We start from the raw sequence: 263602 nt of genomic DNA, 5'->3' as shown, positions 1-263602 counted from the left end.
GTTACACAAATCTATATATGTGCTAAAATTCATAGAACTGTACACCAAGAAAAGTCTTTTAGTGTACGGCCATTTATCAAAAAATCTTTTTAAAAAATGAGACAAGTCAGTCATTCCTCGTGTGTGGGAAACTGATAGCTCCACAAATTGTCTCTGGGTTGAAAATTCCTTGTAGCTTTAACTGTCCCTCATCAGCTCTGGCTCCACGCTCCTCTGCACTATCAGCTCATCCTCCAGATGCACCACAGGAGATGCAGGATAAAACCCAGAACCCCAGGAGTAGCCCGGCTCTGCACCGATCTCCCTGGCTCAGCCCCATCCTTCTAGTGCACGTGAAATGGTTTCCTTCTTGACTTCTCAGTTCTTAAAGCTTGTAGCCAATTAAAATCCTTACGTTTCATTTTTTTTTGTCACAATGATTAATTATAATAAAGACATGCAATGGAATATTATGCAGCCATTTTTAAATGAAGACATTTTCACGGCATGAAAAATACTCAGGATAGAAGGTGAACAGGAACTCTTAGGCACACAACTGTAGCTACAGAGTGCTCCTAATGATGAAGCAGTACTTGAGTATAAAAGGGGAGGAGAAGGTACTTCAAAATGCTTAGCTGTGGGTGAAAGGAGTTTGGAAAGTTTGTATTTTCTCATTTATACTTTTCCAAATTTTTCTAGTTGTCTACAATGAAAATATTTTATAAACAAGAAAAAAACGTAAAGAATGTTGTCAGATCATCGTGAAATTATGCAAGTTGCTATGTTCATTATATTCCAATTGAGCACACTTGATTAATTTTTTACATTTAAAAGATACTGCACCAGAAGTACTTACATCAGAAGACAGAAAGACAACACGATATGGTCCTTTTTGCTCCCTCCTCTCTGGAGACAGCCCACACTCTGTCTATGGAGTGTGTACCTACTTTTACTCTAATCTGAGCACCCAACCCCAACACCTCACGGCCTTTCTCTTGCCTTTTGAAACAGCCTTCACTGTATGTAGTATGTATCCCTAAATAAATCTACCTTTCCTCAACTGTGGCTCGCTCTTGAATTCTTTCCTGCTTGAAGCCAAGTACCCACACTTGGCGGGGCACGTCCCAGGAGCTCAGCCGAGGCCTGGGACACGGCCCTTCTCACACCCCACATCCGCTTTTCCTGCATCATCTTCTTGGGACATTCTTGCAAGGAGACAGCATATAAATGACAATATTTGGAGAAGTAACAAAAGTGTGATCTAAATAAAAAGCTTTGGGAGTTCTGTGATGGGCACCAAGATGACAAACACTCTCTCCTGAGATTCTTACCACTTTCATAAGTGAGGAATAGTTAAAGCTACAAGTGTCACCACCAGTGAGTTTACTGATCAGAATTCACTCCAAAGCAGCTGTTTTCCTCACTAGTTCCTCTGCCTTCTGACAAATGAAATTGTCAGGCAGACAAAGGAAGCCTTTGGTAGCTCTGCCTTTACCAGAGTGAGACCTGGAGTAGATGTCCAAAGACTTGACTTCTTTTGTCACTCCTGCTCTGAAAATATTGGAATGTGTAACAAAAGTGTCATCCTGTTTTGTTCTGTTGTAACCAACCAGGGTGTAGGATACATTCCTAATAAAGTCATTTTGACATTTTTTTTTAACCTATCCTTGGTCAGATGTTCTGCATGCCTGAGATTATGGTTTGCAAACACCTGTGCAGTGTTCTGACCCCCGCCACTGTATCTTGAGAGCTCTTGCTACTTTATTCACAGAAGTCTAGTCCAGAATCCCATCATATCCGCTTTGTTACACATTGCTTTGACATATGCAGGAAAAATACGAATGCTATTCCTGGCTTCTTTGCCCCTTATTTTCTCTTAAGAAATACTGAAGGAACTACTTCTGTTCTTGTTGCATGCATGGTTTTCTTCCTAATGTTTAGCTCTGTTTTAGAGATTTTTCTGATTCCCTTAATTTCACTCTTCCAATGATTCTTCTGTTTTATAAATCTTTATTTTACAAAAGTTTGAAGCAACTTCAGGAAACACAATAAAACAAATTTTAAAAATCAAAGCTGGAGAGGTTAACAATGAAGAGAGATAAGGAGAGCACAGACATAGTTCTGCAAGCCAGAAAACCTCCTCCATCCCTATAGTTGAACTTCAATGATTTTGAGTTTTCTGGCAGCCAAGGTGAAAAGGGAGAAAGGTACACACATCTATAGCTCTTACTGTCAAAGCAAGCAAAGACTACCAGATCCTCTGGAAAAAGATAGCATTTGCTAATTTAAATAGGGACCCCTGCAGGAATCACTGGGCAGTGTCTTCCACATTTCTTTGCCGATACAATCACACCTTCCCAAGGGGATTTCAGGTAGGGCCCCTCAGGGAAAGCCAAGGACAGCACGCCAAAGCACTACTCCATAAAAGTGATTCTGGGAGGCTAGAGACTCATAATGGACATTCTCAGTTAAGTCTCTTCTCAGATGTCCTTCATCCCTCTCACGAAGCCCACGGTTCCAATTCTGAAACACAAATCTGTGTCACAACAGCACAGACATTCTAGGTTTCCTTTCACTTCCACATTCAGCCCCTCAAAGGGAAGAGAGTAGGAAGCCCCAAGTCGTCCTGCCACTCGCTGAGCACTTCAAGTGATGCCTAAGGCCCTTGTCCTGGGTCTTCGGACTCTCGAGAAGCAGCCGGGGGCACGGCCGGGCTGGCGGGCTGGGCAGGCGCTCGCTCCCCTGCGGCAAGGCCTGGGAGCTGGGATATAGGATCACAGGACTTTCCATTACCTGATGCTGTGGCTTTCCAGAGACTCTCACAATTAATCATGCTTCTCTGTTTTTTTCAATCAAATGACCCTTGGGAGCTGAGGAGAACGCATAGGGAACCCCAGGGGTGTCGAGGCACAGCCCTGTATGGTCCACCAGACACAAAGAATTTTTCATGTTTTCTCAATGGGAGTCTTGTGTTTATAAGATCTTTCTCTTTTCCCCCCAAAGTGGTTGTGCTATTAAATGTATTTCTTAAATTAAAAAAAAAAATTGAAACAAAAGTTGCAATACAAAAACATTTTATCCTGATTTATTTGAGAGCAAATTGTCAATCCAATGTTCCATGACCTCTACAAACAAGGAAATTCTCCTACAGGACTACAATGTAACTATCAAAATCGGGAAAGGAATGCTGATACATCACTAATTACTCCAGCAATGCCTTTGTAGTAAAAAGATCCAGTTCAAAATCATGCACTGCATTTTTTCATCATGTTCCTTTGGTTTCCTACAGTCTGAAATATCACCTCAGTCTTTAACTTTTGTGACTGGGACACAGTGGAAGATTCCAGGCTAGTTATTTTGCAGAGGGTCCTCAGATTGGTTTGTTTGACTTTTCCACATGGTTCTACACCTTTGGCAGGAGTATCACCGAAGTGGAGCTGTGTTCTCACTGCATCCCGTTGGGAGGTGTGTGATTTCGTCTCATCATCAGTGATGTTCCTTTTGATCACTTAATTAAGCTGGTGTCTGCCTGGCATCTCCTAAAATTACTCTTTCCCACTTTGCAGTTAGTAAGTATTTTGTGGGGAGATAAGTTTTGGAACCATGTAAATATGCTCAACTTCCTCAAACCTGAATTTATTCATTTACTTGTTTATATGAGTATGGGCTCAGGGTTTCCTATTTTGTTCAATGGGTTCTAAACAATTACAATCCTTATTTTGATTCTCAAACTGTCCCTACCTTGGCCGCTGGGAGCCTCTGCAAGCCAGCTTCTGTGTTTTCAGACATGATCCTGTTACTCCTCAAGCACTTCCTCGCTTGCAGGCATCACCAGATGTCCCAAGCTCACCTTATGCTTCCCTGTTCCAGCCCTGGATTCAGCTATTTCTCCAAAGAGTCCTGGTTCCTTTTAGTGGAGAATGGTCTTCAGGAGGTAAGACTTGGGCACTAGATGTGTTACCGAAAGCAAGTTTGTTTGCCCGAAGCCCAGTGAGGCCAAACAATACCAAAACGTCTAAGTCTGGAGCAGAGAAAGTGTTATTGCTTGGCTGAGCAAGGAGAGAGGATGGTTCATGCCCCCAAAACCCTAAATTCCCTGAAGGATTTTATCTGCGCACTTTTAAAAACTAGTCGAAGGCGGGGCATCTCAGGGTATGTGATCAGCTGTGCACAATTCTCTAATTGGTTGGTGGTGATCAGTCATTAATTGTTTTCAATCCTTAATATCAGAATGGGGGCTACATGCTCATGATCATCAAGTAGTTAATTTCTTCCTTTTGGTGGTGGTATTTCGCGTTTGAAAAACTCAGGAAATATGCATGAGATACTTGTATCTGGGTACTTCAGAGAGGAGCCACAGCAGAGGATATGGGGGAGGGGTCTGTCCCGGGAAGGCCCCACTGGGTCCTGCTGGGTTACAGTTCCCCCTTTTCTCAAATACTCCTCAATCTTGAGGAGAACAGGTGCTGGACAGGAAGAGGTTAATCATAAACTCGGCAGAGGAACTGGGTTTCAATCTCCAACTCTGTTTCATCCTTCCCCAAATCCTTTAGGGAATGGGGCAATGACCACACTGACCAATTCCTGCTGAAATGGGGCATGGTCCTACCTCGATTTGGGAGATGGACACTGAGTTGGAAATATTCCTGAGTTCCAAGTCCTGGATCTGAGTCTTGTATGATTAAGATCTCCTTCCCTGAGGAATTCAGGAGAACAAGCCTGAAAACCAGTCTAGACCTGGCACTTTGTGGGAGACCTGTAGCCAGATGGCCAATTGTCTACTTTTTGGGCTTTTAACTTTTGATGTGATATTAACATATATACAACAAGAGCTATTGGTCACTATACATCTCCTTTTTTCTGCTAACATCTGATCTAAAGCAACTTTATTGTCTAAAAATTAAATAGTTACAAGAGAACTTGAGGTCATAAGGTTGCAGCTGCCATCTGCCAGCAGACGCGGCTTTGAGAATGGCTGGCAGCATCCCGAGTATGACGCAGCCCAGAAAGTCAGCGTTCTCAACAACGCGGGAACGTGTCTGGAATCACCGCCACAAGGGCCACCTAGCTTTACCTTGGATGTCTGAACCACAGCTGCTCCATTTTGACTTTCAAATGCATTCCCCTCCTCAAGGCCAAGGCAGATGTATAATGCATGTCCAAAATGCCCTAAAACAGGCATCACTGGTCAGTAAAGTTTAAGTCAAACCATGCATAAGCCAGAATGACTTCCCCATACCTCAGTAGGTGCACATTTCCCCTTTTGATTACAAGTCTTTTAATAGAAAGCATTGATGATCAAAATCTCTGTCATTCTGTGCTGGGGTGGTGGCTCCTGCCCCAGGTTTAGATCATGTCCCTGGTGCTAGGCCTCCTTTATATTTGCCCGGTTATCCACGTTGGGGGGAAAACGAAGCAGACATTGTGAACAGGCTCAGAGGTATGTTAATGGGGAAGCACCTTACAGGCCATACATTTTATCACTTACACCCAGGTGTTACACAAGCACCGTACATGTGCTTTTAGCAACAGGCTTACAGCAGGCATTGTTACACATCATGAGTAGTTGTACTCTGTGACAATTCCATTAGAGAATTCTCTTTCCTAAACATTGGGGGCAATACTGATAGAGAGACAAACACGTGGTAAACAGTTCATTTAGAAAACATAGATTAAAAGCCAGTAATACTTCAGACAACCAAAAAATTTCAACCATATTCACCAGTTCACTCAATCCTGTGCAATCAACCCCTTTTTACTAATAGTTTTATGAAATTAGAGTTTTCATTTGACTTCTTAAATATCCCACCCAGCTCAGCAGTATGAGTTTTTTTTTTCCTTTTTCAGTTTTATTATGTAGAATTATTAGTTCAACTGCACAAATACATTATATTGCATGTAAATACATACATACAGTATATTCAGCAGTATGATTTAAAAGGAACCCGTACTTGTCAAAGAGTCCCCTTTACAAGCCGTCTGGAAGATGAAGCAGCTATGCAAAGCATCAGTTTGACTGTCTATGGATAACAAAAGACCGAAAAAGGCAAGGTTAAGACCCAGTTACAATGCTTCTGACAAGAGGCTTAATCAAGTTGCTGCAACATAAAGTTTCTCAAGATAACACCAGAATCATGACGGATAGCATCACACCAGGGCATATCTAAATTTCAAAAACTCCATGTAATTTCTAGAATGTCCGTACCAACATTTATCCATACTGTACAAGCTGAGGAGGCTTATCACTCATTTGACAATGTTTCCCATGCAATTCAACATACCAACCAATCCTAGTTAGCTTAATATTTTTCTCTGAGATGTCTCAGGGACCCTCTGAAGCATCCCAAAGTTAGCTGAAGTCAAAAGAACTTCAATTAGAATTCAACAGGAAGTCTGTCAAAAATACCACGTTTCACACAATCCGTTATCAGAGCATTCTAAGTAAACTTGTTCCCTTAACAGAGGAACCAGATTTAGTCCTGCACAGCCTACTTTCAATAACAAAATCCATTTACCCTATCAAGTCCAATCTAATCTCAGCCCGACTAGAAACAACCAGCTCCAGGACCAAATCACTCTTTTCCCTTAAGAAAATGCAATTCCATTCCTCATCTCTTTTTTTCTTTTACTCAAAACATACATCCTACTTTCCTACTCTACGCTGAAATGCCTCCCCCATTATTTTTAGTAACTTCAATTACATATTTTAAATTAGAATCCTCAATTCTCAAGTCTTAATTTCTACAAGACTTGATAACCAATTGACAAAAAGGGAATAAAAAGAGGAAAAGATAAAAAAAAACTTACTTTCTAGTGAATGTCTCAGTGTCTTGTTTGAGAATGACCTAGCTATCCAACTATTTAGTAAACTCCCATTATTTAACTTAATTTAGCAAACTCTCAAATGTTAAGCCACCGAATATCTGGGGAGACCACTCTTAAGTAGTCATTCCTAAAACATATTTCTAAAGCGTTCACCCAAAAACTCCTAACTCATTTGCATTTAATTCACTTATAAGAATTTCATCATACCAAATTATTTTTTAATTCCTGCTGACAAACTCTGCGACAGAAACAACATGAACTTATTGGCTTTCAGTTAATCAAGGTACAATAAAAGACATGTCTGTATTGATTATACTAACAAACTTAGGCTAGCTTTAACATCAGGTATCAATTCAATATTGAGTATTTCCCAGATCACATGAACCCTAAATTTGTTCTGCCTAGCATCTTTTATCCTTAGAAGTATTTACTTTGTAAACACTTAAGTCAATTAAGTAGAGCTCATTTACAATTATATACACGATTATACATATATATTATTTGCTCACATTCACATATATTCACATATTCACATATATTATTTGCTCACATTCACATTTCAGCAAAACCAGGGAGAGAGAACAGGATTTGTACTCATGTACCCAGACACAAACACATACCCAAGATAAAAGCCGAAGTAATTGCCGAAGGCCCACTTTGATACAATAGTGGAGCCATTAGGGGCCACTGTTCCCCAGATCTCAGGAATTACTGAGCCCAGTGTTACAATAAAATATATCATCTTCTTTCATTTATGGAAGCACAGCTGAAGGTCTCTCAGTTTTACAAAATACACCCTAGCGGAACTATAAAATGGAACAGAGCTTTGATCATCCATACTTAATTATTCATAGCTGATTTTATCAAATAGCAAGCAAACAACAATTCAAAACGGACTCTCAGAGTCACAGTTCCCTAGTCCCAAAACAGGGGATTCCCAACCAATGCCCCGTCAAACCAAAAGGGGAGAGCCCCACCAACGGCCCACTACAGGCGAAGCTGAGTGGAGGCCAGAAGCCGCAGGCGAAGGCAACGCAACAGGGAAGAATGCGCCGCTGTCGACACACGTGAGCCTCATTATCCAAAGACGTCACAACCAGCCAGTGCAAGTACGGATGCGCACACACATACAAACCACAAACATGGTCCCACAAACAAAAAAATCAGATGAAGTGTAGCCCCAAAATTCCACTCCCACTCCCACATGGAGGCTTCCAGAGTAGCCTGGCTCCCGAAACAGAATGGACCCAGAGCGGCTCCCAGTGCACCCAGAATGGCTCACTTCCTGGAAGGGAACCAGCCCAGGTGAAGCTGGTAGAATTTTCCCACCTTGCACAAGCCAGAGTGGCTCACCGTAAAATGATACACATAAAAACACAAACAATAAACTACAGTTGCACAATCAGCGGAGGTGTAATCTAAGAATTCCACTTCCATTCCCAGACGGAGGCCTCCAAACAGATGCACCCAGCTCGAGAGAGAAAACGGACCCAGAGTGGCTCACAGTCAGCCCGCAGTGGCTCAGTTCCCACAAGGGACGAGTCAGACGAGAATTCCCAGCCAGTGCAAGCTGGAGCGACTTACCTCGCAGTGACTCGGAACGTGGTCCCTCAGCAGCGCTGGAAGTTTCTTGGTTCCAAACAGCCTCATACGTGGGGCGGCCGGCTCCTGCCCGGGCGAGTCTTTCCCAGTTCCCTGGAGTGAACTGAGCTCTTGCGGTTGCTGGGACCCAGGGAAGGGGCTGCTGCCTCTGGCCAGGGTTGAACTGCCGCAGGCTCAGACCCCTAGGCTGCCTTCAGCAAAATTGTTACTGAATGCAAGTTTGTGTGCCTAACACACAGTGAGGCCAAAAAATACCAAAACGCTTGCGTTTGGAGCAAAGAAATATTTACTGCTGGGCCAAGCAAGGAGAGAGGATGGCGCATGCCCCGGAAACCCTGAACTCCTTGAAAGGGTTCAGCTGAGCCTTTTTAAAGGCTCGGTGAGGGAGGGGCAGCCCAGGATTGGGATCAGCTGCGCACAATTCTCTGATTGGTTGATAGTGATCAATCTTTAAGTACCAGAGGTCCGGGGGCTGTTCTTAAGATCATCAAATAGTTAATTTCTTCCATTTGGTGGTGGCTTTAGCCTCTGAAAAATGAGAGAAATATGCATGAGATACTATTATCTGAGTACTTCAGAAAGGAGCTACAACAGAGGATATGGGGAAGGGGTCTGTCCTGGGAAGGCCCCCATAGGGTCCTGCTTGGTTACAGATGTACTCTTTGCTACTGACATGTCACTGTTTCCAAGCCTTGTCACTGAATAGGGTTAAGGAATGTGTATGGATAGGGGTGTGGGTGTGCGACACACACACACATCTGCATTTTTGACATGATCTATAAACACTGAAAAACATGTTTGCACACCATACTCCAAGTCCAATCCAACAGGACAGGGTTCTTTTCCCTTATCTGTCATTCTCTTTTCTTGCAGCAAGGAACCTGGTTCCTTCCCAATAGCCTTGGTACGTGTACTCACTCAGTCCCCTGTATGTGACCAACCTCCCACCTCTGACATCACCCTCTTGGCTGGTGGAACACCTCAGCTTTGCTCTCCTGCTCAGGCCCTCACATCTTGCTCCGTGTGGGAGTCTGGGGTGATGCGGAAGTTGGTTCTCCTGCTCTGCCCAGAGGGAGATAGAACCGTAAGTCACCATAAGTCATGAGACAGGCGTAATTCTGCCATTACAGGGTAAGTGCTCTCCCAAGGAAGGGAGCCTTCTGTGTTGTGCCATTAATCTGCCCCATGAAGTCCGCTTTCCTCCCACCGTCAGATGGTACAGGATAGAGGTTTGAAAAAAACAACTGAAGAACAAGAGTGGTGTGGAAGTGGAAAATCCAAAAGCGAGATATAAAAAGAGACATGGGATGAGGACAGAAAGAAGAGAAAAGTAAAACAAAGAGAAAGGGACATAGGTAGGAAAAGGAATAGGAGGAAGTTTGAGTAGCAGAGAAAAAGAAGATTTTTAAACTGTTCCTACAAAGCCGAGCCTTGGAACAGCAGTCTCTGAAACTAGCATCTCTTTGGGCATCCACAAAGCCAAACAGCCAGGCTTATCTGGCTGCTTCTCCTCTTTCTTAGTTACTTATAACCGTAGAGGGTGATGAAAACCCTGTTTTCCAGTTCAGCACTGGGAGCTGGGTATTGGCTCTTTGCTCCTCCAGATGGCTCTTTTTAATTGTCTGCCTCCCGAGACTGACCTCAGGGCAGCGTCAAGCAGGCTCCCTTGCCTCAGGCTTCCGTCTGGGTCAGGCCACTGTGAGGTACCTGCAGCCAGTGGGCTGGAGGGAAGACTGGGCAAGGCTCATTGCCCAGGCCTCTCCCTGTGGGCCCCGGGCTGGCAGTGTCCCTGTCATGGGTTGAACTGTGCCCCCCACCAAATTTATATGTGAGGGCCTGATCCCCAGTACCTCAGCATGTAACGGAATTTAGAAATAGGGCCTTTAAAGAAGTAATTAAGTTAAAATGAGGTCAACAGGGAGGCCCTAATCAAATACAACTGGTGTCCCTGTACTAAGACGATATCTAAACACAGATACAGGCACAAAGGGAAGACAGTGTGAAGACACGGGGAGAAGACAGCCACTCATGAACCGAGGAGAGAGGCCTCAGAAGAAGCCAGCACTGCCAGGACCTCGATCTTGGACTTCTAGCCTCCAGAATTGTGAGAAAATGGATTTCCGTTGTGTAAGGCACCCAACCATGTACTTTGCTAGGCATTCTGGGCGAACTAAGGAAGTTCCTCTACCCAAATCCCAGGTGCTGACAGTGCTCCCTGGCCTGGAGCCAGAGCTCTCCTGGGCTTGTATCGCTGCTCCCTGCCCGGCCTCTGGGCTTAGGGGAAGGAAGAAAGGGCTCCCTGCTATTGCTGCTCTACCAAGGCTGGTTTCCCTTTGCTCTTATCTTATCTTACCTTATCTTAATTTAACTCTCTTCAATGACCCCATTCGAGTGTACCAGTATTACTGGCAGGAGCTTAGGCCAATCCACTTGTTTCCCTCACAGTTTGCCTGAGTTGTTCCTAAAATATAATCCTACCCAGCAGAGACAGACCAGGACAGTTCATCAGGTGCGATGAACCCTTCTGCTGTCTTACTGTGTGAAAAACATTTTCTGAAATTTTGTATGATGACAAGAAGCTGTCGGAATATGCAACCTAGCAGTGAGCTCTGCGTAAGTCAAGACACCACGTCCGGTTAGCCCAGGAAACGCTGACATCATACTAGATGGAAATTTATTAATAAACTTTCAGCAGAGTCCTTGCCTTGCTGGTGGATGTGGCCAAAAACATGTCATAATGAAGTCATTACAGACAACAATGCACTTCTTGCCATTATCTTTGCAGCATTGTTTTTAGACACGATAATCACTAAAGCCAGGTATCAAAATAAACTGCAATTAGAATCAGACTTTCGAATCATATTACAAAGTGGTAATTATAGCAAGCTTTTCAAGTGGAAGATATACATATAAAATAAGCATATAACGTTATAGCCTAGTAAAAGCAAAAAGGGGTTTTGTGCCATTGAGAAAACAAAGAACTCAATATTGTCTCCTCTTAAAATGTATTCTCTGTGTGTTTTTAACTAATAATATATTAGTTCAATAGTATGTGTGTCTCTATAAATAAATAACAGTATTGGGAGTATCTGCTTAACATCTTTTACTGATTCTGATGAGCCATCCAAAAAGTTGGAGACCACTCAGCACAAGAGGCTGCAAAAGAAAAATCCACTGGGGCAGAGGTGGTGGTGGTGTGTGGCGGGGCAGGTATAGCTCAGTGGGAGAGCGCATGCTCCCAAGGTCCTGGGTTCCGTCCCCAGTACGGAGGAAGGAAGGGAGGAACGGAGATCCACTGTGCCCAGAATCTTAGAACTGACTCAGTTCTATCTCGCAGCCTCCCGCCTGAGCCAAGGGAGTCCACTCCTGTTGTAGAACCGCCACCTCTCCAAAAGTTTTGGAAATATTTGGAATGTAGTGGCAGATCCGAGGGACCACCCAGCAGTAAAAACCCACAGGAAAGCCTTCCAAAAGCAACAGGGGGCAGGATGAGGGTGGGCTCCTCCCCAGCTCCGCCTCCTGACCGGGCCTGGGCGGGAGGCTCAGCCCTCTCCTCCAACCCCACCCTCATCTCCAAGCATTCCCAAGCCTTGCAGGGTAGGAGCCTTGGACATCGGTGCTCTCAAAGTGTGTAATGTTCGGAAGAAGCAGAAAACACCCTGGTCATGTCAGAGAAAAGAGCCATTTGGGCTAAACTAGACAGGAAAACGCCCCTGGCCCTCAGCTCAGCAGGCTTTCCCTCTCATGCCACCTGCAAAACAGGAACCCAGCTCCAGGCAGAGCCTGGAATGGTATTTATTGCCTGGCCTTTCAGGCAAAAGGCTATGAAAATACAGTGGTGGAATGGAGATTTCACTATGGGATTTTGAAATCAACACCGCTTCCCAGCTGTTTTCTGTCACTGTTTTTTCAGGATTCCTCACTGATTAAAATTTAAATCTGCAGTGGAGTTTTCTGTGATACGGTATCACTTATATGTGGAATCTTAAAAAAAAAATGACACAAGTGAACTTATTTACAAGTCAGAAACAGACTCACAGACATAGAAAACAAACTTATGGTTACCAAAGGGGAAAGGTTGTGGAGGAGGGATAAATTAGGAGTTAGGGATTTGCAGATACAAACTATTATATACAAAATAGCTAAACAACACGGTCCTACTGTCTAGCACAGGGAACTATATTCACTAGCTTGTAATAACCTATAATGACAAAGAATAAGAAAAAAAATATATATATGTATAACAATCACTATGCTGTACACCAGAAATTAACACAACATTGTAAACCAACTATGCTTCAGTTTTTAAAAGTGAATAGAATAAAGGGCTTCTAATGTAACAAAATTTTTTTTTTAATCTGGATACAGAACTAGGGGCCCAGAGAGCTGTTCATTTCTCTGCAGGCCTACAAAAGCATCCTGCTGTGTCCAGCTTTTTCTTCTCAAAGGCCGGATGAATCCAAATCGCCTTCTCGGCACTGAAGGATGCACCGCAGCAGTTTCGTTCCCCTAGAGAAGCCTCTAGAAGAGACTATCTGAATGCTCAAAGCAGCCATCCTTCATCTGCAATTAACGGAAAGGAGTTGGGTGATGTCAACATGACATTCTTTCTGCCACCCACGTGCAGGGCCGTGGCTGTGTGACACCGATGCTGGTGCTGCACTGTGGTTTTGTTTTTAAAGTCTGTTCAGTGGAGGTCTAAGTAGAGATTAATGGGATTTTGGAGTCCAGGTGAGGTGAGCTTATTCCTGAGTTTCGCTAAACCCCATTATTCAGCCTCCTGCTCAGCTCGCAGGGGCCTTCTAGACCGCAAAAGCCTCCAGCTGAAGAGATGCACGAAGCGCTCTGCCCCCAGCCACACTCGGTGGAGCCGAAGCGGGCAGACGCGCCCATTTTACACGACTCCAACTGGAATTCCCTTCTTGTCACTCCTGCGAAGAATAAGAAGGCCACATGGTTCCAAATATTTTTTCCAAGATGACCTTCCAAATGGAGACCCGGGGCCTCCAAATTCCCTCCTACCTGGAGGCGTTTGTCGTCTTCTCCACACACCACACTCAGGCAAAACCAGACTTCTCACCTTGCAGAGTGAGGCACACACTTTAACCCAGTCGGGTTTTTGAAGAATGAAGGTGAGATCTGACCTTGGTTTCCTGTGGTTTGCCTGCCCTGCTCTCTGATGCCAGGAGATTACTGGGTCTCGTGGAAGCCTTGTCGTTCATGTTTTGTGGCCAGGGCCATTCCCATCTTGGCTGGAGAGCTGCGAGTGGAATTTTAATGATGCCTTTCCCTGTGTTTAATAGGCTAAAGTCGAAAGGCCACATTCTGCCTTAGATGTGCATGAATAACTTCCTCTGGGGTTACTCATGTATGTCTGAGTTTAGTTAAAATACTCCAACGCTTGGATGCCATTAAGAAAACTTCTTCTTGTTGCTTAATCTCTTTAATGTGCACGTGGGAGGGTGAACCAGCACGTGTAAATTAATAAAAAATTCAGTCTGTTTGAGGAAATGTTTGGTTTTTAAGGGAACAAAGCCATTTGGACAGTCCTGCTAATCAGTTCTGTCATTATACACACCCATCACCAAGCCTCTTCAAGCTTCACTTGGGGGCTCATTAGCCTAGACCCATCTGGCTATCTAAGGGGCAGAATGGAGCACACAACAGGCCTGGCCTCAAAAGAAACAAATTCCAACTCTGATAATAGTTGTACTGACTTGGGCAAGTCCCTTAATCTTTCCCAGTATCTATTCATCTGTAGACTGTTGACTCTGCAAGGTTATTGTAAGAATTCAATAGATAATTCAATAATAACTCAATAGATAAATTTGTTTTTTTCATTCAAAAGTATTTTGCCTGCTACAAAGGCAAAAAATGTAAATAAACAAACAAAAGGCCAATAATTATGGAGACAGTAAGGAGAGACATAATCAAACAATAGTACTGCTGGTATAAATCGGCAGAGCTCCTTTGGAAAGAACTGCAATGCTTATTGATAACACTGAATATGTAAAATTGTCTTCGTGGATCCAATAACTCCATATGTGAGAATTTGTCATTGGCAATATGAAAAAAATTATAAAGGGAAACTTCTATGTTGTAAAGTTTTTCTTCATAGCATTTTTTGTCATGGGAAACAACCTAAATTTTAAGTAAATAAGGAAATGCTTAAGAACATCATTACATGCTTAGATGATGATTAAAATCTTATAGTGTCAAATGAATAAAAATGGATTCAAAATTTATATTCTGTATGATCACATCTTTGTACGAAGAAAACATAAGCATGAAAAAGGACTGGAAGGAAATAGAACAAAATTTCCAACAATAATGGGTAGAAAAACTCCAGAAAGTGCTTTAGATAAAAGCACTAGATGAATGTTTGCCTCTCTTTGCCTTCCTAATACCTTATATATAGATGACACGCTGTGTATATTCATTGAATTTTCTTAAGTATTATACATTAGCTCCTAATTAACTCGAACATTCTGTTCAACTAACTCTCCAAATTAATCAAGGCTTTACCTTAGTTCACCCTGCAAAATAGTTTTGAAATATTTTTTTCTGGTGGTTTATTCTTATTTTTTCATCCAGCTACAGATCATAAATACTCAGGAACTAGCACATTTGGCATTTGGTCAAATAGCAAAAGCTTGGATTTAGTCATTGAGTGTCACAAGGCGCGACATCAAAGGAATTTTCCACCATTGCTCCCCACATATAGCCTGGCCCATGTCACTTGATCCTGAAGAATGCTGAGCATTGAGCAGCAGGCGGTGACTGCCCATGGCAGGGGAGCCAGTGTGTACATTTCCATCAACAGGAAAATGGGTGCAAGCCTGACAAGTGGTCGGCGGGACAGGCAGGCTTTAAGTGTAGACAGCCGTTTGCGGAGAAGGCGCATCAGCATATTGTAGTGAGTAATGCACAAGGAGGGGATACCATAAATAAAACCTCGCTAATTTACAGAAATAGAACCAACTAACCAAAATAGGCAACTGCATGAATATTTGGTTCTCTAACTCACCGGAAGTACCATTCATTGCCTTCAGCTGAAAGCCACCTTTAGTGGTTTTCTTTTGTAATAACATTATAAAGTGCCATTTTGTGTTTCTAGCACGTCCTACAGGCCTCTCTCTGGCTCACTTGGGAACCACGCTCAGCACACAATGGAGTGGTCCACCCGGGAAATGGGAGACAGCCTGTATTGGGCAACCCACAGAGGAAATGAATTTTGCTGAGAAGGAATCATACCTCTAGAGCAGAAATGAACTCAATCCTTGAATTTCAAACAGAAGTGTTACCTCACATCTAGGTTCACCTAAATAGCAAAAGGACAAACATGCTCCTCAGTTCCAGAAGGCTCATGGAATCACAGAAAGTTAGCAATGAGCGGTATTAATACTCCACTGCACACAAGACACACATTTTTTATAGATGAGGAGACAGTTCAGAGAACTTAGGGATTTTTCTGAGATCACACAGCCAGTTAGGAAATGGTAGAATCAGGATTCACACCCCAGACCCCTGGCCCTCTGCTGTTCTAGCTTCTGTACTTCTCAAATTCCGCAGGGCTGGCAGTCTGACAAACCACCACCAGAACTATTCATCAGACTTTCAAGAAGCAGTGTAGCACAGTGGAAAGTGCTTTGGAGCAGACTAGAGTTCAAATCTTAACTCTGTCACTTACTAGGGTGTGACTTTGAACAAGTCATCTCTCTAAATGTCAGGCTCATCTCTCAAGCAAAATCATAAATCCAACCCCACAGTGTGGTGGTCAGAATTAAATGAGACAACGCACCTCCAGCACCGAGCAGGGACCTGACACACCACGGGAACTCCGTGAACAGTATCTGTTGCTACAGTACTACAATTGTCCTTGAAGGCAGACCCAAAGCCCTGAACATTCAGCTCAGCCGCGAGGGAAGAATGTGGTCCAAACACTTCATCCTTCCTCACAAAAGCTGTATGGTTGTCTCTGTCCTCCTCTGTGCCCAATTGGAATAAATCAAACACAATCTAGACCATTTGGTGCTTGGTACCATGTTTGATACTCATCTCATCAGTTTTTATTTTCATTTTCTAGTTTACCCAAACAAGCCATTTTTCTATTGACTTTACACCAAGGCTGCCAATAAAATAGATGTATCTTAAAAACACTTACCAGGATTCTTCTGAAGGAAAGTCAACTTAAACACATAATACAGGAAAATTTGATAGGAGTTTGGGTATCAGTTCAACTCTAAATTTGCCCAGTACTATTTTGAGGTATTAAAATCTATTGTGCTTAATATCCCAGCCACCCTGCCATCCATCAGATTTGAATGTCTTCTATGGAATGAACTTGATCCTCCCGCCTCATTGTTGGTCTCTCTCCAGAGGAGTGATCGCGCTGGCATAGTTCCGCCATTTGTCAGCCAGAAGTCTGGTTACACATTTGCTCGTCAATCTAAACCTGACCTATTCTCATACGAGCACTTGGGGTTTCATGTAAATCAACCAGACGTTCTGTCATTCACCAGCAATATCTTTCCATAGTGTTCTACACCCATGTGGCTTCCTTCATGAACTATTTCACTATGTTTGTGGAAGAAATATTCAAATGAATGTGCTTTTTCAGGAATGGTGACACCAGAATGTTATAAATCTGTTCATTACCACAACAAGGATAAATGGTATTTCTGCCAAAGACTTTTGATAACGGGTGCAGTAATGCATCTCAGCACTTTCTGAAATTAAAGTTCTGCCCTGAGAGGTAAGTAGTTTAATGCATGACTAACAAAAGCAAACCCAAATTTCAGAGCTACGTTTTCGTTGTCGGTGTAATTGATCATTTCCAGCAGATACTGCCTTAGAAAGTTCATAATGTTATTTCTATTCTCTTGATATTAACTTCCAGGTGAGGCTGACCCCAGGGTTTGTAAAAGGGTGGACCCTCATTGACTTAATTAGCATGTTTTATTGTGGTGTTTCTGATACTGGAATTCATATATGCTTTTAACAGCTGGTCTTCAAAAATCTGCTATGGTTTAAGGACAATATTTCATAGAATTATTAGTTCATCATCCATTAAAATATTTTAGCATTCAATTGATTAGTTTCTTAAGAAGCTTTTTAAGATAACTGTTTTTGACGAGAGTGATGAATTCTTAACATTTTTTTAAAAAATAGGTTATTTGACTCTAGCCCTCGCTAGCTCTTTTGGCATCCACAAGAGGCACAAGGAACTAAGGAGCTGGGAATTTAAACAAGAAAAATAAATGTCAATTCTCACTGACATGTGCATTATATGGGGCCAGTTAAATTCAGTGTTTTGGGATTGTAAAATGGTATTTTACTGTAGATCTTAGAGCTAATTCAGGAGAACCATGGAGAAAATTAAAGGGGGAAACCTTCCAATCTAGGATAACTACAAAGAGCACATTTTATTCCTAAAGGTGTCGGCAAATGCCTGTGTCTTTACTATTCACTGCTGTGTCATTACTATTCACACTGAGCACTGGAAGCATGAGTATCAGTGCTGTAAAAAAAATCCAATGTCTGTGAAAGGTCATCCATCCAAATAATATACCCTCTAAAATTAAAGATAGAGCTATATCATAGTGGCTTTCAAAATGCATAAAATGGACAAAATACAGATTCTAGTCAGAGAGTAACGGTTGTTCCTTACTGTTTTGGATTCTGAACAGACTCAGGAGACAGGAGATCATAGTTAAAAGTTTTTTGGACTGGGTTTCAAACATAAAGTCACTTGGTGATAGTATAAAGATCAGCGTCTACCTGAATTAATTCTGTGCTTGGAGAAATGTTGAAATGCCTCCCTCTTCAGCCTCCTGCTCTCTATTCCTGTTCATTCTCACTTTTTCCTCTCTCTGACTTACTCCCTCTAGTGTTTCCTGGATGAAATACAGAAACTAAAGTTCAATTTACAAACAGAAAACATTATTGCAGCCTTGCAGTACTTTCCCCAGTTACCACACACTGACATAAATTTACCACCAGATGTTTTGACAGGAACTTTAAGTGATTTCAAGAATGTTTTAATCTGAGAGTCTCAAAGTTAAAGTCTTGTATTCCAACTTCGGATCCCAAAAGGGAACATTGTCTTCTTCTCTTAGGGTTGGATTCCTTCCCTGCCTTTGCCTCCTTATATTCTAATTTACCTTTATTGCGATATGCGGGGGGACGGGGAGGCAAAAATCCAGTGAATGAACTGAAGCGTGCAAGCAGGCATTACTTCAACCTATTTTCCAGGAGTAGAACTTACACTTTCAATTCTCCTAAGTTACCCAAGAGGTTCAAGGTATTTTGACTCAAGAGAAAAATGACTGATTTTTTAAAAATGGCTTTATGGAAACCATGGGCATGTTTTCCACCACAGAAGCCGTAGTCAAACCAGGAGGAGTAGCTCCTGGGGAAATGGATTGCTTAGGAGCACTTTTTCTTTACAGAGAAGAAAGTGTACTTCCAAAGCTGTCAGCTGCTCTTGCTGCTACTTGAGAAGTCAGCCGCAGCGGACTGTGAGAGCTAACTATAGGCCAGGGTCATCTGGGGACCCACCCTGCTCACAGGGATGGCACCCATGCCTTGCCCGAGCACGGGGCCTGCCAGTTCGGCTGGTCCAGCCCCGAGAGCTATTTCCAGTTGGCCTTTCCACAAGGAGGCCCTTGACTGTCCTTCATGCCGCCGGCGCCCGGTCTTAGACTTCACCATTCTGAACCACAGTCTGATCTCGCCTCTCCATCACAAGATTCCTGCCGCTTCTGAGACCCCCCCACAGCAGGTAGATAGAGATGTCAAATTTTAATATTAACACTGATCTTTTGCTTAGCAGCCCAAAGCTTACCCACACATATAGCTCTACTAGATACTAAATTACTTCAGCCAAGTGCCTGAGCAGGAAACCTCAGGCTTATTAGCCTCCTGACTCCCTGCAGTCATCCACCAGTCCTCCAGTCACTGCCATCCAGATTCCTAAGGCTCTGTGACCGGGCCTCTCCTCTTCTGTATTTCCTGTCATTACATTTCACCCCCGTTTGCCTGAACTTCTGTAATAACCTCCCAGCCAATCTCCTCGCCTCCAATTCACCAACGTTCTACCATTGGTTAGCTTTCAAAATTACAAATCAGAATGCATCACTCTTCTGTTTAAAACTCTTCCACACTTCCTCATCACCCGCAAGATGAATTTCAAACTCCTTAGACCAGTATTCAAGATTATTCAAGATCCAGAGACACCTGCCTACTTTTCCAGCTCATCTCTTATCATTTCCCTCCTGCCATCTTCTCAGCTTTCTTTACATCACGTAAATATACCCTATGCTTTGACCAAGCTGAGTACTTACTGTTCCCTAACCCCACCCCCTACCCCATGCTCTTCCGTGTCTCCAGGTCTCCCTAGTGATCTTATCTGCCTGGTGATTTTCTATTTTTCTTCCATCAAGATTCAGTTTGAGTACCACTTTTTTGATGGAGCTTCCCCTAACACTTACCCAAAGCTCCTCGCACAGCTTATACACACACACACACACACACACACACACACACACACATTTTGGACTCTAATTAAACTATGAGGCTTTTAATGTTGGAAACTTTTATTATTGATTTTTGTGTTCCCAACATTTAGAGCCATACCTCATTTGAAGAAGTAAATATATTTTGTGGTATTAATTAATAAAAATATAAATCTCATAAACAAATCAGCTATTTGCCATCAAGAAAGTATATCTGAATCCAAGTCCTGTCTTAACCTATGCCCTTCACTAAACAGAACTCTTGACTTACCAGGTTTGAGGTTGGGTTGTAGTCTGAGGGCCCATACCTGCACTATAGGAAAATGGATGCTTCTGCCAAAAGATGACTTAAAAAGTCTTGGGGGCCAGAGAACTAGGTCAGAGAAAAAGAGGCAGGAGCAAGGATGTGTGCGGCTGGGGTTTGTTAACTGAGGAGGACAGACCAGTCCTGGAAGTCTTAGGAACCTAAGTTAGGCTGTTAGAATTGAGACAGGTGTGGTGTGCCCCTAGGCTGTCTCTTCCTCACTTCCAGCTCCACACTCTCTGCTCATCTATGCAACTCCCAGCTTGGATCTTAGGTTTAACCTGGTAACCTTGGCTTCAAGATCAATCACCAGCTAGTTTCTACCTTGCCTTTCTAGTTTAGCCCCCCCCCCCCCCCCGGTTTTTCCCAAGACATACTTCTTGGAGAGGCTGCCAGGGTTTAATTAATCATGCCTGTCGTGGTGACATTTGGGAGCCACAGTTCATGACTCTCAGTCTTTCCTGCATTTCCTTATTACGCCCAGTATCAACCCTACTTACATTTTGCTCAAAGCTCAGGCAGAGCTGATCCCTCATCAGTTGTGAAAGACTGACTCCCAGAAAAATAATCCAACCATAAAGTTCTTCTCCAATCTGGCTGGCCTCCATATCCAAACTCTTCTGACTCTTCATCTATACAAACTCTCTATTTTTTCATTATCTCACTAAAAAACCTCACTGAGCATTTATTTGCCAGATCTGGGATGGAGGCTGTGAACAACACAAATATGGTCCTTCCCCCCAAAAGCTTGCCATCCTGCCATCTCTCCATTGTCCCTTGAATCAGACCTTTATATAGGACTCTGCCTATTTGCATCAAATATGCTCCCCTGCCATCCCTCTGGGCTTGTCTGAATCCTTATAATCCATCAAGGCTCCATTCAAGTCTTCCTACCAATGTCTGGTGGTGTCTCTCTCTTACAGCAAAGTGGATTATGATCAGGTTAAAGGACCATACCTAAGGATACTGTGTAGAGAAACAATGCTGATCTTAAGGAGGCTTCTAGAAGTACCTCTGAGGGCTCTGTCATACTTATAATTTGTACTAGTTGGAGGTTCTGAGATATGTAGAAAGCACATGCTTCCTCCTTGTGTGGACTACATGAAGCTGGCTGGGTAAGAATGCTATTCAACCACAGAATCAAGATGTGTTAGTTACCTCTTCTCCAAGCAAATCATTCCCAAACTGAGGGGCTTAAAACAACAAACATTTATTATCTCACAGTTTCTTTAGTGCAAAGAGCTCAGATTATTCCTGTGAGCAAAGAGGGAAACCCCTCCGCCTTCACTGAGGAGACTCCCATCCACTTGGGAGGAATGGAAGGACATGATCAGCCTAAAGAAATCCAAGGGAGAGAAATGGCAGCAGACTCCATGTTGTGTATGGGGAAGAGGAGTGTTTTAGAAGAAACTGAAGATCTATTCTGGGCTCCCATTTTCACTCAGCAGTGAGGCAACAGGGCACTGAGAAAGCAGCTGGTCCCTGGTGATAACCCACAAACTCTAACCAGACGCAGCCCTCACACAACCTCTAAGTTGTCTCAACCCTGAACCTGCTGTCGGCTGCCATTTGATTGGCATCTATTCCATTGCAGACTTAGAGGGGTTGAGGAAGATACCCTGGTCACTATCAAAAATGTGAAAACTGAAGATAGCCCAACAGGGGGTCTTATAGGGGAAAATATTCTTGTGTATTAAATATACAAGGAAAATATACGTGTGTGAAAAAAAAAAGGTATCTTAAGATGCTATTATGAAACAGCTTCATTCATTCACTCGTTTATTCCTGTTGCCCCTGGCCCTTTTCTCATTTGAGTTTTCCACTCTTCCCAGCTAAGTCTTTAATAACTTGTAAGGTTTTACCTCTTGCTGTACCTCACCCTTTGTACCAAATGGAGGGAAGGATGGGTGGTGAGTGCTGCCAATAAATATTTGATAGACTACTTGACAGGTTGAGTCAAGTTTCTGGGAAAGAATTAATATGGGGGCCAGATACCCACTTCCTCATTTAGATCATGTTCAGTCAAACCCAAATGGCCAATTCCTATCTCATCATTGGATTTTAAATGAGGACAACTGGAGCTTACTGCTTGCATCCTACCCAGTCTTCACTCCTTCAGTAAAGGCAGGAAACAGAAGGGCTCTGCACACAGTAGTCACAGACATGCATCAAAAGCCAACCACTGACAAGGGAGCTTAAGAAGAACAGGGTCACTGGCCCAGCGTTGGCTTTCAGGAGCCACATGCAGGCACATACCCCATAGCACTATAAGCAGCCTTGTCCCTTCATCCTTCGCGGGCTGAGGGCTGAGGAACAAGGCTCCCTCAGTTTTGTAACAAATGACCTATTTCAGTGAAATAAGAAAGGGAAGGCGGCCATGCAGTTGGCCAGTCAGTTATATGCCACGTTGTAGCGATGTTAGTATTTCATGCCAGTAATTCTGTCTAACAGAAACTCATCTTGGCTTTTCCCCATTCCTTTTAGCAAGATTGCGGTCGTAAATCAGCAAGAGTGTCCTGGAGGCTGCTTCAGGTTGGTTGTCAAGAGCAGTCTAGGAGAAGGAATCTTCAGAATAATTTAGAATATGCGTCTAAAAGGGAAGGTCAATTTTGCTATTTAGAAACAGAGCGCTCTGCCAAACTTGGCTTTGAAGGGATGCTCTAAATGTCAGCCTTGGAATTTGAATTTAGAATATCTAAAAACCACAACAATTCATACTTTTACCCCCATGTGACTTAGTTCAGATTCTCAGATCTGACCTCTGAGCATCCTCTAAATTTGAGAGGCCACTTCGATAATAATTTACTTTAGATTGGTAAATCCCTTTATATTCGTAAGAACAGTTTTATTTGTAGCTCCAAGAGGAAAAAAGGTTGGGGGTGTTTTTCTGACCTGAAAGGCATTAAGAATAGAAGCTCGATTTGCAGAGAGTGTTCAGGGCATGACCCTTCTTTTTTTTTAAACTAGTCTCTCCCTGCTTCCCTCCTCCCCAACACTCCCCACTGCCCCCTAAGCCCTTGGCAGCCACATTTCTACTCTCTGTTTCTATGAGTTTGACTTTTTTTTTTTTTTTAAGATTCCATATATAAGAGATACCTTGCAGTATTTATTTGTCTTTCTCTGTCTGGCTTTTTTCACTTAGCATAATATCCTCAAGATCCATTCACGGTGTGGCCAATGGCAAGATTTCTTTCTTCCCGGTGGCTGAATGATACTCCATTGTTTACAGCATATCTTCTTTGTCCATTTATCCATCGATAGACACTTTGGTTGTTTCCACATCTTGGCTGTTGTGAATAATGCTGCCAGTGAACACGGGGGTGTAGATATCTTTTCAATGTCCTGTTTTCACTTTCTTTGGATAAATACGCAGAAGTGGGATTGCTGGATCATATGGTAGTTCTGTTTTTAATTTTTTTGGTTCTACCTCTTAGTAACAGTGAGATCTTACTGTGACTTCTCTGGGCCTTTCCTTTTTTGTCTTTAAAATTAAGAGACAGAGTTATTCAAAGGAATAAGTGAGAAAAATATTTTTTTAACTATTAGGAAAGTAGAGTTAGAAACTGTGGTGCAGGGAGATGGATGGCTAAAGTCACTCAACTAGCAGCTGCAGAATCAAGCCTAGAACCTGTGTTTCATGACCCAGCACTCAGCCTAGCACCAGCTGATTTGTTAACTGAATGCAGACATGTTTCCCTCTGAGGTCAGCCCCTCGGAGCTAAGGACTGAACTGAGAAGAGGCACAAATTCAGTAGGTCATAGAAGGTGGGTCCACCCACTTCCGAGGGCCCTCATCTGTCTAGACGGCAACCCCTGCTGGATTCACCTAACCCCTGGCAAGTTACAGACACAAGCAGGACTCAGTAGGCATTTCTGATGTAAAGAATCTAACTTAGGAAACTATTATGGCCCTATCATTGGGAAAACATGAATGAGGAGGGGACCAGGGGACTTGGAAACAATCCATAGAGATGGCTACAATCCAAAGACGTGGACTCCATTGCAACTCCCTGCCTAAGGCTCCTGTTTTGGCCCCAGTCCTGTGTCCCCAGCAGATTTGCCTCTTCCTCGGGCGCCTATTACACAAAGGGTACCTCTCCCCCTGCATAATTTCTGCTGCATAATAACTCTAAAGACCTCCCACTCTCATGGAAAAGCTGTGATCCCTGGAGGCTCAAACCAATCCCTCTCCCATGAAAGAAACATCATTCTTGGCCAGTCCCACCCTAGCTGCTTCTTTCAGAAACCTTTGGGAAAGAAAGAAACACCTGAAGTAATATTTAACTCTGATCATACAGTTTGTTTTAATTATTAACGTTTGGCAGCCAAAGGAAACAACAGCACTTCATCTAGACTCTTGAGAAAGAAAAAGGAACAGCTCATACCCTGGTCTTTATAAGATGTTTGAGCAATCACTTTGAATGGGCACATGCAGTCTTCAGACAAGCCTACACATACCAGCAACCACTCCAAAGTGATGACTGATTCATTCACTCTGCAAATATTTATTAAATTGGCCCAGTTCTAGGTGCTGGGAATACATCAGAGAACAAAAGAGACAGGAGCCCTTGTTCCTGTGGAGCTTGTATTCTAGTGAGAGGTGGAGGAGGCAAATATTTAACAACATAATAAATAAGGAAATTATATAGTATGTTACAAGGTGAGAGAAAAGGGAAAAGCAATGGGGAATGTTGGGGTGGGGGTGTCCCATTTTACATAGGGTGGTTAATGTCAGCCTTATTAAGAAAGTGATGTTTTGGCAAGTCCTAAAGGAAAAGAAGAAGGTAGTCAAGTGGATATCTGGAAATTAGTACTGTAGATGGCCAGAAGAGTCAGTGCAAAGGTCCTGAGGTAGGAGAGTACTAGAGTATTAGTGAGGCATCAAAAATCTGGTATGCCTGGGATGAAACAGGTGAGGAGAAAAAAGGGGGGAAATGAGGTCATATAGGAAGCAGTGGCCAGATAATTAGGATCCTACAGGCTAGTGTATAAATTTTTCTTTCTAGAGTGATGGAGCCATTACAGTCTTTGGAGCAGAGGTGTAACACTGTCTGACTTGGGCTTAATAGAATCCCATTCTGGCTTCTGGGTGGTGCTTTCATTAAATGCTCAGTTAAGGCCACAAGGATAGGGCTTTTGCCCACTTTTACTTATTTTCCTCAAAGATGTTCCAGGTTGGTGAACCCTCATGCTAACGCATCAGCATCCCCCACTGAATTGGACTTTGCTGTGGCTTCCCCTGTGACTCCCTGCCTCCTTGGAAGCACAGTCCCAGCATCTTCCATCCCAGTCTCACAAGGAGATGGACGATGAAGGGGAAGAATCTTCTCTTTCTGTGCTTGCAGACTTCTCAGTAATTCCAACTCCACCTAGCAGGATCCATTAGAGCTAATTAACGACCCTCCTTTCAGTAGGTGTCTCTTCGCTATGATTAATTCTGGGTCAGAGACAGAAAGCTTGTTCCATTATAGTTCTTTTAAAAAAAATTATTATTATTCAGGCTTCTAATACTGGCATGAACTGCGGGTGAATTTCTGAAGTCATGTTACTTAGCTGTCACAACTAGTAATAGAAAAATTCAATTTATAAGAATTAGGAGAGGCAGGAGAGGCATGCTCTTCGGTTTAGAACAAAGGAGATCAATCCTGACACAATGGCAGCATGACATTCGTGGACTTTGAAGATTCCAGGCTTCCTCTTCATTAATTAGAAAGAATCAAGAGTTCGGATGGTTAATTATTTGCAGAAATTGTGCTCTGCAAAAGCAGATGCCAACTCACTCCAGCCGCCTCCAGCTGCAGCTCTGCATGATAATTAAACTGTGTGTCAGTCCTAAACTGGATCTGGGTTGGCAAACAAAACCTCGGATGGTCACCACCATCCCCTGCCGCTCGGGTTTAGGTGGGGTTTAGGCGGGGTCATGGGACTTCCTGGCACAGGGACCCCAGGCGGCCCACACTGTTCTGGATAGATTACCCTGGATAGGTAGCACCTTTAAATCCACATCAAGAAACACGAGATCAAGGTTACCTACATCTACGCTTACAAAGCACACATTTGGTGGGGTCTAGGGCAGTTCAGCTGGTGCTGTTACGGGGTTGAGTGATCAATTCTCTCAACAACTTGAATTATTTTTAATTTTTTAATCATGAAAGTAATAGACATCCTCCATATCAAAGTCAAGCAGTGTAGAAGTGTCCACATTAAAAACGGAGGGCTCCTCTGTGGCCCCTACCCAGCCCACCCTCCTAAGAGAACCAGGATGCGGTTTGAGGCCTTTCCTTCCAGACTCTTCCTGGGCTTCAGGGCGCAATCTTTGGCCCCTCTTCTGATCAGCCAGACCCTGACAACTTGATAGGGCATCTTAGCATCCCTGCTGCGTTTCCTGTACCCACGAGACCCGTTATTGTCTTCTGTTTCTCTGCTGCCACAAGACTCAGTGGCAGATTTGACATTAAAAAAACCCCACTTTGGGAGTCTTGCCATTGGATTTGACCGCATGCACTGTCCTAAGAACGCAGGGACATTGGCTCTTATTTGTATGATCTTAGTGTTTCCATGCAGGATTGTTTTAAATTAACAAACGGCAAATTTGACAACTCCGTTGTGGTGTCAGCAAGGCATCTGCAACTCAGCCGGTTGAGCCTAGTCTTTAATTTGACAGTGGATATTGTTGGAAAGGAAGGAGAAGAGCATGCGCATTACAAACCCCACCAGCACTGCTGACTGGGACAGATGACTGCGGGGGAGGGGACATGGGACACAGTGCTGCTCTTCCAGAAATAGAAATGTTGCTGAAGTTAGCCCAGAGCCTCCTGTACCGTTGGTAAGGCAGTGGGCAGAGCCTCGTCTCTAACCTGCCCTCTCAGACATCGATTTCTTGGGGGATTTATCCAGAGGACTTTAGATCTCAAGCTGCATGGTGCCTTGGGTATCTGACTGGCATTCAGGAAGAGTCATGTGCAGTGGGATGAGAGTGGCTGCCTGGCAAGGCTTTCCCTGAATACCCAGTTCGCCTTGGGAGGTTTGACATTTGCTGGCATTAAGACCCTTTGGCCATTTCACAGTCCATTTATTTAAGGTATTTGAAACTCTCTCTGCAGAGCAGCTAAGGTTATAATATTAGCTTGGCTGACATCAGATCCTCTCTCGGGTTACCAAGGTTATTCTGACCACTTAGAGGTTACCCAACTTTAAATAGCAGTAGCAAGTTTGGTCCACATCTTGATTACAGCATTTATTACACTCCTTTGTAATTATCTGTCTACTGGACTGTCTCCCCCACGAGAGAGTTACCTCCTTGAGGGCAGTGAGTGTGTTTTAAGCATCTTGGTGTTGCCAGCACCTAGCTGGAAGTGGGGTACAGGTTTCAGGCTAACTATTTTATTGGGCTTTTATTATGCAGTATTTGTTTGTTTGATGGCAGATTTTTTGGTAGTGGTGGTGGTTTGTTTCAATGAACATAATTTGATAGACATGATAGTTTTGTGTGTCCACTTGGCTAGGCTCTAGTATACAGTTATTTAATCAGATACTAACCTAGGTGTTTCTGGGAAGATATTTTGGAGGTGGGGTTATCATTTATAGCCAGCTGACTTTAAATAAAGATCATTCTCGGTAATGTGGGTAGGCCTCATCCAGTCAGCCTTAGGAGTAAAAACAGGTTTCCTGGAGAAGAAGAAATTCTGACTTAAGAGCGGCAAAACTCCTGCCTGAGTCTCCAGGCCACTAGCCTACTGTATGGATTTTGGATCTGCCAGGCCCTACAACTGTGTGAGCCAATTCCTTAAAATAAATGTCTTTATATAGATAAATACGATCTCCTATTGGTTCTGTTCCTCTGGAGAACCCTGGCTGAGCCACATAGTAACATAAATTCATGTAATACCCACCATTTATCTGTCTACCTATTTATTTATCTATTTGGGACACTTGACAAATATTTTTTGAGTGCCTGCCATGCACCAGGTATTGTGCTAAGTACTAGGAATACTGGTAGGAGGAGGCAGTCCCTGATTTCAAAGAATGGTTTGATTTAAGGCAAGTCCAGGGCAGTGCTGGAGGTTTCCTAAAGAAGCAAACCCAGTCTGGAATCTGCAGGAACTAGACGCAGACAATGAGTCACCTGCAGCTGCTTTGGCCTGGGGCAGGGACAGCCTGGACAGGCACAGAGCCAAGAGGGAACAGGACACATTAACCCAGGCATCCAGGGTACTCAGGCTTCGTGGTGCCAAAAAGAAAAAAAGACACAAAGCTTGGGGAAGGGAGAGACATTCAGAGAAATTTTTCTTGCTACAGGCAATCTTGAGGGTGAAAAAATGTTTTCGTACGGGCACTGATTCCCAAGTATCTCCCTTCCTGGTGCAATGGGATGACCTCACTTCCTTTCCCGGAGCCCTGGGGATTTCTCATCAGCCTAGAGGCTTCTGGGAAAGGCTGGCTTTGGGCCCTGTCCTTACACCTTTGGCCCAGAGGAGTAGCTGGTGGGAGGAGCAAGAAGGGCCTTGCCTCTTTGCAGCTTCTCCAAAAGTGGCACCTGTCAAATGAACTTTTAAAAGAATACTTGATACTGATGTTTGTAAGTCTCAGCTGGAAGATAAAGGAGAATGCAGTGTGAACACAAGACCAGCCAGAAGGTTCAAAGAGAAGGTAGTCACAGGTGTGTTAGCCTTTCTCTAAGCCAAGTCCTGCCCTTACCAGGTTTATGCCCTGCCAGCCCCGGGGCTCTCTCCAGAGGGAGACAATGGCATACCTTTCCTCCTCACCCTAGAAGCGAAGGCAAGGCTCAGATTAGGCATCTCAGCCCCTGTGAGCAGTTCAGGGTTCAGGCAGTACTGAGTGAGCCTGGATAGTCTTGTTTATGAATGAGAAAAAATGTCACCTTTCTCAAGACACTTGACCGCTATCTGCCATAAAATGGTTTTCACATCCAGATGGGCAATAAGCACATGAAAAGCGGTTCAATATCGCTAATTATCAGAGAATGCAAGTCAAAACTACAATGAGGTATCACCTCACACCAGTCCAAATGGCCATCATTAAAAAGTCCACAGATGACTAATTTCCAAAATATATAAACAGCTCATACAGCTTAATATAAAAAAAAAAAACTAGCAACCCAATCAAAAAATGGGCAGAAGACCTAAACAGACAGTTCTCCAAAGAAGACATCCAGATAACCAACAAGCACATGAAAGGATGCTCAACATCACTAAAGGTAAGAGAAATGCAAATCAAATCTACAATGAGATATCACCTCACATCAATCAGAATGGCCATCATTAAAAAATCCACAAATGATAAATGCAGGAGAGGGTGTGGAGAAAAAGGAAACTTCCTACACTGTTGGTGGGAATATAAATTGGTTCAGCCACTATGGAGGACAGTATGGAGATTCCTCAAAAAACTAAAAATAGACTTACCATATGATCCAGCAATCCCACTCCTGGGCATATATCTGGAGGAAAATATAATTCAAAAAGACACATGCTCCCCAATGTTCACAGCAGCACTATTTACAATAGCCAAGACATGGAAACAAGACAAATGACCATGGACAGATGACTGGATAAAGAAGATATGGTGTATATATACAATAGACTACTACTCAGCCATAAAAAAGAATAAAATAATGCCATTTGCAACAACATGGATGGATCTGGAGATTGTCATTCTAAGTGAAGTAAGTCAGAAAGAGAAAGACAAATACCATATGATATTGCTTATATGTGGAATCCTTTAAAAAGGACACAAAAGAACTTATCTACAAAACAGAAACAGACTCACAGACATAGAGAACAAACTTATGGCTACCACAGGGTAAAGGGGATGGGAAGGGATAAACTGGGAATTCGAGATTTGCCCCTCTTCGTGAGTGATGGAAATGTTAGCTATCTTCATTGTGGTGGTGGTTTCATTGATGTATACACATATCAGGATTCATCAAATTATACACCTGAAATATGTATAGTTTATTGTATAGGAATCATACCATAATAAAGGTGTTAAAAAAATTCACAAATGATAAATGTTGGAGAGGGTGTGGAGAAAAGAGAACCCTCCTACACTGTTGGTGGGAATGTAAATTGGTGAAGCCATTATGGAAAACAGTATGGAGATTCCTCAAAAAGCTAAAAATAGACTTACCATATGATCCAGCAATCCCACTCCTGGGCATATATCTGGAGGAAATTCTAATTCAATAGGATACATGCACCTCAATGCTCATAGCAGCACTATTTATGTAGCCAAGACATGGAAACAACCTAAATGTCCATTGACAAATGACTGTATAAAGAAGATGTTATGTATGTGTACACACACACACACACACACACACACACACATATACATACAATGGAATACTACTCAGCTATAAAAAATAAAATAATGCCATTTGCAGGAACATGGATGGACCTGTTATCATACTAAGTGAAGTAAGTCAGAGAGACACAAATACCATATGGTATCACTCATATGTGGAATCTAAAAACTGACACAAATGAACTTATTTACAAAACAGAAACAGACTCAGACATAGTAAACAAACTTACGATTACCGGCAGGGAAAGAGGGGAGATAAATAAGGATTTTGGGATTAGCAGCAGATACAAACTATTATATACAAAATAGATAAACAACAAGGTCCTGCTGTATAACACAGGCAACTATATTCAATATCTTATAGTAACCTATAATGAAAAAATGTGTCTATCTATCTCTATATATGTGTGTGTGTGCGTGTTTGTGTGTAACTGAATATAAGCTCTATGAGAACAGGGACTTCTGCCTATTTCATGCTCCCAAGGCCAGCAATAGTGCTGGCATAATGGGAGTCTCATACAGACTTACGGAATGAATGAAGGATTTTTCCTTTCAAGAACTATCACAGGGTCTAGGACCAGTTAAATAATTGAGTACAACGGATTTGTTTTATATATATATATACTTAAAGCAGCAAAACACATTTACCGTGGGCCATGTGGTGACCTAAAAATAATGTTTTTCTCTGATTTGGTAAAAATACAAAAATATTTGCTAAACGAGGGGTATGTTAGTCCATGTGAGAATGTGAGACTCCCCTTGATAAATATTTCCCCCAGCAACTCCCAGTGGCCAGTATTGTGCTAGGCACTGGGTGCTGAGATGAGTGAATCTGGTAAAACATTGAATTCTGGTGGTCTTCTGCAATTTCTTAAAGCAATTCTGAGACACATAACCTACATCTGCAACTCACTCCCGCAGCGACATGGTACTTACAGCCAGCCTCCAAGTGACAATCAGGTTGTGTTCTTAAGACTCATTTTTAATTCAACTGATGGAACTTGGAACACATTGTCTGATAGAATCTGCATGATAAATGGGGGAGAGTTGCTCAGGCTGGGCTACAAATGAGCATTTAAGAATAATGCCACTGACATACCATAAATTCAAGATGAAAACAGTTGAAAAGAACATTGTTGGGTTACTAAACAAAATATAAATTGAGTTGGAAAGTGTATTGTTACGCACCTTGGGTGGCCACACTTGAGAAAAGCATTTGAAGATGTTAGAAGAAATCTTTGGATTCCTCAAGGGAAGTGGAATTCTGGATTTTAATTTGGTGACCTCACATCTGATGTCTCATCCTGAGCCAGTGCCCTTGTCCCCCATCCTCCCCTCTCTTGACTATTCCTTGGTCTTTTCTTTCCCTTCCCTTTTGCTGGCTGTGTACATCTTCATCTGCCCCGTCTTCTCTGTCTGACAGTTGAGGCCTCTCCCACCTCTTTCTTGAGCATATGGCCTTGACAAAATCTCCTCCCATCCTTACCTTTTCTTCCCCTTACAATAGAAGAGGGGTCACAGGAAGAAAGTCTATCAAGACCAACTGTTTGGAAGGCTGGGGTCTCTAATCTGATTCCTAGAGAGAGAGAGAACATTCCCTCGTCATTCAAGGATAATAGGAACTGTGGCAGATTCAGTACTTGTGGTGGGTTTTTGTTGTTTGTGCTTGTTTGATTTTTTTTTTTTAATTCACCTTATAAATAATCTTCATGACTTAGGTCGGAAGTTAGGATCAATACACATCTGAAGGTTTTTATTTACTTTTCACTTGCAGAATGTCCAAGGCAAAGTAATAATATACCGTGTTGTAATGGGGTTCAGCTCCTCTCAGGAAGGAAAGCTGAAGATGTCTTAGGTCCTCATCGCTTCTGTTCTGATAGACCCTTGTGTGGGGACCAGGAGACACCTGGTCTTGTCATTGTCTAGGTGAGTCATAGAGTCAGTCTCCTAGGACTCCATTCCCTCATCTTTAAAATGTGGACAGTAAATCTGTGTTCATGAGACTGTTGACAGGAACAAAAAGCACAGTAGAAATGAAATTGCTCTTAAGACTTAAAAACCCCAGAAGCCACGGTATTATAAATTATCAAAAAGTTAACTCTAGCCTTCTTTGCAATGTTACGATAACTTGGATAATTTAGAAAGGCTTGGTCTTCTTACGTCACCCAGGAAAGTCCCAGGTTTTAAGCAAGAAGGGTTAAAATGACTCAGAATCTGATATTTCTTTTGGAACCATTATCAATAACACCAGCAGGGAGTTTAAGTCTTAAGTGCTGTAAAATGTATTTGCAAAAGGAGAGGCCAGAGGGACCAAACGCTGTGCTAAGTGAATGCTAAATTTCATACCTATATTTTTTACTACTGACTAGGTTGGGCCATTCCCACTTCAAAACTGGGAAGAGGGCACAAGCATGTAGGATATGCCCTAGGTGCAAAAATGTCAACTGCAGAATAAGGAGACTTGCTCCCTCTGGGCCCTGACTCAGGTGTCTAGAATGCATACTTGCTCATAAATAACATGAGTACTCAGCATTGTGATTATTTTGCTCCACTGGGTTGTTTGGGGATTTCAGTTCACTCTGGGTAAATGATTGCCGTGTGTCCTTGTAGGATAAATGCTATGATGTATGAGGAGTGTCACTAGGACATTAGCCATTTGTAACTTTCCCTAGCCAGCCCAAGGCTGGTACGGGCACAGCATCTCTTGCTCTAAGACTCACACACCTGGCAGAGTGTTTCAGCTCATCAAGATCTTTTCTCAGAGGCAAACCTTGAGGCAGACAGAAGATGCTTTCTGATGTTTTAAAGGATCAGTGGGCAGAGAATCAGCAGTCTGATATCCTTGTCCTGAGCGTGTGACATTGCAGCCCCTTGTCCTCTCTGTGCCTCAATATCTCATCTATAAAGGGAGAGGACTCTTCTAGCTCTACAAATGTCAAGAGACGAAGTCAATGTTACAGCACCACCTGGCCAGTTTACCACACATCTCAACAGGTGGGCCTTATGTACAGGTAAATAGAGAGGTAGAAAACTGAAGCCCAATAGAGCTCAAAGGCAGATCTGATAGGCCCTTTATAATGCCTATTCAATGTTTTTATTCTGTTGTAAGTCTTTGAAAATCACGAGACCTCACATGAGAATCTACATTTCTGGTTGCTCTTGAAAAATCAAAAGATCTGGCCATATGGGGCCCAAATTCCAATATAGCAACCATTAGCTGGAGCTGAGTGGTGGCTGTCCCCTTTGGATCAGATGTGTGCCCTTCACTTTGTCATAGTCCGTACCACGCCCTATTGCTACCTACACCTGGTCTACCTTAGGGTCTCTTACTGACCCCTGTAGATATTTGACATTGTAATCCTTGCCCTAATATCTCTCCCATCCCAGATGGGTTAACTTCCACTTTCAGTATCTTTTCTAAAAGACGGTTTTCTGTGGATTGAAAGAGGGAGGGAGGGAGGGAGAGAGAGAGAGGGATCATTAACACCCCGGCACAAAGTAGATGAGTAGATCACTGTTTTCCAGACAGAAGGAAGTTAGAGACCTGGTGAGGCAGGAGAACCAAGACACCGGGGCATACCTGTGGAAGGGCAAAGGGTCAGACACAGCAGCTCCATACAAGAAATACCATGCAAGCCACAAATGCAAGCCAGATCTGCAACTGAAAGTTTTCTAGTAGCCACATTAGAAAGAAGTAAAAAGAAGGAAGTGAAACATTTAATTGAACACACCCTAAGTATTTTCATCCCATCATGTAATCAATTTTAAAATCATTAATGAGATATTTTATATATGTTTCACACTAAGTCTCTGAAATCCCGTGTGCATTTTATACTTGTGGTACTTCTCAGTTCAGCCAAGCCACATTTCACATGCCCCACAGCCACATGTGCCGGTAGCCACCATGAGGGCCAGCACTGAGGTAAGATACCCCTTTTCCACTATGGCCCAAGAGCTCTTACTAGCTGCCTAATGGGATTTAAAAGGGAATTTCATTTTCTGAGAGCTCACTATGCACTATACAAAATCCAAATGCAATTTGTGTTCTTTTAGTTTGTGTATCTCACTGAAAAAGATAGAGCCCAGGGTAAACACCACTGAAATGGTGTTGCAACTGGTACCCAGCTGTGTCTCCCATCATGGCATGTGCCTGGACTTCGGATTTTCCAGCTTCAGTGTTCTCATCTCTGAAGTTGGTAATAATTGATTTCACCTTAAAAGACTATCAAAAAATTATGAAAGTGCTTTACAAACAGTAAACAACTAGATAGGTTTAACAAGAAGAAAAATAGCTGTATTTTATTGAATGCTATCCTCTGGGTTAACACTTAGCACATATCATCTTAATCTTTATTATGCCTCTATCAAATGATATTATTATGCAGATTTTAAAAGGAAGAAATGGAAGTTTGCAGAAATTAAGTGCCTGTGTGAAGTCACACAGGTGGTGAGAGGCAGAACCAACCACGGCTTTGAAAATAGGCTGGACTAGACTCCTGGCATCACGGCAGTTAGAGAGCGAGCGGTGAGAGAGAGAGGGGATGAATCTGACCTTCCACTTTCTGAGACACTTTGGTGAAGAAACTGAGGCTTTATAATTATATTCAGATCACACACACAGCAAATAAATGACCCTGGTAATTTCGAGTTGGATCATCTCTAGAGTTGTCATTCTGGCTTTGAATCCATTGAACCCTCTGAGCCAAATGAATCTCCTGATTACTGAGATTATTTTTAATTCCAAAAATGAAGAGCTAATCCCTTGGACTTCGAATCTCTTCAGTGGAGGAAATGAATGCATAGGCCTAACAGGTAAATTCATTACCATCTGGTGTTTCTGCCTCTTCTTTGCTCAACTAACTCTGATAATATCAGTCCATCCCAATTCTTCCTACTACTTCCTGGGAGATGAGTTACCGCTTCTATAATGAGATGACTTACCGTGAACCTCTCTAGCTCCAGCCTGACTCATGCAAACATAGGTAAGAAAGATTACTTGTGACCAAGTTCCTCTGGAATTGCACATAGACTCAGGCTGAGCTGAGTCATTATTGTCTCCAAAGGGTGTTGCTTCTGTCACAGCATCTGACACAGTTGGTCCTGAGTCTACATTTTTTTCAACGTGTCCCCACCAAACCTTGTCACCAGGTGGGCCCCGGCTCCTGCACGCACCCCCTAATTCTTCCCAGTGTGCTAACCTTGTACATGCTGCTCCCACTACCTGGAGCGCCCGGTCCTTTAGTCTCTCCCACCCACGTTGTGTTTGTCCTTCAGGGAGCACTTAGCTGAGGTCAGGAATCTGATGCTTTCTGGCTGCATCGTTTCTGTCTTTCACTTCCATGCACATGTCTGCACCTCTCATTTTAGTCCATCTCACTCTCCACCATGTTTTGACATTGAGCTAGTTCATGTGTGTGTTTTTACCGAATTTTACCCTCGAAGACAAGATCCTTGTCTCTGTACTGTTTTATACTTTAGCAGCAACTGAAATATTTTATTTACTGACTTCCTGAATATACCTATTCTGTATAATGGGGCTGGTTTTATAAGAGATGCATAAGAGCTGTTGAATTAAATAAATCTGAGATTTGAAAAACACGTAGTTAGTCCTTACAGCGGTTACAAGGCTCTGCTATGATTTCAGGGTTCTTAATTGTCTTATTCGCCTTCCCTCTCTGCCCATCTCCAGAGACCTTGAATGTGAGTTACTAAATCTTGCTGTATTTCCATTTTTTATATCCGTTTAAGAGTGCTTTAGTAACTCTACTCCTCACTTACAATATGTGTTATTAATACATATTAATACATGTTAGTAAGCTCTAGTAAGGAAAAGTTGCTGTCTCTAATTTAAAAATAAAGACAGGGATAAAATCAAGGATCTGTAAATTCCTTGAGGTCCCAGGGGGTCCTGATTTCATTTACCCTTTTGTGGGGCTTTTCATATTTTCACTGAGTTGTGTTTGTGAAGTAAGCAAACTCCAGGACTCAGTGCAGAGCAGAATGTTACTTTGGGGTCTGGGTTTTCAGGTCCTTGGAGGGTAGACGGGGCTGGCAGCCTTCATGAGAACAGGCACTCAGGTTTACCTTGAAGTAACACAAATTACATTCCAAAGCGCAGGCTGTTATCAGAAATCCCTCAGCCCAGCCCACCTCCTGAACTCTCCCTCCCAATGCCGTGGCTACTTCCACAGGTAAACAGAACTGTTGGCTCCTTTAATGCACTCTACCTGCCTTGGGCTATGTTAAAATTATTTGACTTTCTAGCCTGTGGAATTGGCTTTGGTTTACTTTTAAAGGCTGCTTAAAAAAAAATCTGGAACCAAATGATTTCTTCTAGTAGGTTTTCTGCATGTTTCCTCAGAACCCATACATGTCAGAGAAAGAGAGAGAGAGAGAGGTTGGTGCCCCTTTCCTCTCTTATGGACTCATCCAACTCCCAGACACTTTGCCAACCACCATAGTCCAGTCCACCCACATCCTACGCTGGTGGCGGGGGGGCCTTTGCTTGCCAGTCTAGGAATCTTTCTGGTATCTCTCATTTCCTCACTCTCCAAGTCCAATCAATCAGCAAGTCCGATCAGCTCCATCTCCAAAGACCCCAGCTCTGCTCTCCAGGTTCGACACATCCACCCCATCACACCCGATTCCGGCATTCCTCCTGCATCAGGCCCTGCCCCTCGTCTCCTGCTGCCTTTTGCCCCACTAAAATCCTTTATTCCCACAGCAGCCTTTTAGAACATAATCAGATTATGTGGCTCTACTGTTTCAAACTCTAATTGTTCCTATTATGCTTAAAGCAAAAAACCAAATGTCTCTCCTGCCTTGTAGAACTTCTCATCTGGGCCCTCTCATGCCCATAGGACTGACCTCTTCTGGGCCCACCATCCCCTCTGTAGACATCCCATATCCTTTCCATCATCAGAGCTAACAGAGCTCGCCTCTGCCCTCTAGCCTTTGCTGTTGCTCTGCCTGGAATCCTTTTTCCTCTAATCTTTGCACTGACACGTCATACTTCATTCCAATCTCCATCCTTGGTCACCTCCTCACGGAGGCCTTCCCTGGTGTCCCACTGTCACCCTCTACCTCGTCACCCTAAAGCAGTTCTCTATATAGCACTTGTCACAATCTGATATTTTCTTGTTATCTTAAATTTATTTAGCATTCATCTTTCTCCATTAGGATATTTTCTCTCACCCCTATATCTCCAGTCTCTAGAACAGAGCCTGTCACGTAGTAGGTACTTAATAAAATTTCTTTTGAACAAATGACTAGGTAAATACTAAGTATCACGGCCAATAGCCATTCCATAAGGGGATCTTTTGAGCATCTCCAGTAGGCAATGCTGTAACCTTTGATTACATTGACATGGCCAGTTGCAATTTAGGTATAACTTTTACCACTTTATCTCATTTGATCCTCGTGGGAAACTGTGGGGAAATTAAGGAAAAGGAATCCAAGGATCTTGCTGCCAAGAAGCTATAAGCTGCTTTCCGTCTGATGCCGGAAAAAGGAACATGCATGTTAGAGGCCTAGTGCTTCCTTACAGCAGGCAGGGCTGGCTGAGCCTCGGCAGAGATCGGGACCAAGACCAGGACTCACCCACAGCTTCCAAGGATTTATTTGCACGGTTGAGCTGCACCATCTTGTTTTTTAGCTGAAGGAACAGGGAGGAATTTAATGAACGAGAGATGGACTTTAGGGGAGAAATGGAGAAAGGGGAACCGGGTGCAAGACGATGGAGGGAAGCCTAGCAGGGCTGGAGCCCCGGGAAGTGGGGAGGAGCGGGTAGCGAGGCCAGAGCCGGAAGCTGAGGAGCCGTTTGCACCAGAGAGTTTTGGACGCTCAGGCACAAGCAGAGCAGCTTTGGGACTCAAACTATTAAAAACAACAACAACAACAAAAACGACACAGGGCATGGCGGGGGTGTTTTCCTGCCCTCTGCGAGGAATGTGGCATGGCCGCAGCAGGAGAAGGGATGACCGGAGACAGCTCCGCGGTGCTTTGCACGTGGGGCAGGGGCCCAGACACAGCTTTGTAGCGTCGCTGGAAGACCCGACCCCCGCGAGGGCGGCGCCACAAGGAAGGCTTCCATGAAGAACATCACGGTGCTGGCCTCTGAGCAGCGCCAGAGTCCCCGTCCGCTGAACGCATCCCCAAGCCACCGGTGAGGTCTGCACAGCCGAAAACTCATGGAGGCCCCAGCCAGTAGCTCGGCCCCCCGGACAGGTGGGGCCCAAGCCGAGACTTGGACCCCTGGGCAGAAGAGTTTGCACACAAGACACCAGCAGAGGGGCAGTTTCCAATGACCAAAGAGCCATGAACATTGACGAGCTGTAAACCATGTTTGAGCATACTCCATACATCCTGTGGGCTCTCCCCAAATAAGCAGAGAGATCTTGCGAAAGGGGAGGTGTGGAGGCCTGGGGTCATGGAGGTGGGGCATTCAGCTAGCAAAATTTGAGTGAAAATGTGATTTAATTGGCCCCCACAGGCTGGTGAGGCCTGGGGACATTTGGTTACATCCACTGCCAAGGAGGCTCAGTAAACAGGTTCAGACCTCCTCAGTCGGGAGGCAATTAGGTATCAATGCCAAGGGGGAGCCAGAGGCAGCCATGGGCAGAACAATGGCCCTGTTGTGGCACCCCGCCCTCTGTCGGCTGCTGGGATGGTGCTCCAAGCCACCCGCTGCTCCGCCTCTGCACTTAAACAGGCAGAATCAATCAACAGAAGTTAATTGTAATCACTTCTGCCCGAGGATCCCATTCTGCCTACATTTACAAAATATGGAAGAGCTTCCTGCTCCACAATGGCCCTGTAACTCCCACAGAAAGTGCCCCAGATTGTCCCAAAGGGTTCCATTCCAATTGGGTCTGTGAAGTTATCTATTAAGGAGTTAACTCTAAATGTATGTAATTATCTTCCATTGTTACTGACAAAGAAATTCAGCTTTCTTCATTGGGGGGCAGACTGTCATTAGGCATCCGGACATCCTCCAAAGCCTTGTGGGGATCTTGCACACAGTGGGTACTGAGCATCTGGTGCCTGAAGGAAGTGAATGTCAACAAGAGTTGAGTTCTTTCTGACTTGGAGGCTCACCTCCAGAGGGGACCCTCTGGAATATGGTATCCTAATGGTACTGAGAGAATCAGGTCCTTTCCCATGAACACCCCCAGGAAAAATAAACCAATTCTACTTAAACAGAGCTGAATTCTAGGTATAAGAAGTTCATGAGATAACTCTACCTTTTGCGGTAGTCTAGCCACCCCGACTCTAGAAAAGATTCACACATTTGGTTCTGTCCTATAGATGGGGAACCTCTGAGTGTATGTGGTCTGTGGGTGTGTGCCCACACATGTTTGTGTGCTATGTTAGCAGAGGACAGAAATCAACCATCTGCGGCTGTTATGGTGAACCCTGCAGATGCCAGCGCTAACTTCATCTGTGCACAGGATGGAGACTTAAAAGCTGGCCTAAAAGCGATGAGCTGTTGCCATCGATGAGTAGCCCAGGGACCTCTGAATGGTCAGAAAAAAGCCCAGTGTCAGTGTAGGGGAGGGAGGAAGGCTGGTCATTGTGACTGAAAAGGACGGTAATGGTCCTAGGGTCGGCAGATTCCTGCTGCGGCAGAGTAAGGAGCTCACAGCTATAGCTCATTTATGCCTCCTGGCGTCCCTGGGGCCGCTCAGTAGACTGGCTGGTCACATTGGTCCTACGTGGAATCCAGGCAGCATTGCCACCTGCTCTGGGAAGTTTGACTATCTTAGAGTTGACTTCACAAATGGATCTCCCAGGGATTGTCAGGCAAGCTCAGAAGGCCTTGGGACAGCAGCATCTCAGGGCTGTTTGGTGCACAGTAATCATTCCTGTTGCATCATTACAGCTGCTGTTACCAGGAAGGCCATGCACGCTCTAGGAAATGTATCAGTCCTTACAGGGTAAGACCCCTTTTAGAGAATTCAGGCTGCCCCAAAAGCCTGACTTCAAATTCATACAACATATGACAGCCATACATCCAGGTTTCCTAGACTACCCGCAACCTGACATCCTGTTCCCTTGTAGGACAGGTAGTCCTTGTGAATGCTTGGTGCTTGCTGTGGGTTGGGAATGTAGAACTGCCCTCATTGGATAGAAAAACCAAGGTTCTTTCCATCAGCTCTTCCTTCTGAAATTATAGTAACTGACTCATCTGTCCCCACCACCTTCAGAGCTGGAGGTGAATCATCACAGAGGCAGGAGATGGCTGTCCAGACCCTGAGGGCCTGGGTTTAGGAAGGAAGGGAGGAACTCAGACATGACAGGAACAAGCCAGCAGTCCTTAGCCATCCTCCCTGAGCTGAGTCAGGTTAAGCTTTAAATAAATGTAATCCAGTTTTTCTCCCACCACTTTTCATTTTTATTTATTACTACCCATTGAGCCAGAAGCAGAATGGTCAAAACATTTCCAATGAAGCTGAATTTTCAGGGTATTTACAGTCAGCCTGGAAGCAGCAGGAAGTGGGATTTATAGATTTGTATTAGCAGGCAGGCAGTCTCCCAAGCCTCAGTATTTGGACTTGTTTTTAATTAAATAAATGTTCAGGCTTTAATGGGACTAGATCTCTGGAAACCTGGAGGGTCTCCCAGTAAATTGAGATAAGATCCTTAACCCAAAGGCATTTGCATCCCCTAAAAAACACAGGCAGGTGGGCGTTCCAGCAAGTAGAAAGGATGATTGCAGTGAGATAAATCCCTGGGAGGTCAGAAAGGACTTGGCAGGCATGGAAGATGCTGTCACATCTACTGCTAGGCTAGAAGGAAAAGGTTCTTGCAGCATAATGAGCTTTTTCAGCAGTGGAGAGGCAGTAGCCATCAGTGATAAAAAGCATGGCTCATTCTGCTTGGGTTTAAATCCCAGCTCCTGTTCCACCCCAGCTAATGTAGGTAGGTCACTTAAATTTTCTAAGCAAAGCTTCCCTGCTTTTACTATGGGGATAACAATACCTCCATCAAGGGTTGCTATAAGCAAACCTCAAATGGCTGCTGATTTCAGACCCTTATCTGCATACATCAAACTACCTTACTCCTTTGCTCAAAACCCTCTAATGCTTCCCGTCTCATCAGGAGGAAAACCCAAGTGCTCTCCAGGACCTTCATGGTCTGTTTCCCTGCTAGCTCTCCATCCTCACCTCCACAGCTCTCCCCACACCCAGATGGGCCTGGCACCCAGAGCAGCCTACATGCTCCCTCCTCCAGGCCTTCTAACTTGTTCCCTCCTCCTAAAATGCCCCTTTACCCAGGTCAGCTCCTCCTCTACAGTCTTTAAGATAAAATGTCCCCTCCTTAGACAGGACCACCCTGAACACACTGGATAAAACCGCCAACTCCATTTCCCAAACACTCGCTGAGTATTTGCTGAATGAAAACAGCAGGATCTCAGCGTGGACCAAAGGTCTCCCAGCTCTTGCCAGGTGGTTGACTCCTAGGTCTGGGAGGTTGGCAGCTGTGCCCACAAAGACAGTTAGCATCTCCAGTCCCAGGTGCCCCCTGGTCCCTATTCCTCAGTCACAAAGCTGCAGGAAATCTCTGCCACCATCCAGGCTAGGGTGGGCAGGGTCCCTGCCAAAGGTGCAGCCGCTTTCCCATCCCAAGGCCTGCAGTCCTCGGAGGCCAGAAGAGCCCTGGGCACCGTGCAGAGAGGAGAAAGTCTCCTTTCCCAGGAGGCAGTTTGCTGACCACACACCACCTTCCCGAGGCTTACAGAGCAGTCTTTATCTGCTTTGGCCATCCGCCCCATGGCCAGAGTTCAGAGTCCTCCAAGCAGGACGAAGGTGAGGAACACCAGTTCCCTCCTCCAGCAGCTGCTTCCCCAATTTTCCTTTCAAAGAGGAAAGAAAAGAGCTCTGTGCATCTACTGTATCTAGATGCCAATAGGTGCAAACAGAAATCAATAGTGGGGCATATGTGTGAGGAAGGGAGTAGACTAAGAGCACCCAGGCGGCGCCTTCGTGCACATTGAAAAAGAAGTTGCCCCTTCCTCAAGACACTTCACCTCTGTCTCCAGGGAAATCATCATAACAAACAGACAAATCAACAACTGAATGGTGTCTGCCCAAAAGCTCCACTATGCAAATTATCTGAATTAAGTAAGCATCTTTATCTAGTGCCTGAAACACTGTAGGCAACCATTGGCTTCTTCAGTTAATCCCATCCATCAACATCTGGGGCACGATCAACAAGCTGGACCTTCCACGATTCTCAGTCATGTGCCAATGACTGATCCTCCCAGCCTCAACCTTTGAACACTGTGATGGCATGAGGGCCCTGCCTGCCTCCCAGGCCACCCCTCACCCCCCTCCCAGGTATTAAGCTGATCATCCCACCTAGAGCCAGGTGGAGCAGGTGGCAGGGGCACGAGGCAGAGGGCAGGCTGGGTTAGGCCTGGTCTGACTGAGACTGGTGTCTTCCCTCTCCTCCAGGCTCTGCTGAGGAGTCAGCAAGGAGGGTTCTGGGAGGAGCAGTGGGGCTGAGGCTCACCTCCTCCCCCATTCCACAGGCCTCCGCTTCAGACCTGCGGGAGACCCCAGGGCTGGAAACCACTTGCTGAGAGGATGGACTATTTGCATTGTTCTATTTGTTTGGCTTGAAGAAGGATATTCCAGCTGTGGGGCTAAGCAAAACCACATCACCTTGGGCTGGCTTCATTCACGGGGGACCAAGGTTTAAAACCTCTGTCTCCTTCTCAAACAAACAGGCCAAACACTGGGGAGCCCCCAGCAGATCCCACTGCCTGCTCACTCCAGCCAGGCGTGTTCCCTCCCCGGGCCTCCCGGCTGTCCCAGCTGCACACCCGGTGATCCATCTTGCACCCTCTGAAGCAGAGAGAATGCACAGCCAGAGCTGCAAAGTGCTTCCAGGGATGCCAAGTCCTGAAGCCTCAACGTGGCAGGTGTGGGCACAGCAGCAGCTGGAGGGACCATCTCTCTGGGCCCAAGCTGGCTGCACTGCTGCCGTCCACGCTGCCCACTCCCCGGAGGGCATGGGAAAGGAGCAGCCTGCCAAGTGATGGTACACAGAGACCAAAGGAGAGAAGGCTGTGAAAATGAGCCAGATAATGAAACCTAACATGAAGCAGAGACAGGAGCAGTTATGAGCAGGGCTCTGGAGTTAAAAGGGGGCCTGAATCCTGACTTAAATTCAATTATTGTCAGCATGACATTGGATAAGTCACTTAATGTCTCTTAGTGCCAAGCATCAGTTACCTTATTTATGAAAAGGAAAGACAAATAATAAGATTTACCTCACTGTACCAATGAGGGTCCCAGCAGGAGACAAACCACACCAGTTATTCCAGCAGACAGAAAATACAAGAAATTGTTGGCCAGGTACAAAGTTACTACCTAGACACCTGAAAGAGTAGAAAGATACTCCGCTAATATTGAGGTAGCAACTGCCACCACCCTTAGGACTAGGAGAAAAAAGGGAAGGATCTAGAATTGTTAACTTAGAAACTTAAGGAGGTTCTCACAAGGCATGAGAGCTCTGAGGAGGGGCTCTGCTGGGCTGGCACTGGGGTCTTCGAGCAAGTGGGACAAGGCTGGTTCTGGAGTGTTGGAAAAACAGCAAACTGGATTCGACCATCGTTATGCAGTGAACTCCCCTGCTGGGCAGGAGGCGTCGCTGGGGAGGCTCTGGAACAGGAAGCAGACAAGAAGCGGCAGGTCCCTTCCCCCTCCCCCAGCCCGCAGCCTCCCTCCACGGCCCCTGTCGGCAGAGCCCAACGTGACGCAGCTGGCAAAGCAGAAATGTCGTTTGCCGAGTCCGGGTTTCAGCACCGCAAAGCAGGCAGGGCCTAGGGGGCTGGGTCCGGAGCTCAGAGACATTAGTTTAACAAATGGCTCATTCACAGTTAGGATTAAATGAGAAAACTGTGCAGTCATCCCCCCTTATTTTCTGTTTTGCTCTCTGCAGTTTGAGTTACCTGTGGTCAATCCCAGTCTGAAAATGTTAAATGGAAAATTTCAGAAATAAGCAATTTCTAAGTTTTAGATTGTGCGCTGTTCTGAGTATTGTGATGAAATCCAGCTCTGTCTGCTCTGTCCCACCTGGGCTGCCAATTATCCCTTCATCCCATGCAGCCCACTGTTAGTCATTTAGTAGCTGTCTTGGTTATCAGGTCAGATCACCTGTTGAAATATCACAGTGTTTGTGTTCAAGTCACCCTTATTTTACTTATTAATGGCCCCAAAGCTTAAGAGTAGTGATGCTGCACTTTGGATCTGCCAGAGAAGCCGTAAAGTACTTTCTTTAAGTGAAGAGGTGAACATTCTTAGCTTAATAAGGAAAGAAAAAAAATTGTATGCTAAGGTAGCTAAGAACTATGGTAAGAATAGGTCTTTTATTCATTGAATTATGAAGAAGGAAGCAGAAATTTGTGCTGGTTTTACTGTTACACCTTAAATTGCAAAAGTTACAGCTACAGTGTGTAACAAGTGCTTAGATAAATCAGAAACGGCATTACGTTTGTACAAGGTATTTTGAAAGAGAGAGAGAGACCACATTCGCATAACTCTTAATACAACAGCTTGTTATAACTGGCCTATTTCATTATTAGTTATTGTTGTTAATCTCTTACTGTGCCTAATTTATAAATTAAACTTTATCATAGGTGTGTGCATACGAAAAACTTAGTGTATAGAAGGTTCATTACTATCCGTGGTTTCAGGTACTCACTGGGGGTCTTGAAATGTATGCCCCTTGGATAAGGGGGTCTACTGTATACCAGATGCTTAGCACAGTGCCAGGCATAGTTGATATTAAATAGCTATTATTATCATTTTTATGATAGATAAGTGGGCTTGGCAATTAGATGGAGGATAAGGCTGACTCTGATAGGTTGATCATGAGAGTTGAGAACCTTTTTGGAAGGTTCACTGATTTCAGGTGTAATATAAAGGACAAAAGTGACATCAAATAGTAGGAAGTCTGTAAATTAGCCATGTGAATTTGATCTCTAAAATGTCCATCCCTCTTCACTTGGATGGCCCGGCACTAAATCAGATCCCCTCACCTCTTGCCTAGGTTTATGAATACCCTTCTCCCATCTCCAGTCCATCGAAATCATTGCTTTGGGTCCAACAGTCATTCCCACCGCACTGCTGTCATCTCATGAGACTCCCCATTGCCGACAGATGAAAAGCCAAATTCCTGTGACTGGCGTTTACCACACTCAGTGATCTGCTTTGGGAGCCCAGAAATGCCACTTTCTATTGGATCTAGGGCTGCCCTCCCTGTATCAGGGTCAATTTAGAAAAGTGAGGAGTGGGAAGGAAGCCAGGTTAGGACTGGCACCTGAAGAATCTGCCTTTGGATGCCCTAATGTCAGCCCTTTGTCTCCCACCTACCTCCAAATCTTAATAGGGTTCTTATTATGGCTGAGGTGACCTCCTAGTGCCCGGAGCTTGTGAGGTGCTGCTCTCCTCTTCCTCGTTAAATTAGCAGCTCCTTCTCCCTTCTGTTACCATAATCTGCATCCTCAGCTACGGCTAAAACAGGCTGCAGGGACAACTCCAAATCCCATGGGTTACAATGGCAATGTTTACTTCTTCACACGTGAGTGTTGGCTCTGGGTCAATGGCAGCTCTATCCACACCCTTTCCACTCAATGCCTAGGCTAATGGAGCAGCTGCTATGAGGAATATTACTAGTTTCATGGCAGAGGGGAAAGAGAAGATAGCGGGACCTCACATTGGGCCCTTAAAGAGTCTGCTTGGAAGTAGCATGTAACACTTCCACTCATATTTCACTAGCCAAAGAAAGCCACATGGCTTCTGCCAAGTTCAGTAGGAAGGGACGCATGGTATTCATTCAGTTAGGAGCACTGCAAGTCAAGCTTGACATCAGTGGTCATAAATGGAGAAAATGAATATTTTGATCGATAAAACAATCTATCACCCTATCCTAGTCAAAGATCCTATCAGCTCACACCTGGATTATTAAGTCCCAGGGGATAATGGATTCTAATCGAATCTGGCCTCGATCAAAGTATTCCCACAGATCTTTCTGGGTCTCCCTGCCCCCTAGTGTCTTCATAATATATCAGCAAAAGTGGAGTGGTTGCCAAGATGGTATTTCCTAAATGCTATTATCATCTTGTTGTTCTCTTGCTCAGAACCTTCAGCAGGTCCCTATTACCAAACAATTCAAACTTAAATTCTGCAGCCCAGTGTCTAAGGCCTTCAGCAACTGGTCCTCCCTTTTATGTCCAACTGCATCTTAGTCCCAGCTTCCTCAGATCCAGCTGGGGATCTGATGCTTTTCTTCACAGATACTTTTAAGACTTTGCTTTTGATGTTAACCTCTGCTTGTGCTTCTTCTTGGCCCCTTCCTCACTGTCTTTTCCAACCAGTTTGTGCCCTTCATTTCTTTGAGTTGTCTCAAATCTTATCTTAGGAAAAATGTCCCTGAATAAACACCATCCACCCTTTACACTCCTCAAAAGTCAGAATTACAGGTCATGCTCTTCTTAAATTTTCTAGAATTGTTGTGCATTACCGTGGGAAAAGACCTTGGGGATTTTTCCATCCCATACACACCACCTCTTCTGAATTTAGATATGAGGAAATTGAGAACTTGGAAAGGAATGAGCATAAAATTTATCACTAATTTATTAAGAGGCCAAGTCTGGAGGAGAATTAAGTCTTCTAGCTCCTTGTTACTATTCTTCTCTGTATGAATTTGCTTTTTAAAATTTATATCTATTTCTCCAACTAGATGATAATCTACTAATTATCAGTTAGTAATCCATTAATTACCTGTTATACAAGACCCTTGATAAATATTGTCTCTAATTCTAACAACAACATTGCAAGGTAGCAATTTTTCTTATTTTACCAGGTGAAAAGACTAAGGGTTAGATAAGTCAAGTTATGGACCCAAGATCAAATAATCAGTAAATAACAAGCCAGAGTTTACTGAACACCTAGTGTGTGCTTGAAATTATGCTAATTCTTCCAACAAAATGAAATGCAATTTACTTAAAAAATAAATGGCACAACTTCAGTATAGTTTATAACAAATCCCAAATGAGTAATATATTTAGGACCATGGAAATTCATGTAGGGTAGACATTGTGGCCAAGGTACTGCTAAAGCAATTGGACTTGAGCTTGGCTATTAAGGATGCACAGAATATGTAAAATCTAAGCCAATGTGGTGATGAGTGCAGGCATGTCCAACAAGGAAGTGAGTGACTGAGCAGAAGTTGGTAAAAGTTGGGCTGCTGGGTATTAGGGAAAAACCCTGTTTAGCAGAAGCCATAGTTTGCACAGGAGCGTCATACACAGAAAGTTATAACAATAGATCAGGGCAGAGTTATGGAAGGCTTTGAATGACAGGTTAAGGTATTTGGGATTTATTTTACAGGTTATGGAGAATCACCAAAGACGGTTGACTTAACAAAAGCAGTGTTTAGCTGATTGTGTCATGTGTGAGTGGAGGAAAAAGGACTGGGAAATGAGAGATCACTTAAAGACCATGTAAAGTGTATTAAAGACTATTTAATCACCTTCTCTTTAACTGAGAGGCCCGACAGAGAGGTGGGCAGCTTTGGAGGGTGATGGAAATCATATTATTGGTATAGGAATTATTACTGTTGTTTGTGGAGATGGGAGTTAAGAATAGTGAAATGTAAATTGTTTAAGTTATTTGTCCCAAAGCCAGACAGTCTTGTTTTCCTGGAAATGTGTATAAGAAGTAATGGTATAAAAGCTAATCAGGGACATTTTGCTGTACACCAGAAATTGACACACTGAAACTGACTATATTTCAATTAAAAAAAAAAAAAAGCTAATCAAAATACTTCCTTGAAATGGGGGAGGGAGATTCTGCTCTCAGAGAGCTAAAAAGCTTTGTCCCTCAATCCCATCCAACCCACGCTTTGCGTGGTCTTCAGTGGTGTGCTTCTGATACGTGCTTTTTAATTTTGCTCTTTTCTTTCATAAGTAAGCCCACAGTTCAGCAAGCATCCACATGAGGCTAAAATATGTACTGTTTTCTACCTAATGGCTTCTAAGCTCATGAGATCTCTTTTTTTTTTTTTGAATAAATATCATTAGCACCTTTATTTTTTTTTATCCAATTCTTTGAAAAATAAAAGAGCCAAATTTACTTAATTTAACAAAACATTCAATGTGTTGCCCAAATGACAATCACCACAGGTAGTTTAGTGACATGATACCTACAAGGAAGGTTAAAAAAAAGTATAGGTTGACTAAAAGTTGGATTTATGACAGATGTCTAAGTCAACACATTTATTATATGCATAAAGTTCTTTAAAACTTTAAGAACCCCTGTTTTCAATTCTGGATCTCTCAAAACTCAGGGTGTCTCTTAACTTCAGGGTTCAGAAAGATCTGGAAGTATGAGCTTAACCAACATCAAAAGTAGTCGAAAGTTGACCACATAACTCCCACATACATCCCTCACTCTGGAAACCCCAGGTCATGCTTGTTTTACGTTCTACAGGGCCAACTGGTACATTCAATTAGGTGACCCAGGAACAATTGTGTGGCCTGCCACTGTATGTCTAATGTCTCAATCTCACTTCAGGGACAAAAGGAATGAAGGAAATTTCAGTAGATTTTGGAAGGTCTAGAAAAAGGGTCTTCAGCTGGCACGACCCATTTCCTTTCCATACTTAGGTGTTCCAAACTTTTTTTTGGTGTGACCCCTTTGACAGTCTAATGAAACCAGTGGACCCCTTTCAGAAACAAATGTTTTAAAATTTCTCAAGAAAAATTCATACAATTAGAAAGAAAACCAATTCGATTGAAAAATAGTTATTGAAATACTGAAAAACAATTTTTTGTTATAGTAACACATGCACGTCTTTATTAACACTTTAACAAGGCCCAGTGGTCAGTCTAATGACTAGTGTGATTTTTTTTTAAATAAGAGAGCCCCAAGCATGTTTTTCTTAAGTTTTTTTAAAAGTTTATTTATTTATTTTAATGGAGGTACTGGGGATTGAACCCAGGACCTTGTGCAAGCTAAGCAAGCACTCTACTACTGAGCTATACCATCCCCTCTGACTACTGTGATTTTGACACAATGATAAGTGTTGACAACATTTTGAGATAAATATGACAGCTGAAGTGATATGGAAAATATGTGCGATTTCTCTTGGTAAGAGTTACAGGTACTGCTATTATGACAGTGGTTTGTTGTCTACATTTATAACGGAAGGAAATGTTTAATTTCAGTCTGGGATAGAGCAAATGAAGAAACAATTTATTTCCCCTTCCAACGTCATGGACCACCCCCCTTGCCAGGTGCTGTTAACAGATAGACCCCAGGTTAAGAACATGCATATTCAAGGACTGTTTCCAAGTAAAACATAAGCTATTAGTGCACACGGGAGATAGTGTGGATACCTACTCAGGAATGTAAAGGCGAAGCTGCCCATTGAGTTACCACTGTATCTAGCACTTAGCATCTTGCCTTACCCAGGGTAGATTCTCAGTGCAAATCTATTGATTGGCTGTATGAAGAAAAGATGGGAGAGACAATGGAGTCGGGTAGGACTTGGCTCTCTAAAGGCCCTTCCTGCTGCTCTAACATTCTGAGACTCTATGGCTCTCTGACAAAGGCAGAAGGAATTCAGTGAAGCCAGCTGGAAGTCCTGTGTCTGCCAGGAAGTGACCGCAGGAGACAGCGCAGGCAGAGGGTGGAGCAGCAATGCAAATGGGGTAGGGGTGTGGTAGGGTGGGGATGGAAAGCTCAGCGCTGACTTGTAACTCTGTCCTTGAGATAAAGATCCAGATCAGAAATTGGGGCTGCTGTTTCCAGGGACCACAGAGGGTAACCAAAGGGCAGAGAAACAGCTGAGGCTGCCCAGCTGTTCTTCCTGCTGCATGTCTATCAGCCCGGGCAACGGACAGGAAATTCACTTCTCAGGACCCCAGCTCATAATTCTCAAGAAGAAGAGGTGGTTCATAAAGCTTAAAGTCCTTTTGTGTTTCTGACAAGTGTCACTGGCTGAAAGTGTTGACTGAGGATGCCCTTCATGGCTTGCACCTCGAAAAGGAAAAAGAGAGGCTGAATTCACACAGCTTTGTGAAGCTCCTGGCAGGATTAAGTTCCGAAACTCTTCTTAGTAATATGAAGCAATTGTTGAGGATAGTAGTAGTGCTATAAACTAGACATAGATGAATGCATTTCTTTCAGTTGAGACATTTGCCCAAGTTAACATTTTTGTATGGGAGGGGCTCAAGTTGCACAGCATAGTAATAATAAAAATGGTGGCCATTGTTTAAACATATCTAAGCAGGTATTGGGTACCTCATGTGATTTTATCTCATTTAATCCACACAACAATCCTGTGTGCATTACCAGCTCCTGTAGTGGGTTGAATGGTGGTCCATTAGAAGATACATCTACCCAGAATCTGTGAATGTGATCTTATTTGGAAAAGGGTCTTTGCAGCTGTAATTAAGTTAAGGACCTTGAGATTATCTTGGATGATTTGGGTGGGCTCTAAGTTCAATGACAAGTGTCTTCGTAAGAAGAAAAGACAGAAACAGAGAACACAGAGAGAAGGCCATGTGAAGACAAGACATTGGAGTGATGAGTCTACAGGTCAAGGACACCAAGGATTGCTGGCAGCAAGGAGATAGGCATGGGATGGTTTCTCCCTCAGAGCCTCCAGAAAGAACCTGCCCTGCCAACACCTGGACTTCAGACTTTGGGCCTTTTGACCTGTGTGAGAATAAATTTCTGTTGTTTTAAGCCACCTGACTTCCTCCAGGATCTACTCAAGGCTCTGAGAGTCAGAGAGCCAATGTCCTATTATTGAAAACTGCCCGTGTGACTATGCCCAGTTCCTGACTGGGGGCACTGGGGACAGCTATGCTCACCTCTCTGCTGCCTGAACTGACAAATAACTTAAGAAATGCACGTTGAAATAATACGATTAGGGTAACAATAGACAAAGGTTAACCACATGCCTAGAATCAGACTGCCTGGATTTAAGGCCAACTTTTCCACTTAGTAACTATGAGACCTTGGGCAAGTTATTCAGCCTCTCTCTGTGCCACACTTTTTCTTTTTGTATAATGGAGAGAATTCCAGAGGAGCCTGAGGAGACATGACAACAGATGTTATGTGGTTTTCTGGATGGGATTCCTTTTTTTAACCCCAGAGTCTTTTCCATTATAGATTATTACAAGATACTGAATATAGTTCCCTGTGCTATACAGTAGATCCTTATTGTTTACTCTTGTGTGGGATTCTTGAATCAAAAAAAGGACATTAAGTAAAAACTAAGGAAATTTGAATGAAGTATGGACTTTAGATAACAATAATGTATCAATATTGGTTTATTAACAAATATAGCATACTAATGTAAGATGTTACCAATAGACTGGAGGTGAGGAATATGGAAACTCTCTGAATTAATCTAAAACTGTTCTAAAATAAATAAAATTAAATATTATTTTTTAAAGGGGGAAAATATCAGTACCTCACCTCACAGTGTGATAAAGATTTAAAGTGTCTGGCACACTGTAAGAGCCGTTGTTAACAGTTATTGTTAGCTGTTGTTTTATAGCTAGCATCAAGTCCAAGGAATTAGTACTTGTAGTGTTCTGTGAAACAGGCTAAATAGTTTGGGTTTTTTTCTAAGTAAAATGATGCTGTATTTTGATTCTACATTTTAAGAGTAAGGTTGTCTGAAATCTGCTACTTGGTTCAATTTTTAAAAGAAACCTACATCGTATTTTCCCTACTTTTTTGGGAAAACAAGCAGAATGGGTTACAGTGACTGCTGTTTTGACATCCGACAAGGCAGACAAATTACATGTTTCTTCCTTATTTGCCTAGATTTCCATCTCGTTGAAGGAATAACACTTTTATTGTTAAAGAAGGACATAAAACTGACCATTGTAAGAAGTGAGGTTTCCCAGGAGAATGAGGGCGTAGGAGTGGAGGGCCAGACTCAGGCGGATTGTTCTCACCTCGCCTGAAGCCGTGCCTCCTAAGGGCCTGAGAAAGAAGGAAGGGAGACAAGTGTGGACAAACTGTTGCACACTTTCTCACCTGAGGAGATGCTTCCTACCCAAAAAGGAGAATGCTGTTGTCTTAAGGGAACTACTCTTCTAGACCTTCCGCAAGCAAGATGGGTTGACTGATAGAGAGTTGAAAGCTTGAAGATGGGCTGTTTCACCAAAAAAGGAACATCCGAAGGGCAGACTCAAGCGGCAGTGGGAGCCTCTGCCCAGGGGAGGGTGTGTCACAGGCGGGCACCATACAGCGGCGCTGGCAATCCATTCACAAGGGACCTGGCCTAGCTAAGACTGTGCTGTTTGGGCCTTTTAAGTAACCAAAGTCAAGGCCTGGGACTGAGTCTGGAGGTGAGTCATCATTGCTCTAAGTGCTTGATCTGAACTATCATTGAAATGGACCTGCCCTCTGGACTTCCCTCAGAAAAGAGAGGTTTTTTGTTTTTTTTTCCCAAGAAAAGCCATCTTGAAAGCTCTTAGAATCATATAATACATTTGAAATGCAGCAGGAAATGGATTCATATCTGGATTTTCTTCAGAAATTTGGCTATAATTTAAAAATTGATTCTGGGTCTCTTTGACAGCAGGAAAGGTAAAATGTCATAAAATTTTCAGTACATCTCTACTCTCTTCAAGCACCTCTGAAACGATATTAGGTGGAAATGGATTCAGAGATGCTAATAAGTACCTAGAGAAAAAAAGGCTTTCCTTAAGCAAATACTTTTCTGTTTAATTATTAAACAAAGGTAGGCAATTTTCTTCACTGTGGGGCTTCTTGTGGTGCTTAATAGGTTAGTGTGCATCATGACTTTCTAATAGGGGAGATTTAATCGTCTGTATTAACTAAACTATAGGAACATTTCATTATCAGGGCAAGGATTAACACATCTCTTCAGAGTACAGGTTGGGAAATAATATTGATACATTATTATTATCTAAAGTCCGTACTTTATTCAGTGCTCTTCCTTCAGCAACATACATAAAAATAAATTGCTCTGTTGGTTGAGTTAATATTTAAATCCTGTCTTCCTAGTCCCTGATTGCCTTAAGTCTAGACGCTAAACCATTTCAAGACTAATTTACACCATGCAACAAATGTCCAACAATCCACCAATGTCTGGAACGAGACCAGGGCTGACAACAGTTGGACACTACTCTATTGATGTCCAAAATAATCATAATTTCATTAATATGTAAGGAATCTTTGCCCCTCAAAACCTCCCAAAATATTTGCAACCAACAGCAATTTTCTTCTATCAAAAAACTTTCATTTTATGTGTTTGGGCTGGAACGTTAAAACTTTGATCTCCTTGATATGCAGAAAATTATTCATAAATGTCGAAACTGCAGTTGAGCTGTTAGCTGCACGGGGCATGGGTTGAAACCCTGTCATTCCCTCCCCCGGCTCCCCAGTGTTGGCTTCGGGAATGGGCGTCAAGCACAGCTTCACCCAGGGTGGTGTGGAAACAACAGGCTGCAGGACAGGCAGGCAGTTTTCCCTCAAATGAGCTCTCACATCTGACACCCCATTGGAGCCACTGTTGGTCTGAAAGTAATTATGCCCTAACAGTGTATAGATCCACCGCTTCTGTTGTATAAAAATTCAATGTACCTTCTTTAATTAGATGCCAGAGAAGTCTGCTTTTAAAGGCTTTTCTTCTTTCTCCTCTTCTAATTCTTGAGACATCTCCAGGTTAATGACATTTTGAATAGCTTTTTAGAATAATCTGTTGTTTAGACATTTTTAATGATTGGAGTGTTGGCATCACACTCAATCCTTTACCCTATTTGAATTTGCAGAAACTTACTGAGAGGATTCAGTAAGTGGGCATCACCGACAATCAGAGAAGTCCCTCAGATGTAATAAATCCTCCACAGACCTCCTCGAGGATATTCCTCAAACATAATCATTGGCCACCATTTCTCCCAGCTTGTTAAAGAATGACAACCTTCCTTCATGCTGTAGCTGCAGAAATTGCATCTTTAAGGTCAAAAGAAATCAGACAGCCTTCTACTTTACAAGATTTTGTCTTTAAGTAAAATATGCCCATCTCATCTGCCTCCTTACAGTGAGAGGCCTACTGAGGAATGTGTTTTTTTAAAATCTGCTAGGGCAGACTCTTTTGCTGCTGATACTGACCTCGGTGGTCTCCAAGCGCAGCTAGAGAGGATGGCAGGACCCTGGGGTATTACAGGTTTTCTTTTGCTCCCCAAATGCCAAGTTGTGGAGAATTCCAGAACAGAAGATGCCTCCTAATCGGACTTTCACTGGACTGAAGGAATGCTAACAACAGAAGCATGTAGACAGTCCCACCAAAGGGCACTTCTGCATCGTTCTGCCCTTCTGCGCTGCGACAGACACCTTTTGCACACTCACAACTCCACCTGGCTCCACGGGTTAAGAGAGTCCAATAGAACTCACAATGGCTCTTACGATGGGCACATACTGTACAAAGTCTCTGTGACGTGTCTGGAGAGACCTGTTGGCGATGCCGGGGTTACTGCACAGGTGTCTGCATTACTCTTGGAGTCATTGTTGGGCCCTTGGTTTCTCTCCTTCTCCACAAGCAGTCCATTTGTAAATCCTGTCTATCCCAGAAGTATATTCAGAATCCAACCAGTTCTCACAACCTTCCTCATCCTAGCCTTCATCATCTTTGGCCTCAAATGCTGAAATAGCCTCTGATAAGTCTCCCTGCTTCATCCTTGAAGCTTCTACAGTCTGCTCAGAGTGATCCTTTCAAAACACAAGCGACATCATGACCCACCAAAACCCCATCAACACTTCCCTTTGCACTCAAAATACAAATCCAGAGCCCTGACCGCGGCCCACGGGGCTCTCCTGATGCACTCCCCAGTGCCCCCTTGCCGTTCTGTTCTGTTCACTATTACCTCCTTGTGCTCACCCCTTGCTCCCCTCCAGTCTCACCAGCCACCTCCGTTGCCCCCAAACACTCCTGCCTAGAACCTGGTACTTGCTCTTCCTCCAGTTACCTGTGTGACTCCCTCCCTTGCTTCCCCATGGCACCGCCAAATGCCACCTTATCAGAGGCTTCCTTGAGCACCCCACCTTGGTTACTCTCTGACCTCTTACCATTCTTTATTTTTTTCAGCATTTATCACCACCTAATATCTTTATTTGTCTGAGTATTTACTGTCTGTCTCTTCTACAGGGACATAAGCTCCACGAGGCAGAGACTTTGTCGGTTTTAGTCAACACTATGCCCCCAGAACAGTGCCTGGCACCTAGTAGGATCTCAATAGATACTTCCTGAATGAGTGAGTGAGTAAATTAATGAATGAATGAGAATTCCTCATTCAATCAGGGCATGACTAGACAATTTTTACTAGTCATGCCCTGCCCATTGCAGCCCCAGAAGTAAGAGATGGTGCTCATCAGAAAAAAACATATTGCTTAAAACCAAGAATCCTAACTTCTGGTTAGACTGCTTATCTCTTAGAAAAGAGAAAAGAATGCTCAGCAGTTCTGCAAGCTGTGAATGAGTGAGTCACTCTGCAATCAGTGTCTCCGTCTGTTCACAGGGACTTCTTGCCGTGACAGACCATTTGCTTCATAGATGGGAAGACAGGAACGTGAAAAGAGAGTCTAGTTCTGAGTCAGATCAGATTAAACTCACATTCGCAGATATTTTACGGAAAATCTTGTCTTTGGATTTATTCCACAAACTAAAAGACAGAAGGAGCTCAGTTCTTTTAGGACTTCAAAATAATTTCTAAAACCAGAGGTGAATGGTTTTCTCAAGCAGGTCTAACATACAAGATCGGGGTCAGACTTGCAAAGTGAGAACCATCTTCCTTTCCCTCATAGTTGACTGACTCCTGAGCTCCAAGGTGGGGTGGAGGGTGGCTGTGGCCAGAGAACCAGGAGTTAATCCTGAGTCACTTGAAGGCTACAGGAAGTGCAGGCAATTGCCCTCTCCTGGACTCGGTGCCAGGCCCAGCTTCCGACAGCCCTGTCACCTTTCCTTCCTGTTTTGTTTGTTTTTAAGTGATCTTTACAGGACTTAAGTCAGAGGAGGAATAAGAAAAGGATTGTACAACCCAGGACCACAGTTTCGTCTCATTTTTGGTGGTGAATGATCCACAGGATGGACAACAAACAAACCAAGAGGGACACAGCTGGACACAGAGCCAGGGCTCGAACAAGGGGTCTAGAGATGGAGACACAACCACATCTAAAGTTCCTTGGGGAACTTCCTTTCTCACTGACAGCTGCTTTATGATTCCCTGGACATCTCTTATCTACCAGGAGGCAGTTGGTATGGTGATGTGGAGCTTGGATAGGGGTAGAAATCTGTCTCCAGGGCTCTGCTGCCTGAGCAGCAGTGCAGCCAGGGGCAGGTTATGTAGCTCCTCCTGCCTCAGTTTCCTCATCTGGTAAATGGAGGTAAAACAGTCCTCACTTCATAGGGGTATTGTGAGAATGAAATCAGACAATACTAATAAAATATTTAACAGTGCTTGACACACGGGAAGGGCTCAATAAAGCTCTCTACAGTAAACACGAATCATGAGTGAAATCAGATGGGGATTTACCATAAACAGATGAAGCCTCAGTCCCAGCCCCTGGCTTGCACAGCTACCTGGGAGTGACCGGGACTTTCAGGTGACTCCAGGTGGGATGGGAAGCCAGATTACCATCAGGAAGCATTTCTAGCTAAGCATTTCCAGTTAACTGCTTGATGTGTTATCAAGAGGAAAGAGCCTTGAATCTCTAAGGCTTCAGTAATTTGTTGTCACTTTTTTTCCCCTCTCGCTCTCATTTTAAATAAATATACAGTTTCATATCCAATTTATTTCCCATTTGCATTCTTTTTCTTAAAGAAGTGCCTCCCCTCAATTATATAATCTTCAGGCCCTATAAAATCTGGATTCATCCCAGAATGGTAAATCTTCACCATAATCCTGAAAAGTGGATATTATCATTACTTCATTGTCTGGAAACTAAAGTCCTGAGAGATAAATGCTATCTCCAAGGATATACAGTAGGACCAGACTCAAATAGACACTTGTACACCAAAAGTGATAGCAGCATTGTTCACAATAGCTAAAAGGTGGAAATAACCTAAATGTCCTGTGGCAGGGGAATGCATAAATAAAATGTAGTGTGTCTACACAATGGAATATTATTCACCCTTGAAAAGAATGGAATTCTGATACATACTACAATGTAAGTGAACCTTGAAAACATTATGCTAAGTGAAATAAGCCAGGCACAAAAGACTTTATAGTATGTTTCCCACTTACATGAGGTACCTAGAACACTCAAATTCATACAGACAGAAAGCAGAATGAATGGTAGTTTCCAGAGGCTGTGGGGAGGGGAAAATGTGAAGTTATTGTTTAATGGGTACAGAGTTTGGGTTTAGAATGAGGAAACATTTCTGGAGACGGATCGTGGTGAATGTTGTGTGATAATGTGTATGTTCTTAATGCCAATTAACTTCTATACTTAAAAATGGGTATAATGATAAATTTTATGCTATGTATATCTTACCACAATAATAATAAAAAAAAAATAAACTCCAGACCAGAATATAAGGCCTAGGCCAGAAAAAATTTCTCTAGCACTTAGCACATTGTGGGCATACAAACTGAGATGCCAGGAAACTGGTACACATCCTTCTTTAAAAGGATTTTTCTGAAGGTCTTGAAATATGAAAAAAGGTGTCCGCTTCCAGATTCTGTGCTTCCTGAGTGGCACACCTGCAGGTCAGCCCCAGCATTCCGTCCGCAAGCAGCCCACCATGCAGCACGTCACACACACACACAATTCGACCAGCTCCAGATCCAAAGGCAAAGCGTTCGTTTCCACTGTCTTCTTTTAGCTACTCACTAGAAGATGTTTCCATAGAAAAACAACTTGAGGAAGACTTGTCACCAGTCCTTGAGATAAAGCAGATAACATAGCAAGGTCATCCTGAGAGCTGGCAGTCATTACTAAGGTCCCCAGGGTTCACATTGGCTCCTGCCAGGTTTATGCAGCGTTTCCTCTCCTAGGAGTGTTTGGAGGTGCCCTGGGGCTGCCCAGATGGTCCTAGATTGTTACTCTGATGTGAATGAGGGGGAGGGGCTGGGGCTGGGAGTGACCCAAGCCAAATTCAGTGAGTCAGATGGGTTCACATGGCTTCCTGAGGTCAGGGCTCCACTGCAGACAGCCCATTTCTACATCTCAGAAGCAAAGGCCAGATGAAGAGTGGAGTGCAGGAGGTGCTGCCTCCCTGGGCTGCTGTGGTGCTCTGCTCTGCCCTTGAAGTGGGTCAGACCTCCAGATGGAGTCAGAGTCCCCAGCTGAGCAATTGGGATGGTAGGAGTCTGTCCTGGCGCCCACAGGATGGTGTGACTTAGGATCTCTTGATTTTAGAGAAAACCGAAACTCAACCTCCTGCAAGCAATGGTAATTTGTTGTAAGAATACACACTCACGTGGCTCGGGGGCCCTTCTCGGCTGCCTTTACTAGTGATACTCTCAACCCACCCGCGTCTATTCATTACAGCTTTTTTTCTTCTGCCTGCAGCTTCTGTCTCCTCATAGCTGCCGAATCCTCCTAAAACAGCTCACTCCCGAATCATCACATTTCCTTCAATGTGATGTCCTCTCCACCAGCTTCAGCTCCCATTACTGAATCCCTGATTTTTAATCTGTATTTCCCACTTCAAAGTCCATATACACAGAGAAACGGAGGTAATTAACCTGTCTGGCTTGGCTAAGGGGACCGAGTTTTCATCCGAGACAATTTGTGCTGTACTGGCCAGTTCAGGGAACCACTAGGGCTGCCTCCAACCACACGGGTGTGTCTGGGTACTTTCCAGGAGGGGGCACCAGGCACCACATCTTCAAGAAGCAAGACTGTTCCCCTTCCATCGCACAGCCTGGTATGGCTTATCCATATTGGTGCCAAGTTAAAAAACAGAGTGGAAGGATGTTTTCTTGAAACCTTGTTCTGCTTTGTATCTTCTCTTAAATTCTGCCCCTTTTCTCCACCCTGCATTTTAAGCCTTTCCTCCACTTACTTCACAACCCAAGCAGGGAATACAGCTTCCCTGTCCTAACTGCATTATGTGCCTTCTAAAACTTGAAAGAAACTAAGAGAATCATCTTCCAACAAAGGTAGGTTCCTTTTGAGCAAGAAGGCTTGTTCTTTAGAACGCAGCTTCTTTTACTGGATCCTTCTCCTCCTGATATCCAGATGTTGTCAGACCCCAGGGCTCAGTCCTCAGAGCTCTTCCTTTCCTTGGGGATCGCATTCAGCCTCATGTCTTTAAGTCTATGGTGGTGATCCCAAATTTACAGTTGACACTTTGCCATCATCCCATTTGCAAACTCAAATATCAAACTGCCTGTGTGGCATCTTCACTTGGTTGTCATCTAGACGTCTCCAAATTAACATGTTCCTGAGTCCCGTTCTCCACACAAAACCTGATCCTTCCCCAGGGTTACCCTCTCAGGAAAGAATATCATACAGTCAGTTGCTCAGGCTAAAAGTCTCTCTTTCTTCCATACCCACATTCAGTCTATAAGCACATTCTATTTTCAAATTCTATCCCCTGTCTGACCACCTCTGTCCTCCTACATCACCAACATTCTGGTCCCCATCACCTTGTCTCTGTCCCAGACAGGAGCCATAAATTCTTAATTGGTCTCCCACCTTACACTCTTACCCCATGCATTCTAACCTCCCCGGCAGCTAGAGTGATTCTTCTAAAATTAAAAACTATTAAAAATTAAATAATAGTTTTCCCCTGCTTTCAATCTTCCAATGGCATTCCAACACACCTAGAATAAAACTCAAGGTCAAGACTGCATACAATCTGACCTCGTCCTCTAAAGTTGACCTCACTTGATACCACCCTCCCTCTCCTTTCTTGTACTCCGCTGACCTTGAAAACACCTTTGCACTTTATTGCCCAAGTCATTTAGGGCTCTGTCAGACATCAAGTAATCACAGAAATCTTCCCTGTCCATCCTAAATAAAATAACACACCCTTCCTACCCCTCTTTCCTCTTACATGGCTTTATCATTTACATAGCCCCATGACAGCCTGATTTTAAGAATCTGTGTCTCCTCACTAGAATATATGCTTCATGTGCCAAGAGCTTGGCTTTGTTCACTGGCATATCCTCTGCTTCTAGAACAATGCTTGGGACAAAGTAGATGCTGAATAAATATTTACTGAATGAATGAATGGATGGATGGATGAATGAATAAATGAATGAATGACAGCTAATACAGGATGCAAGTATTATCTAGAAGTAATATGAGGGACACAGGTAATCTGTGCCTCAATCTTTCTTTTTCAAGCTAAATCAACTGATTTTATATAACTTTATTTTTCTCCCAAAAGGCATACTTCCAATTCTTTAATAATTCTGGTTTCTCTCTGTAGGATTCTTGCCATGTTCTTCCAGATTCCGTGTGTATGATGGAGTTCAAAATTGAACACAACCTTCTGAGAAGAACCTGAGTAGTCTATAATTAGTTTTCCTCTCTTCACAGGTTTCACATGCTTGCCTATAAATATACTTTTAAAAGATAATCTCCCAGGACATAAGCCCAGACACAAAGCAGCCTGTCTAAGGTCAGGCAGTTTGGAGAGTATTGAAGTGAACATTCGTTTGCAGCATCTACAAATCCCAAACACTGTTTGAATATATTAGTAAAAATTCATAATCGAATTCATGAATTTAGCCATAGATTGTAGATATTTTTAATTTGTCACTTTTTTGTTCAACAAATAAATATCCTCTATGTGCCAAGTGGTGTGCTGGAAGCAGAGACAGTCCCTGAGAAAGAGAACTTGGTCACTATCCGGAGGGATTCAGAGTCTTGGGCACCGCTGTTTCTGTTTCCATTGTTGCTGTTGCTTGAGACTAATTTTGGTCTAATTTGATTTTAATATATTATATATTTTTTTCTAATAATGCTTTTAAATAAGAATTCTATACTTATGGGAAAATATCTTTCATCCAACTTGAAAAACAAGGGGACACAGTATTTTTTCCCTAGCATGCCTTCTAAATTGTAAAATCATAATTTTTTTACTTTTCAGAGTTCATTTCAATTCTCTGCAAAGGATTTAACAATGGAACACAAAAATCTCAGGTATTTTTTCCTTTGGCTCCTTTTTAAAACCCTCCTTAGATGTAACCTCTATATTTGTGTTTTACTTCTCATCTTTACTGTTTACATTACAATTATTTTAGAAACAACTTTGGATCGTTTTTCAGTTTCTCTTTTGACATTTCATTGATCGGTATTTTACTAAAGGTATCAACTTTCTCTAGGATGCAGAGAGACTAATAGAAGTTACACAAAAATTTCTACTGAATGAATTTCCCCACCTTCTTGGTGACTGTACACCTGCATTCCTTATAAGGAGAACAAGGAAGTAAACCATGTTGAAGTTGCTCTTAAACACAGCTTTTCTTCTTTACCTGCCCAGGTAGCTTCTATTTTCATTTCAGTCTTAATGAAAACTTTTTAATTTACATCTCAAGTTTCTTTTCGAAGCAGTGTAAGTAGTATTTAAAATTTTACACTTCAAGAAGGAAAGATTTTTAACGGTGTTCAGCTTTGGTCTTGTGATGTTGAAGGTAATTCATGTTTAATCTGTCTGCACAGCGAGAACTGAAACGGATGGGGATTGAACTGCTCTGCCTGCTCTTTCTATTTCTAGGAAGGAATGATCACGTACAAGGTAAGACCCAAGTCCTCCGAGATACTGCTTTTGTGGTATGCCTGACAAACCTGTCATTTGGTTGAGAAACTGGATCTGAAAGTCATTTTTTATTTGATCTGTTCAATTGCTCTTTTGCTATTGAGCGAACACTTTAAGAGATTACAGGCAGACGCAGGGTTGCTCCCGCAGTGAATGCTCTGGGCTTAAGGTAAATAAATACAAAGGTTGCATGGGCACTTTAATGAGGAGAATTAAACAGCATTACTGCACACTAGGACTTCTTAATAACTTCATGACAACCATTTTGGTAACTTTTCTAACTATTTTATTGTACAATGAGGGCTTCCGCTTGAGAGTAACAACCTTGAGAGAGAAAAGGGATTTACTTTTAAAGTAAAAATATTGTGCATTTAAAACAGAAGCATTCTTTAATGGATTCAAATAATTTTTGAGCAATTAAAGGGGATGATGTTGAATGAGGATGGTAAGTCTGTTTGTGAACATTGAGGCATTTTCATATTTTAAGGAAAAAGAGAATGATTATTTTGGACTAATAAGACATATATATTTCCAGTGTGATAGATGTAAAATATGAACTTCACTATGGATTGCTAGCTAACAGCTTAAGGACTTCTCTTTGAAGACTGAAACATAAACTCTGATATAGTTTTGTTCAAGCACTTTAACAGCCGTAGGGCGCATAAACCGAGTGGCTGAGAGTGTGCTGAATCCCTGTGTCTTGCTGGGCTTAAACAGGTGGCTGTGCCGTGGGAGGGGCAGAAACCTGCGAAGACTGCTTGCTCGCCGGACCTCAGTGTGCCTGGTGTTCTCAGGAGGTAAAACAAATGCCCTCGACGTGTTTGTAAAAAGTGCAGTTACATTTACGATGATTCCTTCAGTGATTGTTCCGATAGCGTCCGGCTTTCTGTGGGGTTACTGGAGTAAAACAAGTCAGGAAAGGAAACTGTAAGCATTAGAGATTCACAGTGCCACTTGTGTGATTACGTTCAAAAGCAGTCTGAGGAGGCAGAGAATGTCAAATTATTCTGAAATATGCTTAACTCAAGGTTCTTTATTGAACCTGATTCCCCCTCTTATTTTTAAAGCCGATTTTGAACTGCTTACATGTAAAATGCTGAGGCTCTGGGTAATCAGAGATCACAGAGATGATATTTTCTAAAGTTCAACATATGTTGGATTTCAGTATCACAGTTGTGTTCCATCTGGGAACCAGCATCCTGTCTGAATCACTGACTGGGATCTAAAAGAAGCATTCTAGGTTTGGGGTAAGGTTTGACTGTTCAGACATTCTCCAGTTCTGTTAAAAATTACATGAGCTTGCTGACTCTGTACCACACCAATGACAAAGCGCGAAACAGACATTCCTCATCTGATCAAACCAAAAACTATGTGACAGCAGCAGAAGAGGGACTGGGGAATGTATGAAAAACTCTCCTGAGTCACTGCCTCCTGTGACACTACAGAGCCACCTGTGAATGTTTCCTGGTAAGAAAGGGCTGCTCTTTCTCTTTCTTTTCTTTCTTTCTTTTTCTTTTTTTAAATATTGAGCACAGCTTTGTCTTAATCAGTAAATATTTATTGGAGTGCCTAGTAAGTGCCAAGTGCACCACACGACATGCAAGGGATTCTAACATTAAATAAGGTATGGTCTCTGCCTTCAAGGAGCTTACGTTCCCACAATTTAAAGTGTATCTCGGGTATTCTAAGACAATCCCGCCAACTCTCAATTTCTCATTTTTTTTCATGTGATCACATGACCCTGCACAACTGCCAGCCAGAGTTATAAAATAGAACGTTAGTGGTAAAAGAAACTTTGATATTATTTGTCAAAGAAACCAACCAACCAAACAAACAAACAAAAACTGATGGAGTGGCCCTTTGTGCCTTGAACTCACATGTTCTGATTTCAAGTTTGGTGCTTTTCGCATTTGCAGGCTTCTCCCAAAACAATATCCAATAGATATGAACATTCAAACTCCTGTAACACACCTATGCAGTGTTTCCTGCTAGACAAGGACCTTGTAATTCATACACATTAAAATAAGTGTGTGAAGAGCTGCTTCCTTGATTTAAAATAGTTCTCTACTGAGTGTCATAAAAAAAAATCTAAACACAAATCAAACCACACAAATGCCAAGTTCAGCAAGAACTGAGGAGCATGTTCAAGGAGAATGAACCTGGTCACCCAACTTAGGACTGGCCTGTCACTATTAAAACCCACATTCCAAGTTCCATGTGTCCATGGAAGGAGGCCTTGCAGACCACGAAGCGCAAACCCAGCTCACTCCTGGCTGCTGCCTCCACCAATGGGCTCAAGCAGAAAGGCCTGGAATTACTCTGTTTTGAGCACAAGTATCAAAAGCAGGTTTGGAAACATACAAAGAGGGAAAAACCCGTGTATTTTTTTTTTTATATTGACTCCTTGCAGTAGTCAATGTTAGTTTCATGCCAGAGACATAAAACAACAAATCAGTCTAACAAAATGCCCACCTCTAAAATTTTCACTGTAGTGCTTTTTTAGCATTCATTTTAAGAGAGCATCTTAAGTTACCACTGATAGCTTTATTTGTGGGTAATACTCCATAGTCAAATTGTTATCAAATTTTAAGGCCAGATTATTATGAGAGGTTGCTCTAATAGTAGAAATAATTATATCAGTAGAGACAGTTGGAACAAAAAGTAAATTAGGCTTCTGCTTAGAGCAGATAGAAAATAGATTCCAGGGTTAATATCATCTCTGAGATTTTGGCAAACACAGTGATTATAGGTGTAGCAGTGACACAGTGTTAAGAAGGATTCTGAGGTCTTGTTAAGCCACTGTCTTCTTTGGATACATCATGGGAAACTACAGAATTTGCTATACATCTCTAGGGTCTCCAATATGCACAGGCCCGGCTGATAGATAACAAATTATATAAATCAATTTCAGAAGAAATGCTGGTAAAACAGCAAAAATAGCTTAGAATTCTAACAAATGAGGAGAAACAATATGAGCTTGGTTCACTTCTCTCCAGGCGTGAGAGTCAGTGGGCCTCAAGTTCAACTTTGCCTGTAGCCTCACCAGCTCTAGAGCAGCCCTGGCTATCAGGTTAGGACAGGAGTTAATCTCTTGACCCCATCTCTCTGTTCTGGGTATTCCGGGGTTTGACAGCTATGCCTATGCCTAGAACTACTTCATCTCACTGCCTCCAGCTACCCAGGTGAATCAGAAGGGAACTGAGAAACTCCTGAATCCTACACAGAAAAGCAGTCTTTCACACCATACACCCTTTTACTTCCCTTCCTCACCTCCAAATGTTGGAGAAATTTTTAAAAGACCTTAAACAGGAACACATTAAGACCCTGAGTTTAAAATCCCCAAGAGGTCAACATTATTGAAGTAATACTGTAATATAAGGGAATTGCATCCATGAATTAAATGGACAGAGAGGTAGCGTGGGAGATGTCACAATCTTTGCCCTTTAGGAACCCACAGAAAAGGCTCTTTGTCACCGGGTTTGGTAATAGACACACTGAGAGTTTGGACAGTCCTAGGATTCCACAAACCTATAGGTCACCCTGAACAGGTCATGCATGGGATGATGTCTGCTCTATGACCCAACTGTTTCAAGGATCTGGTCATGGCACAGGAGAAGTTTTAAAGAAATGAGTATTAAATAAACAAATAAACAAACAACTGTTAAGTGAATTCACTTGAATACAATGAAAAGAAAACTCCAATTTTACTCAGAATTTTACTGGCAGATTTCTCTGGTTATTCCGCTAAACTTTAGACCTATAATCAGTGTCAGGCATGTGGGGATATACTATGGCAACATGCCTAACTAGCAAAGCAAGCAAAAAATAATCTTATAAAAAACTAATCTTCTTTTTCTTCTTTATGGTCTTCATTTCTCTCTCTCTCTCTCTCTCTTTTTTTTTTTTTTTTTTAGAATTTTACCCATCTGTCTGGAGTTGGAGAAAGGTGTGATACCCCAGCAAATCTTTTGGCTAAAGGATGTCAAATAACCTTCATCGAAAACCCTGTCTCCCAAGTGGAAATACTTATGAATAAGCCTCTCAGCATAGGCAGACAGAAAAATAGTTCCAACATCGTTCAGATCACACCTCAAAGCTTGGCTCTTAAGTTGAGACCTGGTATGTTATGATTTTTACAATCACTGGCTCATGTAAATAAATCTCATGCCACATACAGACCTCTATTCCGTTATACACCTTGTACCGTATTACGTATCATTGACTGCTGTGACTCAGATTTCCCATTCTGCGGGAAATAAATTGCTAGGCTAACACTTTTTACATTCACATTAGTCATTTTGTACTCCAAATGTGTTACAAAAAATAAAAAATCCTTATCTAATTGTAACAATTTGAATTACTCAAATGTTCAGGCTTACCTCACATTTCTTCAAGGGTTCTAATGTAGCTTTAAACTCCTCTTTATTTCCTTCTCCTTTTCTAAAACCACATACAAAAAAATTCAGCTTATCTTCCATCTAAATGGATGCTTGTTCTCCCAAGGAGATATAAAGTATCCTCGCTTTCACCTCCTTCAGTCGCTCTAAACTCACTTTTGAAAGATTTCCATGGGCTTGTTCATTTATAAACGTTACCACATAGTTTATGAAATTGTAAGTATCTTCAGTAAGTTCTTATTGGAATAAAATAGCCAGTGATTGGCAAGTCACAACTAAGTTCCACGCGTTTTTATGGATTTGCTTTTCTTGTGGGCGCTTTGCAGGCAGTGAACAGACTCTGCAAGTTCAAGTCCGCCAGACGGAGGACTACCCGGTGGACCTGTATTACCTCATGGACCTCTCGGCCTCCATGGACGACGACCTCAACACGATCAAGGAGCTGGGCTCCCTGCTTTCCAAGGAGATGTCTAAATTAACCAGCAACTTTAGACTGGGCTTCGGCTCTTTTGTGGAAAAACCCATCTCCCCTTTCATGAAAACAACACCAGAAGAAATCGCCAACCCTTGCAGGTAAGCCAATGATTTTCTGGCATCTTTGAACACTAACTTTCTGTTGCGACAGCCCCATTCTGAGCCGCAGTTGGCAGGAGCTGACTAACTAGCTCCTGGACATTTCCCTCCCGTTGGATTGGATCTCAGTGGCTCTCTCAGTTGCCCGCGGTTGTTCGGAGCCAAGCGGAAGTCATCTTAATACATGGTTCTAGCTTGGGTTCTCCCAGCATCCACCTCCCTGTGTAGGTCAGGATGTGGCAGATTTGGGTTTGTGCTCTGCAGACAAGGGGACCGAGTCTTTCCCTGTAGGTTCCACCGGCCTGAGCCCATTCCCAGACCTCAGAGACCTTCTGTCCTCGATGACCACCACTCTCTGAGGCTATCTGACGGGAAACCACACTTTCTCAGAGAATCCTTCTCCTCTACAATGGCTACTGCCAACAGTTTTTGTAGTTACCTCAGATGTCCTTTGGGAAATGCGAATTTCTCGTATTCCTTCGGGAAAGACTTGGTAGCCTTCACTGCTGTCAAATTCATAGGAAATTAGGCAATGATTCCATTATAATATGCTCTAGTCAGCTATTAACACCCTATATTATCTGGGTGATAGCTTACCTGTACATGACAATGACATGTTCAAAATAAAATTATTTGCTATTCTATTGAAAAAAAGGTATCACTTGCTTTGTGCCAGACCCTGTGCTGAAGGTTTTACACACGTGACCTCATTCAGCCTCCATAATAACAGCAGTACAAAGCAGGTTTCATTATCTCTACACTCAGAGGAAGTAACAGAGGTTTTGAGAGGCTAGTAATTTGCCCAAGGCCACATGACTAATCAGTGATCTACACCAAGATCTGGGTTGGTCCAAAACCAAGCCCTTTACAACTATGAATCTTATATAGGTGAAATGGCTTTCCAAACATATGTGGACTTTTAGTACCAGTATACTCCCAAGGAATCAATCTCTACCAAAGACTGTTTTTACAGTATCATTTTAAGACATTTCAACGTGGTCACAACCAGAATCTGACAGCCAACAATATTTTGACCTTGGAAAGAATTCATCACTGATTGTGACTCTTAGGAATTACATTTGGTTGCAAGTATCAGAGATAGTGTCTGTCCCCCACCCCTTTCTTGAGGTATAATTGACATGTACTAAAATACACACAGCAGAAATGTTCAGTTTAAAGAGTTCTGGCAGTTCAATATACTAGTGTAATCACCACTTAAAGCATGATGTAGAAGGCTTCCATCACCTCAGAAAGTTTCCTTATGCCCCTTTATAGTCAGTTCTGCCTCCCAGAGGCAAACACTTTCTGATTTCTATAATTAGATTGGTTTTGCCTATCCTTGGATTTCATATCAATGGAAAAGATGGCATATTATCTTTTGTGCCTGGCTTCTTTTGCTCAACATAATGTTTTTGAGATTTATCCATGATTTTGTATTCAGCAGCAGTTTGTTCTTTTTTGTTTTAAGTAATGGTCCCTTGTATGAATCTACTACACTTTATTTATTCTTCCATAGATGGACATTTGGGTTCTTTCCCAATTTTTGGCAATGATGAAAAAAATACTGCTATGATCATTTGCATATGTGTCTTTGCGTGGATGTATGTTTTTATTTCCCTTGGCTAGATACCTAGAAATAGAATTGCTGAATGTATGATAAATACAGTTTTAATTTTTTAAGTAACTATAACTGTTACTTATATATATAGCTATATATAACTATATAACTGTTATATAACTAGAACTAAAACTATAAATTGTTTTCCAAAGTGAATGTACCATTCTGCACTTCTGTCAGCAATATATGAGGGTTCCAGTTATTCCAAATCCTTGCTAATACTTGGTAATTTCAGTCTTTTTAATTTTAGCCATTCTAATATGGCTAAATGTGTGTATCTCATTGTAGCTTTACTTTGCATTTCTCTGATGACAAGTGATGTTGAGTGTCTTTTCATATATGGTTTTTTTTTTTACCATTCTCATATCTTATTTTGTGAAATATCTTTTCAAATATTTTTCCTATTTTTAAAAATTAGATTTTCTTCTTACTTTTGCATTGTATGAGTTCTTTGCATATTTGGATAAAAGTTCTTTGTCAAATATATTTTGCAAACATCTACTCCTAGTCAGTGTATTGTATTTTCATTTTTCTATCAATGTCTTTGGTCAAGCAAACATTTTTAATTTTTATGAAGTCCAATTTATCAGTTGTTGATTTTATGATTAGTGTATATTTTGTCCTAAGAAATCTTTGCCTATCCTAATGTTGCAAAGATTCCTCCTATGTTCCACTCTGGAAGCTTCATGGTTGAAGCTCATGCATTTAGGTCTCTGATCTCAAATTAGTTTGTATTTGAAATGAGGAAAAAAGTCTAGATTTATCTTTTGTTTACATGTAACTATCTAATTGCTTTGGCACTATTTATTAAGCAAGATTTTCCTTTCCCATTGAATTATCTTGATGTCTTTGTTAAAAAGCAATTGAGTATCTAATTTTGGACATTCTGTTCTGTTGCATTGATCCATTGAATATACCTTTGTAATCGTGTACCCGTTCATCTACTTACTCATAATGTCACCTTAGGGGAACCAATTCACTTCTCAAAGCTTTACTTTGGAATAACAATACCAGTCACACAGAGTGATTGTAAGGATTGAGTGAGTTAGTGAAGAGAAGCATTTGATACTGGGCTTGACCATGAAGCTCTCAACGAAGTGGTAGCTACTGTCAGCCCCAGCAGAGTGTGGTAAGGGGTGGACCAGAGCACTGCACAAGGTGCAGGGGATGAGAATCCGAAGGAGGATCACGCACTGTGAGCTCTCGAAAGGTCAATATTTTCTTATTTTCCAGAAGTGCTTCTTTTTTTCCTTTTCGGCAAAATTTACCATTAGATAAAATCATAAATAATGAGTTTTTGTTGTTGTTGCAAGATTATATTTTTTTCCTTTCTAATTATATACTTAATTCTCTTAGTGACTCTGTCCAGATTCCATCCCCCACACATTTACACACCAAGATCTCAAACACCAAGAACAAAAGTCAATCCTTTGATCAATCCAAACCCTATAATTATGGAATAAAATGTTCTTTAGTGGGAAGGCAATGAGAATAAGAGGAAAGAGCATGGAGTTTTGCAGACCTGGGCTTAAATCATAACCTTGGACAAGAAACTTTTGCTCTTGGAGTCCCCGTCTCTTCATCTACAAATGAAAACTAATAATATTCACTCCCTGGGTTAATCATAAGAACTGAATGAGCTCAGAACATCACAGACATTCAAAACCAGTTTTACTGGTGATAAAGATTTAAGAGTAGCCCGGAAAAAAGTCAGAGGACAAAGATCAGGATGACAACAGAACTGTCAGAAGCTGAAAGCCAGAAGACAATGAAGCAACTGCAGGTATTGGGAGGAAAGGTGAAGGCTGTCAACCTAGAATTCCATATGCAATGAAAATATCTTTCAAAAATGGAAGTGAAATACTGTTTCAAACCAAAAAAAAAAAAAAAAAAAAAAAAAAAGCCATAGGGATTAATCACCAACAGATGTGTATGAAAAGAAATATTAAAGGAAGTTCTCTGAGAACTCTCTGAGGAATATTACACCAGACAAATGCTCATTTAGCTCCATATAAGGCAATGAAGAACACAAGTGGCAAATATGTAGATAAATATAAAAATTAAAATAAGAACAAACCGAAAAAAAAAAAACCCAAATCAGTTTTAATTTCCTTCCTCTCATCAAAACTTATTTTCTCCAGTTATTTTGATCTAATGGTCCTCAAACTTTTAGATCTCAGGACTCTCTTACAATTAAAAGTTAAGACCCCCAAAGATAGATAGAAAGCTATCAATATTCAGCATATTAGAGTGAAAAATCAAGAAACTCTAAAAATAATTATTTATCAATTCATTTAATAATTACAATAAGAAACACACTGTGTATTTCTGTAATAACACATCTGTAGGAGAAATAACTACATTTTCCAAAACAAAAATTTGCAAGAGGAGTGGCACTGCCTGGCATTTTTACAAATCTCTTGAAGTATCTGATTTAATAGAAGACAACTAGGTTGTCAGATCTGCTTCTTTATTTAATTTGTTGTAATACTTTGTTTTGGTTGAATTCCATGAAGAAAGTCAAGCCTCATGTGGATGTATAGTTGGAAAAGGAAGAAACAGTTAATAGTTTTTTCCAGTGACTGTGACATTTTTCTTCGATAATACATTCAAATAGGACAAGAGGCAAATTTAGTTTCAATGTGGAATCTAAAACAATATCAATGAACTTTTCATATTTTCTTACATTAAAAGCCATTGGTCTGTTTTGCACTTTGAATGGCTCTTTTACTGGAGCGTGTGTGTGTGTGTGTGTGTGTGTGTGTGTGATGTTGTAATATAATGCTTCGGCCATTTGGAAAATGTCATTTCAGTGAGTTACATAGATCTTCCAAATTTCATGATGTAATATAAAAAAATCATATTTGGTAACATCATCCATCAGATAAGTCTTGAAATATTGGGAAACTGTTAATCTCATGGGTGGCAGATGAAAGTTTTCTGAAATTCTAATTGTCTGGTTACCTCAGATTTCATCATTGGCAATAAATACTGATAGCTGTTTTCCTGAAAGTAACAGGCTTAACTTTCTTCATTTTTAAGAACATGTCTGCCAAAAACTTAAGTTGGAATAGTAGTTTGGTTGTCAAGCATTCTTTCAGGTAAAATGGTTATTTCATTTAAAAGGCCAGTTCAGTTCAAACAATTGCAGAAGTGCTTTTCCACTGTAAACATGTACTTTAATGTGCAGAAGTAATGCTCCATGCAGAGTTCCCATGTGGTCACACAGAAATAGTTTTTAACAGGCATGTATCCAAGGGTGTAGACCTAATAAAATTAAGAACCTTCACTGCCTTATCAAGGACAATTAAGTGAAACTAGAATTTAAAAAAATTATGGTGAATGCTTGCTGGTAAGAAAGAATATAAGGAATATGAGGCAGTTGGCTGCCACTGCCTTGATCTGTGCTAAGGCACCAGCAGCTTTCCTCACCATTGCTCTGCATCATCTGTGGAAATGGCAACAGTGAAAAAGACAAATAACATCTCTTATTATTATGAAAAACGTTTGACCTTAAGGACGCTCTGGAAGGGTCTCAGGGACCTCTGTGTGCCTGCCACACCACACTTTCAAAACCTCTGTTTTAATGTAATCTCTAGTGTTTTTCAGAGTAGCTTTCCTTTTTTATCATCATTAGATGGACGGTCACTAAAAATTCATTTCACCAAGTAAGAAGCCTTAATGGGTTACATTTTTGAAAGATGTTTCCCTTATTCTGTTGTCTAAGATGCAGCAAAGAAACCCATATCGTCTCCATTTTCATATTTGTATATGAGTTGTAATATGTATTTTAAAATATTTAATAGCACAAAGGTTAAGTTTTCTCCATCACTTTGAGGGATTTTTAGAAATATCATTTTATGGATGCTATGATGTTTTGTTTTGTTTTTGAATCTGACATGAACAATGAGAAATTCATTGTAGATTTGCAGAAGAGAAAACTGAACCATGAAATGCTTAGATTTCCTATGTGTACACACATAAAAACACATATGAGTGTAGAGAATAATTTCTTATTACAAAGGTAATAAGCCCATGTGAGACTACAAACGAAAAGAAGAAAATGGAAATCGTTTCTCATCCCACTCAAAAAAGATGGTGTGACACTTTCAATATATATTGTTGTAGTCTTATTTTATGAATATTTATTTAAAGTCTTAATGAAAAATATAAGTAGTACTTTTTATATTGCGTTTTATAATTTTAAATTTGAATGCATTTTAAATGCAAATCTATTGCTGTCTAGGGACTCAAAATCAAGTTATTTGGAAATGAGAGATTCCTTCAATTGCTGTGCTAAGAAACTAACAAACAAATATAAGCATTTGTTAGAGGATTAATTCTCACCAAAGTGGACAGTCTCCACTCAAAATTTCCTGGCATGACCAGGTCTGCCATTCTGCTTTGCTTTAACTACATTCATCCCTCAGCACATGAGTCTGTCTAGTGAATTAAATGAAATTTTATTCCCCTTTCCAAAAGATTAGAGTTCCAGTAAGAACTACATAGCAAATAATTCTAACCAACAAAGATGCAAATTTCTTACCAAAAGATAGGAATGCTAGTTCTTTGGCTCCAGCAGATGCTCAGATACCATCTGGTATAGTGTGAACCACCAGCCCCAAATGAAACATTAAACAAACAATTTCCAAGAATAGCTGGGCTCCAGAGACAGTGGTCCACCTCACACAGTTACATACTTTTCATAAAATACTTTTTATGTAATTTTCACAACAACCTTGTGAAGTAGGTACTATTATCACCCTCATTTTACAGATGAGGACACTAAGGTCCAGTGGTAAGTAAGTTGCCCAAGAATAAATGACTATTCAGTCTTTTTATTTTAAATCTAATGCATTTTCTTCTACCATACAGCTACTTTAAATACTACAGGAGCAACTAGGACAAATGCTAAATCACTGTGATTTAATAGATGAACTTTTTTTTTTTTAATTTCTCATTTCACACTTTAAAATACATCTCATATTTGAAGGTGGGAAAACATTCGACTACATAAAAAGTTTTAAGGTATATATCCAGAACCATTGTAAACAAAATTAAACTAACAAGGACAAGAGTTTAATATTCTTGAGACAGAATTCTTAAAATCATTCAAAAATTAAAAATACCCCTTTAAGAAAATGGAACTTCTCAGACTGTACCATTCAGTGCTGGGGACCTCTGACTCCCCTTGTCCTGAAGTCTAAGGACACATCAGATTATGACCTGCTTTCTATGAAAGTCTACTGACAGGAAGTAAACAATAATCCTTGCAGACACCAGCATTCTGGTTCCAGGAAAGCTCCATTTCTAAGTGTAAACAAATCCATAGTCATCCTGACTTGTATATATTTAGTTGATTCTCATCATTTATGGGAGTCTTGTTCTATAACGTCTCCTCAGACACTGCCTTAGAGAATGCCAAGCCATTGCTCCTGGGGACACACGGGGTTAGGTTCCTGAGAGTTTCTGGTCACTTTTTCACCAACTGAGCAATATATAACTTTGTTTCCCATGTGTTTCTGTTTAAAGGCACCTTGTTAAATATACAGTGTTAACATATTAACATTGAAATCACAGCCAACAGCACTATAACTCAGGGTTTATCTAAAACACATATTTACTCCATAAGGCACATCACAGTCCTCTTGCACTTGGGATCCCTAGATAGCAGATCAGCCCTAACTACACTTAGGGGCCATCCTCAACAGCAAAATCACCAAAAAAAAAAAAAAAAAAGCACAGAAATGCAAAAAGCATAGCACCAAATAGATTACAAAAAGGACACTTGTCAACAGCGCTTGTTTCAGCTTCAGGGCACTGAAGCAAGAAGGCAGAGCTTTATTTGACCTCAGCTGGGAACATAGGTATCAGGTGACCCAAATTTTTTTACCACTCTGTGCATGTATATGAATGATGGCATACTGAAAGTGTTAATTTAGGGTTACAAATAAATTTTAGCAATATGGATTTTCGCTGACATGGAATCTGTGAAGAATGAGGATTGACTGTCTACCGCAGGTAGATGGATTTGGTGAACAGGAGCCTAATCCTGAAGGATGCACTGGCTCTTTGTGCTGACAAGACAGGATGCTGAACTTGCAAAGCTGCTCATATAAGCCAATCAGCTCTCCCAGGCAGCACCCTGCAGGTTCACTGGGGGCTACCCCATTTTGTCTCTGTATTACTACACCACTGTTTCTCAAACTTTGGAATGCATCAGGAAGACTTGGTAACACAGATCTCTGAGCCCAACCCTAACACTTCTGACTCAGCAGGTCTGGAGTTGTACCCCAGGTTTCGCATTTGTAACAAGTTCCCATATGATGATTAATGCTGCTGGTCCAGGGACCAGACTTTGAGAACCTCTGCTCTATATCAATATCTCCATTTTACAAAAAGAACCCAAAGCTCAGAAATGATGAATAACTTGCCTAAAGTCTCATGCACAGCTACTGACTGGCTTTCGGAATAAGATGTGGCTGAATTTGGGATCAGCAATTTCTGTTCTACTGCAATCTCATCCTAACATGGCATTTCCCCCACGTATATAAACTGTTTTAAGTGGTGGTTTTAATCCCAGGCTGGCCCACACTAGTCTGTTCTATCATAGTACAGTTGGGCTCTAGAATCAAGAGCTTTGCTCTCATTTTTAGGGCCTTGACAGGCAGGACTGAGCCGAGGAGGAAGAAGTTCCTCTCTCAGTCTTGCTCAAGGGTGACTCATACTTGATAACAGTTTAAGCTATCAAAATACAAAGGAATTGTTGTCACCATGTAAACTAAATGGTGGATTTTGATTGAGGCAGTGAAAGGTAGTGATTACTTACACACACACGTACACAAGTAGGGAGTCTGACCAGCTGATTATCTGTTTTCTGTGTCTGAGCGAGTGCAAGGCCCCTTGGGAAGAGGAGGTGGTCGGAGACAATGAAGCAACCTAAACAGTGAGACTCACGGCCAAGTTACAGAATCAGGCACTTTAGAAATACTCATTTTCATTTAAGGAAATGTTGCTAGGTTATTCAACCCATTAATTGTGTGTTGTATCATATTTCATCAAGAATGCTTTGCATCTTGCTTTTGCAGTAGTATCCCGTACTTTTGCTTGCCTACATTTGGATTCAAACACATTTTGCCACTGACAAATGATGCCGAAAGATTCAATGAAATTGTGAAGAATCAGAAAATTTCTGCTAATATTGACACCCCGGAAGGTGGATTTGATGCAATTATGCAAGCTGCTGTGTGTAAGGTATGCCAAGCGGAGCCATGTCTCATTCTGTTAACACAGATTTCATCTCTTGTTAACAAATCTGCTTTGAAAAGATTAGCTAATTTTATCTTTCCTTTAATCACTATACTTCCACATCTGATACTTAAAACAGAAAAGTTATATACATTTAAAATTCAGTCATGTTGAAATGGGGACTATTTTTTATGCCTAACATTCAAATAGTCTAATAAAATTGTGGTACTGTTGGGGAAAATTGCTTAAACAAAGTCATGTATGTAGTTTAAAGATCGAGATCATATTAGTTTTTGGATTAACCATGGTGAAAGAAAAAAATCAAAGACAGCAATTAATGAAAAAGGTTAAAATGCTCTGGTTCATAATAAACTTCTACATATGTTCAGATATCTCTTGTTTTGAACCAACAAAATTAGCATCAGAACCCACAGTGTCTCTACAACAATGCAGGAACACCTCTTCTCCTTGACAGTCAGACACACACCCAAGAGAATGATGCCCATCTTCAGATGACAGCTCTTCATGGAAAATATCAGGGGACAGAGAGGGCTAAGGGTTCCAGTAGGTGGGAGGGCCAAGGAATTAGGGAAGGAAGGAAAACGATAAGGCAGAATGGAGCTGCTACAATAAGCTTTTGTCCAGCTAGTTCCTGGACTAATCTTAATTAGAGGGGAGAGCTCTGCTAAGAAATAGACAACAGACCATCTTAATTAGCAGTACTTTGGGGTCATGCTTTGATAAGCAATTTTTATCCTTATATTACATTTATAATTTTTGGATGATATCAGTAGAAAGAGAAATATGTGCCTAAATGTTGGGTGAAATTTTGATAAAACAGGCTGACTTCGAGTCCATTTTGTACTGCATTCTTACTAGTTTTGCTTGAGCTTGGATTGGAGGTAATCTATGACCTCCCTCACTCTCTTCTCTCATTTTTCTGGTAAATTGAAAACAGGACAGTAAAAATAATTAACTATGTAAAAGTCCAGATCAACTGGATACTGATTGTAGTGGGACTATTTTTTTTTTGAAGCATAAATCATCTGAACATATAATCCAGGGTAAAGCAAATGTCACAGACTTTCATGTTTTTAATACATTAATATTCTCCACTCACAATAGATGAAAAAGGTAAAAACAGACAGACCAGCAATATTTTTTTTATAATATGAATGTGTCCAAGCATAATTGATCTGCTTTCCATAAATGCCTGCCTCTATCCTATACAAGTTTCTTTCTCGCTGTAGGAAAAAATTGGCTGGCGGAACGACTCCCTCCATCTTCTGGTCTTTGTGAGTGACGCCGATTCTCATTTTGGAATGGACAGCAAACTGGCTGGCATCGTCATTCCTAATGATGGGCTCTGTCACTTGGACAGCAAGAATGAATATTCCATGTCAACTGTCTTGGTGTGTAACCTGCCCTCTACACTGTTTTCAGGGCTACAAGGAGGCGAATGAAGCAACAACTGCTGTAATGTACAGCAGAGGCCTCACACTCGGTGAAAGCCGTGCACATGTTCTGATTCGCGATGAACACATTGGCCTCTCTCAATCCTCCTCACCCCTAAGGTTCCCAAGGGAGTACAGGCGGGTGGTGGGGGTATGTGATAAGTTCAGATTTGCTCTAGCACGAATGATCCCAGAGCCTCCCCAATTTTTCAGAGTCCAAGGCCAGCAAAATACCATACAGTCTCATCCCGCCCCATCCAATTCTAGTCAGTTTCAGAGCCACATGAGTCACCCCAGTCACATTCGTCATAGTCTAACAGCTCCTCCCTCAACTCAAACATTCCCTTCAATATAAGCCTGCTGGCAAGTGGCACTTAGAAGAAGAAATGTATCTCTACCCTTGAAAATATGACACATTATAAGTCTTTAAATAAATTGAGTCATCTCCTTGAAAGCGACAGAGCATAATACACCACATGGATAGGCACTGACTCAAAAATTAAATGGACTTACAAGATCTAGGAAACAAGTATTAAACCAATGAAGTAAATAATGCTAATTGTATAGTGTGACAGACATAATAATGCCTGTGAGTACTGAGACGCCAAACTCAGTAAGATATCTTGGAAAGAAATATTCCCTTCTTTATTTTGCATACTTTTGTTAAGAAGATACTTAAAATCTATGTGTTAATTTTAGGAATATCCAACAATTGGACAACTCATTGATAAGCTGGTGCAAAATAACGTCTTATTGATCTTTGCTGTAACTCAAGAACAAGTTCACTTGTACGAGGTAAGCAAATTCGGGAAATTCCTTCAGGGAGATAATCTGACGTGAAACTTTAACTCTGTGAGTTTAATAGAGGGGATGCCATTAGATAATCATTAACACATACCAAATCTACTGGCCACTTGGTGAAGTGGATTCAGTTACTGTTTGCAATTTAAATTATAAACATGGAGGTGCAGCGGAGTGTAGGGGACAGACACGGTGGGATGAGGAAGAGTCACGGAAATGAAAAGGTAAGTTGGAAGAAAGTACCAATAAACATAGGACCATCTACCTAATGGAAAATCAGTCTATCTTCCCTTGAGCTCTTTCATCTGATGAGGAGAGAGTTAACAGAGGGCAGAGAAAATTACAAGAATGGGAGGAGAATCAACTTTCAATTCGCTGACATTTGCAAATTCGATACATAGAAAATAACACCAGTAGAGACAAAACTCAAACTACTGAGAAGTGAAAAGTTGAAAGCAAAACCTTGTTAAATTGGGCCCAGAATAATTTCTCCCTTAAAGTAGCTAGCTGGATTTGCAGTTCAAGTTTTTGAATGGAAGCACCACAACTGCAGAAAGGGAATTGTTTCAATAGATGAAAAAGTGTTTGTAAACCACCACAGACACTGTAAAATGCATAGTGCTAATGCAAAAAGATTTCTGTGGTTTCTTTCTAGCCTAAGAAAAACAATATGTCAAAATGCCATGAATTGGGGTACTAGCAAATGATCTATTCCCAATGGGCAATTTCACAAGGAAGTAAGGAGTCTCTATCCTGAGCCCTAGAAAATGTAGAGAAAATAGGTGTCTGTTAAGTTGTCCACACCTTTTATGCAGCAGCTTCAAATACTCCTAAATTCAAAGTCTGATCTCCCATTCCTTTTGAAAGGGCCTCTTAACTCACATGGTGACTTTACAGGGCTCAGGGAACGCTGAGATTATTTCACAGAAGTCTTTGATTAAATGCCACTCACAGCTAAGGACGGTGCGGCCCATGAACTTGCATCAATTTCTGTAGAAAGGATCTAAGAGGAGATCCTATCTTGCATTTTTAATGAGAGGAGGGTATTGTACTCGAGGTGAGATTGCCTTCTGCTGAAAACCAAGGAAGTCCCTTGCAATCAAGCTACATACTCGAGGCCTTTGTTCTACTCAGAGACCTGTGGGTTCACCTGATCTGGGCATTTTCTTAAGGCTTTTTAGTATGTGATACTTGTTTCCCGTGGTTTTAAGTAGTAGAGTTGCAGTAAGGATTTTTTTTTTTTAAATACCCTAAATACAATAGTGAGTCTATTCTGCCTTTGATCCTTATGTTGTGAGGGGACCCTGGGGGTCACAACACCTCCTCCACAGCAGGGCTCCTGCTTAGAAAGGGGAGGGGGAGTTGCACAGAAGTTTTCTTAAAAGGGGAGTCTGGGAAACACGATTGATGATGGTGAACAGAGACACCCATAATTCACTTTGGTAGTAGTCTTTAAGACTCACAACTCATTTATACGTCTCCTCAAAATTGCTATGAAAAAGACAGAGCAAGATGAAAAATGACTATGTGGCAAAACAGAAATCTGTCCGATGGAAACAGGTTGCATCCACAGTTCCCCTGTTGCAAAGGAATGATCGTATCCAAGGAAAAACACCAGATTAGAGCCTGCCTCTAATGTAACAGCAGAACATTTATTTTGCCTGCCTACTAATCTCATTACGAGGCGAATTTATGTTCTGTCGTGATCCGTGGTTTTTACCATCGAGGCTCCACTAAATTCAAAGGGACATTTTCAGGGAGCCAGGCAGTGGACCAGGTCAGCAGCCCACTCTGTGACTCTGATCCTTTCATTATTTTATTTTTATTCTGATGGACTCATCATTTCATCTGCATTAGTGGGGGCAGGCGGCAGCCTGGTGCAAAGATAATGACAGCAACATTGCACTTCCCTGAAGGCTTTGCACAGCATGAAAATGCCGAGCTCTTGTTTTATTGATAATGAAAACAGAAAATAGACCAATAATGGCTTGTGTTGCCTTTCCATTTAAATCTCTTAGAAGGAGCCCTATGTGTGCAGGAGCCCTGTGGGACCTGATGTTTGGAGAGCTGTGATAGAAGCAACATAACTACCAAAAAAATCACTGAAAAATAAAATCAGTCATAGGATAAATAAAGCAACTAAGTGGCTGGATCTAATGGAAATTCCAGGAGGCAAACCATTTGCCCCAGGTCTGTGTCAAGCATAGTTACATGCACACATTCCAGGCAAGGGGAAGGGTCGGGTTCATTGGCACCTAACTTGCAGCCAGTAAAGATTCCATGGTCCATTCATGGAATGCAAGACAAAATGACAGTTTTTTGGGATAGTTTTGGGAAGATGCTTTGGACTGCCCAGGTGTGTAGAGTTGCTGTACTTTATGGAAACAATAGAAAGGGCAAATAGTCAGCACTTCTGCCTTCAGTTCAACATGACTGCAGCGTGCACCCCAGACTCCAGCAAACAGATGATTTTGAACAAACTTATTATTATGAATAGTTTCCTGTTTGTCCAATTATAGGGTTCAAAAGATAATGATAGACAATAGCCTGGCAGTAGGTAGCATATTACATTCTACTGCTAAATACCATTTTGAATCAGGATTCAATCACCCAAGCTTTAAAACATTTTTGTATCTCTTCTGTTGTTTTCAAATGTTTACTGATAATTTACATCAATTTAGTGTCAGGCCACTAAACCCCAACTGTCTAATTTGACTAGTCTCTTCTTCCTAGTGAGATATTGCAAGAAAGGCAATTAAATTGGCTTTTTTTTTTTATTAAATTGTCAAATCCTATTAGTAATCACTTGGGATTATTTGCAAGATTTTTAAATATCCCATATCTTTCAAAATATCTTCCTCTGGCTGGAAAAGATGAGTTTTATGATGTCAATAACAGTAATTACGATATGACCTGGTATTTATGATGTAATGTTGAAACACAGCACTTAGAAAGTAAACAAGATGTATTGGTAAAAAGACACTTCTGGTTTACTCACTAACATCTGTGGCCACTAACAGATGTCCCTGTAGTTATTAGGACCAAGGGATGTGTCTACAGCATGGCGATGGGGCCCAAGCAGGTTGTTATACCACCAAAGAGCCCTGCCCTTTTGGAGGCAAAAAGCCTTCCATTATCAACTCTGTAAGGAGCATGGTGGGTCTTGCTTATCTTTCTGTTTAGGCCAAGTCTCAATACAAAGTAGATTCTCAGTAAATATTTGCTGAATGAATTCTTTTTTTTAAAAAACTGCAATGCAAGCACTTCATTTTTTTCTCAAATGGGGTCAAAGTTTCTAAATAGGGACTTGGAGTCTTATGTGACAAATACCTGTCAAGGTTGAAGGAACCTATGTACAAGAGCAGGTGGGGGTGCCTGACCCATCACTGTGGTCACAGGCAGCCTAGGCTGTTCCTTCTCCACCCCTCCCACTTTGGATCCAGATGGCAGCAGAGAGGAAAGGAACGCTCTGCCGTCAGTCTTGGGACCAACCTGTTGGATAAGCTCCAGAGCCTTAGTGATTACTCGCTTGCCAGTCGTTACATCTAAAACCAAGAATCAAGGATGCCACAATATGCTATGAGCCTGATGGCCTCCGGTGCCTTCTGAAAATTATTTACCATATACAAGTTTCAATTTTTCAGGAATCAAAACCTCAATTTTTATGTTGCCTTTTTCCCTGTTTTTGTGTAACTTTTGAAATTTTTCACTGCAACAAGACAGCTGAAAGGAGGTAGAGAAATGAGGGAGGGAGATAAAACAAAGATTGGACCCTTTCACTATTTGTTAGCCTGTTCTACCATTGTTTTGTTTGTAATGTTCACTGTTGGAAAAGATCAAAACAATTCAACTCTGATGAAAATCCCTTTATCTCTGGCCTCAGTTTTTAAACGGACTGGAGTGAATGACCTCCAGCTCTAGTAGTCAGTGACGCTGGACCTGGAGGGGGAATCACCACAACGTCCAGTGATTTACACACAGATAAAGTATAGGTAGCTGTAGTAAGGCTAATTTTAGGACACAGTCTAAAAAAATCGTTCTTTATCCTATCCTATCCTATCCCATTCTGCAATAGGGTATTCCAAACTTATGCTTTTAGAGAAGATAAAATCATCTAGGAATTAAAAAAGAGAACTTCTGCATTATGAGAGATGTCCATGGAGTTAATAAATAGCTCATAATTCAAGTGTAATAGAAAAGGATTTTGATTTCTCTCTATTCGACGTTATCTGGGAACAAAGACCAAAGATAGCCAGCTGCCTACACTTTCCTCATTAATGAAGACACCTCTCAGAGAGGGAGGAGTTGGAAATAAAACTCATGTCCTCAGATTATCAGGGCAAAGGTGTTGGATGTATTTTCCAGACTAATTGATAAACCGCAACCATGAAAAATCATCAGTAGTTACCCTCTAGATTACACACAGTACTTTTCTTCTAAAGAACTCAAAGACTCATAATCCAAAAAATAAACACACAGAAAAAAAAGATACAGATTTAAAGTCAGGATCTTAATGAGATGCCCTATTAGGCCAATGCATGTAGAAATATAAAATGGGATCTCATCTCTACAAGGCCAAAATAGTTCAAGATTTACACAATACACAGCGTGTCTAACATCATTAGAACCAACCTGCTATTGATCACAGTCATCGCTCATTCCTTACCTTACGGAACCAAACTTGGGCTTGCTCGGTGGGCGCAGTAAAGCCAGTCTCATGACAGCAGGTTGTGGTGAAGAAAAGTGCAGCATTTGTTGCAGGGCACTAAGCAAAGAGGCTCAAAAGGCCCAAACGCCTTGACGGCTTTCAGGGAAAGGTTTTTAAAGACAGGGTGAGGGAGGGGGTTGTGGAGTGTGTGATCAGCTCGTGGACATCCTACTGATTGGCTGGTGATGAGGTAATCGGGAGTCAACATCATCAACCTCCTGGGTCCAACCTGTAGCGGCCCATGTGCCTGTGGGCAGCATGCAGCTAACTTCTTCCACCTGGTGGAAATTTCAGTCTCTGTAACAGCTCCAAGGATAAGGTTCAGAATATTATCGATAGCCCTTGAGAAAGAGCTAAAGGTCCCTGACTTTGCTTAATGACTAAAGTATTATTATTTTGTCCTGCTGGACTGTCTTCCTTTGTTTCTTCATTTTCTCACTTCTCTGACTAAATTAAATTTACTCTTTGGAACTCGGAGAAAGACCTAGGAGGCTAGAGTTTTTCTACAGACAAGCGGCAGGTGGAGGACTTGGGGGGTGGGGCAGGGGTCCTGTTTCAGGAAGACCCATAGGATCCTGCTCAGTTACACATTTATTCTTTCATTCATTTATTTATCAAACATTTACACATGAGCCTTTCCCATGTGCCAGGCCAGGACTGGTGACCAGAAAGAAGGATAAGTCATAGTACCTGCCTCAAGAAGGTCCAAAGAGCATGAACACACTTGCAGGCCAATGGTTTGCCTAAAGAACAGAGTGAGGGCATTTTAGACATTGTGTTCTGGAAAGAGACTCCAAGCCAGAGTTTTGCCGAGGGACCAGAGTTTTTGCATTTGTCAATGTCTGTACTCTTTTCTATTTGCCATCTTTGTTAGAAGGGACAGCAAATTAGTTGGCAATCATAAAACTACCTTCAGTGCTAGCGGTCTCATGGTGCCAGTCCTTCACTTTATAGTGGTGGAAACCGAGGGCCAGAGAGGCTGTGACCGGGAGACTAATCAGCAAGGTTTGCTGAGGGCTTATTAGGTGGCAGCCTCATTTAATCTCCCTTTTACGGCTATAGAACCCAAAATAACCCCAAAGCAAGTTGCATGTGAGAGCCAGAATTTGAACCCAGGCAGTCTGAGTCAACCGCCTCAACCACTGAGGTAAGTTGCAGTTGAACCACACAGGGAGGCTGCAGTGATGGAGTGGGCCAATGCCCAACCACTGGACCACCAGAGGAGCAGCCTTTAAACCAAGTAACTGACTTTGAAAGTCATTGAACAGTAAGGGCACAGAGCCTGACGGTGAAGCAGAACGTTCCCTACAAATAGCAGAGCCCTTCAAGGCCAGCAGACAGTGAATTTTACTTACACGGCTGTTAACGTAGACAAATAGAGCAATTTAAAAATGCGTGGACTGGAAAAGAGACACATTTGGCTTCTGCCTTGTGTGTTATTTAAGCTCTGAATGGTAAGAAGAGGTCACACAGTTAGGGAACCTTATGCCACTTGTGAAGCCACCTAAAACAGCTCCTCTCTATGGTAACCACCATCCAGGTTCCCAAAGAGTGAAAAGGGGACACATGGCCTGACACAGGTCCCTTATGATGACGTAGTTCAAGCATATGAAAAATAGAGTAATACAATGAACACCCACACACCTACTGCCTAGCTTTCTCAAATTTTAACAGTTTGCTACTGCATTTGCTTCTGATATTTTAAAGGAATAAAACATTCCTGGTACAGTTGCCTGCTGTGTAAATGCCCAACTCTGACCCCACCTCCCTCCTTCCTTCCAGAGAAGTAACCAGTATCCTGAACTTAGTGTTTATCATTCCCAGGTTTATTTCTTGTGCTATCAAAAATATATGTCCACCTCTAATTAATGACATAGTTTGGGCTCACAAGTTTAATTTCATGCTGTCCCTATTATTTCTACAATTTGCTTTTTGACTCAATGTTATGTTTTAGGTCCTTTTTTTAATGATGGCAAAATACACATAACATAAAATTCATCATTTTCTGGGTTAAGTATACAGTTCTGTGGCATTAAGTGCATTCACATTGTTGTGCTCAGTGTTGGGTTTTTGAGGCTTATCCATGGAGACACTCATAGCTCTAGTTTACTCTGTTCTGCTGCTGTGCATATTGCATTAAGTGTATTTGCTGCAACGTGTTCACCTGCAACTGCAGGCTTCAGGTCATTTCCAGCCCTGAAGCCTTACCAATGTTGCAGCCATGCACATCCTTGCATGCATGTTCTCTATTGAGGATCCATGTGTAAAAGTGAAGCCCCTGGTAACAGAGGACTGGCATCCTCAACTCTCCTGAGTGTGTCCAAGTTGCTTTCCTACCAACAGTGTGGGAGTGTGGCACACGCAAACAAAAAAGACAGAAAACAACGCACACACCTTAAATTACTCTTCTGCTCATAAAATTAATACATTATTTGCAAAAGGAAAAGAGGGGATACAGAAAAGCACAATGAAGAAAATAAAGATCACTCATAAACTCACCACTCAGACACAGCTAACGATTCTTGACATTTTGGAAGTCTTCTCTTTTGTCTTTGCCTGCATTTACATATTTTAACATAAGTGGCATCAGATTGTACATACTAAGTGGGTTCAAATTTTTGAATGATTTACTTATGTACAGTCTCATGAAAGCATAAAAATTAAACTGCACTTAGTTATATGTTGAACAAAGGCTTTTGTTGATAAGAATAACATGAAATCAAGGTCATTCTACAAAATTCTGAATCTGTGCTTGCCATACTTAGAGGGTATTAGAGGGTAAAATTAAAGCAAACTTGCTCCCCACTCCCAGCTGCCCCAGAATATCCACAATTACTACATTTTTACCTACTAGGTTACTTTTCTCCCCACTATGAGAATGGAACTTGGTTCCATTTTTACACATTCATGCCATATCTTTAACAGGGCCAACAAATGATTTCTAGTATCTGTTTTCTTATCCCTGGAAGTGCTCTGTTGGTGAGGACTCTAACATCTGTGAACAAACTCGGTTTATTCAAATACTGTTCTCCATACTGTAGTGCTCAAAGCTGTGTAATTACCTTTCCCTTCCTAGGAAGGCCCATGGTGTGTGAGGACTCCTGTTTAACTTAGTGACCCATCTACCTGTGGAAGCCTCTTCTACGGCTGCGGGTGGACAGTCTGTTTGTGTCTGTGAGGTTGGCCCAAATTACAGCTATGCTTAAAGGAAGCTCCCCTGGCTTGGATCGCCGCACAGAGTTTAACTAAACCCAGGCATTTTCCACACAGCACAGGCTTTTACATAATTACACAGGGCATCAAAGCACAAGCTCCTGGACCTAAGAAAATCTGGTAGTGTTATATATTTTAACTTTATGCCTAATTGTCTGAAAGAGCCTAAAATATGCTACAAAGGGGCTGCTATTAATTATAGCATAGTTCAGTGTTTTGTTGCCCTTACGGTCTTGAATCTTCAAAAAGTAAACAGAAAAATTTTGAAACAGAAGATTCTGTGGCTCTTGAACAGTTTGGAGACATTTTATTCCTTCATTCAGGGGTTGGCATACTTCTTCTATAGCATTGCCAGATTTAGCAGAAATAAGGACATCCAATTAAATTTGAATTTCAAATAAACAACAAATACTTTTTTATGTTTTATATGTTCCATGCAATATTTGGGACACATACTAAAAGCTTTGGAAGAATTACTAAAAAATGGAAAAGAGTAGTGTAGAGCAATGGGAATAATGGAAGAGGAAAGTGTGAGACCTTACTTCTATAGGATCTTCAGGGAAGACCCTTTTCAAGCAGTGAGTAAGAATGAAGTAGCAGCCTGAAGGTTGAAAGTTTTCAAGAGGAGTGTGCAAAGGCCCTGAGGCAACATAGTATTCCATGCTCAGTGTGTTTGAGAAACTGACAAAAGGCCAGTTGGCCTGATGTGAGCTGTGGTAGAAAGGGATGGAGTGGGAAAGGTGAGCTAAAACCAGACCCCTCAGTCTTGAAGGCCAAGGGAAGTAAGCACGGTGCTGTTCACGGGCAGCAGGCATTTGCAAACACCACTTTTGTTGCTGAGTAGAGAATAGATGTCACAGGTGTATGACAGGTTGAGGACACCATATGAATTATGGATGTACAGATTTAAAAACATAACACCTTTATTTACCAAATTGCCAGAGCCCTTCCAGGAAGCATCCTCCTGACAACAAGAACAATATAGACCAACGATTCTATACCAGGCATCCTTCAACCTTGGCACTCATTAGACTCCCCTAGGGAGCTTTCTTAAAAACCCAAGGTCCAGGCCAGAGTCTGATCCAATTAAATCAGTATTTCTGGGGCTGAGACTCAGGCACCAGTGTTTTGGTTTTTTTTTTAAATGAAGCGTAGCTGATTTACAATGTTAGTTTTAGGTATACAGCAAAGTGATTCAGTTATACGTATACATACATGTATATTTTTCTTTTCAGATTCTTTTCCATTATATGTTATTACAAGAAATTGAATATAGTTCCCTGTGCTATACAGTAGGTCCTTGTTATTTATCTATTTTATTTACAATAATCTGTGTCTGTTAGAGACACCAGGCATAAGTGTTTTTTAAAGTCTCCTCTGGTGTCTCCAATTACCCAGGGAGTCTGTAAAAACACAGACTCTGATTTAGGTCTGGGCTGGGCCCTGAGATTTGCATTTTTTTCTTAATTGAGGTATAATTGAGATATAATGTCATATTAGTTTCAGGTGTACAACATCATGATTCAACATTTGTATACACTGTGCAAAATTATCACCAGGAAAAGTCTAGTTATCTGTCACCACACATAGTTACAATTTTTTTCTTGTGATAAGAACTTTTAAGATTCACTTTCTTAGCAACTTTCAAATATGCAGTACAGTATTATTAACTATAATCACCATGCTGTACATTGCATCCCATGACTTACTTATTTTATAACAAGAAGTTTGTACTTTTTGATTCCTTCACCCATTTTGCCCACCCCTCATCTCCCCTCTCCTCTGGTAACCACCAATCTGTTCTCTGAATCTATGAACTTGGATTTCTTGCTTGTTTGTTTGTTTATTTTGTTTTGATTTGATTTGTTTATTTTTAGATTCCATGTATAAGTGAAATCATATGGTATTTGTCTTTCTCTGTCTGATTTATTTGACTTAGTATAATGCCTTCAAGATCCATCTGTGTTCTTACAAATGGCAAGACTCCGTTCTTTTTTACCCCTGAATACTATTCCATTGTGTGTGTGTGTGTGTGTGTGTGTGTGTGTGTGTGTGTGTGTGTGTATAAATATAAAATATCTTCTTTATCCATCCATTCATTGATGGGCACTTAGGTTGCGTCCAAATCTTTGCTATTGTAAATAACGCTCCAGTGAACATGGAGGTGCATGTATCGTTTTGAATTAGTGTTTTCATTTTCTTCGGATAAATACCCAGAAGTCGAATTGCTGGATCATATAATAGAAATAAAACCATGCATATTTGGTCAATCAATCTGTGATAAAGGAGGCAAGACTATACAATGGGAAAAGGACAGTCTCTTCAATAAATGGTGTTGGGAAAACTGGACAGCCGCATGTGAGAGAATGAAACTAGACTACTATCTCCCACCATACACAAAAACTAACTCAAAACGGATTAAAGACTTGAATGTAAGACCTGAAACCATAAAACTCCTGGAAGAAAACACAGGTAGTAAGCTCCCCTTGACATCAGTCTTGGCAGTGATATTTTTGGATCTGACTCCAAAAGCAAAAGTAGCAAAGGGGAAAATACACAAGTGGGACTACACCAAACTAAAAAGCTTCTGCACAGCAAGGGAAACCATTAACAAAATGAAAAAGCAACCAAAGAATAGGAGAAAATATTTGCAAGTCATATACCTGATAAACTTAATATACAAAATATATAAAGAATTCATACAACTCAACAGCAAAAAAAAACCCTCAAACAATCTGATTTTAAAATGGACAGAGGACCTGAATAAACATTCTTCCAAATAAGACACACAGATGGCCAACAGACACATGAAAAGATGTCGACATCACTAATTATCACGGAAATGCAAATCTAAACAACAACGAGCTATTATCTCATACCTGTTAGAAACAGCTATCATCAAAAAGACAAGAAATAACAAGTGTTGGCAAGAATGTGGAGAAAAGGGAATCCTCTGTACTGTTGGTGAGAATGTAAACTGGTACAGCCACTATGGAAAAGGGTATGGAGTCTTCTCAAGAAATCAAAAATAAAATTTTACATTTCTCACAAGCTTCCAGATGACGCTGATGCTACTGGTCCACCCACCACACTTCAAGTAACGAGAGCCATTACCTCTTTAGTAGTCCTCAGCCATACACCTGCTTTCTATTTTCTGGTTCCCTTCCTTGTGTTCCTACTAGTCATCCTTCAAAGTTTCATTACCTGCCATTTGGCCTGCAGAGCACAAAGGCTAGTAGCTACTGAGCCCAACAACTCTTCTCATTTAAAAAGAAGCTTTCCAAAGCTTTGGGACTTGCATTCGCCAGCACAGGTCTGCAATTCCTCTAAAAAGGCAGGATAATTTTATTAAGAGAAGATCTGAAGTATCGTTGGGAACAAATTCTCAGGGTAGCCCCTTTATTCCCTCAGTCTCCATTCTCCAGTGCCTCTCAGTGCACATGTTTGTCTCAGAACAGCCACGCACGGTGGGCCCATTCGTCTCCCCTTATCACTCCATGACTGCCGAGCACTGTGTGCTACAGCTTCTAGGCTGACAAGATAATTACATTCCAGGGTAGACAGGAGAGAGCCAGGGAGTGCTCAAAAGTTCCGAAGCCGACTACCTAGTCATTGCTGGTGCAGACTTCAAGATCAAGCACCTGATCTAATTAGCATACTCCCATCGCTGCCTGCCTGCCTGTGGAATGCTGACAATGAAAAGCCTGAAGGCAAAGCAGATATCCTGCAACCCAGAGACAGACATTCATGCTACTTTGTGCCAGAAACAATTACATATTCTTTTTGGAATCTTGGGTGTCCTAGTAACACAGCCAAGCCCAGGGGTAAACTTTTGCATAATACTGGGAGCCCTGCATTCACCAATAATGAACTTCAGAAGCATCGGAATAAAACCTCACAAGAATGAAAGACCTCACGGGAAGAAAGCCTTCTGATTGCCTTCAGAAGGACGTAAGTCAGCCAATGCAGCCAGCCCCTAACTCTGGAAGAAGCACACGGCCTGACAAAAGAGAGCCTTCACCAGCAAAGAGCTGTTTTCCTTTGACCAGATAAATAGTGCAATACATTCCCTCAGGAAAAAAACAAAAACAAAAAAACTGGTTTTTGCCTCTATGGTTTCTCTACTTCCTACGTTTGTTTCAAGATGTAGCTTTTCAATTTGAAAGTGATTACAGCCACTATGCTTTCTCTTCCTTTCTTTTTCCTTTGCTTTGGGTGGGAAAGCGTTCTTTAATCTCTAAGCCCCTGTATATAAGTACAAGGCATTACTATCTTAACTTTCTAATGAGATTCCCCTTTGATGGCTGGTGGCACTTCCACAGCGAGCAGATGGAGCAGACTGAGCACTAGCTTTAAAGTCAAGACCTGTTTCTACCACTTATTAGCTCTGTGACTGGGCAAGGTACTCAGTTCTCCAGCAAAAACCACAGCTTAAAATATTTAGAGGTTAAAGAAATCAAAAGAACCCAAGCAGAATCTAATGGGTTGAATTGCGTCTCTCCCCACAAAAGATATGTTAAAATCCTAACACCTAGTACCTCACAACATGACCTTTGGAAATAGGGCCTTGCAGATGTAATTAGTGAGGTCATACTTGAGCAGGGCAGACCCTTAATCCAATAGGACCAGTGTTCTAAGAAGAGACGCAGAAACAGACACAGTAGGGAGAACACCACAGGACCATGGAGGCAGAGATGAGAGCAATGTGTCTGTAAGCCAAGGAAAGCTAAGGGTTGCTGGCTGTCACCAGAAGCTAGAAAGAGGCAAAGACAGATTCTCCCCTACAGGTTTCAGAGGGAGCAGGAGACACCTTGCTCTCAGACTTCTGGCCTCCAGAACTGTGAGACAATAAATTTCTATTGTTTGAAGCCGCCCAGGGGGTGGTACTCAGTTACAGCAGCCCTAGGAACGAATACATCCAGGTACCTTAGGCTGACTCCTTAACCTCTCTTGGGCTCACCAGCGATGTCACCAGACCAGGATAGCCATTACCAGGCACCCACTGTCAGTGGCCTGGCTAAGATTCTAACCCCAGGGCAGAGCATGGCAGGTGGGTCCAGCTCTACCACTTCCTGGCTGGATGACCTCGGACAAGTTAGCTCAACAATCTGGGCCTTAGTATCTTGGCATAATAATGGATATTACTGTGGATAATAATAGTACGTTAAATAATAGAGTGTCTGTGGAGAATGAAAGCAATGGCGCCACTGGGCAGGAATGCCAGCTCCTTGTCTACAGTACGGGCTCCTCACAGCATAACAAGTGAGCCATGAGGAACGGAGGAGACAAAGAGCAATGTGATCCCCTCCCCAGCATGCCTGCCACTTCCCTGAGGCTGCCCCGGAGTTCCCACCACAATAGATGCTCCAGGAGCCTGGGGTTTCTGAGAAAGCAAGGGTCAAAAAGAAGGAGGTACTTAGGATGTCAGGGGGCTTGTGAGAGCCTCCCCATCTTGTTGTGGGGGCCTCTGAATTGCTCACTGCCACTCAGGAGGACTTGGTCCTGGGACCAGCTCCTGAGGAAAGGGAGAGACTAAGAAGGAGGCAGGTTGCACTGTGAGCACCAGGGAGTTTGCCCAGCGTACACCTCTCTTGGATCCCCCCAAACCCCATAGAAGGAATCCAGGTAGGAACTGAGTACACCTTGTGGCCAAACACCAGAGAGATCCTAGACCATTTCAGAATTACCTGCACTTCGATGTAGGTAACATCTTGATTACCAAGGAGCATCCCTTGAGGACAGCGAGAATGAATGCCTCCCTGTGCATTCGCTCGTCTCAGAACAGCCACACGCTGTGCATTCGTTCTGTTGTTTTGAGATATACCTAAGCATGAAATTGCTAGGTCGGGGCGTGCACACAGGGCACTGCCAGTTTTCCCAAGTAGTTGTACTAATTCAGACTCCCGCTGGAAGTGTGTGAGGGGGTTGTCGGTTTTTTCAATTCTAGCCATTGTAGTGGGTGCACACTGGCATCTCACTGTGGTTTTAATTTCTATTTCTCTAATGATTAATGATGTTGTATACTTTTCACATACTCTTTTGCCACTTCCATATCCATTTTTGTCAAGATGTCTTTTCCTTGTTGATATGTAGGAGTTGTTTGGACAATCAGGTGCCAAATCAGATGTATGTGTTACAGATATTTTCTCCCACTCATTCGGCTCTTCTCACTCTCTTAAAGGCATCTTTTCAGAACAGAAATTCTTAATTTTATCTATCAGTCTTTTCCTTTGTAGGTAGTGCTTTGGTGTCCTACCTAAGTCACTTTTGTTACCCCTAAGGCAACGAAGATATCTCCCCTGACTTCTATAGTGATAAAAGTCAAAGTAGTGGGTAGGCTGTTAGAGGAGGAGCAATGACTGGGAGGCAGTAGAAGGGAGGATTCTAGGAGGCTGATTATGTTCTATTTCTTCATCTTGGTTACACTTGCTTGTTTACTATTTAAATATTTAATGAACTGTATACTTAATCCTCGTGCATTGTGCATATGTGTTATACTGTCCTTAAAGCTGAGAGAGAGAATGAGAGAAAAAGAGAGAGAGAATGCACAAACAGGAGCCACTAAGAAATACAAGATAATGATCAAAAAATACTGTGAAAGATTAGAGAAAATATTTAGGAACAGATTGTATAAGATCATAGGTTCTCAATCTATACAAGCCAAGATTTTAATAAATGCATTTTAGCAAAGAGACATTTAGTAAGTATACTATTTTTTTTTGGTACAATATTTATTTATTTATTTTTAACATTTTTTTTTAAGAGTTATAGTCATTTTACAATGTTGTGTCAAATTCCAGAGTAGAGCACAATTTTTCAGTTATACATGAACATACATATATTCATTGTCACATTTTTTTTCGCTGTGAGCTACCACAAAATCTTGTATATATTTCCCTGTGCTATACAGTATAATCTTGTTTATCTATTCTACATTTTGAAATCCCAGTCTGTCCCTTCTCACCCCCTGCCCCCTTGGCAACAACAGGCTAGTATTCTATGTCTATGAGTCTGTTTCTGTTTTGTATTTATGTTTTGTTTTTTTTTTAGATTTCACATATGAGTGATCTCATATGGTATTTTTTTTTTCTGTTTCTGGCTTACTTCACTTAGAATGACATTCTCCAGGAACATCCATGTTGCTGCAAATGGTGTTATGTTGTCGGTTTTTATGGCTGAATAGTATTTCATTGTATAAATATACCACATCTTCTTTATCCGCTCATCTGTTGGTGGACATTTAGGCTGTTTCCATGTCTTGGCTGTTGTAAATAGTGCTGCTATGAACTCTGGGGTGCAGGTGTATTTTTGAAGTAGGGTTCCTTCTGGATATATGCCTAGGAGCAGGATTACTGGGTCATATGGTAAATCTATTCGTAGTCTTTTGAGGAATCTCCATACTGTTTTCCACAATGGCTGCACCAAACTGCATTCCCACCAGTGTAGGAGGGTTCCCTTTTCTCCACAGCCTCTCCAGCATTTGTCATTTGTGGACTTTTGAATGATGGCCATTCTGACTGGTGTGAGGTGATACCTCATTGTAGTTTTGATTTGCATTTCTCTGATAATTAGTGATACTGAGCATTTTTTCATGTGCTTATTGATCACTTGTATTTCTTCCTTGAAGAATTGCTTGTTTAGGTCTTTAGTACATATAGTTGAAGAACAAGAGCAGTGATGTTGGCTAATAGCATCAGACTGAAAATAGAAGTGCTGAGCATTAAACCCCTCTGTATTCATGAGGCTCCACAGAAAGAGTTAAGCAAACACAGAGCCTAAAGAGAAGCAGTAGGTTACTCTAAATATTTGGTTTTATCTATTCTTAATTAAAATGCTACTAGCAGACATACGGCAAGTCAATTTCTGATTTCCCACCCTCTGATGAGGACAATGGGTGGTGTGGTCTGTGAGGAGTCCATGAGAATACAGCAGAAATGTCACAAGAGTAGGACATAAGGGTCCAGGAGAGTCACCATCCAAGGCAAAAACCCAATCATGATGCCCAGCCAGGAGTCAGCTAATAACACACCGTATCACAGGACATAGCCAGGCTCTGAATCTGAAGGTGACCCAAGTGCAGTCACAGCAGGAATGAAGGTCACATCAGTAGCCACCTCTTCTGTGTGTGAGAATAGCAAGATAGCACCAAAGGCAGCCGAGGGTCTGCCAAGGTCCTTAGCCTGAGTCTCTCTGAAGAGAAAACCAACCAACAGCCTAGCTGGGGTGGCAGGTGTGTGTCTGTGGTTCCTCTGCCCACAGCCAAGCAGGACTGCACATCTGATGGCTGGTTCTGGCAGCCAGAAACCCCGAGGCCCCGAATTTAGAGATACACTTGGAGACGAGCCCAGAGTGTGCAGGTGTGAATTCAGGCACTTTCCTCTAAAGCCGTTGATGCCTGCCCACTAAATGACCCCCCTCCCCATTTCTTATTCTCTACCCTGGACAAACAAGAGACTTCCAGGGAGCAAATGCAGACTGCTGGACAAATAAGAAATCTTTTTTTGAGATTGGGGCAGAGTGAACAAAAAAATAGGGCTTGATGGCTATTTACAATAGTCAAGACATGGAAGCAACCCTAAATGTCCATTGACAGATGATTGGATAAAGAAAAAGTGATATACATATACAATGGAATATTACTAGACCATAAAAAGGAATGAAATAAAGCCATGTGCAGCAACGTGGATGGACCTAGAGATTATCATATTAAGTGAAGTCCAACAGAGAAACATAAATATCCTATAATTTCACTATATGTGGAATCTAAAAAAATGACGCAAATGAACTTATTTACAAACCAGAAACCGACTCACAGACATAGAAAACAAACTTATGGCTACCAAAGGGAGGGGGTTGGGAAGGGATAAATTAGGAGTTTGGGATTTGCAGATACTAACTACTATATACAAAATAAATAAACAAAAAGGTCCTACTGTATAGCACCAGGAACTATATTCAACAGCTTATAATAACCAATAATAACTAAGAAAAAAATACATATATAACTGAATCACTGTACTGCACACCAGAAACTAACACAACAGTGTAAATCAACTATTCTTCAATTAAAAAAAAAATAGGGCTTGATGAAAGAAGTTTAAAAAAAAAACCAAGGCAAGCAGAAAAAGCCAACCTTGCAAACATGAGTGAGAAAAGCAACCTCAGGAACTCCTGGGTGGCATGGTGGGGAGGAAGGGAGAAAATCCATAATTAGGATAATCCATGGACAGATAACAGGGAATCAAGCGCAAGAAATTCAAGCCCGAGCACAGGAGTTTACATTTCTAAGCAGCTCATGCAACATCGCGTTTTCAGAGTTCACCATTGCTAATAGCCAAGATTTCTCTTTTACAGTCACACTGCTATAATTTATCACATCCAGGCATGCAAAATCATACTTTTTCTAACATTAAACATGTTTAACCAGGACAATTTATAATAGCACTTTAGGGCTTTAATGAAAGAAAGGCATTTGACATATGATATTTACAGTAATCATAATACTGCAAGATTTAAAGTATAATTTTTTACAGTGTTAGATCAGGACGCCAAATTGTCCATGTTTTCAGTCAGTTATTTGCAATGCTTTGGGGGCGAATCAGCATCCAGAAATTAATTAATAGTCTTCGTCTCCACAATGATCAGTGCTATCCCTGGGTACTGCTGCTGGCTGCCAGCTCCTTTATACCCTCGCTCTAGTGGCAATCAGCAAATGTGATTAATGTTAAACCACTTGTCCTAATAGCCAAATGCCAAATGTCATACCACATTCAGGATCGTAATTATGCTTTAGGAAGTAGATGGATTTGGCTTTGTTAACCAAGAATTAACCCAAAATCTGGAGGCCACTTGAACTACTGCTTCTGGCAAATGCCCGTTATATCTCGGCCTTGAGGGTACCAGGACATTTTTCAAGGATAGCAGTTTCATGCAAAGCTAAGGGCCATGAAATTCTTTCTCAAAAGCATCTAAACCTTTCTTTGTCAAGCACTAAACGTTCCCTCCGCCTTCTCTTCTGGGACCAGTTGAATTTACACACATTCCAGCTCCACTGAGTGAAATTCAAGTTCCCATTTAGGTATTTGCTGTTAACCACAGGTCTCATGCTTCATGGCCCTTTTGACATGTGTTTATTTGAAAAAGTAAGTCAATGAACCGGTGCCTTCCTTGTGTTTGACAAGTTCTACCTGACTCAGGGAAACAGAGGGGGACCCACCTTCAACAGTGATGGGGGACAAGGCACACAGTAATGGGAGGAATGCTACCCAAATTACTACCCACAGCCCCTTCGATAATAAAAGACAGTGTCAAGGCAAACAGACAAGTGACCCTTTTTTAAGAGCTCAGATGTGCGTCAACTTCAAAATTACACACAATCATGACAGTGAAACATTACAAGTAGAACTTCACAAAGCCCACAAATTAAAACCAAAGTCCATTTTTCCATATAAGAGGTGTAGAAGGTTTGGAGTTAGCCCAGGTGCCCACTTCTAACAAGTGCCCAGGACCACCCAGAGCATGTTGGTGTTCCAACATCACCCTGGCTTCATTTGTTCCTCTCTTTGGTTCCCCTTGTCCTGACTGACTGGCTTAGTGTCATGATTATAATTAATTCTAATTTAGTTTTGTGCATTTCTAAACTACTTCCATCTTCTTTGGAATAAGATGGGATATCATTATGTTTGAACTATAGGAGATACCCTAAATTCTTCACTCAAGGCTTACTTCTCTTTCTTTTATCTACAATTGTAATAAATTCAGTCATCTGATTTCACAACACACAGCAACTTAGACGAGCAAAACAAGTGATTGTCTCCTCCTGATGTAGCACAGCACATGAAGCCTGCTTAATAGATGTTGCTGAATGCAAAAAGAAATGAATACATGAGTGAACTGATAGGCAAATGACACCTTACAGCTTAACAAGGAAGATAGAAACTATTTTAAAAACAAATAAAACAAAAGCATAGCAGTTGGGGTTCATTTGGTATGGGTGTGATCTATCTGTAGATTTTAGAAGATTTGATGAGTATAGAGTTATAGTTAATATTGGTAAGTGTGACTACTTCAAAAAATAAGTCGTTATGCTTGAATGTCTTTATTTAAGAAGACAAGAATGTGTGTGTACTATACACTTTAGAAGAGTTCTTGTTTGCAAATAAAGTTTTAAAACATAAAACTTAAGGAAGGGCTAATTTTCAGCTGTCTAGAAAATTGCCTTCTTTGCAATGCTTCACTCCTTGGCCATGTTTGATACCTGAAGGGATGGACTAATACTGTGAGTTCTTCTCTGATGGGAACAACATCTCAGGGGAAGGAGTGCAGGGGGAGAATGCAGATGGTTCAGAACTAGGCTCTGATTCAGTCAATTGTAATGAGTGGGGAGTGATTCCAATCAACGCCAGTACCATGCTGACATTCCTAAAAGAGTAGTCATTACCACTAGGAAAAGGGGAGTTAACAGCAAGCATCCAAACAATTCACTCCTTTGCTTCACCAAGCAAGTGACTGACAATTAAGATCTCTGGACTGAATGACTTGTAGGGTGACCTGATGACAGTTAGGGACTCTCATGCACCAAACCTTGGTTTCTGCAATGCCACAAAAGATAAAAGACCGTTCCTAGTGGTATGCTCAGAACTTTTGGACAAAGGATGTTCCATGACTGGAAGATATTATCTAAGTGTTATTTCTATTTGAGACTTGACTCCAGTCGTGATATAAATGACAGCCCTAGACTAAGGCAACCACAGACACTAGATTTCTCCAGCGGTGACTCTGACCATTTCATTTCCCACTTGAGTGCAGGAAGCAGCACAAGGCCGAGCTACAATTTCAGGAGAAACACCCATTTATTATGAGGAGCCTGTTTCTCCTGGCCAGTTAAACAGAGGCCATCTCATCCAGCAGGTTGAACCCCACATTTAATGCTTCTCAATTACAAGTGAGCAAAGATTGACTTACTCTCATTTGTTTACAGAATTATGCAAAACTCATTCCTGGAGCTACAGTAGGAGTACTTCAGAAGGACTCAGGAAACATTCTCCAGCTGATCATCTCGGCTTATGAAGTATGGTATTTTACAGTTGACTTTTTTTTTTTTTTTTTGTATTTTTTGGTATTTAAAAACTAAGATATGTTTTAGGCAATTAAATGTGCTCCTCTTTTTTTTTTTTTTTTTTTTTTGGTAGAGGCAGTGCTTATCCAAAGAAAATCTCTCTGCATTAATGTAGCCAAAACATAAATTTCGTTCACTTTATTTGCAGATATTCTTCCTGGAAGGTGGGGCAGAAGGTAGAAAAATCATAAACCTGATCATAAAGTTGAGGTTGTTTTGAACAGCAATAACTAACAGCAGTGCTGTCACCTGCAAAATTTTAATTCTACTGAAAAGGCTTCATGAGTCATACAATTAAGCTCCACACCTCTCTGCCTGAAAAAAAGTGGTTTAAATTGCCAATGAGTAACAGAGCTGTGAGAACTAACTCCACAGGCTTAATGAGACTACATCATACCTCAAGGGAAAAACACCAAAGCACACCAGGAACACTTTGTAGAGTCTCTGCTTTGGGAACCAGGGAAATTTTCCATTAGTTTTATGTTTTTTGTTTTTTTTTTTTTGGCCTGACTTTGTAAATTAGTGCCTGAGGAGAGAATTTTTCTTTAAGATACATACCTACTGGGTTGCTACGTTTTCTTTATTTTCATTTCATAACTCAATCAACGGTTGATAGTTGCCAACTTTAAAAAAACATTTGGTTCCTAAATATCATTATCACCCCCCCCCACTTTGCTTTTACTTAAAAAGAAAAGAGTACCCACACACCTACACACACATACACACAAAGATGAAGATGAAGCTCTAATTAGGACAGGAATGAACAAATAAATTTTTAAAAAGCAATAAAGCTCTAATAGTTGCTCTAAACAGCAGTTACATAATAAGTGAATGAAATTCTAATTTTTGATGTTTTAAAATTACAAATAAATGACCATATGCACTATATGCCGGTACTTAGTATAAACTGAAGCAGTGTTCCTTGACATTTCAGAATCTTCTGGGAGGCTTTTTAAAAATATGTGTGTCCAGATTCCTCTTACAGATGTCTTAGGAGAACTTTAAGGCAAGGAAGAGCTACATATTTTGCAAAAACCTCCCCAGTGATTTTGACATCACCCCACCAATTCTGAAACTCACCTTAACAGCCAAAAGCAAGTTATTTTTGCTCAAATACATTTCCTCAAATAATAAAATACAGGTGATCCATTAAAATTATAGGATGAGGGTTTCTTTCACTCACATCTTCAGAAACTTCAGTTTTCTTAGCTTACATCAAAAATTAATCACCACACTATTTCATGCTTGAAATTTGTCCAGACAGGAAAGCTTGTCAACAAAATACTATAAAAACCTTCCTCCCTCTTATGCAGTAAAATTTTAGTGTGTAGAATCAAGTAAAATCACATGGCAAATCTTCACTGAATTAGAACACACTCAATTTTCTTTAACTCCGTACTGTCAAAAGTGCTGGCCACTAACATCTTCAAAGGAATTAAGCAAATTACAAAACAGTGAATTGTCAAAAATAATGCCGCTTCCTGTCTGACCAGCCCTGTTTGTGCCCCCACTTGTTCTTTCAGAGTTTACCTCTCACTTTATGGCCCCAAATCACTCATATAATTTACAGAGTAGTTGAAATCAAGGCATCAAACATTTGAAGTGAATCTTGTGTCTTTATTTTACTGTCTCAAAAATATGAAATGTTTATTCTCCTTTTATCAAAGGAGTTATTGAAACTCTGTGATTCACTGGGTGAGATATGCAACAGATCTTGGAACTAGTTCAAATTAGTTTTCTATTCTGTTATTTTTAAATGTATCCTCAAAGGACTTTGAAATATCCATAGACTGGATATTTTTATATAAATATAAAAATAAATATATATATATATACATATATATATATAAGTATATATAAATAAAAAGAGAGAAGGAAAGAGACTATATTGAGAGAAAATATAAAATGCTTCTGACTTACAGTGGGGCAGAGGCAAAGAATTTGTGTTTATAATTAGTGACTACAAACTTCAGCTCAGTATTTTACAGTGCCATATTGACATTTAAAAAAAAGTTAAATACTGGAAGTGTGTTTATCTGGACATCAGTCACTAATTTCCTTCCTTCCTTAACCATATAATAAAAGTTGCTGAAATATCAGTGCTCCCAAGGGTAAGCTCTTCTACTAACATTTACGCTCCAGAAGGGAAGTGACTTATTTTGTTTTGTTTTGCCTGGTTCATTGTAGATGCTCAATAAATGAATGAATGATATGATGAAATATACAAACAAACAGTGATGTCCTTTTCATTCACATTAAAATATTTCTGGTGAAATTTGCAATATGATATTCTAATTATATCGATGCTGAGATTTCCTTCATTCGGGTTAGATTATGTCATGCACTACTCCTAATTGCTGTCATCTATAGCCTTTCAGGTCATATCCCTCTTTTCTCATTTAGTTCACTGTGACACTGACTCCAATACCGCTCCTGTCTTAATTCTGGATGATTTCAGCCTAAGTGTGTGTGTGTGTGTGTGTGTGTGTGTGTGTGTGTGTGTGTGTGTATCCTTCCCATATCCTAGCCTCTCTCAGTTTCTTGAACTCTGCTTCTAAAATGATCTTGTTCCCTTCCCATTTAATTACCTTCTCATACCTTCACTCTCTTGTCATACCTTAAACCTTATCATTGCCAATAAACTCCTTCATAATCTCAATTGTGTGCAATCCATTCTCTGATCACCACTTCCAATTTTTTCAGCTCACTCCTACTAGTTCCTCTAATATTTCTTCCAACTCATTAAGATCTCCAATTAATTGACCCTACCCCCTCTTTACAGCTCCTCATCCCCTTGATGACCTCTCTCACCTGGACCCCCCAGCTTACATTCAATCATTGTGATCACTCCTTAGACACACTCTCAACTCCCCTTCACCTTATCAGTCCTTTGAGGTTGTTGGCCAACTGTGGTTCTGTTAAAATTCAACTGTCCACTCACTCTGCAAAGCTGAATGGGAATGGGAAAAACATACAATTATGCTACCTGCTCTCACTTTAAATTCATGATCATGGACCTCAAGCAGACCCTTGGTGCTGCCCAGCAACCATATTATATTTCTCTAGCAGACATTCAAGTGGAGCTATCTAGGAGTTGGTTGATATGTTAGGTGGCAATTCAGGAGAATAACCTGGATTCTCCCAAACATACTTTGCCAATAGTTTTTTGCTTCTCGACTGATGGTAATTCCATCCTTCATTTGCTTGGCCAAAAAGCTTGGAATGATCCTTGACTCTCCTTTTTCTCTTACACTGTACATTTAGTCCATCAGAAAATTTTATTGGCTGTGTTCTCAAATTTATTTAGAATTTGATCTAGTCACTGCCTCCAGTGTCCTCATCTTAGTTGGAGCCACCATCTTCATTCACTGAATTATTGAAAAAGCCTCCTAAGTGCTGTTTTTCCTATGTTCTGTATTCAACAAAACAGCTAGAATTTTCTTTTAAAATATTGTCAACTCCTATCACTCTTGTATTCAACAAAACAGCTAGAATTTTCTTTTAAAATATTGTCAACTCCTATCACTCTTTTGTAAATAGTCCTAGTTTTTTTCTCAATTTATGTAGAGTAAAAACCGAATTCTTTTTTTTAATTGAAGTATAGTTGATTTACAATATTGTGCTAGTTTCAGGTGTAAGCAAAGTGATTGAGATATACGTATATATACATTTTCAGATTCTTTTCCATCATAGGATAGTACGTGATATTGAATATAGTTCCCTGTGTTATACAATAAATCCTTGTTGCTTATCTATTTAATACATATTAGTGTGTATCTGTTAATCCCATGCTTGTAATTTATCCCTCCCCCCCTTCCCCTTTGGTAACCAAGTGTTTTATATGTCTGAGTCTATTCCTGTTTTTGTAAATAAGTTCCTTTGCATTATTTTTTTAGATTCCACATATAAGCGATTTCACGTATTTGTCTTTCTCTGTCTGACTTCAGTCAGTATGATCATTTCTAGATTCATCCATGTTGACACAAGTGGCATTATTTTAGGCTTTTTTAGGCTGAGTAGTATATATATACACACACACACCCCACGTCTTCTTTATCCAATCATCTGTCGATGGACATTTAGGTTGCTCCCATGTCTTGGCTGTTGTAAATAGTGTTTCTATGTACATTGGGGTGCATATATATTTTCAAATTAGTTTTCATCTTTTCTGGATATGTGCCCAAGAGTAGGATTGTTGGATTATATGGTAAGTCTATTTTTAGTTTTTTAAGGAACCTCCGTACTGTCCTCCATAGTGGCTGCAGCACTTTACATTCTCACCAACAGTGTAGGAGGGTTCCCTTTTCTCCACACTCTCTCCAGCACTTGTTATTTGTAAGCTTTTTGATGATAAAAGCCAAATTCTTTACAATGGCCTACTGGGACCCTACCAGATCTGTTCCCCTCCAGCCTGTTACCTCTGACTTCACCCCTGTTACTCTCCTCTAACACTCTCTGCTTCAGTACAGCAACCCTGCCCTCCTCACTGTTCTGTTCCCAGAAAATGCCAGCCAGACATGGTCCTGCCCTAGGGCTACACTCTTTTCACACAAACCAGCATGGCTAATTTCCCCTCACTTTCTTGAAATGTCACCTTCTTAATGAATCCCACTCTACTTTTTAAGAATTGCAGCCTGTACCCCCTGCCCACAATCTCTTAATCTTCATTATTTCACCTTAACTTTTTTCCATAGCATTCATCACCTTCTGGGTGCTATGTAATTTTCATATTTATTATGTGGTTTCCTCTCTGTGTTCCCACACTGGATTGTAAACTCAGTCAAGGGCTCAGCCATTTTAGTGGTTTTTGCTTCCCAAGCACCAAGAACAGTGTCTGGTACAAAATGGACACCCAGGAAGTATTTTCTGAATGAATAAACTGATAATGTAACTACTTGCAATAAAACAGTTTTAAAGAGTAAATTCTAATGCTAAATTGGCAGAATTTGAAATCATAAGACATGTTGGGCATCATCTTCAGGACTGAGAAATGACACTTCCATCTCTGATGAAGACCACATTCTGAAAAGTGGATCTGTGTCCATCTACGGAAGAAGGGCAAATTAAAAGGCAGGGAAGAGAAGTGACTTAGAGTTTACAGTCAGCAACTTAGAAGTAGGAGGAAGGCAGGGTCATCTTACCATGCAGTTGACAAAATCATACTTCAGGAAAATGAGAAGCTGAATATGCCTTTAAAATTCTATTAAGGAAATGGGTATAGGGACTTAAATCCTTTTAGATGAAGTGTAACTTAATTCTTAATATTTTACAGTTTGTTTTTATTCTGTTTTTTAAAAAGTAATTTGGTTTTGTCCCCCAAATACAGACTTTTCTTTGCTAAAAGAAAGAGGAGTAAAGAAAGTCTGAAGAATAACATTAGCTTTCGCCCAGACAGACAGCTCTTCCTCTTTCCTTAACATTCTTCCTCCTGGAAAACATTGCCTTCACCTCCCCCTCTGCCACACCCCACGTGCCCCCAGACCAAGTCTTCCTCTCTTCCACCTTCATTGTGTACACCAGCCCCACCCCCTAGTCCCTGATCCTCACGCCTCGGGCCAGGGAGAATGCAGCAACACACCTGTTCCTTGATTCATCTTCCTACCCCCACTTCTAGCCTATCCTGCACAAGCCTTCCAGACCACCTTCCCGCAGCTGTGTTTTCTAGTCAATTGGGCACCTGCTTAAAAGCTTCAGGAAATGTTTCCCACAGGTCTGAACTCATCTCTGCCAGCCTCAGGGCTCTTTGTTGCCTTGTGTCTCTCAGGACAGTAGGGCTGCAGGCTTGGTCTGAGCCCCTCTTATCTCCACTCTATACCACTCCTGGCACTGGGCTTTCTCTCTGCTAGTCCCCTCTCCGAAAATACCACTGCCATTCACTCCACACATCTCAATCCAAACCAGCCCCTAAGGACTGTCTTCTAATACTTCTACCTTCACTGACCGCCCTCTTTTCTGAACTCTCTCAAACCCTTATGTATTACACTTTTTTTTTCTAATTTAATGGTATATTAACTGACATTGTATGTTAAATGCTTTACTTGGTTCCATCTTGGCTTTTTCCAGGAAGGTGATCAACTTGAGGGCAGAAATCCAGTCTTGTACTCATTCCCCCAGATCTAGCTCTATACTGAATGTATGATAGGGACTCTATAAATTCCAGCATTGATTTCAAGGCACAGTTTCTCCCACATTTTAACATCTCTAAAATTGGGATACATTTTATAATTAATCATGTCTTACTGATGCTTTCAGTAGAGTGAAGTCATAATGTAGATTTCACTGCCTGAACATGTATAAACTTGGCAGTAACTGTGTATGTTATTGGCACTTCAGTTCACTAAGTGCACAGTTGGTATTGTAAGTGTTGAGTATAACTGCCATTTTTAAATATCTTCCAAGTTTGTACTAGGATTCGGTATTGAAATGGAAAGTTATTGTATATGCAGAAATATACCCAAATAGAACAACAGGGAAGCAAATACTGACATCAGTGAAACAGACATTCATTGTTGGAGGAATGACTCAATTCTGAATTCCTTACAAAGCAACAACCAGCTGCTTTATGGGACCCAAAAATGATGGTACTTAAGATACAAATAAAGGAAACTATTATATATTTATTTACTGAGATGCCAGCAAAAGAATTGTCTTTAATGTGCCAAGCAATACAATTCAGGAATGGAGAAGTTTGCCAAACCCTCAGAATGGATAAAATAGTTTTTAAAGCAATGATAGACTGATGGGATTGATTCATATGTTGTGCAAAACAAACCTGAGGTATTCTGTCATAGCTTAATTGTCATAAGATAATGGTGTCTCTTATCATTGATGGCGTCTTAGATTCGATAAAATACGGTGAAGTGTGTGTGTGTATTGCTTGCTTTCCTGCTTGATTGGTGACATGGTGAATTTCTTTTAGACCCAATTTAATTTTATTCATTTGTTGTTTAATGAACATGAATCACAGATTCTTCTTTTCTGGTTCTATTTTTTGGTTGTGACTTCATTCAACTCTTTATGTCTTAACTGAAGGAACTGCGGTCCGAGGTGGAGCTGGAAGTGTTAGGAGACACAGAAGGACTCAACCTGTCATTCACAGCCATCTGCAACAACAGCACCCCCGTTCCACACCAAAAGAAATGCTCTCACATGAAGGTGGGAGACACAGTAAGTAGATGGCCAATAGATCATCTGAAAAAACGTTCAGGTCATCAGTCCAAAGTTACCTTGGTGCACTGAAGTTGGACTTCTTTCAAGAATTTCAAAAGCGATTTTCAAAGATTCTCTAATAGATGCTTTTGGCAAACCTGATCCCCACACAGCTTTGTTTCCTCCTAGGCATTTTGGTGGCTGGAAGAAGATAATTAGTATTTTCTTTTCCAGGCTTCATTCAGCGTGACCGTGAGTATACCAAACTGTGAGAGAAGAAGCAGGAACATTATCATAAAACCCGTGGGGCTGGGGGATGCCCTAGAAATACTTGTCAGTCCAGAATGCAGCTGTGACTGTCAGAAGGAAGTGGAAGTGAACAGCTCCAAATGCAACAGTGGGAATGGCTCCTTCCAGTGTGGGGTGTGTGTCTGCAACCCCGGCCACATGGGTCCTCGCTGCGAGTGCGGGGAGGACACTCTGAGCACAGACTCCTGCAAGGAGGCCCCGGAACATCCCTCGTGCAGCGGAAGAGGTGACTGCTACTGTGGGCAGTGCATCTGCCACTTGTCTCCCTATGGAAACATTTATGGGCCTTACTGCCAGTGTGACAATTTCTCCTGCGTGAGACACAAAGGGCTGCTCTGTGGAGGTAAGCTATGTCCAGATTCACCTTACACTGCGACTGTGCAGGTATCAAGGAGGGCTGTGCATCCTTTGTGCCTTCCACAACTACCTGGGCACAGTAGGTGCTCAATAAATGAGCTGATCAGCTGAGTGGGTTCACCTTTAGACCTAAGGTAACTAATCTTCTCTTGTATTTTTTCTGGCTCTGACATCCCCTAGAGGGGAGATCTCTGCCAACTGAACTTACATCTCTATTATTATTTTCCTAAGAGCAAGTAGGTAAAAGATGGAAATGCTTTGCCTTTGGTTATTACCCAGACTCCACAGAATTGCATGTAATCAGAACTCCACTATCTTCCAGACTTTTCTGGATCAGGCCCCTGGTATCTGATCCAACTCTTAAATGCCTATTACTTTGGAAAGATAAAAAGCTAGGCTGCTTAAGGAGCGTACCGCAAAGGACAAGGAACACAGAAATACCAGATGGACTTTCAGGAACTTCATTCATCCCATACATATTTATTAAACATCTGTTATATGACAGATACTAGGTTAGGTGCCAGGTATAATAAAGATGAATAAGGACATATATGAAGAAGGCTATGGAAAGGGTAGAAATGAAAAATCTCTTGAAATTTTTTGAAATTGGGAAAAATTTTAAATAGCAGAGAGATTTATGTTTTAATATCCTTTGCAAATATAAGATCACTATAGTTTAAGAATATATTACATATAAAGTGACTATTATAAAACCATCCTAAGAGATATAAATATATATTTAAGGACAGTCTAGTCAGACAAGAATTACAAATGTGTTAATATACTTTAAAATGATACAGATTTGTGTTACAGTTGAACTATTAACTGATGGCTGAAACCAAGACCTCATGTCTTCCTTTTTCACTATGTGTGAGCAGACAGCTTTTCAAAACAGAAAGCCATTATCTTTAGAGAAAACTAAGCAAGTTATGTTTTCAAACCACAGTGTCAGGAACATATAAAAGAGACTGATTTTCAGGGGAAAAGACCCGAGAAAGGAAGCCTCAAAGAATCCCAAGCTCTTTGAAAAGTCATTTGATTCCCTTAGAAGGGCACCTCCGTTTCATTGCTTCGCTGAAGCTGTTGCTGCCAATAGATTCCTCTGAGGCTGCCTTCTTTCTTCCCCCAAAGAGAGTAAAAGTTTAGGGTCTGTCCAGATTGAGACACATTTCTCTCCCCTTTCACTCAAAGGTGTATTTCCTTCTCGCATGGATGTGTTTCCAAACCACATTGCTCCTCTTTTCACAGGAGGCAGACAGGACAGTCTGAAACCAGAAGCCGTCACCAAGCCTTAGAAAACAGATATTCAGCAGAACCCCAGATTGCATTTCTAATAGAAATCTGTAATGAAATATGTGCTCAAGACATTGGCAGTTGCCTTTCAAAAAAAAAAAAATCCTAAGTGTAATCGAATACAAGATAGCAGCAATACCAACCCCACCTATGTTTTGCCCTTTAAATCTGAGGTCAGAGAGATCTAAGGCTGTGTAACCTGGTGGGCTGTGTTCAGCAACACAGCTCTTCTGGTTTCTTGATGGTCTTTCACTTTATTTTGTCTCATGAACGTGAAAGCATGAGCTCAAAAGGAGTTGCCTTGATCTGTGCGTTGCAGTTCAGATGGGCCTGACAATAGTGCCTCTCTTTGTATCAGATTCGGTGATTGCTAAAGAAATTCTATTTAGAAAGTACAATTATTTCTTCAGCTGGACTCAGAAAACTTCACCAATGCCCATTTCCTTCATACATTGGGGTATTTCCCGATCGTCAACCATGACTGTTTCTCAAAAGCTATTTTGTGTTTAGTAACATCTCAAAGGATGTTACTTTGTTATTAGTAACTTTCTCTTTTAAAGGGTATAATAAAAGTAGAGTCATTCAACAGAGAGTAATGGAGCACTCACTATGTGCCTGGCATTGTGCTTAGTAGGAGGATAAAATTGTATCTGGCTTTGTGAACACACTCTGTCGTTGCTGTTGTTTGCAACCAAGGCTGACTGTGCTACAGCATCACTTCTTGGGTAACTCTCACTTATTTTACAACTAATATACTCTGCAGTGTGCAGCTTCCCTGAAGGGCTATTGTCACCATGTTCTTTTCTTGCACCTCCTTCCATCCATCTATAAATGCTCACAGATACAGGGCTCCACTGATATTTTTCCCTTGCCCAAATTCCATTAGCCTTTTAAATTTTGACTGAAAATTCTAACAGGCAGATGGCATGACAGAAAAAACTTCCTGCCATTGTGCCCTTACAGTTATCAGTCAATGGCATTCCAGGAAGCTCTAGCCCTGTAAAAAGAGCCTGATCCATTTTTCTTGATCATTGGTTATCATCTTGCTTCTACATGAAGCCATTGTGAAAGTTTTGCTGTTGTTGTTGTTGTTGTTGTTTTTGTATGAACAGGTACTTCAGATAATTAGCTGTTTGTGGATATCAGTTAACAACTTTTGTGACCTGTTGATGGTTCTGGAAAGCCCACACAGAAAGGAGGGTTTCTAAATTCTGAAAGGCACTCTTGGAAAGGTTTTCTAAAATTTCTTCCAAGTAATTCTTATGTGCAGTGATAGCAGTTGGGCATTTTCAAAGCCTCTGGACATGGACATTTCATTTGACAATATTTATACACCGTATGAATTTTTCAGAATAAACTTCAATATAAAAATCTCTCCTTATCATGAAAGTAAGTTTCCCCTTTTGTTGAAGAAGAAACAAAAAGCAATTGTAGTTTAGAGGATAGCTTACATAGAAAACTTAAATAAATGGTTTTGGCCTAAACCACCTAACTATTCTTAGCTTTGAATTAATTAGTTCAATTACAAATTAAACAGGTTATGAAATGCCATTGGAATATGTCTTAATGTGATGGATCTGATAAATTTCAACTCATCTTTCATTAGCGAAGTGTATGTCTTTTTAGTGTGTGTGTATGTGTGTGTGTGTTTGTGTGTGTGTGTGTATAAAATATGTACTAAATTACTGTACACACACACCAGGAGCAATCAGAATCCAACAATGTTATCTCCCTAAGGCTATCTTGTCGATCCATCCACACAGCTGGCCAGTCAGCTTTTAGGGAGTATCCACTTCGGGGAAAGAAACAGTGTTAAGGTAAAGTGGTAGACAGAAGGATGAATGAGACATGATCCTGAAGACAATTTGCAAAACAGATCCCACAGTTTAAAAGTATGAGGAACCCTTGTTCATTTAAAATGTCGATGAAGGCCAGGTCATGACAAAAAAGTAACCACTTACTAGACCTAAGTTTACAAGATAAAACCCAGAATCCTTTCTACAGTGAACATGGCAGCGTCTCCTACAAATGGAAACCTGTCTCACTTGTAATTTCTTTTACATCTGTTTGGTTTTCACTATAATTACAGGAGTTTTAATACTGGTGGGTAATTTTGCTTTTCAACTCTTCTTACTGGACAGTGTTTAGGAGTAATAGTAATAACTTACATTTACATACTGTTTATTCATGGGCCAGGCACTGTTCCAAACACTGTTCTACATTATTTCAGGTAATCTTCATAACAATCCTATGAAGTAGGCCCATTAATAATCCCTCCTTAACAATGAGGAAACCGAGGCACAGAAAGGTTGAGTAATTTCCCCAACTTCACCCAGCACAGAAGTACCGGGGCCAGGCTCCAAACCTGTACAGTCTGGCTCTATGTCTGGACACTCACACGCTACATAGTAACCCACCACCATTTCCACGTGCCTTTGGAATGTTGCCGAAAAAGCAAAACTTGCGAGGCAATGCCCGGTGCACATTTCTCTTCCAGAAGAAAAGTATCAGTTACGAAATTTGTAAGTAAGTGTTGTTTGTTTGGAACATCAAATGCCAATTTAGGATCCTGTGTATGACAGACACCCCAAAAATATTATGGAAGAACACAGAAGCCCATTTTCTGAAACCCTCTATTTAGCATTTTACAGTATTTCATACACTAGTATGTAGCCAGCTCTTCAGGACCCCTCCTACCCTGTCTTATCCATAAGGACCCCTGTCTCTGATTATATTTTAATGCTGATGCTCTCCAGGGATTTTCTCACTCTGCTTTCCCTAGGTGATCCGAGCCCCAGCAGCTTCAGCTGCCACCTATCCCTCATGAATTCCAAAACCCAAACTCCAGGTCCATATATCATATTCAACCACCCACAGGTCCCTCAAACTCAACAGAACCAAAAATGAACACATCGTCTTCCCCACTCCAAGCTGCACTCTCTGTGCCAGGCACTGGGGATAAAGCACAGCATGAGTTACTTCCATTTCAGAGCAGCAGAAAGCTGCACCATCCAGCCCATAGCCCAGTCTGGTCACCTGGGGAGGATCCTATCCTCTCTCTTCCCCTCCCCTGCCACCCTGGGGCACTCACACCCTGGCACCCCCTGCCCTGAATTTCATCCCCTTCCCTCTCCATTCCCACTGATGCTGTTCATGGCCTCATATCTTCTTGCCTCTACTGCTGGGACAATCTCTTAACTGATTTTTCTGTCTCTGGTTTGTGTATATATATATATTTTTTGTTGAAGTTGTGTCAACTTCTGGTATACAGCATAATGCTTCAGTCATACATGAAAATACATATATTCATTTTCATATTCTTTTTCACCATAAGTTACTACAAGATATTGAATATAGTTCCCTGTGCTATACAGTATGAACTTGTTTATCTATTTTATATATATTAGTTAGTATCTGCAAATCTCGAACTCCCAGTTTATCCCTTCCCACCCCAGTTTTCTTACTGTTTTATATCTTTGCTTTCAAAACATTGTATTACTGTATGCCTCTCTCATAACTGGAGAAACTGCATATCAGCCTGTCATCACAAATAAGTGGGTTTTTTTAAAAAAAATAGTATGTATACGACTATAATACTGTATGCCATAAAAATTTTATAACAATTCACTCATTAGTGTATAGGCTAGGCTATTGTCAAGCAATCATCTTGCTTCTTCATTATCAATGCATGAATAGTTCGTTCTACCTGTAAATACATATGAATTTCTTTTTCACACTATCTTTTCCTTTTTGATGTGTAGTGTAGGGAATAGGTATAACATCTGCAGTATTTTGCATCATATAAGGCAATACTGATATGTACTGACAGACGATTCATCTTGTAAACAGATGACATAATCTTACAGTATTGATAAATACAATACAGTACTGTAAGTGTATTTTCTTTTCCTTATGGTTTTCTTAATAATAATTTCTCTGGCTCAGTTTATTGTAAGTATACAGTACATAATACATATAACATACAAAATATGTGTTAATTGATTATATTATCAGTAAGGCTTCCAGTCAACCGTAAGCCATGAACAGTTAAGTTTTGGGGAATCAAAAGTTATTCTCAGATTTTGGACTTTGGGGGTGGGAGTGAGACCCCTGAATTGTTCAAGGGTCAACTGTGTGTACACACACATAATCTCACACACACACACACCAAGTAGCTATTATTGGCTTCTGGATGATCTCATTTCATCCAGTTATAAATTCTGTTTGATGTAACATCAGGTAATCAATCTGGTCTTCATTTGAGACCGGATGAATACATCTACACAGCTAGCAAAATATGTTCCATAAAATGTATCTACACTACCCCCCCCCCGACTCACTTTCTTCTCATTTTTTTCTTCAATTTCTTTGACGGTGTTTAAGGCTAAGAGATTAGGTGGCCCCCAAGATCTGGAAGTGGTTTTAGCCCTGAGAAACCCAGAGCTTTGTTTTGCAGGTAACGGCGACTGTGACTGTGGTGAGTGCGTGTGCAGGAGCGGCTGGACAGGCGAGCACTGTAACTGCACAACCAGCACGGACCCGTGCATCTCTGAAGACGGGGCACTCTGCAGCGGGCGAGGGGACTGTGTGTGCGGCAGGTGTGTGTGCACCAACCCTGGAGCCTCAGGACCGACCTGCGAACGCTGTCCCACCTGCGGCGATCCCTGTAATTCTAAACGGTAATGTCTCCTCTTTCTTCAGTCCTTTTTGTCTGTAGGTTTCATGATGATCCAAGTTATAATGACATTTTTATAAGCTCAGACCTCAGATTGCTTTTCCTGGCTTTAGTCTCCAAGCATCCATCAAAACACACAAACCCGCAAGGCCCCTGTGATCGGCGGCCCGGAACAGCAGTCTCCCACTTGCCTGTCAGTGCTGATTATCCAGGACCACAATGTCACATTTCTGCTAGAGCCTAGCATGAGGAAGCTGAGCTGATGTCCCACACTGATAACATCAGATAGCCTCTCCTGTACAAAACCAGCCACATATCAGGAATGCCCTGGGGGTAGACTGACGACACTCACATTCAGTGCTTTCTAAAGGGAAACAGACAAGCTTCATTCTTATCTAGAAGTTTGTAGCCTGACCTGACTGATTCATTTCTATCTATAAACTCACAAAGGCAAAGAGGCAGAAGGATGATCTTGGCCTTCAATTCCTTGTGTCTTCTTTACCACTCATGCTCTTTGGCACCTTTCTTTGGTTGTTATTCTACACAGCAATTGTGAATTCCACTTTCTTTTATACAGTGTGAACAACAACAACAACAAAACCACCACATTTTTAAATTTTCCAGTTAAAAAAACTTTCTTTGGTTAGCAGCTAACTTCTTAATGGCAGCAGGGCAACATCTGTAGATGAAGTGAAGCAAATCTCCAAATTGGCTGTTCTGACACTGCAGGTATACTGTGTTATGCAGCCAACGTGCTTAAGCAGTTTATATTCTTGTTAACTCTAGTACCCCAAATGGTGACATTGGCATTTCCAATGTAAGCAAAGTGAGAAAATCAGTATTATCGATATTCACTCAGTGGCTACTCACTATTCAGGTGTCAAAACTTCTCTCTCACTCTGCCCAGACACATGCCAAGAGAAACGTGGGCACAGGGTTAGACTTACTTGAGTAGAATTTAATGTGAAATGCCCTTTCAAGGTATTCTACTGTTTTTCTATTCTATCTTCTCTGTGAACATGATTCAATCTTAAATCTGGTTTATAACACATGAAATTAATAGTCAGAGTAGTTTGAATTTGAAGAATCAGGTAGAGTGATTTCCTTGGTGTTTGTTAATTCTGAGATGAGTCCATTCTTCCATTTATTTATTTATGCACTTATTTATCAAATAAGTTTTAAGTATGTGCCATAGGCCAGAGGTCAGATTAGGCCATGGGCATGCAGTACTGACTGAGGCAGTTATAGATAGTGTCTGCTGCCACAGGTGCTGAGCATCTACTGGGAAAGACAGACATTTTAAAAGTGACTGTAATGATATCTGGGCTGACAGTGAAAATAGGGGATAGAGAGGGTGCTGTGGAACTCTATGGCAAGTGATAAGGCTACCAGATAGCTTGGACAGCCATCAATGGGGTGCACAAAGGGGAAGAGGTCTTAAGGGCTTCCACAATCTCCAGCAGCCCCCTGCAAAGCCACTCCAAGTAAATAGACAGCCTAGAAAAACGCAGTGTGCTTTCACTTCCAGATAAGACTTCTATCCCCACTCCCACATAGAGTGTTGCCCCTAAGCCCTTCTTACAGAGAAGTTCAGAGGCTTCCACTCCAAGGGAACTAACTGATAAGACTTAGAGAAGGCTTAGTTTAGGAAGTGTGGTTCCGGCTGAGATTTGATGAGGCATGGGTTAGGGTGGGAAACGTTTCTGGCACTTAGAAGAGTGTATCTTTCCTTGGCCAGGGGAAGAGAGAGGCAGCATGATGTGTGCCCACAGCAAAAAACTTTTGCTGTTTTGGGTTATTCCAAATACAATCTGTTTGTAAAGTGATTTTCAGCACAGGATTAACTCAGTGTCTAAATGTACTTTGCTGTATAGACATCATTAGAGTAGCTTAATTCCTTGGCTGTGTTCTTAGAAATACACTTTTCTCTAAGTAGCAATCTTTTATTAAAAAGCCGGCATTAATGAGGATCCAGGCTGTAATCATTAGCTTTTGAAAATACCCTTATCAAGGCTTGGACTCATTCAAAAGAGTTACAGAGAAGTGAATCTTTAAAATACTCATTCATGACATATACGAATTCTTGGAATTCTTGTTAAAATACAGATCATTTCTGTTAAGAAATTCATACTTTGTCTAATCTCTAGTCATATTTTAGCAGCTTAAACCCTTCCCAGGAAAATGTATAATGGAAATAAATCTAAGTCAAATACTAAAATATTTGAGATTTTTGTTGTTGGGAATTTTTTTTAAACTAACCAGTCAGAAATAATCATTATAGATGAATGAGGATAGTAACTATTACCAAGGCTGGCTCAGGGAACATTGATTACTGAGTGGAATTTAGAATACAGCATTTCCACTTGGACGTCACCCAACCATCTTTCTGAAAGTAACAAAACACAACATCCTCTCTCAGACACTCCTGGAGACGGAACCACAGTAGCAGCATTAAAGCAATATCCGAGCTACATAGCTATTTTCCACCAACGCAAACTGATCAACTCTGTTGAATAATGTTCACAGGAGCTGCATTGAATGCCACTTGTCTGCGGATGGCCAGACCCGAGAAGAATGTGTTGACAAATGCAAACTAGCTGGCGTGACCATCAATGAAGAAGAAGGTGCTACTTATCTTAAATTGCTTTTTTTCTCTTTGCGTAGTTTTGGAGAGGCAGAAATTGTGGAGGGCTTTTCAGGAGTTCAGCCTCATTTGTACCAGGGCATTAGTTCACTCACATTCCTTTTTAAGAGTAAATGCATTCCAGAAGGCTAAAGACTTGATGGTTTGGGATATAAGCAATTTAAAGTCATGACTATTCTATTTGACTTCAGCTCTGTTGGCAAGTTCATCTCTGCTTACCACGTGCAATTGGAGAGAACTCCAGAATGCTCTATTTTTTTGAGTTAAAAGAGAAGAAAATTGAAGAAATAGCTAAATGTTAACCCCCAAGCTGAAATAGTCCTCTATCATCTGATTGCCTTATTTCAAGATAGGACAAAGTGAGGTGCAACACAGGTTTTCTGACACCAGGCAGTGTCTGGTTAGGGGCCATTTTCCCTCTCTTCCCCTTCTCATGCTTTACTCCCAACTTTTCAGACATGGGTGTTACATGATCATCCTTAATTCTCTGCTGCCTCAGCCCCAAATGACAAGAAGGGCCTGTTACCTTTAACTGGCTTTCACCTGCCATTTTTGAGGTGAATACCTTAAAATCAGATTCTTTCTAATGGCAAAATGTTATCTCAAATATTTAAGTAGATTTTATTTTAGCTGGGGAGGCATTAAAAAAATAATTTGTGAACTTTGAAACAAAGCAGATGACTGATTCCTCCCAAAGGGACCATCTGGGGGGATGTGTTTATCCATCATCACAAAATCTGCATTATCCAGCTGCTAAGGTAGGGACATTGCTCTGCACACCTTAGAGATGCGGCCTCGATGCATCTCAGGCAGAGAGGAATAATCAAAATAATAATTTATGACACTCTAGGATATGTACCTTGAATAGATGAAATTAGAATACAGAAATTAATCCATTTCCAAAATGGAATAAGCTAGTGATCTTTATATTGTTTTGAAAATGACCTACATTGTTTCAAAATTGAGGTTTCTGACTGCACAGTTAAATAACCCTTTATAGAGGGGCAGTATTAGTGCTCATAAAACCAGTCGCCTGTACTTCTCTGCTGCCTAAAGATAAATATGCCAAATAGCTGTAAATTGGATGAGGTGGTGTGTACCTTACACAAATATTGAAGGTAAGATGCAGCAAAAACACAGAGAAAAATGGCATTGGTGGACTGTCCACATTAGTAACTAGTACAAAGTCTCAGCATAGCCTTCTGGCTTCATTTCTCAGCAAACAGTTGGGATATTTACCATGTGTTTGGAAGAAATGACTAAAAATTGCAGAAAATGCTCTGCAAATTACTAGAACTGAATTGACTAGCAGCATGGGAAATCTAATGTGCCAAGGGGAAAAAAGAAGTAAACTTCGGAACCATGTAAATCATAAACAGGGAATTACTATATTTAAACACACAGTTTTCTGATATAGATTATCATAAGTGCTTGGATTTGAAAGGAAGGCTAGGTTCTCAAGTGGCATTTAAAGTATCTGCATTATTCTTTTTCGGTAATTGACTAAATTATCTTCAAAATAGAGGAATACAACTATTTCTAACTCAGAAATTGAACGTAATAATTGGATTACTAACACCATTTAAAGCACTCATCTTGATGAATTTGAGAGAAAAAAAATTTTGTCAGCCTGTGCATTAAAAAGTCATTTTTCTAACGGGAGCTTTTTATAAGTTCTATTTCAAGTTACTCACCCAGTTGTGTTATTGATCATGTCATCTTGAAAGCATCACAACACACTTGCTCTTCCATGGGGTCTTTTGTCAACCCATCCGTCCCCTAACAAAGACATGGAGAAAAAGATAAAATAAGCATAAACTTCATAATCTGAATAAATTCTTCCTCAGCTGTGCTGTGGTGACTTGGGTGAGCATTTCTAAAGACATGTGGTTTAACTTTACTCATTCCATCTTACTGAAAGAGAAGTTTTTAATTTACCTCAACATTCATGTACTCAGAGCATTGCTCCTCACAGTGTCTTCCAAGGAACCCTAGTCCTGAAAGTGTTAAGTGGACAGGAGCACCCGTGGTCATATACATTTTGAAAATGGGAAACTAAGCTTATCGTTTTCTTTGCAAGACTCAGAGTTGTTTTGCACATTAAATGTGAACCTTAAATGCGTAAAAATGTGCACTGTGAATTTTCAAAAGAGGCAAAGGGAGGAATTAGAGTAAGGAGGAATTCCCAAACTTATTTGACCACAGAACCCTTTTTTTTCCCCTTGGGAAACTGTTTTCTCTGAGAACTAAGGGGCTTCAAAGGGGAGGTTTTAAATTCATGGTTATCTTGATTCAATGGTGCAGACAGTTTACATTTTCGACATCTTTCCTGGACCCCAACCTGTCCACCTCCATCTTCACATTTCTTCCTTTTCTAAGTATGATTTCATGGACTGCCTGAGATCTCATTTTCATTGTCTTATTCTAGAACAGCACTGCTGACACTCATAAAAGTGGGTAAAAAAGAAAAGTCCATTTCTAATGAACAACAGAAGAAGACCTTAGCAGCTAATTATGCAAATCTCTAGCCCAAGCTGGACCCTTTCACTGCACATCCAGTAATACCATTTTAATACCCAAACACTACAAAACAGGCTAAATCTAGAGTCATAACAGTCATGAAAAGGAGTGGCGAAGTAATTAAAGCAAGAAGGGAGTCATGACTCAAAGGTCATATTAGCAGTTCCATTAAAACTTAAAAAAATCCTGGCCAAGGAAATTAAGCCTCCCTGTGCTTCCGTGTAGCTGTTTAAGAGAAAATAAAACACACAGGATTAATATTACTGAAAGGAGTATTATAAGCTGTCTACATATTTTCTACCTGAGAATAAAATGTTCCATGAAGTAAGTTTGAGAAGAACAGTGGGTGTGCACTGTCATGGCAGAGAGGGGGAGGGAAGGAAATAAACACTCCAACAAGAAAAAGAGACTTCCTGAGACCCCGAATCCCAGCTCATGGGAGTGGTTTGGTAGGAGCATGTGTGGTGAAGGTCATCTAAAAGTGGGCAAAGGATGAATTATACATGCAGAGCTGTTGCTCTCAAACACGTGGAATCACAAATTTCACAAATCAAGGGTTGCCCCTGGGTTCCCCAACCTCTTCATCAAAATCACTTTATTAAAAATAACATTCACAATTCACTGAAATACAAGCTCCTGTCCAAATCACTGACTTCTTAGATCAGAAGAGCCAGGGCTGGGTCTCTGGAATGCATAATTTCAAAACTTCTAGGTGATATAGATGATCGTAAACTTTTGGGAATGACCAGATGAGAATAATTTGTAATTAGATGTCATATGCTTGTGTAAACAGATGCTTCTAATGGATTCAAAAACAGTTTGCTCCCTTAAATTTATCCTCTGAAATCTTATTAATAATGCTAAATGTTTTACTAGTCCCCATTGTCATAGACAATACAGGCATAGTTCTTATGAACTCTGGCATGGGGTGTTTATCGTACAAATTAGATGTAAAAAACAGCTTAATATTTCTGTCTTTCTATGGCTATGGCATTGTTTAACCAAAAATAGACTATTATTTAATTTTTCTTTGTTAGAATCAGAGAACACATGTAGATTCTGTTTTATTAAAACCTTTTTGGGTTTAAGCTAATGAGAAAGTTTCCATCTAGCAAGACTATGTCCAAGGTTATATGGGATGGGCCCAGTTTTAACATTCTGACGACTAATATTGGATCATATGTCTCAAAATTTTAGGATAAAAGCAAATGGTCATTCTGTTTACAGGTTTCTGAAAAAGTGTAATGGTATCATTAAAATGTCTCCAACTTAGAAGATAGGAGAAGATTAAGCAAGTGGGTTTTTTTTAATTAGAAAAATGCTACATAATTTTGGCATAGATGCCAGACCATTAAAATGTCTGACAAATAGTATTAACATCTTAGATGGACCATTTTACTATATTATCAGTTTCTGTCATGAAATTCATTTTCTGCTTCTCGAAGGAGCTCAAAAATTTTTTTCTATTTAGAAAAGATTTGAGAAAAACCAATTTTTGGGGGGGGAGGTAATTAGGTTTTTATTTATTTTTTTTAATAGAGGTCCTGGAGATTGAACCCAGGACCTTGCATGTGCTAGGCAAGTACTCTACCACTGAGCTATAACCTCCCTGCCCCCTGAATTTGTTTCAAGTTGAGAAAAGGGCTATACTGAATAGTAGGCAAACTGTCATTCTGGTCTCCTTTTATTCTGGGGTTTACCTTTATCCTTCTGGTCCCTGAGCTACATAACACTTCAATCTTCATTTCCTCATATTAATTTATATTTATTGTTGTGACAATACATGGCCAGCAATCTTGACTATATCATTGTGGGGGAGGCCTCTTTAGCAATACTGGTGTCAGTGGAGACGGTATAGTCTCTTTCTGAAATGTAATCTAGGCTTCCTCCCAGATGCTCTCGGCCAAGGAGAGCTTATAGCTTCCTCATTACCATAATCAGGGCCATTCTGTTCCCAAGACAGCTAAGCGTACCTGCCCTGAAATACTTTCACTCTCTTGAAATCCTGCTCTCATCAGATTGATGGGTGCATTAGATGGTCAGTCCTGATTGACCACACCTGGAACTTTTCTTCTGGAACATGAGTAGAAACTAAAACCTCAGTGGGTGGGGAAAATCCTATGTCTTTTCTATTCCTGTTCTGCAGGGTTGAAAATTCCTATTTGCATAATAAAACTCAATACTACTTTGCCTTAAAAAAAAAATCTCTTTTGGCATCTCATTTAACCTAATGAATGACTCCTTTATCTACAGATTTCTCAAAGGATAGTTCTGTTTCCTGTTCTCTGCAAGGAGAAAATGAATGTCTTATTACATTCCTAATAACTACAGATAACGAAGGGAAAACCATCATTCACAGCATCAATGAGAAAGGTGGGTGACATGCCTTCCATTGTAAGAGATGCTACACAGGAGAGGAGAAAACACCTTACCAGCTCACCAGGAAAGATATTTCCAAATTTTTGATGGAGTGCTTCTACTTTTTCAATGATTGAAAGGTATCTGTTGAAAGGTTTGAGATGTTCCAATGTTTCTTATTAAGACCAGATAACGAGATTAAGTGTATTTGTACGAATCCCTGAAAGCTGACTGATTGATGAATTGTAGAAAGGTGGACCAATTAAATGCAATGTAAGTAAAAGGTATATTTTTAGGAAAGGCTAGCAGGGAGGAGGAGCATAAGTCTAAGAGAATGAGTTTTGAGTCAGGCAAATCTGGGCTCAAGACCTGCTCCACCACTTAATTGACATTCTGGCAGATACTTGCCTCTGTGAGTCTCTATTTCCTCATCAGTAATATGGGGAAAATAACAGTATTTTCTTTTATGGGTCAATTCAAGGATTAAATGAAATAATGCATGTAAAACATGTACCAGTTCATATCTTGCCCAGTGGGTCATTAAGTGCTAATGCTCAGTCAGAAAAGATGTGAAGTGGCAAGGAAGGAAGGAAGTGATCTCTAAAGGAAGTCAGAACCCATCACTTCTGTGGGTTTTCCTCTCTACCAACTCAGGGAGTTGGCTTGGGACTTGGGAAGCCCTCAAATAAAAATTCCATCTTCGGTGAAGGGGAGAGAGAAGCTTGTATCAGAAAAGAATATGGTGGGAAAAGTACTTCTGCTGAGAAATTCTTAAATTTTAGTGAGTGTCACCTGGGGAGCCTGTTACATTGCTTGCATCCTGAGTCAGCAAGCTGGGTGTGTGGCCCAGGACTCTCTGCCTTGTAACATTTCTCCAGGCGACTCTGGTACAGATGGCTTCCAGACCTCCTCTGAGTGACTCTGCCCTAATAGCCCTGGCTGCCTTCTTAGATATTCACTGGTGCTTCACCTTTTCCATCTTCAATTAATGATGTGTCCCTAAGCCTTTCTGGCAGAAATGACAGCTGCATTAAATCGGACCTCTCCAGACTTTGTCAGCAATCGCCTCCTTCCCTCAAAAGCTTGGCACCCAAGTTCTCCCCTAGACAATAGAAGCAGGGGCAGGCTAGAAGGCAGATGGATTTTTGTTGTGTGTGCTGGCTTATCAGTGGGCTGACAAAAGATGAAGTCCTGAATTGGAAGCCAAGGGACCAAACTGCCATCACTTAAGAGTGTGAAAAGCAATACCAAAATTACTGAAAAGTAAGTTTAAGACATTATAAACCAACCAAGAAAACATGGCTAGAAAAATATCCCATTGCAGTCCTGAGGGTCAGGAGAGGTAGAGGTCAGCACAATGCAAGATGCAAGGGCACAGTGGTGACCTTGCAGCTCAGCTGGGCCGGGGGCACCTGAAGACTCTTGAAAATCTGTAAATCAACTTCTTCTTTCTTTAAATCTTTAAATCAACTTTGAAATCCGTATATAAAGGGCATTGCAGGGGCCATTTGTTAAAGAAAGTTAAGGTGAATCCTGCTATACGGAAAAGACACTTCATAGTACAAAAGAACTGCCTCCTCATTATCTGTTTTATAAAGTCAAATTCTTCAGCTCCACTGCCACCCTCTATTTGTGACCACGACAGTGGCTTCAGCACGTCCTCCTGAAATCAAAGCCATTCCTTATAATAGCGATTCCACTGGAAAAGCAAGTTCCAAACAAAAATGAACTTCCAGAAGAGGGTCTGTTTTTAATTCAGGGGCTTTTGTATCTAGTTGGTTTGATTTTGACTTTTTTTTCCTTGTGAAATGTATCTTTGGCTGTTAAATGCCTCCTCATTACTGAACAGCTGGGTTTTTCCTCTTTTATCCGTCCGCACAATAGGAGTGGCACAGCAACATGCCATCTTCCTGAGAGCCCTCAGGTGCTCCGATGTCTTTTTGTTAAGGTTCTTTATTCTCCCTATGCTTTTGTAGCAGGGAAAAGTCAGGGGGAATTACCTCCCTGAGGCTTAACAGGAGTCACCTGACAGCTTCAAGGATGCTTCTTTCCTGATGAACGTTCGAGTTCCTAGACAGGCCCGGAGATTCCAGGGGCCCTGAGGGCAGAACCCGTCCCCAGGAGTCTGCAGTCCCCTCTCACAGCTCTAAGGCCAGAGAATCCCAGGGCAGCCGGTTGCAGGCAAGGGGGGAAAAGAAGCAAAATGAGAAGGGAGGATTTGAGGGATTTCCAGGGTTCTCCAAACAAATAGAAAAAGAAACCAAGTGAAGAGTCACCATCAGACAAAAGTCATCATGTGTGGATGTAGGGAGAGCTTCACTCATCTTTTTTCCGGAGAAGCTTTCGAGGATAAGAGCCACGTTCATGAGAGCCACAGTCAATGAATGATAGTTGGGGAGCCCTCCTGGCAGGGATGTGGGTGTAAATGTTACACCCACAGGTTCCAAATTGGAGGTTCCAGGCCCTTGAGGTCTTGAGGATAGAAGAGGGAGAAGGGTGCATTGTTGTAATGATAAGAAGAAGAAAATAGCAGCTCTCATTTATTGAGCCCTTACTAATAACATATACCAGGTGTTATTCTATGTGTTTTACATGAGTTGATGCATTGAATACCCTCAACAACCATAGAAAGCAGGCATTGCTATTATTTCCATTTTACAGGTAAGGAAATTGGGAAGTTAATAATTTGCTAGGTCCTGCAGCAGTTAAGTACCAGCACTGGTTGGGGACTCCGGCCGGCTGGCCTGGAGCCCATGCTCTTAGCTACTGTGCTACACTGCCTCCCACTGGCTGTACAATCACCATAAATATCTGAATCCCCAAAATATGTCAGATCAGCATTCTCTGAGAGAAATGTTATGCAAACCACGTATGTAATTCAAAATGTTCTAGTAACCACATTAGAGAGTATAAAAGAAATTAATGTTAATAACATGTTTTATTTAATCTGTCATATCCAAAATATTGTTATTTCAACATATAATCAACACAAAAATGATCAGTGAGATGTTTTACTTTTGTTTCCACGTCAAGTCTTCAAAATCACTGTGTGTTTTATACTTAGCACAAAACCTAAAACCGAAAAGTCACATTTCTAGTGACTACTGAGCAGTAGCCACGTGTAGCAGAGCTATCAGACTGGCAGCATTTTTAACTCAGAACCTTAGAATTAGGTGCAGTACCGACCAGGACTCAATAGGCAACCCTGGATGGCACACATGGTAGAGAAAGCCCTTTTCTCCCACCCAAAAACATGTCATCAGTCTGAGCATCTCCAGAAATACTAAAGAGAATATGGAAAGTGGACATTTCTATTGTGTAATACCTGCTCTGGAGCTTGGGCCAAAATCCTTTGTTAAGATTATGTTTAATTCCAAATGACTCTTAAGTTCTTTAAATAATTACCTCTGCCAGGCCATGCCTGTTTCTCCTTTATTTATCCCCTCCTGGAGAGCCCTCCTAATTCATGTTCTGGCTGCAAGGTCTCAGCAAGCTTCATCTTGCTTTGAGCATGAATGTTCTATGCCCCACCCCAGACATCTCAGAGTTAAAGATGGAGTCAGGATATGTTCTCATTGATATGGGCCTGCCACTTTCTGTACAAGAGCATTGCTAACCTATTAGAAGCAGCCATGGTTCATTTGCTATGCTAGAAACAGTCTTTTAGATCTTCATACTGTAGTAGCTATTTCATTAGCTCCTTTACTTATTTCTGTGTAATCTCCTTACATGATTTTTTGGCCAAAGAACAAAAGTATGTGAGGCCAGGCATCATGCTGTTAAGGGGGTCATTAGTCCCGCTCAAATTCAGATCAGCTATAGATCTTACCTTGAAAGCAGCGTGACTAGTCCTGTGTGTATAACTCTCCTTATTAAATATCTAAAAGCAATAAGAGTTAGGATAAACTAAACATGATTCATTTCCTCCCCAGATACCATGGATTTGCCTCACTTCTTGCAGAGGGAGGCAGATATTTAATGATAATTTTTATGTGGGATTTTTTTTCCCATGAAAGCAAGGGGAGAGCTTAATTATAATGTTTCATTAAGAAATGTATCATCTCCCAGGCATATTGCAAAGATTATTAGTCATTCTGCTGTCAATGAGGGAAGGTACTGTATAATTTCAGAATTACATTAATGTCATCAATAGAATCAAAGTAACATTTCATAGAATGTTCGTGTTGAAAGGACTACACAGAACACCCAAGTTCCCAAACTTCCCTGAAAATAAGAATCACTTGGGATACTTTTAATAATAAAAAATCTGTGGCTCCATCCAAGACCTCTTGAATCAGGATCTCAGGGGAAGAGTCTGGGAATTTTGGGGGTGGGTTTAATAAGCATGAGCACCTGGATTAATTTTATCATCAGGGAAGTTAAGGGAACACTAAAGTCCCACAGCTTTGTTTTACAGACGAAGGTACTGGGGCTCAGAGAGGGAAGAGGGACTTAATGGATTTCAGACAGCTACTGTCCTTCAGAGTGGAGCTGAACCCACCTCTCCTGACCCCAGTCCAGAAATTTTCCAGGACACCAGGGCACTGCATTGGAGTTAAAAAAAAAAAAAAAAAAAAAACTGAAAGCCACGATTGTCTTCTACATTTTAAAAAGGAAGCAGCAAGTAGTAAACTTTCCAAGAGGTAGGTTTTAGGTTTTACATAATTTTGAAAATAGATGGTTCATGTTTCAAGAAAATCCATGAACAAGTAATTGTGTGTGTGTGTGTGTGTGTGTGTGTACACATTCCTTTTCTACTTCATTATATACCCAGAAGAGACCACCTTTAGTGATTGAACTATAGTCTTTTTCATGGTCCTTTAAATATTCCATGTGTATTAACTGTCACTCTTTTGGAGTCTAATTCTTTTTGAGTCAGCCATTTAAGTGTATAGCCATTTGCTTTGAAGCCATTTAAGTGTATAGCCATTTGCTTTATCTTTTGTTCTACTTTGAAGGAATAAGGCTATCCTTCAACAAGTAACTCATTTTTTTTTTAATTCAGCAAAAGAAAAGATGTTTCCATTTTCCCTGTACGTGAGAAAAAATATGGTTGGAAAATTTAATGAGAAATGTTTTCTCTACATTGGAACACTATTGTACCATCTTCTTAATATAATTTTGTTTCCACAGATTGTCCAAAACCTCCGAATATTCCCATGATCATGTTAGGGGTTTCACTGGCTATTCTTCTCATTGGGGTTGTCCTACTGTGCATTTGGAAGCTGCTGGTGTCATTTCATGATCGGAAAGAAGTTGCCAAATTTGAAGCAGAAAGGTCAAAGGCCAAGTGGCAAACGGTATGTGCCCACTTAGGGGCTACTCCTTGTCCTTTGGAAGGGATGGGGTGTCAGCCTTCTTCTGCTCCAAGAGAGAGTTAAAATGTCATGTTCTTTCTCTGTTCCTTTCACTACATCCCCAACAGCTGATTTCTGTTCTGCTTTGGGAATAAAGGAAACTTTGTTCTTTATCTGGGACCCAGACAGCCCTCATAGCATACATTTGTCTCCGTGCAGTGAAGATTTCCCCTACTCTGAAGAGTCTCATGAAACTCCTCATATAGCTACCTAGGGACATCAATGTTATACATTTTATTCCTCACCACCAGGAGGACTCTGCCAGAATCACTTGATAAAGCATTGGTGCTGTATCTGAACATTCCATACATCGGTTGTTATAGCTAATGGAATAAGGTTCCTAAGTAGTATGACCGCTCATGCCAATTTCCATGGAAATACTCATTACCCATAATAGGTTACACAGTAAAGTCGAGAAGACTTTTTAAATACCATCCAGTTAATTTTTCTGAATAACATGAATTTTAAACAGCTACCTGAAAAGAACCCCAAAAGTATCAACTGCTAAATATATGTACTCAATAGATGTAATTTATGTCTCCTCTTCACACCAGGCAAACACAAAACAGGACTCCAATTTTCTGTGTTTCTTTTCCACAGGAGAGATAATTACATTTCTAGAGGCCCACAGAAACAATTTCATGGTTTTAATTTCATCTCTCTCTCTCCCTCTAATGCTGTGTCCGCCTATCTAACAGCAATTATCTTACATTGCTGATTCTAAAAACAGTGATATCACCGGAGAAAATACAGGCAAACACAATGCGCCTCTGGGTTCATCTCCCCCAAATAAATTGATGTTAACACTTTTTTCTCTAAGTCTATAATGATATCTTCAATATCTAAAGCAAACAGAATGTTCTGTTTTGGATAAATTTATCTTGATAAGGGATGTTTATATCTTATGCAGTTATTTTGAAATAACCATATATATCTGGTGCAGGGCAATGGACGAGGAAAATTTTTATCTATTTTATCTTTCCATTAAAAATGCCTTTAAACACGACAACCAGATGCAATGTATAGACCTTGTTCTGATCCTGATTTGAACAATCTAACTATAAATTATATATATATATATCTTTGGACAACTGGAAAAAGTTAATATAGACTGGATATGAGAATGATAGCAAGGGATTATGGTTATTTAAGTTAGGTTTGAAAATGACTTGAGGTTTTGCTAGTAGAAAATTATAATTATAGTTTGAAGTGAAAGGAAGCAAAGGCTGGGTTTGATTGGAAATAATTCAGCCAAAAGAGAGAGAGAAGGATAGTTGAAGCAAGTGTGGCTAAGATCTTGCTAACTGTTGAATCTGGGTGATGGGTCTGTATACCCAAAGGTTCGTTATATGGCTTTCCTCTTCTTTTGTGTATGTATGGATTTTTCCTAATTAAACAAAACCCTTAGGAAAGTAAAATGAGGATTTGTAATGAGGATCTAATTTACCCATCCCTAAACAGGTAAAATGTAACCTGACAGGTTAGTTCAGAGACTTAGAACCTAGGCTAAAGGAGGCCAAAGTGTTGAGTTAACTTCACCTGATCTGCTGGTCATAGATGTTTTTAACTCTCACCAACTGTAAAGAAAATGCCTGGCAATGGTCAGAAGGCAACCAGGCAAAAGAATGTGTTTAAGATGGCACAAAACACAACAGCAGCCAGTAAACTGAACAACCACCAGTCCCGTGAGATAGTCTTGATATTGCCATTACGAACGTAAGAAAACTGAAGCTCAGAGAGGTTGAGACTTCCCAACAGTTGGTCCATTGTGGAGATGTAATCCTAATTGCAGCTCTTCCCCAAGCACAGCCTTGACCCTCCCAGAAATAATAAGCAGGTGTTCCACAAACAGGCACTTGGGCAATTATGTGATGTGTATCTACTAACCAGCACATTTTAATGTTCTCCTACAAAGGCATGAATACTGACAAATGATTAATATCTTTAAAATAACATTTTAATTAACAGTTAATTTCCCCCAAACATGAATCATTTTCCCTCAGGATGTAGAACATGACTGAAATACAAATGCTAAATTTTTGCTGTCTCTTCATCGAAAATGGAACAAAAATATGCATTAAACAGATAAAAGCATAAATGAAAAATATTATTCCCTGTTAAATTGAGTTTCTTTGAATAACAAATGTTTGATGTCGTTGACTAGATAATGACTAGGTAATAATATTCACTTGGATGCAAAAGAAGTTTAATTCAAATAATTCAATTCAAATTTCACTAATATGTCCTATTGGAAAAAAAGATGTTGCTCAGTGCGTCCATTTTGGGGTCCTCAATTTGATTTTGTTTTTATCTAAAGTTTATTTCTTCTTGAAGAACTAAATTTGGTCTTCAAAACCCAAGGGATTTCCAGGGACAGTAGTTGGATCTTCTGACCCATAGGCCCTCATTGGCCTCTAAAGGTGACAGAGCTCAGGATGAGAAAGAGCTTTGTTTTTGCCACCTGAAACATTTCATCATAGCCATAAAAAAAAAAAGCTTACTTTTTATTACACTTTTAGAAATAACCGCCCCCCCATTCATATTCTTTATGAAAACACAACGGGAAGATATTTAAATTCATTTTTGATTAGACATTTTTCCTAAGGATGACAAGTCATTAACTTGAGGCAAAAGATGTTCAGTGTGACATTTGTTGCAGTCCAGGATTGATTTTGTACTGTGCTAAGCAAATCAGGTCTGCGTTTGACAGTTAGGCAATCTTTAAGGGAGCTGTGGGTCATGACAGAGAGCTTTCTTATTACCACGTTTTCAAACTCTAAAAATGTAACACTGCATTTATAAAATCCACAGCCTAAATTAGCATCCCCCCAGACTTCTGGGGGAATCAGCCTGGTCACCCCAGATGCTTGAGGGAAACGTGACCTCGTCTAAAGAGTGAAAGAGTGCAGATTCATCCGAAATGGAGCCAGGCTCAAGCCTGCGTCTCTGGTGGAAATCCCACGGAGGGAGACTGGCACCTGCGTGGCCCTAGAGGAGGCAATACTGGTCATTGCCATACTTTCTCCTGCCAGCAAATTCCCATTTGAGCTCATTCTCCTGAGTTCTGATCATCAGCTGAGGACAGGAAACACTACTGTCCCCCAGCGATATGTACTTGGTCTTTCTCTACCTTTATGATTCCATCTTACCCTCCTACTATGGCAGGGTCTGCTTCATCCATCACCCCGTATTAGCATGCCCAGGCCATATAACTAGCTTTGCAAGAGACTCCCCCAAATATTGTAGACGAGAATAAATGAAATTGCTTCAAAACTCAGAATGAAAACCATACCATCAAAGTTAAACAGTCAACTAAATATCTGCAAAATACCATTGTGTATTCAGTCAACTGCAACTGAAGTCACCTCTTTCATATTGCATATAAATTATATTTAGTGTGGGATGTAGGGTATTGGACATGATATGTGATGGGGGCCACAAAAGAGTTCCTACTCCTACCAAGATCTGCACTGGCCCTGCTCACAGCCTGTTCTTGCTTTCAGAGTGTCTTTTCTGTTCCCTAAGGCTCGCTTTTCCTCCAGGACCATGCCCCTACCCATCATTCCCCATCTACACATCTTATTTTTTCCATCTGTCCTCTTCAACTGAGTCCCTTATTCTTCTGTAATCAACTCAAACTCAATAGCTTGCAATCTCTTAAACTTAATAGAATTCCACACTTGATTTTTGTTTGCAAATGAGACTCCACTTGCATCTAAGACCACATCAGCCTGCCCTACACTCTCCAAATCTCAAGTTCGTATGGCAGTAGGACTAAATAAGGACTGGAGGACCCTCGTAATTATCCAGGCTGACCTCAGGAGTAGAAGCAATATGGTGACTTGATCTTCACTCATCATCCACCACCAAGGAATCTCTTCTCCACTTGCCCTCATTACTGAGATAGCATCTCTCTTCAAAGGCACATGGACAAAGGTAACATGTTACTCAGTCAGAGGTCAGGCCACTGGCTCTGGGCAGCATAGAAACAGATGCAGGTGTGATTCTTCCTCACAATGAAGACACTGCAGCAAATCCATGGGCAACAAGTGCTAAAGACCAGGGAATGGTTTTCAGTTCTATTTAGTTCTTCTGAAAGCTGAGGGACATGTACTGAGAAAGCAAATATAGTTGTGTTTTTCAAAGCTATGCCTAGAAATTGCTACCATCTTTACAATTTATGGGATAAGGAGACCAAAGTGTAATATTCAGTAATTTGAAGGGTCAGAGGTGGTACACATACTCAGAAATTGGCCTGAAAGTGTTGAAAGTCTCAAAGCCTTGGGGGAAAATAACTTTAGTACCCTCTCCAGGACCAAAAAGAAAAGGAAGTTCCCAATGTGAGAAGAGTTATAAATAAGTACTAATAAGAAGAGGCAGCATTTATTGAGCACTTATTATGTGGCAGGCACCTGCTGAAGTACGTTACCTCGCAGACCGGGTGGGCACTTTGGTAGTCCCTCTTACAGATACAAGGCTTGGAATTGCTTAAGTAAAGTTACATGGTGGAGCAGTTTGGAACCTAAGCTGTCTGATGTCAAAGCCTGTGTGGTCAGCCTTGGAAAATGGGAGGGAAGAAACTACTAACCCAGACATCTTGTGCCTGCCTAAAACAATGAAACCAAAGGAGAGAAATTGGAGGATCGGGCTTGGCATTTCTTCAAACACTAGAGGGTTTCTGCCACTTCTGGTCCTGGTGAGGGCACCTGGAAACACATCTACAGCCCAAAGAGCACAACTGAATTATCCAGGTACTTGCACACAACCTTTTTACTACCCCAAGTTCAAAGCCATCTGGCCCGACCTGCCTTGGGACCCGTTCTCCTTACATGAGCCCAGCGTCCCACACACCAGTCTCTTGTGACTCTCTGCTTCCCACACCGTGATTCCCTAGTAAGCAAAAGCTACCTAATTCTTTTACTATTCAGAGCAGGTGTTTGCTGCCTCGGGATCTTTCCCTGCTTCTCCTAAGCAACTAGTTGTCCTTCTGAATTTTGATCTCTTTTTAGCAAGATTATTTGTGTCCTTGTTTGATGCCTCTCACCAGAAACACATTTTTAAAGGCAGGTACTATGTTGTTCATTTTGGTATACTTCTACCAGTTCACTTTTCCCATTTTTTACTTTTTTACTTGACATTTCACTTTTGGGTCACCTATTGGTTCATTCTGTTCATTCAGTAAATTCTGAGTGCCTACTGTGGGCTGGCAGAACTGTGTTCAGCTCTGGTAAAACAACAGTAAACAAAACAGCCAAAGTCTTGTTTTTCAGCCAGGATTTAGGGCATGTCCAAAAATCCATGATTTTGTGCATTTCCAAAAGGGATAAGACTTCTTAGAATACACTTATGGAACTGGTTCTGCATAATAAAAAATTAAAATAAAGATGCATACATTTTAAAATGCTTAAAGTATGACTTATCAAATTGACCAAAAGTTTTCAAATGGCTTCCAAGACTGAGCTGGACTCTCTTGTTTCAATTTGCAATGTACAATGAAATTATTTAGATATATTAAAACTGTGTAATTCCAAAATATACATACTTTAATTGGAACCTTTTTTTTTTTTTTTTTAGGGAACCAATCCACTGTACAGAGGCTCCACCAGTACCTTTAAGAATGTAACCTATAAACACAGGGAAAAACAAAAGGTGGACCTTTCCACGGATGGATAGAACTACTTTATGCATGGAAAAAGTCTGTTTCACTGATACAAAATGTTAATGCACTATTTAATTTTTCTTCTTTGTTGCTTCAAAATGAGGTTGGTTTAAGCTAATAATAGGTCATTCAGAGATCAGTCATTCTCTGTGTGAAGGTTAGTGATGATGTTGGCAGGTTCAAAATAATCAAGAAGAGAAATATCCTTAGCAAAGGGGTGACTTTGGGGATCATTTCAGGAACACTAACTCTATTACATTAATACCTCAAAAATCATCAAAATGATTCATGCGGGCCTGATTTGCATTTGAAAAATGTTTGAAATTAGAATCTCATTTGTTGCAGGCATACAGCTACCTAAAGTCTCTGTCTGCAAAGTCACAAAGTCCATATGCTCACGTTATATATGCACACTTGCCAATTAATTCTAAACTTTTAGTAAAACTGTCCTTTCCTAAAGGAGGATTTTTTTAAAAAACCTATGAAAAATGAGATGCTGAATTTTACATTGGCTCAAGGATGCAATTCTAAAGATGTCCCACATGTAAGAATAAAAATTAAGAGTTAATAATTTCTGTGGATTTGAATGTACCTGAAAGTCAGGTACACAGACATGTATTTTATTTGTTTTCCAGAAGAAGAAGAAGTAATTTATAAATTAGGAAGTCACCAGTGGGAAAAAAAAATAACAAGCTTAGCATTTAGATTATTTTTAACTATCTGAAAAGTAAACTTCTGTACTCAGTTTCCCTGAGTTTTTAGGCTATTACTTCTTAAGTATTTCTCAATCCATTTTCCTCAGTTTCACAATTGTCTAAACCCTGTAAATGTCATATGAAAGTTTTAATTTCCTGTTAAAAAATTACTTTAAATGGCTAGATAGTTTACTCAAAAAGAGCTCCAATAATACAAAACGATCATGGGTTAAACAGAATAAAAATTTTTAATAGTTTTAAATAAAACACTCATGAGAGGACACAGGTATGTCATGACCTTTTAAAAATCTATATTCTTATCCCATTTGCATAACCGAGCTTGCACATCTCAGTTGCATATGGTGAATATCTTACTTTAAAAAGTAAGACTTTACTTAAAAAATACATGTGGCTAATTAGCGATCCGTAGGTTGATTGACGAGATGAACTCTTTCTTGTAATTAATACTGCTTTGCAAAGCACTTTCATCTAACTTGATCCTCATAAGGAAACTAAGCCTCAGAGAGTGGGTAGAGCTGGTGCAGAATCAAGACCTCCTGGCTCCAAGCCATTGCTTCTCTCCACCATATGAGACTGACTCTTGACAACGAAATGGTAGAAAGATTTTGCTAGTGAAGTGATAACTTGCATTTATTTGAAAATATAGTGACTAAGCAAATAGCACTTAAACCACTGAAATATAGGTGAGGTCTTGTACTTTTGTGCAACGTTCATTACCTTTGAGTAAACTGTAAACTGAAGCCTTTTACTAGGTGAGTAGTTCATTAGGTAATGGCGGCTTCATGTTTATCCACCGAACTGGCACCGAGTAATCTATTTTAAGTCTCTTCAGTTCTTATCAGATAGCTCAGTACACATTGGATCACTTGGAGGCTTTTTTTTTTTTCAGGTTTCTAAATATCTCAGGTAAATTAGACACTTGGGGAGTATACAGTCATTCTAAAAGAATTGCTAAACAATCACTTTGGAAACCTGAAGGGCTGATGTACCCACTGCATTCCTGACCGAAGCCCAGGGTCGGTGGGAAATCTTGAGCAACAAGGAAGTTGCATTACCGATAACACAACAGTGGTGTTCACCTCTACATGTGACATTTTTGTATTATTACTGGAATGGGGTTTTAGAATATATAAATTTCCTTTGTGTGTATATTGGGGAAGGTAGAAAAGAATACTGTTTTGACCCAAGGCTGGACCTTAAAAAGGTCAAAACATTAACAGTAGTACTTCTGTTCACTGAAGAGTTATGTTACATGAAGCTAAAATGGGTTTTTTGTAAGTTGTTTTATTGTATTTTGTGTTGACATAAATAAACATGGTAATTTAAACAATGAACCTTAGATGAATGATAATTCTTTTTATTTGCCTGGTACAAAACCCTCTTCTTGGATTTCTGGATCCCTGGGTGACCTGTTCTGACTGCCAGTCTAGAGCCAAGAAGAGCAGAAAGAGGCAGTCACCAAAAGCAGGAGTCAGCAGGGCGTGGGATCTCATTTGCTGCATATTTACTATACTGACATCACGAGGTTTTAAAACAGGCCTGGACTTTACCCTACATTCTATAAAATCAAGTTCTTTAGGGTAAGTGTGTTGGGCTGGATTGTGATTCTCACCCCAAAATTCATGTTCTGAAGTCTTAACCTCTAGTACCCTAGAATGTGACTGCATTTGGAGATAAGGAATTTAAAGAGGTAATTAAGTTAAAATGAGGTCATGAGGGTGTGCCCTAATCCCATATGACTGGTCCTTATAAGAGGAGATTAGGTCACAGACATGCACAAAGGGAATGCTGTGTAGAGACACAGAGAGAAGACAGCTTTCTACAACCCCAGGAGAGAGATCTCAAAGAAACCAACCCCGCCAACACCTAGATCTGGGACTCTAGGCCTCCAGAATCATGAGAAAATACATTTGTTTTCTGTAGACTCCCCAGTCTGTGGTGCTTTGCAGTGGCAGCCCCAGCAAACTAACACGGTCAGGTGGTGCTGTCTTCCTGGGCACCCATTTGGTAGGTTCCATGGTGCTACGCTCATTTTCCAAATCAGAAAAATTAAGCAGAGTGGGACCAAATCCTCACAAAAGGATTCAGCTTAGGAAAAGTCCTCTCTCTTAGAAAGACCCTTTCCTTACAAAAAGACAGGGGAAGTTAAGTCAACACTACTAATATTCAGAGATAAACTATTTCTTGCAGACTAAAGGCCAGATGTCTAAAATCTAGAAACTGCTCATGTTTTAAACAGCACTGAGAAAGTCACCTTTCTCTTTAGTTTTTCCATCTGTAAGATGGTGGCAATGCCTGTCTCTTAGCAACGCTAACGATCCGTGACATATAAGCAGAGGCTCAATACATTCATTCAGTCAGTATTCCTGAGTACCTAAGATATGCTACACACGGTTCTCATGATTATAGATTCAGCAATGAACAAAATAACCAGAGACCCTGTGCTCCCAAGTCTGTAGGGAGAAGGATGATAAATAAACAAATATACCCTATGAACGTACTGGGTCCAGTGTATGCATATCCCAGATTCACTTGATTCCACCTGTCGCCCAGGTCTAAGCTGGGAGTTGCCCCAGCACCTCCTCACACAGTCCCCTGGGTGGTAGAGCCCCAGCTTCCACCTGACTCCCCAGGGGTCTGGGGCAACAGTAAGTCCTGTGCCCAAGTCCTGAGTGGCAGCTGGATCTGGGTAATGAAGAAAACAGAAATTCTAAAAGAAGAATGCAAGAATAAGTCGACCTGAACAGTAAAGCACTAGCCAATGAGAGGAGGAGAAAGATACAAATAGCTTACCCAGCTGGGCTCAGAGGAAAGACAAGAAGTTTGGGGAAGAGGGAAGAAAAAGTCTTTAGGGCAGCAGCTGTGCCTGGGCAATGCTGACAATGAGCCACATAGGGGTGGGGGTGGTTGGCTGTTCACATAAAGTGTGCTTATCCTCTGGGGCCTGCTGTTCCTCTGACAAAGGCAGCCTGCAGGGCTCCAAGGCAAGAGTGAGAAGGCCCACTCCATGGGGATTTCAGCTGAGTCCACGCGGTCCACTTAATCTGGTTCAAATTTCCCTGTTCAGACTCCTCAACACCAGAAACAATTGTGCAGTGAAATACTCCTGTGAACCCCCCCAAGTGACACCCCTGAATCCTCCCAAAGCAACCTAGAGTCTTCTGAACTGCTCCCTTCTTTGCCTCCACACACCCATTCCTTCCAGAACTTCTTATGGGTACATGATACAAAATGCCATCCCACAAAGGATACTCTTTAACTGCAGGGGAAAGTCAACCTCTCAAAAGAGTAAATGTATTTAAATGTTGTTGATTCATAATGACTTTATATCATCCTCATTTCACGGAAATCTAAATGGGGAAAATTCCTCATTCAGAGGGCATGAGAAACAGGGATTGAGTGAAATGTGATAAATAGAAATTCTCCCTCTTGTTAAATTTCATTATACTGCAACAGATTCAAGCCAACACAGCTAAAACGCAAGGAGACTTAAGAGGCAGGGCCTCCTCACAATGGCCCTTTTAATAGATCAGCTGGGCTGGGATGCTCTTGTACTGAAAGAGTAAAGTGCTAGATGAGGCTTCTATCGCCAGGATGGTGGGCAGTGGTTGAACAGTCCCACAACTTGGGCCAAGGTCTGAGTTCCTCTGTGCTGTGGACTGCAGGGTGTTAAATGCCACCTCCCTTGTGATTTGGAGGCATTCAAATGTGAATCACCCTGGGCTGAGTGAAGGGTTGAAAACCTGATCTGTTCTTTCCCACTTGGCTGCACAAACAAGAGGGCAGCATGGGCACTCCCAGAACTCTTCCCTCCCGACTGCTGGTCCTGGAGCTAGACCCTGGGAAAGACAGGTTTCTTTCTTTCCTTCCTTCTTTTTTTTTCTTTTCCTTCCTTCTTTCCTTCCTTCCTTCCTTTCTCTGTCTCTCTCTCTCTCCCTCCCTTCTTTTTTTTAATGGAGGTACTGGGGGTTGAACCCAGGACCTTGTGCATGCTAAGCATGTGGAAGTCACAGATTTGACTCACACACACACTTTGGTGTCATGAACAACTTCAAGGCTTTACAAACCCCACAGAGGATCTAGTTCAGTGTGGCATTTCAATCTGACCTTTGCAATTTCTAGGTCTAAGTTTAATGAGGAGACTTACTGCTCAAATAGTATATGCTTTTTCAGTCTGAAATGTATTTACAGTCGTGGCCCTTGAACAGCAGGCAAACCAGTTCCAGGTCAACATCGAAAGATAATGCATTGTGAAACTCTGCTGTTTGTCAATAACTGACTAGGGAAAAAGTCGCTCTGCTTTTCTTTTTCATCCAGTTGGTTCTGCTAAATCCAACATAGGTGTATGTTTGTGTGGATATATACATACATATACATTTCTTCCTTATTTTAGTAGATGTATCTTACTAGATTTATTTATATCTGTTACTTATTATTTATATCTATTACTATTTAATAGTAATGTATCTTACTGGAAACATCTATTAATTTAATGGATGTATTTATTGTTTCTTGTTTTAATAGATGTAACTCACTAGCATTAAATAACTTGCATTATTAATAAAAATAGGTGATACCTACTGTTCCAAGAGCTTTATATATGCTAACTCACACAGAGCTCACAATCATCCTGTGGGGTGGAATTATTAATATCTCCAATTTTACAGATGTTAAGTAAACTGCCCAGGTCACACACCTAGCAAAGTCACACATCTAGCAAACTTCGAAGCTAGAATTTGAACCCAAGCACCCTGGACCTGGAAGCTATACTCTTAGCCAGCATGCTCTACTGTCTTATAAATCCCAGTTAAAGCCATAAGAATGATAAAAGCCATTGATTATCTCCTATAACCAGCATTACGTTAAGCATGTTATATATCTTACTGTATTTAGCCCCTGAGAGGCTTGTATTGTTTTCCCTATTTTATTAAGAAGGAAACTGCTGTTCAGAAAGCTAAGGGACTTGCCTGGGGTTGCTGAGTTTATAAATGCCAAGGGTATTATATATATTTGGACCTGAGCCCATCTTACTCCAAAACCTCAGTCTTAAACACCAGGCTATCCTGAAAGTCACTGGCAGCGCTCACCTCTTGTTCTGCCCCTTCCTCTATGCAAAGGAAGGTGCTACTACTGATCAGCACCTGGTAGGATACATCTTAGAGTTGCTTTCCCAGATGTAACAAGGGATTTGCCCTGAACTACATAGGCTTACCTGCAGGGTTAAGATAAAATTTCGCCATAAAGTAAAAACACTTTCAGGGCATTGGACTCTGACCAACCAAGTTAGGGAGCCTGAGCATCGGCGTGGGGCATGTCCTGCTCAGTTCTCCTTCTAGAGCCCTGCCTGCCACCCTTCAGGTCAGATGCCTCGGAGGACTGCCACTGTGTACACAGGAGTGATGTTCAACATCGCAAGCTCTGGCGGGGGGGAAGTTTAGGATGTTTTGGAGGTAGAGGTCTTAGCATGTCAAGGAAACCTCTCAGCAACAAAGACTCCCAGATCCACAGGGGCATTTTCTGGGAATGCTGCTATTTCATGCTAAGTGGGTAGAATTGGTTGGTCCTCTGACTGGAGAGACTCCCTCTTCCTCCACATCCTGGCTAAGTGCACACACCACTGTCCTCACTGCTGCCCTGCTCCCCTTGGGCTGCACCTGCAAGCCTCGGTCCAGCACACTAGAGACCCCCACCCCCACACTGGACAAGAGAGAGAACCTGGAGGGAGAAGTGGACCAGTGGCCCCCTTTGCTAGCTAATTAATTAGAAAGGAGGGGCAGGGTGGGGATGGGTGATGGTGACGGCAAAAATAGCCAGAGAATGATAATGACTGTGGCATGAGAGATCCCCCAATATGGGTAATTCTGAAGCCCTTGTCTTTTTTTCCCTTCCAAACAAGCTAGGGGAGATACAAATTGTGATTAGTCTTTTAAAAATTAAAGGTGATGGTTACCATTTGCTTAAAATTTCTTTTAAAAGTTCTCCTTAGGCTACGGTGGATAAAGTGCTAGAATTCAAGTTGTAATGCCTTTTATAAAATGTCTTACAAAAAGCACACTTTAATTCTACCAATAAACTTAACATTTGTTTCTCTTTTGATTAATAGTTATTCTGTTTCATACTTTTTAAAAATAAAAACTGTCTCTTTTGTTTATCATTCATCTCCTTCTTTATAAATGACTATATTCTACTGTGTTCTGTATAGAATAGTATTAGTTTTAGAAACACTGCAGTGGGATAATGAAAATTTAAATTAAGCAGGCTCTCTATTAAATGTATCTTGCATAACTTTGGTATATTAAATGTCTATTTCATTGGTTTCAAGAAGTGTGTCAGATTTTGGAAACTCTTTTACTAAGAAGATGGAATTGGAGAAGAAAACATAAATAAAAGGAGATTAAAACCACTGAGCATAATAAAAGATATGAATTTGTTAGAGGCAAAAAAAAAGAATATATAATGTTTTTTTCTCTGAGGCTTTCTTGTTCATGTTCAGTCATTGTTTGATTTATTCAAATCTAGTGTTCGTTTTAAGAGATAATCAACCCATGCTTTAATAAAATTCTATGATTCATTCAAAAACCTGAAAATGATGTCAGATGGACACAGGAAAGCACACACTGTAATTTCTATACTGCAGTTGCAAAGCAACTTTCTAGGCACACATGTTATCATTTAATATCCTAGGCTTAGATGTGGGCAGTAAAAGGCTGTGAATATTTAATTGTGTCTAACTTCACATACTGAGTTCACTGGGAGGAGGTAACAATCTGATAGATACTCCCGTCCTCAACCTGGTTCTGTTTATCACTGCTGCATGTATTCTCACCTACTTCCTAGGGAGTTTGTGAGAATAAATGAAACGAGGTACTGAAGTATTTGCCATATACACTCCATATATTTGCCATAAATGGTAGCTGTGTTCATCTAAGTGCCTCCAATAGTCACCTTCTGTCAAAAAGAGCAGAGCATCCAAGGTTGGATTCTAGGTGTGATTGAAGAACTGGGAAAGGGACGAGGGAAAACAGAAGACAAACTTCAAGGAAAAACCATAAAGTATGTGAAAAAGAACAACATGGAAAAGTCTGTGGTATCATGAGTTAGATAATTCAGAACAAAGGTCAAATAATAAAGAGAATACGGGGTCTGGGTAAATGTGAAGACAGCTTCTTAAAACTGCCTTTAAAAGAGTTCTGTGTAAACTGAAGTCTGACCTACTAAACCCTGAGATCCACGCAGTTCTGTTGTGGGGCCCCTTTGAGAAGAGAGGAAAATGGAAGAGAGGAGCTGCCTCCAAATGGCAAAAGAAAGATGGGCTCTGTGGGTTTAGAAGGCAGAGCATCCCACTGTGGCACGGAGGTGAGCAGCAGCAGTGGAGCTGGGACCCAGGTGGAGCAAAGCCTAGAGACAGGCAGCAGGAGGGAGTGCAGCGGGTGACCGGAGTAGCAGGGGAGCGCGGGGGTGGGGGGGGCAGGTACTCAGCTCCAGTGGTGGAGCTGGAGCTACATTCCGGGCCTGGGAGTGTACCACAGATGCAGCTGCCAGAAGGGGCACCACCAAGTCGCCATGGGGCATACAAGGTGCCCCTGGGGATCCTCAGATACTAGAAGTGAGTGTGAACCCCAGAAGGGGTCCCTTAAGTCCTCCAGGTGCCACAGTGAAGACTATCATGGATAACATTCAAATCTGAATGTCAAAAAAGACTTAATTCATAACCCACTGCGTGCTGACACTGGGAAACATTTGGGACTCAAAGGACAGAAATATCTGCTATGGAGGTAGACAAAAGAAAAATGATTTAAAGCAACATTTCTCAAATTAACATTTGTACACCCTTAGAGGTCATCACTCAGTTCTAAGAATAATTTCACAATTATATATCTCGCTTAGTCCTTTCCCTAGTCAGTCCCCCCAGAGGGACAGTGCAGAAAACAAATTGCAGGCTTTTCTGAGAAACAGGAAGGCAGTGGGAAAATTAGGGGGGAAGGAGTGGAGGAATAACGTAGGTCGTGAGGGACTTACAGGCAAAATTAAGAATACTGATAGAAATAACAAGGCCACAACTATGTATGATAAATAATGAACACAAGTGATAGATTTCAGATTTCATTTGTTAAGAAACTCAAGCTAACAAGCCAGGACCAGTTCAGATTTGGGTTTAGCCTTTATTGAAAATAATTGCTCTTACTAATAAACAGGAATTTGCCTGAATAGAAAACACAAGTCAAAACATAGAAAGATCTGTGAAAAGAGATGCACATATTTTCTGTAGCTCACAGAGGTGAGTCACACAACCGTCACAGCAGTACAATTAAAGGCAAAGGACCAGAGAAAGATCCAGCAGGCAGAGTATTTCATCACACTGGAGGGAGTGGAATGGTCCTGAAAGTATTGCCATGCTGCCTGGGTGATGTGGTCTAAGCACAGCATACCTTTATCCAGCCCACAGGGGGAAGCAGGCCACCCCCAGAGCTGGAAATTAAATCACTCCGGAAATGAAACTAGCCAAAATCAGCCCAAAGGGAGATGACTAACCCCTTGTAGAAATAATCTAAGAGACCATCTTGCAATAAGTGACTCAGGAAAATTTGGATATTCCACAAATAGAAGTAAAACATCTAGAACGGGGCTGGGATGGATTTCTAAAAGGAAGCCACAAGACTGTTGACAGTACTTTCTACTCTGAGCTCTGAGGAAGGACAATGCTAATGGAAGGCAATGGTCTTCATGGAGCCTAGGAAAAGAAAGGTGAAGAGAAGACCCAGTCAGTGTTTTTTCCTGCACTGCCTAAGCTGGACGAGAAGCATCAGACACAGGCCTGCCCAGGCCTGGAAAGGGGTGGCTGCTGGAGTGTGGGACCACTCACCAGGCTTCTCTGCGTGAATGCCTAGTGCAGCCCCTGTCCTTCAAATCCCATTTCTGTGCAACTGGATGAAACCCTGATACCCCAATGTTAGAATCATTCATAATATAAGAGTATAGGTCTGAAGTGTGCTCCTTAAACAAAGCACAGACATTTTAACCCAGATACTTCAGTGCTTCTTAGATTTTACATCTAATTTGGCTGCTCAGATTTGGTTGGTTGGTTGGTTTTTCAAGTTTGCTTATTGGCTCTGAAGTCTACTCATTCTAGCTAAGTGTGAAATATATACTAATCTCACACACACACACACACACACACACACCACAAATACTCCTTGGGAAAAAACCAGGCAGAGTCCTAAGCCATTGAAAAAATATTATGGTACAGATTTCTAAAGTTCTTTATGCTAGTCTTTATTTTCTGTCTCCTCCTTCTCGTCTAAAGTCAATTTAGAGGTCAAATGCAGATGTGGGAAAAAAAAGTCCCTAAAAAAAGAGATTCCTGCCTCCAAAAAACATGGAGTAACAGGCACCAATCAGGTTTACCTTACTGCCTGTAACAACAAAAACAAACAAACAAAATACATGAAACAATGGTTTTCAAGGTAATGGACATTCAGGCATTAAAGGGCAGTAATCCCCGAGAAAGAGGAAACAAGGTGAGTCCTTGCTGGGCTGCAGCCCACAGGCTTGCAAGCCCTGTGCTTGCCCAGCCTCAAGACTGAAGAAAGAGCCTGGAGTCAGCAACAGAGACATTAATGGTTTAATGGATAGGGGGACCTTATATGTCCAAAGCAAGCTCCTGGAGCGACACCCCACCATGTGCAGCTGATGGCAGACAGGACAAGGCAGCAGTCTTCACTACTGGGGGAGGGGGGTAACCATTTATAAGGGGAATTGATGTCAGGTTGGCCCATTAGTTACCAGGGAAATCAGCAGAAAAGCATGCCCCTCACGAACCCTTTGATAAACCATCCTAGTGGAGGTAGTTCTTATCTAAAGATAAGAACAATCATTAGCTGGGGCTTAGGGCAAGTATGTAGGCATCTGCTGATTAGGCTCTATAATTAAGAGGGAAGGTCAGTTAGGTGAGTAGGGTGTAGGTGAGGCAGGGACTGGTTAAGCAGGGATGTACAGAGAGCAAGAGAACAGCCTTGTTGAGTGGCCTGACCGTACAGTCCTACAATTGTCCCAGGTTACCTAATGGGCGTTTGTAGAACATTCTACCCAACAACAACAGGAGACATGATCCTTTTAAGCACATACAAAATATTTAGCATAATAGACCACACCCCTCCAAGCCATAAAACAAATCTCAATAAATTTAAAAGGACTTAAGTCATACAAAGTGTGTTATTCAACAAAGGAATTTCATGAGAAATAAATAGCAAAAAGATATCCAGACAATCTTCAAGCATTTGGAAACTAAATAACACATTTCCAAGTAACCCACGTGTCAAAGAAGAACTCAAAATCGAAGTGTTTTGAACCGAAAGTACAACATATCAGAATATGTGGGATGCTACCGAAGCAGTAATTAGGGGGAATTTATAGCAATAAATGTCTATATTACATAACAAGAACGGTCTCAAATCAATGACCTCAGCCTTCTACTTTGAGAAACTGAAAAAGAAAAAAATAAAACCCAAGTAAGCAGAAGGAAAGAAATAATAAAAATCAAACTGAAAACCAGAAAAACAATAGAGAAAATCAATGACACCAAAAGCTTCTTTAAGATAAATAAACTTTTAGCTGGATTGACAAGAAGAAAAAGAGAAAACACAAGTTTTCAGGAATGAGACTGGTGACATCACTATAGATTCTACAGATGTTAAACGGATAAATAAAGGACTATTATGAACAACTTTATGCCTATAAATTTGAAAACTTATATAAAATGGAAAAATTTCTTGAAAGACAAGAACTACCAATGCTTGTCCAATAAAAAATAGGTAACCTGAATTGTCCTTTATCTGCAGAAGAAATTGAAATTATAATTAAAAACCTTCTCACAAAGAAAATATTGGCCCATAGAGCCTCACAGATAAATTTCTTCAAGGAAGAAAAAAATATTGACCAATGTTACACAAACTCTTCCAGAAAACTGAAGAGAAGGAAATACTTCCCAATGCATTTTTTGAGGCCGGCATTAATCTGACAACAAAACCAGACAAAACATTACAAGAAAAGAGAACTAAAGACCAATATCCCTCATGAACATATATGGAAACAATTTTAAACAAAATGTTAGCAAACGGAATCCAACAATTTCTTAAAAGATACAAAATGGGGTTTATTAACGTGTAAACAAATGAACCTCACAGCACAAATATTAACTCAAAATGAACCTGAGTTCTTAAAGTCTTAAAATATAAAGCATTTAGAAGAAAGCACAGAACATCATTGTGACCTTGAATTAGGCAAAGATACCTCGATTTCAAAAGCATGATCAATAAAAGAATAAATTGATAAAGTGAACTTTACCAGAATCTGAAACTTCTGCTCTTCAAAGGACAAATATTAAGAGAATGAAAAAATAAGCTACAAACTGGGAAAAAAAATTTGCAAATTATACATCTGATAAAGAACTTGTATCTTTACAAGTAAAACATTAAAAAAACTCTTAAACCTCAGTAATAAGAAAACAATCAAATTAAAAAACGAGCAAAAGATTTGAGCAGATACTCCACCGAAGAAGATATATAGATATAAATAAGCACATGAAAAGATTTTCAATATCATTAGTCATTAGAGAAATGCAATTCTTTCATTGAGGTATAATTGACAAATAAAACTATATACATTTAAAGTATATAACATAGGTATACATTGTGAAATGATTACCATAATCAAGTTAATTATCATATCCATCACTTCACGTAGTGACCTTTTCTAGTGTGAGGACACAAAGTTTACACTCTTAGCAAATTTCAATACCTAACAGTGCATAAACGTATTAACTATGTGTAACACCATACTGTATGAGAAACGCAAATTTAAAATACAATGAAATACCAATATACTCCTATTAGAATGGCTAAAATTTAAGACTGACCATACCATGTTGATAAGAATGTTAGATTCTAAAGGCTCCCATAACAAACTGCTACAAATTAGGTGGCTTAAACAACAGAAATCTATTGTCTCACAGTTCTGAAGGCTAGAAATTGAAATTCAAAGAGTCAGAAGAGTTGGTCCCTTCTGAGGGCTGTAAAGGAAACATCTGCTCCATGCCCCTTTCCTAGCTTCTGGTGGTTTGCTGGCATTCTTTGGCATTCCTTAGCTTATAGACATACCACCTCAATCTCTGCCTTCATCTTCACATGGTGTTTGCCCTGTATGCATATCTGTCTCTGTGTCCAAATGTCATGATGACCTCATCTTAACTCGATCACTTGTAAAGACCTCATTTCCAAACAAGGTCACACATACTGAGGGTTAGGGCTTTAACATCTTTTGGGAGAATAGAATTCAACCCACAACAGTGAGGATATGGAGGAACTAGAACTCACATACTACTGGTAGGAAAGTAAAATGGTACAACCAATTTGGAAAACAATTTGATAATTTCTTGAAAAGTTAAATGCTTAACCACTCTGTTACTCAGTTATTCTACTTGTAGGTATTTCCTTAAGAAAAAGAATGGATTTGTTCATATAAGGTTTTGCACATGAATGTTCATTGCAACTTTATAATAGCACAGCACTGAAAACAACCCAAATATCTATCAATAGGTAAATGGATAAACAGATTGTGGTATATCTATACAATGGAATATCATTTAGCAATAAAAGTAATTGAAAATTTAATGCATGAAACAATACGGCTGTATTTCAAATAATGATACTGAGTGTAAGAAACCAAACAAAGAAAGAGCATATACTATATGATGTAATTTATATGGAATTCTGGAAATTTCAAACTAATTTATAGTGATGGAAAGCAGATCAATAGTTGACTGGGGTCTGGGATAGGGAGGAATGGAAGAGGGGGCTTACCAAGGAAAACAGTGGAATTAGTAGGAATGATGGATACGTTTACTCTCTTCACTATGATAATGGTTTCATGGGTGTATGAATACAACAAAAATTCTTAAACTGTACATTTTACATCTGTGTAGTTTATTGTTTGCCAATTTTATTTCAATAAAGCTACAACAAAGGCCTTCTATAATTTTCTAATTCACTGGACTTGCTAGGAATATATTAAAAATGCTGTTTTACCCACCAATCTTAATGAAAAAGGCTGAGGATCCTCACCTTATATTAATAAATTGCTTTTTTCTAGTAATAAAATGAAAAATAAATCAATAATGCAGGAACAAAAGTATATGTTGATTTATAAACATAATACAGGAAAAATTAAGTTATACACATAGATTCCTGATCATTTACATATTCATATCTTCCCCTTTCACAAAATCCATACATTTGGCCATACTATGATTCCTGTTTTAACCTAGAAAAATTGTTAAGCTATGGAAAACCTAAGTAGCATGCCTTGGAAGATTCTAGAAGACCTAGCAGTATAAAACATGTTTGCCAATTTATTATTGATTTATTCACTTAGCTTTGCAGATCTTCTTCTCAGAAAGCTATGCTGAACTTTAGTACTTCACCAGTTTAACCTAAGAAGGTTAGGTGAAGACCTTTGTCTGCAAGTTTCTTTTCATAGCCCTATGACTGTCTCATGTCTAATCCGTGTTTTTTTTTTCTTCCTCCCTGAGCTTTATTTAGCATTTTGAATTGTCTAAGAAATAAAACTTGACAGGTCTCCAACCCTCTGAGCACACATGACAACACAAGTATGAATACACCAGGCTCTTTGTCCCTGATCCTTTAGGATCATTTTCTGTCCCGCAGAATGGCTGTGGCTATACCTGGGGAGGCCCTGCTGGTGCTTGGCATTTGACTCACAGCATCTCTCATTTTACAACAACCCTGAATGATAGGTTTTTATTGTTCCACAAAGAGAGAGGAAACTCAGCAAGATTATGTAATTTGACCAAAGTAACACAGCTTAGAAATGACAGAAGAAGGATTTTTAACCCGTCAGTTCCACCCTGTTCTCTCTTCCTCCTCCTTCTCCCTTTATCTACTCCTTCAAGATGTGAACATGCCCACAAACTCTGCTTGGATTTATCAGAGAATTCTTCAGATGAAATCAAAAGGTGAGGCCACCCCATTATTTTGTTACTGTTTTTATTTAAAAGGAGCATTGGTGATTACAAAAACTATCCTATACACTTTACTGAATATTAAATGGAATAGAATATCTCAATTACTAGAAAATGATTAATAAATGTTTAAATAAATATTGATTATGCCCAGCCTTTCTCATTAGGTTCTGGGTAAGTTATAGCCTGCAGGGTGACAACCAGAGATGAAAGGCTGGAGAAGGCTGTTCGGTAGTGCAAGTCCCCAGATGGCGCCCCCAGAGTCTGGCAGTATATTGCTGGGCTTCCCATACCTCATTCCTCCCTCTCTGCGTGATTACCACACAGCCAACTGGAAATTTTACTTCTAAAACCAGCCTCCTCTCCCTGAACTGAGAGGTTTCTTGTAGGTTTCACTTCCTCTTTATGGGCAGATGCTGCCTTCTGTCCTCATCTGTTCAGAACCCAACATGGGTTCATGGGAGAAGCCAGAAACTCTCTACCCCAGCTGCATGTTACAATCACTTTAGGAGTTTTATTTTAAAAAATACTGATGTCTGGGTCTCAACCCAAACCACCTGAATCAGAATCACTGGGTATACGGCCTCTGTATCGATAGTTTTAAAAACCTCTCCAGGGGACTCTGGCCACTGTGAGGGCTGAGCACTCCGGGCCAGCTGGGTATCAGATAACATACGACGCTGGTGGACTTGCTCTCTGGAGGGGTCTCCTCTTTCTTCTATGGGTGCATGCACTTTGCCTGCCAGGGGCAGCCTTAAGACACCCTGTGAAGACCTGATTGAGACAACATAGGCTCAGCTGAAACTTCCAAGTGAGTGGAAATTTTTGCCTAAATACCACACACTGGGAAAGCCATTAATTGAATTAAATTGATATAAATTGCTGCCTAGACTAAGGTGAAAAACTAGTTCATTAACAGACTACTGAAGTTGGCCCTTGAAGTTAGCCCAATGAATTTTCACTTGTTTTCACCCCTTCCTGCTTCAGTCACTGTGGGTATTACTAGTTAAAATACCACGATGCCACTAAATCACACATAAAGTCATATTTTGAACATATCCAGAAGCGTTTAATAAATGGCTGGGGAAAGCTGCTAAAAATACATATTAAATAGGTTAGAAAACTCATGTCTTATATAAACCAATATTCTCTTTTATCTATGGAATAGTTTCCTCTTAATGAGATAGCTTGTTACACGAAGTTAATGGGTAGCTCAGGGCAGGGCTTTAACAATAAGTCATCAAAGTGCTCAGTGTCCTCATCAGTATATAATGACTGTAATGACACCTGCCTCACAGCGTAACTGTCGTGGGTGTTGTCTAATAATTGTAGTTATATCTCATGAGCACTCACTACTTGCCAGGTTATGGGGTGTTTTCTGTGTATTTTGTTATGGGTTGGACACTCTTAGTAGTCCATTTCACAGAAGGGAAACTGAGGCTGGGCAAGGTGCAGTGACTTGGCATAGGTCACAAAGGCAGACTCCCCACCAGGCAATCTTCTCTCCTCACTAACACACCATGGATACAGCAAGTACTCTGGAAATAGCAGCTACTTAAAAAAAAGGACCATCACATGGCTTTTCTCTCCACCGAGCAAGAAACCACGCCAATCTTTATTCTTTGTTTGCTCCACCTTCAAATTTTTTTATTCAAGCAATAGCAATCAATAATAAAAACTACCTTTGCTGAGTGTTCTGTGTCAGCCACAGTTCTAAGCACTTTTCAGGTACTAACTCTTTTAATCTCCACAATAGGCCAATGAAATGGCACTATCATTATTCCAGTTTTGCAGATGAGGCAGCAGATGAACCTCTCTGCTACTTCACCAAGGAATTAGAACCTCGCAGATGATAGAAATTTTAACTCTACCATCAGCTTACAGGAACAACCATTATTTCCTTTATTCCTGCTGGGATGGGAGGCATCGCCTTCCTTTCTAAAGTGAATCTTTTTACTTTTTGCTCTGGAAATTCTGCCTTCTTAGGGGCCTCACTCTGAATTTTCCAACAGTAAGTATCTTTGAATTCTCCTTCTCAGCTGGACCCTTCCCATCAGCATTCAGATAAGCTCAAGTCTCTCATCTAAAAAATAACATAATCACAATAACTACAGATTTAACCCACATCCCCAACCATATACTCACAGCCTGTATAGCTATTTCTCCTTCTCCCTACAACCATGAACTTACTAGACAGAGTCGTCTACCCTTGGTCTCTCTGCTCCTTGGCACCCCTAACCCACTCATATGTCTCCTCCTCCAACCATTAGGAGTGCTCTTCCCAACATTATAACCTACCTCCTTGTCCCTCAATCCAGTGCACCTTTCTTTAAATCCTTTGACCTCGGCAGAGCACACAAAGCTGTTGGTGATTCTCTCCTGGAAATGCTTTTTCCCAGCTCCCAAACACCTAACTCCTTCTCAGTCTGTTTCTCTAGCTGTCCCCAGATGTTGTTGTTCCCTATGGTTCTTTTCAGGCCTCTCCTCTTTTCCCTCAACCTATAACAATCACATCTACTCCCACGGTTTTAATTATCAATCACAGATAACCTCCAAATCTATGCTTTCTGACACCCACGTGTGGTACTGTCCCTTGGACATCTCCACCAGCTTCTTAACTTATCCCAAACTGAAACCTTATTCCCCAAACTTGTTTCTCAGCAGATGGAGACACTAGGTTGGCCACAACATTATTCTTGACAAATTTCTCTTTCTTTCCCAATATAGCCCATCAAACACTAAGTCTTGATGATCCTTCCCCTTACACATCTCGCAATATGTGTTCACTACTTCCAGTCTTCCACTGTCTCCTCTCTAGTCCAGACAAGAACTTTATCCAGGCCCCTGCCATAGCCTCCTCACCTTTATGAATTTCTTACCTCCAGTCCATCCTCCATACTATGGCAGAAATATTCTTTCTAAAACTTAACACATAAATCTGGTCACAGTGAAATCCCTCAATGGTTTCCTATTGTCTTTAGCAGAAAGGTTTTTAACATGATGTTGGACTTAACCTCAGCTTTGCTGTTTAGCCTTAATGTTCCCAGAACCTCCCACCTCAATATCCAGTATCTCGGCTAAAAGAACTTCTCAAGCACCTTGCCTCTATTCCCTCTGCCTAGAACATTTTGCCATTCCTTCTTAGCTCAGCTAAGTTTCTTCTCTTCTGTTAGCCCCCCATTCCTATATCCAGGCAACCATTATCTCTTTTTTTATTACCACAATTTACATTTTCCAGAATTTTATATAAATTGAGTCATAAAGTATGGGCTCATTTTGTCTAGCTTCCTCCACTCAGTGTAATTTTTTCAAGATGCAGCCACGTTGTTACATGCATCCATAGCTCATTCCTTTTTATTGCTGGGTAGTATTCCATTTCATGGATATACCTAAATCTATTTATTCATTCATCCCCTGATGTGTATCTGAGTTGTTTCCAGTTTCTGGCTATTACAAATAAAGCTGCTATGAACATTCACATGCCAACCTTGTATGGATATATGTTTTCTTTTTTTTTTTTTTTTTTATTGGGTAAATACCTAGGAGTGGAATGGCTAGGTCATACAGTTATTGTCCTGGATTGAAGAATGTCCAGATGGAACCCCAGAATGTGACTTTATTTGGAAGTAGGGTCTTTTCAGATGTACTTAATTATAATCCAGTCATACTGGATCAGGGTGGGTCCTAAATGCAATACTAATGTCCTTGTAAGAAGACAATGTGAAGACCAGAGAGATATAAAGGGAAGAAAGCCATGCAATGATGGAGGCAGAGATTATAGTGATGCAGCTATAAGCCAAGTGATGCCAAGGATTGCCAGCGACCACCAGAAACTAACTGGGAGGCATGGAACAGATTCTCAGACCCTCAAGATGAAACCAACCCTGCTGACACCCTGATTTTGGACTTTCAGCCCACAAAATTGTGAGAGAAAAAGTTCTTGTCATTTTAAGCCACCCTACTTGTGGTACTTTGTTATGGCAGCTCTAGGAAACTAAGTAGTTATGTGTTTTTTAACTTTTTAAAAGACTACCAAACTCTTTTCCCAAGTGGCTGTACCATTTTCCATTCCTATCAGCAGTGTGTAAGAGCTCTGGTTTCTCCACATCCTTGCTGGCGCTGAGTATAGTCAGTCTTTTTAATTTTAAGCATTCTACTAGATGTGTAGTAGTATGTTACTGTGGTTAAACTTGTATTTCCCTAATGCCTAATGGTCTTGAAAATCATTTCATGTGTTTATTTGCCATCTGTACATCTTCTTTGGTGAAGTATCTACTCAAATCTTTTGCCTATTTGATATTTAGGACATTTGTTTCCTTATCATTGAGTTTGAGAGTTGTTTATACATTCTAGATATGAGTTATTTATCAGATTATGGTTTGTAAATATTTTGTCCCAGTTAGTGGCTTTTTCTTTCATTCTTTTAAGTGTATCTTTTGAAGTTAGCTAACTATTCAAGGTGCCAGTGTGGATGCCACTTCCACTTGGAAGCCTTCTTTGAGCCTCAAGCTTTGATAAGTAGCCCTTCTCAGTACTTGTCAAGTTTCAGATACATCCTCATATGGTGACATGCATTGTAACTGTTACTATATTTGTTTGTTATTGTAATTGTTTGTTTACGTATTCATTTCTCCTCAGATTCAGAACTCTGTGATCACGGGCAAGGACTCATCACACCCTGTTCTCTGTGGTATCCTCCACACCAGTACCAAGATGGACAGAAGATGATTGCATTGAGAGTCATTGTTTGTCCCTCCAGACTCACTGTCCAGAGCTCTTTATGCTGCCCTGTGCTCTGGAAAGCTGACTTCTATGAATTCCTTCACCATGGACTTCTGGTTGGGTTCAGCCAATGGAAAGAGATCAGAGGGCAGGAGAAGATAGGACAAGCTATTCCTTTTCTCAGCTTCCTCCCTGACAGGCTTAAGTTTGGTAGCAATTGCTCTTCCTCTGCCCTGTTGGATGTTCCCTGTCCCAGAGGTACAGCTGTCATGAGGTCCCTTGTAACTGCTTTCTGCCCTGTTTCTTCAGGCCCAGGTGTAGTAGCGACAGCTTCCAGCACTTGCTAGAAACTAGATCTTCCCTGTCCTGTTTTGGTTGCCTTCACTCTGCCCATGCATGTATAAATAGTTCTTCACTATAAATCAGGGTCTCACGCTTTCTTGCTGAGGCCTTGATTCCTACAGAGCTCAAAATATATTTGTTAATTTTGATCCCCACCATAACCCATACATTAAGCTTTAAATCCCTGAATTGTCCTCACCACTTTCATTCAACATAATTCAGGTTTCTAACATTTTATTGAGTTTCAAATGACTCCAAACACTATACTCCTTTCAACCTCCTTCCTTCCCTCCTTCATTCACTCATTCAGCAGAGATTTTTTGAGAATTTACTGTCAGGAATTGAAATGCCTGGAGATTCAGAGAAGGAAAATGTATGCAGTTCCTCAAGGAACTCACATTCCGGTGAGGGATATACATGAAATAATTCTAATTCAAAATGATACATCGAGCGACAGAAGATGTACGCGATCTGCAGGTGCAGGGCACTAGCAGCCGTGTTCTGAGCTGACCGGATGCAAGAGACATCATTTCAGCAGAAGAGAGCTCTGCAGTGCTCCCTCCTGAGCTGTCTTTGTGCTTCTCTTTGCTGCTCCCTCCCTCCTGCTTCCTCCCCACACACCCACAGTTCCAATAAATGGACACTGACCACATGCCAGACTGTGCCAAGCACTGCAAAATCTTATCACATTTAACACAGCAGCCCTGTGAACCAAACAGTCCCATTTGCATCTTACACAGAAGGAAACTGAGGCTAAGCAGACTAGGAAACCGGCTGGTAAGTGGAAAAGCACCTACTTTACCCGTTACACTACCCTACCGGACAAATCTGAAACACATGCAAGACGAGGGTATGGGAAAGGATCATTTTCTCAAAGGCAAAAAGCTCTTTTGGCCACAGATTTCCACCTCAAAGCCGCAATACTTCAGGAAGAGATGAAAACCATCTCTTTCGGAGTCTTCTAATCATTGCATAGGAAATTTGGTGTCAGGAGGCCAGGAAGCTGTCATCACCATTCTTCATTACACTAATTGCTCCGAACATGAAATATGGCTTGTTTCCCCTCTTTATCCCGCTCGTATTCATAGCTCTGCTACTTTGGAATATTGTCTGCTGTGGGTCAGGGAAGGATTTCCCCGCCCCCCCCCCTCATTACAGAGGACAAAACTGAAGCCCTAGTAGGTGAATGTCTCACCCAGACCCAATCACTGGGAGGAAACCTAGTGTCTCAGTGACTGGTCTCATTTGCCAGAGTTCCCCAATAGCTGCCCTTTGCTCCAGCCAGGCCCGCCCACTTGCTCTCTCCTATGCAAGGATTTCTTAATCTAACATTTGTATTTTTTTCCACAACTGCTTCCAGTCCTCGAACAACCTCTTCCTTCCAAATACCCTTCATCCTATCCGAACACATCTAACTCCCTATCTGAACACATCTAACCCTGCCCCATCATGCGAGCTCCTCCTGGTCTCTCTCCCTTTTACCCTCCCTGCGCTGCTCCTCACCAAAGATTAACATCAGTGCTGCACTTTACTGCTTAATTATGCCACACGGATTGCACCTGGCCGCTGCATTAGAGGCCAGTCCACGCAGACAGGGCTGAATCTTCTACTTTGGGGTTATTCCCATAACACATAAAGTAGTTCTGAGGCCACTGGAGAGACTGATGAATATTTCATGATTGAAGTCTATGTAATCTGGTATGCTGAAACCATCCTTTTTCTGCATGTTTCAGGCATGGATGCTGACTTCTACATATAATAATACGTTACTGACTCAGTACCCACATTGGAAACTCTCGCATCCTCTCAGCCCCACCTCTTACTCCAATCCCCTCTGCAGCAGCCAGCCCTACACAGGTTCCCTCTGGAGCAACATGACAGCACCTAACCTCTGGCAGTGTCATGCACTTGTTGCTGACTGCCCCACGGCTTCCCGAATGCCAAGTCATGGGACCACCCTTGAAACTTACCACTGCCATAAAAGTGTGCAGAGGAGTTAATAACCCTGGGACCACCTTAACTAGCAGGGATGGTGAGCCTAAGGATAAATGTTTCCCCTTTCCTCCCATCCCCAGAGCAGACAGTTCTGAGATTTTATGAGGTTCCAGCTAGACTGAGCACAGGTTGCTACTACAGTGGCCAAGGCAATCAATGGCTTTCCTTTCTTCTCTATTTCACTTGGATCTTTAATCTTACTCCCTGCCAGGGACCTCATCCCAGGCTTTCTGGGGAACCAGGCTAAGACAGTTTTATTAGTCTGCTTGGGTTATTACAAAATATTATAAACTGGGTGGTTTAAACAACAGAAATTTATTTCTCACAGTTCCGGAGCCTGGAAAGTCCAAGATCAAGTTTCTAGAGGTTCTGGGTTTTGATGAGGGCTCTCTTCCTGCCTTGCAGAGGGCCACCTTCTTGCTGTGTCGTCACATGGCCTTCCCTTGGTGGCTGGGTGGAGAGCTCTCTCTCTTCCTCTCCGTATAAGGCTGACCCTATATAGGACTCCATCCTTAAGACCTCATTTAACTTTAACTCCTAAAATCCCTATAACCAAATACAATAACATTTCAGGGGAGGGATGGTTAAGGCTTCAACATATGATTGGGGGATTGGGGCGGTGGGACACAATTCAGTCTCTAGCTGACAGTGTTATTCAAAAATATGGGTTTGGTCTTGGCCAACAGGCAGCTGAGAAAGGCAGGGTCCTCCAAGATCCCACTACCTTCTTTTTTTTTTTTTTAAGCTCCCTTTTGCTTTCTTCCCTCCTCTTATGTTTTAATGACTAATGCTATAAACAATGTTATGTTTAATGACTATTTAGGAAAGGTCTTATATTAGCCCATTCTCATGTATATTAAATGTTTTCAGTGTTCCGCTAGTTATTTGGAAGACTACCCTTAGGAAGACTACATTCTAGTCAGGGTTTTCCTAGTTTAGGAAGTAGCTTTTGCCAAATTAAGAAATAACCTCTTAGGGCGAATCACTTTGCCTTTCTGGACTAGTTTTTAGCTGTAAGTGGGTAAACGGCTGGAATGCAGCACAACCCAGCTATCTTACTGGTTTAGGGGATCCAGGGAGATGGAAGGGGGAGGTTGTTTTTACACGGGAAAGGAGCTCACCGATGGAAGAATCTTCAGGGTACTCTGGAGTGAAGAGGGGGCGACCAGGGAGCACCCAAGGGATCTCCAGGCTCCACACTCCAGGGGAGAGGAGGTCCAGAGCGTTCCCAAAACTCCTGGTTCCACCCTCTCCTCTACCAGCTCGGTTTACTTTAGCTGCCTGCTGCCAAACCCGCAGTGTTTACCAGAATCTGGGTGGTTTACAAACCCAGATGGCAGACTTCCTGTCCCAGAGATTCTCAATTCGCTCATCCCCGACTCCGAGTCGGTCTCCCCCAGGAAGGAGAGACGAGGCTGGAAGCAGGAGGAGCGTGCACCGGGCAGCCTCACCCCTCCCCTCTCCCCACCCCAAAGGCAGGAATTTCTGGGATGGGCAGATGGTCCACCCCCTCTTTCTCCTCCTGCTCCAAACCGGAGTGGGTAGGGCGGAGAAAACCTCCGCAACTTTACCGTCTTTCCAGCCCATAACCCCGAGTGTCCGCACACTGTGGCGACAGGGGTGACGGGGTGGGTCTCCGCGACGCAGGGGTGGCAAGGCCCCCGGGGAGGGGTGGAGCGCGGAGGAGGCTGCGGTCCCGCCTCCCGCAGCTCCGGCTGCGGCCCTGGCCCCCCCGCGGGCGCGACACCCGGCGTCCGGCGAGTCCAGTGGTTAGCGATGCCGTTGCTGTCGCTGCTGTTGCTGCTGCTGCCGCTTCTGGGGGCGCCTCCGGGCTCCGCCGAGGGCGCGGCGGCGGCGCTTACTCCCGAGCGTGTCCTCGAGTGGCAGGGTGAGTGTCCCCCGGGCCGGAGGGACCAGATGGGCACGTTGGCGGCAGGGGTGGTCAGGAGGAGGAGGGGGCGAACCTGGGGGCAGGCGAGGGCGGCCAGGATTGTACAGTGGCCTGCGGCTCTGACGTCCCGAGAAAGCCCTGCGGATGGGCCAGTCCTGCACCCGGACAGGCTCTGCACCCCACTCCCAGGGCCCTGCACCCTCTCCCCACTTCCTCCCGGCTTTCGTGGGGGGCGCGGCGAAGGGCGGGGCCTGGGCTCGCAGGCAATCTGACTCCGCTGTGGCTGGGGACATGCTTGGCGTAGGAGGGTAGAGATGTTTCAAATTGTAAACTTTCTGAGAAATGTTTATTTGGGAGGACCATCTGTCAGATAAATTATGGCAAAAAGATGTCCCATTTTGTCCCCTTTCCAAGCGAGTGCTCTGGGCAGATGCTGCCACCTGAGGAATGGCCCCAAGCTGGGCTTCTCCCCTCTGCCACTTCAGAAAAGGAAACAATCTTCTCTATTAACACCGCTCAGACCAGATGGGGAAGAGGAGCCCCTGAGGCCCCAATGAACTTGTGAGCTGGAGCAAGTTATCCTCCTTGCTCCTCAGTTTCTCACCTTAGAAAAGTGGGGCCAATTACAGACATAGGACCACTAAGGATTAAATGTGAGCCTTTGCAAGTCACATGGCATGCCTATAGAGAGAGAGTTCCTGCAGAGTTACCCCTGCAATATACACGTGTACACACGGATCAATTCATCAAACATTTATCCAGCACCTACTATACCTAAGAGTCATAAAGAGACATATACAGAGACAAAAAGATATCTTCCTGCAGGGGCCCACACTCGTGAATATGGGCCACCTCTGAGGCAAAGGAGCCAGTGTGGAAAAGTGCAAGCCATTGTGTGAAGGGAGGAGGGAGGTAGAGGAAGCTAAACAAACCAGGCAGCCTCCATCGTCTCAGCCTTTGGGGATAAGCTTGGAGAGAAGGGGTAAAACAAGGTGTCACCAATGTCTGTGTGTGTGTGTGTGTGTGTGTGTGTTTTGCCCTCTCAACCTATGTGTACATTTGGGAGGTAATCTTCTCTGGACTGTATTCTCTAGCATTCCTAGGAGGCTTTAGCAGGGACAGGTTGAGCAATTCTTATTCTAAAGTAGCCAAAGGTCAGATACCTCTTACCTCCCTTGTCAGTTCAGTAAAAAAATGTTCCTGCAAATGGCATTTGACCCCGTGGGGTGATCCATCTCCACTAACAGTCACTGTGCTGTGCTTATTCCTTTACATTTTAAAATGTGGGTTTTTCCTGAGCACTAGATATCTATCTAGAACAAGTGAGCAGCCTGGAGAACAGAAGCTGGAGCCCAGCCACACAGGGCGAATGGGCTGGTGATCCTCTGAGCCAGGGTTAGCACAGATGGGCTAATCCTTTCTATATGCAGCAGATCCAAATCCCAGCTGAGATAGTTTCTAATCAGTGCCTTCTTTTGAATGGTCAAGGACACAATGAAGTTAGAATCATCCACTCCCTCCTATCCACGCCAGGTGACAGTTTGCAAATCTAAAGGCATCTGACATAGCTGGCATAGAGATTCCTCAGATACGAAAATACTGCTACTAACTTCTAAAGAGCACAGTGATTGTGTGCCATCGACTGTTCCAATTCTCACACAGGCTCCCTCCTTGACTCCAAACACCCACATCAGTGGGATTTTAAGTATAATCTAGGAGGCTCAAAATTAAGTTTTTCCTGTTTGACCAAAGGTGGAAAAAGAAAACCTTAGTGTTGGAAGGGACCTGAGACATTGTCTAGTCCAGCCATCCATTTTTCAGATATAGAAGTGGAGATACAGCCATGGTTTTAGCTGCATTTGGGCGCCTTGGTTTGCCATTGTGTTAACTGTACTACAGTGACTTACTTTTATCCATGATTGGCATCTCCAGAGCAACCAGGAGAAAACACACCTATGTCAACTTCATGTGCACTAATAAGGGATATGTAATAATGCAAGGTAGAATATACATATAGTGTTTTTCATATGAAAATTTCTTTGAAATATATTACTGATTGATCTCATTTATTATAAGCATCCCACCCCTGAGAGGCAGATGATGGATGGCATTGTGCTGACTTTTCAATCGCTTATCAATAAATTTATATTAAAAAAATCAGTAGATACAATATGATATAGTAGTTAAGTTCATGCACCCCAGAACCAGACTGTCTGGGTTCAAATCCTGGCTCTACCATTTGCCAGCTGTGTGACCTTGGGCAAGCTCTCTTTGCCTCAGTTTCCTCATATACAAAAATAGAACTAATAATAGTACTTACTCAAGTATTGTCCTTTTGTTTCAGTATCACCATGATGCCCTCTTCCCCTGGCCAGACCGGACCATTTTGACATGTTGACAGCCTTGTAACAATTACTTACTCTCCTGTGCACAGCACTATACTCGGCATGTCTGCAGCCTGTCTCCTACCCCTACTTGACTATACCGAGGGGCCTCATTGGGGTTCTGAAATCAGAGCCCTTTTTTTAGCAAGTGCTAAAACTTAATAAATTCACTCCCAGATACTAGGAGGGCGGAGGGGAGAATAAAGAAGGGGGCGGGTATCATGGGGAAAAGTGGACAAAGTCTCTGTGGAGGTTGCTAAAGAAAACGAACTGGGGGCAAGTAAAAGCATTTTGAAGCTACATTGGGGCAGAAAATTATAAATGTGAAATGGCACCCACCAACATAGGAGAGCTTCCCCTGCAGCCCTCAGCTTCCCTCAGCAGGGGTGCGTCAGTCCTCTGGATCATCAGGGTAGCTCTTACAAATGGCCAGTGACCAAGGGAAGTGAGAGTGCTGATGAGCATAAGGTCAAAGTCCTGGACCATGGGGTCCTGTCTAGGGAGAAGAAAGTGAACTGGGGGGGAGGAGAGTGGGACACCCTGTGCCAGTAGGAAGAGGGGTGAGGGGCTGAAGGCCTCCATTGTTCATTCACTATCTGTCAAGCACTGGGTGCTTCATCTCCCTTCTTGGTTTGGGTTCACCTAAAAGCAATCCCTGAGACATGTATTTATTTGGATGCAAGTAGGTTATTTGGGAGCTGATTCCAGAAGGCAAGGTGAGGGAGTGAGGAAATGAGACAGGGAAGGGAAGAAAACCATCAGAGGCAACTGGGACTCGATTTCACAAGGGCCCCTCTGAGGTACAGTGTAGAGCACAGTGGACCCACAGAGGGGCAGGAAGCAGAGGTATTTCTCTATTTCGGGGCCTCCTGGGGCTCTCATCCCCTGACACTCTGGCCTGGGCGGGGCACTGTCAGGCAGGGAGACAGAAAGTCATTCAGAGTCTATGGCAACGACCTCAGGCCTGCGACTTCCCAGGTGGACAGTGTGGGCTGGGGACCAACAGAATCTGCTGTTCACCCCCAGATCGGGGAGATAAAAATATGAGTAGGATATGACGCTATCCCCATGACAGATACAGAAACACAAACAGTGCAGGAGATGTTTGGATAACCAGGAATGAGCAAACGGATGCAGAGGAAGGACTGGCCTGAGGGTCTGGGGACTCACTAAAGGGCATTTGTTTTCCTGAAGGAGAAGTAGGCAGTTGTCACATGGGAGCCAGGGCATATGGAACGTGCGCAAAGGCACAGAACCCTGTGCTGGGCCACAGTCGTTCAGGGGGCTGCATGTTCTGATCTGGGCTCTCTGAGCCGGAGGGAAGAGGGCCACTGAAGGTCACTCAGGCAAACGCAGGCCTGGATGTAAAAGTACCAGGCTCTCAAGGATTCTCCTTGCAGCCAGACCCCTTGGGAACTTAGAACTGGCCACTGGGATAAAGCAGCTACTTTCTCTGTTTCTCTCTCTCAGGGGCTGCTTGGTGGTCCCTGTTTGATTCTCTTTCTGTGGACTGGTTTCTTCAGCTTCAACTTGCAGGAGATTTCATACATAGCTTCCACAGCATCCTTGGAAGAGCCCCTTAATTTCCTAAGAGAGGAGTCTGTCCACACTGTTCGCAGCAGGCTGGCCGGTCCCTGTGCTCTGCCCTTGAGTCAGAGGCCATGGAGTGGGGCTGTGACAGAGAATGAGGTACATACAGGGATGCTGCCCCAGCAGGGGCTGTGGGTGAAGTAAATCCCCAGAATAGGGTCGTGGCAGGATGAGAAGCTGGCATGTCTCTATTTGGAAGCATGTGAGAGATGAGGAAATGAAGAGTTGGTTTAGAGGCACTCTGCCTAAGGGGAAAAAAATCTGGCTGAGTAAATTGAGTACTGCTGAGAAGAGTCTCGTGAGTTTGGACAAAGGGGAACCAGATCACACTTCTAAGTTTAGGAATGCCGTGGTCAGTTTGGGACTTAGAAGGGGTAATCCTAAAAGGCACCAAAGAAACCATCTAGAAAGTTAAAGCAATTGCCCATAAAGAGAGATGCTGATGAACTGAGCTATGTCAGTCTCAGTAGGAATACTGAGGAGCAGAAAATGTGGATTCAATAAATATGAGTTAAAAGGAAGAAAATAAAAAACAGTAGATTTAGTGTAAGTTAAGAGAGAGATGGCAGAATAGGAGGCAGGTAGTGATTATACAGTGGAAATAACGAGTTTTGGAGGTGGATCAGTTCTCAGTGGTGACCAGGTCCAAGGTCTGGTTGTAGGAATGGTCGCTAAAGTGAGAACAGGTGAAGAAGGTCCTGGGAGATAAGGAGGTCGAGGAACTGAGTGTCCAGAGCAGAACAGACATAAATGTCGGAAATAAAAGTTCATTGAAAAACACCCTTACTTACTATGATGTGCTGCTACTTTTCTACTCTGTCTTGTAATGCTGGTCGTTACACACTAAATTGATTCAGGATGGATTAATGGGCCATAACCTGCACTGGATAAAACACTGGGCCAGAGGATTGGGTCATCCACATGGAAGTTAGAGGCCTTGGGGTGGGGAGGACAAGGGAGCGCTTGCTGGAATCACATGGGGAACGTGAGGGAGAGGTTCAGGGAGGTCTCCTCAATATCAAGGAATGAAGAGAGGGTGCCACATAGGAGAGGTTTCTGAAAGAGGCTGACGAGAACCACCACCTGGAGGCAGCTGTGGGGAGAAGTTGTGACCCCGAGATTTCCCCCCGAGCTTCCATTTCCGATACAAAAGTCAAAATGCCCCTCACCACAATCTTTGGGTGAGTACTATTAATGCATACCCTTCTTTTATAGATGAAGAAAGGTTAAGTAACTTGCACCTACAAGAACTTGTAGAGTGGGAATGTGAACCAGGTCCTCGAGCCCTAATGCAAAGGACCCCTGGAGAGCCTTGTGACCTTATAAAATAGCTTGTATATTGTGTTGTTTGATAGGAGCACAAGATTTGACAGGAGGAACAGGAGGCCAGCCTCTTGTTCTCTCCAATTCTTCCTTTTCTAAATCAGTACTTCCACATGTAGAAGTGAGTATTGTCATAAAGCAGAAATGTGCAAAGCCATTGATTTTTTTTTTCTAGGCAATTTTTATACTCCTGGGCAATAAGCCATGCTCCTAATCTGGAGATTTGGAATCTAAATAAAAGCATCATCAGATACTGGTTTAGCTGCCCTCCTGGCCATCAGTCACTCCAGCCGTCAGACTGTTTCTTCTCTTTCCGTCCATCATCTCTTAGAATCTCTTCCACTTTATACTTTTCCCATCCCAGTTTCTCTGACTGGCTCCTTTTCTCACAAGCCTTTGAGAGTCAGCATAGATTTCTAGTTTTTCTGGTTTCTTTTTACTCTTTCTTACTAAGCTCCTAACCTCTTCTCCTATTGTTGGTTGTCACAGTAGCTGATGCCGCACAGTGCGGGTTCCAAGCCAATGACCAGAAAGGCTGCGCCACACAGAGAGCTCAGTTGTCCCCTCAGCTCCCCTTCCTTGACCTAACAATTTGCTTATTTACATCAGGGTTTCTGAAGAAACAATTCCTTTGTTTTGCCTCTTCTGAATTCATGCCTATGTGATGAATCCTCATATGATCTATCAAAGCAATATATTTGAGACATTTATAGACCCTTGTCTCCATTTTCTTTTAGAAATTACCCTTGAAAGCCTTTTAGGAGATGTTCCAATACAAAGCTAGGAGCATAAATTATATATTTAATTGACCAAAGTAAAAAGAAATATTGTAGTTCATAAAAGAAACAAACAAAAGAACACTGTAGAAACACTATATTAAAGTCACTTAGGGTAGGATATTTTATAAAGCCACTCAAGAAAAATGGAGAACTGTTATTAGAATTCCTACAAATGTTCTGTGATACAGAGCTAAACAAAACAGACAAGAGGTTTCTGCTTTGATGTGTAGCCACATGACTTTTTAATTTATGATACTTTCCAGACTACTACAGTTCCAAAGAAATATGCTTATAAAAAAGTTTCATTATTTCTGGCTTTTTGCATTCCATTCTTGAGAACTTCCTTTTTCAATTATGAAAATATAAACAGGAAATTCAAAGTAATTATCTAACTGTAAACACTGTTGTCTTACTTTGCTGTTGATTTGCACTACCCACGTCCCAAGTTAAGATTTGTTTTCCCCTTATTAATTTATAAGTGGCCATCGTGACTGTGGTAATCCTTATCAGGATCCTATGAGGAAGAACTATTATTAAACCCATTGTACAGATGGAGAAACCAAGGCAGATACTCTTTAGCTTCAAGCAGTTCTACCCTAAAAGAAGTGCTCTGTAGTTTACTAAGGTCTTTTTTCCATAGTGTTAGCTTTGGCCAATTAATAGCGCAGGCTTTGTGGGTTTGTGACCAGAACAGTCTCATAGGGCTCCATGCTCAGGCAAGGCCTTGCTTAGGATTTAATGCTCTGTGGTTTGAGATCTTGGAATTCTTAATAATTTTTATTCCTGAATTTGTGCCTTGGGCATGAAATTCCATGGGACAATGGAGTATGAGCCAGGGGCTTAAAGCTTCCTTTCAAGCTCAGTCCAACCTCATGTCACCTCCCCACCTCCCTTGGATGGGTTTTCAGCCTCCCCCTCCATATTCCTGTCCTCCACCCACCATGGCAACCAGGTTGCTTTGGGGCTGGGGGACTGGAGGCCCCAGGCCTGGGAGTGGACGGCCTGTGGTATCGGGGAGCAGGACAAGGCTGCCGTCCCTGCTGGGCCAGCAGCACCACTGCTGTCCTGCGAGGACTGAGTGAGGACCTATCACCTGTCCCCAGTCCAGGTACTGAGTGTGTTCCCAGAACTTTCTGCCACAGAGGTTGCCATCCCTCATTGGCCCATGGGAAGTGGAGATTGACAGTCAGGGCCCCAGTTTTCATTTTATCTTGGGCTCTGCAAATTAGGTAGCTGAATAAGAAGCCTGGGACTGTTATGGATTGAATTGTGACCCCCTCAAAATTAATATGTTGCATTCCTAACCCCCAGTGCCTCAGATTAAGACCTTATTTGGAGATAGGGTCTTTACAGATGTAATCAAGTTACAATGAAGTGATTAGGGTGGGTCCTGATTTAATATGACTGATGTCCTCACAGGAAGGGGCAATTTGGACACAGAAATATACATAGAGAGTAGATGATATAAAGAGACACAGGGAGAAGACAGCCACCTACAAACTGAGGAAAGAGGCCTGGAATATATCCTTCCCTCACAGGCCTCCAAGGAGCTTGCTTTTGACTTGGAACCTCCAGATCTAGGGGACAACCAATTTTCATTTAAGCCACTCAGTTTGTGGTACTTTGGTATGGCAGCCCAAGCAAATGAATACAGAGACCAACAATGTATCTACTATTAAAAGTTGGATTTGTTATTGTTTTCATTTCTATCTCCCACTTAAGTAAATATGTAATTTTCCCAAGTGGGTATATTCACAAAGCAGATAAGATGGATAGCTCAGTGCAAATACTTTTGCTTTCAATAACGTCACATCATTTCCAGGGTTATTTGATTGTTGGTGGAATTGTTTTCTGTTTTTGTTTGTTTTGATGACCCAGTCTTTGAATCATATCCCCCTGGGCTTCAAGGAGAAGGCATTTGTGGGGGAAGTTTAACAATGTTGTGTCTCATTGTGTGTCACCACAACATGCTCTTTTGTAACAAGATTCCCTGGTGACTGAGAAAGTATACTTTCAACACAGTCTGTAAGATGATAATAGAGCCACTGTGAACAATGGTTTTTTACACCAACAATTCCTGTGAAATACTTTGGAGTTAAATAAAGACAAAAATGATGGAGGAATAGACTAAAAGCTAAAAGGAAGAAAAATGTTTTCATCTCAGTTTAAAAATTCACTGGTTGAAACATGTTGTACACCAGAAACTGATACAACATTGTAACTTGACTATACTACAATAAAAAATTTTTTAAAAATCTGTTAGACTAAAAAAAAATCACTAGTAAGATGCAGAGACTCAGCAAAGAACTTTGGAAGAGAAAAGATTTTCTGTGAGAGTCAGTTACTGCTAAATGAGATAGACCGGGGAGGGGAGGGAAGGAGAGTGGCAGGGAGTGATGAGAACAGTCTGAAAGGGTTAATCCACTTCACACAGTGGGTGGTAACAGGCAAGTTGAATCCTGACAAAACTGGAGCCCAGTGGAGCTGATTAAGTGAGGTTTCATTTTTCCTGCATGTGAGAAAGAGTATTGTATGCCTCATGGAACTTGGAGTGACGATTTGGGGAGATTAGAAAGAAAAGGGAAGAGAACACGTAAAAAGATTTAGCAAGGGGGTCCCACAGGCCTGTGGAGGTGGTGATTATCCAGGTTCAAAAGCTGCAGGAAAATAAAGAAGGCTCAAAGTCAATGACAACACTAGGACAGGGAAAGAAAGAAGTTCTGAGATAGGGCAAGGAGATATTTTAAGACGTACTTAACTTTTTAGATATAGAAGGCAATTAATAGGAAGACACAGACTTTGTTAGGTGCTATCAGATTGTCAAGAGACAAACACCAAATCTAAGATGATATGGGATAAATTGCAAATATTCATGCAGAGAGGGCCAGGAAGGACAGACATACTTTTCACTTAGTTCTGTCTTTTCAATGCACATGCCGCATGCTGCACACATCAGAAATTCCTGGCTTATTGATTTGGAAAGTCGTATTAAGAATCCAGCTTCTCTGCATTGTTCAGCCATGAACAGGATTTGATTCAGCCACTCAAAGCATCCCTTCCTGCTACAGAGTAATCTAAGTAAGGAACAGAATCAGATCTGAATCTGATTTACTGGACAGGACCAACACAAATTTGTGTAGCTGGAAAATGTCAGTCCATCTCAAGAGAGAAGCTGCTCACCTTCAGATCAGTTTCAGGGCAGAGATGCCCTCCCCACCACCTCCTGGACCCCTTCCATGCCAAAACTAGGGTACTATCAGAACAGCACGAAACTAGATGGATTTAAGAGACGATCCTGGCAGAAAGTGCGTGAGCCAGCACCAACTGTGTGGGTAGATGAAGTAGAAGACATTCAGTCCCAAGGGAATGGGGTAGGAGATTGAAATTGGATTGTAGCTGGAAAGCTGTGGCTTCCTATTAGCTTGTCAAATATTGCACTTGATGTGAACCGTGTATTTGAACTTTTCCTTCCAGTTCCCTTAACACAGAGCTACCCAGAGGCCGGCTTATGTGTGGACTGGATTAAGTGGCCACTGTCATGGTATTGTTTATTGGACACCAGAAAACCCTGTGCTTGCCTAAAATCCACCATAAAAAGGATTTCTTTAGGAATTGTGTCATTGTCTGTTTCCAGTGTTGTTGTTGTTTTTTTAAAGGACATAAACCTCACCAAGGCTTGACATTTCAAACCGTATCTTATTCCTGTACCACTTCAAACCTCAGCCAGTTCTAAGAGAAGAGCTGTTGAAAGCAGAAGGGGCCACCAAAAGGCAGGTGGAGGTGGTCAGAAGGGATGCTGAAAGGCAAGTGGGAGGGCCTGAAGGGAAACTTCCTACAGGGACCTCGAGTTGACACCCTTCCAACTGTAGCCGCAGCTCAAAGCCTTAGACTCCAACCTCAAGGTAGCATAGGGATTGGTAGGCATCTGACAGCTCATCAAATACCTGAAGCCAGAACACAAGTCATCACAACCACCTTTTCCAAAATCCTTCCATTCTATCGATCACCAAATCCTGTCATTTCTTCCCTCTTTGAATTCTCTCTCTAGTGACTAGTCTAACCACCCCCTTCTTTCCTTTCTCATCACCATCAGTTGAACTGACACCTCTATCTCCCTTGCCAGATCAAAGCAATAGTCTTCAGACTGTTCTCCATTCTGCATGTGGGCTGTCTCATCCCACCTAAATGAGAATTCTGGGGCAGGAAGTTGGACATTTGTCTCACACCTCTATTCTCCTAAAATAATGCTGGGCACACAAAAAGTGCTCAATAAATGTTTTTCTCGAGTGATTCACCACCCCAATTCATCTTCCGCACCATAGCCTCGCTCATGCATGCCTTCTCTTGTTCCAAAAGCACCCTTTCATCTGAAGAAGGATATGCAAACCTTTGAATAAAATTTAAGTTCTTCATAAAATGACCTCAAACCATCTCCTTCCAACTTTATATTCTACAACCACCAAACTTTTACATAGTGAGGCCCTTGTCACACTAGAGCTGATTATTTGTATCACCCCTGAGCTTTGGTGACTTTTGCTCTGTCCCCAGTGCCCCCTTCACCTCTCCATCTATAGACCTCCTCTACCACCTGAACTCTCTCCCTGTAATGAGGACAGGCACTCATGCTGGTCTAGTTCACCAATGCACCTCCATGTACAACAAATATTAGGTTCCTAATAAATGCTTGTTAAATGAAAGTGTGTGGTGTGTGTGTGTGTGTGTGTGTGTGTGTGTGTGTGTTCTTGTGAGAAAGTGATTGATTGATTGATTGATTCTCTGACCATGTAGGCCAAACTGATCCCTTCTAACTCCTGGCTTCCACCTTACTCTGCTTATACCTCTTAGGTCAAATATGTTTGGCATGAAGTTATAGTTCTTTCTGTACATTTCACAAGGTACTCCCAGGGAGAACATCAGCTCCTTAAGGGCAAACACTAGGACATACATATCCTTCTGTCTGCAGGGCTCCTAACACATGCCCTATTAGGCCCTCAATTAAGGTTTGTTTGAGATTTCAAGTCTCCTCTTTCAAATTGTTTGGCAACAATCTACAGCAGTTCATCTTCTTCTTTCCAGGTTACAAATTAGTACATGTAAGTAAAGCTAGACCTATATGGTCCTCACTGAGTATATGGGTGTCAAATGCCTAAGAAAAAATGGATTTGGAAAACAATGTGTAAGGATGATTCAATTAAATGAGCTTTACGGTCCCACCCAGCTCTGAAGTTCATGGTTCTGGGCATGTGGGTAGTTACTATTCTCCTCTACCATGTCTGTGTTCCTTCCAGCCCTGTTCTGCTGTCTCCTCCCTGGAAAATAGGCAAGTACATGCCTATACACACAGACACACAGGCACACACACACACACACTCCACTCAGAAAGGTCTGCTGACACTGAGACGCCATGTCCACCTCACAGGTGACATCAGTTGAAGATCCAGTCAAGTGTTTTAAATTCTAGTCTACGTTCTTTTTCTTACTTTTCATCAATTGTTTTTAAGGACTTGTTTTAAGTGCAGTTACAATGATTGCTTTGGAACTGATGAAACTCCCTTCTTTCCATTAACAAGGAGAATTCCCATGATTCCAGAACAAGTAGAGATAGTTTTAAGGAACAGATATTTAGACAAATAATTCCTTACTCTCTCTCTCTGACATCCTACACAGTGCCTTCCACACAGTCAGAAGCCCGTGAATGCTTGTTGAATGAATGAATAAATAAATGAATAAATAAAGTAATTCTCCTTCCACTCCTTAAAAAAGTAGATGTTATCCTGTGGGGCCAAAAAGTGGGTCTAAAATGATTTCCTCTCAAAAGGAACTCAGAAGTAGAAAGCAGAGCCCCTATCTTCCATGAATTTTATCTGTTAAAAAAAAGGATGAAAATTAGTTTATAAGTTACCTTTAGTAAATCAATCCTTTTTCTCCTCCTAAACTTATAATTATGAAAGGAAGTATAATAGCATTTTACTGCAGAGAGGTTTAGTCACTCTGGCAGCAATTCATTAACCACTTAATCAGTGTTCAAGCAGAACTGATGTCCTTGACATATATAATCAATCTTGATTCCTCCCACATTTGATTCTCATCCTTTCTGAAATATGCCTACAGATACTAAGGATGGGTGGCTTATTTTCACATTATGCTTTTGTTAGAGGCGACTCATATACACATATGATAATAATCAGAATATTGATACCTATGTTGGATCTCCTCACAGTCTATTTGGAAACAGTTGTTTTCTCTTCAGTGGATTTATGGAGATTAATGATGCCAGGACCCAATTCCATTACAGCTTAATGGGAAAATAGGATTGGGCCATTTTTTAGCTTAGTGTGACATACACTATCCTTCTGGCAATGGCATGTGTATTGTTATTGGTAGGCCAGAGCTACTTGTTTATGATACATGCTGAAGAACTTTTCCAAAGCCACATTCTAAAGGCAGCTGGGCATAGAAATGGGATAGCCCCCTGCAACTGAGCAGCATGGAATTAAGTTTGTCTAATATATTCTTTGCAAAAGTGTTGTAATGACCACTGGTGGGACTACAGAACTTCTGATTCTACCATTCCTTTTCTCTTGACACTTAATAATTTGGACTTTTTAAAACATTATTTATTCACAAAATTTAGCAATATGTAATTTCCATGTCCACTTACTTACAGACCGTTCATTCAACCATTCATACACTCCGTGTCAACATCAGGTAATTTTGCCTTTCTTGTGAGGGAGCTGCAGTATAGACTTTACAGGTAGAGAGTGTGGAAGATGGACAGATGAAAACTCTTAATTCATAATTACACATATATCTGAGACAAAGATTTAGTTATCTCGTTGTCTAAAGAGTATTTTTCCTCCATAAAAGGTGACAGCATAGTATTTCAGGATTGTTAACTAAAATGTCTACTCCCATTATGTGCTGCAGAAACTAAAGTCAAAATGAGTTTTTGTGCTAATGATAGAAGAGAAGTCTTTGGGGTATGTGCAAATGAGTACTCTATAGGTCTTCAATCAAATTTATGGCTGGATCTACAGACCAAGAATCAGGAAGCCAGAATGATAATAACAACAACAACTCACATTTGCTGAGGTCTCCCCATGCCAACGTAGTGTGTGGTGTGCTTTGCATGAGTTATTTAATGGAATACTCTTAGCCTCCCTGTGAGGTCAGTATCACACATATTCCCAGTTAAAAGTAGAAAGGCAAGGCTCACAGAGATCAAGAAATGTGTCCAAAGCCACGCAGCTGGTCTGCGGCAGGTCTGCCTGATTCCAGAGCTCTTAACCAGCAGCCAGGTAGTCTACGCACCTATCTCAGGTGTCTGAGCTGAGGCCCAGAGGACTGAGGTCCAGCCTGTAAATTGCAGAGCTGCATATATTTAAACATGTATATTAGATAGAAGCTAAACTAAGGAACAATTATAGTAAAATAATTATCCTTTAGTGAAAAATTAATGGAACTCTGGGCTAGCTAGAAAGTAATTAGTAGATTACAATAGAAATGAAGGTAACATTCAACCCAGGCACAAAAAGGAGAGCAGGAGAGTTGGAGAGAAGGTTAATTATCAGAGTCCACATCGCATTGGCTGGAGGTGGATTTGATCTTGGATGACTATTACTAGTAACTACACAGACACAGGCTTCATTAGGAAAACAAATTTCCTGATCTAAATAAAATCTCCCTAAAACCATTCATTTGCTACCTTCCCACCCCCAACTCCCTTCTTTTTTGCTCTGATGTACAGTGAGCAAAGCAATTTTCTGACAACTAATTTGACTCCTCAAATATACGGCTGTAAGTAAGTTTATCAATTATTAAATGAAGTATAGCTTCCACTGATGCATTGACAATCTTTTTTTTTAACAGTGTCTTGAGTGATTTTGGTTACTGTAAATCAGTTCTTCTCAGCCTGAGCCACAGATACTAACTACTGTATTTAAAATAGGCTGCAAGCTCCTACTCTGTAGCACAGGGAACTCTATGCAATACCTTGTAATACCCTATAATGGAAAAGAATGAAAAGAAGTGTGTGTACATATATATATATATATCTGAATCACTATGCTGTACAATAGAAATTAACACAACATAGTAAACCAACTATACTTCAATTAAAAAAATTGAGAAAAAGAAAAACCAAAAGAACTTTGACCAAAATGAAGCATTGTTCCCATTCACTAACACACGGGGAGGCTCATTCTACACTGCTCAAATCTCTAGAAGGCCTCTCTGCCTGTGTCTGCTACGCCCCTGCCAAAAGAGATAGCACTGGCCCTAAACACAGCCATTTGAAGGGAACCTGATAATGTCCCTTCAGAACTTTGAATAATGGACAGGAAGTAAAATAGAAGCGCAGAGCCTAGCTAATAGGAGAACAAAAGGGCTCATGGGCCTGACCAGACAGTCCAAGCTAAGTGACCCCAGCAACCGCAGGCCCAGCAGCAGCCGCCAGCATGTTTAATCACATCAAACATTCCTTGAACTTCTGCAACGTGCTCAGGACACTCTGCACTTAGATTAAAGAAATTAGACATGATTTCCACCTTCAAAAAACCCATGGGAGGACATGTTCATAACTGTTATGTAATAGATGCCTTCCAGGCCAGCGACTTGAGGTAAAGTCAAGTAGCGAGCAGGTAGCCCTGGCTGGGCCCCGCCAGCGTTTCCACAGGAAATTCACCCACATCCCTTCTTCTGGCTCTGGGGGTTGGGGACTCAGGAGTAGATTACAACAGGCCTTTCTCCACGTGGCCACGTGGCCTGTGTGGTTTCACAGCTATCATGGTGGTTCTGTTCCTTTCATGTATCCAGGTGTGGGGACTCAGCTAGTGTCCTGGGCATCTGTCTGCTGCTGCCCGGCCTACCCAACAAGGATGCTCCCGGGAAGAGGCCATCCCCATAGCAAATGTCTCCACCTTTTTCCTCCGGATGGACCCAGAGCAGAAAACCACTATGGAGAAGCATTTTTTTTCTCACCAACATTGCATCTTTTATCAAGACACAAAGCAGCACTTAATTTTTATCCTTTGGGTTTTCTACAGAAATTTGATGGCAGAAATGTTCATTTCAGTGGCTCTTGATTCAGCTGCCATATTCCTGACATTCAGGCACTTGTCTGAAGAAAAACAAAGTGTCACCGTACACCTCTGGGCACCCAATGTCCCTCCCCTGTAGCCCTGAGTTTTATTACCAGCCCCCACTCCCTCCAGCTGTGGCAAGCTCCTTCTCTATCAGTACCATCCCTGAGTGGATTCACAAGCAGCCCTTGTTATTGGGGGGCCGTGGCAGCCTTAGACCAGAGGTCTCCCACTGGCTCCACCAAGTCTATTTATGCTTCCCAGGAAACTCCTTTGTTTTGTGCAAATAAAGCCCTGGTGATGGAGCCCGCCAATCAAATTCAGTTCTGTTTGAGGCTTGTCAGTTGTGACCTTTCACAGCTCAGACATGCACACTGGGACCCTCATGACACTAGTTAATTATTGTACACAAATATTCTATACCGTATCTTCTATTTTGCTGTTTCAGATAAAGGCATCTTCATTATCCAAAGTGAGACCCTCGAGAAATGCATTCAAGCAGGCAAATCTACACTGACCCTGGAGAACTGCAAACCACCAAACAAGTACATGCTATGGAAATGGGTTTCAAACCACCACCTCTTTAACATCGGCGGCAGCGGCTGCCTGGGCCTGAACATGTCTGATCCAGAGCAGCCTCTGAGCATATACGAGTGTGATTCCACTCACGTTTCCTTGAGGTGGCGCTGCAACAGGAAGACGATCACTGGCCCGCACCAGTATTCGGTCCAGGTGAAGCACAACACGCTTGTGGCCTCATGGAAATATCTTCATAAGTGGATCCCCTACATGTCAGGCGGTGGAGGCATTTGTGAATATCTGCACAAAGGTAAAAAAAGTAATTTCATCCAAAGTGCTCATGAAACAGTATATTCAGAAAGTTTGCCCATAAGATTTGTAAAATAGATCATAGTGAAAGAAGTACAATGCACCTGGAACCTCAAGGGACTTCTACTAATACATTTCGGTTGCTCAGCCGTTTATCGTAAAAAGATTACTTGGAATGGACTTGCTAAGTTCTGCCAAAAAAGCAGAACATCTCAGAATTTAAAGGTGTTAGGCAAGAAAATGCTTAAATAACTTTGGGAATCGGTGGAAAGGAGGAGAAAGAACAAGAGGAGGAGGGAGAGAGAAAATGAAGGTAGAAGGAAAACGTAAGGACTCTCCAGGGTGAATGTAAGAGCCTCTCCTGCCACCATTTCCCTTATTGTAGAAACTCAGTCCCGTGTGTGGGAGCGTGCCTGCAGGCACTGCAGAGCCTCCTGAGGCCTGGCTGGCATCCAGGGGAGGGTCATGTCACAAGGCATCTAAAGGCAAACAACTGTCAGGGGTATTGGATGAGTGCCAGAGAGTGGGAAAGTGGGAAAGTTTTGGGGTGTGTGTTGGGGGAGAGGAGGAGGCTGTTTCCATAGTTTTGTCATTTGGGGCATTTTTAAACAGAAAAAAAGAAAAAAGAAAGAAAGAAAGCAACTTCTAGATTCTGAAACCTCAAACCTGTTTCTCGGGCTTTGTTTCATAGCTCTCTTCATTCATTCATCCACCCCTTCACTGTCCACCGCACATTCATTGAGCACTGTTTCTCAGGCACAGTACCGGACATTTTATTTACAAAGGCCAGTGAGACAGATGTGGTCCCTGCCCTAATGGTACTCTAGAACTATGCCTTAATAAGAACTTATCTTTCTAAAAACTCTAAGAAGCTGAGCAAGGAGCGTCTACGATCTAAAGCAAGACTTTCTCCTATGAGAAATGAGTAAAGAGAGACAGAGCCAAGAGCAAGCCATTTTTAGGACTCACTGCAATGAAGCAAGAGCTGCAAACCAGCACCCTGAATAACCTACTGTTCCAAGGAGGAACTTGGCATTTTGTCTTAGGTTAACTTTTTAGCCATATACCCACACTCACAACGCGTTCAGGGGGAGACTGAGTAGAAAGCGGAGGATGGAGACAAGAGGATGTGTCCTGAAATACCAGTAGTTCCCAAACAGCTCCAGCCTCTAGCGCTGGTGATGTGGGGTGAGCTCGGGCTAGCCCCTGCCAATTGTGGGAGAGGGTGGAATCCCCATGGCCAGCCTTTTCGCTCCAGGACCTTCTGACTTAATTGAAGGTGGCCTTGATTCCCCTCACCATAGAAAGCTTCAGTTGAGTCATGAAAAGTTCTGTTGTTTCCTGCCAAAAGTCAAGGATGACCAATTATTGAAATACTCTGAGGAAGCAGCCAGCAGGCGCCTCAGCAGGGCCATCTCTCTCCTAGACTGCTGTGGGGGCCTCCAGCCCAGCATCCGTGTTGCCCTCCCCCCGTGCATATTCTGTTTGCAGAACCTTGTACCTCGTGAGTCTTTAAAAATGGAAATCTGATTGTGAGACTTTCCCATTCAAAACCCACTAGTGACTTCCCACCGCCCTCAGAGTAAAGACTGAAGTCCATGATGTGGCAGAGCCAGCCCTCTGTGAGCTCACACTCCACCCACTCCCAGGCCTCCCCACTCTTCCCATTCACTCCTCACAGCTCCTGTCGCAGGTCCCTTGGACTTGCTGTTCCTCCTGCCAGTACAACTCTTTTCCAAAGACTTGAACCTTCACTTCCCCTGGTTCCTATTCAGAGAGGCTGTCACTGACCACCGTATCAAAAATCATGCCCCTCCACCACCCCCGCCACACACACCCACACACACACACACACACCACACAGTCATTCTGTTTTCCCCTATCTTGTTTTTCTTCATGGTACTTATCACTACCTGAAATTATATGTTTACTTGCATATTTGCTTTCTCTTTTTCTCTCCCCACTAGAACAGAAGCTCCATCTAAAAAGGAACTTTTACTCATTTGTTCACTATTACATCATATATCCAGTGTTAGACACATTAAATGCTCAACAGACATCTGTTGAATGAACAAATTAATAAATGCTCATGAAACTCAAGGTTCAGATGCTGATGGCTGATTTTTGGGGGACTGGAAGATATTTTTCTCTAACTATATTCACTATCTTATAATAACTTATAATGGAAAAGAATCTGAAACCATATACCTGAAACTAATACAATATTGTAAATATCAACTCTACTTAAATTAAAAATTAATAATAAATAAATTTGTTCTCTTCTCATCCATTTACAAATATGTATGCTAACTGTAGCAGTGCACCAAAGAAAATAAACAAGGAGATAAACATACAAATAACAAACATTTATCAGCGTTTCCCCTGAACACAGCACTCAGCCTTGCACTTTTCCATGCTCTAGACACAGAGGTCCTGAGCGTTCACTGTGACAAAGGGAAGACCTTGCCCATTGTAGGTTTTTGGTCAGTAAAAAATGCATTCACTCTATTACAGTTTTCAAAGATAAAGCTGACATAATGCTTATCTGACTTTGTCCTTTTCTTTCTCCTAGATTTGTATACGATCAAAGGTAACGCCCATGGGACACCATGCATGTTTCCCTTCCAGTATAACCGGCAGTGGCATCATGAGTGTACTCGGGAAGGGCGGGAAGACAACTCACTGTGGTGTGCCACAACGAGCCGGTATGAAAGAGATGAGAAGTGGGGATTTTGCCCAGATCCCAGTAAGTATAAAACCTAGTCTTCCCTATATGTCAGTAATGAACCGAGGATGATTAGAAAGTTATTTGTATCTACAGCAAAGCACCCAGATTGATATATTGAAGTCTGAATAAGCTCTCTGATTCCATTTACCCAGGTTTTGATTTTGTGTTTGTTTTTGCTTGAAAAGACAATTCTGATGTGTATTCCTTCTTTCCTTTAAGTTCAAAAGATGTTAATTAGCCATTCTTCATTAAGTTCAGTGCATAAGGATGCTTTAACTGGAATCAAATTATAATACTCTGTGATCTCATTAATCCCAGCTTCCAGGCAGGATACTTCAAAATAAACCTGAATGCATATAAAGCTCAGTTATTCCTCCAATCCACTTCCTCTTGCGAGCTGCCTTAACTTTTCCATGTCCTGACTGCTTGTCTTGCCCATTGTCAAGTCCAGGCATCCACTGGACTTTGATGATCTTTTTAAAAGCACAGTTGCCCTCATCATTTCTCAACAATGAGTTCTTATCTTGATTCCCTTTCCTTATTACTCAGTTTCTAGCTATAACCTCAAAATCTTTTTCTCTCCTTAACTTGATTTTCAAGGTCAATGATAGCTGAATGTTCTAAATTTTTTGTCAGTTACTATTATTTTATTATATTTTCATTTAGCTTAAAGGTTTCCAATGGTTCTTAAGTATTGGGGAATATTTATATATACCTTCTACTTTCTATATTCAATTTCCTTCACCTTGGTTCCTGCAAGGCAGAGAATATAGATTTTATAATCTCCTCATCTTCCATGCCTACATTCTCTCCACATAGTTAACAAAATGCCATAAAGAAATTTGAAACAAAAAGAAATCAAGGAGATTAACTCCAAAGAATCTGATTTATAAGTTACCTGTAGAGTTTTTTTCTAATCTAGGAGCCAGTACAACTTAGTGACTAAGAAAGAGCATAGGCTTTGAAATCAGAAAGACCAAGGTTGGAGTCCTGCTTCCTCCCAACAATGAGATCCCGAGCCTCAGTTTCTTCACCGTAAGATGGAGCTGAAAATAGTACCTATTAGGGTTACTGACAGGATCCAATTAGGTGATAGTACGTGGCCCTTGCCAGGATTACCATTATCATCATGACATCATCTTCAAGGCTAACTTATCTTTTCAGCGTGGGCTCCTGTATCAATGGTCCCTCCTCTTTATTGCCTGCTACCAGACAAGCTAGACATAGTGTTAGGACTTAGGACTCTCTCTCTGAAGAACTTGACCTCTAGATGGAATATAGGACAGATTTGCTCTATGCCTGAAAATGCAGACTATATTTGATACAATGCTCTAGAATTACCTGGGGATAGCTTAAAATGCATATCCTCACCCTGTCCCAGAGATGCAATAAGCATTTGCATTTTTGACAAGTGGCCCAGGTGATCCTGTGGCAGATAATTCATCAGACAATTCATAATATGCAGGTAATTCTATACAACATACATCTATATACAAGGCTGATATTAAGACATTTAGCAAACAACATGATATGGGCTATTGGTCAATCCAAGTGGAGATCTTAATGTGGGGGTTAGGAGTCCTGGAGGCCCACTGCTGGTATTAACCCCTTAGCTGCTATAATGTGATGGGACGTGGGAGCAGCAAGAGGCACTTGAGGAGCTTAGAACAGCAGCCCTTCACCAACAAGCATGGAAAAATTTCATTATTTACTAACTGTCAGATCATCAGCCTTCTCTTTCTGAATTTGAATGTCTGTATGTAGGTGTATGTGCATGTAATCCCTACACACCTTGGATTCTTGAGTCAGATGTCACATTTTTGACATCATCTTCTGTTTCCAATTTGATTTCCAATAGATGTCATTATTAAAAGTAAATAAGCCAATACTAATAAAATTAACATATGTTTCACATGGCCCTCATACCGAGGGGTGTTTTTTAAGCTACAATATTCTCTTTGAGATTCTTCAAAGAGCACTGTCACCATCCTCTGTCACTTTTGGCCAATTATCGTTTCCCAGGTGGAAGCTTGGGCTTAGTGGTACCCAGGGCTTTTCCCTCCCCAGACTATCTATTTGTTCAGCTTCCTAGAGTTCAGAAGCTTCCTCCGCTTGACAACCTACCAGATTTCCACTCTCCTGACCTTTACCACAACCAGCAGAGAGCATGTTTATCTGTACAGTGCTAAATTACAGTTCCAGTTTTCTTCCTTTCTTGTCTTTTGGTTCCTGGTGGCCAACATAACTCAAAATGATGTACCAGAGACTGGAATCTGTGTAAGCTGATAGCTCTTTCCATGAGGTCAACAAGTGGGCAGGACAAGAGGAGTGGATTAAAGCAGAGATTCCTACATCTGTATCTCACCTTTCTTACATAGAAATTTTTTAGTATCACAATGTAGAGTGATGCCTTTTTTAAAAACACCAACGTTGATTGTAAGTGGGCAAAATTTAAATTTAGTGCTGATAAACACATACAAAAACACACTAGCAAAGAGGGATGTGATAAAACATCCATCAGTATAGATCTTCGGGAATAAGGATGATGTCTAGGAATCACTCTGAGTTTGTTTACAGGCAATTCGGGGTCATGCTGGGTTGTCCTGGTTGTGTATCTTACACAGCTTGAGAATCACACTCAGTTAGTCTGAGATATGTTTAGGATACCAACCTCTGGAACAATCTGATTTGCCCCGAAACCTCATTCAGCTGATACAATTTGTATCAGTGACTTGAATGATACAACAGAGCAGATTCGTACCAAAACAGATGTAAGACTGCCAACCTCGGCCTGGTCAGCAATATTACTGCATCTCTCTTGTCATACTGCTCTCTCACTCCCTATAGGGGCCATGCAAACCTCTCTTCTCTCCCCTGACTTCTAACCCTGCCCTACATCTCCTTCCCTACTCTCAAGAGATGGCCTCAATTCCTTCTCCACAAAGAAAACAGGGCAAGTTTAAAAACTTCCTGCTCCCAAACCTATAAGCCTGACTTGGGTCTGCACCCATCTTTTCCTCTCCATCCTGTACAGTGTGGCCCTCCTCCAACCCTGGGCACATCTCCCCACCTGGACTCTGGAGCCTCCCCTCCGCCCTTCTCCAACCTGTATCTCAGTGGTTCTCAAAGTGTGGTCCCTGTTTCATCAGCATCAGCATTCCCTGCAAACTTGCTAGAAATGCACACCCCAGACACCAATACGAGACATTCTAGCAGTGCAGCCCCTGCAATCGTGTTTTAACCAGCCTTCCAGGTGATTCCAATACGGATGTATGGTGGATTCACCTCAGCAGTTAAACCTGCTCGAGTCTTAACATCTTAAAAATAATACAACTCCTTCATCCCCACTTCTGCCTCCTGAAAACATCTGTCTCTCTCATTCTCTGCCATAGACAGATTTCTCAAAAGAATTGTCTATGCCTCTTCACTTTGCTTACATTCCTCAGAGCACTGTCTCTTCTTGACTTCTGTGATGATGTATGTCTGACCTCCCTTTCCACAAACCAGTCATTCATTCCTTTCCACAAATATGTGCTGAACTCTTACTAGGCAGCAAGTGCTCTGCTGGCCACGGGGATTATAACCACAAAAGTGAAAGATGAATGTCATGGTGCCTTCCCTAAGGAAGCTCACATTCAAGTACAACACCCAAATTAATTTACAATTACCATTTTTGATAGGTGCTACTTTAAAAAAGCAAAAACAGTGTTATAAGGAGAAATCAAATTTAAATTTAGCAAGGAAGTCAAGGAATCAGGAAAGGTTTTTCTGAGGAAACTGTAGCTTGAGAAATGAGTAGGAGTTATCAAGATGGAAGTGGGGGATGAGACATCCTACCTGAAGTGCATGGCTCAGCAGTGACGGAGGAACAAGGGGAAGGGAGAGCTGGGGAGTGGTCAGCACTGGTATAGGCAATAAAGCGAGCATATTGTTTGAGTAGAACTAAAGAGTAATATAAAACCAACTAAAGGTCAGTCTGCTTTTAATTTACCAAGCACATGCACTGACAATTCCAAATAACGTCCATCCATGATAAATGACTCCCACCCATCCAGGTCAACTGCCCCCCCACTCCCCACCCCCACCTCACCCTGTCACTCCTGCCTCGTGCCACTGGCCAAATGTCTGAGGGCTTTGACCAGTGAAAGACAAGCAGGCAAGAGCACAGCGAGTAGGGGAGAAAGGAGCAAGACACTCTGGGAAGGTAGGCAGAGGCCAACTCATGGTAAGATAATTCAGGGTGTCCTAGAGGATTTACCTAATTCTAACAATAAATGAAAGCCATCAAAAGGTCTTAAGCAGGGGAGCGATAATAATTTAAACATTTTTTAAGGCTTAATCTGGCTTCTTTATGGCAAATGTCCTCCATGGGAGAGAGAGGGAAATCCTGGAGGCCAGGATAAGGATCCAGCAATAGCCTAGGCCAGGGATAGTGATGACTTGGGTCAGGTGGCAGCAGCGGGGCTGGAGAGACATGGACAGATGTGCTGATGATCTAATTTGGAGATAGACTGAACAGCACATGGTGCAGGAACTCAGCTGAGCTGGACAGAGAGAGCTGAGCTGTCAGATGTCTGAGTAGCCAATTAAAGTAACAAACCAAAATGAAAGAGTTGAACCCTTAATCACTTACTGTGATGGTATAAGCAAGAGCCTAAAAAAGGAGGAAGCACTGACACCCCCGTTTCGTTTTTCCTGTGGCGTAGTGTACCAGTCAAGGGTCTGGGGGTGAGCACAGACTGTTGAGCGAACCCTGAGTGCTCTTTGGTTTTATGGACTGTAGGGTAGAACATAGGGTGAGAGGGAAGAGACAGGAGTGGAAAAACACTGGGTACTGAGTCAGAGGGGAAAAGTGCCTTCAAGGTTCCCCTCCCCCGCCTCCAACCCCATCGAGAGCCACCAGGGGAGGACCAAGGCCTCAGGTAAAGAGACCTAGGGATGAAGGTGCCAGGGCTAGGAAGGTCGATATGTAAAGAGCTTGATGGACCAGAGCTGCCTGAGTCCTCACCTGCAGCTTCCTTCAGAGACTGCAGTGCACAGACTATGCACCAAGTCAGCTGTGGGGAGGGCGGATTACTCCCCTGAAGCCTGCCGTGCAGCCTTTGTCATTGCCTCTGGTCAGGCCTAGAAAATCACTAGAGATTTTAAACCAGGAGCTGGACTCCTCACTGTAAGGACGGACTTAGAAGATAAGGGAGAAAGTTAGGTGTTAATTAAGCCCCCAGATTTTTGATATGCACAAATAAGTTAGCGGAGATACAGATTTGGAAGAGAAAATCAAGCTCTCAGATGGGGACACGCGATGTATGAGTGAGTCATGCAGAGATGTGGACCAGGCAGTTGGATGTAAAGGTCTATATATTTGAGAGTTATAGGAAAGGGATTTATGGGACTGGGTTGGATAGTCCAGAGCATGGGTGGAACAGAAAGGAAGGGGACTCAGGGCCCAGTCTTAAGCCCTCATATTTAGTTTGAATAGAGAGGAATGAACCAACCAAGGAGACTGAAAAGGGGCAGCCATAAATGGGGAAGGGTAGCCAAGCATGTGAAGTCAAGAAAAGAGCTCAACAGCAAGGACACAGAGCTCAGTTTGCCAGATGCTGCTCCAGGGCCTGATCTGACAGATCTGAAACTGTTTGCTGGATCTGGCCACATGGAGGTCACTGATGGCCTTGACAAGATAGATTCTAGTTGCCAGACTGAGTGGGTTAAAGAGTAAATGGACTGCCATAAAAATGAATAAAATAATGCTATTCGCAGCAACATGGATGGACCTGGAGATCATCATTCTAAGTGAAGTAAGCCAGAAAGGGAAAGAAAAATACCATATGATATCATTCATGTAGAATCATGTAAAAAAGAAAAAAAAAAAAAAGGACAGTATGAACTCATGTACAAAATAGAAACAGACTCTCAGACTTAGTAGACAATCTAATGGTTACCAGGGAAAGGGGGTGGGAGGGGATAAATTTTGGAGTTTGATATTTACAAATGAAAGCCACTATATATAAAAGTAGATTAAAAAAATAAACGTTTATTTTGTATAGCACAGGGAACTATGCTCAATATCTTGTAATAACATTTAATGAAAAAAATATGAAAACAAATATATGTATGTATATGCATGACTGGGACATTGTGCTGTATACCAGAAATTGACACGTTGTAATTGACTATACTTCAATTAAAAGAAAGAAAGAAAGAAAGAGAGAAAGAGAGAAAGAAAGAAAGAAAAGGGATAAATGGAAAAATAGAAGAGGAAGGAAGGAACACTTCCCAATTCATCTTGTGAGGCCAGCATTACTGTGGTACTGAAACCAAAGACATCACAAGAAAAGAAAACTACAGACCAAATCTCTTATGAATAAAGATGCAAAAATCCTCAACAGAACACCAGCAAGCAGAATCCAACAGCACGTACAGAACTGTAACCACAACCAGCTGGAACCTAGCCCAGGAATGCAAGAGGGGCTTAAAATCTGAGAATCAGCTAATGCAATACCCATATCAATAGGATAAAAGAGAAAAACCACATGATTATCTCAATAGATGCAGAAAAAATTTTTTGACAAAACTTAACATCCCTTCATGAAAAACAAACAAACAAACAAAGTAGGATCAGAAGGGAATTTCCTCCACCTGATAAAGGGCATACTTAATGGTGAGAGACTGGATGCTTTCCCCCTAAAATCAGGAATAAGATAGAATGTCCACTCTCACCACTTCTGTCCAACACTGTGCTAGAGGATCTAGGCAGGGCAAGTAGGCAAGAAAATTAAGTAAAAGTCATCCAGATGAGAAAAGGGGAAGTAAAACTATCTCTAGTTGCAGGTGATATGATCTTACATATATAAAATTCTAAGGAATCCACTAAAAAACTACTACAACAAATAGACTCATTCATAGGATATGAGATCAATACATGTGAATATATGAAAACATAAGCCTACATGAAAACCTGTACACAGATGCTTACAGAATTTTTCTTTTTTAAGAATTCAACCATTTCTTAAAGTGGGAGGAAAGAGTACACCTGGGACAATGACAAGGCTGTATCCTTAGGGAACAAATAAGCCATGTTAACAGAGAAGGAGAAATGGCTGCATCTCAGCCATATTCTATAACAAAATCAGTGTTGACATGAATATACTTCAGTTCATTAGAAGAGAGGTGTATTTTGAAAGGGAAAAATCACCTATTTATAGCATCATGCAAAAGATTTTGGTAATCTTTCACCAAATAATAAGAGGTACAAAGGAATATATGGCACAGTTGCTTCCTTCAAGGAGCTCATAATTTAGTGACAGAAAAGATAATATAAAGGCAACCAAAGGAAATATAATAATATGATGGTAGCCCTTAGATTTGAATTTTTTTAATTTGAAAGAAAAGTAAATGTACCTGAGACACCAGCCTTTAACCTTGCATTTGCAGTGGCTTGGAAAGAGAAATTAAATATGACGAAGCAAGAGGACTAGGAGTAAATACATGCCAGTGCCTCAGGCCAAGGTGCAGCCTGAGGCAGGTGGGTTTCCTCAGAGCTGTCTCCGAGGCCAAGACGAACACACAAGAGGTCTCTTGGGGAGTGGCCTCAGGTTCAATAAGCGTGGAAAGGAAGAGAAAAGAGCAGGACTGCAGAGGCTCGTGATGCAGGATCGGCCACCCCCTGACTGATGGACAAGGAGCTCTCTATAGCCCTGCATTGACTAGCCATGGCTTGCAGGTTGCCTTTCGAAGGGAGAGTGACATTGGGGAAACAGCCTCTTCAGCCAAGGCAATACTTGAAGAAGGCTTAACTTTAAGAGCTACGTGCTGACAGCTGGGGAAGTAAAGCCTTCGGTCGTGAAGAGAGATCAAGAGAGCACATCACAGTGCCCAGGCCCAAGGTGGCACTTTCATCCCATTTTCCACCACACAATCTTCAAATAAGACACACGGAGTGACATGCAGCCCATCTAAAGAAGCAGAGAGAGGACTTGTGTCTAACTGCACAGAAGTACATGTTCCTATATTTTAGTTGAAACTAAGTTTCAATGATAAATGAACTGACTTGTTAGAAGAGTATAAGGTATAAGCCCTTGTTGCAAGCATTTGACTGGAAGTTTTCCTTTTGATTACGCTTAAGAATTGGCACAGATGATACAAAGCCAAGGGAAATCTAACAAAAAGTACTTTGCAGCAGAGCCAGGATCACCCGCAAGCCTCTCACCTTAACTGCTTACTGTATAGAATCCAGGCAGTTTACTGCAAAAGGCTGTGTTTACTTAGCTCAATCTAGTCCTGTTGAAAGGGCAGGACCAACTCTTGGCAAAAATGGGAATGAGATCAATTGAAGTGTCCTCCAGACCTTTTCTTATTATGATGTGGCTGTAGCCTGGAGGCTTGTAATTAGGACTTATCATTGACTCTTTCCCCAAGGCAGTAGGTGAGAGGCAGGTACCCAATACCCAGATCTCCCTTTCTGACATTCTCCTCCATCGCCCCTTTTGATCCTACTATCTTCTAGTAGCCAAAGGCTACTCATACCTGCTCTGCTTAGAAAGTGCTTGGAATGTTTTCTTTTAAGCCAGTGTTTCCCAGTGTTTGCTTTGTGGACCAACTGCCTTGTAGTCAGGAATATGTTTAAAATGCAGGTTTCTGAATCCCATCCCAGAGTTACTAATTCAGAGTCTGTAAGACTCAGAACAAGTATTCTGCTTTTTTTTTTTAGAAGCTAGCGAAGCAACTTTTATGCACACAGAAATTGTAAAGATTTTCCTGCTCCTCTCTCATGGCCCTAGCTGTCACTATGGGATGAACAAGACTGAACTGATGTCTGATAATGTGTAGTGTCTTGTCCATCTCATGGATGGCCTTGCATTTTAACTGAAGACAGTCTCTAAGAACTCAGAGTCAATGGGGAAATTTTAGCCACCAGGGCAAGATGATTACTGAAAATGTCCTTCCTTCTTACCAGACAGTAAATCTGCTAGCACTTTAATTTTGGACTTTCCCAGCCTTCAGAATTGTGAGGAATAAATGTTGTTTAAGCTACCCAGTAAACAAACCAACAAGCAAACAAAAACCAAGTCCTCCTCCTTCCTTTCTCTTCTTTCCCTTCAGTTTTACTTGGTGATAGCCTTGTCTTCTGACCTCCCTCCATCTTGGATCCTTCTCTAAATACGTGTGTCAGTCAGGAAACTGTAGACAACCTTAGACTTACATGTGGTTTATTAATGTCTCCTTAACTAACTCAGTTCTGGGGAAGACATGTTGCCACCAGACGTGAAAACAAACTACCCCCACCCCCAAGGGAGCCATTAACTAAGTACTGCAGGGAAGAGAAAACAAACGAAAAAGAGTTCATTGTCAAATAAGTTTGAAGGATACTGAGTTAAAATTCAGCTGTTTCTTTACTATAGAACTTCTCAGGATCTTAAACATGCTAGTTACATCATAAATTTCCCAGAGGAGGCTACACGTGCATTACGTCCCAGCTTTTCTCGGGGATCTCGTGAAGCCGTGATACTTTGTGGATCGCAGTTTGGGAAAGGCTGTTTCTAGATTTTAACAGATTATCTGACCATCAGTTACACTCATGCTGCAGCATGGTCCACATTTTCTACATTCTGAAATTCTTTGGCTGAGTTTGATTTCAGGTAATTATTATGGCTTAATTCACCGTGGGGTTTGATTTAAATTTCAGCAAAAATACCCATCCTAGGTCTTTATTTTCTGTTATTTCAATAAACTTCAGATTTCAGATCCACATTTCATACTTCATTAAATTTACTTTTAAGTAAACTATGCGGTCCTTGGCCAATGTTTTGCAAGTGGATTGTGCTTCTCCTTTTGGCTGAAAGAACTTTGTTAAACTAAGTATCAGTGTTCCTGTTCTCAATGTTTATTTGAAAACTTGAGTTCATTATAGACTCATATTTCTACTGTAACCTTTTAGTCCACCTAGCATTTTGATATTTTTGGGGAAAGCATTTTGAAACAACATTTGCATCTATCTCAAATAAAGATTTCAATTCACTCAGCTTTTAGTGTGAAGTTCTAACTGACTGCTTTTTAAAGAACTCAGATAAAATTTTCACAAATGCTTCAATTATATTACATTCTCTTAAAAGTGGCTTCTATTATTTTCCCAGAAAGAATTAGAGCTTCTTTGTTGATAATTTCTTCAATTTCCCTTAAATCTTGAAAGAGTTTAAACATAAAATGCCAATGGGATAAATGCAGATTTCATCATAAAGACTTAACCAAGAATAGAAAAGGGCACTGAAGTTTTAAAAGTTGTAAGTTGGAATAATTTCATTCAACTTCATCTTAGAAATATATTGCTGTATAGATAAAAATAAGATTTATAGTTAATGTTTTAATGGATTTTGTTTCTAGCATCTACCAAGGTGGGTTGTGATGCTGTCTGGGAGAAGGATCTCAACTCACACATTTGCTACCAATTCAACCTACTTTCATCCCTCTCCTGGAGTGAGGCACACTCTTCATGCCAGCTGCAAGGAGGTGTATTATTAAGTATTGCAGATGAGACTGAAGAAAATTTCATAAGGAGTAAGTAGGTGGATGATGCACATTGATGTTGATACAATTAAAATGACCGTTGTTTACAATTACGTCCATATATGAAAAGAGACGTTCTGGTGAAAGTAAGCCCCTTGGAAAATATTTTTATTTTATTAACATGGTCCAAACCCACACCCAGAATTTTGACCTGAACTCTGGGCCATTCCACTTGGCACCTCTTATTTTCTCTCCCTTGGAGAAGTCGAGGCCACGGCAAGGGACTCAGGAGAGTTTGCAGCTCTAACAAGTGGGTCCAGGAGACTTCTAAACTTAAGTACGAAGTCCTGCTTTGCTGGAGATCTTAGCCATTCAGTTTCCATTAATAAATAATTAAGTTGCTTATTAATTACACAAAATCTGACCTGTCAGTCACTGTGTAAGTAGGCTTCCTGGTGGATGCCAAAGAACTTAAAATTTAATTGGGAAAGCAAAAAACACACACATGTTAACTAACACTAAAGACAATAACAAACTATCAAAAGAGTGCTAATGACTGGGTCTTGCATTTCACCTCTCACCTCAACTGTCTTCTTACTTCTCCCTTACAGATCAAGTATGTTTGTAGATGTGTACATACAATATTTAAATTTGGGGGGGAATCGTTTGAAAGTGTCGCAAAACTTGTCACTTTCATTCAAAGTTTCTGACACTTTCACATTTTATTGCACACCTTTATTCTAGAATAACAATATGAAAATTATTCTAGGATAATTTTAAAAGTTCAAGTATACAGAAAGAAAATGAAAGAAAAATCTCAGTTCCACAAACCAGAGATAACCACACTTATCTGCAAAAACATACATCCATAGTATCTATGAAAAATGGTATTGTATAAAAATGTGATGCAGCTGTTGCACAGAGGTTAGGAGCAGGGACCAAAGAGTCACCTGCCTGGATTTGAGTCCACCACCATCACTTACTAGCAGGGCTAAGGAGGTAAGTAACTTAACCTCTCTGTGTCTCAACTTCTCTCCGCTATCAAATGGAAATAATAACAATGCCTACTTCTGGCAGTGTGGCTTACATGTTGTAGTGCAGGTGAAGTCTTAGAAAAGTGCCTGGCACACATAACCAACACTCAATGTGTGTTCAACATTTAAACAGCAACTATGCACACAGTTTAGTAACATGCTTATATAATTTACCTGCATGTAATGAACATCTGTCCATGTCTATAAATATATATCTACATCATTGTTTTTATGGCTACACAGTGATAAAGGTTAGCAATGATATATTTTATCTAATCTCCAAATATGAGATAGGAATAGATACATTTATTTATTTTGTTTTATTTATTTGTTGCTATTAAAAATCATCCCTGCACATACCTTTGTGCATAGATCCCCAATTATTCCTCTGTAAATTTGCAGAAGTGGAATCACTGAGTGGAAGAGGAAGCACATTTTAAGGCTTTTGAAAATCATATATACCTTCTAGAAGGATTGTATCAAATGCATGAACAGTATATGTCATCCCCTTTCCCCACAGACATGCAAAAGTGGGGAATTATCATTGAAACTAATTTGAATGAGTCATATTGCAGGAGAACACCCATTTCCAATATCATTATTAGCCTGTAATGGTATTTATGGAAAATTTTGTGTACCATTTATGACTTAAAATTGTTATCTATTTCGACTGCTGGGATCTCTAATAGAGAGTTTGGACTTGCTCATCAAATTTGAATAATGATTAAACAAATAAGATATGTCAGAGACTTTGACTTAAATACCACAATTTTATAATTAGATTTGGGGAATTGTTTAGGAAAACAGAAGTCTATTCATAAAGACTAAAGCTTGTTCTGACCAAGGTATTTTTTATTGATGAGAATAATCTACTGTTTCTTGTTAATGACTGATGAACATTAACTATGGTATAAAGAATTATCCAAGGTGCCACAAATGCCTAGAAATATCCAAAGGAATTTAGGTTTGAATTTATGATTATAGAATTATGATCCAATTTAGTTGTAAAGCTAAATAGACTATTTTTGTACTTTTAAACACAGATTATAAATTACACAATATTTTTATGTGTATTGTTAAAACAATTGCATAGAGACTATTCAAAATAATTTTAAGATAGGAATAATTTATATCTAAATATTTTAGGTAGATTATTTGAAAGCATCACTTGGCATTTACATGATATGAAATGCAGAAATGTGGAAATTTCTCCATCTTGTCAATCCATCTTCTGTTCTGCCTACTGTCTTCATGACACCCTTTAGATGATTTAATCAAATCGTGCTATTGAAAGGGCTACTCAGACATAAGGAAGAGTGTTTATGCCGCAGAAACTTGGAAGGGCTGGGCCCATGAATGTTATGCTTTTTCTGCTAAGTGATTTTGGGGGTCTCAAAATTATAAAGCATCTTTTCCTTTTTCCTTAAGTGGTTAGGTTCTTCCAGTTTTCCACTGTTATATTAAAATGCCCAATCACAGAGGGTGCTGCAACCTTGTGGTCTGAATGCACTAATCTTAATAACCTGGGCGGCCCATACAATTGATCATCCAAACTGAGACTCTTTTGAGAGTAAAAGGGGCTGCCATTAATACTTATTCTGGAACTACCAGCAAAAGCTATGAATTTTCCAGGCAAACTGAGACATACATGCACTTTATTTATAACTCTTATCTGTCAGGGTCTCAGTCTCAGGCATGGCCCCGGCATCTGGCTCAGAATAAACTGGGTTCTGAAGCAGATGAACCATAAGGGAACAATGCTCTCCTTTATAGATTAAAAGATTCAATGGCAACATTTGAAGGTGTCACAAAACTAGGCACTTTCACTAAAAGTCTCTGACACTGTTTCCCCCCCCCCCAAATTTTACAGCACAAGTAGTACATGTTTATTCTAGAATAATTTTTAATATTCAGGTGCATGGAAAGAAAAGCCAAAGAAAAATTTCCCTGAATTCTACAATTTTGATAAACATATTTTTCTACACAAGTGTGTCGATGCACATGTTTATACATAGCATCTATAACAAAAATGGTGTTGAATTAAAACACAAGGTGCCGTGGTGCACTGGCTTGGAGCAGAGTTTCCGGGGCCAGAAAACCTTCTCCCACCCCACGCTGAAGAAGCGTTTGCACTGCTCACGGCCCCAGCCTGCTGTTGATCCCTCTGGACGCTCTGGTCCCTTGGGCTGTGCCATCCTCTAGGCTAGACTGGCTCCTCAAATAGACAGCCCTCCCCCTGCTTGCTTTAGCACACCTCCTTAAATCCCAGAGCCTCCAGACTGAGGCCACCACGCATAGGTGGCAAAAGAAGGAAGACAAAGGGGCACTTCCTGGCAGTGGCCCTGGACACTTCCTCCTTCACTCTTTAAAACCCTCGGGTGCATGAGCTCACACAAATTAAATGGCCTCAAATTTGTCACCATGCAGACTTGATGGATTGAAGGCCACTGAGAAGCAGCATTTCTGGGTGGGTGCTTACATTAAGCACTTCACAGCTGCTGTCAGCTGCTGGCTTTTTTACTCTGAAGCACCAGGGTGGGGCTTAGTAGCACTTAAAGCCTTTTCTGTCATTGGTGGAGTTAATTTAGGACTCCATGCTCCAGGAATAGGAAAACAAGAAAGAAGTGTAATACTGTTTTTTTTGTTTGTTTGTTTGTTTGTTTTTGAAAGTCCGTATTTCTCTTCATTTCAGAGCACTTGGGCAGTGAAGCAGTGGAATTGTGGATAGGGCTGAATCAGCTGGATGAAAACGCTGGCTGGCAGTGGTCTGACAGAACACCCCTCAACTACCTGAACTGGAACCCAGGTACCTGCAGCATTTTGTTTACCTTCGACACGGTAGCATCATCCCACGGCCTAAAATAGCAGTATTTCCCACGTATATGTAAGCTATGTGACTGTGAAAGTGGCTTATAAACATTTTTAAAGCCTGATTGAATTCCTACAAGGCATGCTATTCTGGACCAGAAAATGGAGGCCAAGAAGATAAGCTATTTAGCCAAAGTTGCAGGAGGATTTGGGTCAAAGCCAAGATTCTACTCAGTTGTTTTTAAAAATAGCAACAGATTGCAAAATATTTCTCTACTTGGAAACGATAAAATCAGTTGTTGCTATCTTTGGGAAATCATTTCATTGTCATGCCTGGACTTCAACTGCAAAATCATAAATATAACATCTTACAGGATTTACTACTTATGCCAAAGAGAAGGGCTGTCTCCTTGATGCTAAAACTGCATTTCAACATATATTAAACTAACTGCTTTTGCTTCTAACACACACATTGTATTTTCAGAAATAAATTTTGAGCCATTCATTGAATATCACTGTGGAACATTTAATGCATTTATGCCAAATGCCTGGAGAAGTCGGGATTGTGAGTCTACCTTGCCTTATATATGTAAAAAATACCTAAACCACACTGATCAGGAAGTAGTTGGTAAGTGTTTTTAAGTTTTTTTATGAATTGCTTACTTGTCCTCAAATATATTTAAATATAATATTCAAATTCCTCTATTTTTGCTAATAATTCATAATTTTAAACTTAGCTAAAGCTAGTTTTTATATGACTAAAAATGTGTAACTAGATAAGATCTGTTATTCCAAAGGCAGCAGGAATTTAACAAATGCATTTAGGTTTTTTCCAAAAGCTAAAGCAAAATAATCTAAGTATAGAAAACATTTTCTCCCACTCTTTTCAAAAACTGTGCATTCTTTCTGCCTTAGAAAAAAAAATATGCTTCCTTTTCTAGTTGAGTTTTATTTATGGCTACCCTAGAAATTAAGTATGTAAATCAGTAAACGGTTTTTTAAAATTCTTTACCTCATTGATTTCCTATCACGCTCCGTATCTCTTACTAGTAACACATCCTCCTAGAAATAACCGACAACAGCTTTTGGTGTAACTAAGATTTAAATACCAACAAATTACAATCTAGTTCCTAAAGCCCAGTTATTTCTGTTTTTAAGGTCAGTTATCTCTTTTTAGTTTCTGTGGGAATTAATATCTTAACTCAGAAAGTAGAGTTAAAAACATAACCATTTTTTAAAGAATCATTACCAGCATAAATAGAAACAACTCTACATTTAAAATAACAAGCTGAATTATCATTTTAAAGTCTTATCCCTTACAATTAAGCTTTGACTTTTATTTTTCTTCAAGCTGCTAAGTCTAAGGGTATTGCAGAGAACGGAGGCGAGGAGAAGCATCGTGCCAGCTTTCATGGAGAGATTTTTTCATTATGTCAAGAATGTGCTGAAATTGCTGGTGGTGTTATTGTCCTGTCCCTCCCTCTTTCCCTTTCATTTTCCTGTCTCAATTTCTTCTTTCATTTTTTTTCTTATGTCCTCCTGCACTGCCTTCTGCTATCCTTCTTTTCTTCTGTTTTATTTGCTCTCCTGATTTATTAATTGAGGTCAGAAGAAAAGAAATGAGGGCAACTAAGCTAAGTTTGTTTGCATTATTTGCTGTAGCTTCAAGTTCAACAAATACTTTTGATGATCTAGTCCAGTGTCTTCAATCTATGTATCCGGGGTCCCCAGGTTCCTTGCTTGTTTCCACCCTGCGTCAGAGAAGTTCCTCGTTTATCTCTTTATCTTATCTTTAGAGTAAAGTTTATGGTCCCATTTTTAAAGGGGGCTCTGTGAGTATGTTTTTAGTTTGAAAACCACTGGGATAGATAATATCTAAATGTTCTAACATTCTTCCATGGTGATTCTAATCGCTGTCAGAGTCCTAGAAGCAATTTTAAAAGAATGTCTTGTTTCCCAAAGAGCAGTGAAGTTGTTTCTAACTAAATTAATGCTTAAGGGAGTCACCCAGTCTAGGGGCAAGCTCCTGGAAGAGGAAAGCCAAAACTGGCAGGCACACAGCTGCCTTCCCCGCCAATGTCAAAGCATCTGGGCGCTCTTTTCCCGTAAGTCAAACCCGGAGTCCATATGAACCCAGAGGGACACCACAGCCACTCAGACTGACCCCCAGGATCCAAGCTTTTTGTCATCTCTGTTCTGGAGGAAGTAGCAGAATTTCAGACTCTTTTCAGTTGAGGGTAAATAACTCCCCTCACCTAATACTGTGTATAAAATCCTTTAAGAACGATTTAAAGTGTGTTCTGTAATACTCCTTTTTCAGTGTAAAAATATTTTTTTAGAAGGACAGCTCTAACTGCTAAATTTTGTATCTAGCCCTGACATTCACTTTGGTTGTATCAACTTTACCAAGTCTCCTTAACCTCTCTGTGCCTTAGATTATCTCATCTGGAAAATGAAGCTAGATCATAGAGTGGATTCTTCTAAGGTCTGAAGATCTAGAAGGCTATGATTTATATCATTGTATTATATGTTTCTGCTTTTCAAATTTAAAAAATAATCATATATTAATGGTAATTTATATTGAGGGTAATAAGTAATGGTAAAATAATTGTAGAAAATGACATTGGTTTTGTTGGTTTAAAAAGAAAAAGATGCTTGGAAATATTATGCTACCCACTGTGAGCCTGGCTGGAATCCCCACAATCGTTATTGCTATAAACTTCTGAAAGAAGAGAAGACCTGGAATGAAGCTTTGCATTCCTGCCAGTCTGATAACAGTACACTAACAGACATAGCTTCGTTAGCAGAGGTGGAGTTTCTTACAACCCTTCTTGGAGATGGTGAGTGCCAAGAGTCTTTGATTTAAGAGGTGTGAAATGTAATGTGGTAACTATATTAGTGGAGCTAAAAAGAAATTAAGCTACTTGAAAGTGATTATTTATGGCACATATATCTGAAATTTCCAAATAATATCCAGGAGTATAAATTCATTGGGTTTTTTGTTTGTTTGTTTGTTTGTTTTACAAAATACATGTTTGGGAACTTTGTAACATCTCACACATGTCAAAATACCTAATATATCTATGTAGGTTTTTTAAGGGGCAATGGTCATTTCCTGAAATTTCTAAAAAAGCCTGAATTATGGGCACTAGATAGTAGTAATTATGGGCACTAGATAGCAGTAGTGTGCTGTGGTCATGTAATCCAAGCACTAGGAAATGTTGGATTTTAGCCAGTGAAAATGGATAATTTATTTGGTGTGGTGGTTTCCAAGCAACAAGGCCTCCACCCAGCTTTTTCCACCAGAGCAGATCTGCCCCTACCGTTGTCATATATTGACAAAGAATTCTGCTGGAAAACCGTGAAATCATTGACTCAGCATAAATTTTTTAAATGGAAAGGATCTCCAGCATCTACTCTGATGACCTGTTCAATGTTAGGTCTTAGTTTGGAGTGAAAACAAAGCTCCTCTTGTCAATTTTGTCACCCTTTACATTTGGGATTAAAGGACTCCTACAGCTGCCTCCATCTTGATGGCGCACTGGAACATCTCTCTCCATCTGTGAGAGTCTTTTCACCCTACCTAGAGTGGCAAGATTTATTTTATTTACTTTTCTAGCAAACCCATTCATTGCTCCCATTCAATGCTACTAAGAGTTTCTGCTCCTTTTTCCCCAAGGCAAAAAAAAAAAAAAAAAAAAGAATAAAAGCCAGACACCATTAAAAGTTGTTTTTTTTTTAAGTACCCTTTTCTTAATCCAAAATACCCTCTTATTTTTCCTTTCTAGAGGCAGAAGAAAAACCAGACTTTTTAGGTCTATTCCCCACACTGTAGTAGGAACTAACTAGAGTTCCAGCAATCTCACTTGTGCAAGCTCTGTCCTTGCACTGGCTTTACCTCCCCCTCTGCCTCACTTATAAGGCCTATATTGGAGATGTTTCATACTGAAACTTAAACAGGTTTCATCCAATGAATAAAGAAAGAAGAAATCACATGTAAAGCGGTATATGTCGGTAATAGCCCCTGTGTGTTATCTCCTTTGCAGATACTAAGATTATTGTAAGTAATTTCCATTTATCTCTTGCAGGAAATGCATCAGAAACATGGGTTGGTTTGAGCAGCAATAGAATTCCAGTTTCTTTTGAATGGTCTAGTGGCTCCTCCGTCACCTTTACAAACTGGCACACACTTGAGCCCCAGATTTTTCCAAATAGAAGCCAGCAATGTGTCTCAGCAGAGCAACCTGTAAGTTGACTCATTTGTTCAGTGCTCACTTTGCTGGACTTGCACTGAGCGCCACCTGTGCTGAGGACTGGGGCTGTGGAAGAGACTAAGACAGGCACAGTGCCTGCCCCTCATGAGGCTTCCGTGCTAGGCAGCTAACACATACACACCAAAATCATGGTAATTATGGCTGTGACGGTAGCTCTGAGGAAGTAGGTTCAAAACGGTGAGAAACTTGGGTTGGGACATCTATTTCAGACAGGACAGTCATGGAAGAGGTTACATTAAAGAGGTGACATTGAAGCAGGGATGTAAAGGGGAAAAATAAAAATCTTGAAGGTCAGAGGAACAACATTCCAGCAGGGGACTACTGCCCAAAGTCAGCCAAGGCTTGCCATGTTTGATAGGAACCACTAAAGGGCTTCAAGGAGACAAAGGGCATGATCTGATTTACATTTTAAGAGTAACTGTGGCTGTTACCCAGAGAATACATTGGAAAGAGATTAGTTTAATTCCAAGCTATTTGAAGGCTTTTTGTTTTTCATATGTTTAGAATCTCTTTGATTGAAGAGCTGCTGAACTCACTGGCTGAGTTTTAGGAGGTTGAGATTTGGTAGGTATCCTCATTCTTTCAAAACGCCAGGATACTATACCAAGTTCCCCCAAGAAGCAGTTTACTAAATGTTACTTAAGTAGCTTGACAAAGTGACCTTGCCAGCCAAACATGAGAAATTTCTAAGCACTTACTTTTAAGACACACTCCATTGTTTTATGTTTTAAGGCTGTCAAAAAAAAATGTGCAGTCCAATTACAGCACTCAGGCAAGTATGGCTGACACTTCAATTTGAATCTGAGAGCTTAGGAAGCTATTCATTCATCCATCTGTCCAATAGTTACTCAGCAACTACACTGTGCCTGACACTATCCCACTGGATGGTTTGCTGGAAAACTCTACAGGAAAGGGCTACAAGGCTGCTTTTAACATTTGAAGGTGTCAGCCTCCTACATAGTATGTTTCTGAGGGTCATGGAAGAGCTCTGTATTCCCCTAAAACCCTGCATGCCTGAGATACCACCTAAAATTTGAATCATGTGATTTTAGCCTAAAGGTCTGTTAAAATAAAAAAATCCTTCGGGGGGGATAAAATTTTAATCATTATTAATGAAGGATATAAGAATAGCCTTCAGTAGAGCTAGAAGACATGAAGGTATCTGCCCATCACATAAAGAGAAAATGGAGTGGGGCTTTGGAGGATTCATGGTGAAGAAGGGCACTGGGAGTGGAACATGGAGTTTGGCTATGATAATGTTATCTTAGGCTTTTCCTCAGCATCAGGTTTACACAGCACCAGGTATGCAACAAAGTATTCAATTTTAAATCTAAAACCGGTTGAAGAGAGGAAGCAGCACTCTCCCATAGTCAGGGGGATAGTTTCATCCAAGTGGTTCTCGAAGTGTGGCCCCCCCCCCGACCACCAGCATCAATATCGCCTGAAAACTTGTTAAAAATGCAAATTCTCAGGTCCTACCTGACCTACTGAATGAGACACGCAGATCATGGCGCCCAGTCGACTGTGTATTAGTAACTCCTCCAGGTGATTCTGGTGCACACAAAAGATTAAGAATCGCTACTTATCCCATCTTTTAAAAAAATTGAGAGTAGCTTAATGTAAAGCCAGACCTCCCACTCGTATGCAGAGAATCAACCTTTTCTAATGACAGCATAAGATCCTGACACTGTACCCCACCCTGAAACACTTATTATTAATCATATTTTTATTCAAAATAATTGGTGTTGCCTATCAGTATTAGTAACAGAGTGTATTCATTCATCTTGTAACATTTTTTCCCCTTAGGAGGGACACTGGAAAGTTAAAAATTGCGAAGAAACACATTTTTACGTTTGTAAGAAAGCAGGCCATATCCTTTCTAACACTGAATCAGGCTGTCAAGAGGTAAGAGCTCTTAACATTGCAAAGACTTCACAACCAGAATAATTTATCCACCATCAATTTAAAATGAATTAATCTCTCTCTCCCTCTCTCTCCTGCCTTTGTTCTCTCCTCCCTCTCTTTCCCCTCCCTCTCTTCCTTCCTTCTTTCCTTTCCTTCTCTCTTTTCCTGAATGTGGGCTACTTTTAACAAACCAGACAATTATCAGCTAGTCACTTGAAGGATTTACAGCTCTGCAAAGCACTGTTGTCTTACCATCTACTTCCACCCAAGACTAGTTTTCTTTTGAGATAAAAAATGTAAATGATCCTGTTCTACCATCTGTACAAACAATGCCTGTCATGAGATGCCCTGTCTCACACGTGGTTTTCATTGTCTTCCAATGAAGACTGTCAGAGTGAAAACAAATGTATTCCTTTGAGTCAGAGAGTGACCTTCTGCACCTAGAGTCTTGCTTTCCTTTTCACTTGTCTTCAACTTGAATATTTGAATAAAATACAGTAATGAAGAGAGGTGCATGCTTGCAATATATCTATTATTTAGGAAAGGGATAATAGAAGTATTACTTAGTATTTTAAGTAATAAACTACTTTTGGTTTTTAAAGTACTATTTTCAGTACTTAAAAAATACTTAATACTTTAGGCTTAAAGTTAGAAAATAATCTTTTTTAAACTTCTTGAAATACATTCAGTATTCTGCAGTAAGTTACAAAAAATTTACCTATCAGTGTCCTCAACACATGTGTTCTCTCTCTCTCTCACACACACACCCCTAAATATTTTGGATTTAAGTACTGGAGATTTTTATGCTGTGTGAATCTCAAATTTTTTACAGATCTGGTTTTTATTCAGTTCTCTTTTCATTATTTTCTCTTCTAATCCAGTTACTTATGTTCCAATTAAATGATGACCCATCTCTCCAGAAACTGCATTTGATTCATTAATCAGTTACTCTTCATACTTTAGCTGAATAATACATGTACCATAGCTGACATGTGACCAAACATTGTAGCTAATGATTACAACTACTGAGTTAAAGCTGATCATTGACCTAATCTCTATCTGACCAGAAATATTGAAAAAAATTCTGTCTTACAGTGGCTTTCAAGGCAACTCAACATGTTTTATTTATGTTGAAAGGGTAATTAGCTTCTTACACAGCAGAAACAACTGATGTTCTATTCAAACTTTTGTATACTGCTTCCCTTTTTCTGGGTAGCCTTACCAATATTTAAAGATCCTGAGTTCAGAGCCAGTTGTCTAACTTTATGGTGAAATTCCATTAATTTCTTTATGCATCTGTGTATGAATATGGTTTCAAAAGTTTCTTTTCTTTTAGCCAGTTGCTTCAATGCAATTCTCTAAACAGTCTGCACATGCACAATCAACTTATAAAATGTCTTGGTAATTTCAAAGCAGAAATTTTTTAACAATTTATTTCTATCAGAGTCACTTTTTTGGGACTGGATAATATAAGCAATTGTTTCAGTATTGTCACCACCATCATTTCATTTAAAATGAAATGGCACCTCGTGTACAAAGGATATTCACAAATACAATCAGTTATTCTTCCCACTTTCATTGTGTGAGCAAAGGCTTGTAGTAAAGAGTCTTTGTTTTTCTGGTTATTACAATGCCACATTTTCCCCTCTTCTCTTGAGCCAGTTCAGTTCTTGGATTTTTTGTTTTGCTAAGCAGCCTATGATCTAAAAACCACTAATGAAGAAGGAATACTTTGTCAGAAAGGTCAAATTGTCAGCCTTTCTCCTCCTGTCCTTCCAAATACAAAAGCAGTCTAACCTCCCTGCCCCATCTGGAGTGACCTATGGAGGGGTTCGGCTGACACTGTCAATTACTCACACAGATAAGGTTGGGGAGAGAAGTTAAGGGGGTGAGTTCAGAGCACATCCTGGTGGGCTGGATGCAGCAGGCACTCCTGTGATCCACGCCTCATTTAATAATGTTTTGAACTAAAATAGCTTATTTCTAAAACAAGATTTTTCTCTAATTTACTGCAAGACCAAGACCTTTTCTGAATAGTATAGCAGAAATCATTTTATATCTGATCAAAATCTGGTAAGTTTTGGCATGACACAAAGTGAAGTGTATTTTAAAACTGGTGAATACATAAAAATAGATTGATAGAAGTGATATGATTTTCTAATATTGGGGAAAAAAAGAACTAAACTAACTCAGTTGAAATAGAGAAGACTAATGAATCCATGTCTCCTGCATTGTATGATTTTAAAGAATAGAGCCACCCTTCATCGCTCCCAGGGCTGAGCTACACAGCTACACATTTGTCATTTTTGTCTGAGTGCCAAAGCTTGTTTGCTTTCTCTCTAAAAGTCTAGCCAATTAATTTAGGAATAATATCTACCAAAAAAAATGTATTTTCACCAATCTCTATTTGGGAGCATGATGATCCAGTCAAGACCATCCTGGATTGCATGAGAATTGGGTTCCAGGCCACCGTCTCCACTAGTCTCTGACTTTATCCATCTCTGTAATCTCAATGAATCTCAGTGGGATAACATGAAATAAGCAATGTGAGAGAAAGTTGAAAAAATATAACATGTTGTTATCTAGATACTTATGCCCTCTTTGCTCGTACTAAATTCCTGGCTCTATTCCACAGTCTCTGCCTGCACTGTCTCCCTTTGATTCTCAGAACAACCCCGTGGATACTATTATTATCTCCATTTACAGAGGAGAAAACTAAGACATGGCGAGTTAAATAAGGTCACACGATGGTACAGCCTGGGTTCAAACCTATGCATTCTGTCCTCAAAGCCAAGATTTGATTTCTATAACCCTGTAGGAACCATTTACATGAAATCCTATAAGTCTATAAACAGACAGAGAGAAAGTGGGGAGTGGGGAGGAGAGATCTTGAGTGCATGTCCCTTTATTTTCATTTGCTTTTAAGGTTTTAGGTTTTAAGATTTTAAGTTAAAGCTTTTAGGTTTTAAGAATTAATTAAATAAATGTAGAAGTGGCTGTAGCAAATGGCATTATCAGATAGAATAAATATAAAGATATCAAGACAAAAATTCAAGTTTTGAGTGGCTCAGAAAAGAAAGTTGTATAAATGGTAAATAAGAATACACACACAAATATATATTTTGCTATTTAACTAAATCAGATTATGTCCTTAAGTTTTCTTTTCCTTCTTTAAGGGATGGAAGAGACATGGCGGATTCTGTTACAAAATTGACACTGTCCTTCGAAGCTTTGACCATGCCTCCAGTGGTTACTACTGTCCTCCTGCACTTGTAACCATTACAAACAGGTAAAATAGAAGTTTTCTATCAGAAACATGACTATGCTTTTTTTTTTGAGGGCTCTTGGAATGGTCAAATTTATCCATAATCAGTCACTTGCCAAAATCTAAAGTGTACTATACATTAGGGTATTAAATTATTTAAATTGTTGATTTAGATGAATTTAAATCATACAATGTTGTTCTTAAAATGATCAATAATTTAGAGTATTAAATTAAATAATTTAATGCTTTAATGTATAGTATACTTTAGTAACAAACAGTAAAATTGAAGATGACTTTTACTTTCCATAAAGATTTATTAATTATCTAGCTTGTTAATTTATTCAGGTGTATTTCTATTTCGTCTAAGTGCTTACAGAAAAAATATGCCATTTAAAAATGAAGTATTTTTGAAATGTAATGTGTGTGAGTCATGTGGGGTTTTTTAGAACAAAAATAAGTAAAACTAAACTGTGGAGGATTTTCAAATGCTTCCCCATTGCTTCCTAGGTCTGTGTTTGTTTAGATTTAGATTTCTCTGTGCATAGATGTCTTCTCCATGCAGAGAATCTGTGTCCCTTTTACACTCCATACAATTTGCAACATGCTTCAGATGTGTAGCAGGGAATGAAAGTACCAACATCAGAAGTGACCTCAGTGTCACTATCAATCTCAGGAGGACAATAAGGGCTAGGAGAATGACTCCTCCAAGCCAAAGACAAAAGCAAGGTAGAATTCTTCAGTGGTTCCACAGAAAACTATCACCACAAGGCTAGTCACTTGCTTTTTTTTTTTTAACTGAGGCAATGGTCTCTAAAAATATTCATTGAAGACCAGGAAAGAGGACAACTGGTGCTATGGTTTTATCTAGAGACCCTTCACATGTAGGTCTAACCCCCAGGAGGAATTCTGTGTGACTTCTCTGCTTTCTCCACATAGGAAATCAACATTCAAAGCCACACAAATTTCCTTTCTCCTCTTACCTCTTAACTTCTTTCCCAGTCTTTCCTCCAAACCATGCACAGGAATGCACCTGCACACACACACACACACACACACACACATGAATAGATTGATAGCATTTGCAAAATAAATTGCCTGGTGAAACATTTTATGGTCAGGAGACCCTTTCTTTGGGGGATAGCACGACCTCTGATATATCTCAATGTTGTTTTTAGTTCTACTTTCCTCCTTCCCAGAATAGCTACCAGGTGGAAGGACCTTTATCTTCTGCCTGCTCACCCACCCAAAAGGCTTCAAGACCACCTTGGGTTGGTAAGTCCTCCAGTCAGTGTGTCAACATTGGACTTTTTTCAGGAGTCTGACCAATGAAGCTGTGCTCTTTCGTTAATTACAATTATTTTTTTTCCAGTGAAGAACAAGGTCTAATTATTTCACCTGTTTTTATGTCTTATTCTCTCATTTCTTTTTTTGTGTAATATTCATTGAGTGCCTCACATACCTGGCACTGTGTTAATTACTTTCATATGTTATCTGACTACGCAAACAATCAACAGTCAAGAGTTTATTAGAAAAATACATACTGAATATCTCTATTGTGAGAGGCATCATATTAAACACTGGCATGCTGCACAAAACAAATAAAAGTCATGGTGCAATTGTCCTCGTGCTACTAGCAGGCCAGCAGATAAAGAGACACATGAAACAACTGAAGAAAGTGAAATAAAACAGTAAATGGATAAATTCAAAGTGACATTACAGAAAGCTCATAGTGCCTAAGTGACCCCAGTAAGGCAGACATCTGTTGGAGTTCAAACACTTCACTTTCTGAGAATCCTTCGGGAACCTTATGCAAATGATAGAAAGTGTCTGGAAAAAATCTACTCTGTTTCATTTTCCCAAAGCTGGATACAAGAGTATGCTGTGACTACCACAAACTTTTTCTTTGATAAACTGTATTCAGTAGCCAAAGCTAATGCGTGGTCCAGCTCCCAAGCAGAACAATAGCATAGGTAAATTTGTTTTCATCCCATCCCAGCCTCCTAGGCCCCCCAGGTGACCTTGCGCTGTCATGCTACTCAGTCACCAGCCAAGCCCCCGAGCTACTACACGTTACCCCAGGGAGGAGCTCTCCCAGGCAGTTTACAAGTAGGCACAAGGCCCTGCAAACGTGTCTACACCCAAAGCAGTGACTCCAACATGGGACATGCAAGTTGAGGAAAGGAAGGGCCCTATGCTCTTGATTTTTATTCACTCAGACTTTATCAGATAAGAAACGAAGACCCACACCATACTGTTCTTTGAGTGACAATACACATTCGGATATTTTTCAACAGCATCTTTTGTCTGAGAAGGTTGGGCAGAAGATGGAAAGTCTCCTCAGATCCAAGACTATCCACTAGTAACCTTGGTAATCATTTTCTTCCATTACTGATTTCCTGTTTGAGTTAAGGCACTCCTGTCACTCACCGGTACCCAAGCTTGTAGTCACTAATTGATTTTCCACTCTTCTGCACAATTGAGCGACAGATTTGATGGGCACAATTAGAACCACCTGCTACAAATTACGTATTTCTTTTGTTATCAGGCAACTGCTCCTGGTCTAGGACTTTTAACACTTTGTGGAATGGAGAAGGAAAGAAAAACAAACCCTTATCACCGATAACAGAATTTTCTTTGCTTGCTGTTACAAAATTTTTTTCAGGCTTGATCACTTTGCTTTCAGACAGAACACGAATGCAAAACTTGAGTTTCAGAATTACCATGGATAATTGTCTATGTGCATGTTTATCTAAACCTCGAATCAATCAGCCATGGAATATTTGGTACAAAATAATTAAAATGATATTTGATTTTGAGAAATTTGCCGAAAGTGAGAAATGCTGCAATATCTCATTTTCTCCTAAGTTTAAACATGCATTATTTTCAAATATTTTTACAGCTCTGCCATTTTCTTGCACCCACCATATGCCCCAAAGACTTTTGCAGTTAACTTTTTTTTATGGTGCTAAAATATACACAACATAAAACTTATCATTTTAACCCTTATAAGTGGCATTAAGTACATTCATATGATTGTACAACCATCACCACCATCCATCTCCAGAACATTTTTCATCTTCCCAATCTAAAATTCTATATCCATTAAACACTAATTCCCCATTTCCCCTGCCTCCAGCCTTTGTCACCCACCATTCTACCTTCTATCTGTATGAAGCTGGCTACTCTCATTACCTCATAACTGGAATCATACAGTCATTGTCCTATTGTGCCTGGTTTATTTCACTTAGCCTAATGTTCTCCAGGTTAATCCATGTTGTAGCATGTGCAGGAATTTCCTTCTCTTTTAAGGCTGAATAATATTCCATAATATGTACATACTACATTTTGTTTATTGATTCATCCATTGGTAGACATGAGATGCTTCTACCTTTTGGCTATTGTGTATAATGCTGCTATAAATATGAATGTACAAATATTTTTCATGTCCCTGCTATCAGTTATTTTGCGTAATATATCCAGAAGTGAAATTTCTGGATCATATAAATAATTCTATTTTTAATTTTGGAGGAACAGCCATACTGTCTTCCATAGCAGCTGCACCATTTTACATTCCAACCAGCAGTGCACAAGGGTTCCAATTCTTCCACATCCTGGCCAATACTTGTTATTTTCAGTATTTACATAATAGCTATCCTAATGGGTATGAGGTGGTATCTCACTGTGGTTTTGATTTGCACTGTGGTTTTGATGATTAGTGATGATGAGCATCTTTTCACGTGCTTATTGGCATCTCTATGTCTCCTTTGGAGAAATGTCTATTCAAGTCTTTTACCCATTTCTGAATTGGAGTGTTCTCTGTCATTGAGTTGTAGTTCTTTATACATTCTGGATATTAATTGGATATCAGAGACATAATTTGCAAATGCTTTCTCCTATTCTGTGGGTTGCCTTTTCACTCTATTGACTAGTGTCCTTTGATGCACAAAAGTTTTTAATTTTGATTAAGTGCAGTTTAGCCTGTCTTATTTTGTTGCCTGTGTTTTTGGTGTCTTATCCAAGAAATCACTGCCACATTCAGTGTCATGAAAAATTTCCCCTGTGTTTTCTTCTAAAGTGTTTTATAGTTCTAGCTCATAGGTTTAGGTCTTTGATCCGCTTCGAGTTAGTTTTGTAAATGGTATAGGGTCAGAGTCCAACTGCATTCTTTTGTAGGTGGATATGAAGTTTTCCCAACATTATTGTTGAGAAGACTGTCCTTACCTCATTAAACAGTCTTGGCACCCTTGTGGAAAATCACTTGACCATATATGCAAGGGTTTATTTCTGGATTCTCTATCCTAACCCACTGGTTTATATGTCTGTTTTTATGCCAATATCACACTGTTTTGATTACTGTACTTTTTAGTAAGTTTTGAAATCAAGAAGTATGAGACCTCCAACTTTATTCTTCTTTTTCATATTTGTTTTGCTATTCAGGATCTCTTGCAATTCCATATGAATTTTAAGATGGATTTTTCTATTTCTGCAAAAAAACTATTATTGGGATTTTGACAGGGATTGCATTCAATTTGTAGATCACTTTGGGTAGTATGGACATTTTTAACAATAAGTCTTTAAATCCATGAACATGGGACATCTTTCCATTTGTTTGTGTCTTGTTTAATTTCTTTCAGCAATGTTTTGTAGTTTTTAATGTATAATAAGTCTTTTGCCTCCTTGGTCAAGTTTATTCCCAAGTACTTTATTCTTTTTGATGCTACTGTAAATGAAATTGTTTTTCTTTTCATATTGTTCATTTTTAGTATATAGAAATGCAACTGATTTTTGTGTGTTGATTTTTATCCAGCAATTTGCTGAATTCATTTATTAATTCTGACAGGTTGGTTTGGGCTTTTTGTTTGTTTCTTTGTTTTATAGAATGCAGGTAACTTTCTTTTTAAAAACACATTTTGATTACCCTTTTAAATTATGCAGTAGAAACATTCTCATTGGTATAAATTCAAGCAAGCCAGAAGAATATCAACTAAAAAGTGAAAGTGTCCCCTCACTTTCACTCGTCCCCCCTTCTGCTCTCCTAGGTTTATTTTTTGTGTATATATTAGGCGTATTTTCTAATTCTATATTTTTCTTCTTGTCTTTTGAAATAAACAATATTCAAAAACTTAACATTTTTAGTTCTTGGGGAATGCCGCCAGAAACTTCTCACAATAGCAATCATGATGCGTGTCTCCCATTCGAAAACTACTTATATTCTATTGCCATTCTTTATTTCAAAGAAAGAGAAAGAAATTTATCGTGTTTGTACTAGTTCAGCAATAGAATTATTTATTTGAAAATGGCATCAAAAATGTTAAAAAATGTTTTATTGGGAGAAATGCAATTGCAATTACTCAGCTCAAAGCTGAGTCCCTCCTAACCAGATTATTACATATATATATATATTTTTTTTTAATTGAAATGGCTCTCTAGTTAAGCTGCTTCCAATGCATTATTTTTTTCAGTCTTTTGTTTTACATACTACAAACACAATCATTAAATACTGCTTTCTGCTGAGTACTGTGTTATTTATGTGCATATCTCAATGGCTAAACTGATGAAGAAATATAATATTCAATTAGATATTTAAGTATAAAATAGCTTTTTTGAAGTGTGCATTTTTGAAATGCACATATTTTGAAATGAAAAAATGTCAATGTATGCTAAAAATATGTATTGTTGTCTTCAAATTGCATCTTTGAAATTAAAATTTAATGTTTAGCACCATCAGCAATAGTTTCTCCTCAAACTGGTGGAAGTTCAAGATATATTTTTCTTGTTTACACTGAGAATACATATTTGACTTCTTAACTTTTTTAAACAGTTGATGGGAAATTTTTTTTTCTGATTTTAAGAATTAATCTCCTACAAAATCTTATTTTATAAGTAGGTACACAAAAGCAAAATATTTTATCATTTGTTCTTCTAAAGAATAACAATTTTTATTTTACTGAATTCCTTAGAAATAACACATTATCCTGGTTCAAAAAAATATATAAAATATATACGTGTGGTTATTTTTGTTTCTTAAACTATAACAACATTTGAATTATGCAATCTCAGTGAAACCAGACAAAAAGTCCATATATGAAACTCTGGAATATTCTCAAACAAAGAATTCTGAAACACAGGGCCAAAAAAGACTTTAAAAGGTCATCTCCTGTATTACCATAAGCCAGAGTTTTCACAACACTTTTAGTGTTTGAAACCAAATAGTGAGTTAATAAGGATATAAAGTGTTCAATTGTTGGAGTCAGTTGGAAACAAACACTCAAGAGATTGCATGCTGTTATCCAGAGTTACTTTCTTAAAGTATATGGCTTAGAGGAAAGATACAGTTGCTGAATTTCTTTATTAACAATGCCATCTTCTAAACTTGACCAGAAAAACTAGTCCTGTTTTTATTTGAAGTTTATAGGATTTAATGTATGAGTATTATATGCAACTGCTTAAAAGATACACTTGCCAATTCAAAAAAGCAGGTTTGTATCGTTTTAAGCAATGATAAATAGTTATAAAATAGACAATCAGAGTAGACTAAATCAATCTAAAACCAACAGGGGACAAAAGCAAAATGTTGTCATGAATAATGATACCAGAGGCCAGGCTGACAGACAACATTCTCTCTCCATTATCCAATAAATGCCATAGTGCAAGGTAATGGAAGAGCCAGCCATGTCCCCTGGGTTTAGAACCAGCACTGTGAATGGTGATCCTGGCCACAGCCTCCACAGTGCAGACCCTTGCTGACCTCCTAGCATTGCAGTTTCAGGCACCAGGTGGGCGTGATAATGATGCTACTCTGCCTCAGAGGCGAGAAGGAAAAGAGGATCCCATGCTGCGAGAGCACAAATCAGTGGAAGTGTAAGGAAAAGCACAGCAGCATCTGGACAGTGTTTAGCTTTATATACCTTCCTTTTGAAGCATAGTTCCATAAAGTTCTGCCACTGCAGTCTGGTTTAAAAGAACTTTCCTAGTTTCAGAGTGTGCTATTTGGATTATTAATAAAGTATCTGCAGAAAATATTTACTAAAGCATATGTTCTGCCAAGATTAGTCCCTGGATGCCTAATATCACTAACTGTTGCTTGTGATGTTCATAAGGCAGTTAAAAAGTTTGCCTCTTTTTGTTTTTTGGGGTTTTATTTCCTCCCCTGTTTCCTTTGAGACTCCTCTATTCTTGAATGACCCCGTTACTTTAGGTTCCCTTAGGAAGTCCAGGATGCATGGCAATGAAAAAAAATCTAAACTTGGATGAAAAATTCTAATTTGCTTTCTCCTTGGGTTTCCCAGGTAATTTTAATAAGGCCTTTCCTTTCTCAGTGACTCAGCAGGTCTGGCCAAAATTCACCACTGTTTGAAAGGTGTTTCTTCAAAACTTAATATGTATTGAAACTAAATTTTTCAAGACTGTTTCCAACTTAGCTTAAGATTTCAATGCTAGTTAAATTTTCATACATCTTTCTGTTAGGTGTTCATGGGGAAGCATATACCCACGTTTTCTAGATTCTGCTTTCAATGCATTCATGTTGTGAAGGGAGCACTGCCACCAATCAATGAATTCATTCAGCTGTTTGGGAAATAAAGTGGGTGTGGTTCTTCAGATAACTTTCTCGGGTTTTATATTTATCTTCAATGAATATGCACATCTGAATAACCAGTGACTCTATGTGCCTGTGAACAAACTGATTTGGGAGACATAAAATTGCTACTCCAATCTCTGTGCCATTCTCACCAGGCAAGTGTGGTGTTGGCAGGGAGAGGGGGTGCATGTGGACTCTGCTGGCAGATGCTCATTCAGAAAAGCATAATATCTCTCCTCTTTCCCACTGTCAACTCCCCACCGCACGTACATTACGGCATGGTGTGTGCTGTGTGGTCTAACTACAAAATAGGGCATGTGTTACTCCAAGAAATGTATTGCTAGCTTTCTGGACTTCACTGCCTACAGTCCAAAACTGGAGCTGGACTCTACTCCTCGAAAGAATCAAGCCCCAGCTTTGAGAATCAAATTCTCCTCACTTATATATTTCTGGGAACTGCACTGGCATTTAGCACTTGTGAGTAATCTTCAAGGTCTTTGAGTATTTTGCTGCTCCATGTTCTCAAGAATTCACGAAAAGTGCATACTCTGGTGCCATTCTGTGCACCTCGTTATGTTTTAATGACATTTTTTAATTGCCCAGAAACTTACTATAATCATTTCCTTTTTCCCTTCTTAAGGTTTGAACAGGCTTTCATCACCAGTTTGATCAGTAGTGTGGTAAAAACAAAGGACACTTATTTTTGGATAGCTCTTCAGGACCAAAATGACACAGGAGAATACACTTGGAAGACAGCAGGACAGAAGTCGGAGCCCGTGCAGTACACACACTGGAACGCCCGTCAGCCCCGTGAGTAGAGGGGACTGTGACACCACTTCTCCCGCCTGTTTTCTTTGCCCAAAATTCCTTCCACCTCACAGTCCACCTCCTTTGATTCTTTCTTAATGTTTTCTTAATGCCTAAATCAACTAAAACAATTACCACAGGCTCTCAGGGGATGATATATGACTGGTCATTTAAAAAAGTATAATCCATATGAGTCACTTGACAGGTTCAAGCTATAAATTCAATGCTCAAGACCACACATGCCTTTATTAGCAGGATGTCCAATTTCTCCCTCCTAAAGTCTCTTCCCCAACCGCCCTCATTGTCCAAGAATCTCAGGGGCTTGCTCAGTCCCAGAATAGTCTGTTAGACTTCAAAGCACGGTAAATTGGCACATTTGAGCAAAACTAATCAGTCCTCAGTGACTGCCACGTGACTTTGCTGCGGAATACTGAATGGTTACCTTGCTAGCCTGTCTCCTCCATGGATGTCTGTGGTACCTTAGCCAGGATTTCAGAGTTACAGCTCTATTAGTTCACCCTTCTGGATGAAGCTCAGCTCTGGATCCTAATGCGTGAAGCCATGCCAGTTAGTCAGTTCCAGAGAAGCTAATGGCTTCAGCCACAATCAACACTAGAACCAGGCCCTGTGGAACAAATTTTAGGCCCTGTGTTAATCTTAGTCACCAACCTAGATCCAACATCCCTTTATCTCAGTGTGAGCCCCTGTTTGGATGCATTGGTCTCTTTCTTGCCTGTGAATATCAATCAGGGCTACCCCATTAAACAATAGGCAGTAGGTTGCCACTAAATTTGTATCTGGGGGAAATGGGTTAGGAGCTTCAGGCTCTTTCCTGAGGATAGATAATTATTACTATAATATTATAATAATGATAATAATATATAAAATACATAGCAATAATTAGTCAAAAGACTGTATATATATCAATTAAAAGACAGAGATTTTCAGAGTGGTTCAATAAACAGGACCCAACTATATGTTATCTACAAGAAACCCACTTTAAATATAAAGACATATAGATTAAAAGTAAAGTGATGGAGAAAGACATACCATGCTAACATTAATCAAAAGAAAGCAAGAATAGCTATATTAACATGACATAGAGTAGACTTCAGTACAAGAAATGTTTCCATGGATATAAAGGGACATGACATAAAGATAAAGGAATCAGTACTCTAAGAAGACATAACAATCCTTAATGTTTATGCACCTAATAACAGAGAGGTAAAATACATGAGGGAAAAATGCATAGAACTGCAAGGAGAAACAGATGAATCTACTATTATAGTTGGAGACTTTAACACCCCTGTATCAAGAATGGACAGATCCAGCAGACAGAAAATCAGTAAGGATAAAGCTGAACTCAACAGCAGCATCAATCAACTGGATATGATTGACATCTATAGACTACTTCATCCAACAACAATAGAGTACACATTCTTCTCAAACTCAAATGGAACATTTACTAAAACAGATGACATTCTGTGCTGTAATACACACCTTAACAAATTTAAAAAAAATAGAAATCATACAATGTCTGCTCTCAGATGACAATGAAATTAAACTAGAAATCGATAATGGAAAGATAGCTGGAAAATTCCAAAATACTTGGAGATCAAGCAGTGCACTTTTAAATAACACATGAGTCAAAGAAGAATTCTCAAGAGAAATTTTTAAATATTTTAAATTAAATGAATATGAGAATGTGATTTATCAAAATTCGTGAGATGCAGAGAAAGAAATTTATAGCACTGAATGCATGTATTAGAAAAGAAGAAATCTCTAAAATTAATCATCTAAGCTTCCGTCTTAGGAAACTGGAAAAAGAAGAGCAAATTAAATTCAAAGTAGATAGAAAAAAAGAAATGAGAATTAGAGCAGAAATCAATGAAATTGAAAACAGGAAATCAGTAGAGAAAATTAATGAAACCAAAAGCTGGTTCTTTGAAAAGATCGATGAAATTGAAAAGCCTCTAGCTAGGCTCACTAAGAAGAAAGAGAGAAGACACAAATTAATATCATAAATGAAAAAGAGGATATCACTACAGATCTATGGACATTAAAAAGATAATAATAGAATATTAAGAATAACTCTATAGCCACAAATTTGATAACCTATATGAAACAGAACAATAATTTAAAGACACAATCTATCAAAATTCACACAAGAAGATCTAGACTATCTGAATATGTCTATATCTATTAAAGAAATTGAACCAATAAATCATAACCTTCCAAAACAGAAAGCATTAGGCCCACATGGGTTTAACTGGTCAATTCTACCAAATATTATACCAGTTCTTTATAATCTCTTCCAGAAGACAGAAGCAGAGAGACTACTTCATAACTCATTCTATAATGCTAGCATGAGCCTAATACCAAAGTCATACAAAGATATTACAAGAAAAGAAAACTACAGATCAATATTTCTCATGAACATAGACACAAAAATCTTCAACAAAATATTAACTAATTGAATCCAACAAAGTATAAAGAGAATTATACACCACAAGTAAGTGAGATTTATCCCAAGTATGCAAGGCTAGTTCAACATTCCAAAATCTACTAGTGTTACCTATCACATCAACAGGCTAAAAAAGAAAAATCACATGATCATATCAATAGATGCAGAAAAAGCATTTTATAAAATTCAACACCCATTCATGTTAAAAGCTATTAGCAAACAAGGAGTAGAGGAGAATTTCCCCAACTTGATAAAGAACATCTACAGTAGACCCACAGATATCATACTTAATGGTGAGAAACTAGAAGCTTTCCCACTAAGATCAGGCCTTAAGGCAAGGATGTCCCTGATCAACACTTCTTTTAAACATCATACTAGAAGTCCTAGCAAATGCAATAAAACAAGAAGAGCAAATAAAGGTATACAGATTGAAAAGAAACAAAATTTTGTTCACACATGACATGATCGTCTACATAGAAAATTTTAAAAAATCAATAAAAAATTCCTGTAACTAATAAGCAATTATTGCAAGATAGCAGGATACAAGATTGATGTACAAAAATCAATTGCTTTTCTGTATATCAGCAATGAAAAGGGGAATTTAAAATTAAAGTATATTATCATTTACATTAGCACCTCCAAAATGAAATTCTCAGGTACAAATGTAATGATATGTACAAGATCTGTATGAGGAAAACTATAAACTTTAATGAAAGAAATCAAAGAAGTACTAAATAGAGAGATTCCATGTTCATGGATAGAAAGACTCAATATTGTCAAGATGTCAGTTCTACACAAACTGACCTATTGATTCAATGCTATCTCAATCAAAAAACTGGCAAGCTATTTTGTGGATACTGACAAACTGATTCTAAAGCTTATATGGAGAGGCAAAAGACAGAGGATAGCCAACTCAGTATTGAAGGAGAATAATAAAATCAGAGGACTGACACTACCTGACTTCAAGACTTACTATAAGTCTGCAGGTAATCAATGTGGTTTTGGCAAAAAAAAAAAAAAAAAAAGCAAATAAATAATACAACAGACTAAAGAATCCAGAAATAGACTGATACAAAATAGTTTACTGGTTTTTGATAAAGAAGCAAAAGCAATACAATGCGAAAAAATATAGTCTTTTTGACAAATGGTGCTTGGACAATCAAATATTCACATGCAAAAAAAAAAAATCTAGACACAGAGCTTACACCTTTCACAAAATTAACTGAAAATGAATCATAGACCTACATGTAGAACATAAAGCTGTCACATTCCTAGAGGATAATTCCTAGAGGATTTCTATTGGTAATAGAAAACCTACATGACCTTGGATATGGTGATGATTTTTAGACACACTACCAAAGGCAAATCCATGAAAGAAATAACTGATGAACTGGACTTCATTAAAACTAAAACTTCATTAAATTTTATACTCTGAGAAAGACAATGTGGAGAGAATGAGATGACAAGCCACAGACTGGGAGAAAATACTTGTAGAAACCACATTTGATAAAGGACTGTTATCCAAAATATACAGAGAACTCTTAAAACTCAACAATAAGTAAATGAAGAACCCAATTTTAAAACGGACAAAAGATCTTAAACAAAGAAGATATATAGATGGAAAGTAAGCATATGAAAATACGTTCAACATCATATGTCATCAAGACACTGAAATGAAATACTGCTACACATTTATTAGAATGACCAAAACACAAATCACTGACAACACCAAATGCTGTCTAGGATATGGAGCAACAGAAACAATCATACACTGATAGTGAGAATGCAGAACAGTATGGACACTTTCAAAGACAGTTTGGCAGTTTCTTGCGAAAGTAAACATACTCTTAACCACACAATCCAGCACTTGCACTGTTTGGCGTTTACCCAAATGAACTGAAAAATAATGTCCAGACAAAAACCTGCATACAGATTTTTTTCTATAGAAGCTCTATTCATGCTTGCCAAAACTTGCAAGCAATCAAGATGTCCTTCAGTAGATGGATGAATAAACTGTGTTACATGTAGACAATGGAATATTATTCAGTGCTAAAAAGAAATAAGCTATCAAGTCAGAAAAAGACATGGAGGAAACTTAAATGTGTATTACTAAGTGAAAGAAGCCCAACTGAAAAGGCTACATACTGTATGATTCCAATCACATGACATTCTGGAAAAGGCAAAACTATGGAGACAGTAAAAAGATTATTGGTTTCCGGGGGGTTGAGGGGAGGAAGGGATTTATAGGCAGAACACAGAGGATTTGGGGGGCAGTGAAACCATTCTGTATGATACCACAATGGTGGATATATGTCATTATACATTTGTCCAAACCAATAGAATGTACACCACCAAGAGTGAACCCTAATGTAAACCATGGACTTGGGGTGATAGTGATGTGTCAATGTAGGTTTTAACAAATGTACCATTCTGGTATGGGATGTCAATAGTGAGGTATGTGGGGCATGAGGTAAAGGGAAGTCTGTACTTTCCACTCAATTTTTCTGTGAACCTAAAATGTTCTAAAATATATAGTTCATTCTTAAAAAAAAAAAAAAAAAACTAAGTGCATGCAAGGTGAACTTAAGACAAATTAGATTTTCTGCGTATAAATATCAGTTTAGGAAATTTGTATAGAAACCAGACTGCATAGCTCTAAACAAGAAACATCACAATTCACTCAATAGACAATCTTCTCATTCTACAAATCTATGAATATTATTAAAATGCAGAGAATAGTAAGGTTCCATGTCATACTATTACTGGAAAAAAAAACCTCAGGTATCATTTCTAATATACTTTGGAATTTTGTTGGGAATATCTATACCTGTCACAATAAATTAATACATTTTGAGTAGACAAAATGCTTAGTTTTTAATGTTACCTTCCTTGGGGCATATTTAGATGTCTAAAATTTGGAACTGAAGCATAACTCCTTGTCATTCATAAGTTTCTGCTGTAATTTATTTGAGTGGCACTACTCTTTTTCTTTTTTCCCTGAAGAAAAAATAATATCGTGATGCTCCGTTTGGCTGCTCAGGCTGATTGACATTGAGTAAATTGTCTCTGAATAAGATGAAAATGTAAATCTTTTTTTTGAAGAAAATAGCAATATAAAAGCTCCTGTGTTTCCTTTTTTCTTTTAAATTGCAGTTTGCAGAAACACCATCCTAAATCACATTTTTTTTTCCTGCCTGTCACAAAAGAATCCATTAGCTTGGTCCCCGTGTCAGAATCTTAATCCAGCCCATAGTGACTATATAAATTGACCAGTGAACAGGAAGCCTGTAGCTTTTTATAAACTCAGTGAAGACTCTATCCTTATGTCATATCATCAAAATACTCAATCTGTGGTAGAACCATAGTTCTGCCATTTTTTTTCAACTGTGTATTATATTCACCAAGTAGTAAAATGAACCACCATATATACCTATCACCCAGGGTCATCAACTATCAACCTGTGGTCAATCTTGTTTCATCTCTACCCCTGCCCACTCTCCCAACTTCTCATATTTTTTCATAGAAAACCTCAGATATTATATTGTTTCATACATAAATATTTCACTATTATCTATAAAAGATAGACTCCTTTTTCAGAAACATGAATATAATAAAATTATCTAACTATAATTCTGTAGCATCATAAATCTTCAGTTAATGCTCAAATTTCTAAATGATTCATAAATATTATATAATGTATTTTACAGTTGCTTGAATCAAGATTGAAAAAAGATTCTACCATTGCCATGGGTTGATAGACCTCCTAAAGTCTATTTTCATCTCTAGATTTCCCTCTTCCTTGCCCCCTGACATTTTTTAAAAAATTAATTTATTGGTGCAAATGTGTTGCTTATCCCGTTGAGTCTCCTGCAGTCTGGGCTTTTTGACTGTATCCCCATAACACATTAAAACGTGTTAATCTCTTTATTTTTCATAAAATTGACATTTCTATTTTTTAAAAGTTATAATCAGAGGCCTGATCCAATTCAGACTTTCTATTTATCTTTTTTGGAAAGACCATTTCATAGGTGTTGTGTGATCTATCTGGAGGCACACAGTGTCCAGTTTTCTCACTATTTGCAATGTTAGCAGCTATTAATGATCAATACCTAGACCCATCAATTAATTAGGGATTTTTCAAAGCTTCATAGCTGGGATATTTCTATAAAGAGATAATTTCCTGCTATTCTTATGAAAACAACAATAACAAAGAGATTATGGCACTAGGTATTTTAAGAGAAGTAACTATTCAGGTAAAACAGGAAAAACAGCTTTGAACCACACAAACTAGTGCCACCGATTAAAGGGAACGATGATAAATAGGGCCTTTCTCATTTACGGAGAAGATAATGAATTCAAAATTCAAATGTACTTTGTACTTAGTTTAAAGACTCAACACAAATGGAGGCTGCTCTATTGTGAAGGAAATCAGGTTAGTCCATCCTTTAAGGTACTCAAAAAAAGCTTTTCCAGGTCATATTAGAGTTTCACAGGTGTTTCATAGAGAAAAAGAAACTGAGACCACAATTTTGCATCTATCCATAACTCCGGCTCTGTGACTGAAGTTTTGTGTCTAGATCTAGATATTACTGCAGAAAGGGCATGTTTCACTCATATGGGTGAACTCCAGAGCATTTACCCACCTGTCCCACATCAATGGAATCTTCCATCAGTAACAAGGAAAATGGGATCCCAGTAGAGCAAGTCAGATCTGTTTTCTTGAAAGTGCCTTACGCGTGGCAACAAGAAGCCTGTCCAGTGAGCAGGTAGATGGATAGTTATCCATTTCAAGGCTCATCAGATTATGAAATGAACCAACACATAAATGAGGACAAACTTGGTCTCATTTCTGAGCACCCTTTTGGTATTTCTATGTCCTTTTATAATTATATAAGTAACTATCATACATGGTAAAAAATGTGACAGTAGATCTTCAAGGAAATGCTATGGTCACATGAAGGAGAGAAGCCTTACCCGGGGAAAGAGAGGGAGCTCCACGGAAATGGAGGAGCAGAATACAAGGGGAAGATTCAATCATCCCTTCAACAGCTGTTTATTGAATGCCCGACTCCTCTGTGTCTTGACATTGTCTCATGGAGCTTCAGTTAAATCTGACTTCAAATTCTAGATCAAACCGTCAAGCATTATGCAGTCCGAGGCAAGTTCCTACATTTTTGTGCCTCGGTTCTTCCACTAGCAAACTGTAGATACGAACATCCACCTCAAAGAGTTTTTGAAGTTAAATAGGGAAAAGACTATAAAATGCCTAACGCAGTATTGGGCAGATATGCAGAACTCCATGAACGCTCACCTTCCCTGCCTCAATAGCTTCACTCTTCTCCGTGGAAGGATAGGAGAGAGACGGGAGGGCACAGGGCTTGAGATTAAGGATGTGAAAGGGTTGTTGCAGGGAATGGAAAACTAAGTAGGTAGTCTCCACCTGCTTACTGGACAGTGAGCTCGAGTCAAATATTTATCAGAAGACCCAGTTATGGTTCCCTCCTGCCCTGAGACCACAAGTAGATTTTGTTTGTTTTTAGGTATATGGTCCAAGAAGTGGAAGATGGAGGCTTTCCCAGCTCGGTTCAATTTCCTAAATGGCTAAATTGCTTTGCCAGATTGAAGAGACTAGGATAGTGAATTGGAATTTCTTAATTGACTGAAAATATTCCCATTCATGTTTGCCAGAGAGAGTGAAGCGGGGTAGAGGGAGGAAAAGATAGGTAAGGAGAATCAGTTCAAATGTGAGATTCACCACTCAGGAATAGGATGATAGCTTTTCTTCCCCAATGGGAAATGAGTTATCAAATTTGAGAACAATTTTCTCTGGGAGAAAAACCACCTATGCTCCTTCCCACACCCTACCCTTATTACTTGGCTTTGCAAGCATCCCCACAACATAAGATTATAAATTTGGTTTATAACTCCCTTAGCCCAGTCTCCCTTTATTATACCACTTTACTGCTTCTTTGGGGCTGAGACTGTAAAATTTAGGTCAAATGTTCCATTAAGTTAACCACTTTAAAATACCAATAACACTCCTGCAGCACTTTTCATCTTCATAGCTGTTCACAAACATCTCCTTCTCCGCTAATGAAGATGAGTTGAATATCTATAGTGTCTAAAACCAAAGCTATTTAATCATTGTCTGATGTGGGAAAGTAAGACAAAATGCAAGACCAACAAAAAACAGTGTATTACATTTTAAACTTGCTGATTTGAGCTTTTTAAAAATTCTTTGAACATTCAGGCAGAACTCATGCCACAAAATTTCAGCCTTTGCAGTGAAAACAGTCAAAATAAGAATAGAAGCAACATCTTAGAGATGGTTTTAGCTCTTTGTATCTTTCGGGAAGCTTTTTAATACATTACTTTATTTGATCTTCATGAAAACCCACAAGAAGAAAAAGAATGATTGCCCCCAGGTTTTAGACAAGGTTTCTTGTGGTTAATTAACCTGTCTGAGTTTCGAGTTACTAAATGTTTGTGCTGGGACTAGAACCCCAGACTTCAGGCTCTAAGTCAAAGTCTGCTGGGAAGGAAGGATGGAGGAATCTGGTCCCTGCTCTTTCAACTAGAACAACTCCATTAACATACATATTAGGTTTGGGGCTTCCACATGGATTTTCACAGTTGAATTTCATTAGAATTTCATTGCACAGAGCAGGCAGCATCTCCTCTATTGTTCATGACTCAGCTAGATTGTGAGCTGCATTCCAAAATTACACTCGCTAGTCTTGCAACGCTCCATCCATGGTAGGGGTAGTGGCATGCCCTGCTCTCTGACCCCTGCCTCACTCCCATCCCTTCATCTTGACCACTGATTAGCTCTTCTGGCCAATGGAGCTGACTGATGGCATTGTATGCACCAACTCTCTCTTGACTTCCGTTTCTTCCATATGTCATACAGTCTTGTTTTCTTATTTACGACTGGTCATTTACACCTTCGATGGTCTCCTTGATGATCAGTGTGCACACACATATGAGAGTGTGACTTACTGCAGATGGCCGTGATGCCCAGTACCTAACACAGGGTGTGCACCCAGGTAGCTGAAGACACAAATCCTCGTTCTTTAGCATCCTTATTCTTTCTCCTCTTTCACAAACTCTTTTCCATTCCTTTATAAGAGGCTTTTTGTACATCTTCCGCCTTCTTCCTTCTCACTTCCACCCTTCATTTTTCGTCTCCCTAGTCTTTCTATCAGCATAAAACAACCAAAATATGGCTGATAAGGATAATGCCAGTTACCCCGTATCTACAAAAACGGAAGCCGTTATTTCTGAAGGGAAGTTAAGCAAGACAAATATGTAGTACCAAGTGACTACATTTTAAAAAGTGCCTTTGGGTCCAGAATCATTGCAAGTCTTCAGATGCTTCATCTATAATCGCTTGCTTTTTTTAAATTCCCCACTTCCCTTTGAAAACTCCTTTCTCCTTTTCATCCTTCAAAACTCAGCTCAAATGTCACTTCCTGTAAATCCTTTACTGACATCCTAAGTCAGACTCCATCACCCCTTCTGACGTCTCCTCACAGAAATTTGAACACACCATTACTATAGCACTTCACACGTTATATTTATTGCAATTAAGTATTTATGTATCTATACCTCACACTAAACTAAGAGTTGGTGTTTGGTTTTTTTTGTTGTTGTTGTTTGTTTGTTTGTTTGTTTTTGGCCTTGTTTCATCCTTCTATCTCTAGCAGCTAATAATATACAGCCTAGCCTGGCAGATGTAGATGCAAAAGTTTCTTGTTGTTGTTGAATATTGATTTAGTTAATTGAATGATCACTCTATTCAAGAAAAAAGAAGTTCATTTTTACTCAACTTTCATCCTATTTTTGGAATGGGATTGTTTTCTACTATTCACTGAAATTTAAAGTGTAATTTTTAGCAGTCTTATGAGTCATATAGATTTGATGACAAACAGGAGAATCTTAATTTAGAAACTGTTTCTATGGAAAAATATATTTCATTTTCCAAAATGCTCAAACATACACAAAAGAATAAAATGGAGTTCTGCCTACAGCTAGCTGGTCTTTCCCCTTCCCGTGATATCTGCCCCCCTTCCTGCCCCCAGAGTTTCATCCCAGTTGAAATAGACCTCATTCTCTCCACTCTCCCATGGTTTACAGTTTGGTTTTATGTCATGTACCTTGCAGCCTGCCTTATTGCATCATTTCTGTATGTTTCCTATTGAATCTATTTCCCAGAGAATCAGCACTGTGCATTTTTCAGTGCCGATTTTTCACAGTAAGGTTTCAAAGCACAGTGTACAAGGTAGGTGCTCAACTAATGGTAAGTTAAATTTTCCTCTGCACAGTTAAAAAGCTCAATAATTCAAAGTAGAGAGATGTTGGCATTTGATGATATATGGGGGATATCTCGGTCCCAAGTTGGAATAGCTCCTCATTTCTCATCATTTGCTATCTGAGCTCAAAATGCCCAAATTTCAGGCTCCACAGTCTCTCTTCTCTCACTTTTCCATCTTCTATTCTTTTCTCCAAAGTTGAAGAGAAATGAGATAACCATGCCAAGAAAGCATCCTTTTTTGCCTTTATTGTTCTTGTCTGGGTGCTTCATTAGAAGATGTCAATTATTCAACACTCTAAAGAGCCATCTTTCAGGCACAGAATGTTCTAGTCATCTGATACTAAAAAGTGTTGTTTTCTGCTTTCAGGCTACCGTGGTGGCTGTGTTGTCATGCGAGGAAGGAGTCCCGCTGGTCGCTGGGAAGTGAAGGACTGTAGGCACTTTAAGGCAATGTCCCTGTGCAAGCAGTCAGTGGAAAATCGGGAGAAAACTGAGCAGGAAGAGAGATGGCCCTTTCACCCCTGCTATTTGGACTGGGAGTCAGGGCCTGGCCTGGCCAGTTGCTTCAAGGTAATGCCAAGGCTACATGGGCATCCTCAATGAGACCAACATTCTTTCAGTTCTGTCCATGTATCCGAAATTCCTTTATTCCAGAACAGTGCCTGGCATACAGCAGGTACTCAATTAACATTTGTAGGCTGTCTCTATCCATTCCGTTATATTCCAAAATAATTTTTAAATCAGAGGATTGACAGATCCCTGGTGACACTGAAGGCCTCCTCATGAGGACTGATAACAAGGCCACAATCAATATTTTTCTTACTGCATATACCAAATGAACAAGGCAGACACTCACTAGGTATTGAAATGGTACAATTCCATATTGTTTGTAAGCAAATCAATAAAGCCCTTATTACAGAATAATATTATTCTGCTGCAAAGAATAGCTTTTCCAGCTTTGATGATTAAATTAACATGTACAGTTTATATACAGATATATGTATATATGCATACATATGCTGTATATGTATATATGTGTGTGAAGAAATGTCTTTTTGCAAATCGGCTTATAGATTCTAGATTTAAATCAGTATCTACAATCTTCTCAGAAATACATTTTTGAAATATGATGTTTTTGTTTGGTGGTTTTGTCTTTGGTTCATTTTACAAATAGAGATTTCCAAAATCCTGGCAGAAAGCTCTCTGGCACCTGGGCACGTGCAGAGCAGAATGGAGACAGCCTCTATCTCTAGAAATACTGCAGTCTATAGCCTGAAGCACCTGTGAATGCACTCAGTTTAAATGTCCAAGTGTATAATCCTACATTAAATTCACGGAATAATAGGCCCAGAAGTGACCTCACAGAGCAATAAATTAAACCTTAGAAATGAGTAAACTAAGGCAGCAAGGTGAAGTGATTTGCCCAAGATCACAATTATTTATTGACAGAGTTGGAATAAATCTCTGGTCTTGGGACTCCCAGGGCAGTGCTTTTTCTACTGTGTATCACCCTGATATATCAACAGATATACAATGTGTTTGATGGGCATAGTGGTAGGACTTATAAATCTAAAGTGATTCAAGAAAAGATTCCCAGAGGAGGTGAGTTTTGACATATAATTTAAAAGATGGAAAGGCTGTGCTGTGGTCCATGGGACTGGGAGGGTTATTCATTCAGGTCTCAGCAAATCAGTCTGGCGAAGCCTGGCCGCAGGGTGCCTACCTGGCATCAGAGACTGAGACACAGCATCAGGCAGTTAAAAATGAGGAAGGTGCAGAGGCCCAGGATCTGCAGCTCTGGGTCTTCAGTCCCTCACGCTTGATACTAAGGAAAGTCAAAAGCAGACCCTCCATTTGATTGACTTCTTCTTGCTACTGCAAGGACAGCTGGGAAACAGCAGAGAATTCAGGCATAGCTAAGACCCAAAGACCCTAGAAACACACCTGCCATAGGTCCCAGGTCTCATTTCTCATTTCCGGCCATAGATCAGACAGATTCATGATCACCCAGCTAAGGACTACTGGTCTAACCCTAGCTCTGCCAGTCTGTGGCTGTGTGACCTGAAATTTGTAACCCCTCTGATTCTCCTCACCTCTTGACAAACATTTTATTAAGGGACAAGTATATGCCAGGAAATTTAGAGGGGGAAAAGGGTCTTCAAGGAACTCATCTATAAAACTGAGCCTATCGTAGCCTCCTCATGAATTTGTCGTGAGAATAAAATGAGATAATAGCTTTACAATGACTAGACACATTCCAGTTCATTTTTCCCTACTGGGTCAAGCTTTTAATGTAGAAATAATGACAACTATTCTATTATTGAAATCTTCTTGTCCAGAATTAAACAGCCTCACCTTATTTATGGTTGTGTCAACTTTTTTCCCCTTTTACTACACAGGTATTTCATAGTGAAAAAGTCCTGATGAAAAGAACATGGAGAGATGCTGAAGCATTTTGTGAGGAATTTGGAGCTCATCTTGCAAGCTTTGCCCATATTGAGGAAGAGAATTTTGTGAATGAGCTTCTACATTCAAAATTTAATCGGTAAATGCTTGTTATTTTGGAAAAGTTGCAGGCAAATATTCTGTCTCCCGGTAATGGCTTCTTGGGGTATTTGGGATATTCGAAATCTCAGGTATTTGTTTTAAGTCTAAAACCAACTAGCCTCTAGCTGTGAAAGAAAAATATATACCTCTAGTTTTATATTTATATGAAACCAACTCCTCATTCCATAAAACAAAGAACAGCGTGATGATAATTTTGATATTTGAAATCTTTTATGTGTGCCTCAAGTCAGAATGTTAGAGGTTTTCTGTCAAACTCAGAAATTATCTAGCCCAGTGGTTTTTGAAGTGTTATCTGAGGATCCTGAGGGTCCAAGAGCCCCAAGGTCAGGAGGGCCCAAGTGGATGGAGCTCCTGGTTTCTTGCTCACTGACTTAACTCACCAGAGCAGGTCCAAACAACTCCGCTTCTAGTTGTATTGTTATATAACAGGAGTCCATGTAAAGTTTTGTTTGAAAAAAAGACCCACTAATTAAAAAAAAAAAACTCCATCAGCATATACTCATCATCCTCAAAAAAAAAAAAAAATCCAGTCAACCTTCTAATTTTACATTTGGGGAAACAGACGTTCACTTGTCTGCATCCATCTTGCAAGTTAACAGAATCTTGAATTCCATGAAGTTAGAAAATCAATTAAATTTAAATCTGAACTAACTTAAGAGGGCTTGGAGAACCTCTGACTCATTACAGGAATTTCTTCCTCTACATTCCTGTGGTCATCTACTGTCTGCATAATTCCTTTCAGTTTCAAAGTGCTCCTTACTTGGGATAAAGTCCATTCCATTGCTAGAGGCTAGTTTCAAATGTCAACTTTCTAGTACACCAGAGCAATACAGATCAAATCTATTCTATTTTCAAATATTTAAAGACATACATCATGTTCTCTTTTAGTGACTTTCCCAACCCTTGGCCTCTTTACCTAGAATGTTCTTGTCAGTAAGTGTATATTTTAGGAATGTCTGCTATGGAAGGGACACTGTTATAAGCATTGTTGACTGGAGAATCCAATAGACATGACAGACAAAATACCGCCCCTGGGAGTGGAGGGGTGCATGCCTCCATACATTTATTTAATACAAACTAATATACCAGGTACTCTGCTCTAAGCTCTGGAAATCTGAAATCTCGGTGAAACACTTGCCTAAAACTCAGAGAAAACCCAGAATCCCTTTTTGGAGAAAATCCTGACCTTCTCCTATAAGTTTTCTTTAGGATACTCCATAGGAAGGTCAATATGTAACATCTATCAAATTATTCACCTCCAGCATCTACAAAAATGACCTCAAAGGTGGGAGTCTAACAACGTCTCCCAGTATGTGTCCCATGCAATACTCCACGGGAAAACAGGAATTTGGTGGTCAAATATGTTTGCAAAACAAAGCCTAATCTTGGAAATTTGCCATATACATTAGCATTGTAAAGGCTTCTGGAAGGAAGCACTTTCTTTGACAGAAAAAAAAAATTTTTTTTTTTGAGACCACTTAACATCCCATGGAACTGCTAGTCCCTGCAGGAAACGCTGAACTGAGACTGTGGTTCCTAAACCTGGCTGATTGTCATACTCACTTGGGAGACTTTTTCACATGGAACCATCGGGTCTCACACCAGAGCTACTGAGTCAGATTCTCTGAGGCTGATGAAGAGTTCAAGAAGCTTCCTGGTTGATTGGATTGTTAGTCTGATGTAGGGCCTCAGATCCAAGGGATATGTGATAGTCTCCATTGTTCTAAATGGTAACTTGGCTTCCTGACTTCAGCCCCTTGCAAAACATCCTTTCATACTGGCATACTGTAAGGTTTGCCTCATGAAACAACACATGCAAAGTGCTTCCAAGTTTGCTGTAACGTCAAATATCATTGTATGATTTCTATTTATATAAATTCTCACATTTGGAATGTCAAGCGACTATCAGATTACTGATCTTTAGCACCTAATCCCAAAAGCCATATCATGTATGTTTTACATTTTGCCCAGACTGCCAGGGAGTTCAGCCAAATCTGATGCTGAATTATAGCAAATAGACCAATTCTCATAGATAGTGTATATGCCTCTTCTCCTTCCCACAGCACTGTTCTTCTATTTCTACTTTATTATATTCATATTATATTATGTCAATTATTTAAAATTATACAGTTTTAGGAAACTGGTAGAGAGGAAATAAATACCAGTTCATCTTCTAGGAGCCAGTGAATAGCAGGAAAAATAGAGAACTCTGAATCCAGTGAGGAAAGGAATAAATAGTTCTGAACCTGGGGAGAGTGATGTGGGTCTGCAGCCTGGCCGTTGAGATTAACACGCCTGGCATAACTTTAAGGCCGCATTCTCACCTTGCCAGAACCTCACGTGTGAGTTAGAATCACAGCAGTGAGCAACAGGCCTCAGTGATTCTGGCATTTCCTCAGCAACATTTTACTTTCATTTGTGTTGTTCGGGCAGAGGAACTCAAATATCTGACAAAGGGATGCTTCCGAAGAGGCTTGCCTCTGTGCACTAAGGAAAATAAAGCATCTGTCATGACTTCTGAATCTTTTAAACCTTTAATTCTTCAAAATTATTCTCAGAAAATTATCTTAGTGAGATTGTTCGTTGTACAATTAGGCTTTATTGCTTGATTTATTGAGTGCTCTGAGGTTTGACGTATTTGTCCTCCACCTAATAGGAGGGAAGATGGTTCTCCATGGGGCTTCTCGCCAAGTCTAACCAGTTGGGACTGCTGAAGTTAATCTACCGTGCCTCAGACTGATTCATTGTGGAATTATTTATGTTGGGACCTGAATAAAACCCCAAATCTGCTGTGTACCTATTATTAAATGGGGGTGGTGGCAATTAACCTTCAAAGAAGACATGAACATTTGACAAAAGAGCAACAAATCAAAACGAAGTAATTAGTATAAATAGTAAAATAGTCAACAAATAGTCCTACAGGGAAAAGATGTTCCCTAATTTCTTACCAACTTGCTTTCATGTGTTCCTATCCTAACTGAAAGGCATTGCCATTCCTAATGAACATGAGAGAGCCACGTTCTCCATATGGGCTGACTTTCCCCTAGCTGCCCATCACCAGTGAGCACACTATACAAACTAAGAGAAATGGGAAGTGAGATTAAATCTTCTCTCAGTTCATTTCATAGCTCAGGTTCTGCTTTAGGAAATGTTCAGTAAATGTTTGTTGACTTTATCAGTTCTACCAGTGGCACCAGCTGTTTCCTGCACACCTGAGTACTTTAAAATATTTCTTGAACCTTTTACATAATGCTGTAATTCAATGGGAAGGGCCAACGTTTTGTTTCTTCTCTTCTTAGGACAGAAGAAAGGCAGTTCTGGATTGGATTTAATAAAAGAAACCCACTGAATGCTGGCTCTTGGGAGTGGTCTGATGGAACTCCTGTAAGTCTTTCCAAACTAGAGAAAAGGAAGTGAATTCAAAGCAGGTGGTCCTGGAACCACTTGGTAAACCAACCAAGAGAACCTGGAAATAATGACCATGTTTCCCATGACTCAGACCTAACCTTGGTACTGAAAGAGTTATTTTGGCAAGGTCCTGAGAAACCTTAGCTAGCCAGATAGTTCTGAGGCCAGCTATAAGATTTCATCTTAAAAAGGAATCAGAATCTCAGGAAAAGCCCCCAAACCATCTCCCATGTGAAGAATCTCCAGCTGAGAAGCAACTATTCTACAAAATAATACCCGGCTTCCTTTGCCCTCCCCACTCCTGCACAGCACCTGATTGTGTGAGTGTGTGACTCTTATCTGTGTTACAGTGAAAAGAGCATTTCAGTTTCTGTCACTCTAGAAGGACAACAAGGCCAGCCTTAGAAATATCACCTCCTTCTCAGCCAGAACAGGTTACTTGGAAGGAAAAAAAAGGACTAGTTTTTTTATTCAGTCTCATGTGTGTAAAAACCTCTATGAAGGAAAGAGGGAACTCAGAATTATATTTTTTTTCAGGTGCAATGAGGAACTCTCAGGTTTTCCTCAAGATGATAGGGGAAAAACACAGAAGCAGCATCCTAGATTGAATGAGATCCATCTGAGGGCACGTGCCAAAATTATTCAGTTTCACCTGTGAACTGGGAGCTAGCAACCGCCTGCAGTGAGCATTTAATGCAGCTCCTGTTCACTGAGCCCTAACTATGTTCTGAGCACTGGGCTGAGTGCACACCTGCACGATCTCATCTCATCCTTACAATGATTCCATATAGTGGGTATTAGAATGATTAAATAGTTTGCCTAAAATAATACCTAAGAAAGACAGTATTTGTACACAGGTTGTCTGCCTCCAAAGCCACAATGTCATAATGTCCCCTTGTTGGCAAAATATCAGCAGCTGAACTTGGAAACAGTAAAGATCAGTAGAGAAAAGGGACCTCAAGGCCTGCTACATAGATGATGTTCAAATTTGTAGCAAGGAAAGGGTTGGTGGAAAAGCTATATGCTCACAGTGGGAACAAAAATAATACAAATGTGCTAGTTTTAAAAAGATAACGTTTCCACCCCAGTGCTTATTCTTTGCAAAGGGCATCAGGACCAGAGAGTGGGAAGAGATCTTAGCCATCACCCAGCCCCACCCATCTATTTTGCTGACAAAGAAACCAAGGCCCAGAAAGCGGAGAGGGCACAGCAGGGTCGACCTGCCCCTTTAATGGAAGCCACCACAGGGCACAGTTGGGTGGTTAATGTCAGTGCAGCACTTGAAAAATAAAATATGGTACGTAGAGATTGAGAATGCGTTTTGGTAAAACAAAGTCATTAGTCATAGGAGAGGAGGAGACAGTTTGGTTCAGGACCAATGAGGTAAAGCCACGGAGCAGTTGACTGAGTCCCTCGCCACTTCCCTCTGGACAGAATAAATATCAGACTCATGCCATTCTCTGAATCTGAGCTTATATATATTTAAGTTACATGAATTGTTGTATGACTGTGTACATGCTTGAGGAGGAGTACAGATGGTTTCAAAACATTCTTTTTTACCTCAATTTTACTCGTGGTCCATCTACTCTTCTGTCAGGTAGTCATTAAATCACTGAAGGTTGAATCTGTAATTAATACCCCTGTTTTGTGATCATTCATGGAAAGCATTGGATAGACTCCTGACTGAAGCTAAGGTTGACTTATAATTTAGTGATTAGAGACTAAAAGCTTCATGGTTACCCAAAAGCATTTACATCAAAAGTGAGACCCAATTCTGACAGATCCCTGAGCCGTTACAGAGTTTACCCAGTATATCCCAGGGCTAGGCTAAATCTGCCGGTGAAAAACAGTGAAAGTTTATCTGACTTGTTCCTTCTGGAAAAAGGAGTAGCATACTTTTTTTTTTTAAGAGCATCTTCAAAAAAATGCTAGAATTTTCATTAGCTTACCTTGCACAAATATGGAGCAACCTTTAACTGGCATCATAACCAGACTTTCTTCCAGAAGTCTATTGTGATTTATTTACAAGGATGCCTTTTTGATCTTTTGAAACGTTTTGTGGGGGATCATTGTTAAGGAATAATGAACTTCATCTGCTGCAGGTTGTCTCTTCATTTTTAGACAATACTGATTTTGGAGAAGATGCAAGAAATTGTGCTGTTTATAAGGCAAATAAAACATTGCTACCCTCCCACTGTGGTTCCAAACACGAATGGATATGCAAAATTCCAAGAGGTAAAAATATTAATAAGATCCTTACTGTTTGTTTGCTTTCTAACAATATATAGCACTTTCCCAAGTCAACAGTTACAGAGGTCTAAAATTTAGGCACCCTGGACCACAGTACCAACAACCTTTATGATGAACCATTTGTGCTATTTTAGCAAAAAATGTATCATGGAGGAATGAAAAAAGATGACCGAAGCACAGTATGCTTAGTTATTAGGAAAGGAGGATAACTGCTTATGTTGTGGAATATTGTATTTTGCAAGTACAATCTGGAAGAAATGTCAGTATGATATTAGGAGCAAACAAAACTACTTATCAACTGAGCAAGTGAAAACACCTGGAACAGTGTGTGACACACAGTAGGCCCTCAGCAAGTGTTCACATCCTTTTTTCTTTAACCAGAAGTCTCGCTTAAGGCACCTCTTCCAGTATGAGAACTAATAATTTTCCAAACAACACAGAGTACCTGGCTCTTAAATGATCTTTTAAAAATCAAAGTCCAAAATATTGTGTTTAGACCTGAAGTAACTCAGAGATAGTACACATATAAATAAAGGTCATTCAAACTGGTTTGCTTTCACTTTGCAGATGTGAGACCCAAGATTCCACCCTGGTACCAGTATGGTAAGAACTATTCTGGCCATTCTTGAATTTCTGATTATGTGCTATAATGTACCATAACTGTGTTATTACATTCCTCCAGTCAAGTCTATCCAGAGCTAATTTGTTCAAATTAACAAATTAATCATTAATAAATAATCAAATTAATAAATATTAAACATGTCAAAGACTAATATCATAACTAAACTCTGTTTTCATGACACATGATTTTAAAATATGCATCTATTCCAGGCCTTTGAATACACATGAAAGTTTTGTATATGAAATAAGCCAAGAGAGAGGAGCAAATTATATACTTATTTATGTGGGAGGGTGGATACATACACACATATTTTCTTAATGCTGAGTGACCAAATTACACATTTGGGGTCAATCATAGCATACCCTATCTAAATCTGCATTATACTGCTCAGTAATTGTTACATCATCTGCATTGCTTATTTCTCTCTCAGATGCACCCTGGCTCTTCTATCAGGATGCAGAGTACCTTTTTCACACCTCTGCCTCGGAATGGTCCTCCTTTGAGTTTGTCTGTGGCTGGCTGCGCAGTGATATCCTCACTATTCATTCTGCCCGTGAGCAAGAATTCATCCACAGCAAAATAAGAGCGGTACTTAAATACGATTAACTATGAGAAATTCAGAGTTTAGCAACTTCTTCTGTCCTGCGGGATTTTGTTTTTATATGACTTCAGACATCTAAGTTTCGTTAAAAGCTTTAGAGTTTTGAGAACTGTTTTTCCTTCCCGTTATAGAGATTTAGAGAAAATAATGGAAACACAGGCTTACTACGCTGGTCAGTCATTTCACTTCTCCTCAATGCTTTATTAGCAACAATAATGAGTAAGTAGAGTTTCATTGTTTTTGTGAGGCTCATTCCATCACTCAACACGTATTTATTCAGAGTCTACTTTTCCAGGGGCTGAGGCTCTATCAGGGATTAAAACAGACCAAAATTCCTGCCCTCCTGGAGTTTGTGGTCTAGTCTGGGGAGGAAGACTGTGATCAATATAAGTAAATAGAATTATGTAATATTAGAAAAAGATAAATATAGGGTAAATTCCATGGAGGAAAATAAAACACAAACGAAGGACAAGGAGTACTGGGAAGTGCATGGCTGTTTTAAAGTTTCAAATTTTACTTATAAGGGTACAATATTTTTTAATACTCTACAGAAAATGGTAACGAGTGGTTCTCTATTTCAACTTAAGAAAGACTGGACTTAATCCTTTGAGGAGCTAGGCTAATTAGAAAGGAACATGCAAAATCTGTTAAATAATGAAATAGACTGGCAAGGAATAGTGTTGATTTTCAGTGTATTTCTTCAACAAGCATTTATTGAACATTAGATATGTCTCAGGCACTGTGGTGTTTGTCAAGGACAGAAAGATGTCAAGGACACAGAAATGAGATACGGTCACTGTTTTTAAAAGCTGGAAATAATATGATGTAGTAAGTGAAAAGGGAGAAGTATGTGCAAATTACAAAGGGGGCACCCAGGGAGGGAAAACCTCATTCCCAATTTCCCCCAGGAAATTGTTGAAGGTAAGAAAAAGCCTTTTTTCCCCATAATTGAACATTATTTCATGGTCTCCAGGAATCCTTTCTCACTCTATCATCTTTTCATATGTTTGTAAGTTGACTGTTAAAATGAAGCTCTGTATGAAAGCATCTTGACTTGTAAGAGAAATGCCTTCCCTCACAGCTCATAGGGCTTTCCTGTTTCTGTACTTTTGTTTGACATACATGCAGCCTGTGAGCTACAAGCAGGTTGAAACTACTACTGAGTTTTCATGGAAAAGCCAAGAAACAGGGGGGTTGGGTGACAACCCCATGATCCCACAGAGACTCAGTGGCAGACCAACCATGGAAACCAGATGTTCCCTACTATTAGTTCATGAATTATTTTACCGCTCTTCATCTCCTACACATGGAACACACAAGCCAAAACTGTAATATTAAGTATCAACATATTACATATGATAATGTCAGAAAATATATTTGTTTCTTTTCTCACCCCTGGTGGCAATTACAAGAAATCAGGTGAATTATTAAAAATGAATCTATCAAAATGACAAAGTGCACGTCCCAAAAGGAGCTGATATTTGGCCAATACTTATTGTAACAGTGTCAGGCATTGCTAAGCACTAACATTTAATGGCATTTAATCTTTCCAAGAGCTCTCTATAGGAAGTCTATCATCAGTTACATTTTATAGATGAGGAAGCTAGAACTCCAAAGAAGTGAAGCAACTTTGTTACACAACAGCTAAGTAGTGGAATTTGGAAGTGAACCCAGGTCATCTGACTTACGTCATTTAAAAAAACCATGATGGGCAGCAGAATATTACGTTCATTATATTAAAATGCTAGTTCTAAAATCCCTCCCCCAAAAGGAAACCCTTGTGCACTGTTGGTGGAAATGTAAATTGATGGAACCACTATGGAAAATAGTATGAAGTTTCCTCAGAGAACTAAACCCAGCAATTCCATTCCTAGGTATATATCTGGGGAAAAAAATGAAAACATTAATTCAAAAAGATACACGCACCGCAATGTTCATAGCAACATTATTTATAATAGCCACGATATGGAGTCAATCTAAGTGTTCACCAACAGATGAATGGATAAAGAACATGTGGCATATACATGCAATGGAATATTAGTCATAAAAAAAATGAAATTTTTCCATTTGCAACAACATGTATAGACCTGGAGGATATTGTGCTTGGTGAAATAAGGCAAACAGAGAAAGATACACACTAAACATTGTCACTCGTATGTGGAATCTAAAAAATGAAACAATAATTGAATATAACAAAACAGAAACAGACTCACAGATATAGAGAGCAAACAGTGATTATCAGTCAAGGAGAAAGGGGGAGAGGCAAGATGGGGTAGAGGATTAAAAGGTATAACCTACTATATATAAAATAAATAAGCTACAAGGCTATGTTGTACAGCACAAGGAAATATAGCCATTATTTTATAATTTTAAATGGGATATAATCTATAAAAATTTGAAAAATCACTATGTTAAAACTAATATAGTATTATAAATAAACTATACTTCAATTAATTACTTAATAATAAATAAAACAAAATAAAATCCCTCCCCAAAAGATGGCTGCCAGCTCTGTCTCAGACATGAACAATGAAGGGCTTCTTTGATCTTTCCAACAGAGCTTAGCTCTTTTGGGGGAAACTCTGCAGGTCTTCTCTCTTCACCTTTCCCTTAATTCACTCTCCTAATCTTTGGTGTTTGGGAAGCCAGTGGGAACGGCAGAATTAATACTACCCATTGAAGGGAAAAGTAAAATCCCACAGGCTTAGCCATTTGAGAAGATACAGCCAGTGCCATGATCTAGTTGAGGACTAGATCTAGTGATCTCAAACCAGACCAACCTTGTGGTGTCTTATATGGCAAAATGGTTACCCAGCCTATGACCATGTTAATACAGAATGCCCTGTCAGTATTATGAGTGAGCGGCTGACTTATCTAATACCACACTGTGCTACAGAAGAAAGTTATTGGAGAGTACAGAATGTGGAGACTGAGATTAGGGCAAGAGAGCCAAAGGGAAAGGATATCAATTTAGAAAAAAGAATGCTGTGTGTTTCTAAAGCAGTTCTTCCTTTTGCATAATTTGTAACTATTAGGCAATTTTTGCTGGTGGTAGTGGTGGTATTTTTGGTGACCATTTAAAATTCTTAAGGAAGAAATCCCATATCTAAGAACATCCTACTGGAATGGGTCAGTCCAGAAGTCCAGGATGAGGAAGTAAACATATAAAGGTCATACTACTCATTTTCATGGCACACTCATCCTATAATTGCATATGTGTTGTATAGCTCCTCTACGAAGAGTAGTAACTCGGGAACGTGAAAGACAAAAACAGCATTCAGTTGAGGGGAATAGAAAACTAATTATTAAAAAAGAAGCTGGATGGATTTTTTTAAATCTGGAGCAGAATTTTTTAAGAGAATATTTCCATCTTGGAAAAATGAGTCAGAATTTTCTCTTTGACTAACAGAAGACCACAAGGCATGATGAGAGGGAATTTTTGAGTACTAGTTTTTGAGCCATTTTGTTCTTCACATCAATGCCAAAAAAGTAAAAAACCACAAGCACTTAAGGAGTTGTTTGACACAAGCTAACATTTTTATGCTGTGTTGTACAGTATTTGCATTTGAAAATTGTAATTTACTTTTATTTTTAAAATTTTATTTCAAAATATTTCTAACAAAAATATATCAAATCTAGTAGTCATCTTCTAAAGTCTAGTGTTTTAAATCCTTAAAATAACTTTGTTTTGCTATTTTTATGGAAATATTTTAAGAGATGATGGGTTGTTATTCCTCATATTGCTTAGAAGATTAATATATTGGCTATTACTATGGTTTATTTCTTTTTGGTAAATGTTCTTCTCATATCATGCTATCAATAATTACTGTAACAAAACATAATTGATATTATAAAGTCCATGAGTGTAACACATTTCTTTATACAAATACTTACGTCTTCTATTGTTGTTGTTTCATACCTAAACTAAAATTTACAACATCTATTTTTCACATTGGATTTTTCACTCTGGGTGTCTTCTAGCTTGTACTATGAAGTTCTGTTCCATATTACAACAGGTTGTGATGTGCCATTTGGAGAATTCCACACTATAATTGAGGTGGTAATAAATATGCCACTTAGAATACAGTAGTTATAATTTCTCTTTAAGGTCCTTAATTGGGGCAGTGAACTAGCAGGCCATGATTTCCACCATTCTTGCATATGAGACCTCTTTAGAATGAATGAAATTGTTGTGGTTCTCCCACTGAGTTCCCAGCCAGTCTCCATGGACCCATTCCAACGTCTGACAATAGGAATCTAAATTCAGCATGTAAGAACACGTCCATGAAACAACACCTCAGGGATCCAAAATTATAGTTGCTCCATCTTATATTGTTCTCAAATTGCTGATATGGCAGACAGCCACCCTGGTTAAAGAGTGAAAATACCTGTTTATAAATCAGAATGTTAGAGAGCTATTAGGTTCTGTTGTATGATGACCTGAAATTCATATGGAAAAAAATATATACATCTTAAAATGCATTCCCAAGTCTTTACGGAAGAAATGGAATTGCAAATTTAAGAGTATAATGCCTTCAAATTAACAGGTTTTCAGCATAAAAAATTAAGTTACATTTCACACACAACACACACACAGTAAAGTATATTGATTCAGAGGTCTTAGAGAAATCCTTACTGCCTCTTCTTCTTTTATAGTTAAAGAGGGAATTTCAGTTTCCTGGGTCGTAAGTCCAGTATTACATCTGCTCTAATGTGTGTGTGCACGTGCATGTGTGTGGTGTTTCAAGTCTGGTCTTTATTGCACTGAGATTTATGTGATAAATAGTGGTGTAAATTAATAAAATATACAAAGGATAGTTTTCCTGCTGTCAAGCACTAGAAATACTGTGGTATTCTCTTGTCCTGTGTTGTGGTTTCTACGTGAATAGGGAGGGTGATAATACTTAATTCAGAAGCTCACCAATCAGACTAACACCTAGACTACAAGTTCTTTTCACTATTGAGGTCTTTGTGCCTTGAATTGTTTTTCAAGTAGTGGGGCATTCACAGTGAACTTCTATAAATCACTGAGAGGATAAACCACTCAATTTTCAGTCACATAAAGGAATCCACATTCTATTTTACTTTACAGTGTTGCTTTTAAAATCCCTATTAGGAGAGTTAGAAATTTTACTTTTAAATATATAGGAAACATTGTAATAAAGTCATGGCATGTTGTATGAAAGTAAAATTATTTTCAATATTTTGTTCCAATTTTCCTCCAGGATGAGGAGGGAATAGCTTAGAATAATGAAGTTGCAGGTTTTCTCACGATGCTAGGCCTTAGAGTACTCTTTTTTAGATAATTGCATAAAATACTGAAGAACAGAAAGCTATTAACAGCAACCCCATTAATCTTAATAGTGAAAAGGGAAAACTAGTGGAATAAATGCTGACATTCTCTCTCTTTTTCTAAATAGCTATCAAAGTATGGTGTAAATTGGTGGATTGGACTTCGAGAAGAAAGAGCCAATGATGAATTTCGGTATGGACCTAGATTAATTTGCATTTAACTTTGTTTGACAGGTTTTTATCTGCAGAATGATTGGACTAGATGTTAGTGGTTAATTTGTTGAATAGCCTTCAAATATTATCTTTAACTTATAAATTTTCATTTCCCTAACCAAAGAGATGAGTATTTTTTTTAATTCAATAAAATATTATGCCTTCAATCCATGCCCCAGAACTCCAAAAATGGTATTGGAGATTCAACACGCAGGATGAGAGAAGACTTTTAATTTTTTAATTTTCCTACAGCTGGAGAGATGGGTCACCTGTAATATACCAGAACTGGGACAAAGGAATAGAAGGATCTATGAATAATCAGAGCCAGAGATGTGGCTTCATTTCATCCATAACAGGTTATTTTGTTTATCCACTTTTGGGGTTTACAATACAAACATAATTTTCGGGAGGCTTGAAGTCTCCTTTTCATTGCATTAGTTCAGTGAGAAGGTTTTATTTGGGTATTTTGCTTTTCAACTGAATATACTTAATTTCATCAGTCTTAAGTCTTAAGGATGATCATTGCTACAGCTTATTCCATGTATTCTTGTTCTTGAAAGCAATTTACATCCAGATAAGTCCTTCCTCTTATACCAAAACATCACCAAAAGTGCACCCATTGAAATTGGTCAAAAGTATGCCTGACAAATACTATTCTCTATGAAATTTCAGTATGTGACCATTTTTAAAAAAATCTTTCTAGTATCCAGTTTAAACTGGCTAGAATTTTAAACTCTGAAATTTACTTCCATTTTCCCATTTAAGAAAAATTATCATTGAATTCAGTATTTTTTAAAAATACCTGGCATTCATTGCTGCTTGCTTTAGAACAGCAACTGTTTGCAAGTTGGATTTAGAAGTACGTGTACATTTAAGACGGGTTTTTAAAATTCTGTTCATAAGTACAGTTGTTATTTGGGTTGATTGTCCACTCATATCCACCCCACTCTTTCTATCCCATAAAAGGTAATGATGCTCTTGACTATTAACAGATTCATAAAGAACCTGTGCCCCAAATGAGGAGGAGGATAAACTTGGAAAGCAATCTGTGGTGTAAGGGCAGCTGCAGAAAGTTAGGAGGGGAAAAACCATGCTGTTAATCAGCTTGCTTTTGCCAGCAGGTGTCACAACAGCCTACATAAAGGCTGTTTGGTGATTCTGGAAGAATAGCAGCTAATCTGCATTGAAAATAGCATTCCAGCCCCTCCTTCAAAATGCCAACATATTTTTGGCTCATACCCCTCACACTGGAAAACTGAATCTGCCTTTGCAATTTACATGCATCCTTGCCCTATTCTGGAATTTATAATTTGAATGCTAATGAAATGCATTCTATAACCTTTACTCTGAAAATATAGCTCTTCTAAATTAAAAAAAAAAAAATTTCCAGGAGGCTAAGGGCTTTGGGATATATCTTCCTGAGGGCATGTCTCTAGGTGTGTGTGTTTTGTTTGAGTGTTAGTGTTGAGAAGTGCTTCTTCCTTATAAGTTCCTGAGTTATTTTTTCTAAATTATTGTATTTTCTTAAGAAATATAAAGTAGAAATGATCATATATTGTTTTAGTCTTTTTTTCTCTATTTACTTTGAAGTTGAATATTTTAAAACAAAAAGATTACAAAGTATTCATTTGCTAACCAAGTCAAATATTCTTAGAACTTTTAGTCAGTTTTGTTATTTCAATTGCAGTATTTGTTTAGTTGTGGGTTTTTTGCATTTGCAAAATTTCTAAATTTTTGAATAGAATGACTGATTTGGCACCTTGCCCAGTAAGCTCTTATCACTAGAGAACTCTGTGATTATAGTCAAATTTAGTTCAATTTCTAGATTTAACAAAGTATGGGAAACCACAGCAGTCATAAAAAATTAGTGACCAATAGAAAATGCCTACAAAGAGTCACCATTGTTTCTAGTCATTTCTACTCCATTTTCTCCTCCAGGACTCTGGGCTAGTGAAGAGTGCTCAGTTTCTATGCCTAGCATCTGTAAGAGAAAAAAGTTTTGGGTCATAGAGAAAGAGAGAGATATACCAAAACAACATGGAACGTGTCCCAAGGGATGGCTGTATTTCAATTATAAGGTAAATTTGTTTTCAAAAAATTGCTTTTGTTTCTCTTTTGTAGATGTTAAATTTAGAAAGTAAACAAAAGTAGATGTGGCTTTGAAAAACCATGAGATGTCCATTGGACCTAGAACTTTTTTGGTCACAATTTTCAAGAGATTTGAGAAGTTTTCTATTTAGGGACAGATCTCCTAGAATAAAACATTTTTGTCAAAAACAGCCTTGGCACCACCCTTCCTTTGTATACTCATTTTTTGCTACTAACATTGTCATTCATTGTGCTGTATGACTTTCGTTAGGTGTGATGAGTGTGTGTGCACACGTGTGTGTGCACATGTGCATGAGTATCTAGGCCCTGTTCCCAAATGAGCTGTCAACTCCAGAGGACCCAGTCTCCATCATCTTGTTTTTGTGTCTTCCCTGCCTGGAACCAGCAGAGAGCTCTGCCCACCTTGTGAACTGACAGACGAACAACATAGCTCGAACCTCATAAAGCTGGTGCTTCCATGCAGAATTGACTTTTTTTAAATGGCCAGTGGGGATATTGTAAACCAGATTTATTATTTCTGATACTATTTCCAATTAAGGCTGAGACTGCCCCTCTACTCCTTATGTTTTAAAATAAAGTAACTTTATAGGACTTAGGTGGAAGTAATTAAAAATACATCTCAAATTATAAATGTTTAACTCTTTGATAATTAAAAAACTCAAACGGTGTCATAATTTCATATGTGAATATGAAATTGCTCCTCCATCGTGGACAGCCAATTGTCAGGCTGTATGTTTAGTTATATTGGCAGGGCATTCCCTCCCTTTGATCTTCCTCTCATTGCTAACTTGTGAAACAGGGCTATTTGTATTTAACACACATTTAGTGAGTATCCACCACATATTTGGCACTAGTATTTTTAATTGTGGTAAATTCACATAATATAGAATTTACCATCTTAACCATGTTTAAATGCGTAGCGCAGTAGTGTTAAGTACGAGCACACTGCTGTGCGATGACTCTGTAGACGTTTTTCATCTTGTAAAACTGAAACTCTAAACCCATTAAACGACAATCCCTCATTCTCCCTCCCCACAGCCCCTGGCAACCTCCATTCTACTTTCTATCACTGTTAATTTGACTACATCAGATACTGCATGTAAGTGGAATCATACAGTGCTTGTCCTTTAGTGCCTGGTTTATTTCACTTAGCATAATGTCCTCCAGGTTCACCCATGTGTAGCATGTGTCAGAGTTTTCTTACTTTTTAAAACTGAATAATATTCCATGATATGCAAATACCACATTTTGTTTTTCCACTTATCCATTGATGGATTTCTTCCACCTTATAGCTGTTTTTACTGTTGATTTCATATATATATATATATGAATATATAAATATATATATATACAAATAATTGAATTCTTAAAATATACCGAACTGCTATCCCATCTTACATATGAAAGACTGAGGCTAACAAAATTGTGTGGTTTTTCTGAAACTTACAATGAATAAGTGTCAAGCTGAGAATCAACCTTAGGTTTTCTGACCCTGAGTCTTGAGACTTGTCCCCTTCCTACAGCTGCCACTTCATATAAGAACTTAAGAATTACCACACCATCTTAGTCCCATGGTACAGCCAGTCCAGTGGTATTGGGATATATTTTCTAAAATAATATAGTCATTCTCTAAAATGTTACATAGTACTGAGAAACACTATTTTTAATAGTTGATACTTTCAACTGCTTATTTTCTCAGACTGTAAAATCGTTCTACCAAGTAGAAATTATTTATACATTTCAATATGAGAAACATAGCAAATATTCAATAAAACTTGAGTAGCATGCATCAGAAATTCATTCCTTTTTATGACTGGATAATATTCCATGCCACATTTTCTTTATCCAGTCATCTGTTGATGGACTTCAGTTGTTTCCACTTTTTAACTATTGTGAATAAATCTGCCATAAACATTGGCATACAAGTATCTGTTGGAGTCCCTGTTTTCACTTCTCTGGGGTATATACCTAGGAGTGGAATTGCTGCATCATATGCTAGTTCTATGTTTAACTTTTTGAAGAACCAGCAAACTTTTTTCCACAGTGGCTAAACCATTTTACAGTCCTGCCAACATGTATGCTAGCATTTTCTCCACATCCTTGACAACACTTGTTGTTACCTGTCTTTTTGATTTTTGCCAACAGTAGAGTCTAGTGTTAGCTCATTGTCGTTTGATTTGCTTTTCCCTAATGAATAATGATGTTGAGCATTTTCACGTGTGCTTATTGGCAATTTGTATATTGTCTTTGGGAAAAATGTATATTCAAGTCCTTTGCCCATTATTTTATTTGGGTTACTTGTATTTTTGTTATTATACTGTCACAGCAGGCTTCACAGAGTGAGGTTTCAGGGTCCCCAAGTGTGTCTCCCCACCCACACTGATTTCCTATGCATCTTAATGGCTAAAATCCCACCATGGGAGTCTCATTCCTTTGCCTGAACATTTGACGTGTTTTCAGGGACGTATTTCTGAGATTGCCTCTTCTATCATCTACATTTTGGAATAAGTGGGTTTATCAGATCTTTAGAAAAGCTGGGAATAGGACTGATAGTTGGGGAGAGTAGAAAGCCCAGTGGGGATGGTTCTGATAGCAAACAAACAAACAAAAGCTATGGAAGGAAAACTGGTAGATAGCAAATGACAAACATCACTCACTTCACAGTTCTGAATGAGCGTCAATATATTATGTTCTACTAAACCTTTTCTTGTTTGTCAACTTCCTAGGACTAATTTTTATTGGTTATTTCTAGGAAAAAAAAATCCTAGTTGGTTGGTTGACTATCCACCTTTAAGAGTTTTAAAACTGAGATATCAGAAGTTAAGCATCTTTTCTCATGTCTCATAAATTATTCCCCCAGGTTTGATGATGTGAAAGAGGCTTGGCCAGGGATTACCCCAGGAAGAGTGAGGCATCCAAGATGCTTGTCACAGCAGAGCTGTGTGTAAGAGAAAGAAATTCTGTGTGTGTGTGTGTGTGTGTGTGTGTGTGTGTGTGTATTAGATTAACTCCTGCTTCTACTTACACATTTTTATTCAAGGATCTGGATTTAATGTGAAAGGCTGCTTTGTAATATCTAGTTTGGAATTAGCCAATATTTCATTTCATGTACAACATAGTTTTTCCTTTAAAAAAATTCTCTCCTCTTTTGAATTATTCAAATTCTTAGCACTTTATTCATTCATTCCATTTAACTATGTTGGATACTGATGATTCAATGGTGAGGAAAAAATACAATCCCTTCTCTTCTGGAGCTTACAGACTAGAGGGGAAAAAACATTAGTAAATCAATCAGGAAAATAAGTCTAATCTACACCTGTGACACAAGTGATGGAGAGACACACGGTTCCATAGAAGTATGTAACAGGAGGACCTGACTGAGGGGGTCAGAAGGACAGGAGGCATTAGAAGTAGGGGAAACAACATGTGCTAAGGTCTTGTGGTGGGAAGGATGTGACATACTGAAGAAACAAAAAGAGGTGTAAAGAACTAGAATGTGGAAAGTGAGACAAAAGAAGCAGGCAAGGGCGATATTGTGTTAAGAGTTTCTGGTTTTTATCCTAAGAGCAATGGGAAACCCCAGAGGGTTTTAACTGAAGAAGGACATGATCAGGATTGAGTTTTGAAAAGAATCATTCAGGCTGCAGTACCAAAGACAGACTGGAGGAAGGCAAGAGTGAGGAAAGTAAGAGCACTTAGGAAGCTATAGTCCAGGCAAGAGAGAAGTCGTTTTGGCTAAGTCGTGTTTGCAGAGACTGAGAGGCAGTGGGAACAGGAAGAGTGGTGAAGGACTCAGAAATGGGATGTCCAGATGGAAGGACTGAAGGGTGATGGAGGTGCCTGAAGGGTGAGAAGACGCCCAGGTTTCAGGCTTGTGTAGATGCATGACTGACTGTGCCATTCAAAGTCAGTAAGACCACTAAAAAAGGACCCAATCTGGGGAGAAGACCATGAATTCCATTTTCAAATTTTGAGCTGGAAATGACTTGGAGAAAAAAAGAATTTTATAGTCAAAACTTGTTTGGAATACAAAAGATATCCTTAATTCATGATAATGATTAGAGATGCATTAAACTTGATCACATTTTGCAAATTAGTAAGTAAATAAACAATTTAAAATTAAGGGTGTTGTACTTCATCTTGCTGCTGTGCTTTAATTATTAATGACACCATTCCAAAGTGCTTTAGTAAACATGTTATATTTTTAGAAACAATGAAGCTGTGGTAATGGGAGGCTATACTCCCAGAGTCAAGCTAGTAAATCCTGGCTGAAGCAAACAGGGTAGCAGTGGCACTGGGTGGGAAGGGGCTGCATGTGTTTTCTGGAGAGATGTAATGAGCTAAATGAACCAGTGAGGTTCATTGGTATTTATGAATGGTTCATTAGTGTGACTATCTGAACACAAGGTGAATTCACATTAAATGATAAGACTTCCTAATAATTAGTATGTGCCACTCTTCGGAACTTGTAATTAGAGGAAAGAGGCAAAAAGAAAGAAAATAGATAAAAGGATAGTTGTTAGAAAATTAAAATCCTTTAAAGCCAATTCCATTTCTTTGTGAAGCAAACAAGGTAAAGGGGTCCAGAAGAATTGAAAATGTACTTCCTCTCTTAGTTGGCAACTCAACCTCAGGCTAGATCAGGATTTCTGGTTTTTATCCTAAGAACAGTGGAAAATCCCTGAAGTGTTTATACTAACGAGTGATGTGTTCAGGACTGAGTTCTGAAAAGAATTACCTGAGCACTACTGATATTTGGGGCTGGATATATTCTTGTTGTGAGTGACTGACCAGTGCCTTATAGAACGTTTAGCAGCATCCTGGTCTCTACTCACTAGATGCCAACAGCAGCCCCCTGCTCATGTTGTGACAACAAAAATGTCTCCGGAAATTATCAAAATGTCACCTGAGGAGCAAGTTGGCCCTTCTTGGTTGTGATGTTCAAAGAGGAGCAACACTTAGTCTCTCTGCTTTTTAAGGAATTTATGATAGGTGGGGAAGGAATGGGGACAGATGAACTGAAGAGATTAAAGAAGGATGGGAAAGGATGCTCTCTGAAGTGTAAGCTGCTGCATCAGATAGAATTATCTTGCAGCTGGAATTTTTCTCAGTGGCAAGATCTCAAGATTTGATCTATCAATGACCAGGGTTGTCTATGTTCATTAATGAGAAAATAATCCACATAGAATATTTTCTGTACAAACTCTCTCCTGACTTCTCTGGAACTTTGCCTGATCTGTCACAGCCTTTCTTTCTATCTCTCCCTCTCCCCTGACTCCATCTGACGCTACTAACATGTTTCAATTCCATTAAGCTTGGTGAGGAGGTGTTTTTCTTCAACCCTGCCTGTCCTGCCTAGGAGTTACCATTCCATATTTCTCATCCCCTAATGAGTAAGCCCTGTCATGCCACAGACCCGATTCTCTCATGCATAACAATCAACACTCACTGCCAAACCCCACAGCCTCTTTCTGTGTTCCCTTTGACCCTGTTGGCGACCCTCCCCTTCGTTTTTCCTTTCTAGGTTTCCTTGGTCCTGTCCTTGCTCTCTTCCCACTGGGCTCATTTCTTCTTGTCTAGCTCTTCCTCTTTGGCGTTTGGATCACATTGCTGACTCCAAATATTTAGTGAATTTAAATACCTGATATGTTGTGATGCCCTAATATTCCTCTCTCACATAAAATGCAGAAGTATATTTGTCAATAAAAGTGAATGAAGTTATTAGGTGCCATTCACAGAAATTTTTTTTTAGATTAAATCCTCCACTGTAAGCTTTGCAGTAAGGCTGGCTCCTTTTTAGAAGGAATACTACTTTTCATTGAGCAGAAGACATCGTTCTGACATCCCATTCGCATGGCAAAACACATCCTTGCTTCTGTTCCCACCTGCTGCAAATGCACAAAAGACACTGACTCACCCAGAAAGCTGGTCTTCTTTGTTTTACTTTCACACCTCTGAAGCACCTGAAAAAAAAAAAAAAAAAAAAGAGTTGTTTCTGTCCAAGGAAATTACAAAAAAATTTTCAAGGCTGATCCTCTGTGTCTTTATGAAATTTTTAATTCATTTAGAAAAATACGGAAATGAATGCTTTTTTGGACATTTTTTATAGTGCCTTTTGATGAAAATCCCCAAAGACCCAAGCGACTGGAAGAACTGGACTTCTGCTCAAGACTTCTGTGTCGAAGAAGGGGGGACGCTGGTTGCCATTGAAAATGAGGTGGAACAAGGTAGAGTACTCAGTGTACAATCAGGCAAAAATAGCCATTTTTATTGACATGTCTATTAAGATATTCCTCCAAAACACTAACATTTTCAAATCAACATATTAAGTATTATATTGCTGGTAACACATACATTTTCAGTTTGACATATAAGGTTTATATGATGACATCTGTAAAAGTTAATACACTCCATTGCTTACAAACTGCTGAATTTTTGGAGTTTTTGTCTCACCAGGAGTAGTGGAAAGAATAAGGACATATTTATGATCTGTATTTCAAAATGGCTAAAGTAATCTAAAGTATAACTGAGTATAATTGCATGGTATAATTTTTTAGATCCCTTTAGATTTACCTAGACACTTTTATTTGCTATTTAGGCAATAATTGTATGCTTTAGTTTAACTATAGTAGATAAATCTCTTTTGTTTAGAAGAGCGTTGAATGAACACTGGAAGTTGTTTTGTTAACAGTGTGATGAAATCCCAGGCTTAGTCAGCTAATTTCTGTCAACTTAAACTGGACAAAAGTGAGAGTCTGCATCACTTTAATAAGGACAAAGTAAAAAATTCCTACAATTGATTTTTAATTAAGTCTTGCTGTCATTTAAATAAAATCATAGCTATAAATAGAATTCAGTGATTACCCAAATGGTTTAAATGGTATTAAATTTGATAACATATTCTTATTTTTCAGCATTCATTACTATGAATCTTTTTGGCCAGACCACTAACATGTGGATAGGGTTACAAAATGATGATTATGAAAAATGGCTAAATGGAAGGCCTGTGTCATTTTCTAATTGGTCTCCATTTGATATAATAAATGTAAGTTTTAAGATTTATCTTTTGGAAATCATTTTACCAAGAGATCTTATTTGAGACTTGTTTACTGAAGTTCTTTTCCACTTCCTATATTTTGTAGGCATAAATTTTTATTAGTTGGTTATTAATATATTAATTTTTAATAATGTAATTTCATGCAATTTTCATATGTTCCATAAATGTAATTACTTTACTCATCACAATACTTATTTATTTTGTAGGTTATGAAGTGATCTGTGAATAGGTTTATTAAAAGCAAGTGAAGGAATAATGGTGTTTGAATTTTAAAAATTATATCCTTAGTAAAAATGTCAATGTTGTAATAATGTTATATGTTACCACCTTTTTTGAAAACGTGTATTCTTTTAAGGTTCCAAGTCGTAACACCACTGAATTTCAAAAACACATTCCTCTCTGTGCCTTGCTGTCAAGTAATCCTAATTTTCATTTCACTGGAAAATGGTATTTTGAAGACTGTGGAAAAGAAGGTTATGGGTTTGTTTGTGAAAAAATGCAGGGTAAGAAATATTTGCTTTTTTATTCCTTTCATTCCCATGGCCCACTCTTCTCTTCCAAATTTGTTTTACATGCTGTATAGAGGACAGTTTCATAACTAACAGTGCCAGCTCATATTCTTTGAGCTTCACATATATATATATGGCCATTTAATCTCCTCTACCTCAGGGTTATGCCCTCTTTTGGGGTTCTAAGGACTGCAGAGACCACTTGAGTGATGACCAAGTTTATGCATCCCTTTTGGTCATATTAAAAGGCTTTACTGCTTTGTTCTGGGATGATGTGTCTGTTCAGACAATAAAAAAGACATTGAGAAAATGGCGGAAAAGAGTCAAGAAAATAAACCAACTCAACACTCACTCCTTTCTTGGAACCCTAAAAGGAGTGGCTGTGGCTAAATATTACACGCGGCACATTTCTAGATCTGATCATCAGAACCCCCAGTGACTTCTGGTTTGAAATACCAAAGCTATATTATTACAAGGAGCCAATGAGGTCAATGACCAGCGTGAATGCAGCGTAAGTGACCTTGAGTAATAAAAATAAAAACAACAACAATAGCTCACACCTTATGCTTTTACTGAATCCCAGGCTTCCCTAGAAGGCTGTAATTTGTGTCTGGAGCTGTGTGGAATCCTAGGCAGCCTAGGATATATATGCTTACTTGGAATATGAATTATACATCTTAGTTTTGCATACACGTGAACTCTTTGATGATACTAAGTATCAACCCATCCTCAGACAGAACAGTTACCAGGAAACCCTGTTCCCTAGTTCACAGCTATCACTTAAGCATAATAGTGGTCAGGAACTGGAAGAAGATACCAGATTAGTTATAGCGAGAGTATTATGAGAAGAGCAGAGTCTTGTAGGAAAAGAAATCATATCATTATTCGCACACTCACGATGCACTGTGAGTGTCTGGCACTGTGTCTTGGCTTTATAAGCACTATACCATAAAATCCTCATGACAATTCTATTCTAGGTTAAAGTCTCCCCATTTTACAGATGAGGAGCTTGAGGCTTAGAAAATAGAAGTAACACACTCAAGGTCTCTCAGTTAAATACAATGATTCTATTATAGGACCTTGATATTGACCTGACCACTTTCTCTCTTTGATATTTTTGGGGCTAACAATGTGCATGTTCTTTTGGCAATAGTATAGTATAGAGTAGTGGTGGTGGAGTGCATGGGTACCGGGGTCCAAATCCCACCTGAGTTCCTATCCCACCTCTGTAAATAAACTGTCAGTCAAATTTCTTTTCTTCTCTGTACTTTGATTTCTATATCTGTAAAATGGGGGTAAGAACTATCTCACAGACTCTACATATATACCCTGCTTATTAAGTTTCCCAGCATATGTTTAACAAACAACTGTTGTTTGCATTATTATTGTTTTTTATTGTATTATTATTCAACTACACAAATTCTTGCAATCTACAATGAATACCCAAATTCTGTCCCCTCTTTTTTATGTGCCATATGAATATGTATTTACATTGGGTTTAGAACTTAAAGCCTCTGATCTACCTGAGAGAATAAAGATACCTGAAAAAAAAGACAGAGACAAGGGCAAAGTCAAGACCCCAATTTTGAACTTGGTTTCCAATGGATCTGCCTTTCTCAGGGCAGCAGATGGCAGTCATTGCTCAAAATCATGTATGTTTTGAAACTTGATGAAATCAATTACAAAGGGAGAAATTCACATATGTGAAAATACAGGTACAGAACTTATTGGGGATAAAACAGTTAAACTGGCATTTGAGTTACATATACAAAGAGTTTGAATTACTTTAACTTTAATAATTATCATCATTTTTAAATAGCTACTTTGTTATTATATCAGTTTTGTGTAAATAATGTTTAGACTCGGTATTTCGGCTGGCTAACAGACTTCTAGCAAAGAAGAACAGATGATGAAAAGCGCTCCATCTCAATTTAATTGGTGAATAGATTAATTTCACTTTGGTTTTACAATACGTACTACTACTATATGGAGGTGACAGTGTTAAGAAAAGTCAGATCTCCACTCTGCCATTTTTATTTGGGAGAGTGTGACAACAGGAGGAGGGGAGAGTAAGAAGCAGCATTTATTGAGTGCCTGCTGTGTTCCAGATCCTACAGTAAGTGCTCTATATGAATATCTCCTTGAATTTTACCCACACTCTGATGAAGACCTTAGTAACCTCTTATAGACCAGAAATTTGAAGTCTACAGAGGTCTCTTTGCCATTTAGGGTCAGGACTAGAATTGAGGCCAAGGTCTTTGGCCTTATCCACACCTCACCATGCTCCTTTTCAACTCCAAAAGGGATAAAAACCAGTATACAGAGAGAAAACCAGATACTTTGGATCAGAAAATTCAGGAATTCTTACCCTGTTTCTGTGTTTTAGGACTCTTATATTTAGCCTAAATGTAGTATGGAACAAGAAGGCAAATACATATATGAAAGAGGAAGCATCCATATGTAACACACAAGCTTGGTTCTCACATGATCACAGCCACTCATGAATACAAAGCACCAATGATCATGTGTGGGAAAACCTCACCTTTTAATTTATCAGTCTTGACTCTGCTAGGTGACATATTAATAGTAATGATTTATAAGAACTGTATGTATTTTCTAAGCATTTATCAACTTAATTTTTAAACTTCTTTTTAGAATTTATACATGCTAATATTAAACATGATAGCAACTATCACATAGTCTTAAAAGTTTAATAAAGTATTATATTTGAGAATATGCAATTATAAAATTATGTTTGCATTGCAGTATTTGACTACATTATATGTGTCAGTATTCTTTTAGTGAGTATTAAGTTCTGCCAACAGCATGTGTTAGGCTGAGCATAATCAATAAAATTAAACCTGTCTAAGGAGATCACCATCAGTTCCGCCAAAAAGTGGTCAAAAATGGGAAATCTTCTAGAAATTATTCAATATATGTTTATATTTTCTAAAACTCATTCATTAAATTTCCCAAGAGTTTTTATCCTTTAGCATCACCTACGCTTACAGGTACTGCCTTCATTTTTAGTCAATTCTGGGAAGAAAACCTCTGATGTTAACAACAGCATGGCTCTCTGTGACAGAGCTCCATGCTAAGCTTGGCCTCCCCCTTTCTCAGCCAGATGCTACAAATAATTTTTGTCCTTCTTATTCTAGATTCTTCTGGACACAGTGTAAATACATCTGATATGTATCCAATCCCCAGTACCTTAGAATATGGAAACAGAACTTACAAAATAATTAATGCGAACATGACTTGGTATACAGCGATGAAAACCTGCCTAATGCATGGAGCAGAACTGGTCAGCATTACAGACCAGTACCACCAGTCCTTCCTCACCGTTATCCTCAGCCGGCTGGGACATGCACACTGGATTGGACTGTTCACTGAAGATGTAGGTGTCCTAAAATCTCTTGGACAATCTTGCCATGATTAAGTTTCTCATCTACTTCCTTAGTGATATAGCCACTGAAATTAGCACAGAAAAAAATGACCAAAATAATACATTTAAGTAATTGAATTCTACAATCACTACTGACCAAACTTATGAGCAGCCTATGACTATAAAATAAAGCTGCACACCTTTTTAGAGTAAACATCTACTTGCCTAATTTCTGAAAATTAAAGCCCTTCAAAGGTTCTCTGAAAATCTCTGAGCCATTTCAGGATACTGCCTCAATATGCGAGCTGGAACGCATCTTAAACTCAAGCACCTGCAGTTTGGGTAATTTGTTGCATTTAAGGAATCCCTAAGAAAAATGAACCATGCTTCCTGCCTAGAAATTTGGTTATTAATTAATTCAGTACCCTTTGGAATTTAACATGTGGATTATTCTTCCCCCACTCCAGGAATGTGGTTTGAAAAGTAATATTTTTTTAATTTTCTTTTTTTAAATAAGTGTTACATACTCAGTTTACTGCAAAGTAAATCTATTCTATCCTGACCTCTAGTTCTACTCCCCAGTGTCAATCACCATAGACAGTTTCTTGTGCATCATTTAGAAATCTTCTATGTGCACATATACACATGTAATGGATTAATTTGTATACTGTTTTTTAAATACAAATGAGTTCATACTATACGCGCTGCACTTAAACTTGCTTTTTTATTTAATATACCTTGTATAGCTTTCCATGTCAGCACATAAAAATCTAATACATTCTTTGGGACAGCAGCATATAAGGACATACCACAATTTATTAAACCATTCTGCTGTGAATCAACATTTGGGTTCTTCCCAGTTCACAACTCCAAACAATGCACAACAAATATCCTTGTACAAGTAGGATAAATCCCCAGAAATGAAGTCACTAAGTACACTTTAACAAGTGGTGCCAGATTGCCTTCCAAAAGTCTGTGCCAATTTACATGCTAACAATGGTGTGTGATAACATCTAGTTTTTTTTCACATCCTTGCCAACACTGGGTATGTCAAAATTTTAATCCTTGTCAGTGGGATGGTTGAATGGATGTTATTTTGTGGTTGTTTATTGTAGTTTTATATTACAGAATGTTTTAACTTTATGTAGTCAATTTTACTTTGTGGCCTCTGGATTTTTTTTATCAGACCTAGAAAGATTTTCCCAACGTCAAGAGTATAATATATTTCACCAAGTTTTCTTTAGCACTTTTATGTTTTCAATTTTATGTTTGAATCTTTGATCAATCAAATTTATTTGTGTGTAAAGGACAAGCTATTGATTCAACTTCACTCTGATTGCTTACTGGGAAATTATGGTGGCAGGGATTTAAGGATTCCCAAAAACTAAAAAAGATATTACTTGTGGCAGGTAGTCTTTTTTGTTAGGCCATCATCACAAGCTGTCCTACCCACTGAAGTGTAAGTCTAGATGTGGAAATGCAAATCTTTGTGTGAATTGAGGGCTGTTCAGACATCATTGGGTGATGCCACCAGCAGTTGTGGCAAGGAAATGATGGTTTAATTTCCCTCCACAGAATGGTCTTCATTTTGACTGGACAGATGGCACCAAATTCTCCTTCACTTTTTGGAAAGACGATGAGTCATCCTTCCTGGGTGACTGTGTTTTTGCCGACACGAGTGGACACTGGAGTAGCACAGACTGCGAGTCGTTTCTGCAAGGGGCCATTTGTCATGTGCCCACTGGTAGGTACAAATCTATGCAACTCAAGAAATGTGTACGATGCATCTAACGTATGCAAGACACTGTGCTAAGCAGGAGCTATGAGGAAGAGCAGCTGCCTTCGAGAAGCATTTGGCCTGGTAGGTGATGCACAGATAAATAAATGTTACACAAGGCAGTGCTACCAAATGATATAAGAGATGCAGCAAGTATTGTGGGGGTTAGCAAGGAAAAGACACATCATATCCACTTGGGGGAAAGCAGAAAGGCGTCCTGAAGGACGTGACTGTGGAGACTGGCCTTAAAGAATGGGTGGGATGTAATCAGGCAATTATGGGACATGGAGAGGCATTCTGCGCAGAAAAGCTTGGGCAAAGACACAGAAGGAAGAAAAGACTGGGCATGTATAACGCAAAGGTGGTATTAATACTTCCCTGCATTGCAGGTTTTGGGTAAGGGAAGGGTAGGAAATTAGGCTAGAAACATAGCTTAGGTGCATGTGTGGAGGACCTTGAACACCAGACTGAGGGTTTATATTTAAGTCAAAGAGTAATAGGATTCTAGAGCCATTGTCATCATCATCATGATCATGGTTATATATATATAATAATGATAATGATATCTCATCACACTTAAAGTTCACGTGACCCAACCCGGTGAACTTTATTTTAAACATAAAACTTAAACTCAGAGCATTAAATAGCTTCCTGAAGATCTCACAGATGTGTGTCAAGAGTGGCAGGGTTAGAAGACAAGTTTTCTCACTCTCTGATGTGATGTTTATCCCATTACACCAGGTCCCCTTCCCCTTGGTTGCTATGGTGTACAAAAAGAGAGTTCCTTAACACTAGCTGGTCTCTTTTTAAAATCTCTCATTTAGTAAGTGTGCATTTATTTCCTTATACTCTGGATATTGTAAGTCAAATAGCATATATATTATGCAACTTCAGATCAAAACAATTCAGGACAGAAATGTAAATGATAGCCATATATATTGAAAGAGCTATTTCTGCTTCTAAAATACAATAAAAATTAGCCTTCTTCTTTCAATAACACTGCATTTATTGAGTGCTTAAGTGTCAGGCTCTAGCTCACTTAAACTTCTCAAGTTGTAAGAAGGATGTTATTGTTAGCTCTCTTTTATAGATAAAGAAACCAAAGTGTTGGGAGGATAGATAACATGCTCATAGCCACACACCCAGACTCTCAGTGTGGGTGTGTCTGACTCTCAGGCTTGCCCTCTGGAACAAAGTCTACACCAAATTTTCCTTAGTTATGTGTTTTATGCTATGCTATGCTATGCTATGCTATGCTATGCTATGCTATGCTATGCTATGATACTTTACTGAATGCCTTATTTTCTCTCATAGGTTGATTAGCAGGTAAGGATTTACTAATTCTGTAATATTCAGCACTGAATGGAACACATTTTGCACACTTGGAAGTACATTTTGCCAACTTCATTCAGCTACCAGTAATCTACAAATCACATCTCCCAGTTTTCCCAACCTTTAGGATACTAATTGTAAATATGAAAGATAGCCACCTTCACCCAGGCAGCACCCAAACTAAGCCTATGAAGCTATACATTAATATACCCTGGTATGCATAGATAAAGATTATTTCTGTCAGACATGCCATAAACCATTTCTAGTTTTGTAATCACTCACATTAAACCCTCTCTTTCAGAGTATTATCATGAAAATCTCATTACATATCTTTATCTTGGTCTTTCACAGAATTCAATGCAATGTTTATCTCAATAAATGAACCCAGTCACCACCCTGAAATCATAACTGATTTTGTTCATAGAAACAAGACCATATGAAGACCCAGAGTTGTGCTCAGAAACATCTATTCCCTGGATAAAATTCAAAAGTAATTGCTACAGTTTTTCTACAGTCCTAGACAGTACAAGTTTTGAGGCTGCTCATGAATTTTGCAAAAAGGAAGGTAATACTTTTGTGGTGGTAAAATGCTTTCAATGTGTTCCTTCTTGACATTCAATGTATTGTTTTTTGTCTGATTATATAGTGACTTTAGGAGCAACAAAAACAATTGAAAAAATAAATGTTGTTGCATTTGGGCAATGGCCAGTATGTGCAATGTCCAGTATAGAATTAAAAACCCAAAATGATGTCTCAGAATACTGCACTTTCCTAAGAAAATGTTCCCTTTGAATAGATTTGAATTACGAATCTTTAATATTTCCTAAAATTAATATTCTATACTTTAGGTACAAGCTTGCATCTTTTAATAAATACCATACTACTTTTAAAATCTTAATCAAAAATCACCTATGTACAATGGAACTTTTCACTTTTCAAAGGCTGAACTTTACAAATTAGGTACAGAAGACATTATTTTAATTGTATTTACATGTAAACACAAATGCTTATTCATTTGCTGTTTGTCTTTTTTATAGGATCTAATCTTTTAACAATCAAAGATGAGGCTGAAAATTCATTTCTCCTAGAAGAGCTTATTGCTTTCAGTTCTTCTGTCCAGATGGTTTGGCTGAATGCTCAGTTTGATGGTGACCGTAAGTGATTTGGGTAGAGGAGAGGGTGTAAATAAATATACAGTGTCAAGGTTGGTGGAAATGGCATCTGCAAACCAGAAAACTTGCCTTAGATACATCTGCCATGAAAAAATAGCATAAATCCTAAAGCCATTTCTCCCAAAAACAACATAGCTAACCCTGTTTTATACCCTCTTGTCCTCTGAAATGATCCATGAAAACAAATAAATTTATCTTATACGTAATCTCACATCACGAAGATGCTTGGCTGGAACTTTGTGTTCATGGACACCAAAACCATATGGACTTGAAAATACTCCCAGTTCGTAAATGCTATAAAAGCACAACAGAGTTATGGAAGTGTTTCCATGATAAATAGTACTATTAGGATTATTATTTGCTACTTATAAAAACCAGAGTTTGTAATCAGATAAGAGCATGGTATTCTTTTCTCTGTGTAACTGATGGTTATTGAAATTACTTGTAAAGAAAATTATTTTTATTGGCACGGAGAACTTGGTACAGTGGTGTACCAGGGTGGAGGATGGGTCTGCCCTGGTAAGGAAGAGTATTTCAATCACTGATGTTGCTTAAAATTTCTAGCACATGGTGATAATAAAAAGCTGACAGACTTTTACTTAGTTTTATTGTTGGTTTTACATCCTTTTCAGACAATTTACCCCCTTATCATCCACAGGTAGATGGACTCTACCATTGCCTCCACCCCTTGGTAAACCACTGTTTGCTTTTTAAAGAAATTCACTGCAAAATTCTCTTCAGAAAGTGAGCCATTTTGTCATATCGATGTTAGGACTTCAAATTATTTCTTTAAATTGGTTATTTAAAGGGAATTTTTCAAAATTCAAACTGTTACATTAAGAAACGTGTTATCTTAAATGAACTTAATTAGAACAATATACTTAAAATCAAGGGAGTCGGTCACAAGGCAACTTTTAATACCTGCCTCTAGATGTGGAGTTCATGACTGTACCTACTGAGCTGAATGCATCAGACAAGGAGAGAGTCTCATTAAATTAGGGGCTGCTTTTTATGGTTTATTCCAGTCTTAATATGTTTGATAACCATGTACATAATTCATAATAAGTCAACATGTTTTCCACAGATGAAACCATAAAGTGGTTTGATGGAACTCCCACAGACCAGTCAAACTGGGGGATTCGGAAGCCAGAGATGAACCACGTCAAACCCCATCTGTGTGTGGCCCTGAGGATTCCCGAAGGAGTGTGGCAATTATCCTCATGCCAAGAAAAAAAGGGATTTATATGTAAAATGGAAGCAGGTAGGTAAAGTCAGAAGGTAATTCTTCATTTTGATTCTCCCCTGACTAAAGTTGACCCCTCTCTTTAGCACTGAAAGCTTTTAAAACCCAAGTAATAAGAAACTATTCAGATCGATTCTGACATTATCATCTTGTTCTATATCAAACGAGTCAGAAAACAAGAGAACAACATTTCAGCTCTTTCTTTCTCTGATATGAAGAAAAAATCATTATAAATCATCTCAAAGACTATGACTTTCTTGTGTCACCCCAGCTGTTAAACTAATGGGCAAACAAGCAGTTTAACCTCAAGCAAATGGAGCTGGAAACGTATACCAGCAACCCTCATTCTGGCAACTGGTACTCAGAATTTTTAAGCTTCATCTTAGTTCCCAGGAAATATAATCCAGGCCTCGGTATCCTTGTTGTGGATAAGTAGATGTGATTCTCTGTTCCAAGCCATAATATGTTATAAAAATCATATTTTAACTTCATCTTGAGCTATATACTTAGTTTGTGATGATAAAAATAATTTTAGTCAGTTGAAATTCGAAGCCAGAAAATTCTAGTCAGTTGCAAATAATAGCAGAGATTTCGAAAATACGATGTTAACAAGGATCATTAACAGTGGGAAGGTGTTTATAATAATCATAATAGTTTCTAAATGCCAGTATTATAGAGAAGGAGGGATTGATGTGGCCTGGGCCCCTGGAGAAGGCTTCAGAGAGCAGATGAGGCTTTGGAATCACAAAAGATGAAGAGAAGAGAGGAGGGAAGGAGTATCAGACAAAGATTCCAGTATGACTAAAGGCAGCAGTTGAGAATGAGGTTAGACTCAAGTGAAGGGCTCACGTCAGGCAGTGATGGGAATAAATCCATATTACTGTAGGATCCATCCACAGAGCAGGCTAGCCTAAAGAGCTAAACTTCATGGTAAAGGACACAGGGAACTCCTCTGTGCTCTGTAGACACCTACAGTGGAGTCATATCCATCCAATGTAAAAGGAGACTATTGTAATTTGAATGGAACAAAAAGGAAGGGTGGAAATGAAAAAAAAAGAATCATCAGGCTTTGGTGACTGATTGGATCCTGGGAGTGAAGCAACAAAAACTGGTAGGTATGGGAAACAAAGAAGAAACTCCAATAGTGTGGATATCAACTCTGTGTGGAAAACACAACTAACCTAGTAGTGTGCCCAAGCGACTACTAGCATATCAAGAACAAATCAGAAATACCTCGAGTCTGTACGGGACTTTAAAGCTCACTGTACTACATAGGACACCTGTTTCATCCTTCACAGCAACCTTCCAAGGCAGTGGAGCCAATACAATATTCCTATTTTACAGATGAGAAGAGTACTTGTCCAAACATGCACCTGGAGGACTACACTCCAAGTTTTCTGAATCCACATGCCCCTTCTATACCTGCCCACTGCCTCAATCCTGAGAATGAATGCTCATTTAATAGTCTTTGTTTAAAAAGTATCTTTGCACATATACAATAATAGATGTTCTCAATAATATTATGCAAAAGTATACAATATTATTTTTAAATTACAAGGTCAAGGGTTTTTTTTTTTTAAATATGGCTTTGCTATTGGTAACAATGTTGACATTTCTTTCAAGTCTATAAGGGTAAATGGGCATAAGTCCTGCACCAAGACACTTAATCCACTCACAAATCTTTATTGCTCTTCCTCTGGGTCATTCCCTACATATTTCTCTGGATCTTTACCTAGATCAAAATAGCAGAGTTCAAATTTTGACATAAAGTCTACCTGAAAAGTATGTATTCTTACAGTAGAAGATCCTCAAACAGGAACTCTCTTAACTTTCTGAGGGAAGAAGGTATTACTCATTTCCCAAGATTCTGGAGATCTAAAAGATGAGAAGCTGCTGATTTTTTAAAATCTTTGCAAAAAAGCCAGGGAGGTTATCATTGCTGGACAAACTCCACATCAAGTCCCAACCAAACTGAGTTCCTTGCTGGCAGGGACTATATGTTACTCATATTTTTATTGCAGCACAGTGCTGAGACTGGATGGGGATTCTTCCACTTAAAAAAAACAAACAGTGAGCGTGTTTGTGAGCACTAATAATGATTACTATAAATCAGGGTCAGCAAACTTTTCTTGTAAAGGACCTGGTAGTAAATATTTTAGCCTGTGGGGGCCATATGGTCCCTGTCACACTGCCATTATAGCAGAAAAGCAGTCAAAGACAACAGAAGCAAATTAGTGTGGCTGAGTTCTAATAAAACATTATTTATAAAAACAGGCCCAGATTTGATCCATGGGTCATAGTTGGCTGAGCCCTGCTATAAATAGTGACATAACTTTGCTGAATTAAAAGGAAAATTCATCTCAATATTTTTTGTATTTGATTTTAGATATTCACACAGTAAAGGAACATCCAGGAAAAGGTAGGTTTGGAACAGTAGAAAACAATTTGATTTTTCACAGAAATAACAAAATAGAAAGTAACTATGTGACAGTATCTATTTTACTTCATTGTCATTTAAGTTTTCTTTTCTTTTCTTTTTTTTTTTTTTTTTCACCTTCTTTTAGGACCAAGTCACAGCATTATACCTCTTGCAGTAGCAATGACACTGATAGTAATTCTGGCAATCTCCACACTTTCCTTCTGCATATACAAACATAGTAGGGTTATCTTCAGGAGACTTGCAGAGTTTGGAAATCCTTACTATCCTACAACGAACTTTAGAAGAGTACATTTAGAAGAAAATATTCTCATTTCTGATCTTGAGAAGAATGATTAATAATAATGAAGTGAGAGAATGCCACAGCCATGAGAATGAGTCAAGAAGAGTACCTTCCTTTATAGACCAGATGCCACTATAATGTGAATTGTGTCACCAGTTTAATTATTCTTAAAGTGATTACTGGTTTTGAATTGTAACCAGATCAGATGGGTGTTGATTTATTCATTTCCTCAAACTGTGATCTATTATTAAAAGGGGGGAATTTTACAACGGTTATTATTCAGAAAACAAGAACTATTAAAAGAAACTCCCAGTTGAAAACTCTCAAACCAATGTGAGTAACAGTTGTTGCATTAATGTGCTTCTACCAAAAATTTCTGCAAATTTTAAAAATAATCTGGTATCTATTCAGACATTTACCCAATCTCATTCTACTAAAAGAGAGAGTGAGCAAAACAAATTTTAAAGCCCTACACTTGTATAAGAGTGGAAAAAAGGCTCCTAAGAGGTTTCTTGTTTGTTTGGGTTTTGATTCAGTCATTTAACAGCAGGGTTTGGAAAACACTAATTTCTAAGCTTAAAACTCACAGGTTATGGACTATAGTACTTAAAGTGACATTTATTTTTATTAGTTCTGACTTCTCAAACTAAAGGAGAAGAAAAATAATCTTTCTTTAAATAGTAAAGATCTTGGTTAGCAGGACACTTTCATAAGCAACTACACAATGTGGCCTAAAATTATGTTACTAAATGATGACAAATTTAGATAGTTAAAACGATCTTATAGTTAGCTCAAAGGAATTTATTGAGATATTAATACTGTTAAAACTCATGAGCTTTATTAAAACCTAAAGGTATAAAATATATACCACTCCTAGCAACCAAAAGATACAAAATATAGCTTGAATTTAAAGGGGAAAAATTTAAGTTCTGAATTACAGTTTCATTAGAACTAGACTAGAGGATATGTTGAGAAGTACTAAATAAATTACTGTCCAGTTGTAATCCAGACACCTTTGCTATATAAAGGAGTTTATTTGGGGATTTCTATTTAGTAAACTATGGTTTGGGGGAACCAACTCTATTTGCATTGGACTAGTCAGTGTAGTCACTAAAAAGTGATTCAAAGTATGATATTATACACAAATTAAAAATCACAGATTTGATCTTCCTTCATTAATTTCTTATAAAGAAAAATGACTTCCCAATCAATATTCAAAAGTTTACTCATTACATAAATGTTTATCAAGTTCCTATTAAGAACCAAGAGTCATTCTAGACACTGGGGGTATCAGAGTGAGCACTTACTTTCTAATGAAGGAAAAGTGACAGTAAACCAGTAAAGAAATGCATAGAGAAAGTATCAGGTGGTTATGAAAGTTAAGTAAGGCCTTGCAATAGAGAGAAACTGGGGGGATCTGCCTAGAATGTGCATTTTAATTATTACAACCAGTTGCCTCAGAACTAGTGGCCACAAGTCACAAGGTGTTCCTCAGGAGAAAGTATGAATAAATTTCTAAGTGGAAAACCATCATCATCAGAAATACAGTTTGAAGAACATGTCTTAAGAATAGAGTCCTCATGGCCTGAAACAGTTAATGCAGCTTCCAAAAGCAGCTCTTTGCTACTACTGTGTAATTTACACATTGAGACAATCTATGTCCACAGTTTTGTTCAAGTTTTGGAACTTTATTTTTTTTAATATTACATCATGTGGCCGTTGTATATTTACGACTCAAAAGAATAACTGGCCTGGACTAACAGTTATAAAAGCCCAAATTAACAATCTGTCAAGTGAAATTAAAGTTCTGATCTTTTTAGTGAGCTTGGTAAAAACTGCTAATCAATTATCCTTCTAGTCAAGGTATATTGAAGTGGAGTAGTCAATCACACATAAAAATCTGACAAAGTATGTCATTAGTAAAGTGGTTTTGCAGGAAAAAACCTGTACTGCTCATCAATGCTCTGTACCTTGATATTTAGTATTGAACCGCATCCCCATGGACAGATCATGCACTACTTCTCAGTACTGAAATTTCAGAAATGGGAAGTACTGAAATACACTGTTTTATCTGTATACAGGCACTTTTGAAAACTTTTTTCCACATCTCTTTTTAATCTGAACTAGATTTCATAGCTACTCTTGAAAAGAAAAAAAAAAGTAGCAGGGTCACAAACTCATTCACATACCATTAATGTGCCCCCTCCAAAAAAAGAATCAATTATTTTCTATAACTCTGAGTAATGGAAAATCTTGGATTTTCCACTTAAAGATAACCAGGGCTGATCCAATTCCAACAGCCTTCTTTCAGTTTAAATGTTTCTTCTATTGAAAGTTCCACTCCCTATCAAGAGTGGAGTAGATGGTCTCTTTAGATGGACATTCAGTCTTCTGGAGTTTCCATTCCCTCCTCAAAATGGTGGTTGGATATATGAGAACTTGTTCTGTCCTTGTGGTATTGTGGGGAGCAGGTGATAACTCGCTGTAGATGTGTTACCTGGTGTCCACTGAGGGTAGTTGTCTGGCCCATACCTGGGAATTCTGCTGGCATCTCTATAAAATCTATAGTTAGTGTAACTTTTAGTCTGTTCTCTTTGGTTTGGCCCCATCCTGGCTCTCCCTGGTATTGCCTTATCCCCGGAGAATTGGCCATGACTCCCATTCAATCCCCTACCTGGACATTACAGTTCTTGGCAATAAGGCTAAATCACTTCTGCAGCAGTGAGACCCCGCCCAGCACGCCATCAGCTACTCTCTTAGTCAGGGGAGGCTTAATCCTGTAGCAGACAGTCCCAAAATCTCATTGGCTTAACACAGCAAAGGTACGTTTCTCATCCACACCAACACGGGCTAGCAGAAAGACTCTCCTTTATTCAGTCATCAGGTCAGGCTCCTGCAATACAGTAGAGCTTACATCTCCTAAGGCCTTGGGTGTCCCCAGTGGGTTCCCTATCTCTGCCTGACAGAAGGAGTTAGAGATCTGTCTTTGACTAATTATGTTACTTCTGTGGGCTACAGAAATACATTCTCTAAGTTAACAGTCTTTAAGTTGAGGACATGTGCCCTGAGGGTACATAAAGATTTCCGAGGGATACCGGGGCATGGGTATCTTTAAGGAGCTCAGTTTCCAGACTCTTTGACCATCATATATATTCTTTCTTAGAACTGACTTGCCTAAGATCAAGGTGTCATGCTGGTTCTTCTTTCCTACCTCGATTTGCAGAAATGCCCATTTCTATCTTTAAAAAATGGCTTTCACCTCAAATATTACTATGATGTCCTATCTTGGGAAAATCCTTCATGGCATCAAACAAAGAAAAAATTTCAAAATAATGATGTCAGTGAAACTTCTTTTAATAAAGAAATTTATAAACCCAGTGTAAATTCTCAAGTCTTTCCCTGTGTTCATACATCTTTCTGTTAAGGATGAAGTGATGAGTTAGAAATGAGTTATTTTGCCCCACGTTGGGATAGTCTAAATTAATACACTTTGCGCATGTGTATATATACTTATATATATATATATAATTATATATGTGTATATACAAATGTATATATAATTATATATATATAAATGCAGAAGTGCTAAGTACCTTCCTTTGAGACTTTATCTCATCCAGCCCCTGTCTATAATAAAAGACTACTTCTGGAAAGAAAATCTGGGGAGAGCAAAGTAAAGAAAGTGTAACTATTGATAAGGACTTGAAGTGTTACTTTGGGTGAAAAGCTCTGTAGCTTTATTTATCTTAGATTCCTAACTGAGCTCTGAGGATAAGTATTATGCTTATTTGAATTGAAAAAATGAAATCAGACTTTTTCTGAACATTGTCTTATTTGGCTCATTTGTTTAACAGTGAGGATTGGTTTTACCAATTAAGTTTTATGATGAACATTTTCATTAAATTAGATGAACTATATGTGCAGTTCTAGTGTTCTGATTAAAGCATATGCAAAGATAAAGATATTTTAATAGAAAAATAGTATTGACAAAAGCATAAAATTAACTATTTTTATTTTTATTTTTATTTTTCCCAAACTTACTTTGCATGCCAGGTAAAACAAAGTGCCTATAAGTGAAAGAGTAACAGGCATAGTTAATAGTCATTTTAAAAAGCAGTAGAGAACTCCTAAGTTTCTGGGTCCAGAAGCACAACATGGCACTTCCACTCACATATCATTGGCCAGTAGTCACAGGGTCCAACCCAACTGCAAGTCAGTCTGGGAGGTTTCCCAGGGTGTTAGGAAGGAGAGTAACCGACCACGGTGAGCAACAGTGATCTCTGCCAGATTTTCTCTGCACATATAGCTACAAAAAAGGTAGAGGGGAATAGAATTTGTGCTGAATCCTGACTCATTCTAGCAATTTTAAATTGATATTGATTAATTTGATCTATGATACACCCATTTCATTAAGAGATGCACCACTATAACATTTTAGTTTGATACATACTAATTATTTATTAGCCATTGTAATATGTTCATGTTGTTTTGATCAGCTGTGTACTAACAGTAATTGAAATGGCAACTGGATACAGAAAATGTGTAACACAGCCTATGCTCACAGGGAAGTTTTTTTAAAATAATTTCAGCTTACATATATATATATTTTTTACTTCAGGGAAATATGACAATGAATAAGATACTTCCAAGAATAAAAATATATTAGGAAAAAATTCTATGGGATGGGAGTTGGAATGGGAAATAAGATTAAAGGGAAAACAAAACAAAAATCTCTGACTGCTAAAAAGACCGAGTGCTTCTGGACCCAGAAATTTAGAAGTTCTCTACTCCTTTGTTTGTATTTCTATTTTAAAATGGATTATAATAGAATTCAAATTGTCATGGTATCCCCAATCAAAGGAAGTAGGGCTCCTTGGTGAAGTGATTGATTCCAGGTCTGGGACAGTGAAAATACAAAATGAAACTGGACCATCTTGTGATGCCAGAAAGTAAGGAAATGTTCACAAAAAGATGGGGTAATGTCCAAAGGACACAGGACCAACCTGAAGGAGCTCCCAATAGCCAAAGTTGGAATACTTTGTGTAACAGAACAATAATAATATTGGATTGTAAGCATAGAATAAATATCTATGAGTCCTTTTTGATATAAATGAATGAATGAACGAACTGGGGAGAAGCAACAGTTCTTTTCTACAGAAGAATTTCAATTGAAAAATGCAGAAGAAATGAGAGAAACAAAAATTAGGCAAACACTACAGCAATAATTGTTGCAGGACAGATCCACCAGTGGGTGCTAAAATCCATGGATGAACATTTGAAGAGAAATGGGAAAATTTCAGAGCCTTAAAATATTGCCTCCAAGATACTCATTAATCATAATTGGAAAGTACTAACTTTACAATAGAGAAAACTTAAGCAAGTGAAAAAGGTTAACTGAAGCAGTAATAAGCCACACCAGCATCATGTACCCCCTAGAAGGACACATGTCTTTTTTGGTATCCTCCCCATTAATGCATAATCTCAATTTAATAATAAAAAACATTAGACAAATCCAAATTGAGGAACATTACACAAATAACTGATGGCTTCAAAAGTGTCCAGGTCATGAAAGATAAGGAAAGACTTAAGAAAACGTCACAGATGGGAGTAAGGTAAGGAGCCATGATAACTAAATGCAAGGTAGGATCCTGGAATGGAAAATGGACATATGGGAAAATGTGAAATTAGAATAAAATCTATAGTTTAGTTGGTAGTATTGTATCAGTATTAATGTCTTAGTTTTAATGATTGTAATACGGTCATGTGATATGTACCATTTGAGGAAGTTGAGTGAATGGTGTATAGGAATTCTCTGTACTACGTCGGCAACTTTTCTGTAAATCTAAAATTATTTCAAAATAAAAGTTTAAAATCTGTGATGATGTTAGACTCTGTTGGATATATAGAAAGGGCAACATGACGTTTTTATTTTTAAATGAAATTATTTATATATGATGATAATTACACCCTGATTATAAAAAAAATTTTAGATGTCAAATTAGAAATGTATGAAGGGATAACATACATGTTTTTTTTTCAAAATTCTTTCAGGAAGTATGCAAGCAAAAACGTTTGAGGACCACTGCTATATGACATTCTTTCTCTTCTGTCCCAAATGAGAAGCAAGCAAAACCCAGCTTTTCTTCAGTCTAAAAGCCAATCCCCACCCCACCCCCACACACAGGAGGACTTGGACTAACATATGTCTTGCTGTCAGCCACATTTATTTCTATTTGCTTTCCTGTCTCTACACTCTTATTTCGCCTCCCAAGTGTCTTGTCAGCACTTCTAATTCTCTTCCTGTTGCTTATTCACTACAACCTCTGAGCTAAGTCTTCATGGGAGGCGGGGTACAGAAGAGGAAAAAAGAAAACTTCTGAGTTTCTTCTTTGTTCTTAGGGAACAAAACTTGGGAGGTATTTCAAAATGTTACATCCACCATAATTCTTGCTGCCAACATTTATTAGAAACTTTGTGGTGATTATTATGATACATGGTTGGAATCTTTATTTCCTCTTCCTCCACCCCCCAAAACAATGACATAGAGCAGCGATTGGCAGGGCTAAATCCAGCCTGCTGCCTGTTTCTGTAAATAAAGTTAGTGGAACATAGCTTCCAGACTGCAAAAGCAGAGTCTAAAAGGATACTATGATATTTACCATCTCACACCTTTACAGGAAAAGTGTGCCCGCCCCAGCTTTAGATCATACACACCCAGTGGGAAGTCTGACATCCTTTGATATGTCTTACGAGCACTGTTACATAAATGGGCAGCACTTCAGTGCATCGATAATCAGTTCTGATCAGTAAATATCTATTGAGAGCCTACTGCGGCCCAGGGAGGGCCCTGGGCTCTGGAGCCGGTAGTATGAATAAAACCCCATCTCTGCACTCACGAGGTCTCAGGGGAAGAGGAATATGTAAATTAAAAGTGTAATACAATGTGATACAATTACAGGATAAAAAGAATCAGAAAGAAAGGGTACTGATTAATTCTGTCAGGTAGAGAAAGAGAAATAAGAGAGAGCAATGCCTGTTATATAGTAGGAAATTTTAGATAAAACATTCTTATTTTTTAGTTTTGGAACAATACTGAAGACGTTTTTTAGTCTGGGGACAATACTGAAAAAAAGATGGACCTAATTTACACACACCTAACTTTTGAATCCTCAGAAAAAAGACAATCACAAGAATGGCACACATTATTACCTTTACACTATGGCTAAATCCATTTAAAGCCAACTTGATTATAGTTATTCCTATAATATGTTATTACTGGAGTAGAATGGAAAGGACGAGCAAATACACATTGCTGATCATACCATGGCATTAATGTTTACTTCCATAAACAATTTCAGTTTAAAATCTGTAGCATGTGTTATATGAGCAACATAATTAACACATACCATGGCTCTTTTAATTCTTAGTCATAAAAATAACGGCTTATGCTCAAAAAAATAAAGCTCTTATAATTGAACATTAGAAATAAACATTTAAAAGTTTTATCTATTTTAGAAACATTGACTTAGCTGTTCATGGTTCTCTAAAGCCTGATGAAACTTTTGGTATCTTGAATTATTTACAAGAATTTACTGCATTTAGAATTTTATCTTCAATGTTTACAATTCAATATACAACTGAAAACTCAGATTTGTTCATTTTTATGCTGTGAAATTTGAAGTACAATAGTGCATGCAGTTTTAAACAATCAGCTATAATATTCAGGCTTTTTTAAAGGGCAATATTTTAGGAAAACCTATAAATATGTTGAACCATGTTTTAATTCTTAAGTCAATTCCATTAGTATTGTTGCATTTTAAAGTTTTTTAGAGAAAAATAACAAATGTGCCTAAATCCAAAATGCTAGATTAAAAAGTGACTATCTGCATGTGCTTATAATGCCTAATGGAGAATTCTAATTGCAGAAGAAAAAATCTACAACTAAAACCACAGAGTCCTATGTATACCAGTGACCTTCTTTAGGCAGAGTTAATTAACAAGAGCACTTGCTTCTCACAGAGCACTTTGCTCACTTTGCTGTAATTTAGAACAAATTAAGGGGAAAAAAATTATTCAAGTGCTGTTTTCTTCACACCATGAAGTGATCATGATGGGCCAAAGCTAACTCACTTAAAATACTGTCATCCTTTTCTTGTAATTATGAGCAGCAATACCATTTTTCTTTTTTGCAAAAAAAAAAAAAAAAAAAATCCTGATCTATGCTGTTTTCAGTTTGTTTCCTGGATTTCTATTTGAAAATGGAAATGTATTTTAAAAACTAATATAAAATACTCTTTTCCATTTCTCCTAATAAGTCTCTCATTTATATTATATTCAAGCATTGTATATTGTCCTGGGTATTTCTCAAATTTGTTTTTAATTTAACAGAGCAAATTACTTAAAGGGCCGTTTAAGTATTTTCCCCTGTCCCTCCTCCAACCCTGAAATTGTGACTTTAGTATTGTCTCCATTCAGTACTTTATGAATTAGCTTGAGCTCCTTTAGTCTCAATGTAGGAGGTCATGTCCCCAGGAGGTTGTTCAAATTTTATTCTTTTTTATTATTATTATTGAAGTATAGTCAGTTTACAATGTTGTGTCAACTTCTGGTGTACAGCACAATGTTTCAGTTATACATGAATATATATATATATTTGCTTTCATATTCTTTTTCACTGTATGCTACTACAAGATATCGAATATAGTTCCCTGTGCTATACAGTATAAACCTGTTTATCTATTTTATATATTATCAGTCAGTATCTGCAAATCTTGAACTCCCAATTTATCCCTTCCCACCCCTTACCCCTCCTCATAACCATGTTTGTTTTCTATGTCTATGAGTCTGTTTCCATTTTACATATAAGTTCATTTGTCTTTTTTTTTAGATTCCACATATAAGTGATAAAATATGGTATTTTTATTTCTCTTTCTGGTTTACTTCACTTAGAATGACATTCTCCAGGGCCATCCATGTTGCTGTAAATGGCATTACTTTATTATTTTTTATGGCTGAGTAGTATTCCATTGTATAAATATACCACATCTTCTTTATCCAGTCATCTGTTGATGGACATTTAGGTTATTTCCACGTCTTGGCTATTGTAAATAGTGCTGTTATGAACATTGGGGTGCAGGTGTCTTTTTGAATTAAGGACCTCTCTGGATATATGCCCAGGAGTGGAATTGCTGGATCATTTGGTAAGTCTATTTTTAGTCTTTTGAAGAATCTCCATACTGTTTTCCACAATGGCTGCACCAAACTGCATTCCTACCAACAGTGTAGGAGGGGTCCCTTTTCTTCACACCCTCTCCAGCATTTATTGTTTGTGGACTTTTTAATGACGGCCATTCTGACTGGTGTGAGGTGATACCTCATTGTAGTTTTGATTTGCATTTCTCTGATAATTAGTGATATTGAGCATTTTTTCATGTGCCTATTGGCCATTTGTATGTCTTCATTGGAGAATTGCCTGTTTAGGTCTTCTGCCCATTTTTGGATCGGGTTGTTTGATTTTTTCTTATTAAGTCATATGAGCTATTTATATATTCTGGAAATAAAGCCCTTGTCATTCTCATCTTTTGCAAATACTTTCTCCCATTCCATAGGTTGTCATTTTGTTTTGCTTATGGTTTCCTTTGTTGTGCAAAAGCTTGTAAGTTTAATTAGGTCCCATTTGTTTATTTTTGCTTTTATTTCTATTGCTTGGGTAGGCTGCTCTAGGAGAACGTTGCTGAGATATATGTGAGATAATGTTGCCTATGTTAAACTATTCTTCACCTTCTCAGAGAGTGGAACTTGGCAGGAGTTGGAAACCCAACTCAAAGATGTAAGAATCATCAGGACTCTTACCCCTATGGACTTTGGGGAGAGGGGAAGACCCAGAACCAGAAGGCAGAATCAGGGAAAACTCACTGAAAGGATTTAGGAGGAATGGGGACTGTTAAGGAAGGGTTACTTCATGTGTCAGCAAGAGCTTTGGAGTTCCTGATTGAAAGTTTGATTTGTGTAGATTAAGGAGAAACTTGTTTAAGATTGAGCATCCTTGAATAGACGTCCTCCTCTGGTCCAGCTTAAAATTGTTTTACTCCTGTTTCAGTCCCCACAACGCCTAAAGGTGCAAAGGAAAACCAGTCTCTCTACTCACTGCCCAGCAGGGGGCACACCTGAGTGAAACAACACCTCCTGGCCACAGAGAAGGATCATAGAGCCTTGTGACACTATCACTCAACAACAGAGTTCTTAGCCATTTACCTTTATTGAGTCTTTGCAAAGCTTTTAGTTTTCCTAAAAGAATTCCTTTTATATTCATTTTTTTGTTTTATAATTTATTTAAACTATAAAACTACAACACCTAGTACATTTGGCATAAATGGATTTGGGAACAAACATAACCAATCTCATTTACCATGTACCTGAAGGAACCAGCAGGAAAGCAGCCTTGCCTTTATTTTAATATCATCTTTCACAGAGGGCTTGACTGGCCTTCAGTGAAGCCTTCAGCTGCTGCTTCTTCAGCTATTAATATGTGAGGTTTACTCCAAACACAAGAAGTGAGAATTTCACTCAGAACTTAACACTGAAATCCACACAGGATGGATCTGAGCATAAATAAACAAGTCATCTACAGGAGAGAAAACAGCTCCCCAGGCGAACTGTCTACTGTCTAGATTGCCAACTTGATTAAACATGTCTGAGGAAAGAAAGCAGAAGGTGCTGAGGAAGAGGGTAGGGAGCACCCTATGGAAGCAGGCCCAGAGATAGATATCCTCAGCAGTGTTGGGGATATGGGGACCTGGATAACGGGCGGAGTAGAGTATATTTCCACTTCTTAATGGCAAGTCTCCTAACAGTATGAATAGCCCAAGGATTTTAGGGTTCTAAAGATATCTCTGTGTGAGATGAATGTATTATCAACCATCTGACCTAGTGTTATAAGCATAACTTCCTTTGTTACATTCCATGCCCAACAAAAATCTCCTTAGTGTAGATTTGTCTGGCGTTGAGAGAATGTCTGGCCTCCCAGACTTTGAGTAGATTAGGCCCCTAGGAAAGGGGTTGCCTACGGTAACGGAAATGGCTTGTGATTATGATTAAGTTTCTGATGCAGCTTGAGAAAAGGTGCTGATTGTGTAAGTACTCGTCTTAAATTTCTAATTGTAAATTAATACATCAGCATTGCAACAGCTACTTCAGTCCCCTGTG

The 263602-nt window shown here is 40.0% G+C and overlaps 2 protein-coding genes across 6 annotated transcripts; both read left to right on the top strand.

Annotated features, from left to right (window-relative positions):
- The first annotated feature begins 16768 nt into the window (after positions 1 to 16768).
- Positions 16769 to 132823, top strand: ITGB6 (integrin subunit beta 6). Of its 4 annotated transcripts, none has more exons than XR_004319889.1 (19): positions 16769 to 17161; positions 61654 to 61706; positions 61889 to 62046; positions 62226 to 62301; positions 63040 to 63119; positions 66237 to 66441; positions 67046 to 67292; positions 75999 to 76164; positions 77409 to 77570; positions 78312 to 78407; positions 98315 to 98404; positions 105485 to 105619; positions 105836 to 106253; positions 112017 to 112239; positions 114762 to 114859; positions 119653 to 119772; positions 124175 to 124400; positions 124891 to 125057; positions 130689 to 132823. XR_004319889.1 is itself a non-coding variant. In XM_006176796.3 (18 exons), exons 4-18 carry the CDS (start codon positions 62241 to 62243, stop codon positions 130785 to 130787), a joined length of 2367 nt encoding a protein of 788 aa, XP_006176858.1. In that variant the 5' UTR covers positions 16769 to 17161; positions 61654 to 61706; positions 61889 to 62118; positions 62226 to 62240; the 3' UTR covers positions 130788 to 132823. The 4 variants fall into 4 exon arrangements, 2 of the variants coding, with proteins under 2 accessions (XP_006176858.1, XP_014407934.1); XR_004319888.1 differs by having other exon boundaries at positions 61889 to 62118; XM_006176796.3 differs by lacking the exon at positions 124175 to 124400 and having other exon boundaries at positions 61889 to 62118.
- A 21382-nt stretch (positions 132824 to 154205) lies between these two features.
- PLA2R1 (phospholipase A2 receptor 1) lies at positions 154206 to 258273 on the top strand. Of its 2 annotated transcripts, XM_032479552.1 has the most exons (30): positions 154208 to 154471; positions 170079 to 170459; positions 173031 to 173204; positions 183567 to 183740; positions 187416 to 187529; positions 188016 to 188159; positions 190177 to 190371; positions 191620 to 191777; positions 193612 to 193710; positions 196887 to 196999; positions 205195 to 205364; positions 216507 to 216709; positions 218539 to 218684; positions 222007 to 222091; positions 224218 to 224350; positions 224933 to 224968; positions 225418 to 225575; positions 231009 to 231073; positions 231346 to 231449; positions 233032 to 233171; positions 239312 to 239429; positions 240117 to 240247; positions 240615 to 240762; positions 243927 to 244165; positions 245729 to 245897; positions 247687 to 247827; positions 248300 to 248416; positions 249519 to 249695; positions 252064 to 252096; positions 252242 to 258273. In XM_032479552.1, the coding sequence occupies exons 1-30, from the start codon at positions 154360 to 154362 to the stop codon at positions 252451 to 252453; spliced, it is 4389 nt and encodes a 1462-aa protein (XP_032335443.1). In that variant the 5' UTR covers positions 154208 to 154359; the 3' UTR covers positions 252454 to 258273. The 2 variants fall into 2 exon arrangements, with proteins under 2 accessions (XP_032335444.1, XP_032335443.1); XM_032479553.1 differs by lacking the exon at positions 252064 to 252096 and having other exon boundaries at positions 154206 to 154471.
- The last annotated feature ends 5329 nt before the right edge of the window (positions 258274 to 263602 follow it).

Source organism: Camelus ferus, chromosome 5 (assembly GCF_009834535.1).
Source record: "Camelus ferus isolate YT-003-E chromosome 5, BCGSAC_Cfer_1.0, whole genome shotgun sequence".
Classification (NCBI taxonomy): domain Eukaryota; kingdom Metazoa; phylum Chordata; class Mammalia; order Artiodactyla; family Camelidae; genus Camelus; species Camelus ferus.
This window is presented reverse-complemented; position numbering and strand designations above follow the sequence as displayed.

What these genes read in the sequence shown, in the direction of transcription:
- PLA2R1 (XM_032479552.1), top strand. Translation starts at nt 154,360, where the DNA reads ATGCCGTTGCTGTCGCTGCTGTTGCTGCTGCTGCCGCTTCTGGGGGCG. An exon ending in TTGGACTGTTCACTGAAGAT is followed by an intron (nt 244,166 to 245,728) that starts GTAGGTGTCCTA and finishes TTCCCTCCACAG; the next exon opens with AATGGTCTTCATTTTGACTG. An exon ending in CATTTGTCATGTGCCCACTG is followed by an intron (nt 245,898 to 247,686) that starts GTAGGTACAAAT and finishes TTTTGTTCATAG; the next exon opens with AAACAAGACCATATGAAGAC.
- ITGB6 (XM_006176796.3), top strand. Translation starts at nt 62,241, where the DNA reads ATGGGGATTGAACTGCTCTGCCTGCTCTTTCTATTTCTAGGAAGGAAT. An exon ending in TGATCATCTCGGCTTATGAA is followed by an intron (nt 98,405 to 105,484) that starts GTATGGTATTTT and finishes TCTTAACTGAAG; the next exon opens with GAACTGCGGTCCGAGGTGGA. An exon ending in GATCCCTGTAATTCTAAACG is followed by an intron (nt 112,240 to 114,761) that starts GTAATGTCTCCT and finishes TAATGTTCACAG; the next exon opens with GAGCTGCATTGAATGCCACT.